Below are 288,358 nucleotides of genomic sequence, written 5' to 3'. Positions count from 1 at the left end.
ACATAGCATTAGAAAAGATTGAAAAGAAGAGTAAAGACACAATCCTACTCAGAAGCTTCCTAAAATTTACAGTAAAGTTAAGAAACAATGACAAATAAGTCAATAATTTAAGGATGATTTTTGTAGCACCAACATGGAAATTGTGGATATTAATGGAGGAGACCATGAGCAATCACAATGGGCATCATAAGAAAAGCAGAGTATGGATATGTCCATAAAGAATAGCATAGTCAGACTTAAGTACATGAAGGAGTTTTGAAAGCATAGTAGAAGGCAGGAAACCAGCAATAGAAATGATTGTGACTACTTCAGAGGACACTTGAGGAAATGGACCAAATTTGTGCACAGAGTACATTTTGGAGAAATTGTAAAAAATGAGATTAAGCAGGAGTAGAGAATCCTGCAAAACCAAAAACAGTAGTTTAGAATTGATACAAGCAAAAGTGGGAAACTTTTTTAAATGTTTGGGCAAAAGGTTGAGATGTGTCTAAGATTTATACTGCACTTATTTTCACAAGAATATAAATTTGTGAACACAGTAAAGTACAATGTAAAATTAGACGTCAAGGAATAAAAACCAAGCAGGCTGTTTGGAGTAATGGACTTAATGAATCTAATAAAACAGACGGAAGAGATGTTGGGCTACTCGCTACTTGAAACAACAGCTGGATGGTGATTACTTGGCTGTGCCGTGAGTTTCACTCTTAATTTTCTTAAACTGGAGAATAGATTAGGGTAAGTAATTCGACTAGCTGGGCCAAAAGAAAAATAACTTCTATCCATATAATCTTGGGCTGTGGTTAGGATAATGTTTTAGAAAGATTCAGAAGCTACTAACCTGCAAGATAATTCAAGATGGAGCCAAGAGGAGAAGCTAGAGTTTGAAAGGCACGAACACCCAAACAAGAGAAGTAACACGTACAGTAATCCCACAATGATAGAAAACACTTTTGCTGACACATTGCTAAAATCCCTAACACTGTCAGAAATAATAAATGCCTTACCAAAGACATTTGAGGGTAGTTTTAAAATCAAAAAACTATATGTATATAGTACATATGGTTAAGAAGAAAGAACCTCAGGGTCATTCACCTAGCACTCCCATAATCCCATAGATTTGCAGTTCCTTTTTCCTTCTATTCATCCCTTCCACATCTGTCAAAGCACACAACATTAACATTAGCGAGGTTTCACACATGCTAACATAGTTTTCGTGGTCACAATAAGGTAGCCTACACGAATAATTTAACTACCAAAGCTAATGGCATTGTTTGGGAAACACCCAAAATTCATTTAGTAAACCTTGTGATCCTAAGGCTGCAAAAAAATTCTTAGTCATTAGTCATTAGAATCTCTGCTCATGTAACGTCACATCTAAATCACTATAATGACCACTGTTGGAAAGTCTTTTGGAAGAGAAGATGGCACATTCATTGATTGATAGTTGCCCCTAGACACCATAAAATATAGCCACTTGTAGACTGAAAGTTTTACTTTTAAAGAATTAAGGAAAAATCATGTGGTCAATAGTACATAAAATGCAAGCTAAAAATTTTAGAGAAAACACAGTGAAAAAAATTGAGGTAATACAGTGAATCTCTAATACTCTTCCATAAAGCTCACAACATTCACTGATTTTTTCAAACCATTTCAAACCATTTAAATAGTGTGTGTATCCTTGTGTGAATACTCAAATCAAGTTGCTTTATAAAGGCATGCTATTGCCAAGTGTAGTGGTACATACCTGTAATCCAAGATCATGGGAAATGCAGACTGGAGAATCAATCATCATCCTAAGGAATTTAACAAGCTCAAGTGAGACTCTTGTCTCAAAACAAAGCAAAGGGAGATGAAATGAAACCCAGAAGCAACCTAGTAGAAAATACCCATCGTTTTGCTTGATTTCAGTTAGGAATAATAGTTGGCTTGATCTCATTTAAAACTACTTCCAACTGAATAAGGGATAAACTAAGTCTGAAATATAACTCAAAACTGAAAAGTTAGCTAATTACAATGAAATATCCCTTCAGCAAACCATTGCCTCCTAAAATCTTTTCATTTCTCTTGAGAGTTAATGAAGTCAGCGCTGGGATTCTGCATCACAGCAAAGAACCAGTGTTCTTCCTCTTGGATGCTAGCCTTCAAAACGCCTGTCTCAGAACTCAGGAAACTCAGAGATGAAGCACCTATAAGCCTTGCCACATCGATGCAGGATCTTTATAAATTTGTCAAGTTTCAAAATGGCACTTACCCAAGAAATAAAGGCAAGAGTGTGCTGGTTGCAGAAAATATGGCTGAACGTCCTGCTTACTGTCAATAACATAGAGCTCACCTTTGGAGGAGAATCTTCAAATAGTTGATTTACTTGGAGATTCCATTTGATTATGTCAAAAATAAGGAGTCGAAAAGGAAGGAGATCTTTCTAGTATTTTCTGGTACTCTCCCCCTCTCTCTTCTTCTTCCATCCCCTCTCTCTTGATTGCCTTGTTTTATGGGTGCATCAGTTTTGTTCCTATGTGATTGTGTGTGTGTGTGTGTGTGTATGTGTGTGTGTGTGTGTTTGTGTATGTGTGTGTGTGTGTTCATGAGTATTAGTATGACAGCACACTTGGAGACCAGAGAACAGCATCCGGTGACAGTCCTCACTCTCTGCCTGTGCAAGTTAGGGTCTCTTGCTTGCTACATGTGTACCAAGCAGTTGGTCCACAGATTCTCTCATGTCTATCTCTCACCTCACTATAGGAGTGCAGAGATTACAGATACACACTATTGTGTACAACTGTTCTATAAGGTTTGGACATCTGAATTCAGTTCCTCACATCTATGTACCAGAACAGACACTTTAACTGATGAGCCATCTCACTGACCTAGTTTTGTTTATTTCTCTAATCTTCAAGAGAGAGGATGAGCAAAAATGTGTGCTAGAAAGGATCACTCAGTAAATATATGTGTGGTTTATTTTTAAACTGTTCACAATATAATCAGGAATATGTAGAAACATTCCCACAAAAGGCCTACTAAGATATTTTAAGTAAACAAATGGTTTGTTCAAGAATAAAATTTCAAGTCATGCATTGGCTTTCCATCCCTAATTTATAAAGTGATGAAATTCCACACTTTAAGTTCATGCCAGTTTGATTTTTTAACAACCCATTTAAATTGCAATGAGGTTCAATGGCTTACCAATGGCCAATATTATACTACTTTGGAAGACAACCCACAATTTTAGAAGTTTGGGCATATTAATGCAGAACATTGCAAATTTATAAGGAGTTTGGAATTGTTAAAGTCACTTTTACTTTCTAGCTTCTCAGTTCCGCCATGATGCTGTAATACATCATGACACTAAGATCTTATTAAACAGTAGGCTTGGTAGAACTCAAGTTCAATGCTCAACAGCTAAGGTGAGGCACGTCTCTTCCAGTAAAAGATAATTTGCCAGGCTCATAAAAGAATTAGCTCTTGGCTTCAATCATTCTAAAAATAAGTTCATTTGTATAAGTTAAGTTTATGTATTTATGAAAATTATTCTGAATATAAGTTTACAGTATAGAATCTATATAGCATTAATTTTTGTTTGGTATTTATGTCTGTCATATGGCTATAGCATGAGCAATATTTAGATTATAAAATCCTAACAGGTGAAGACTGCACAGTATGAACACTATAATACATATGTGATATAAACAACATAATAGTGCCTGAGAACTGTGACTCAAAACAATAAAACATGCATGTTTTCACCCCACTTGTTTCTAAAGGAACTAATGCTTCTATGCCCTGTATTTTCATGAATTCTGCTTCATTTTTATGTAATATACAACTGGCATAACATAGGCACACATTTAAGACAAAATTATTGCAACCAAGAGAAGTAATGAATCTTGTCAATACCATTTCTACAAATAGGCCCTACCATATTTCATATTTTGATGAGACTTCTTTTCAACTCATTTTTCTTCTTACCAGCCCCTGTCTACATAATGAATCTAATAAGAACTGTCCTTTAGACAAAGAATGTTCTCTATATAGATGATAACCGATGAGCTGATGAGGCATTTTACAATTGCAAGGGTAAATTTATCAATAAAACTGTCCGTGAACTAAACTGACTTGTGCTACCTGCAACTGACTAAGTCAATTTTCTTACCTGATACCTGTTTGTATTTCTCCTTAAGGTACAATGAGACAAATTATATCTGTTGCATTAAAACAATGGGCATCAGTTAGAAAGAAGGCTTAGAGAAATTCTTTTCTAGAAACTTAGAAAAGATTTATTTTAAATTTAGTGTCTTAACCTCCAAAAAATTTTCCTTATAAACGCTTCCTTAATAACATTCACCAAAACGTACTTATTGTGCCATCTTCAGGACATTTTTGGAACACAGCTACATGAAATATGCTTAAGATGCTGTCCTTGATGGAGTTTAAGATTATTATTAGGAGGTTTTGTTTATGTATATTGACTTCACATTGTGAAATGTGAGGCTGGCAAGATGCCTCAGCAGGTAAAGGCATTTGCTGCCAAGCCTGACAACCAAGTTGGATTCCTGGTGTGTCATGAAAGGAGACAAATGATTTTTACGAGCTGCTCTCTGACCTTTACACACATGTCCTAGCATATGCCTACAACCAATGTAGACAAACATGCATGCAAGCACACACACAACACACACACACACACACACACACACACACACACACACACCCTAAAATGGTTGGTTAAAATTCTGTGTATCAAAATTGACCATAATTTAGTGTACAGATTTATGAAAAGTAGACTTATTTGTTCATAGACTTATTTTAAATATATCTTTATTGTTTCCTTTGTACTTTTTGATATCATTCTTAGTATTTATAGTGTTTCAATGAGGTAGTTATACCAGAAACCAGTACATTGTTTTAACAAAGCAGAAAACCCCAATTTAAAAGCATAAATAAATTTATTGAGACAAATAATTATGATTCAAGCTATATCTTTATCTTCCAAATAAATAATAATTTCCTAATTTCTATTGAATTGTTCTGTCTTTTCAATAAAGGAGGGAAATTATATGTTATCTTCATCTATTTTTCTGTAATATTTTTAAAAGGGTATAATGAAATATAATAATTCCTCACTATAAACATCATATGTCAGAAATTTGAATATATAGATGGTATTTTATATTTAAGTAAACATATGCAGTGAAATCATGAGATATACCACAAACAGCAAAGTATGCAATTTTACAACAGGTGCACTTATGAATAAAATACACAATGAACTATCCACTGGGTAAAACCATAATACCCACATGAAAATATGCTGTACTCATAGCTCTAAGATACCTAAAGGGATCCATGAACATGCTTTAGTCATCCATGTTAGCCATCTATCCTATTTTGCCTACTAATATCATACCTTCTCAGATTCAAGTGTATATACATTTGGGCAAAAACTATAAGATGGTCTGAAGGTGGCCCAGAAAGTACAGTGCACACCTCATCTACTGATCCTAGTACTGATACTCGTTACAACTTGAACGTGGGATGTGAGTGAAGTATAACCATCATAGTAAGGTGGGTTAACTCCTCAGAAATGGTAAATTTCATATGTATCCCATGATGCACCTTGCTTTTGCAGTCAGAAGACATTTTCAATTCCTTTACATTTTTCAGATTCATTTCTCTATAAACAGATATATGTATCCATACATTCACATAAGTCTATATTTATGATTACATGCACATCTGTATCTATTCATATGCAGATTATAACATCTTCTCTAAGGAACCAAAAAAAAGTCCTCTTGTGCAAACAGTTGGAGCTGTGCCCAGGAGTTGACACCATAAATGAGTTCAGCACTGATCTCTAATTCTCAGGCTTAAAGATATGTATTGAGCATGAAATATCCAACAAGTTATTTTACTGAACAGATTTTAAGTAACAAAGACATCATCTTTACAAGAAGAGAAAATTTTCCATAATCTAATCTGATTCACCAGGATTTAAAAATGAATAAATTCTCAAAAATAAAGCAGGATAAAATAGTTTTTACATAAAGGAAAACCCAAAGTTCTAATAATTTCCTGCTGTCTTTAGCAGTTCTGGAATTATAGACTTTTCTAATAAAAATTTTTCTCCTCTAAAGATGAAGATCAGTAATTTAATTCATAAAGATTATTAATTAAAAGTCCCAATTTTGAAACACAACAGAAGTTATAAATTTGTCCCTAAAAATCAAATCAAACTGCATATAAGTAAAGAAATGTGCATATATATATATATAAACATTGACATAAACTATATATAAACTAGCCCCTATGAATTATAACATAAATGTGTGTCTATATGAAACATATATAATCAAAAATATGCATTCTATTTCAGTAGTTTGATTAAAGTTCTGAAGCCTATATCACAGGCTATACAGATATAGAGCAGTGATATTATTTTTGATAGCCTTTAAATGAGTTTAATTTGTTGTACAAAGAAGATAGGCATGTCACACTGTGTCAAAAGAAAAAAAAACAATAGAAATTATCTGAATTATCAAATGCACTCTTTGATTGAAAAAGAAAGTTGGAAAAGTTATACTTGTGTCTTACTATCATATTCTTACAATCAATGGCATCAAAACCTTATAAAACAGCCATGGAAGCAAATGCAGTGATCCGCATTCAAGCACCATGCTGAGCTACAGGAGCTGAAGGAGAGAGGAGAGATTATATGAACAAGGAGGTGGTGTTGGAAGTCCTTCTGTCTATGTGTTGCTTTTATTGGTTAATGAATAAAGAAGCTGCTCTTGGCCAATGGCTTACCAGAATGTAGCCAGACTGGAAAAGATATAGAGAGAGAGTAGGTGGAGTCAGGGAGAAGTCATGTAGCTGCCAGAGGAGAAAAACACAAGTTGCCAGCTGGAACCTTGCTGATAGATAACAAGCCTCATGGTAAAATACAAAATAATAAGAATAGATTAACTTACAATATAAGAGCTAGCTAGCAATATACTTAAGTGATTGGCCAAGCAGTGACTTAATTACCATAGTTTCTGAATGATTATTTCTGGTCTGGACACTCGGGAAATGAATGAACAGCTTCCAAAGACAAGGAGGGATCAAAATCATGATGGAGAAACCGAGAGACAGTTGATCAGAACTTGAGAGAATTCACAGACTAGACCAACAGCTTGGGATCCTGCCTGGGTACTAACCAGTCCCTCTGCACACGTGCAACAGTTTTATAACTGTTTTATCAGTTTTATAAGCAGTTTTATAACTGGCCTCCCTGCCACTGTGGCCAGGATCTATCTCTAGCGCATGAGCTGACATTTTGAAGCCCATTCCATATGGTTGGATGCCTTGCTCAGTCTTGATGTGGGAGAGAGTCCTTGATCCTCCTTGAACTGAATTTGCTAGGATTTGATGACCTCCCATGGGAGGCCTACCCTTTCTAAGGAGTGGATAGGTGTGGGTTGGGAGGAGCTGGGAGGGAGAGGGTGCAGGAGAGGGAAGGAGAACTGTGCTTTATTTGTAAAATGAATAAAATAAAATATTTTTAAAAGCCATATAATAGCCAACACAGCAGGAATGAAGATATTTAAAGAGTCACTTCTGCAAGAACTCTTGCTATCAGAATGTTTAAACAATGGTTTTCAAAAAAGTCAGTATTTTCTAAGGAATCTCATTCAGGGAGGAGAAAAAGGCTAAAGTGTGGTGGCTTCCAGAGGGACATCTTGTCTCCTGAACAGACCACTTTACAGGATAGACTGGAGGAGAGAAAGTGATGGGTCGGTGATGGTAGGTACCACACCTTGAGCAGGACTACCTTGTGATGCATGTATTTTGTCTTCTATTCATACCTATAACTCATGCCAGGCTTCTGAAGATGGACTTAGAGGTGAGAGTACGGACCTCATATCTCTTTCATCCTTTTTCTGATGTGGCCCCACTGGATGAATCTAATTCTTCTGCTCTCCGCTATTACTGAATCCACTTATGAGACCTATTGAGGAACAGTAGCCTATTCTAGCTTCTTAGGCAGAATTATGAGTTCTTTACAGATAGTACCCTTAAAATATGAAGGGTACTTTTGTTCTTTATATCAATAATTCTCAAAAAAAATTCCCAATAACCTCCTTATTAAAAGATTCCAGAAAGCTATAAATCATAAATACTGCAGTCAAGGGGAAAGGAAAAAGACATTATAACAAATTTTTCAAGTGAGCATTATGTTTGAAAGTATAAGAAAGGATGCAAGTATGGGGCATGCACAGGTATGTATAGGTGTTTTGACATGCAATCAAAAACATCCCCATGAATCATTATATCCACTTTTAAAGCACTTTTACTTGATGTTTTAAAGAAAACTTGTTTTCTAATACTTGGAAAGTCCTAGTAGTTGACATGAGTATATATTTGCTAAGTCTCTATAGCTAAATATGATCTTATCTGCAATGTGTTTTTTTCTTGTTGCCCTTGAAAGTCTTTGTTATGCTCAAATATGCAGTTGTAGTATTTAGACCACAGATTAACGCACTTTTTACAAAAACAGAATTTTTGTGGTTTTTGCTAGTTTTAGATTACTTCTCTTGGTAGTCCCTCATAGTTTTAGAATTTTAGTGTTTTCTGTTTTTTCTGAGGATTATGTTCACTTTCCCTGGTACTTCTTGTACACAAGAAGATGAACTTACGTTGTAAGTACCAAGCAGGAAGTGCATGCACACACACACACACACACACACACACACACACACACACACATGCACATACTCACACACACACATGCACTCACACGAATTTATGCACACACCTATTTGTTCCATGAAAAAGCTCTTTTAGTGGCTATGGAAGAGAAAAAATCTCTTATCCCCCAACTCTTGTTTCTTTTCCCATCCTAAAAATAGCTGGGCTAGATGTCCTGACATTCTGACAGTTACATGGGTCTTCAATAAAGAGAACATAGCAGACATGGTGCCAAGTATGGCATAGCCAGATCTTTCTTGTCTTCTGCTGATTTCTTTGTTCATGACTCCAGGATCTAAGAGTCACTAGGTAAACAAGTTCAATCCCTTTAATGCATGGAGCAGAAAGCACTGAAGTTCACTGTCATCTGAGTCAAAGTTGAGAATGTCTGTCGGAAACACATTTATACTCAGAAAGCCACCGATGTTGGTTGGTGTTGGTTGTTTCAATGGTTTGTTGGCATCATTGCTGCAGCTTTTCCTCCCTTATGGATAGGAGCCTCGTGAGACTAAGAAGAACTAGAAGATTCTTGAGGATTCTCCCTTATGTGAAGCTATAGAAGTGGAAAATAACATCTAGAATAAAAAAGAGTCATATCTGTTTTATAACTGCTTGCAAGTTATTCATGGAAATCTTGTAATATGACTGTTGAGAACATCATCCATCCCAGAACAGGCATTTGAAGACATACTGTCTATACTCACCTGTGCTCCTGTAAGAAACTCAAATAAACTCATTGGTAAACATAGCTGTATTTGGATGGAATTTTTTCTTTGGTCTGTAGTTTCTCTCTCTGTCTGGTATGAAGTACTTTAGTGCTTCTCCCAGAGACATGCAGCAGTAATTAACTGTGAATAACAGAATTTCTGAGGACCAATGAGATAAGATGCCATATATTTTTTCCATATTTCAATAAGCCCACTTTCAGTATAAGTAGCTGAGATCACTGATACTGTTATTTTTTAAATAAGCAATAGTTTTGAAGAAAAATAAGGCCACAGGACAGGGACTACTCTAGATCCTCTTAGCTTTTAAAAAGGTGTAGAGTATGAAGAGATTAATTCTGAATAAGGCCTCAGAAAACATTCAACTTTTTCTGGTTTATTAACAAAACTGACATGGATGTTCTCTGGATTTAAATGAATGGTGAGTCCATTGGTAGTAATAACAATTTTAATCTTTCAAATTAGAACCAGAATTTAGTCCAAGATGACATGGTTTGTCCTCCCATCGAGTTTAAGAAATTCCTAAACAATATTTGCAATGTTTACATTCTTGGTCTGTTTCATGGAAGTAAAGCAAAAGAAAAAACACAAACTAAACAGTTGAAAAGGGAGGAAGGGAAGGAAGGAGGAAGAGAGGGTGGTAGGGAAGGAGGGGAGAAATGAGGAGTAGAAATGGAGGGAGGAAGAAGAAAAATGCAATAAGGATTTTACAAGTTGTCAAATCCTCTTGGTTTTTATTTGATTGTTTTTAGTTTTTCCTATTCTCTGCTTCAAAAGACACCCAAGTTACTGTATCTGCTGCAAATCTTTATTTTATTTTTCTTTTATGTATGTTGTGTTTCATGTGTGTATGTCAGAAGAAATCTTGCAAAAGTTGACTTCCTCCTTCCACCATATAGGTCCCAGAGGTCAACAGTCTTGATGACGAGCACCCTTACCTGTTCATACAATGGACAGCTGATGTTTCTAATATTTTAATCATAGTGTCTGGAATGTAAGTGTGATATGTTCTAAGTGTCCTGAGGATGGTACAGTGAATTCAGAATTCTAAGACTTCTAGGCTGATTTCCATTATTAATGAGTAACTTCAACCACTGGCAATCATAATTAGAGAAGTATTAGTTTTTCTATGTATGCCAGCAAGAAAAAGAATGGGTTAAGACAATACAGGAACACTTTGATACATCAGTAAAGTTACACTAGAAACTTAAGTACAAGGAGAATATTATCAACATTGAGAGAGGAAAAAGGCTATAGCTGGCATTTATTTCCTTAAAATAGAGTTTACAAAATAAAAGCTTGCCTCTTCTCAATAGTTAATGAATCTCAGTTCCGAACGCAGTGACTTACCGAGGAAACTGCATTACTATTTACAATTGCTATAAATGCACACACTCAATGTGTCTGTTAATGCAGGGGTTGTCAAAATATGTCTAGTTTATCAGCTGTTTCTGTAAGTGAATTTTTATTCGAACATATATCTATCCTGTTTATTTATTATTTATCAATAGCAAAATTCTAACAACCACAGCAACAATAAGTGCTTAGGGAAGACACTGCAAGAATGGCCTGCAAAGTCTAAAATGTTTACTATTTGACCTTTTAGGAAAGAAGTCTGTCAGCTCCTGTTTGAATTGAATGAGACCTAAATTCTTCTTTTTTAAAAGGCATAATTCTTTACTCATTCTTTGGGAATTTCACATCATTCACCCCAATTATCCTCTGCTCCCAGTCCTTCCATATCCGCACCTCACCCCTGCAGCATGCCCCCACAAAGAATTAATTGAAAACAAGCAAAACCTATAATTAAAACACCTCACTCCTTCGTCTTTGCAACACCTATTCATTCATCATAGTGTCATCACACAGTATAACATTTTGTCCAATTGGCCCCACCCACAAAATATTCATAGCAATAAGTCATTGGTCTGCTTTAAGGTTTCTAGCATACCATCATCACTGGACCCTCATCAAAATTCCTCTGGGCTATGTTGCTGTTGCCCCAAGTCATGTGGTTATTGTTCAGCAGGACCAGTCCTTCCCACGCTCCATGAGGTCACAGATGGAGTAGACTTTAGGATAGGACAACCCAAAGCTCAGGATGTGGGATTGAGCAAGCTTTTTCTAAGCTTATGGGGACAGCTCTCCCGAAGGCAGGGGGAACAGATCTCCCTTTGGGAACGGATTCAAGGCCAGCTCTCCTGCTTCAGTGTCTAGTGAGGGGCAGGGCCAAATATCCCAGGGCTTGTGAGGGGTGAGGCCAGCCCATTAAGGCCCTGGAATTTTAATAGGCATTGTTCCCATTAACCTCTCTGGTGACAAGGTCCATGAACATCATCATAGATACCAGATGCAGCAGGAACACATATACAGACATGCCCTCAGCAGCGTCTCTGGCCCAGATATCACCATGGAGCCTAAATTCTTAATTTCGATTGAATTATTCATCTTTTAGTCTTTAGTCTCAAAACCAGATGAAAATAGAGATAACATTTGTAAGATTCACTTTTAAAAGAAAATCTAATAAGAACAAATACTAGAGTACAACAGGGTTGAGTGGTGATCAGCAAATACGGGGTTGAGATCATGGAAATATTGAAGGACTAAAAATTAAAAATTTTGTTCAATATCAACATGTATGAGAGTGAGTAATTGATCTCTGCTGAACTGGAGGCTATATGTGTCTTCATTAGCATTCGTATTGCTGTCATAAACCACCAAGGCCAAAATCAACTTGGGAAGGAAAGGGTTTATTAGACCTTATAGTTTAAAAGTCCAACAGAGAAAAACCTTGGAAGAAACTCAGGGCAGGAGGCAGGAGCCAATACAGAGGCCATGGAGGGATATTACTTATTGGCTTACCCACAAGGGTTTGCTCACCCTGCTTTGGTAAAGAAGCCAGGACCACCAGCACAGGAATGGTACCATCCACAATTGTTGTGGGAGTAACTTCCGCTGCCTCAACCAATAGTCGCTGAAATACAAGCCCACAGTGCAGCGGGGAGCGACTTCCGCTCCGTCAGCCAATAGCTGCTGAAATACCAGCCCACTGGGGCGTGGTATATTTCTCTTTTAAAAAGAGAAGCAGATCCGGATCAGGCTCTCTTGGTTCCGGCTCTTGGTTCCGGTGCTTGCTCCAGGCTCCTGCTCCAGGCTCGGCTCCTGCTCCAGCGACTAGGCTCCCTTCCTGACGGTTTATGGTGTATGTAAGTTTTACTCCCCAAAATAAATAACCCCTTAAAACATAACTGGTGTGGGATTGATTCGCCGATACACAATGGGCTGGGGCTTCCGACTTCAGCACCATTTAAGGAAATGCATGAAGCTTGCCCATATGCCGATTGGTGAGAGCATTTTCTCAATTGGAGTTTCCCCGTCGAAAATGACTCTTACTTCTGTTAAGCTGACATAAAGATAGCCATCACAGTACGTTGGGTAAACCACAGTTTAAAACATTTTAAGAAATAATAACAATGTGAACTTCTATTAATAAATAATGTGCATTACATTACCAATATACAACATTTTGAGGATACTGCCAACTTTAATCCCATTAGGTAGATGGATCAATTTTTATATTTATTTCTACTAATTCCTCATTTCTTCTGTTACTTTGTTTTGGTTGTGGTTTTTCCTTAACTACTGCCTCTTTTTTTAATTAGAATGGATTTTAATTTCATAATGTCATAGAAGGCAGGGTGAATGTTTTACCAATATTTGTATCAATTGTGGTTCACCCAGTATGAGATATAGAAAAGAAATCCAATTGTCTACATGAATGATATAATTAATGAGTAGTGCAAATAATAAAAAAAATATTTTTACACATTGATCCATAACCTTAACAGATTTGATAAAGCCCTGTTTGAATTTTACTAGTTTGGAGGTATAATCATATAGAAAACGTGCTAATAATAGCTTGCATTCAAAGTTGTCAGTTTGGCTATGTGTTGATTTTATTGGTTAATGAATAAGGCTGTTTTGGCCAGTGGTTTAGCAGAAAAGAGCTAGGCAGGGAAAACTAACCTAAAAGTTGGGAGAAAGAAGACAGAGTCAGGGAAAAGCCATGTAGCCGCAGCCAAAGACAGATGCGCTGGAAACTTGCCAGTAAGCCACAGCCACATGGCAATACACAGATTAATATAAATGGGTTCATTTAAGACGTGAGAGTTAGCCAGAAATGTGCTTAAGTGATTGGTCAAGCAGTGGTTTAAATAATACAGTTTCTGTGTGATTATTTCGTGGTCTGGGTAGCTGGAAACAAACAAGCGGCCTCCACCAACATGGTTATGATTACTTGGATATTTTATCCACCTGAATTTTATGTTGTTTGGATTAGCAAGCATTCTACTGACTTATCAGCTTCTCATTCAGGTCTTCTCATACATGCTTACATTTAATATCCTTATGTATCACTTTTGATTGTGTTCCCTCCAAACTAATGGGCTGAGTTTAGAAGATCATTAGCCAAACAAATGCAAAACAAAAGAATTAGATCACTTACTCTTTGGTATTCAATTTAATAAATATCTCAGTTTTTTTAAAAAAAAAATTGAAAGCATCATGGTTGATCAATTTATAAGAGCAGATGCTTTTTTCTCCCATATTGTCAAAAGCATATTTGATAATAGAACACTGTAATATAATCAGTGGTAGCATTTGAATTCCTTTTAGAAAAAAAGGGGGCCTAAGGTTATCTCAATCTGTTTAATTAGATTTTATACTTTCAAGGGTGGCGAGAGTAGATGACTAATATCTGTGAGAAAGGGCGAAATGAGTGCCCCCAGCCACTCTTCTATGTGTGCTATGTGGAATGGATTCTATTTTTCCACTTAAAAGGAGGGCACATGTTTTAACACTCACGAATGAATGAGAAAGACGTTGTGTATCTTGTACTGGAGTTCAAATATTGAGAAAATTAATTTTGGTTAATTTTCAGTAACTGATGAATCTCTCTCTGTCTCTTGTAAAATCTGAAGAGCTAAAGATAGTCCTGTATTTAAGTTTTGTTGATTTTAATACCAAGAATAATCGGTGACTCTCTTAATTGTGATAGCACGTAAATACTCTTCTAAAGTGAGGAGTACTTCAATATATACTAAAAGTTCCTTTGAAATAATTGAAAACCATTTTACTTAATTATATATTACAAAGCTGCTGACACATTATACTTCTAAGCTAATTTAATTGAGTTATTGATTTGTAAAGCGTTTTTCTATAAAGAACTGCCATTATTCAAAAAATAATTTTATAGCTTTAAGGAACTTCTCCTCCCTCTCCTCTGCTAAGATGCTGATGGCCAGGAAAAGCAGAAAGGAGCTGTCACCACCACTGAGAGCATATTTGTTCAAACAACGTTTTGTTACATCTGATAAAAGGCTGGAGCTGAAGAGATTTTTATTAACTTCAAAAAGTGTCACTTTTTTTCTAACAAAGACACCAGAACCACCAATTAGTTCTTCCAAATATAGTCAGCATGCTATGAGGGAGTTCTGAGTCTGTAAGCAATGATGATGGTTACCAGTGGGGGAGGTAGTTAGAAAACCTACCTGGGAATACTTACCAGGCAGGCTTCCCAGACATAGGGGGTTTAGAGCGGGGATAACAAGCCTGACAGGACAGCGGATCATGGTCTATAGATTATTTACTCAGCATGTGATCACGAGCTTTAGCAGAAGAAGGGAGGGGAAAAAAAAAAAGCAAAGGAGTTTGAAGTTTAGCTAAAGTTTAGAAGAGAAAGTGGGCCAAAGAGCTTTTCCTGCTGTCAAAAAAAGTAAAGCGCGCTGCAGAAACTGTGCCAAAGGCTTGGAATCTGTGGGGCTCGGCCCAAGATCTGAAGGCCTTTGAACAGCAAATGGCTCTGAACTTTCTTCCACACATTTGTTTCCTCAATGAAAAGTGGCGGAAAGATTAATATTGAGCATTTTCCCAACAATGTGATGTTTGAGCAGTCAAAGCTATTTGGCAAACATGGCACCTGGGGTAGAAAAATTGTAATAACTTCCACACTATATTCCCTACAAATGCTGCAAGAGGGAGGGAACAATGGAGTGAGGAAATATTCACTTTTCAGATCACATTTTTTGAGCACAAAGAGGTGTATTGTGTCAGGGAGTGTGGGGGGAGTGGAGTTCATTCTTCTGAAAGGTTTTGTCAGAGGAGAACAAAAGGGAAAACCTAAAACAAATAATGGAAACCAATTCATTCAAATAATTTCTGAAAGGAAGCTTATGGGTTTGGAACAATGTTTAATATCATTATTTCATACCTAAATATGCTGGTGTTTATTGAAGTGTGTGTGTGTGTGTGTGTGTGTGTGTGTGTGTGTGTGTGTGTGTGTGTGTACAGGCTCATGTGTATGATCATATGCAAATGGGACCAGAGGTCAGAGACTACCATCAGGTATCTTGCTCCCACTTAACTTCATGTAACCTGAACCTCTCTAATTTGGCCTGATTGACTGGTCACCAAGCCCCTCTTTTCTCTCGTTTCCCAGAACTGAATTTTAGGCTCCTCTCCACATCCAGGTTTTCATATGCATCCTAGGCTTCCAAACTCAAAAGCCCCTGCTTGCATGGCAAGCACTTTTTCAACTGAACCATCTCTCCAGCCCCTGGAATTGAAATTTTCAAAGCATTTTAAATTGCATAGTCACTGTGCAATCTCTCCTTGTTGCGATCTATAGTGCCAAGGCTTAAGTATTCCCCAGATCTAACAAAGGAGAAATTTTGCATTAAAAGTAATGCAGACATTGAAAATGCTACCAGTTCTTTAACTTTTGTGTGTTGAACTTTTCAACTTTAGTCCCGATGCTATATTTTCATAATACAAAAGCAGAGAACTATTCACTAGCTCATGGTGGTGAAGTTATTAAATGTTCAGAAGTATATATATTTCCCTAGATTCCTTCAATGCTTATATTCTAAAGGTCAGATTAATCCTGCAGATGTATTATGCTGGAAATTTATGCATCTACATCTTGTCTTAAAATAAAACAAGACTTAAAAACATAAAAGAACAAGAGGGTAAACAGGTGAACAGAAAAGTAAAGCTGAAAATTAACCTGATGACTCTTACACATTTCCAGTAATCAGTGGACTTAGTTTTTCACCAACTAAACAGAAACTATAACTGTCTCGTATTCAGCAGTCAAGATTTTAAGAACATCTTCCACCACACAAAATGCACCACACATATTCACCAAATAATTTACACACACACACACACACACACACACACACTCACAGAGAAAAGAGACAGATAAACAGGGACTTAAACCCCTTGAATACTTTATAAATATTAATGTCTGCCTTCTGTAACTTTTATAAAAGATAAGGAGTATCAAAATCTAAGTTTCACAGCAAGGAGCATTATCTAATGTGACCAAATTATGCAAACTTTTTACTTAGTAAAGCACAAAAAATTAAATCCTAAGCATAATATTTTCCTTGGGCTCTAATATGCTACTATTCTTTTAAAATTAACACATACTGCTTTGTTCTAGGTGGTTTATTTGTGGACCTCAGTCCATATTTTGTCACACAATGAAGACTTAAATTTTTCAGTTTTATAGTTTTCATTTAACTTTTCCTCTTTTGTGTGATTTGCAAGTCTCCCTGTTCAGGTAATATTCAAAAAACTAAGCAAGCTTCAGAAATTCCAAAGATCGATTTTTACATGACTTTCGAAGAATATTAGGAGACATGAACCACTTAAACTACATGAAAGATGTTAATGCCTAGAACAAGTTTGGGACTGTGTTGACATACGATCGCTAAGATGCTTCACAACTTTAATAACAAATACCTAACTTTACCATGTTGAAGACCTGGTTTGTTTGTGTTTTCTTCAATAATATAAAATTATTAAAAATTATGATCTTTCAGATATATATAGCCGCAGCTCATGGTCTGTTATTACTTGCTTGCATTTTGTATGACGCTAAGTCATCATTTTATAATTTAGTTTCCATATTCCTTCCTATTGTTTGGTCTTTTGGCTACCTTATCATTCTCACATTTTATTTAATTAATTAAAAATTTTGTCACCAAGTTGGTAGTATTGGTATCGCACTTTTACTTCCAAACCATTTTCTGTAGCACAGATAGTAAAAACCCAGAGACAGAAATTGGGTTCAACCACAAACCATTGCTTTTGCAATGTAGCTAAGTCATTGAAGAAGTCTTACCTCTACCATGGCTGGGTGACCATAGACTAATTAACTAAGCCTCTCTCTCCTCACACTTTATAATCCTACTAGTGCTAAGATTAAAGGCAGAACTCCCTAGGACTGGGATTAAAGGTGAGGCATCACCACCTGGATTTTTTTCTGTATTGGTCTTGCGTAGCACAATGTGGCCTTCAACTCACAGAGATTCGTCTGCCTCTTTCTCCCAAATGCTGAGATAAAAGGTGTGGGTCAATATTTCCTAACATCTAGTAGCTTTGGCTTTGCCTCTGGTCTTCAGGCAAGATTTATTTATTAAAATATAAATAATTTATCGCTACATTTGTCTACATGTTCCCAAAGGATTAATAATTTTGAGGACTCTTCTAGTTTCATATGCACTGCTGTAACACCTTTCCTGATTCAAAGCAAGTAGAGGATAAAAAGAGTTATTTAACTTACTATTCCAGGTATAGTCCATCACTGAGGAAAAGTTGTGAGAGGAGCTCAAATCAACTAATTGCATAACATCCATATTAAAGAGCAGAGAGTTAACACATTCTTGCTACTTAGGAGATTGCTTATGCTTAGCCAGGTTTCTTCGCTTGCAGGATTCAAGACTATCTTCACAGGGAATGGTGCCTACTATAGTAGCTTGGATATTCCCACATCAATCAGAGGTTGAGACAATTCCTCACAGACATGACCACATATTAAGCAGATCTAGGCAATCCTGGTGATCTCTTCCATGGTAATTTTCAGTTGTGGCAAGTTGATATTTAAAACTAACCAGCACGTGAGCACACACAGAACAGACACAAAGAATCAACGCTGTATTTGTAAGTCTATTTTATACATGTGTACAACTGTATGTCTATGTTCTACCCAACACAAGGTAAATATACTTGTTACTTAATAGTATTTTAGTGCTTTGGGGAAGAAAGTGATTTGCTTTCTCTTTCTCTGTACAGATGCCTGTTGCTAACTTAAACTGAGTCTTATATAGCTGACAAGCAAACTAGAAAGAGTTCAATCCTCTGAAGCATAGAGTGCAAACCAACCACGGAGCACTTAGGGAAGTAAACATCTATCTTGTTTCTAGAAATTTTTAAAATTCTTTCTGAAAAATGTAACTTTACTCAATCCTAATAAATTAGTATTTAAACGAAACAGGAATTTTGAGCAATGTTTACAATTTTGCAGTCATTTCCCATGATGTATTTCTATATTTCACTACCCACTGTCATTTAACTTTGCTTAGACTCTATGACCTTTCGGACTCATTTACTCTTGACTCTGATCAAAAGGAAATGGAACCTAGGACACTTTTGCCTGTTTAAAAAGAATTATTAAACCTGATTGCAGCTGATTTTGGCATCTCATATTTCAAACCTTTATGAAAAGATCCTCATTAGCTACACAGGCTGACTCCATGACCCTAGATATCATGATGGGACTACAAATAAAGACAATTCATGAACAAGTAATTATGCAAGCCAGCCATGGAGACTTCAATATTTACAGTTGCTTCGAACAAAGGCAAATGAAGAATTATACCATAAGAAAAAAGTCATAAAGAAAGAAGTTCATAAAGTAATAGATGAATGGTTTTTAAAAGTATGGTGTGGATGCCTTGTCATCTACTGTTGGTAAAGCAGTAACTCCTGATGGTAATAATCAAAATTGAACACAATGCAACTTAAGTCATCTTTTTAAATATGGAAAGATATTTGGTAAAAATAAGGATTTTGTGATATTTAAGTATATTATCCATGCTCGAGCCTGACAAGTTTGACTAATCTTCTGCATGTATGTGTGTTATTTGTGTATTTCTAAGTGGATAAATACAACCTGCCTAACTTGGAGAATGTTACTTTCATGTATATATTTTCAGGAGTGACCATTTATTATTGGAAGGGTTTCTTTTCTATTATTGAAAAGAAAGAGAATGATGTAAATGTATTGTAATTTAAAAACATAAATTATTTTAAAAGCTTTTAGATGTAGGAAAAAACACTATTGAAAACAAAAATAGGCACATAGTCACCCGTGCATAAATAATGTTGATGTATTAGGTAAGTTATAGCAAATCATTATTACACCAATAAAGTACGTAATCCACAACTACAAGATAGCAATAAGGCAGCAATATAACCTTTCTGTTACTAACATAGATCCTAAAGCCACAGATAAGTAATGGTGAACATGTGTATGTATGTGTATGCACGTGTGCCTTATTCAAACATCATTTTCTAGATAATATATATGATAAATATATGTCTAGATAATATTATCTATTCATATAAGCATACACATACACACACACATATTTGCATAGCCTGTTCCACCCTTGTAATGTCAAACTGAGAATCTTAGAAATAATGATACCTGACTAGCAGTAATGAGCATATAAACTGACTAAAATTTGGTTTCTAAAACCATCCTTAAATGAAAGAAATCACTGAACCTTGAGAAATGATGAATTTAATGCTTGAAGTAAAAAAAATGATAAGGAAATTCTGAAACATCTTGTAATGTCAGAAAACATGGATCACAGAAAAATTAAACCCTATGTACAAATGCATGTAGAATGCCAATGTAGCAGAACAGCCAAGTCTGGAGGAAGCTGTGAAACAAAATTAAGACACATAGGACTGTTTCCAGATATACAAAATATACAAGTTCATACTGGTAAAAGTGTGTAGACTGTCACCAAAGACGGTAGGTCTCCAAAGCAAAGTTGAAAACAACCTAGGTCTCCAATGCAAAATTTCAAACAACCCTGAAGCACATACTCCACCTTCAAAAAAACAGAGTGCAATTTCCACTACTTTGCTGAGTACTACACATAATTTCTAAGTAGTACAATGTGGAAAATGCTCCTCCAAAAGATCATTAGGTTAAACAAATGTGTGTGGAGGGTTATGTGAGAACTCTGCACAATCATCACAAAATGAATATAAATATAAAGCTTCTTCTAAAATAAACATATGTTTTTAAAGTGAAAAGCAGTTTTAGGATGCACTTTAAATACTATATAGTCATCTTAATATTTCACTACTTCATTAAAATTAAAACTTAGAAATCTCTCAGAATGAATTTATTCTACTGCCTATCTGATAGCATCAAAGTAACTAAAGTATTATCTCCATTAAACTTGGAATGCAATTTCATAATTCTAATGATTTTGCCATTTAAAAATATCTTGAGGCAATTTAAAAGTCATTATAAATTACATAGATTAAAAGTTATTTAAAAGGGATTAGATTCCTACTCACATGTTAATCCTTGTTCTATAAATACATGCAGTCTTAGGAACGCTAATATTATGTCCTTTAAATATGTGGATAAAAGTGTAGAAAGATTTACACTATGTCTAAACTCTGAAGAAATGCCCAAATGTAACACTTGGGCAGAATGGTTGTAAATATCAGAAAAGCTGATAAGATTGAAAGTCATAGATTTTTATCCTCTTATACCTAGTTGTGTCAAAACCTAATTTTAATATAATGTAGAATAATGTAAATATCTACATAAAAATGTACTAATGTCCAACTATGTATCCAATAACTACCACAATGAATCATTCTGGTCACTCCTTGTTCCAAGAACAAAGTAAAAAATCATCATAGAATGACATTTCTATGGAATCAACTTCTCTCCTTGTCTTTATGACATTAAATCATTCTGTATATTAGGCACATATACTTTCTTCCTCTGATCATATACTAATTTCCTTTACAAATGTTACCATAGAAAGTACTTCGCTGGGTGCTTTATTGATTTTCTATTTCCTCTTTGAAGCACCTGGCTTACTTTACTTGTTGATGTTTTTATCGATTTTCTATTTCCTTTTGGAAATGAGATGAGAGCTTTTAAAGAGGTCATGCTACATGGCAAGAATAAGATGTTGCGTGTTTTTCCTAGAGAATTTCACTATAAGCCTAATATTTTTTTGCACTGGATGTATTGACTTATTTTTACTCTTTATTCTCCATTATTGGGCTTTCTTTTCATTTTCTGCTTTATGTGATGATGCAAGAAAATGAGATTCTTGGCTGATTTACATGCACCACTAGGTTAACTTCCATTACACTAAATTCCCTGGATTGTATGTGGCTTTAGTTCCAAGTACAAACTGAGAGCTTCCCACACACCTAGCATGTGCCTTACCTCTGAGCTACATCTCCAGCCTCTATTACATCCCGAGGCAAATTCCCAATGTTACCCTAATCTTTGGAAAGGCTGTCTTTATGTTTTCATTGATTTTAATTTTATAGAAAAAAATATAGTATTGGGATCACTTCCACACATGCCTCTTTCCTCACCTCCATTGTTCCAATGTTCCCAAAACCACCCCTTTTAAATTCATTGCTTCTTCTATAACTTACTAAAGCCGTTTAGAGTGGGATTTTTTTGTTTTTTTTTATATTTCGGTATGGCTTCTTAATCTTAGGCTCCCATCCCTGAAAGTTATTTATCTAACTCCCGTTAAATCTGTTGGACATTGTTTTCCTGCACAACTGACATGTTGACTTGTGTTCCCTTTGTAGCTCTTAGGCAGGCAGCCATATTGTGGGAAATTTATGGGAACAACATCCTTGTCCTGTCCAGAAGACGCTGTCACAAAGCCAGGCAGCTCGGGCTCTTACACTCTATTGGCTCCATGTCTTAAGTGTTGGAACTGTGTTATGGATGTCCCATTTGGAGCTAAGTACCATGTGGCAACCTGTTCTCTGCAGTTTGACCAATTATGAATCTCTGACATTGCCCTTTTCTGTTGCAAAAAAGAAGCTTCTTTGATGATATATAAGAGCTGCATTTATCTTGGGGTATAAAGGAGTATTTTAAAGACAGTTTGAATGTCTAGTTTCTTGAGTGCTTTGTATATTTTGGAGATCAGACCTTTGTCTGATGAGGGGTTGGTGAAGATCTTCTCCCAGTTGGAAGGTAGCCTTTTTGTCTTACTGACAGTGTCTTTTGCTTTACAGAAGCTTCTCAGTTTCAGCAGGTCCCATTTATTCATTGTTTCTCTTATTGTCTGTGCTACTGGGGTCCTACTTAGGAAGTGGCCTCCTGTGCCTATATCTTGTAGACTACTTTCCACTTTCTCTTCTATCTGGTTCAAAGTGGTCGGATTAATGTTGAGGTCTTTAATCCATTTGGACTTGAGTTTTGTGCATGGTGATAGATATGGATCTACTTTCATTCTTCTACAGGTTGACATTTAGTTATGCCAGCACCATTTGTTAAAGATGCTTTCCTTCTTCCATTGTATATCTTTAGCTCCCTTGTCAGATATCAGGTGTTCATACGTTTGTGGGTTAATACCCGGGTCTTCTATTCAATTCCATAGGTCGACTTCTCTGTTGTTATGTCAATACCAAGCTGTTTTCAATACTGTTGCTCTGTAATAGAGTTTGAAGTCAGAAATGGTAATGCCTCCAGAAGTTCCTTTATTGTATAAGATTGTTTTGGCTATCCTGGGTTTTTTGTTTTTCCATATAAACTTGATTATTGTTCTCTCAAGGTCTGTGAAGAAGTTTGATGGGATTTTGATGGGGATTGCATTGAATCTATAGATTGCTTTTGGTAGAATTGCCATTTTTACTATGTTGATTCTCCCAATCCAAGAGCAGGGGAGGTCTTTCCATTTTCTGGTATCCTCCTCAATTTCTTTCTTCAAAGACTTCTTGTCAAATAGGTCTTTCACTTCCTTGGTTAGAGTTACCCCAAGATATTTTATGCTATTTGTGGCTATCGTGGACTTTAGTGACATAGTATCAGAAGGCTATCGCCTAGTGTTTATTACCTTTCTGGCCAGTGGTTGGATTCACAGTATCAGGCATGAACTCCCTCCAACTGAACAGGCTGTAGGTCCAATTAGGCAGCTATTGAATACCATCACAAAACAAATACCTCTGTCGAATTTTTCGGAGTATTCTGCTAGTCCCCTTGCTGTTTTGGTTCTCAGGCTTCACCATGGGTAAGGATTGTTGACAGCTTTTACCCTTGGCACCTTGGATAGTAGCATCCAATACTATGAAAGCTAACCTTCAGGCAAGAGACTTCCGGTCAGTACCATCCTGAGTTCTCCAACTTCTGTGTCTCAAGTTTGTGATTTCTTTTATGACAATGTCTTACCTTCATATTCTGTCCAATAACCAAGGGTAATAGCCTATGTTGAGGAGGGTATTGTTGAGCACCCCAGACCAAACCCCTTTCCTAGCTCTGGAATTTTTATTAAATAGTCTATGACTTCTGGTGAGAACATGATCCTACCGAGGGTTAATTATATTAAGATTCTCTCTCTCTCTCTCTCTCTCTCTCTCTCTCTCTCTCTCTCTCTCTCTCTCTCTGTGTGTGTGTGTGTGTGTGTGTGTGTGTGTGTGTGTGTGTGTGTATGTGTCTTTGCATGCCTGAGGAGTTAAATACTTGTGTAAGTACATGTGAAGGTCAGAGGTCATCTCTGGATGACTTCCTCACTTGTTCCCCACCTTAGTTATTGAAACAGGTCCCACACTGAATCTGACCTAGCTGTCTGTTCAGACAAGTTGAACAAAAAAAACCCAGGGTCCTGATGTCTCTACAACGTCAGCAGTAAGAATGCACATATGCACTGAAACACTCAGCTTTTTATCTGGGTCCAGGAAATCTGTGTGCAGGGTTCCATGCTTTTGTAGCAAGGACACTGAACACTTAGCCAACACCTTAGCCCCTACACCTGATTCTTTTAATTCTCTTCAGTGTGATCACTAAGAAAAAATTCAGAATTACCTATATGTTGTATATTATATTTCTAGTGTGCAGAATTGCTTTGGAGTCTATAAGCAGTCTAGGCTAATATAATATAATATGTCTAGACTATCTTATCTTAGATCCACATAGAAATGTTTTCTTCAACTTAAAACAGAGAGCTGTGTCCTAAATTTTATGAGGCATGATATGCAAAAATGTTAAATCCTAAAATAGACGGTTATGGTATATCCTATGCAGGATCATTAGGAATGACTATGTCCCAGCAAATCTGACTTCCAATGGGATTTTGACCATGAAAAAGATAGGGTTATTATGAGTAGACCACACTAAACTTAGCCGAGGAGAGGCTCTGCCATGAGATCTGCCCACCTCTATACTTGAAATATAGATCTCTGTTGCGTCTCCATCTACTTTTACCTCTTTACATTATTAATGTAACACAGAAACCCCAGGTCCAAATTTCATATCAGTAAATGAAAACAAAATGTTCAATTATGAAATTAAATGAATAATATGAACATCAATAACACACTTTGTATGTTTGTGTGACTTTCTGTTGTCTGTGGTACTGCATTCTTATCAAACATGTGTGAGCCTGGACTGCACCACCTGAAAGATGCATTGTTCCAGATAGAGCTCTGTACTATGCACATCTGCAAAATAAGAAATGAGACTTCTATGTCTTGGTAGAATGTTCAAAATCAAAAATACCAAATAGAAACCCGTTTTGTCAGCTTTCCAGCAGGTGGCAAAGGCAATGACTAGCAATATCCAGGCATTTAGAAATGGGATGAGAGAACAAGAGCATCATTCAGAAGAGGAAGCTGTGAGCTAGCAGCAGATGGCCAGTCAGCCTAGAGATAGAAGAGCAGTAAAGGGCCAACTGGAGACCAGAAGAGGAGAAAATGCAGCAGGGGGCTTTATCTTCTAGTTCTCCTACACAGGGTAGTGGAAGTAGATTTGTTCTTCAAGTATGATGAAAGATTTCAAACCATGCACAACAAAAATCATGGTATAGCAGAGACTCTCGTGAGAAATTTAAGCAAGCATGATCATAATAATAAAGGAAAGCTCACTAGTTCTCGATACTGAATGCCCGTTAGTAGTTCCTGAAATCTGAATTAAATCTCAAAAATCTTGCCACTAAAAGGAAAAATGGGGTGGCTGCAGCTGTCACAAATTAATATCAATATTTGCTAAGGAGGTCTAGACTAAGAACAAGGATGCATCTTAAACAGGATATGACTCCAAAAATCATGTGTTCTACTGCATCATTTCCCACTCAGAGAACAATCCGAAGCCTAGCCTTATGGAACGATAGAGTGGAACATGAGCTGACACACTTCATGATTTTAAAATGACAAAAATAATCAATGTCTCATACCAATGATGAAATATATTATCTTTTCCTTCCAATGACAAAGCCGACCAAACTGCTGACACTAATCTAGTGTGTTACATACTATGTACTTGATTAGCATGACTTTTTTTCCTCCAGTGATTGTCTGTTTTACAAGCATTAGTTAATTCCCCCAAAAGAGTCATGTGGTGCTACCAGGGCAACATTACAATAAGCTTTTCTGTTGGCCGTCTTCAGGTTGACTAGTCAACCAGAGCAAATAGCGTAAGAGAGTTCACAGAACTGGATAGAAAAGTATTGTAGAATCTTGATAATCGTGAATAAAACATATAGTCATCTCTATTTTTTTTGCACAAAAGTAAAGTTTCAGCAGTTTTAATGATAATGTTCCAAGATCAGCACCAAAAAAGTAAATGTTTTGACTTTGGGTTACTAAATGAGTAGCTAGCCTTGCTTCATTAGAAAAACCACATCCTCAAGGAATTTAAGCATCTCCAAATGGGAAGGTTTTACTTTATGGTTCCCTAAACTTCTATATATTTTGAGAATAAGCCTTTAAAATGTAATTTTATGTTAGTTCATCTTGAAAGATTATACTTAGACCTAATAACCTTCAGTCAATATCTTATCTATGCATTTATCATCCAATGCTCATTGTTTCTGAGCGTTTGTTTTCCTTAGTGAAAATGACCATAGTAGCAGAAAGACCATAAATTTGGTTGTTCATATGCTTCAATGGTAGAGAACTTGACTAGCATATGTGGGGCCCCAAGTTGAGCCGCAATGCTATAAAAATTAATTAGTTAATCAATTCCAAGCATTAGACTGAAGAATGCATGCATTCTTTTTGGTTGATCACTGTTCAGAAACACATCATCTGCTGACTCAAATAAATCAGTCTTGAATCATTAACACTAAAGAGAAAATTCAATACCAGTTTGCTTACCTGAAAGCCAGCTCATAATTCAGTTTAAAAGACCGCTAGTTTAATTTCCAAATCTCTTTTGTATATTTAAAAGGAAAGTCCCACTTGAGCTTTTATGTATATATGATATTTAATCAATTTGTTCTAAAAATGATGTCTTTAAGATCTTTAGAGATCACAAGAGTAGAAAATTCCCACTTTGCTCTCCTTGCATGTCACTCAGCAGTTCATTTTGATATATACTCACATATAACCACAGCAATGGGAAAAAGAAGCACCTGAAACCAGGTGCCAATCATAGCAGCTACAAATCTCCAAGAGACAGCCTACACTTTCTCTAAATATTAGAAATAATCTTCCATCAGAGTACCTCAAAGTCTACAGATAGAAAGTGCATTCTATATGTTAACACTAACTGTGATGGGGGCAGAGACTAAGGTTGTATTCGCGTGGATAATTCCATGCTTAAGAAACCCTGCACTTATTTGGGAACTGAAAAACTTCGAGTCGGCCATTACCCTTCTGATACTGGAAACAGACTAAAGTGAAACGTAGAGGTTCCCTGTCAGGCTCACTCTGAAAGATATTTCACTCATTTATTCTTGGCAGTTGACTCATAAAAGCAAATGTATTCTCTAGTACAGGTGTTATGAAGAAAATTCTAGTTCAATGTCTCTTATCCATTTTATACTCTATAATACTAATGTCAAATGATTAAAACAAGGTATAAGAAACTAAACAAACAAACAAAAAAACAAAACAACACAGCAACTCTGCCGAAAGTTTTGCAAAATGTGGACTAAAAATAACTAGGTTCATTACATATTTTCTACATTTTTACCAATGACATTATTTTAATTCTAAAACCAATAGCTTCAGAATTATTACAATCTATGAACTAAACACCACCTCTTCCAAATAAAACTTAGTCTTGGAGCCAAATTAAATGAGTTCTAGATCGGACTCAATCATTGGCCAAAGTTCTTTAACTTCCTTCCCACGCCTTTTATAGCTGCAGAGCGCCTGTGCAAGACTACTGTGCACAAGCATTGTTTATTCAAATCCATTGTACAACTATAACACAGTGATGTGCACAATACATCGATTTACTTATTTGCTTGACAATCATAAGTAAATACTATTCCTATCATGCTCTCAGTGCCATCTTGGTGGCTGATAACTGACATTTTTCAAGGTAAATGCTCTATTAGTGTGGGAAGACAAATATTACATCCTGAAATTAAATGTTAGCTATTTATTGTCTCTCAGGGTTGTGATCTCCAAATAAAATAGCAAAAAGATCCGTGTCCTTTAAGAAAGAGACACCTGCATTACTTGCTTCTACAGCCCTTATTAATGTATGACTACAGGGGATATATTAAGATCAGAATCATTTTGACACTTACAATAAGGTTTGTGCTTCTAAACCCAAGACCATGCCATATTAAGGCTTATTAGCATAATATAACTGATTAGGTGCTCACAATGTGCACAAGCAGTTGTTTCTGCAAGTCCCTCAGGGAACAAAATCTAAAGGCAGCAAGAGCAATAATCTCAAATCAGGGAAACACCATTCAAAGTGTATCCTTGGTTTTATAGTACTAATTTAAGAGGACAATGTGATAATAAAAATATTCAATTGCAATTATTTTTAGTTCATTCATCAGCAATGAACTACATACCATATTTCCATGTTATTCCAACAAGCTTGTTGAAGATGTACTGCCCAAGTTTTTCAAACAATGGAACATGGGAGCCCTAGGAAGCCTAATAATGCAAATTTTTTAAATGAGGGGAATGATAGTAGGTTAATTCTTGTGTTAATAAAAAAATGTGTGTGTGTTTATGCAGAAAAGAGAGAAAAATCATTTAACTCTCTATTATAAAGATACTAACAATATACATGTATACAAGGAATATGTTTTAAAAGCAATGAGTCCTACTTTCTAATTTTAAGTATTGCTAAATAAAGTTGCTAGAATTCTCTTTACTAGGGTTCAATATCTTCAAATAAAGCATTAAAGGTAAGAGTCTTTGCATAACAGCTACATTATACCAGCTTATAGTAAGGAGCCTGCTTGTTCATCCCGGCCACCCAGAACCAAAATAACCGCACAGAAATTGTATTAATTAAAACATTGCTTGGCCCAATAGCTCTATCTTCTTATTAGATAACTCTTATATTAATTTAACCCATTTCTATTAATCTGTGTGTCGCCATATGGTAGTGACTTACCGGCAAAGATTTGGCATGTCTAACTCTGGTGGCTCCATGGTGTGTCTCTCCAAGTCCGCCCTTCTTCCTCCTTGTGTACAGCCTAGATTTCCCGACCTAGTTCTCTTCTTCCCTGCCATAGGCTCGAAGCAGTTCTTTATTAACCAATGAAAGCAACATATAGACAGAAGGATATCATACACCATATTCTTGTACATTTATACCCACCATAGTTACCTGCCTTACTAAACTCTCTACATTAGACAGCTTAGTAAATAATGTGCTCATCCTTCCCATAACCTACAAGCACAGGATAGGAAGCTGGGGGAGGATGATAACATTGAAAAAAGATTGTGTGATGAAATAGTGCAATGAGCCTGCTCTACTGTCTGAAGTGCTCTATCAAGTTGCCATCATGAAGTACCACAGACTGGTGAACCTAACGAATTCATTTTCTGGAATTCTAGAACTGTAGTCAAAGACTGAAGTGACACCTGGGTTATTTTAGATGGCTCTGTCCTTGCCTGATAAATGACTATCTTTTTTATCTTATTCCTGTATCCATAATCTCTCTCTCTCTCTCTCTCTCTCTCTCTCTCTCTCTCTCTCTCTCTCTCTTTCTCTCTCTTCTCTCTCTTGCTATCTATCTGTGGTGGGTGTGTCAACATATGCATCTCGTCTCTTATAAAGACACAAATCACATTGCATCAAAATTATACATACTGACTTCCATGAACTTTTATTCCCTCTTTAAGCACCCTTTTATAGTTGATTATGGTTGATCCTAAGGTAACACTCATGATGAATTCAGTATAGAAATAATTTGAAGTTGCTACTCAGAACATAGCACACTGTTTTGTTAATTTTAGTGAATAAGTATGTAGGTCAAGAAATTGGCAAATACCACTTGATCATGGTGGATGATCTTTTAGGTATGTTCTTGGATTCAGTATTTTATTGAGTATTTTTGCAGCATTGTTCATGAGGGAAACTGGTATGTAATTCTCTTTCTTTGTTGAGTCTTTAAGAAATAACAAAAGAAACTGGCAAATCAACTACTAAGGTTAGAACCCTTTGAAGACGGTAAAATTTAGAATGGAAGTGAGATAAATAATTGTAGTAATACTGAACAACTACTTGTGCTTATTTCTGTGCCAAATATACATAAAAGTGTCCTGAATGTTAGTTACCAGTGATGTGACTGTTCTTTGAGAGCCCGTGAATGATTCTCTGCACTTAGTGTCATGAGCAAACTCCAGGAGGATGAACAAAGATGGGGAAATGAAAAAGAGAAGGGGTGAGGCTAAAAGGGCTTGAAGAGTAACTAAATGCATTTATATAATTACAAAAATCTGAAATTGTCAAATAATAAGCTTAAGTAATAAAATAAGTTCAGTAAATTGTTTCTATCTGCAGTGTGATATATATATAATAACTATATATATATTATATATATATAACATATTATATATATAATAACTTAGAGAGCTTGGATATGGGACATGTAGACTTTCAAGCTTCAAAAGTTCTAAAATAAAATTCAGTAGTTAAGACACATACAATTTGGATGTATCTTTTTGCATATTTCATCCCTAACCAAAGGCAAACGAAGGCAACCCAGAATTTCTAAGACATCAAATTTTAGACTTTAAATTACAGACTCCTTTGTAAAGTTCACTACACCAGTGGTGCAGCGGGCCATTCTCCCCGAAACATGTGCTAGCACTGATACCAAGCCCAAGCTCAATAGAAGAGGAATGAGGTAAGACTTCTCAATTAGGAGGATGAAAATATTTGCTTCCTGGAGATTTTCTAAATGTTTCTCAACATGGAGCAATGTTCTCTGTTTCTACTCCTTGTGTTCAGGTACATACCACTTTCGCCCATCAAATATCATTAAATATTCTCTTGTTGTCAAATTGAACCCCACTTACATAATTAGCAAATAAATGTAGGAACTATGTTTGTTATGGTCTAAATCCGTTCAAATATCACAACTATGAATCGAACCAGACTAACTTGCTGACATACTCACCAATAATCAGAATACAGTAGAAAGCTCATGAAAATGAAGCCTCATACCTTGCCCAGAAATTCAACTCCAATCCACATTACTTACTGATTTCAGGAAAGAAGTCCAACAAAAAAGCTACAATGCTATGTCCTGAAAGAGAGAATATCTACTATCTCATTAAGTTATCAGGAATACCCCAAACAGGCTAAATGAGTACTGACACATGAGAAGATCAAGAAATATGGACTCTTTCTATCCTTGGAAAGAATGTTGGAAGAAATTTTTAATAAGAAAAAGAAGACACTGAGAATTTGAAAGAGTAAGGATAGAACCCAAACCTCTCTCATTAAGGATGGGTAGAATGTATATTTGTTGACTATTTTTTTAATCCAACTTTGTGGTATATTCCAACTTCCAGGATATAAATGTTCTTCAAGGTAGCTAATTCGAAGGTACTAATGGCATCCCAAACTTTGCAACGGTTTAAAAGTCTATTCTCACAGGAAAAATTAAGTGGCTTTAGGACCCAGCAAACTTTCAATTGTTCTTTCCATCATGTGGTATGAGGCTATTTTGTACCTGTTTCTTTTCTGGTCCTGAAAACACAGGTAAAGGGAGTAGTGAGGATGAATACCGAAGAAATCAGTAGAAACTGATAGATAGGAAGAAATACTTGGACATAAGGAATTGTAACATGTATCCAGGTGAATTCCAAAATGCAAACAGTAAAATATTTTATTAATTATAAAATCACCAAGTTCCACCTTTAAAACCTTTGAAAGTTGTTGACACATATATAGTATGGCTCTGCTTATAACTGTTGTCTTGATTATTGATTTAAGGCAATTTAAACCAGGTCAACAGTGTATGCTCATAATAGGAGAAGTTTCAACTGTAGCTATAATAGTTGTAGCTTGGAGACTGAGCACACAAAATTGAACACTGGCATAATCTTGGCTACTTAGAAAGGCTATTTAAGTTATTCATTGTATGACTGCCTTGTGATACTGAATGGACCAATATTTCCATAAGCATGCTTAGAAGCTAACCTTCTCGACTATTAATCTTGATTCATCTTCATCCAACTGTACAGTGACATTCTCCAGTTGTCTCCATTCTCTCATCGTGAAATGAACATCAGGATATATACTGCATCATATATCTTCTGGGGCTATATAAAAATGCCTGAGGATAAATGATTTCTGTCATAAAGCTCACAGTGTAACTCACGGTTCTGGGAGTTCAGGATGGGGTGCTGTTATCAACATTATTCTAGTGACAATGTTATGACAGACAGCAACACAGGGCAAGAGTGCACACTAAAAAGCAAAGGACCACCAAGGACGTCAGGCTTTGACGAATGTCCCAGGAGAACTGCATCAATTCCCTTTGAGAGAGTGGCGCCATGTCTTATGGACCCACCACTTCCTAATACCATTAAGTAGCTTCTGACACATGTACAGTGTGATACAAGTCAGACGCAGACTATAGTTCCTAGTCACAGTTGGTCCATGGCTGATATAACTCAAATATTGTAAACTTCCTGTACCATTGCTCTGCACAAGAACAGGAAATGTTTACTATCATCTATCACATATGACCATAAATGTTTATGGGCTTATTCCTCTCTCCTCTTGTACCTATTCATCCTTATAGTCTTGCCAAGTAGGAATAGTTTGGCATTATTTGCCAGTTTAACCTGCAGTGCACTGTTGCAATATATACCAACTGCCACACTCACAGTGCCCCTCTCCTCAAAGCCTCACATTCAATCCAAGATTTTCACCTTTCCAAAAATACCTTTTCAGCTTCCTTCTGCTCATCGAAAACCAACATAACCTTTCTGGTTCATCATCACCCCAATGGTTCTCTAAGCTCCTGGAGCAAGTGTTCTTAGGCTTCATGATGAAATATTCAATTAAATATTCTCTTGTAGTATTTTCCTGCTTCATAAAAGGAATTACACTGTGTAATCTTAGTCATTCCTTATTGCTAAAGAGATGTGCAGAAAAATATTTCTTTCTATAAAGATGCACTGATTGAATAGAATTAGCTTATTTTAGCTATTGTATCAGGAAAGTCCTTACCAAAAAAACCTTCTCTCTGCAATTAATACTATTTATATTAAAATGCTAATTGTGTAAGACAAAACAAATAATTGGCATAAATACTTAAAGGTGTAAATGATTAAAATTGTTAAATCATGCAATGGATATTAGACAGTTTTAGATTAAATTCTATTATAATGGAATCAAATTGACTGCTTTATTATACAACAAATTGTAATCTAGTAATAACAGTAATTTTGCATAGCTAGAATGCTGTGAAAATTGCTACATAGCTCTGACTTCACTTGCAACATCAATTGGAACAAAGCAGCACCCTTAACTGGATGCAGTGAATAGATTGTTCTTCATTCTGATGGTGATGACTAGAAAGTGGTTGCCCAAGCACCTAAAACAGTCAGAACATCTCGTGGGACATCCAGAGACAGTAGATAAAACAATTAAGAAGACTGAATGTGCTCCCAATGATCTCAGCTGCTCTTAAAAGCAAATGAGTGCTGATGTTGGAGAACCTGGGCGAAGCCATCACAGTGCCGTGGGTGCATGAGCAGCTGTTATGTGAGACACGCAAGTATTTTTGTCTGTTTATTTGCACTCAAAATGTTACTTAGGTTTTTTTTTAAAACTCTACTTGATCCCATGAGACGAGTATTCTCTCTGAATTCGCTAGGCAAACAAATTTTGAGCCTGAGAGTTTAAGACAATCCAGTTCTACAATTGTCACACATAATGTAAGAAAAGTTAAACATTTTAACATATAAAGTTACAGTAAGCTCCACTAGGTCTCTTTAATCACTGATGTCTTAAAACAATTGTCTGCACAATACACAGTTTTGTTTTTTCTTTTTCAAGAGTATAATCCTTATCTTATTGTCTGACTTTAAATTTTTAAGATAGAAGTTGAGAAATGCTTATTTTTTAAACAATCTTATCTTTAAATTACACAATATGAAAGTGAACATGCCTACTGCAAAACATGTATTTGGATAAAATATCATCATGTAACATAATACCACATAAAATGAATGCATATAATGGAATTTTTAATATAATAAAATATATAGCAGACTGAATTCAATAAAAATCCCAAAACAAATAGAACACTACACACTTAAAAGGTTTCAATGTAAAGACACATTATATACACTTATATAATTAGAAAACCCAATAATTTAGAATTTTATAAGAAAAAGTGTAGCTTCAGAGACATTAACTCTCATATCTAATGTTAAATGCTAGATCCGCCACTCCACAAAACAAAAAAACAAAAAAAAAAAAAAAAAACATCAAGTTTTTTTGTGTCATCTCAACGAGATAACTGAAGCCTCAGAAGGGCTGAGACAGCAAGTGTCCACAGGGCAGAACATTAGAGGCCATATTTCTTTGGCATCCTTCAGGTGTCAGTAAAAATTCCAATCATAAGGAAATATTTCTTACAAGAATCAAAATAATAGGAAAAAAATTAAAAAGGGATTTCTTGAGGCTAGAGAGATTTCTCGGCACTTAAGAGGGCTTGTTGTTCTCTAGGGAACCTTAGTCAGGTTTCCAGCACACACCTTAAGGGGGCTCACTGGCTCTAGAGAAATAGAACCCTCTTCTGGCATCTGTGGGCACACATATACACACAAACACAGACACACACACAAACTTACACATGAGTAACACACATTCTCTCGCACAAACACATAAATGAAAAAAGTAACCCTTCTTATAAGTGATTTCTTGGATGAAAACAGAGAGTGAATATGTCTGCTACCACTAGTCCAACAAGTCTAAACTAAGAGAATAAGGTGGCCATGGGAAATGGACCTCTAGCAAGAAGGGGGAGACTGGAGTGAGAAGGGAAGATAAGGAGGTGTGGGGGTGATCAAAACATATGTGTTTGGCATTCTCAAAGATCAAATTTAAATGATAAAAATGAATAAGTAAAATACTGATTATTATTCAAAATAAGAAAAAAAGGGAAGTTATGGTAGAGTTGGGTCAGTGTAGGAATGGGACAGACTGGTCACCTTTACGTCTCTTCATTTCTTTCTTGCTTCCACTCAGTTCCATATTCTCCATGTTCTTCATTAGTTTTGTGCTTTCTCTACTGCCTCTCCTACGTTTCCTTGATTCTCTTTATTGATCTTTCCGACTTTAGTCACCAGAACCTACTGACTGCATTCCCTTTAATTTATTATTAATTATGGTTCTGTACAGTGTCTTAAAGCAAAGTGATAATAAATTATTACTAATGGACACATTCTGTCACTTTCCACGGATTTCAGTGGAGATGCATGATTACATGAGACAGGACCTGTAGCCAGCAGAATATAGAATTGTGAGTCTTTAGTTAGTTATGTACAGAAGCTTTATTCCTCTAGGCATAAATGATGGAGTCTTGGAAGAGAAGCAGAAGATATCAGTATTCAATCACTACTTCATTCAAAAACATTCTAGATCCTTTTGACATGATAATACCTTAAAATGTATTACCTTCAAAGGTGACATTTGTTAAAGTTACAATACATTAACCAAAGTAAAAAGTAATTCCACAATGGTTTGATTTTTTATTTTTATTGTATGTCTATTTATCATGTGTGTGTTTATGTATACAATGTGTACATCAAGCCACCTCAGTGCTATTGTTTAAGACCTGGCCATCTTTTCTTTTAGACCTGGCCCATTGGTGAAGCCTTGCAGACTGTCCACTGATCTGAAGGGATCTCACCCTCTCCCTTTCTAGCTCTGGAATTACAAACAAGTATCACCAAGACTGGAATTTTACATGAATGCTGAGAATCCAAACTCAGATGTTCATTTTTGCACAGTAAGAACTTTGCAGACTGAGTTATCTCTGTTTCCCTCCACCATGGTTTATTATAATGTAAATACAATAATTACAGTATGGCAGGAGAAATAATGTGACTACCAGATGAAAGAATGAAAATAGAATGTACCTTACCATGGTCTAGAAAATGGAATTAATAACTTAGAAACCGTGATTTGAATTTCAAGTAGGGAAATATGCATTATATTCTATAACTTTCAACCAAAGTTCTAAGACACATATAGAAACATGTGTCCATTGTAAGGAAATAAATCAATGACTTTTCACTAATCATGTGACTAATGCTTAGCATAAGAAACAAAGCATTATCAGCATCCTGGATACAGCTCTTGCCTTCCACTTATAATTTACTAAACCCCTAGGGTAACCTGAAATCCACCATCAAACATCACAGTTACTGCTGCCTGGTTTTGTACTTCATACAATATTTAATATAATTTGCCATTTATTATTTATTTTTCTATTGATGATGTTGAATATTTTAAACTAATTTTCATTTGCACATATTATTTTTGGAAGTAACATGAATGGAATGGAAAATCTCCATGAATGAATAATTCACATTAAATTTTGCCAGTGATGTCTTTAACCTTGATATATGTAAAATAAATATATCAAGAATTCTGTGATCCAGCTAAAAATATAGTAGTATATCATCCCAGAGAATTAAACTGAAGGGAAAATTTTTACACATCATTCAAAAATTAACAAATAATGTTCATCTGAAAGCACATAAAGATTTAAATTTTTAATTCAAGTTGTAGTCTTTAGGTTTAATATGTAATTTTACATCAAAAGAAACAACTTTCAAAAACATTTTAAATAAGTGTGCCACTCTATATTGTTTTCAAAAAACTTATTACACACAAAAGGCATAGAAAAATCCCTCTATTTGATAACAAATTATGAATAAAAGTTCTAGAGGATTAAGAAGGTAAAATTGTTTTATGCAACTTCTAAAAGAGCTAATGCCATCTCAATCTGGAGAAGAATCATCTTCTTGAACTTGGAAACCACACTTGTCAGGTGTGGTTCTTGTAGAACCTGACGAGAAACATTTGCAAATGAGGGTTTAGGGAGGAAAACAATCACTTTCTTCAGAAAGTTTGATTAGTGTGCCACAATGCATGGCTGCAGAAAAAGAAAAGGGCTAACATAATAGGTTGTAGGGGAAACATGATGGTTGTCATCAACCATTTTAAGAACTGTCATGTGAAGGGTAAGATGGATTTAATCTAAACTTTTCTTGAGGGTAGAACTTGCAAAGTGTAACTAATATTGAGGAGATAGTGCTAAATATATATATAAAGAGAATTCTGTCTGGTAATTGTGGTTGTCCAGAAGGAGAATTGGCTGACTCAGAAACCAATTTCCTAGTAGAAGAGAACTGAACATTTAGGAAAATAATTTTCTTCAACTTTAAGAAAGTTCTACCTCATAATTATAATCTTCAGCAGGATTTACTGACTCAAAAAAGATAATGAGTTACCTAGTTATCATAGTTTTATAGAAAAAGGAGCTAATTTTTAGAGAGTCTGCCTATGTTGAAGAATAAAATAGATGGTTCAACCCTAGGATTATTTATAATTTCAAAAAATAATTGATATTATGTGTATGTTAGTATGACAAATCATAATTGAATACATTTGAGGGTTCTTTAAAACTTAATGAATATGTAACTTTGAATTATCACCTAAGTTTTTTTATTTCCTTTTTGAATATTAGCATCATGGCACTGATATTTGCAAAAACTTTTAAATCTTAGGTAAAATGTATATTCTTAACTATAAAAATTTTGAAATCATCTGCACTCTCACCTAGTGAGTTATTAACCTGCTTTAAGATCAATAGATTAAGTATCAGTAGTTTTTTATGAATACTCTTTATCTGTGAAATAATTTTGAGTCAGTACCCAATAGCTTTGTAGAGTTTAGTAATTATGGCTATAACATGGCTATTGCACAGTAGACATGTTTTCTTCATTTTTGGACCCAAATTGTCAAAGCAGGACTGTTGATCATTGTGAGAGTGGGTGCAAAAGTACATCTATGCATGCTGTTTTATCTCCCAGAGGGAGGCATGCACACACACTCACTCACACGTCACTAAATCGAGCTTAACCATGAAGAAGGATAGGTATTATAGGACCTCTTGATGGCATGTTCCTACTTTTCCATTTTGCCTAATGCCAGTCATGATCCTCAGGAACATGATGACAGTTAACAGATGTGACAAGAAGTTGGTCTTCCTGAGATGACTTCTCGACAGCTCAGCATGTGGCTCTGAAACATAGCCTTTCTTCAGAACAAATAATAAAATGCCACTCGCATATAAACTTTAAACTGATACTCCTAGGGAAAAAAAAGTATCTGTGATAAAGAATCTATAAGATTTAATAAGAATTTCATAATTGTGCAGAGCTAGAATGATGTAGATCCAGAGCTAACTTTGGTCTCCTTAATGGTGCTTCATTTCCAATCCCAGTTTTCTGAACTATCACACTTTGCTTATTGAGCTAAAAATACCCTTTAAAATGTATTCTTGGCAAGCCACTACCTGATACAAATCAAAGCAAAAAAAAAGAAATCTAAGAATGTCATGAGATTGTGTCTGAGCACATAACATTTTCCCAGTTTTCTGTGTTCTCCCTACATGGACTCCCCATCATGTCCTTGGTAAATGCACTGATGTGTGACGTTCTTTTGTTCCATCACTAATAAAATTTCATGGAATCACTGCCACGGTGGAACATTCCATTTATGGCAACCTGAGTTTTGTGTTTCTAAGCCTTAACTATTTATTTTTGGCTAGAATAAATTAGCTCTTACTTTCCCTGAAGTCACGGCTGTGTTTTGTTTCAACAAAACGATACACAGAGAAAGAAAACTAGGCAAGAATATTTTAATAAAATTAGCAAATTGGGGTATTCCCATAAAGTATCAAAGATGTACGTATATAACATTAAAATAAAAATGTACTACAATTTGTATTTATGATAAAAAACCATTGTTTATTAATATGCAATGGTAAAATACAAGAATAACAAACTCAATTTTTACTATAAATGAAGATAGATTAGAAATTAGAACAGGATAGCTAAGAATTAACTATAACCAGTTATCGTGAAAGAAACATTAAAGGGTTAAAAGTATACATGAAACACAGTTTGGAAGTTTGCTCAAAGTAGATAAAGTTAAATGTGTGTAATCAATAATCGATACCAAAGCAAGGGAAATGGAAATTGTTAAAGGGTAATTAATCTTGCCCAAGAGCTAGGAGGCCCATTCACTAAGGAAAGCATACCGAATAAAGTGGATCACAATAGATAAATGAGAAAAACAAAGAGCAATCAACTTAAGAAAGAGGCATTTGGGAAAGCTGCAGAGATTATAGCATAGAGTTAAGGAAGTGATAAATAAATCAATACACATCACCTAAAGCAAGGAAAGGAAGACTGTGTAAGAGTTTAAAGTACATGCGTGCAAAGGTGCTTGTTAGGTATCAGAGGAACAGATATGAAAATTTATTGAACTGAAAGAAAGACTGCGCATCTCATACATAACCACATAGCTAAATGCAGGGGCATATTCCCCGAGCTGAATATGAGTATTCAGCTAACAAAGTGGAGTTTGAAAGAGGATCATTTAAATTCTATTGTATGTCTAGATCCTCAAGTCCTGGGGAATAGGGCATCTTTCCACAAAGAAAGGAATTGCAAATGTTATACACAAACCAACCGATGGTGCAGAGCAAAAACTCAGACAATCAAGAGAGGTGATAAAATCCAACAATCCATAAACAAAGTAAGTAAGCTAGAAGATTCCTAGATCTCTAATCAATCCGTAAAACCATGGAGTTAATTTTTCAATTGAAGTCAGCAGAACTTCTGAATGTCCAATAATGCCTTTTGATGAAGAAAAAGAATTGGAAAATGCATCAGAAATATTGTTACAGAAAAGAGGGATTAGAACCAACAATTATCATACCCAAGGCAGTGAAGTAATTTAGGATTAAGAAATACAGTTGCTGGCCTTGGCATAGCTCCTGAATGAAGCCTAATAAGCCAGAGCACATCAAATGCTCGGCAAGCACAGGAACGCAGATGAACGCTGCAAGCAAGTGTGAGAATTACGTCTATCTTTGGGAAATTATAGACAGTGTGGGTCAGCTCATTAGGGGATTGGTCACATTCCATTGCGTGACATCTGACACTAACTGTTTTTAAGCACATGCCTGCTTCTTCTATTATTAATTTCTACCTAAGGGCAAATGCCAAGAGAACTTGCTTTAGTTTCTACCTCCTGCTGCCATTTCAACTGTCAGGAACAGCGGGAGTCAAAAATGAAAGGCACCATCTTAAAGAAAGGCTGTGCCACAGTGTCATTTTTAAAACTGACAGCTTTGTGCAGTCCCAAATCTTAAGGAAAAGGGATTGTCATGTGTGCCTCCCGTTGCCATTTTGACAAAGAAAGACATTCTCTCTCCTCCAAAGGCAGCAGTAATTTAAAATGGCGAGTAGAAACATATTTGCAAGGGGCATGCAGGGACTACCTTATCCCGATGGCTGCAAGTATTGCAAAAAAAAGAGTAGTTTAAAGTTTGCTCCTCAAAAATACAGGAGTCTGACCCTGGCTATAAAAGTCTGGTTTACAAAGGAGAAAGAGCACATAATTAGCCAAGATGATAAAGCAGACAGAAATTTACTTTATTTTTTGTTTGCTTTCTAAAACTAAAAGAAATTGCATCTGCTTTGTGTTTTGAAAGGATTTTATAGAAAAGAACGGCTCTGAAGAGTGAAGGTGCTGGAACAGTAGAATCGACAGTTACCTTGAGCCTAGCTGTGAAGGTCCAGGACATAAAGAAAGTGGACATTTATTTTCAGCCGCAAAGACGTGACGTTAGAAAAGATCAAACAGATCCCAAAATGGTTTGCTTTCTCAAGGTGAAGTTCTTTTAAAGACATAGAGTAGAGCAGTTGTGACAATGAAGGAAGTTTTGGGAGGCACACATCCCTGGAGTTGTCCTAAGGGAAACACTATCTAGGCTAGATATGTGTCCTTTCACCCAATCAGAAAACCATGGTCCAAAATGTAAGAACTCCCAAGAAATGTGAAGAACCATCCGTGCCTGTCAGTTGAGTTCAAGCTCATCGCCTTCATTTGAGAATGACCAGTATCTATCAATATAAAAGGAAACACCCATAAAATGCTTAACGCTCAATTTGGCATTGGTCTCAAAGGAAGAAGAGCAGAATAAAGGCAGAAACATCAGTTTTTAGAAACATCTGCCCTGCTCTGTGCCACCGATCCAGAAAGAATACACAGATGCACTCACAATGTGCAACAAAGCCCTAGTTCTAATGGTCACTAATGGAGGATGAGATATATCAGGTTTCACTGCCTGCCATGTGGATACATTTGAAAACTGGAAATACACAGAATCACATATTTATACATGCACAGGGTTCAGATATTCTCCCCATTGAAGGGAAAAACACTGAAAACGGTGTTTCAAAAGAGACCAATTACTAATAATAAAACTTTGGAAATCATTTGGAATCACCCATCTCTATATGAGACTAATAAGCTCCATTTCAGAGAAAGAGCAAAGTGACCTATATAAACTATTTTTATTTTATTTAAATTTTTGCATGTGTATGCACATGTGCCTGGCTTTATTACATGCATGCAGTGCCAATGGAATGCATGCCACATGGGGATCAGACCACTGGGGACTGGATTACAAGTGATTGTGAACCAAAAGACAAGTACTGGGAACTCTGTGAGAATGGGAGATGCTCTTTACTGCTGAACCATCTCTCCAATGCCTGTATAAAGTATTTGGCATATAAGCAGATCATAGATGTTACTGCAATAAGCCTCCCTTTAAAATAGTTTATAATGGGCCAGAGACACAGCTCAGTGGGAGAGGCCTTAGTTCAATCTCCAGATCTCACAGGTATCGGGAGAGAATGGATTCACCAAGTTGTCCTTTGACCTGCACACATGCACCATAGCACACACAAACATCAACTTTTCTCTCTCTACTTCTCACTTCCACCTTACACACACACACACACACCTTAAATCAATGAACACTGAAAAAATATGATAGTAAAAACAATAAATTAGACTTCAGGAGATCAGATGTTTTCGTATAATATATTATTACAAAAATTGTTCGGAATGCGAGAGATGGATGAATATGATCCAATCTACTTTTGGACACAAACATACACAAATGAATGGAGTGACTGCTTGTTACTTTCTTCTTACACTGAAGAAAATTAGGCAGGTGATTGAGCTCAAGTTCTGCTGAAGCCCTAAGATACAGTCTGCCTCCAAACCAGAAACCCAAGTTCAACTCTTTCAAACCTAAGCAGCAAGTGAGGGATGCCAACTGTGCTTTCCCCCTCTATTCCCATTTCTTCCTATGATTTGTCCACTGTGTAAGCTGCCCCCCTTGCCCTATCAAGAGTATCTAGTCTGGCTTTTCAGAAATCACATAGTTTCTACCTTGTACGGCTTTTGACCTCTGAATTTATGATATACTCTGGTTGTGCGCTTTCCTTTTAACTCAATCATTAGCCTAATTTTCAACTTTAAGTGTGGCTGTCCAAGTTTCTAGATTATCCATAGTCCATGAACCAGTGTGAAAGCTCCGGTACTTGCTCATGGTAGGTTGCTGATGTACCAGGTGGAGTCGGCCATACTTTTGGTATGTCTTTTAAGATTTCAACAGTGACTCTATAGGATATAGGGCAATATCCTTAAGTAGTTCATTCCTTTCTCATGGATATTACATTAGTCATAGGTTGCAGACTGACCTACCCGTGCCTGAATAGTCATGGTGCTTACATTCCTTAGGGGCTACTGACCTTGTTCATATCTACACGAACGTTTATATTTTAATCCTATCATATCTCCCATCATGTAATACTACTCTCAGTTACCTGGCATAAAACAGAAGTGGCTGTTTGGAAAGAATACAACAACCAGAGACAACCTGGTTATTGCAATCAGTGCTAGAAATGCATGCTTACAGAAACCACCAAAGAGAGTACTTTATAGAAGTTGCCAAAGTTGAATTTATGTCTCATCATTTTCTCAAAGATTGAACTTATGATTTCTAACATTTGAGTGTTTTTCAAAACGTTCTTTAAAATAGATTTTTTTAAAAAAACATGTAGGAGTTGATTATATACGAAGCATTATAAAAATGCAAGCCAGGGAAATGGAAGAAATAGAAATGGAAACCTGTATAAAGGATAAATTTGTCAGTAAAAATAATGGGTGCATGTTCCTAAATGTGTCACCTTAGCATGAAAACAGAAAAATAAGATGTGGTACTGTTTTTGTTCATTTCAGCAGTTGAAGCAAGGCTTTATTAGGGGTGAGGAGCTACACATCCATCAGAAGCCTAGAAAGAAAGACCCTCAGAAAAGAAGAGGGAGTATCTAGAAGCTGAAACCCAATTTTTCTTGAGGTTGGAGTTTTGCAAAGTTTTTGATGGGTCTTTGTTTAGGGTTGTTCAGTTTAAGGAAGACAGGATTGCTGATTGACCCACAACACTTCTGTACCTGAAGAGGAACGTGGCAACTAAGAGAGCAAAAGGAAGATAGAATAAGATATTGATGGAACAAATAAGAACAAGATAGGATATATATATAAATGAAAATAAAAATGTAATGATGAAGTCCATTTCATTTTATGATAATTAAAGGTAAAGAGTGAATTTCCTTAGACAAAAGTCAAAGCAACCCACTCTAAATCATGATTCTGTTAATGACAAATACCCTCATGGTAAAAATACACTTCTCATACCTTGAATTAAAAAAAAAGAAAAAAATGTGTAATGTTTCTATTGAATTTTATATCATTTGTGTGCTTTAAAAACCATAAAGTATAATAAATTTCAATAAATAATTTTGTAGACACCTAGTTATCTCTGTTTTCTCTTCAAGCAAAAGAAACAAACTAAGGATTATGAAGACTTCATCAGTCACAGCAGTCATAGAGACCTTGTCAAGTTTTTGAAAGTTTTAAAAGCCTTAATATCCTCTTTGGTGAAACAGAGCTGCATATAGTGTCTATTTCACTGGGCTATTCAGAGGACTGAGATGACTAAGTTCTTTATGTGGAAGCGATCATGTTACTACTTCATAGGCATTTAGCATAAATCAATTTGATATTTAATTGTTTATTCATTTATATGACAAACAAACTATAGATATATATCAGGAAAACACTTAGGTGAGACATTTCTCAGTTATTATGTTGTTTCCAGGATTCCATACACAATTAGGCACACAAAACTATTGGTGAACTAATAAAATTGTCTTCCTTGCCAAACATTTCAGCATTCTAATGTTTTGCAAATCATCAAATCGATTGTTTTACTAACCATGATCAACAAAAGATTACTCTGAAACAGAAAACTACCCAGGAAGAATCTCAGGTACTGAAACTCTCTCCTGCAGCTAATTTTTTTTATTCTATATCAAATAATCTGTTTCCCATTGTATCAAAGTGCTCTTATAATTAATGTATGGTAATATTAATGGTGACATTGCTCTGTCATTTTTGACAAAAATCTATCTCATCCCAGAGTCTACACTATGCCCATAATGTTGAAATAGTTAAGAGAATTTGGGTCCTTCATAAATAAATACTATCTATCTTTAGCCAGGAACTATATAACCCATTGTTCTCCCAACAATTAGGTTACGTGAATGTGAAAAATCATCAGAATAAAAACAATGAACAGTTTATAGACCATACAGTGATGCTTTAGGAAGCAAGGATTGTTCACTCCCCCACGTTCGACAATCTGCCTGTCAATGTCTCCTCTACTTTTCGTGCTTTTGCTAGAATACACCAAGTAGAGATGTACGTGTATTTACAAACACTGGAGAGACGAAACAATCTGTTGTGTCCAGGTATCTCAGAGGTACATGCTGATAGAATAAAGGGGAAAGGGATAAATTATTTATGAGCAAGCAATTCTGAGAAACTTGAACTCTCCAGAGGAAGCAATGCTCCCCTGAGTAATAGAAGTAGCATGTATCACATTCCCTGACAATAGTGGGATTACTTAGGCTTGTTTACGTCTGTGGAAACTCCGTAGAGCAGAATCATAGACTTCATCAGTTGCTATGGGATAGACAGCATGTTGTAACACAGGGGGTAGAAGTTTGTATTAGGTGATTTTTACTAGATTTTGGTTTTAGTAAATTTATTAGATATATCACTTGTGATATTTTAACTCATATGAGTCTCAATCATCTCCAGAAATGATAGTCATAATGACAATATTATGATATTATGAATATGAAATGGGCTTATGCATGATAAGATATTGGACCCAGTAGAACCTACTTAAATCCCTCTTCCTGATGGTTAAATGAAATAGTAGAAGTCCTGTGACAAGGCTTATTGCAATAATGAAATGAACTAATATAATATCAGAAAACTTTGAAAATATAGACAACATATTTATATCCATTATACTACTATCAACAGAAAAACTACACCAAGTCAGTTGATAAAAATCAAAGGCATCACAGAGGACACACACTGTAAAAGTTTCATAACAATTGATGCTTTCTATGAAGGAGCTCCTTCATAGATTAAATATAAATAAATAAATAAATAAACCTCCGTTCTTTCAAGTTAAAATTGCCAGGTCTAATTTAACGCTTAATGACCTCTTCAGGTCACATTATAGCTGAGCTTTGGGTGATGAGTGGTCTTTTTTCTATTCCTCAGACATGTATTTTGATGATTAACCCTGATTGCCAGCTTAACAGGACCTGGAATCAACTAAGGAATTCTTTTCTGAGTGTCTGGGAAGGTATTTATAGAAAAGAAATTAACTGATGTGAGAAGCTCCTGTCCCAGAGTGGGTGCACCTGCCAAGCCCAGGCCACAGTTGCCCGAGGAAGCATGCCTGCTTCTGAAGTCATTCTTCGCTGGCATCAGAACCCAGATTTTTCAGCTTTTAACCATGGGCTGAACACCAGTAACCATCCAGGAATCTTTGAGGTCTGCAAATACAGATTGGGTCTGCTAAGGCATTCAACTTCATAGTCAGAGGCATCTACTGAGATCTATGATCTACTGAGATCTTAGCATGCAGGCGCCATTTGAAGACTACCCCCATGCTACCATGAAAGCCAATCTAATAAATCCTCTTTTGTAATGTATATTATTCTCCAGTAAATATGACTAATACAGGTTGTGTCTCCCCTTCAAAATGGAAATTATAAAAGCTATAATGATATTACAGCCCTTTATATTTACATGCAAATCAATGCAAATGGAGCCATTTTAAAATCATTAGCAAATAGCAACTCAAAGGAGGAGAATACTAAGTTAGGAATAAGTTAGATTCTTATTCTTAGGTTCAAGAAATTGCATAGTTTACATCTAGGACCATTGTGACAATTAGGATTGTATGGCATTACTTTTCAAATATTTTAGCTACAGTACTCTAAGCATAAAGAAGCTTGATCTCTGTATCCCAGGGTTGAAAACATGGCAGTTCAGGGTAAGGATGCTAGAGGTGTTGCTCCTTGGGAAGCAGCACTTTCTTGTTGGTATTTGTTGTTGCATTTGATGCACATTTTCATCCTGTTGATAAATGAGTACTTTTAGTTTTTTTTTTAAAAAAAAAAGTTTTTCCTAAAATTTTCTAATAATGTTAATTTTTTTAAAGAACAAACGCTATGTTTACTCACTTATGCAGAATAACCCAGCCCACTAGTACTTGGTTTTTGTACACAGTTTAAAAAACTAAGTGTTTTTAAAAGCTTCGCAGAGTAGGGTCACCATGAGCACCTCGCCATAGTCCTTCCCCCCAAAGCAGCTGTGATGTCTCTGTCTGAGTTTTTCTGGAGCACTTAGTAAACTACATGCCATCTGCCTCTCCATTCCCAGGAAAGATGTAATCCACAATAGTTCCTTGCAACCAACAGAGCGAAATCCAGGCTAGCTGAGTTCTATAAGGAAACCCACCACACAGTAAATAACAACAAACCTCAGTCATCTATAACGAAAATCTAGAATGTCCCCACAGGTTTCAAGTTGGTTTTGTTAGCAATCTACAGTAAATTCAGTATCCCCGCTTTCATTGGCCTTTCCTGGTGCAATCTAATTTTATTCTGTGAAGGTTTTGTCCTCTGACCTTTAAGCCACATGGGAGCTTCTCCGAAACCAAAGAAGTGCCAGCTGCTGAGACCTAGGGCAGCAGGCTTGTTAGAACAGAGGGCATGGGAATGGTCCTGAAGTTATATTTTAGGGGATGATGTACTTTTTTGATATTATTTACATGGTACAGCTGTTAAGTCAAAATGTCTAAAGACGCTGTCACACACTTTTACTTTAGATTACAAGAATGTCAATTATCTCTACCAATTACAGGTGACTTGAGAGCTGACAGGAATATTAGTGAGAATCCATCCAAGAATTTGTTTCTCTTTAGCAGATAGACGATATGAAAATTACTCAGAAGAAATATCCAAAGCAGCAACCGTAACTCACAAGACTGGTAACTTTGCTGAAGGGGACTGAAGCTGAGAGAGATACAATGAACACTTATGGGCAAACAGAAGGTTGCTGGTTCCATGGCCAGCTGTGCGACTATGGAAGGAGAGGCAACATTTAGATTCCCACAACAAAGAAAAGAAGTACAAGCCTATCACTGCATCTTTCCTCTGTCTCGTGATTATGTTAGTTTTCTCAAAGGTGGGCATTCCTCAGGAGCAGAAGAGGCCAGGATAAAGCAAGAAACTTTTGTGTTTTTAACACAAGAGGCAGTATCTCATCTTCATCTTCGGAGTCCTAGGTGTGTCTGAGAATGAAATTAGCATGAGACACAAAAACAGAAGAAAAAACAATGAAAAAATTATTTAGTTCACATTTTTATATGCCACGGGAGCCTTGATAAAATAATAATAGTAGTAATAATAATAATAATAATAATAAAAGACATTACACCCCAGAGAGAATTAATGACACAGTGAGCTAGACAGAGAAAGAAGAGTAAGTTAAGAAGAAGCAGACACATTATATGGAGAGGCTTTAAGGTAGGAGTTATTTTAACAAAGTCTGCTTAGAATTCTTTGACCTTGACACTTAATCCGTGAGGATTGGAAGGCCGTTCCTCTTGTTGTAGGGCAGAGGCCTTCACCTAGGATGCTCATCCCATGCCTTTGAGAAACAGAAAAGGTATCAGAATGACTTTCTTGTACCCGCTGTTTTTCCAGGTGCCTTTAATTCAAAAGGGTCAGTATGCCAGAGTAGTTTATTTTTAACTCCTTCAGGACCTCTGCCAAATGCATTGATGGTTCTTATTATTTATGAAATTATTTTTTGCCATAGCTCCAGTATTCTTTTAACCACAGTAGGAGAGATTTACCTTGAATGAATTTATCTATGATATGAGGACTATCTTAAAATAGCATAACAATTTGTCTTCAGTTTAATCCGAGTCAAAACCATTTACACAGAAATGGATGTGATGACAAGTCTTAAAGTTCAGAAAGTTTTAAAATAGTAAATGTAACAGCTGCTTAATATCATCTAGTACAATATATCACTGTATGAATAAAAAAGAAATACGAGACTCAGAAAAATTAAATAGACAAAATGTAATTAACCCAGCTGAAGTTTAGCCAAATTAATACGGTTTGTACCAAGTGAAGCAATGGCTGTGTCTTTTTTGTGCCAACATCAAAGAAATTTTTTTAAAAGAAATTCTTATGGTGACAATTGAGCATGGAAAATGTCTACTCATTGCATAGCTAAGAGAATTATTTCACCTTTTATTAGCTTGTAACATATAAGAAAATTCTTGCATAGCACTCTCTGTCTTTAGGAAGAAGCAGCTGGTGTGGATTTTAAGCATCCCAATTGAAAGCAGTGCTTAAAGGACACAGCTGTACTGTTTTCCTTTCATAGCCTTGCTTTCAAGATGAACCATCTATCTGGTGAGCAAAGAGGAGTGGAGAGAGGGTTTCCCTTACTTAGGGTAGTTTCTGAAGCACCAGCCAGTGGAAGGCCATTGATTGGCAGTGTCTAGAAATAAGAAAATAAATTCCCTATAATTATAACAAGTATGTTATGCTTAAATACGTTGTAATCATTGCTAAGATATATCTTTGTTTGTGCAAGTTAAATTCTAGTCATGATAAAAAGTTATTAAACAAAAGAATCACAAGTTTAAATTTAGTTTTAAAATTGCAATGAACTCTCTTTTAAAAAAGATACTGTCCTTGAATAAACACATAATATATTCGTATCAGAATCCATAAACTACAAACAGTAAGAATAAAGTTCTGTTTTTTTTCTGGATGACAACAGAAAGGAAGTGTCTTTTGCTTAAATTGGGACTAATGTCATGTACCTTGGGGTAGGAGGCTTCCTTTTTCTATACCGAAACAGGAAGAAAGTAAGCTGCTACACGGTTAGCTTGCTGTCTCTCCTGTCTGAAAGCTCAGAGAAACAAAGGTAACATTGTCATTGTTTTATGATTGTAACTCTGCTGGGAAGCTTCTCTGGTAAGTTTCAACTGCAGGGGATGCATTTGATGAAAATCTTAAAAGCAATTGAGTGGTATAAACTGTTGACTTTTATCCTTAGCTGGCTTGAGTAGCTTATTCTTTGAAGGATCTTTACCTGGGAAGCTTTCAAATTCCATTGTCATGTGAAGCCTCCAATATCTAGAGATAAAACAAAATTAACTTTTCAAGGACATAGCGGTCCAGGAAGAGGAAAGTTATCTAGGAAACAAACAGAAGTTCAAAATCGAATGAGTAGCCCACAGCATTTAAGTTTTGTGAACATTCTATTCTTCCATAAAGATAATGGAAATGGCACAAGGGGTCTTTTAAAAATAAATCCTAAATCACAGCACGTGATTCTTCTTTAGATTAGTCTATATTCATGTTCTTAACAGTTACTGTATAAGTTTATAAGCTTTAAAAATACAGTTTATAGGCACCAAAATTTGTATACTTTTTTAAATTTGTAAAACAGTTTTACAATGCGAATCATATTCATTGTTTTTATTGTGATGTGTTTAAATTTCCTCCCCAAAGAAAATACTGTCACTTTGCAAAACCTTTTAGAGCGAGCATTTTTATCTAGTCTGTCATAGAATGAAATCAACAGAGGTTCGGTGTCTTGAATTTATAGATCTACGTGGTTAAAAACAACCTTAATTAAATAGAACTGACTGCTTCATATGCTTGCTAGTAGTGCTTATTACATCACTGACAAACATGAGAATCCGAGAAAATATGTGTCACCTTACTGCTGAAGGTGAATACAATGATTAGTCTCTGAGGAATAAGATGGGTATGAAGCATTTCAATATCAAATAGAGGAAACAGTCAGCCAATGGATTTTGGAAAATTTGTGCATTTATACAGCTAGTCTTTCTAAAAGGCTTTCGAGATGTTCATATCTTGTGATCCATTTCCGTCTTACTTCCCTCTCTCCCTTGAAGGTGAATAGTTCACCGGGTTTTGAGTCAGCCTTGACCCTTTAAAATCTCCCAATGAGTTGATCTAAGGGACTGTAGGGAAAACTTTAGCCATTTGTCCCGTCAGTGTTAGCATAGAGGGAAAGTTAAATTCTTTGTCCTTCAGGTGAATTTAGTACTCTTTCATCGGTCTGTGTGACTAAATTTTAATAAGCAACATTAGAAAGACAAGTCACACATAGTTCTGTTTTCTCAAGCAATTTTAAAGAAAGCATATGTTTCAGAGGCCTTGTGAATAATCAGGTTACAAATGTCATAAGAATTTAACTAGATGAAAATCGAAGGACTATGGTGATCATGTTCACAATCCCTGCTTTCACCTTAGGTAGTGGCATCTCTGTGTAAGTGATCTTAGACCATGAAGGTATGCTCAACAATGCCTACAGTATGAACATATTAAGCCTTGTCTTTTGCTTAGTTTTTACATTTTATTTTTGAGTCTATGGTTACAACATTTCTCCCTCTTCAAAGATTCCCTACAAAGCCTGCCTTTAACCCTTCTAACTCTCCTTCAAATTCATTGTTTCATTTTCCTAATAATTGTTATTGCATGCATATATGTGTAAGCATATACATATATATTCTTAAATGTAACCTGTTTGGTCCCTATAATATTATTTGTATGTGTATTTTCAGGGCTGCATGGAAGCCTGTTCATTGGCCTTCTCTGCTAGACAGCTGGAGCTATAAGTAATGTTCTTTAGCATGCCCAATGTCCTTGCTCCCCGCAATGAAACATCAAAGATATATTTATCTCTTCCTCCTTCACCTCCCAGATTAATTGATCACATGTTCTAATGTTTTTCATGAATAATTTTTAAATGTATTCCTTCGTCTCTACCTGTCTCTATTATTTATAACCTTTCCAGTTTTTTACCTAAATAATGGCATTACATTTTAAATTAATCTCTTTTGTTCTCTACTCTATGCTACTACAAAGATGAATTATCTAAATTAAACATCTACAGAAAAGACTTCAGAGGCTTTTCCAAAAATACCCAAGTTTCCTCCTTTCTCATACTCCGTCCTGTGAGATAATACCTACCTTTAACCTTTTTTCAACATGTCCTCATTCCCTCCTTCATCATCAGTTGCCTGGAAATTCTGCACTGACTATTCTATTATTTTCTCATGTTCAGCATCACCTGGTTTAATTTCACAGAGAATTTTGGAAACTCAGGATTCTTATCACTTCCTCTAAGAATTCTTCACTAAATTCTTACTTTTTGAGATGAATAAACTAACTTACTAGCTTTTTGTCTGTTTTTCATCTGTATGTGTGAGTGATGTGCATGTGTGTGTGTGTACATGTTTGTATATGTGTGTTGTAAAGGTGTGTTCAGGTGCTAGGATTATCAGCAAGCTACAACCTGCATTTATTTAGATGTGCACATCCTCATGTTTTCATGGATCCACTGAACTTTAACCCAATAAGCCATCTCCCAGGCCTGTCTTCTCAACTCTTCAGTGGCACTGGTCATTACAATGGGAACTTAAAGCCACTGCACTGATAGTGCCCGTGTTTGTGTCTATTTCCCTGACTGATTTTCACCCAGTGAAGAGATCTGCTCTAACACAGTAGATACTCACTTAAAACAAGCCAAATTGTTGAAACTATTCATTATTTCCAAAATGGGCAGAGAAGAACTTATGTTAACATTTTTTAGAGGAAGAGCACACTCAGAAAGTATTAGAGCATAAAGTCTTTCATGACAGCAGCAACTCTTGCGAGGACCACTAGATGTGGAAACCTGATACGCAGCATTCTATAAGAGGGCATATCAGAAAACAAAAGATGTCAATGCACAAAAGTGAGAGACCTGTCAGGAGACACTGGAGTCTGGTTTACCAAAACTGAAACCCATGGCCAGTGTAAGAAAGTCAGGGACGAGAACATGAGGAGGAAGAGACTTATCAGCAAACTAGAGAAACTTACCTACATTCGAAAAGACAATAATGAACACTTATTTCATTCTCTATACTATATTAACCATTTAATTGTTTCCATAATTAATCACTTTACCATTTAGTGAACACTTATTTTATTCTCTATACTATATTAACCATTTTAATTGTTTCCATAATTAATCAGTAACATGGCTTCAATAATAAACCGATTGTGCTGGTAAGAAAGTTAAGGCAATTGGAGAGTAAGCATTTGTTCAATATGGCTCTCCTTTTTTTAAATTCTGAATTTTAAAAACTGTTAAACATTATCTTTTTTTGGAATAAAGGAGAATTACTCCCACCTGAATAATCAAGATGGAAAAAATTGGTCTTAATAGCCTTTTGGATTAAGTCAGAAATAGCATTTCTTAATATCACCAGATTTTTACCTAACACCTTTGTTACTGAGCTTTAGCAATATCTAATTTGCTATTTGCAGATCCATAATTGTGTGAGCTCTTTTCTTATAATATCTCACATGAACGCACACACATACATTTTCTCTCTCTTTTACTCTCTCTCTCTCTCTCTCTCTCTCTCTCTCTCTCTCACACACACACACACACACACACACACACACACACACACACAGACACTTTATAAGTCTATTGGTCCTGTTCTTCTCTGGAGAAAACTGACTAAGATAGGTGGAAAAGAAAAAAGTTAAAAATGTCAGCTATGTCATTTTGCAAGTTAAAGAGTAATTGAATTATAAAAATTACTAATATATTCTACATTGCTTTTATTATATGTTATCTTTTCTTCCTGTTCCTTCTATCTCTACAAAGGATTTTCAGCTTTCCAAGAATGTTAAACATTATGTTACAGCAACAGAAAAGCTAATTGAATGGATATTGCCAAGTTACAGATGAAGAAACCAAAGAAAATTAGGACTTCTTTCTGGAGAGAAACTGTTCTGTTGTTTGTGTGAAGAAACTTCATGAGGAGAGGTCGGAGCCTTTCTGCTCTTATCGCTGCTCTATTGAAGCTTAAGAATGGGAGCCGGAAGTACATAGTTACTGACTGAACAAAGACTATGACAAATGTATGAATTGCCTCATTCAGAAGCTTTCAGTGTCACCTGCTGGTATTTCTTCCTACATAACAGAAGCTGGAAACATGTTTTTAATTCATTTCTTGCAACCTATCTTTAATCTATAGTTCTATATGTCACTAGAGGCCTGCAAATCAAAAAGGCATTCAAGATTGCTGGAAGTTAAGGTTAGTGGGGCAAGGATGATTGTCCACTTAGCTGATGCAGATTACAGCGGACAGAGCAAGATGGCTTCTTGAGCAAGAATCTGCAGTGAGACATTCTGGACTCAACACATGGATCCCCAAATGGGAAGCTTCGTGATTTGGTTTTGTCTCCATTTAGAAGCCAGAAACAAATGACAGCCATAGCTGCAGGGTGGGTACAGTGACAACAGTTTCCACACGCAACCACTTTTATGCTGTCAATCATAGAATTTAGAATCGAGACCAGTTTTCATTAGTATTGTGATATCTGTGTTTCTCTTATCTTTCTCTTAAATTATCAATTGGGTTTTAATTAAAAATTCATAATAAGCATTTTGCTTTACAAATAACTATGATTTTTAGCAAATCTCCTTTTGGTATTTTACTCAATAATCACTATATGCAACAAATATTTAATAACAAAATTTCTCTAAAGCAAAAGTGGATGTAGAATTCAAAAGAGAGATTAGAATCAGAACTTAAAATGGAAGGCATACCTCAAAGGTAGAGAATGCTTGCCCAGTATATACCAGGCCTTGCGGGGGTTCAGTTCTACCACTGGAAAATAGAACAAATGAAAAGCCTGGCGGTGGTGGCGCATGCCTTTAATCCCAGCACTCAGGAGGTACAGGCAGGCAGATTTCTGTGAGTTCAAGGCCAGCCTGGTCTACAAGAGCTAGTCCCAGGACAGGCTCCAACGCTACAGAGAAACCCTGTCTTGAAAAAGCAAGAAAAAAGGGGGGGGGAGGAGAACAAATGAAAAAATGGTGAAAGCTTCAATAGTGGATATGCTAGCACTAAGAAGAGGCTATAGAGATTGAAAATAAGGCCCATTGTAGAATATAAGAAATAATTATTAACACTGTATAAAACTCTGAGAGAGAAAGAATGATCATTAAGCATTGCATCAAGAATGCCAAGGAAGAGGTTTGAGAGATGGTTCAGCAGTTAAGAGTACTTGTTGTTCCTCCAGAAACCCAAAGGTATCTCAGACCCAACACAACAGCTAACAAGTGCAACTCCATTCCCAGGTGTTCCACAGGCCTCCACAGACACTGCATGCACATGGTGCATTGATTGACATACGTGTAGGCAAAGCATTCCATACACATAAAAACACAGGTTTAAAATTTTTAAAGGAAGTCGGGGTAGCAAAGCACCAAATTGCACTCCAATTTCTCAGTACTAGTGAGGCAGAAACAAGAGGAAAACAAATTAGATCTAAGCCTTTGAGAACAGATTAGAGACCATTTCTCATCTGACAACAAAACTAAAGCAATGAATTCTACAAATAGGTTCAGGGTATCATGAGCAAATAGTAACAACTTACAAGGAAGTCAAAATTAAGCAAAAATCATCACTATGTTATAAATTACATCAGACGTGAAGCTTGCTGCTCACTTTGTAAGAGTTAAAGACTAGATCCTAAAACTCAATATCAGAGTGTACATGTTCAATATTCAGGGCTGAAACTTATTTCTGGGAGGTTAAAAAGATGTTTCCAGATGTGTTTTCTAATAAAACGGTATGACCAAAGAAAACTTTCAATTTCGCATTCTGTTTGTAGATAGGGAGCTATGGGCAGGTGCATGGACAGAGGCATGAGGTTGATGAGAAGAGAAAGGGGATTATACAGTACAAAAACAATAACGAATACAATGGGTTCAGAAATAATATGAAAGAATTAACATGGGAAGCTAAGCTAAACAGTCTGGTGAGACCAGTGAAGTAATTACTCACTACATACGTTTTAAAATTAATTTCACCAATAAGTCTCTCTGAGTATGTTTCTCTACTTTCTCTGATCATCAAATCAAATTCACAAACATAATTTCGCTGTTGTAGCAATGATGTTAGGATAATGTGCCTTACAGTACACATTCTTGGAGTACAAGAGTTCATTGCCACTCTCATTACAAGTCAGCACAACTGAGCACTTTTTTTGAAACACAGAACTGAGGAATGTTACAGCTAGAAGGGACCTTGTAAGAATGTTGAATTCTTTAGTTTTCATTTTAATTAAGGTTTTAAAAGGGGTCAGGCAAGATATAAGCACAGGAATTCTAATTGAAAAACACTGCAGAGGAAAAACATGTTTTCTCTTCCAAATACATTTCAGAAGTAGACCACATAGAGCCTGTGGTTCAAGGAGATTTCTTTCTAAGTCCACACATATTAATTGGCAACGAAAGCCTCAATTATGTGTATCTGAGTAAATCAAGCTGGGTAAAATTATATAACTAGATACTTTGTGACTAAATAAAATCATAGCATGGTTTGCCTTAACATATCTGTTTTTGCCTTTGTTGTTGAAAGAAATAGGTTGATTATCCATATTCCTCAACATGGACCTGAAAGACAGAGAAATGCTTATGTTTTATTTTTCTGAGATTTCTTCCAAAAATTCATATTCCTAACCAAGTTCAGTGTGGTAAATCCCCAAATCAGGGGAAAGGATACGGTAAATAATAGCGACAGCGCACACAGAAGGTCAAAAGAGGAAAGTGTCTAGAGTTGAGACATCCCAAAAGCCTTTAATATCACCACTGGTATCAGTTATCTCTCAAAGACAAAGAATTAATGGAAAAATTCACCTAAACTCTGACATCTTAAATCTCTTTAAGGAGAGGAGTGTAGGTAGAGATTTCTACATGACTGCAGATTTTAAGGAGCCTCTGTTTCTCCTTTAGCCGAAGAAAATTATATGCCATCCACTTAGTATTCACAAACTAGAAATACATTAGTCTCCTTATTTGCATTTCCTACCATGACCCCCTCATGAAACCTGTCCCCTGATATGTGGACCTGTTTTAAGTCCTCCCTCACCCCACCTCAAATACCCAAGACCTAGTAATATGATTCTAAGAAGTAAAATACAATATAAGGAACATGGTATCATTCCTTCATAAAATTGACGGATTCTGTTTCAGTGATCTTTTTTTTTTTTCTGCTCCATGCCTCACTCTGAAGAAATTGGGGGCCATGTTATCAGCAGCCTTATGTGACAATGAAAATGTGACATGGTTAGCCTCTCTAACCAACAGGCTGGGAGAACCTGAGAATGATCAAGAGTCGTAAAGGTGAATGTAAGACTTGACCCTGCACTGTCAGAATGTAAAATGATGAAACCCACAGCTAAGAGTTTACCTGACAGTTCTGAAGTCACCTTAAGACCAAGAACAATAGGTAAGACTGGTTGATATACCAGGAACTAAAACAGAACAAGTTTTGTGATTTAAGTTGAAATGTTTGGTGGTAGTTTATTATACAATAAATGACAGTGCGTCTATACATTCTTAGTCTAGAGATTGTCTTTAAGAAAAGGAAGGCATTTCACAACTATTTGATACTAAGCAAGGTTCTAAGCATAGTATACCTGTTAACACATTGAAACTATGTAGTAACCCTAAAAGGTAGGATCACTTGTGAATTAGTTCATTTATAAAAAAATAAGTCAAAATGATTAAAACACAAAATCCTAAACCAATAGAGGGAAAAAGTATATTGGGTAAACACTCATGTTTCATCTGAGAGACAACTCACCATAAGTGTTCCTTTATCTTAAAAAAATACTTTGGACAACTCTAACTAAAGACTTGTGTTCCACCAGAGGTGATGCCTATCGTCAGAACCTCTGCTCTAGCTGGAGACCCCATTCTAGACTAGATGCTGTGCCTCAGCTCCTAGACCTCCAGGTTCCAACTCAGATTGGAAGCCCCTCCTTAACTAGAGGCCAACCAGACCATTAGACATACAAACTCCAACTCGGGTGGAGACCTTCTACTCAACCATAGACCACCCAGGCCAGAAGACCAAAGAGTAAACAGAAACCAAGGAACAAAACACCTATCCAACAAAGAATAACACAGAAATAGGTACCTAGACCTATAATCAACCTAAACCCAGATGCTTAGATGTCAGTGTAAGAACACTACCAACAATAATCAGGGCAATATGTCACCACAAGAACCCAGATATCCGAGTTAAAAAAAAAGTCCTAAATATTTTGACAGAACTGAATAAAACAATGACCTTAAAACCAGCTTTATGAAAATGACAGAAATTCTTAAAGAAGAAATAAATAAATCCCTCAAAGAAACTGAGAAAAAGACACAAACTTGGAGAAAATGAATAAACTTCTTCAAGATAGCCAAGGGGGGAAAAAAACAGCTAAAGGAAACAAATAAAACAGTTTAAGTTCTGAAAATGGAAATAGAAGCAATAGCGAAAACACAAACAGATGGAATTCTCAAAATAAAAAATCTAGGTAAGTGAACAGTATCTACAGATTCAAGCATCATCAGTAGACACACAAATGGAACAGAAAATCTCAGACCAAAACTAAGAACAATAAGAATAGAGAAGGAAAAGAAGCCTAGCTCAAAGGCCCAGAAAATATTTGGAGCAAAATCAAAGAAAATCTTCCTATCCTAAAGAAGGACATGCCTAAGAAAGTACAAGAAGATTATAGAACAACAAATAGATTGGACCAGAAAAGAAAGTACCCTTGTCACATAATAATCAAACATCAATCATATGGAAAGAAGAAAGAATATTAAAAACATCAAGGGGAAAAGGTCAAGAAACATTTAAAGTCAGACGTATTAGAATTATACCCAACTTCTCAATAGAGACATGAAAAGCCAGAAGGACCGAGATAGAAACCCACAGATTCAAGGAAACTACAAATGGCAATCCATACCACTATACCCAGCAAAATATTATCATCATAGATTAAACAAGATAATCCATGACAAAGTAAAATTTAAATAATATTTATCCATAAATAAATGAAATGTATTAAAAAGAAAAAAAACAACTCAAAGAGATTAACTACATCCATGAAAAGAATGGAAATAAATATCTTCACACCAACAAGAATCCCAAGAGGAAAAGGTGGCAGGAAATGTCAAACTAAGGACTGAAATCAACAAAATACACAAAAAAACAACACAAAGAATCAATGAAACAGAGTTGATTCTTTGAAAAATGAACAAGATAGACAAAGCCTTATCCAAACTAACTAAAAGACCAGAAAGAATTTTCAAATTAAGAAAAACAGAAACAAAAAGGGGAATATAAAAACAGGCATTGAAGGAATCTAAACCATCATACTTTTAAAACATATCCTCAACAAAATTGAAAAATATAAAAGAAATAAAAGCAGTCATAAAATAAAATAAAAATAGCCTTTAAAAAAAAACCTAGGTCATAATGGTTTTAACAGAGAATTATACCAGACTTTCAAAGTAGAGCTTATGCTAATACTCCTCAAATGATAGAAACAGAAGGAACATGCCAAATTCATTTTATGAAGCCGTAGTCATTCTAATACCTAAACAAGACAAAGAATCAACAAGAAGACTTTCTTAAGAAAGAACAGTTTCCCTCATAAACATAGATGCTCAAAATACCCACAAACCACATCCAAAAATACATCAAGGAAATCATTGATGATAATCAGCTAAGCTTTATATCCAGTGATGCAGGAATAGTTCAACATATGAACTATTAGTAAATATAATCCACCAAATACATGAACAAAAAGGAAAAACACACATGATCATCTCATTAGATGCTGAAAAAGCCTTTAACAAAATCCAACATCACTTTGTGATAAAAGTCTTAAAGAGAATAGGAATACAAGAGATATTCTTAAACATGATAAAAGTGATTTATACAAAACCTATAGCCAATATCAAATTAAATAGAGAGAAACTTAAAGCAATTCCGCTAAAATCAGGAACAAGGCAAGGCTGTCCACTCTCTCCATACCTATTCAGTTTAGTACTTGAAGTTCTAGCAGGAACAATAAGACAGATGAAGAAGATCAAAGGGATTCAAATTGGAAAGGAAAAAATCAAAGTGTCACTATTGGCAGGTGATTCAACAGTATACATAAGCAACACAAAAAATTCTACCAGAGAACTCCTGAAGCTGATTCAAATCTTCACTGAAGTGGCTGAATACAAGATTAACTCAAAACAAAAAAAAGTAGCCCTATTATATAAAAATCACATAAGAAATGAAAAATTATATAAACAACACCCTTCATAATAGCCACAAATAATATAAGTAAATAATATAAAATACCTTGGTAACTTAGCCAAGCAAGTGATAGACTTATATGATTAAAAACTTCAATTCTTTAATGAAAGAAATTTAAGAAGATATCAGAAGATGGATTGAAAAAAGAATCTCCTTGTTCATAGACTGACAGGCTCAACATAGTAAAAACAGTCGTCCTATCAAAAGCAATGTATTGATTCAACACAGCTTCCCCTCAAAATTCCAACACAATTCTTAGAGACTCTGAAAGGACAGTTTGAAACGTCATGAAACACAGAAACCCAGGAAAGCTAAAACGGTCTTGTACAATAAAGGACCCCTGGAGATAAAACCATCTCTGGTTTCAAGCTGAAATAGTAATAAACCTGCATAGTATTGGCATAAAAACTACAGGTGGATTGAGGGAACTGACGCAAAGACTCAGATGTAAGTCCACACATCTAAGGACATTTCTGAGAAAGAAGTCAAAACTATTCAATACATAAAAGAAAGCTTCTTTAACAAATGGTGCTGGCATAGCTTGTTGATGGAAAAACGAAAGATGCAAATAGATCCATATCTAGATGAAAAGTCTCTATACCAATAAGCCTTTCCACCAAGGCAAATATCCAAGTCAGATCCCAGAAGACATTCTGTTCAAGGGACTATCCCACACCCCTGTTTATTGACCCAAAGCCTACCACAGTGGACACTTTGCACTAGACTTCGGGCCACAGCATAGACTTGCAAAATGGGTACTGTCAATTTGAAGACAGGTCCCCAAATGCACTTGAGCTGTCTTTTACAAAATCTTATTAAATTGGGACCATATATTCTAGTTGTCTAAAAAATCATGCTGGCATGGGGAAAAGTGGACAGAACTCGCATATGCCCATAGATTCTGGGTACTGGGTTCCCCATTCTTCCCTCAGTAGCCGATGACTCATAGCACAGGTCTTGTTGGATAGGATTTGGCGCCTCCAGATTCGCATATATCTGAGAATTGGGACCATAAAAAGATTCAGTCCTGACCCATGCTGCTAGAGACACCTCCACCCGCACGCCCTCCAACTCTGAGCTGCATACGAGTTCTGTCCTTGTGTTTCTGTTCTCACTTACATCTGCTGACATGGCCCTCAATGGAACAGCTGTGTGCTCCCCCTGGCTGCTACAGCCTACTCCAGGATTTTTAAGTTTGTCAGCCGACAGAGATCTCTGGGAAAAGTTTTGTTCATCTGTATGTTAAAATCTATGTGTGATCAATGTGGTCACAGTATGCTTGTTTATGCCTGAGTCTCTGTGTGTGTTGGTTTAAAAGCTGTAAAACTTGTAATTGAAACTGCTCTGAAAACATCACATGGTCTGCCAAAACCTTAAAGCATGTGGGAAGGTGTCATTTTGGTTAAGGTCAAAGACAGCTCATATAATTCCTGCCCTGTTCTAAAAAACAAGGTTTATTTTAAAAAAAAATAAGAATTAAAATAATACTGATTTACTGAGATATTAAGGCTACACCTCTGCATTCATGTACAGGGACAAATCTTGCTGGCAACCAGACTTTGCAACCTAAGAGTAAAAACCCCTTGGCATTGATTTAAACTATTAAATTCCTTACAATGTTAAAAGTTTATTTTGCCTTGTATGGATTAGAATCATGCTCTAGGTCTCAGGACCAATTGAATACTAGAATAAAATATTCCTTCTCATCTTCTTGCCTCTACTAACATTGATAAGCTGTAACTTTTTAGATAAACTATATGTCCATTTAACTTATATATCTAAATTAGGTATACCTGACAGGTAATGGTACCTTGATCTCCTCAGGTGCCTTTACAGAGTTGACAGTATGTCATTTAATAAAAAAGCTTCTTATGACAGAGATGTGCCAGCTCCTGATGTGGGAGTAGAGACAGGCAGATGCCATGAAGATGCCAGAGGAGAAAAACACCAGAACCTTACCAGTAGGCCACAGCCTTGTGGTGATATATAAATTAATAGGAATAGATTAATTTAAGATGTAAGAACTAGCTAGAAATATGCCTGAGCCATTGGCAAAGCAGAATTGTAATTAATATAGTTTCTGTGTGATTATTTGGATCTGGGAGGCCTGGAAACAGAAAAACAACAACAACAACAACAACAAAAAAAAAAAAAACATTTTGCCTACCAAATGGCACCCAATGTGTGGTAAAGTATATCCACATAAAGTCTAAGAAAGCTTTAAAAGGGAGTTTCTAGACACACAGAAATGGGAGTCAATTGCAACTTCTTGGTATCCATATTTTTTTTAAAGATAAGCTGTGTTTGCTGGTGATGAGCAGAGGCATGGCACCTTTAAGCGAAGGCTTCCTGGCTCAACATTAGCAGCAAACACTGCACTGTTCCTTTAAGAAACAGCTTTCTGATTCATACACAAATGGCTCTGGATCTGGCTCTTTTAGAAGGTCCTGTTATGGAGCACTTAAATGGAGTTTGTGAGCAGCATTTTACAAATTGTGTAAAGACAACATAGACCCATGGCATTCCTGAAGCTGGACCAGTGAAAAGAGCTCACAGAAGTGGTGAGCATACTCTGCCATGTTGGACTGGTGGAACTAACAGGCAAATCCACAGCATAAGCCCTAGCCATATCTGCTTAAAATTTCAAAAGAAAAAAATCTATCCTGGTCAAAAAAATGGTTGTAGATACACAATAGGGCATATTCAGACAAGAAAGATCTCTAAATGAGATACAGTGTGTTTAAAAATCATATGTAGGCTTAAGAAAAAATAAGAATCAACAGTTATAGAAAGAATTTTAAAAAATAAAATGAAGTCTTTAAGAGACAGGAAAAGCAATATTTAAAAAGCCATGCAAAAGTGAAAAATGCACAGAGTCTGGATTATGTATATTATTGTGGTTTTGGGGGATTTTTTTTTTAACCTATGAGAGACATTTAACTGCAAAGCTAAACCAACATATGATTTTAAAGGTACCTTGACTTCAAAATTTGAGTCTTAGGATATGTTACTTTGGAAAAGAAGTTCTGCTTTTGTTTCCAAAGAGGAACCTGTGGATACCTTCCAGGTTAATGTGATTTAATTGAACAAGGACCTCTGAAAGACTGGGATACCAACCCAGACACAAAACCTTCAACTTACAATCTGTCCTGTCTCCAAGATGTACTGGTGTTATCTTGACACAGAACTTGTGGTTGTGGTCAACCAATGACTTGAGGCCCAAGTCATAAAATGGAGACCACGCCATGACACTGTTGAATGGACAGGAAACAGAATCTGGACAGCCCAGAGACCCAGGATAAATCAAACATGACTGGGGAGGAGAGAATTTGGTAATGATTACTAGAAATATTCTACTATATGAATGATATCTGCTATGATACTACTAGATCAATGTCTTGCCCAATTTTTATCAGAGAGGTGTCATGCAGCAACTGGTGGAAGTACATGTAGAAACTGAAAGAAAAACAGTAGACAGAGCCTGGGGAACCCTGCAGAAGAAGAGAGGAAAAGTTGAAAGGGCTAGAGAGGTCCAGAACATAAGAACACAGTACACAGAATTAACTAAACAGGGTTCAAAGGAGAATCTCAGAGTCTGAAGCAACAATCACAGGTCCTATATGGGTCTGAGCTAGATCTTCAGCATACATGCTGTGGTTGTGTATTTGGGTGTTCTTGTGGGACTCCTAATAGTGGGGAAAAGAGACTGTCTCTGACTCTTTTGCCTGCTCTTAGGACCCTTTTTCTTCTATTGGGTTGTCTCATCCAACCTTCGCATGAGGATTTGTTCCTTGGTTTATTGTAGCTGATTATGCTGTGCTCCCTTGATATCCCTGGAAGACCTTCTCTTTTTATTTTTATTTTCTAAACATGGAGGAGGAGTGGATCTTGGGGAGAGGGATGGTGGGGGAGAACTGGGAAGAGTAGAGGGGGGAAAACTAAACCCAGGATTCTGTGTATGAGAGAAAAATAAAAGAAGAAACTAAAAGATGACTCTGGCTGTATTGTAAAACAAAAGAAAAATTAAACCAATATCTCAGAAAAAATTACATGAAGCAATAGGCCAAGATACTTATAGACTTAAAATACTCCAAAGGAATAACTTATCTGGTTTTTGACTTTTGAACCCTGAGTAAACTGCGTCATTTTGACTTGGTTTGTTTTTTCTACAAAGATGTGGTCTACCAAGTTAGAGGAACTCTTTCGTGATTTTCTAGGAAAGCCGTCTGATTTGCATTCTGTTGTGATGAATACCACAACTGAAAACAAAATGAAAGGCAACTTGACAAGGAAAGACTTTATTTGGCTTACACTTTCAGGATACAGTTCATCATTGGGGGAAGTTTGGGCAGTTGTTCAAGCAGGAAGTGAAGCAGAAACCACAGATAAATGTCACTCACAGGCTCCTGCTCCATCCACGCACATCTATCTAGGGATGGTACTGCCCACAGTGGTCTCATTTCTCCTACATCAATTACCAATGAAGACAACTCTTTGAGACATAGCCACAGGCCAATCTGATCTGGGCAATTCCCCAAATAACGTTCCCTTTTCCCAGATATCTATATGAGGTATCGAGTTGTAGTTAAACTAAGCAGCTCCAAATTGCTGCTGTCTTTCTCAGAGGAAAGAATGTCATTCAACAAATAGATCAGCATCAGGGAGTAAGAGTGGGGACAATGGAAAAATGGGACCAGATTATCACATCCCTCTCCATAGGGCTCAAGTGTGAAAAGGAAAGCTTTCCTTATTAAGAAAAGCTTGGGTGTAAGATTTTTTAAAAATGATCACAAACAAGCTAGGAAAAAATAGTAGTTTTCTAGTGTTAAAGAAAACACTGTAGAAAAGCAGACAAATGAAGGATGCATCTCCCTCACATAATCACTAATATTTTGCTGCTAGAAATATGAAAATCATGTTTACTATTTGGAACTTAGAGTGAAATATTCCAAAGAAGCCTTAATAATATCCCTTTTTTCATTTTCCACATGCACTGATATATTTCTGTACACAGTCAAGGCTTTTAATCATCTGCTTTTCTACTATGATCCCACACAGAAGCCACACACTCATTGTTTATACTAAGAAAGGTATTAAATATGCTACAAGATTAAATAAATGAAAGAGTAGAATAAAATAGAAAACAATAAGAAACAGGAAAAATAGATGTGGGAAGAAGGTGCTACTGTTAGAAAAGTTCTTGTTTACTTCCCACTGCTGCCATAAATGACGTGACCCAAAGCAAGAAGAGGCTTGATTTGGCTTATACTTCCCTGTCACCAGCCCTCACTCGGAAGTTAGGAAAGGAACTCAAGCTTAAAAGCAAGAACTGAAGCAGAAACCAGAAGAATGTTGCTTGCTGGCTTGCTCCCCATGGCATCCTCACTTATCCTTCTTATATAGCTCAGGCCTCACCATCCAGGGATGGCACGGCTTCGCCAATGAGCAACCATAAAAATGCCTAACACCCATGCACATAGGGTAATTTAGTGGAGACAGTTCCTCAGTTGAGATTCCCTCTTCCCAGGTACATCCTAATGACAACTGAAGTTAACATTTCTTTTTTTAATGTGGTACTAAGGCTCAAACTCAAGGCCTTGTGTGTGCTAGGCAATAACTTTATCAACCAAACCACATGCACTGCAGAACTTGTTTCTTGTCAGTGATAGTTATGTATTGCTGTACCAGGATCATAAGTAACTCATATTTCTAAAAGTCTTACACCTTGTAAAACATTTGTATTTCTTTAAATTGTCACATAAGTTGTAAAGTATTATTATATATTTGACAAGTGAGAAACAAAAATCTATGGGATGACATATGGATTATCCAGGATATTGTGCTAAATGAAATAAATGAGCACAGTAAAAATAAATTCCACGTAATTCCACTTATGTTGAAGGAGGAGCAGGACTGCTTTTCATCCCGCCTGGCTAGCTTATACCCGAAATCATCACACAGAAACTGTATTAACTTAAACACTGCTTGGCCATTAGCTCTAGCCTCCTATCGGCTAACTCTCACATCATGATTTAACCCATTTCTAATAATTTGTATGTCACTACGTGGTTGTGGCTTAGCGTGTCTAACCTGACAGCTCCATGGTGGCTCTCTGTCTGCCCTTCTTCCTAGCATTCAGTTCTATCTACTCTGCCTACCTAAGTGATGCCATATCAAAAGGTCAAGGCAGTTTCTTTATTCAACCAATGAAAGAAACACATAGGCAGAAGAAACTCCTACACCATTTCCCCTTTTTCTGTTTAAACAAAAAAAAGGCTTTAAATTTAACATAGTAAAATTACATATAACAAAACAGTTTTCAAGCAAGAATTATAGTTACAATATTTATATCTATTTTATCTTTTATCATAACTAAGGAAAACTGTAACTATAAATTCTTTAACTCCATCAAAGACTCCAGAATGATATAATATTACCAAAGTAAACAGAAAGTGCATTGTAAACAACTTCCAAAACCCTGGAAATGACAGAGACATCTCACTGCCTGGACAGGTTACCCAAAGTTCTTGTGTACCATTGGGGCATCCATCTTCAGCCTATAGGCCCATAGTGTCCAGCAGACACTTTCACTCTACCAGGATCAAAAGTAACTCATATTTTTTAAAGTATTACATCTTGCAAATACATTTGTATTTCTTTACATTGTCACATAAGTTGTAAAGTAGTATTACATATTTGACAAGTGAGAAACAAAAATCTATGGGATGACATATGGATTATCCATGATATTATGCTAAATGAAATAAATGAGCACAGCAAAAATAAACTCCATGCATTTCCACTTACATAAAAAAAATCTAAATAATCAGTCTCCTTTAAGTACACTGTAGAGTCCGAGTGTCCACACAGATGCATTGGTGGTTGAGAAGGGAAACTAATGATACTCAATGTATATACAACTCCAGATAGAGGAATATCAAGAGATCTATTGTAGAATATGATGCCAGAGTCAATAATATTACTGAAAGCATGTAAGGGAATAGCCATAAAGCCTTCCCATCACAAAAATAATTCATGTGAAGTGTGAAATATTATCTATAGTTAGTTAATCTAAAGTGTATCTGTATTTCAAAGCAATATGCTATACAAAGCACATGCATGACTTTACATATCAGTCTAACGTAAAGAAAAGATTAAGCAAGCTATCCATGACATGTTCCCAACTTCAAGTTTTGTTTTTAGGTTTTTTATTTATTTGTGTGTATGTGATTTTGTGTGTACACAGGCATGTACATGCAGACACCATAAATTTTAGGAGTTGGGCTTTTTTCCATGACACGAATCCTGCAGGTGGACTACAGTTATACAGCTTGGCAGCAGGCTGTTCCTCAAGGAGCCATCTTGCCAATTCTTAAATCTCTTTGATTCTACACCATGCTGCCTACAATTACAGAGATAAATATCTCATGCTCTCAAGAACTAAAGCTTGGTAATAGAATATGCTTCCCTTACAACAGAATTCCTGATTTAATTTTCATAAAGATACTTCCACAAATCAAATATGACCAATAAGTAAAAGGACAGAATACTATAATTATATAACAACAATGCTTGCAGTAAGTATGTACCTAGATACCAGAGGAAACATGTTTAAAGGAAACAGGAAAATAACAATAGATGAAGAGATTAAATTAGAAACTGAAGAGATGCTCAGTCATTATCGATGTTTCCTGCTTTTGAAGAAGACCTAAGTTAAGGTCCCAGGGCCCGTGTCAATGACTCACAACTGTGTGTAACTCTAGCTCTGGGAGATTCAATGACCTCTTCTAAACTCAACAGGCACCTGCACATATAAGGCATATATTCAGATAAACACACAATCATACACATAAATGAAATATATATATATAATATGTATATATAATATTATATATGGGTGTGTACACATATAGAGATAGATAATTAAGTTATACTACCTTCAAAAATAAAAGCTCTCACTGCTGCTTGAACTTTTAGAGGCAAACAAAGAGAATATATTTATATGCCTTTTAATGACGTTTTTGAATAAGACTAGAGGAAACAGAATCATTTTAGTAAATAGGAATTTTTAGTAAAAGCAACATCAGTAAAAATTATCTTAAAATGTTGTTATAAAATATCATGATTGAAGCAAAATTATTAGAGAAATGCAGAGTTCTGGCTTCTTTCTAACACAAATAAGAAATATATAGGAGTTGGGGTTACAGTGAAAATTGCATAGCAGAACACTCATATGTGTTAGAATTATCAACTATGCCCAACTATGCCTATATCAACTATGCCTAGAGTTCTAAAATATTAGAATGCTAACATTTTAATAGAATCTTTTGTAAATCCCAGCAAATCTGCACAAAAAAGTAAAAAGAATATTGTAGTTTTTGAAGGAAAGCAATTAAACAAGTCACTTCAGATTTGACCTAAATTCAAGTGACGGGTCTGATATTTTGAATCTATCTGGGATAAAGTATATTCTTTACTACTTGAAAAAGCTATTCGGCATAGTGATTTATAGTAGTAGTTCTGGGCAAATGAAAACCGAACATTTTTACAGTTGAACAAAATTGGGCTTAGACATTAGGGAACCTAAAACTCATTTGGATTCACGCAGTGTTTCAAAACACATCACTAGGACCTTTGCAATCAGCCCGTCACCTGACTGGCAGTCAGGGGAAGAATCTCCAAGTAGAAATATGTTGACCAGATTCCGCATGCTTAAAACCTCAGGGGAGGCATCTTTGTATGAGCTATCTTTTTCTATTTTCCAGTGGGAAAAAGAAGATGGACTATAGACAGACAATTATAGTAATCCACGTTGGACATCATAAAAGCAAGAATTAAAGTTTCCCTGCCTATCTGTGACAATACTTTCTAACTCACTCTATTTCTAAACTGATTATGCGCCGGTATCCCCCAGAAGACTGAAGGTAATTCAGAAGAGCAGCCATCAATTAACATTTACACTCGTCACAGATAAAAGAACGGCTATCATTTTAGTTTTGCAACAGAAAGAGATGAAAATCTACAGGCTGGAGCTTTAGAGGCTTTTAGTATGCATCCTTTTCATATCGCCTGAATTATATTTCAGGATGTTTGAGACTTCCAAAGCCATGCCTCCAATATTGAAGCAGGTGTTCTTCCAAGTGAACAGTGAAAAATATTCTGTAATAGCTAGGTCAACTTCACAATTCTATTCTTATTCTTTTCTTGGTTCATAATATCTATTTATTCCTGAGATACAAGGGCACTGATCGAGCCATACTACTGCAAGAAATAAAATGAAAGAATATCTAACTTCTGTCCTTTTACCAAAAGTAGTTGCAACAGAAGTTAACAAGGACAGAACTGGATAAGGGGCAGACCCTGTTGATAAAAGACGTTCTGATCCTCTGTAGGTAGCTAATACAAGACTGAGGCTTCTAAGTCTTCACATGGCATGGATGGATATCAAAGTTCCTAGGCGGGATTCAGGATATCTAGTTAACATTACCGTTAGACCTGAACACGTGGTTTGAATACAATAGATGGCTTTCATCTTGTGCTATAAAATTACTCGGTGTTTTGGGATTTGAGCCCTCACTGTCCAGAAAATTTGTACTTGCCCATAAAGATAGACAGACAGACATTCATTACCAATACAAGTTTTCCTTTGTAAACTCTATCAAGTATTTCATTATGAACTATGTTATGCAAGTATTGTTTACTTTCATTATCTTCTTTGTTATGAGAAAAGTTTTATAATTATATTTATTATATCATATTAGTAGCCACTATTTAATTGAATTATAAACTATTGACCAGCATTAATATACCCTGACCCTTGGAAAGTTCTGTACACAAAACAACCTTTACTTTATAACAGTGATGAAATTGATGACCTAAAATGAATACAATGTAATTTATACACAAAAGTTTATTAAAAAATTTATGTTCCCTGGCTTTCTCAAAAATCATCAAGTTAAATCCATGGGATAAGTTAGGCATTCTGTGCCTATAATCAAATCTCCATGTCCTTACCAACGCAGTGAGAAGAAACAGGAGTTACAAGTGATTATGAATTTGTCCATCTGATAACTAATGTATACAGATAAAATGAATGTTTTATTCGTATATGCAGAAGGCAGTCTCAACTCCCCATTCCCCTTTGCCTAGGCATAGAGAATCAAAGCTGATGAAACAATGTAGTTTGGCTACTGTAACTTTCCCTCGGCCTAGTAAATTTTGTTCGTTAGGTGTTTTAAAAAGTGTTAAATTCAGATCACCACTATTATTTAAGCACTGATGCTTAACATAACTTTCTTGTATCATACAGACTACGAAATTCTATTTTAGTGTATTATGTTTGGCAGAAGTTGATTTTCAACCAGAAAATGTACTACTGGCAGCTCATTGCATGCCATTTTTCTGTAGTCAGGATCTTATACCCTTTATATACCTAGACGGCACGTATGAAATGATATATCCTTTCCTGAAGCACCTCCTATTTCCTGCCTTCATGGGAAAGTGGCACCTTTCTGTCATTCTTTGAACTGTTCTTTGCTTGTCTTTATCATCACTTTTAAATCTCTCAAGGACCAGTTCACCTGTTAACCCTTCAATGACTAGCCCAAAGAACAGAAAATCACTGTGTGTTTAGCTTTCATAATGCTTGAGGCCACATTAGTCATTTTCAATCTTATTATAGAAGATGCTATTATAGGGAAGAAATAAAATAATAATATCCTCTGTCATCACCATTAATCACTAAATATTCACTTAAGAAAATAATGGATTTCCAATTAAGAGTTAGTCTAAGTTTTAAGATACATTTCTTAGCAATCACAATGTATTAATTTTTGTATTATTAAAGCAATGATTATAACTGTAATATTGCTGTCAATATTTAAGGATAGAAAATAATAATTTGTATTAAAGTCATCACCAAAGCCATAACTATCAGGCAAATGTCAATAAAAACAGCAGTGAGATTCCATTTCTCCCCAGCTAGAAAGACTATTATTGAGAAAAAAATAATAAGTGCTAGAGAGGATGCTGGAGAGGAAATCCTTGTACCCTGCTGGTGGAAATGGAAATAGGTATGGAGACTCTAAAAAAAAAAAAAGCTAAAATTAGATCCACCTTATAACTCTTTCATATAATCTTAGGTATTTGCCAAAAAAATATTACAAAGATGCTTGCCCACAAATGTTTATTTCAGAGTTCTTCAAGAGTTAAATTATGGAACCACTCTATGTTGCATGAGGACGGTGGCCCTTTGTTTGTCCTGTCCATCTGACTAACTTTACACCTGAAATAACCACACAGAAATTATATTAATTAAATCACTGCCTGGCCCATTATCTCTAGCCTCTTATTGGCTTACTCTCACATCTTGATTTAACCCATTTCTATTAATCTGTATATCACCACGAGGTTGTGGCTTACTGGGAAAGATTCAGCATGTCTAACTTGGTGGCTCCATGGCAGCTCTCTCACTCTGCTTTCTTTCCCCCAGAATTCAGTTCTATCTTCTCCACCTACCTAAGTTCTGTCCTATCAACTAGGCCAAGGCAGTTTCTTTGTTCATTATCCAATGAAAGCAACACACAAACAGAAGGAACTCCTACACCAACCCTAGGTATCTACCAAAAGAGTCTGGATCGGAAAACTGTAATCCATGCACATATAATGGAACTTTGTAATCATTAAAAAGGAATGAAATTACATCAGCATCAGGAAACAAAATGGATGCCACAGAAATTATCACATTAAGTATATCATTGTACTCAGAAAGACAAATACTGGCTGTTTTATCTCATTTGTAGATTCTAGATTTTAGATATATAAAATCCTATGCGTATATAGGGCATTATGGTGGGAGGAAAACTGTCTTGGAGAATAAGTAGTAATAACTGGAGGAAGTGAAAAGAAAAGAATCCAAAACACTTACTTGTCTTTGTAGTAGCTTTACCAAAAGTAAGATCAGATTCAATTCTCCACTTCTCTCTCCCTTTGTCCTTCCATCATCACTTATCTGTCTGTCTGTCTATCGTATGAGTCTGAATGTGTGCCTACATGATTAATGTGTTGTGAATTAGCCCTTGTCCCTGTGTCTGTGTTTCTGGGAGAGTTTTGCTCTATATTTAACAAAAGCACAGCAACATTAAATAGGCAAGTAAAGATAGACTTTACAGCAATCCTTAACAAAGTTTTACAAGGGATTAAATCACTGACTCCAATTGACTACTACTAGCCCAGAAAACAAACAAATGCTTTCGATCAATATTCATGTGCACTTTCAGAATTTTTGGCAGATATTTGTTTTAAACAGTTGCTTTCAATCTATTTGCTCATTCCAGCATTTATAACTACAAGATGTATTACTTTGGGTCAGGGACATGGAGGAATCAACAATTTAAAGTTAAAGCTATGCAGCTTAGGTTGTAAAAGTTGATAACATGGGAAATCCAGGTTGAGTAAGACTGGTTTTTACATTGTTCTCTTAAGGAAAAGTTAAACAAATAGCTTTAGCACCACAGAAGATCATTCCTGAGTGGCCCCGAAGTGAATATATTTTACCTAAGCTGCGAGGTTCAGCAAAAGTTCCAGTCTCTTGATAAACTTAGAAAATACTGACCAAAATATTAAAAGTGACTTTCATTTTTCCACTATTCAGTTAATTAACCGTCTCTAATCATGAAAATTTTCAGTTTTATTTCATCATTATGCAATATTGGTAAACGTGACAAATAAAAAATGTCTTCTACTTCCCTTTCATTTTTGTTACCACTTATTGAGTGTCAAAGGCAGTCAGAATAAAAGAGACAATCTATCCCTCGTGCTCTTTATTTAGAAAACTTCCGAAGTTTTTCCTATGTGTGATTTTCACTTAAGTCAGTTTCTGTCATAATCCATAACCTAATCCATAGGTTAAAAGGTAAATTACATATGATGGTATTCATTTTAACAAGAGTTCACTATCTAAAAAGAAAATGATTGTGCTTTTAAAACTCAGCTTATTCTAAAAATTGGAGCTTGAATTTTCTCAATTAGACAAGTATTAAAAATGAGTGTTCTACAACACCTTTCACAATAGCCTCAAAACTACATAATATATAATATCTCATGGTAACCTTAACTAGGCAAGTATAAGGCTTACGTGATAAAAACTTTAAGACATTTGTGGTAGTTTGAATAAGAATGACTCCGTAGATTCATATATTTAAATGCTTAGGAAGTGTCACTTCTTGAAAGGATTAGGACATATGGCCTTGTTTGAAGGGAAGAGTGTCCCTGGGTGTGGACTGTGAGATTTCAAATATTCAAGCCAGGACCAGTTACTCTCTCTTCCTGCTGCCTGTGTGTCTGGATGTAGAACTCTTAGCCACTCTTCAGCACCATGTATGCACCCATGCTGTCATGCTTTCTGTCAGGAAAATAATGGACTAAACCTCTGAAATGGCAAGCAAGTCCAAATTAAATGTTTCTTTCTTAAGAGGTGCCATTGGTTTTCACACCAATAGGACATTGACTTAGACCACACTGAAGAAAGAAACTGAAGAACATATCAGGAGACGGAAAGCTCTCCCATGCTCATGGATCAACAGAACTAATATAGTAAAAGTGACCGTCCTCCAGGAAGTAATCTACAGATTTAATGAAATCCTCATCAGAATTCCAGAAACTTCTCAGAAATTGAAAGGAAAATTTGCAGCTTCACATGGAAACACACACACACACACACACACACACACACACACACACACACACACTACATCAATCAGAATGGCCAGGGTCAATAAAACAAATAACAGCTCATGTTGTCAAGGATGTGGAATAAGGGGTACAGTCATCCCTTGCTGGCAGTAAAGGCAAACTTGTTCAGCCTATGGAAATCAGCATGGAGCTTCCTCAGAAAGATTGAAATCAATTTACCTCAAGATCCAACTATACCACTCTTCGGACTAAACCTAAAGAATGTTTTATCTTACCTCGGAGACACTTGCTTAACTGTACTCATTGCTGCTCTATTCATAATGTCAGCAACTGGAAAGAAAAACCTTTAATGTCCCTAAAGGAAAAAATAGGTGAAGAAACTATGGTACACTTACTTGTAATATTACTCAGCCACTAAAATAAATGAAATTATGAAATTGGCATGGAAATGGGTAAAACTAGAACAAATGATCCTGAGTGAGGTAACTTAGACCCAGAAAGACAAATGTGGTATGTATTCTCTAGTATGTGGCTATTTGCTGTTAAGTCATTGATGAACAAGCCATATCTATATAACACACAGATTAGGAAGGTAATAATGGACTAGGTGAGAGGGAGGAATGTCCTGAGGCAGAGAAAATGGAATAGATAACTGTAGATGGATGAGGCAGAAGACTAGAATGGGAGGATCAAACAAAGGGGAGGAGGAAGAGTGGGTGGGGAAGGAAATATGGGAAAAGACAGCTAAAACTAAGGGTTATTTGAAGTGAAGTGTGGAATTATAATAAAGTGCAAGCTTCCTCCATATATATATAGTTATATATATGGAGGGGAATCTAAACAAAATCTCCAAATAACATGGAAGACAGAGCTCCACCTGGGTAACTTTCATCACCAATGAAGCTTCCAATACTAGAAATGACTTACATCTAATCAAGTTGTTAGCCAAATGGGTCCAATGGAAACTTTCAAACAGTGCAGGTTGTTGCCAAGGGAATTGGTTACTCTCCATAAACTTATGGTAAAGCTATATAACTGAAGACAACCCATACAGAACTCATTTATCATAGCAATATCAAAGCTGTAACTACCGAAAGCAATCACTCCTACTGCTTAGCTGTTATTTTTATTGAAAAGTACTCTACCTGCCTTCAAAGAAGAAACATAAATACCAACCCAGCCCACAAATGTGTCCATCTACAATGTGAATCTACCTGCAAGACATACTATGGCAATGGTGGTGCAAAGATCCTAGGAGTAACCAACCAATATCTGAGTTCATGCCCATTCCATGAGAAGGAATCTATGTTTAACTTTGTTTTCAGGTACCTAAGGGAAAAACAAATATTAATATTATGCTAAAGTAAAACAGCAATAAAATAACTCTTTTCTTGTTTCCTTATTTATTTATTTAAAGAATTTCCACTTCCTCCCTTCCTCCCAATACCCTCCCTGCTCCCGCTCCCCCCACTCCCTCTCCACCTCCCTCCCCCCAATCCCAAACGCAATCAGGGTTTCCTGCCCTGTCGGAAATCCAAGTTCCTCCCCCCTCCCTCCAGGTCCAGGAAGGTAAGCATCCAAACAGACCAGGATCCTGAAAAGCCAGTCCATGCAAACAAAATCAAGACCCAGTGCCATTGTCAATGGCTTCTCAGTCAGCCCCCATTTCAGCCACATTCAGAGAATCCGGTTTGATCACAAGCTCATTCAGTCCCAGTCCAGCTGGCCATGGTGCACTCTCATTCGATCAGTAGTCCCCTTGTATCAGAGGATGAATGCACCCTTCGCGGTCCTGTCTTCTTTTTCATGTTCTCCTTCCTTCTGCTCTTCATTTGGACCTTGGGGGCTCAGTCAGTGTTCCAATGTGGGTCTCCATCTCTATCTCCATCCATCATTGGATGAAGGTTCCCTCTGGTTCTGCTTTCCTTGCTCACGATCTCCCTCCCTCTGCTTCTCATTTGGACCTAGGGAGTTAAGTCCAGCATTCCAATATGTGTCTCTGTCTCTATCTCCATCCTTCGCCATATGAAGGTTCTGTGGTGACATGCAAAATATTCATCAGTATGGTTATGGGTCATCTGAGGAAGGAACAACAGCTACTAAAAGATATTTGTTTATAAATGCTGCTGAATTAATCCAAGATAGGTATTTTGAAAATGCCTTCACTTCAAAATTGAAGTCAAAGGTATGTTACTATGGAGAAGATTTTGTTTTTGTTTCCACGGAAAATGAGAGGCTGTGGATTCATTCTGAGTTTAGAAAACTCAGGTTTGATCAAGGAAGACCACCTGAGAAATCTCCGGGAGGAACAGATGACCCAGATGTCTGAGTTCTATATCCAGAACAGATTCAAGACTGCTCCTTGATATAATCAAGACTCATAGGATACTTTAGTCAGGACTTGGCCATAATTCCTAAATTCTCTTTAGGTCCCCATAACATTATCAGTGCCCCCCAACCAGCAGGAAGTAGCCTGGAAAACTGTGCTCACATTCCCAGAAAATTGACTATGGATATTTTCCTTTGTTTAGAATGTTGGTTACATGTTGTTATGGATAATGGTCAAGAGAAAAGATAAACAAAGGATATTAGATCAGAGTTCTTGTTTTTTTTTTTTTAAATGGGGGTAAGTGCTGTGGGCAATGGTTTGTACCCTGTCAACCCCTATTTTAATAAAATGCTGATTGTCTCATAGACAAGCAGGAAGTAGAGGCAGGGCAACAAGAATAGGAGAATTCTAGGAAGAGGAAAGCTTGGTCTGCAGTCTTGACCAAGCCACATAAGTAAGATGTGATTGCCTCACTGAATAAGTTACCAAGCCACATGGCTAACATAGACAAGAATAATTGGCTAATATAAGGTATAAGAGTTAATAAGAAGCCTGAGATAATGGACCAATCAGCATTTTATTGAATACAATTGACAGGGTACAAACCATGGTCCCATAGCACACTGTGTAATTTCTTTGGGACTTAATGATTGCGGGAACTGGGCAGACAGAAACCCCAACACAAATGAGTCTCCCTGCAGAATAAATCATTTAAGGTAGACCCCAAGGCCAGCAATAGATGGCCAAAACAAATCAAAATCAAAACCATCATGGAGATTGGTTGTCTCATAATGCTAAGTAAGGGTTTTGTTTGTTTTGTTTTGTTGTTTTGTTTTGGTTTTTGGTCTATGTTGTTGTCATTTTGATTTTTTGTTTTGTGTTTCTACCTAAAAGGTCCTTTGAGTGTGTGTGTGTCCATGTCTTCCATTTTAGAGTTTCTATGGGATTCCTCTGTGTGTGTGAGGGTGTGTCTCTGTGTCTATATACATATCTTAGGCTTTTTCTTGAACTCATTTTTCTTGTTTAATTAATTTTCTAATATTCTGATTTGGAATGATTTTTATTTATCTTAATATGTTGTATTTTATTTTACAATCATTCTTTAGAGACTTTTTTGCTATCTAAGACCTGGATGAGAGTGGAGGTGGAGAGAAACTGGGAGTAGTGAGGGAAACCTGTACTCAGAATATATTGTATGAAAAAAAATCTATTTTCAGTAAAGAAAATTAATTAATTAAAAATTTTTTTCAAAAGCTTTTATTTCCAAGAAAAAAATTCCTTGGCATTATTCAAATTATTTCATAGGTAAATAATCTTCACATGAACTCTGTCCTAGAGTTATATAATTATGAAGCTCAATCTAGACTTAATAAACTACAGAAACAACAAAGAATCTGACATTTTCACCTTCAGACCAAAATGAAAGTTCTAACTCAGTTGTGTCTATTGTTGAAATACCCAAACTAGCTTTTTTAATTAATAATGGATTCTCATTTATATTGTTTGCTTCCCAATCTAGATCATCTCCTTTACGAAGTGCTGTTTTAAGCTTTGAGAGTGGAGGAAATAATAACCTGGATACACACTGAGAAATAAATAGTAAATAGTTTAGAGGTTTGATATGCAGTTTCTGTCTCACTGTTTAGCTTACTGTGGTATATGAAAGCAATCATAGACAATATGTAAATGAACTCAAGTGATACTTTACTGTATCTACTTTCCACATGTCACTCTCCCTATCTGTTTCCCATATGTAGAAAGCTCTCCTACTACAAAAGCTAATAAAAATAGGTGATTGTGCAGATTTGTCCATGACCTATGTTTTGTTGGTCACAGTTTTAAGAAGATGTAAGGAGAATCAGAGTCAATATCTGTACCAAGTAGAGGGGGAATAATGTGTACACAAAATAGGCCACTTGTTTCTATAAGAAATATACAAGTTACTAAACTCAGAGAAAACATGAATAATGTTATGTAGTACATCATTTTATGTATAATTCTAATGGCTAATTCTAGTGGAATATTTCTAATAAATTAAAAGTAAGTTATATGTAAATGTGTGTGTGTGTGTGTGTGTGTGTGTGTGTGTGTGTAATGTTGACTGGAGCTAACTATACATGCAAAAATCACCAAGTAGAACCTCCAGAGAATCTTCTCATTGCAATATGGACATAAAATATAAACAAAACAGGAGGAAGGAAAATAATGAGTGTCATAGCAAAACAAAAGATTAAACCAAAAGCTGTGTCACCAATAATGGTGTAGGAGGGCCTTCTGTCTATTTGTTACTTTCATTGGTTAAATAAAGAAACTACCTTGGCCTTTTGATAGGACAGCAGCTTAGATAGGTGGAGTAAACTGAACAGAATACTGGGAGCAAAAAAGCAGAGTCAGGCAGATGCCATGGCTCTCCTCTCCGAAACAGGTTAGACTCATCCCGATAAGCTACAGTCAAATGGCAATATAGATTATTAGAAATGGGTTGAGTCAATATGTGAGAGTTAGACAAAAAGAGGCTAGAATTAATGGGCCAAGCAGTGTTTAAATGAATACAGTATCTGTGTAATTATTTTGGGTAAAGCTAGCTGGGAGCCGGGCGGCAGGAAGCTCCCTCATTACAGCACAATGTAAATATATACCCAGCAGAAAAAAAAACCCTCTTATCCATTGTTCTCTAGCAAAACAGTATGGTGGAGTAATACAGAAGTTAAGACTGCAAACAAACAAGGGAAAGAAACACCTACTCAAATGAAGTAATAATCTATGATATGCATAAATGAGGTAAATTCTAAACAAGAATGAGAATCTATCCTACCTCCCAAATTCTTACACATACCACATTCAGGATGGAGGCATGATAAATCCATGATGTAGACTTCAAATTAAATGGCAACCTGGAAGAAGAAACCAAATGACACCATGATTCATAAACTTGCTCACAACCATCTGTAATGAGATCCAGTGATCTCTTGAGGAAGAGCTCTGGTCAGTTGTTCTCATCAACTTAGAACATGAAACCCAATACAGGCTGCCTATGCATGCTTCAGCATTGTCAGGGCATAAATAAAAATAATATATTATAGATTAGGATAGATTGCTAGATAGATAGATAGATAGATAGATAGATAGATAGATAGATAGATAGATGAGACAGACAGGGGGAGAGAGGAAGAGATAGATTTATTCCATAAGTTCTATGACTCTAGAGAACCCAGACTAATACAGGATGTACAGGATGTATTTAGAGGGTTCAAGTTGACTAAGGACTTTGTCCCACCAGGTCCTGTAGTAGTAAAGTCCCAAAGAATCACACAGAGGCCTACATTAATTGTAAACTGATTGTCCCAGTAGTTAAGACTTCTTATTCGCTCTTATAACTTATATTACACTGCAGTTTTTATCTATGTTAGCCACGTGGTTTGCTACCTTTTGGGGAAGGCAATCACATCTTGCTTGCTCTGCGTCTGGCTTCCTCTCTGTCTGGGTGATGACTGTAGACAGAAATGTCCCTCTTCCCAGAATTCTCATCACCCCACCTATACTTCCTGCCTGGCTACTGGCCAATAAGCATTTATTTAAAATACAAGTGACAGGGTACAGACCATTGTCCCACAGTATTCCCCTCTTTAAAAAGAACTCTGAGTCAAAACTCTTTTGTCTAGCTTTTCTCCTGACCACTATCCATAGCAATTTGCAAGCAACATTCTAAACAAAGACAAACATCCATAATATATTTTTTCAGGAATGTGAATGTAGTTTTCCAGGCTTCTTCCTGCTGATTGGGGGTGCTGATAATCTTATGGGGACCTCCAGAAAATTTAGAATTATGATCAAGTCCTGACTGGAATATCCTGGGAGGCTTGATCAGCTCAGGCAGCAGTCTTTAAACTGTTCTGGATGAAGAACTCAGACATCTGAGCCATTCCTCCTATCAGAGAGTTCTCAGGTTTTTCTTGTTCAAACCTGATTTTTCTTAATGCAGAATGAATCCACAGTCCCTCATTTCCTGTGCATAGTCCCTCATTTCCTGTGAATACAAAAGGAAAACCCCTTCTCCAAAGTAACATATCTTTTCACTTCAATTTTAAAGTCAAGGGATTTTTAAAATATATATATATATATATATATAATATTAATTCATAAGTATAATCAAGTGTCTTTTAGCAGCTTTTGTTCTTTTCTCAACTATCAAACAATTTAATGACAACACACTAACATACAATATCCAGACTCTCTATGTATTTTTCAACCTGATGTGGCTTTATTTTAAATTTATTTTTATTTTTAATTTTTGTCTTTTTGAGACAGAGTTTCTCTTTGTATCTTTGGCTGTTCTACAATGCATTGAAGACCAGGATGTCCTTCAAGATATAGAGATCTGCCTGCCTCTGCCTCCCAAGTGCTGAGATTAAAGGTGTGTGCCACCATACCTTGAACTCACAGAGATCTAGCTGCCTCTGCTTCCCAGGTGTTTGGATTAAAGGTGCCACCACACCCAACTATGCTCTTTTTTCTCTTTTTTATTTTAAGGACTTTATCCTCCCCCCCCCCCATGCTACATATATTTTTAACACACAGTAAACTGTTGGGAGATTTTATTCATCTTTGAATCTATCTTTACTATATATTTCTCTTTTTCTGATGACATGAGTCTTTAATTTGCTAAGCAATATGGCTAGGATTAAAGCTGCGGCTTTGACAGCTGGATCCACCCCATTCCTTGGATTTTTTTCTGAGAGCCTAACCTCATGGCAGAGGTACAGATTGGAGTCATGTTTATTGCCACAACTCTATGACATTTCAAGGTTGCTGCCATCACCAAGAAGCATGCTGGTGGCTATTCATAAACACCACCCTGTCTGGTGGCAGGGCATCTTAGAAGAGTTGCAAAGTTTTGCAGGTAAAGCTGAGTCAGGAAGCCTCCCTTAAATGAGATATGCTTGCCACTAACAAAGAAAGGAAACCAGAGAAATTGTTGCTACCAAGAAGCCATGCTTGAAGCTGTTATTTTGTGTCTAGAATCTCTTCCCAAGCTCTCTCAGGTTTTCTGTGAATGCAGTTGTCCACATATTGGGCACCATTTGTTGACTGGGGTTTCTGTCCTGCCCAGTTCCTGCAGTTGTTAAGTCCCAAAGAAATCACACAGAGGTCTACATTGATTATAAACTGATTGGCCTAGCATCTCAGGCTTCTTATGAACTCTCACAACTTATATTAACCTATAATTCTTGTCTATGTTAGCCACGTGGCTTGGTACCTTTTTTCAGCAAGGTAGTCACATCTTGCTTGTTCTGTGTCTGGGTGACAACTAGAGACTGACTCTTTCCTCCTCCCAGAATTCTCTTGTTCTCGTTGCCCCACTTCTACTTCCTGTCTGGTCTCCCCACCTATACTTCCTGCTTGGCTACTCAGGGTTTACAATACAAATGACAAGGTACAGACCATTGTCCCACAGCAGGTTCACGCTTGCCACAGGGCATGTATGAAGATCAAGGAACCTTTATGTGCCAGTTTTCTCTTTCCACCTTCATACGGGTTCCAGGGATCAAAGTCAGGGAATCAGGCTTTTCCACAATTGATTTTATTCATCCCACCAGTGTAAATTATTCTCTATAAACCCATGGAAGGAGGAATCTCCAAATCCTGAGAGAGTGTGTCTGTTTTAAACTATGGCTTATGTTAAACACAAAACAAAAACATATCTTGTGTTCATATTGTTCTAAATGCAAGAACCACATCAATTGGTCCTCAGGGGAAAAAAACTCATCTTTTCCCCGTTTACATGTGTAAACAGAAGCATGTACAGAAGATATCAAGCCAGCCTTTTCAAGGTCACACAGTAACTGTTTGGAAAAGTTCAAATTTAACTCAAGTACAATCATTGTTTACTATTAGTGACACTAGGAACAAACTATTCAACTGGTATCTTTGGCACATATTAACTTACAGTACTGTTTCCCCAACATTGACTTCTTTGTTATTAAAACTAAAAAAAAAGTGATATGTAATATCATGGAGATAATACAAGTTAGTTAATTGTATTTTCCTCTCTAAGAATGTTAATTCAATTATACACTTATTGATGTGTATTCTAACTTATTTGCAGCCCACAAAAGTTCATCCACTAGTTTACATTATAATGTTTGTAAGAATAAAGCATGCGCAATATACCTATGCTAATTAAAACACATCAACCTTCTGTGTGTTCAATATATGATAATATTCAACATGTGACTTTATTTTATTTCAAGAAAGAAAAATTATGTTCTTTTACTGAAGATCAAATTTTTTGTTTTTGTTTATTTGTTTGTTTACAGAAACAGTCTCCCACAGAACCATATTTCAATCCTTCTTTCCTTTCCACTTTGATACAGGGTCCCCATAAGATGCCCAGGCTGGTTTTTTACTCAGTTACTTGCTAGAAGAACCTTGAATGTAGAATATTATTATGAAAAAATGTAAGCTGAAGTGGTTTACTGTAATTTACTCTCTCTTAAAAGAAAGAAAAGACTCAAACTCTACCTTATATTTTCCTTCATATTTGATTTATACTAATGAAAACTAATCCAAGTAGAAATGAGATTTTAATTATTGATATCTTTAGCAAAATTAAAAGCAAGCTAAACCAGAGGAATGGGGGCTTTCTTTGTAAGCACAACTATTTCATGCCTTTAATACAGTCATCTGCTGCCAAATTGACTTAGAACTGCTTAAATGCAGGACCTCAATTTCAATTAACCTTATATGTTTCAAAATTCTCCGATCCCATTTTCTCCCCCTTAAGTTAATGAGGCCCAATGATGGCAGTCCTTCACAAAATAATATGAAAATATGGAAGAGTTTCATTTAAAATGCATTGGTTAAGGTGAGGATTTGGTCGTTATTTCAACTAAATCACACACTTCGATTGAGCAAGATGGAGACAGAGCTCTGTAACTACAACCTAGCACCTCATCCGGGGCTTTATTTCTTAATGAACAGCACTACCAATTAGCTGACTAACAAGGAGGAAAGTTCTCACAGACAGGAGAATGGAGAGCAAGGAGAAACCCAGCTGTAATGCAGATTTACTAAATGCAGTTTGGGCTAGATTAGTTTGGATTAAAGCCAGCTAAGCAGAACTATTGTGCAAAGCTTTCCCTCGGGATAATCAGGAAAACACAGGTAGCCATCTGTGCAGGATTGTGTCGACATGTTTCAGAGGTTTCTTAAAACAGATGTCTCCCTTTCTCTCTGCTCATTAATATGTATATACTACATATAATAATATCTATTTCATATATGTCTGATACTATAGATCAAAATATCCCCCAGATTTACCCCCAAATTTATTCCCAAACATAAATATTACAGGAATTTCCCTAAATAATTAACATGTTTAGAATTTTAAGCACTATTTTATTTGGTCTTTGGAATTGTTTTTTTATAGAAACATCAGTATAAGTAGTGCTGAGGGCCTATAATCTAATAAATATTTCACTTAAGAATAATACAAATGGACTATAAACAACTTAAAACAAGTTTTTAAAGCTGTGCAGTCATTAAAATGCTTTAAAGAAAATAAATTACATTATTGAATAAATACTTTCTCTAAAATTGTGTTAACAATCATAATCATAGAAATCTTGAAATAAATTAATAATCTGCATAAATATATTTTATATCTTTTACTGTAGAAGGAAAATAACATACACCATAAGCAAAATGAGAATTTTGTTCATCATATACAAAGGAAGCCTGGCATTTCAAAGAATTGAAAGGTTCTTTTCTTCTATTTCCACAGTAGTTAGAAAACACCCATCATATAAGGTTTCTAGCTAGGTTTTATGAAAGCATCAATCCCTGTGTAGGTCATAGTTTTGTTTAGTAAACATTCATTCTTTTTTCCTTCATAATAATACCAATGAAAGCATGTGTTTAATTAACTAAAAGTAGGGAAAATGTTATTTTGTTGATCCAAATCTTTCTATTCAAGTTTTCCATAAGTATTTTTAGTTACTATCTTTGTACCCTTACCAATAATTCTCTTAAATAATCTTTGCAAAACAAGCTATTCTACTCCTAAATTTTACTTTGTAAATTTTTTCCCAAATAAACAGATGTTATCTGAACTTAAACATTATTAACATCAAGCCAGTGACACTAGTTAAGAGGATTAGCAAATTTGGATTGAGAACATTTCTGAATTTATTTTTATTTGTTTCTCTGCTTTATAAAATATTTTATTACTTTTAAATTTTTGAAAAGCTTCTAATGGAGGAAAAACAATTGAGAATGTGTTGAGGTGAGCACCAATCACCTTAACACTTCTCAAATGTATCTAGAATTTGCTTATCAAATATTGAACCTTGTTTCCTAGTGAGCAAAAGCTTTTGTTTTTCTGCCTCAATTATTTTCCATTGTCTGTTACTCAAATTTTCTTGAATTTACATTTTCTGTTTCCAAAACATTCTGTGAACACATACCAAATCTCTTGCTCTTCCCAGCATTTTCAATCTTTTCAAAAGATGTAGTATTTAGATCTTAATATCATTATAACCATGTATATGGTTTTTTAACTATGTAAATATGCCATTTATTTGCTCTATGACATGCAACGCTCAGAGTTTCTCCCAATTCTCTCGGGTCTTCCACTCTCTCATACTATTTTTGGTGAAATAGCCTTGTAAAACATAGAATGCACTGCTCTGGAGGTCAAGGGTTTAGTTCTAATGTTAGCTCCTCTGGCTCAAACTGTATATGACTCTAGCACAGGAACCACTCACAGCTTTGTTTATCGATATCATAACGAATTTCCCAAATTATAATAAATAACATTAGTACCATAGCATATAAAATCTTACACCTTAAATACAAATAATAAGTTCATACGATTTCCATATGAAGTTGTAGCACTCATACTTGCCTGACCATGGTGAGTTTGTCACCTCAATGCCAGAGGCAGTCTGTACTTAAATTCCTAGAGTCTTTCATTTGCTCAAATTCTAGCTCAAGAGAAAGATTAGCACAGCCTGCCTTCCGGCTAGAATATAGCCTTTCCTGGGCCTCTGGGAGTGACCGGGATTCCAGGCATGAACCACACATATGCAGGTGGCTAAGTGGAAGTCTTGTATGTACCTTCTTTTGTATAAGATGTTACGTTCCACTTTGCAAAAGTTGAGGAAAGACAATGAACCAGACACAGTGATTACAGAATGCAGAACATGGGGAAAGGATTTCTCATGTGTATTGTTTCCTAAGAAAACAGTAGATTCTGCTTTGCAGATATAGCAGAATAAAGACTCCTGATCTAGTTAACCTGAAAGTGCAATCAGTATCCAACCTCACCAGACACAGTTCTTCCTATAGCTTAAGGAAAAAGTAAAGCCTAAATTATATAACAAGACAATTAAGCACAAAATGGCAAAAAACCTTTGACCAATACTGGCAGAAACATCTAGGACTACAAAGAGAAGAACAGGAATAGAAGAAGTCTTCCAAAAAATAAGTTCTGTGAGCTATAATGACCTGGTTAGAGAAAATCTAACTTCCAGGACTTTTATTAATCCTCGTTTACCCACTCATAAAATATTAGTAGGAAATTAGCTTCAACCATGCTACACTCCTGACTGATGACCTATCAGTGAATAAAATGAAGAGTCCCTTTTCATGAAGCCTGTATTCTTTTGAGGAAGAGATGCATAAATACACAGGTAAAGATACAAGTCAAAATCTTGCATATTTCATATAAATATATATGTATATATATGAACAGAGTAATTCCAAAATTAATTAGTGAATGAAAATAAAATATTTAATCAGAGAGCTAGATGTAAAGAAAAATATTCCATAGAAATATATGACAGATGAGTGATTTGTGCTTTGGGCAGAAAAGAGACTAGTGTTTTACAAAAAAAAAATCAGCATGAAGGAAAATTCAATGGAACTGCAGAGAAAAAAAAAAAGACAGAAGTAAAAGAAGTTCTCCACAGTCTTGTTGACACATGTGAGACTTTGGATGAGGGTGAGTTTTAAATTTTTATATGCCCAGTTAAGGAAATATTTTTAAGGTTCCTAAAAAATTCTCAATAAGAAGTCAAGAATGGCAATCCACAGACCTTTTCTCCACCAAGTATTTTCTTTTAAATGTTATGAAAGATCAGTAGAATGTCTGCTTTTTTATTTTCTTTTTTGACAGCAAAGTAGCACGGTCTAACGTATATTCACAGAAGATAATTGTAGTTACAATTAGGACGGTAGACAATGAGACAAATCAAAATAGAAGCAGAAGTGACTATATTTGTCTTCTATAGCCAGTTTAGGTGATACTATGGTCCAACGAGACTTTGAGAAACATCTGTATTTTGCGGGTTCACTAATCTAACAGGACGGCTGGTAGAATAAAAATTGGTTTAATGAGAGAAAACCAATGATGTCTTGAAGACTCACTCTAATCAGTTTGACAGACTATGATGCCACTTTGAGTTGGGTTTGGATTTTTGTTTCTCAATTTGAAACTAGAATAGTTTTGAAGTGGAGACCAAAACATCAACTCATGAGGTCTCATAAAATTCACTTTTAAGCATAAAAAAGCACAGTTCATACTGCTTTGCCTGATGGAAGATGTTAAGACATGAAGCACAAGTAGTTTCCTCTCAGAGAACATTGTGTGACAGAATTTTGCATTTCCTGAATATTTTTTGTCTGTTTGTCTTCCTGGTTTTGTGTGTGTGTGTGTGTGTGTGTGCGTGTGTGCTTGTGTGTGTATGATAAAGTTGTTATTTTGTATGATTTCTGCCTATGGTAAAAATCCTGTTAGATATACCTGCTTAGATATTAGCAAGTTGTCACTTCCACTATGTTTTGCTTTCTTGGAAAGGATAAGGTTTTAATTGTGGAGACAGAGTAACAACAAACTGGTCAGTAAACACATCAAAAAAGAATCATTGTTAGTTCTCTGTCTCTCTCTCTCTCTCTCTCTCTCTCTCTCTCTCTCTCTCTCTCTCGTGTAAGTATATACTCAAATGCGCATATGGTGGAATATATATTTATGTATATGTGCAGAAACAAAAATGGGGTACGATAGGCTTTCTGCTCATCTCTATCCTGGAGAAAAAGTCTCTCATTGAACTTGAACAATTTTGACTGTCTGGCCAGTAAGTGAGAGCCCAGGATTCACCTGTCCCTGTCCTCTTAATACCATCATTATAGGCACACATGCATATGCCTGGCTTTTATGTGGGTGTTTGAAATTCAAATTCAGGTCCTCATGCTTGCACAGAAAGTACTGCTACCTGCTGAGTCATCTCCTTCATCCACATACACAATTTCTAATGTGTGTTAGCCTCCATTCAAAAATATACTTCTGTGAAATGAACAAACCTCCCTAACTTGGCATATTTTGATAAATAGCAATGCATTCCACACTACAGAAAAGAGTGCTAAATCCTATTGAAAACATATGCTGCTAGGTTAGCAGGCATCGTTCTCAAATTGGAAACAAAACAATCAATCAATAGGATGACACAATAGTAAGCAGTAGAATAATGTGTCATAAAACAAAGGAAAAGAAAGAACTGCAGTCACATGCAATCTTGTAGACATGTCTAACATGTTTACAAAAGAACGCAAACTGGCTTTCTTTGTATAAAATTGAAGAGCAAGCAAATGAGTATGTGATGACAGGCTTTATACTTATTTGGCAAGGAGCAGAAATTGACTAAGGAAATCTATTTCAAATGCTGCAGACTTCCATCAAAGGAATGGTAACACGAGTGAATTTTGATACAAACCAACTCAACACATTACACATTTAATGTGAGTATACTTACATATACACACATATGACAAAATAATTCATAGAAGTATGCATGAAGACACAGGATAAATAAAAGCTAACATATCAAAAAATAATGCTCATTACTTTGTTTGTTTATCTATTGATTGATACAGGGTTTCTCAGTGTAACAGCCCTGGCTGTCTCGGAACTCGCTCTGTAGATCAGGCTGGTCTCGAACTCACAGAGATTCTCCTGACTCTATCTCTTGAGTGCAGGGATTAAAGGTGTGCACTACCACTTCCTGGCTTATAACGTTCATCTTTTGTGAATATTCAGGTTAGTATAACAAAAATATAGCAAATCAACTGATGTATTCTACTGCTCTTTGTTTCAGACAAACATATGTATAGATCGTTAGCTAGCTATAATGTTATAATAAGTTATAGTAAAAGTTTTCTTCCCTGTAAATATTTAAAATGAATATTAATTTATAATAGAATAGAAATAGGACTGTCTGTGGACATGGTACTAGACTAACAGCTTCTCAACTCCTTCTCAGCACTTCATACACAAAAAGTTTAGGTCTCAGAACCAAAGAAACTGAGAAAGGGTGTTTCTCTGTACAGAGATAACCATGGTAAGCATTCTGCTATCTTATTCTTCACATACTAACCAGCAGACTGTGGGAGCCTAGCCACCTTCCAGCTTTGCTCTCGCACTCGGCCTTTACAGGTCATCTGATGGTTCTTGTCATCACTCTGAACAATGGGAGAAGTCAGGCAAATTTCCTACAGATTCTCCTCTACAGAAAGAATCTGAGGGAAAGGGAAAATTTTCATTCTACTTAACTCTGTATTTTATTTCATAGAAAGACAATGAAATGACTGCATAGTTTTTCCCGTTTGGTTTCATTTTGGCAAATGCTGTAATTGAAAGTGTAAAGCCAATCAATGACACCTCTGGTTAAAATTTACATCTGAGAACTATCCCAAAGGAGTGCTTTCTGAGGAATAATATGCAGCCTTCAATTTACTTTATCACAGCTGGATATGAAGTTAAATCCCCCAGTTGGAATTTAACCACCCAGAACCAAGCACCAGATGGCTTATCTTCACCTCAACCCAACAGCTGTGTCCTGATATGCACAGCTGGTCTTCACATTTGAATGACAATATTTAAATGATAACATTATGTAATATAGAAAAATGTGTTTGGGTAGCACTGGTCTTGAAAACTAGATTGCACAGTTGCTCTTAATAGTGAATGCACAGCCTCAATAGTAATTCACATTCTTTTATTTGTGTTGATGGGTCCTGGCTGGGGATACCAGTTTGCAGCCACATGGAAAAATTCCAGTGCCATTCATATTGTACTACTTTGTCGGTAATGACTCTCCTGGGTGCTTACCATGTGAGACTTTCCCTTCACATAAAAACCAGCACAACAGTTTCCATTCTGAGGCAGCAGATTCTTAAAATTCTGTGATAATTAATAGATAATATTTCCTGCCAGGATGGAGGAATTAAAAGGGGCTTGGTAGAAATCAGCTGCTATAGAAATATCCTGATACTATTGGGATGTTATTGTTCATTTCATAGTGGAATTGTGGTTGTTATCGAATCAACAAACATAACTAATATTAAAATTTAACACTCAAAAATCTTCCTGAAGGGTAACTCTTAAAGAAAATATATTTGAATATATTTCAGATACATGGAAAATTGACAGAGTTCTAATGTAAGATGGATGACTATATGTTCAAAGTCTTAATGAAATATAGAGTGGCAAGCTTTCTGCTTTACAGTTTGACAGAGGTTCCCTACCCAGCTGCTTAAAGTTTGATATATGCATTACCCTCATGATACAGTGGAAGCTTATCCTCCTATGTATTCAAAGTAGGCATAGAAGCAAAGGGAAAATTGTATTTTATAATAAGGCATTCTGCCATAAATGATAGAGTTTATCACTGCCACTTTTAATAACTAGGGGTTATTAGTTAGCAGACACGACAATAAACTTTTGTAAGTTCAATTTTTTCACATGCAAAAAGGCAGCCTTAGATGTAATTGTATGTGATATGATTTCTGTAAAGATATTGGAAACAGAAGAAGGTGCTAGGAGTAGTATTGCTTTTTTCATTCTCCCTGGGAATTCAGTAGACAATACTCCAGCTCCTCACCCACGTCTTGAGTCCACTGACATGTGAATCAAGGTCTGGCATGCAGAAGTCTGAATATGATTTCACAAATAATAATGGTGAAGGCAGAGTCTATACTTCATTTTGAAATTCAAATGAACTTCTAGATCCAATTCTAGAATTTGACACACTTACAACTTAAAAAGACAAAACAGCAAGAAAGAACCCATGCCATTTGAGCAGCGCAAGCCCCAAAAAGGGGGAAAAGATGCGGGTGAGTCTGTCCCACCTAAAATTGTTTATCAGTGAAGCTCTTTGAGGAGTAGAAAAATCAATGTGAAAATGATAGGAACTAGAGATAAAATTCTGTTGGGTGAGGCAGGAACTTCAAGGCAGTCGTTCCAAAAATGTCCTGAGCAGATGCCAGAAATGCCAGGAGACAGATCTGTCTGCTCCTTCTTTGTTATCCCCTATCTGGAAGCTCTGTGGGTGGACATAACTGACCCTATGAGAATGAAAACCTAGACACGTCACAGGTGAGTCAACTAGACTGACAATCTTACCCATCTTCCCATTCCTTTTCATCGTTTCTTTATGTAGGCCATCAGTCTATACAAAGTTCCCAGACCGGCATCTAGGTGGTGCTCGGATGTGGGATTCCCCTCTGTATGGTGTGAATATGTCTTATTACCATTGGTTAATAAAGAATCTGCTTTGGGGTCTATGTCAGGGCAAAATATAACCAGGCTGGAAATCTGAACAGAGAAAGAGAGAGAGAGAGAGAGAGAGAGAGAGAGAGAGAGAGAGAGAGAGAGAGAGAGAGAGAGATAGAAGAGTCAAGGAGATGCCATGTAGTTGGCAAAGGAGACAGATGCCCTGGAACCTTACTAGTAATCCAAAAGCCTTGTGATAAAATATAAAGTAATAGGAATGCATTAATTTAAGATGTACGAGTTAGTTAATAAGAAACCTGTGCTAATAAGACAAGCATTATTTTATTTGATAAAGTTTCTGTATGATTATTTCTGGTCTGGGTGGCTGAAAATGAACAAGCAGCTTCCACCTACAGTACCCCATTTCCCCGACCTCTTCCTGTGCTAAGAGGGTTCTGCCTTGTTTCTTCCTCTTAAGCTATCTATAATAAAATATTTCTTTCCAAATCTTATCCTCTAGGGTCAGTGGATTTTATTCTTCAAAATTATGAGACAAGAACCCAAAGGTCACCAATACAATGGAAGTTCAGTGTGATTGTGAGTGTCTAGCACCCTAACTCCAGAGTAAACCCCATCTGAGGTGAGGAGAAGGCCTTGGTCAAGCTCAACAACACTCCCTTCTTCTTCCTGTTTCATAAAAGAAATGTAGGAGACTGAAAGAATGTTTTCTCATGGTATCTCTTAGTTCTTTCTTTTTTTTTTATTCTTTTACCTCAGCTAACTTAATCATTAATGGTTCATCTATCAGGAACATAATTTTTCTCTTTAGAGGAAGACACCAAGAATGAAGAGGAGAACTGGGCTCTTATTTTTATGAACCCACGTCTTAACACTAGTAATTACAGCCACAGGTGTCTCCTGAGAAAACTGTGAGCAACACAGGCTTTACTCTCATAAGACTTAGGAATGGGTCAGTTTCCAAGACGTTTTGTATCCAAAGCCCATGTCTCAATCTAAATTAGATTCTGTCCTGTCAGGATGACCAATATAAATAGGTGACAAATGCAGCTCTCCTCTTTCACAACACACACACACAGGCCATTTCCAACTCTTGAAGGTTATTCCTTCAACGCTATGTAAGCCTTTTCCCTTCACTATTCACATCCCTTCCCAGCATATGTTGTCTTTTTCTATAAGTCCTATTTTAATAAGTCTCCTGGGTATTATGATTTCTCCAGGAAATTTAATCCTGGAGATGAAATGGGGCAACCAAGAGCAATCCAATCCAAAGAAGGAAAGCCTACCTTTTAGGAGAAAGACTATCTCCAAAGGCAAAGGTGTATTTTCTGTACTTGGTTTTAGCATTTCTCTAAGTTGTGACATGGCTTTGAGCAAGGCAGAGACAGACTGGAAAGTTTTGTTTTCTTTAGTTTAAGTCAAATTTGAAAATAGATCATTTCTCCACATGTATATGTATACATGTTCCATTTTTTCATATATGTAAATGGTGTAATTTTTCTCTTAATAGGGGTAAAGATTCAGACCCATAGTCAAACTTATAGCTAGAGGCTGCAGTCACACTACGAACCTCCGACATACTAGGTATTTATTTACCAGTTTTAGTAAGTCTCATCAAGGCAAGAATTTTATCTGATTTGTTCACTACTGTGTCTATAAAATGAAAATACACTTAATGGAAATTAGGCACCTAATATCTACATTGAAAATAAGGAAGTTAAGATGGGTGGAAGAGAAATAAGGATCTGAAAGGCAGGAGAGAGAAAGTAAGGAGTGGGGAATATGAGGGAAAAGAGGGAAATATGAGGAAATAGACAGAAGGAAGTGAGGTGGGCAAAAAGGCAGAGGAAAGAAGGAAAAATCATGAATAAAAGAAGGAAGGCAATAATTGTCAGAGTTTCTGATGGTAGGGCAATTTGGGCTGAAAAATCACCTTTCTCATTTGTGATCTGAGCCTGGTTTGGGGACTAGGAAACAATAATGACAGTCCGCAATGTACGAAAACGAACGCCATCACAAATTATAGTCTCCTTATTTTCCAACTCTCTTGTCTATGCTTTCCCTTTATCAGCAACACAAATAAATTTCACATCAAACTAGATTCCCTTGGCAGCTCTCACTTCTTATGTTATCATTTACCTGTTTCCAGGTGATAGTGCTGAAAGGTAAAAATCATGCAATTCTTCAGCATTCATCACCAGTAGCCGACTTGATTTCCACTGAATCTCCATTTATGCTCCACACTTTATTTTGTTACTTACTGCCCATTTTTTATGAAACTTTCCATAATAAATCTTCAAAAAAATCCCTCTCCAACTTCTATTCACCAGTTCCATTCAAAAGACTGATGAAATGTTGGCAGGCAGATTTTATTGCTCGGAGAGAAGATCAAGACTATCTGGCATTAATTCCTCCATTTTCCTTTAATCTCTTCTTCTTAAAAATAACTATCTTATCTCCAAGGGAGAATTGCCATTTTCTTTTTCATCACACACTGAGTACCACAGCCATAATTCTGATGTGGAGGGAGGTTTCTTTGATTCTCAGGATCCAAATAAGATTGATTCACAGTCCAAATTTACACTCTGATGAAGACCAAAGTCCTTTAAAAAGTTTCTAGAAACATCAGTGAATTAATCCTCATGGTTACCTATGTACCTGAACTTCTGCTACTGTATATGGGCTCCTATTACATACTACACTGACTCGAAAGAAAGGTGAAAGTCCTATAAATTAATGATAAAAAAGGGTAAGGAAAAGAAAAGAAAGAGAAAAATGTATTATAAGCTTTTCTGAAAAGACCAAATGATATGTTTTTGACCAGAGAGAATAAAATAATATTCTGGAAATTCTTGTATTTACCTGACAAAAACAGAAAAGCCTGGCCTTTTCTCATCCCCTGGCTTAAAGGTGGCTGTGAGCCTGGAGCATCAGTTACAGTCATACAGCCAAAAAGAAACTAGGAAGTCTGAAATGTTATAGCAGCTCTCTGTAGCTTGTCACTTGTCAGAAAAAAGAAAGGAAGGAAGAAAAAAGGAAAGAAGGAAGGAGAGAAGGAAGGAAGGGAATGAGAAAAAGAAAGGTAAAAGCCACCTTCAAGTCTACTGGTATTTGCAGCTGAAAACTTATAAAGCTGATAGAAGATTCTAGAATTGCAGGTGGTAAGTGGGCCACTGGGTAAGAACAAATCACCTGCATAATTCCACATGAGATATATGCATTCCTGATCAATCAATAGATATAATTTAATAAATAAAAATTTACTACAAGACATTGTTATTTTGGAGGTTTACACTTATTGTTGATGTTAATATTTTAAAGTGATTTGTAAATTGGAAGGAAGATGAGAGGAAATCTGTTCTGTTGCCCTAGGCCTCTGTTAAGTAATAGGTCGCCTTTAGGAAAACATCATAACATTATAAACAACTGCTATAAAAAACATGGCTGGTATATACAGGGAGCTGTCATATCATTGTTATAGTAACTTCATCATACCAATGGCTATGATTAGGATTAAGAGTTGAAAATATGTTGCAGAAAATTTAGTTTGAGCAAAAAAATTATGTAAAAACCAACATAGTATTTATTTACTATTTCAGTCCTTGTATAACATTAAGATGACTTTAAAGGTTAAAAAGTCAAAAGGAAGTGTCTGATTTGAATCTGCTACTGGGGTGACAAATGGAGTATGGGGAGGGGGAATTAACCCAGAAATAATATCTCAGAAGGGAAGAAAACTCTGTTCTCAGAGAATAATAAGATGACATTTCTGTATAATGACTCTAATTACATCCAGAATGTACAATCAGGTAACATTAAGTATTCCTGGATTAGCAAAAAGAATAGATTCAAATTAGAAACAGTTATCACTGCGCTTTGACACCAGCAAAAACCTTTACTTACAGGTTCTGAAATTGACAAGAGCAAATGCCAATCAAATAAATAGACTGTATTTAGACAACCCAGGTAATAGTTCAGTGGGGACTTGTGCGAAAGAAATTATTATTTCAATGCCAAGTCACGTTTACAGCTTTGAACAAGTAGCAAAACATGGGCATGTTTCTAAAATGGATTTCCCAGCAACCACGCAAAAGCCAGAGGGGATGGCTTAGTGTTTTAAGCCTAAGATTTGAAATACCTAGACTCCCTGCAAACTACAACGTTAAATCCTCTGTAGAACCACAGCTTCAAATGCTATCAGGAAAGACTCAACTCTGCATCCTTTAGAGACTGATAAATTGAAAGCCATGAAGTTCAGCAAGAAAGGAGGGGAATTTACGCCTGCCCACAACTACCACCCATCAACCTTGAACGCGCGCGTGCGCACACACACACACACACACACACACACACAGTATTTGTAGCAGCTCTTAAGATCGACAGGAGATTCAATTCTCGGAAAGACTTAAGCATTTTGAATCCAGAAATTACCCAACTCTGGGATGCACCAGCTTCATAAACATCAATACTAACTTTCAGACAACTCAAAGTGGACGGAAAATATTTTGAGCTTCTATTTAATGCAGTCAAAATCTGTGTGCTCACTTTAAGATGCATTCTAGGTATCCAGCCACTTCATGGGTATTCTGCATTCTATACAGATTGCTCCATCCATACACTAGTTGATAGATACTTGGTAAATGCTAATTAAAACAAAGCATATTACTTAATTATTTTTTGAAGGTTCATCTAACTCTTACCTCATTTATTAAAGCAAGAAAAAATATTATTATCTCCATATTATAGATAAGAAAAGTGTATCTCTGTAAGATTAAATGAGCTAGTCAGAGCTGCCATATAGTTGCTCTAAATTTTAAAATCCAAGTCTTGAGGCATGGGATATTGTTACAAGAACATTTTCCTTATTAATACAGACATTTTACCAAATAAATGATGCATTCTACATTTGAATAAAAATAATTTTATGGTTAGCTTTTAAAAACCAGCAACATTACATATCTGTTACATATAATTAATTATTGAAATAAGAAAGTGAGGTAAATACTGAGAAAACGATGTGATATGGGACTGACTCACAAACTGCTAATATAGGCAGAATTGTCTTTAAATTTTCCTGCTTCATGGAAAAGTCTGCTGGACACTATGGGTCTGTGGGCTGAAGATGGATGCCCCAACAGTACAGAAGAACTTTGGGTGACTGTCCAGGCAGTGAGAAGTCTCTGTCAATTTTAAAATTTTTGAAATTACTTGCAATGTACTTCCTGTTTACTTATGTAATATCATATCCTTCTGGAGTCTTTGAGGGAGTTGAAGAATTTATAGTTATAGTTTTCCTTAGTTATGATAAAAGATAAAGTAGATACAAGTATTGTAACTGTAATTCATGCTTAATAACTGTTTTATGATATGTAATTATATGTATTTATATGTATTATATTTTACTATGTTAAAGTTAAAATCTTTCTTTTTATTTAAACAGAAAAAGGGAGGTGATGTGGGAGTCTCCTCTGTGTGCTGTGATTACCATTAATGAATAAACAACTGCTTTGAGCCTAGCCCAGAGCAGGGCAGGGTGGAGCAGAGCTAGGTGGGGAAGATGGAACTGAATGCTGGGAGGAGGAAGGCAGAGTCAGGGAGACACCATGGAGCCACCACCGGAGATAGACATGCTGGAACTCTGCCAGTAAGCTACTGCCATGTGGTGATACACAAATTAATAGAAATGGGTTAAATTAATATGTAAGAGTTAGTCAATAAGAAGCTAGAGTCAGTACATGCAGTAGAATCAAAACCCAGTGCCATTGTCCTTGGCTTCACTGTCAGCCCTCCTTGTCAGTCACATTCAGAGTCTGGATGCTCACCTTCCTAGAACTGGATGGAGGGGAGGACCTTGGACTTTCCACTGGGCAGGGAACCCTGACTGCTCTTTGTACTGGAGAGGGAGGGGGAGGCAGGCTGGAGGGAGGGGAGGGAAATGGAAGGTAGGGAGGAGGTGAAAATTTTTAATAATAATAATAATAATAAAAACTTGAAAGAAATAAGTTAGAGCCATGGGCCAAGCAGTGATTTAATTAATACAACTTCTATGTGGTTATTTCAGTTCTGGGCAGCTGTGGCAAACAAGAGGCCCCCTCCATGCAACAACTATGGGTCATTTTTGCTAGTCTACTTACTGAGTATTATTAGTGTACTATAAACAGATGTACATTTTAGTTTAGAGAAACTTCAATGTCAAGCAAAAGGATTCAGTTACATTGAGACACAAAGGAATATTGAATCTAAACTATTCTTCAAGTGCTAGCTAAAAATAAGTAACAGGCATACAATATCTAAAATAATTAATGTCTTTAGAATGTAGCTGTTCTGATTGCCCTAAGCTTAGACAAAGGGAGCTCACTGAGCACTCCCATGGCTGAGCACAGCAATGAGTGAGCACTGCAATGACTGAGCACTGTAATGGCTGAGCACTGCAATGACTGAGCACTGCAATGCCTGAGCACTGCAATGCCTGAGCACTGCAATGCCTGAGCACTGCAATGCCTGAGCACTGCAATGTCTGAGCACTGCAATGACTGAGCACTATAATGACTGAGCACTGCAATGACTGAGCACTGCAATGACTGAGCACTGCAATGACTGAGCACTGCAATGACTGAGCACTGCAATGACTGAGCACTGCAATGACTGAGCACTATAATGGCTGAGCACTGCAATGACTGAGCACTGTAATGACTGAGCACTGCAATGACTGAGCACTATAATGGCTGAGCACTGCAATGACTGAGCACTGTAATGACTGAGCACTATAATGACTGAGCACTGCAATGACTGAGCACTGTAATGGCTGAGCACTGCAATGACTGAGCACTGCAATGACTGAGCACTGCAATGACTGAGCACTGCAATGACTGAGCACTGCAATGACTGAGCACTGCAATGACTGAGCACTATAATGACTGAGCACTGCAATGACTGAGCACTGTAATGACTGAGCACTATAATGACTGAACACTATAATGGCTGAGCACTGCAATGACTGAGCACTGTAATGGCTGAGCACTGCAATGACTGAGGAGCACTACAGTAGCCACTGCAAAGCCACCAAAGAGGGTTCTTTTGAGACTACATATTATTTTAAGAGCAAACATCCACAGAATTGAGACTTTTAAATATTCCTATTATAATATGATAATATAATTTGGCAAATCCCCCCCCTTTTTTTGGTCAAACCATAAGACCAGGTGAATTTCTTTTTTTCTTTCTTTTTTTGAAACAAGGTTTCTCTGTAGTTTTGGAGCCTGTCCTGAAACTCACCCTCGTAGACCAGGCTGGACTTGAACTCACAGAGATCCGTCAATCGAGTGCCGGAATTTAAAGCGTGCGCTACCACTACCTGGTTTTCCAGGTGAATTTCTTAAACAAGACTTTTATTTCAAGTAAGTAGAGAATTTGAAGAAAAGAGTAGACACAGTGTGAGGAGCTGTCAGGAGTGGGACGAAGGCAGGCACAACCTAATACAGCTTACTATCCAAAATCTGGAGTTTCCTTCCAACCGAGTGTTACCCCAAATCTTGAATAGGTCTAGGAAGTGAATTTGAGAATGTGTCAGCCTGAGCCAAGTCAGTGAGATTATTAATGATGGTGTGCAATTCCAAAACACGGTAAAGGTTTCTCTCAGCAGAATTGTGCTTGAGTGTTTTTTTACAATGAATGTGTGAGTATATGTGTGTGTGTGTATGTGTGAGTGTGTGTGTATATTTGAGTGTGTGTGTGCATGCCCGCTCATATGGCTAAGTTACATTCCTTAATGGATATAATTTACAAGGTCTTACAATGTAGAAAGACTTAAAATTTAAATAAAGTTTCCTTCAACCTCAGAAATTTGTCCATCTAAGGACATGCTAGGGGGGTTAATACTGTAAAATCCAAGGTTACACCCAGTCTAGGTAAAGACTGTTTGTCATTTTCAACATTCTTGTTTGAGCTGTCCTTACCAAAATACAAATCTCTACAGAAAATAAAATCTCTTTATCAGTTTTGTTGAAGCTTCTTGACTCTCAGCAGAAAGGGCAAATAAGATCCCAGGAGGGGGGTTTTCCCCCTTCTCTTGTTCCCTTAAATTTGTCTGTCTTGCTGTGTTGCCCCTGTAAGAGTCTGGGTTCTTTCAGCTGAAGGAATTTTATCACCAAAAGCACGAGGTGCAGGAACTGAGATCAATTTTCCATGTATTATATTTTATAATTTCTGAAGGCATGTCTCAGTTCTTTGAACTTCTAAATAACAACCCAGGTGCTACGGGAAATTAATTCCGAAGACAATAAGTGTTTTCCTTGCTTTCTTATTCCGTTTCATCCGTCTTTCCCATCTCACCTAGCATGAGCTTTACGCTCATTAGCACAGCACAGGTAGTTTGGGCCTCCTCCCAAACCCCATTGAAAGATCATGTGTCGTTTCTTTTTAATTACACCTAACTTTTTAATAGCACTTTCCTGCCTGGGGATAATTCTAGGCTATCTTATGCTGTTTAAATTGCAGATTCAGTTTCCATTCAACAAGAACCTTGAAGATTTTCTAAGCCTCACAACCCCCATGTAGTTCATATTTTACCAGTCTGGATAGATTTATAGATGCTCTTTAAAATTATGTCTTCCTTCAGCTACATGGACAAGCATCCCAGAGCCCCAGTGGGATTACGGGTCCGTGCTCACACATCTGCGCACCAACTGAATTATCAAAAGGAGCAGCCGGTACCACGCATGTAAGGTTCCCATTTCTCCTTTAATTCAAACATTTATTTAGTACTTAATGGTGCCAGGCATGAAGATAAAATAAAATACCTTCTGAAAAGAATGGAGTTAGCCTTCTTGGCTGGAGGCGAGCAGTCTGCACTCCAGTGGGCCAGGTAAAAGCTATGTTTCTATTTGCCCAGCATGTCCTTTCCTTCCAGCTCAGGGATTTGTATCGAAAGGACGTCCTACAAACGGCTATGACAAAAAAAAATGATGGAAGGTATGTGTCAAACACACCTCGAACGAATCTGGTCCTAAGCAAAAACACGGCACCTGTATTCAGAATCATTTTCAATTTCTGAGGACGTCCAGAAAATGAATTAGGTCTGATTTTCAACAGTTAATGTGCATCTAAGTCGGCAAATATGTAGAAGTCAAATAGTATCTATCAGTTATCTGAAGTTCGTGTCGTGTCATTCAGGGTGGCATTATTTCATATTCATTTTCAAAGAGGTCAAAATACCTTTAAATGCGAGCTAAGCAGTATACTTTATACTTTAGTAAAGTACTAAAAGTGTATATATATCAGCACATCAGCACAAAAAGAAACAAAAAACAAACAAACAAACAAACAATAAATAAATAAAGCTCCACAGAGCTGGGCAGTACAGAACACAGCACCAGACTTTCAAAAAAAAAAAAAAAAAGCCTCCCTCCAGGGGCCAGCAGAATGCGTCATCTCGCGAGAGTTGCGGGAGTTAGGAGGAGACCAAAGAGAATCACGAGTTTAGAGCCTCAGCTGGCCGAGACCTTTCTCGTGCTTGCCCGCTGGGCGCGCGGCTGGCTGGGACTTTTCTCGCGCTGCTCCGCTGGGCGTTCTGCTATGGCGCGGAAGTCGAATCTGCCTTTGCGTCTCCTTCCGTTGGTGCTGGGCATCGCCCTGGCGCAGGACTCCAGCCCCCTGCCTCTGGTCCTCAACACTTGGCCTTTTAAGAATGCAACGGCTGCAGGTGCGGAGCGGCGGCCCGGGGTGGGTGGCCGCGCTGTGCGGGCTCCTCTGCGGGAAGCTGCGCTCGGCCCTGCTAATAAAGTTACGTAGGGGCGAGGGAGCCAGCTGCAGAACCCGGGCCTCCTTCCAGTCTTCTTCCTCCATCTCTTTGGCACCTGACCCTTTCTCCATCCTCCCTGCCACTGCTGCATCTTAGGTTCGGATATATTTATTGCTCCCAGCACCATGTTAACTGACCTGTGACCCTCAGGCCTTTCTGCCTTATTCTGCAAGTGTCACCTGCCTTACTTTTTGTGGCATTCAGTCTTTTGCCATAATGTGTTCTGTCTCCCACACGCCACTTCTTGTGAATGCTTTCTGTGTCTCCAGTACTCTCTGGGTTCCAGTTTAGGAAACAATTGACAGCTTCCTCTGGACACGTAGATATTTGATCCATGCTTGCCATGTTTTCCTTGTCACTGAGACTGATGGATAGCTTCCACCCTTGGTTATACATTAAAATTATCCTTAAGTTTCTTGGGGCTGTCTGTACCTGACAGCCCACAATCCTATCACATTTGAGACTGCTATCACATTAAATGTCTGTGGGCACAATTGGTTACAGAATTCAGTGTAGGAGGATTTTTATGTTGTGGGGGATGCATAGGAATCAGAGAGAATGAAAAATCAGACTAAAAAAGAGACCCCCCCCAACAACAATAATAAACAAATTAGTAATAAACAAAGGAAGTCCAACATCATGTGCTAGCTGCCACTTATTAAAAAAAAAAACCTTCAAAGACTTACAAGTGAAGTGGCTCCCCTTTCAAGACATACCCACTCTACGTGAATGTCCACAGAACACCGTAAAAATGTGGCCACCTTAGAGAAAGTGTCTGCTTTCAAAACTGGGCAACCTCTGAAACACACTGTGTGGCCTTGAATCACATCTATCCATTTCTCTTGAAAATGAGAATTATAATTAAAATATCTCAGAAGCTGCATGAAGATGAGATTTATTCGCCCACATGACGTCATTTGCTGTTGTGATATTTTGTTGAGACTTGCTGTCACAAGTGCTATCAAGTTAGTTATGCATAGTTTAAAAATCTAATGTGTGACACACAGCTGTCACCCCAGCTTCTCGGAAGCTGTGGCAGGAAATTCAGACTTCTAGACATGCATTGGCTATGCGTGGATTTTCAGTTGGGCTTCATCTAATAGCAAGACCCAATCTCACAAAGCAAAGTAATCAAGAAATGTTAAGGCTGTAGTTGAAAATGCTGTTCAGTTCTACTGTCTCCAAAGAATTTCAGTTATCCCTCTTAAAGATGACGGGTTTTTTTGTTTGTTTGTTTGTTTGGGGTTTTTTTATTTATTTATTTTCGAGACAGGGTTTCTAGCTCTTGTAGACCAGGCTGGCCTTGAACTCACAGAGATCTGCCTTCCTGCCTGTGCCTCCCGAGTCCTGGAATTAAAGGCGTGCCCCACCACCGCCCAGTTTAAGATGATGAATTTGTTACAGAGAAGAAACACTGATAAGGTTGTGAGATATTCACTTTCTGCTAAGAGCAGAGGTCTTTGACTTTTTAATAGTAACTAGTGATATAATTTTGTCTGTATCATTTTTAGTTCCTTGCAGCACTTTTGTACGATTTGATAAAAATAATTTAAGATCTCGGCTTCATGGTATAAATGTTAAAGGAAAAAAAAAAGCTTAAATAGGCCTTCCAAAATGTTCTTGGCCTGTTGTCTTTCACGTTGAAAAATATGTGCCTATAAATAAGCCCTATTGGAATTTCACAGCATGGCGGACATTAGCGTCTGGAGGTTCTGCCCTGGATGCAGTTGAGAATGGCTGTGCCGTGTGTGAGAGGGAGCAGTGCGACGGTACAGTAGGCTATGGAGGAAGTCCCGATGAACTTGGGGAGACCACCCTGGATGCCATGATCATGGATGGGTAAGAACGCTCTGCAGGGCGTGTATCTGTGCTTTCCTGACAGGTTGGCTTATATTCAGGATTGCGGTCTTCTGAGAACGAGGTGCGAGGTTGCATTAGTGTGGCCACGCCACGTTGAGGGTGCTTGTCTTTTCTAAACACAAAGAGTTAACAAGAATAAGAAAGCAAAGTCTAAAGGTCCTCCTGATATTAGATCGTCACGGCAAAGGAAGTGGTTAAGTCGCTTCTACTGATGAGAAGCCCAGAATACAAAGCTGTGCCTCTGACCCAGTGGTTTACCTGCCGTCTGTACCTGCTGTGGCTTCAGTAACCTGAAGCCTGAAGGCCCCTTTTAAAAGCCGCGTTTAAAATAAGCTGTTGAGATATTCAGTAAATTGACTTGCTGTTCTTTAATTTTGTCTGTGGGAATCCATGAACTTTACGGGTTGTTTTCACTTCTGTGGTAAGATGGAGTTTAGCCTTCAACATATTGCTGCTTAGAGAAATGCAATTTTTCTGTTCAAGTACCAACAGAAAATGCCTTCCGTAAATCTTCCCGTGTCGTTGCCTTCCAGCGCGGCTATGGATGTGGGAGCAGTAGGAGGCCTCCGAAGAATTAAAAATGCAATTGGAGTGGCACGGAAAGTCCTGGAGCATACAACACACACGCTTTTAGTAGGGGAGTCAGGTATTTTTAAACCTACTGAAATTGTGTTCTAGTCTTTTTGTCTATACTCTGTTAAAAAAAAAAGTAGAACTCACTGTGAAGTAGAGATCAAAGGAGATCCAAGTTAAAATTACAACGGTTTTATTTCATGTCTGGTTAGCTGGATAGGTTCCTTCTAAATCCTGCTTTATCTTTAAGACTGCATTTTAAACAGTACGTTATTATCTGTCAATGAGGGATTTCTCTTGAAACAGGGTCACTCTCAGTTAGTTGTCTTCCTACAGGTCTGAGACCCAGGGAAGAACTGCTTATGACAGACAGCAGTGCCCCAAAGACGACTCCTGTTACACTGCCCCTTGAGTCCTTTCCAAGGTCCATTGCAGAAGGTCATAAAGTAGACTATAATAAAAAATATATTAATGATAAATATATTTATGAAGCAACCTTAATAGGCTTGAAATAGGATTGCAGACTCTCTGAGAAGGATGTGTTTTGGTCTACGGAATTCATTTGTCTGTTTGGTTCTTTTTCCTCTAGTTAGAGCAATAGAACTTTATAGATGAGAGGGGTGAGCTGCAGAGTAGGGCTGGGAGATGGTGGAAGTAAGGCAGCAACGGAAATGTGCACGCGGCCCAAAAGTCTTCAACAGATCAGTGATAGAAAAGATACAGGGAAACTGAAATCCAGAAATGACTCCCTTAAAACTACTTACGTCCAAAACCTCCTTTAAAAGCTCGTGTTCCACCCTCCTCAGATGTCTTTCCGTACCCCAGGTGAGAGATAGCTGACCCAGAATGCCTGTAGTGCATGCTTTTGCTTAGAAATGCATGGGCTTATACTTTTTCCCTTTCATCTCTAGCCACCAGGTTTGCGGAAAGTATGGGTTTTACCAATGAGGATTTATCTACCAGTGCCTCAAAAGCTCTTCATTCAGACTGGCTTGCTCGGAATTGCCAGCCAAATTATTGGAGAGTATGTATGTGAATTCAACAGGAAAAAGCAAATTGGAAATGCTGAGTGGTCCCCGGGGTTGACGGCTCCTGCTCTCTGGCAGGAATTTGTGAGGTTTACTGTGTGTGAAGAATGGAACAGACACCATCAACATTGCTTCACTTGCATTTTCATGAAACAAGATCCAAAGCCTAAAGTATTTCTTAGACATTATCCTTGGGAAATATATGCAGTACATAGCCCATATTTTGACTAGAAGACTTAAACAGATAGGTCCCTGGTTTGTCATTCGTGGGACCAATTTTCTTTACTAGGAATTTTAGCATAAGTCAGTTTGATTTTTGTAGGTCAAGTTTTCCTATGCTGGCAACACTCCCAAATAACCACACAAAGACTTATTATTAATTGTAAATGCACAGCCGATAGCTCAGGCTTGTTACTAGCTAACTCTTACATTTTTAGTTAACCCATATATCTTATCTACCCTCTGCCACATGGCTCATGGCTTTCCACCTCATATTCTACCCATTGTGCTTTCTCTAACTCTGCTGGCATCTCCTGTGACTCTGCCCTTCCTCCCGCCCAATTCCTCCTGCCCAACTAAAAGCTAGTTTTTTTGTTTTGTTTTGTTTTGTTTTGTTTTGAATTAACCAATGGGAGTAATACACGTTTACAGGGTGCAAAGATTATTCCACAGAAGATTTTGCCACACAGATTCCTTTTCTGGAATTTCTTAGTCTCTAATCTGTTTCTTCCTTAGACCCTAATTACCAAGGTTTTCAGGATTTAGCACAAAATAAATAAATTAATTAATTAATTAATTAATTCTTCATAAAACATGGTAACCATATGTTGTAGGTGTGAGCAAAATGAGCATCCCTAAACTAAAAATCTGAAGTGCAAAACGCTTTCAGCACCAGCAAATGTCATAGTGTAAGTTCCAAAGGCCATGCTGCTTCATTCAATGAATTGCCATCAAATCACAAGTGCAACTAAAAGTCAAGATTTGTAATCTTCAGACTAATCATATAGATAGGCATAAATTACAGGTGAATTTTATGCTTAGACATCTGCCTATTCATGAGATATCTCATGAACATATAAAAATTTCAAAATCTAAAAAAAAAAATCCAAAACACTTTTAGTCTTAAACCTTTCAAATAGGGTACTCAACCTGTATTAAGTTCTTAGCTTAATACCAATCTGTTCAGATAACCTAAATGTATTGGTGTATTCCTGTACATTTAATATTTAAAGGAGTCTTAGACTGTCATTTATATAGTGACTGCAGCCAGAAGGGTCAGTCTATGGCTTGCAGGCTCCAGGAAGCTAAAGAGAGCCAAAGATGCGTGGTGCCAAACACAAACTCATAAAATGCTTACAACATGACATTTTGGGCAGCGTTGTTTTGTTTTATTATAACTTGAATGGGCAGTTCTCACGTGTGAAGGTTACAGCTTACAATGCCATATGTCTGTAGTTAGATACCTTATGAACTTAGATTGAAAGTAAACATTCTGTTAAAGCAGATTTTTCTTGAAATCTCAGAATTTGTCATCTGGGAACCATATTGTGACAGCTAAAGGTTAGGCTAGGTACTTATTCCGTTGTGGTTAATATGTAATTAAAAGAAAAACCTGATGTCTGCCATTATTCTAAGGATTGTATGTATATAAAGAGGGCATCCATTAGCTTGGTCTTTGCCTTGTATCTATCTCATTGATAGTATGCAATTTTGAGAATCCTCAGTTTTCATGTAAGATTCAGTGAACTTTTGAGCTCTTATTTACTGATGTCTTTTTGGTTGCCTATGAGTGATTAGGAGTTTTACACAGTTATTTGCCAATTCTTAAAACACCCCTTTAATCAAAACACTTGAATCCTGTTTACAGAAAGTTATACCAGATCCTTCAAAATACTGTGGACCCTACAAACCACCTGATGTCTCGGAGAAGGACAATCCTGCCTATGAAGAAGTGGATATCCATGGACATGATACTATTGGTAATTCACTTTTTATACAATTTTATGAATTATTTTAGTTATGATATTCTGTAGCTCATACTCATTTTTATTAATGTACCAGAAGTTAGCTAGCTTTCATTATTTTAAATGCCAAGTGACTATCCCCTTCTTATGTATATCTTTCTTTCACTATATATAAATGCACATATATACATATATAGTGAGCTTAAACACATACAAATTCATGTTTGTAATATATAAATATAATTTTACCTTAGCATCTATATAAAGTTTTGTAATTACTTACACAAAACACCAAATATCCATTGACTATTAAATTGTAGATTATCAAATTGTCAATATTTCATGCTTTGATTATTTTATATAATTTGCTATTATATAAAATGACTTGTAATAATTTTGCTAAGCTATATTATTGAGAAGTTCTCTTAATCAAAATGAATGATTTGCGGGGAGAATTGTCTTTGAAAAGGTACTGAAGTACCTGGTAGATTTGAAGACTAAGAGTATAAGTTTGGGGTTTTTTTGTTTTATTTTGTTTTTCTTGGCTTTTTTTGGCCAATGTCACTATGACACCAAGTCATTAACATAGTATAATATCACTGATACAGTTTTCAATATTCTTAATTTTTCCTTTTATCCTACCTGTAATTAATGAGAGAACATACTTTATTTTCTTAATACAATAGGTATGTAAAAGCACAATACCATAGACTTGATGGACTATAAACAACAGAAATTTATTTTCAACAGTGTAGATATGGAAAATTTCAGGATGTAGGCACTAGTAGGTTCCCTGTCTGTTGAGGTCCCATTTTCTGGTTCATAGGTGGCATATCAGTTTTCTCGGGTCTCTTGTATTAATCACTCATTGGAGGATTACCCTAATTATCATCCCACCCGCCATAGACCCCTCCTAATTCCATCACTTTGTGAAGATATGTATTACAGGGGAAACAGTCCCTCAAACTGCAGCAGTCATCAGCTGATCCATTATTTGGCTATATTTAAGGGAAGCATTGGGGTACTTACTTTTTTTTTTTTTTAACCTCTAGGCATGGTTGTAATCCATAAGACGGGACATACCGCTGCGGGCACATCTACAAATGGTTTAAAATTCAAAATACCTGGGTTAGTGTTTCCCCAAGAGCAGACTTCTCATCTCAGCTATGTATCAAATGTAAAGCTCTGTATGGGAGGGCTTCTATAGGGTACCGAATACAAAACTGAAACCCTTATCTAACAGACGAGTGTGAAAGAAGCATGTTGCCATGTGGGACTGGCCAACGCAAGCATCACAGCCAGGGCTTCAGAGTTCAGGAGTGTCCGGTTAGTCTGGAACCTGAGTAGTTAGTGATGTCTGTCAAGTGGTAGTGGAGTCTGGGACCTGAACACAGAAGACTGAAGGAGCACATGCAACACATGGCCAATGCAACCAGTGTATATACAAGTAGTACACTTCAGGTTGAGGGCTTCTGCTGGCTGGAACAGAAGAGTGTGTGTGTGTGTGTGTGTATGTGTGTGTGTATGTGTGTGTGTGTGTAGGGTTGTTGTTTTGTTTTTAAGTAGAACAAAGGCATTAAGTAGGTTTATTAAAAGGGGAAACTGATAAAAGTGTGACACCTTACATAGGAAGCAGTGTAAGGAAATAATTCAGAACTATTCAAGTACTGCAGACATTAAGGAAGGTGTAATAATAGAACAGTCACTATAAAGCTGTGTGATTCGATACAACAAACTGATGACAGGTTTTTGCTTAAAATTTTAATTGATAAGTAAAAGTATGTAGTTTTGGAGTAAAATGTGCTATTTTCATATATGTAAATATGTGAAATAATTGAACCAAGCTATTTAACTTATGTATTATCTCACATGCTTCTTAAAATACATACTCTTAGTGGTTACATATAAAATGTATTATTATTAAATGTAGCACTTCTCTAGAATTTATTCCTCCCATTTTAATTAAAATTTCTTTTTCTGCCAGCCAACATCTCTCCAAAACCCTTTTTTACTATAGAAAAAACAATATTTTAATCTTTTTCTATAATTCAGTTTTGTTACACTGCACATCTATCTGGAAAGAAAGTCATATAATTAACATTTCTGTTTGAAAACTATAGTTGACAAACAAGCAGAAATGCAAGCTAGTGAGGAATGTACTTAAAGCAGTAACCAGTGGTGCTGTGAAAACAGCCCCTAATTTTAAAACAGTTCATAACATGATAACACTTGCTTTCCTGTTCTAAGTTGTTCTGTTCTCTACACACCAAGTCGTGTAGGAGACTCACCAATACCTGGAGCTGGGGCCTATGCTGATGACTTGGCCGGGGCAGCCGCAGCCACGGGAGATGGCGACATACTACTACGCTTCCTGCCTAGGTGTGACTTCTTCCCTTTGTCCATTTAGAGGTGCTCAGAAGAGATGAAGAGAGGTCGTGTCAGGACATAGTCGATTTTTGTAGCGTGTTTTCCGAATTCATGTGCATGAGAGACTTTCGTGAAACTGTGTGTAAGGTATTTTGGGTTGTTGTTGTTGTTGCCAGTTCATTTGTAATCGTTCCCTTGAGTCACCATTATCTTGGGAATGAAAAGTGCCTCACTGTGCTTCGTAGAGGAGAATGCTTATGATCTCTTTAATAAACTGATGCAAGACCATAGTGAAGAGACTGAGGAAAGTAGAAAGTGTGGCCACTATGCTCCATTAATAACTACGGCTAGATGTTCTGAACACGTGCGGTATTTTCTCCCGAGACTGTAGCTTCTTTACCCATGCGAATGTAACCTCTATTTGTGACTTCTGTTATTACTAAAATGACAGTTATTCAGCCAAAGTCAAAAGTAGTTGTCCTCGTCTGAAGTTAAAGGTGGATGAGTTGAGGAGATGACATTGTGTCAGGGCTTGTATGCCCTGATGTTAAGGTTATGACAGGAATTACTGACTCGTGTTCATTCATAGGTATTCTGCGAAATGTGACAGTATGGTCAGTTCAGATTTTCTGATGTCAGCTTCGCCTAATGCAAAGTTAGTGTTTATTCTGTTCTCCTATATTAAGCTGTCACTTCTATTTAAATTAGCTACCAAGCTGTAGAATATATGAGAAGAGGAGACGACCCATCCATAGCTTGCCAGAAAGTGATTTCAAGAATTCAGAAGTATTACCCGAAATTCTTTGGGGCTGTGATATGCGCCAATGTGACAGGAGGTTACGGTAAGTTAGATCTGTGTTTTTGTTTGTCTCAATTTACTAGTGATTATGAAAGAAATACACTTCTAAATGTCTGAGCACGAAATATGCCGTGTTCTATCTGAAAAGGGAGTAAGTAAAGTTCTGAGTGAACGTCAATGAAGAGCTGTCAATACCTTTAAGTGTTAGAATATGTGCTTAAAACCTTATATAGTTTGACTGCTGGTTGTCATGGGCTACGTTTGGGCTGTCAGCTCTTGTCTTCTGCACATATCCTAAAAGCGTAGTTTTGGCCGGAGCACATGTTGACAGGCTAATTTAGTCCGATGCTTTTACTGCTTAGAGATGGTGGGGACAAGTTAATCTCCCTTACTTCTTTCTCATTCATTAAAACATTTCAGTCATTTCGATCCTCTTGGCTCTGCCGAACAAAACCGTTTACCAGACAGGCCAGCAGAGGTCCCGTGGCAGTGCTTGGCATGCCTCCTGTTCTGTTTGCTTTCCGTATGAGCCAATCACAGCTGCGAAGCGTTTAAGGTCAACCACGCTGGTTCTCATCACTGTGCTTTCAGATGGAGAAGATGCACAGCTTCCCGATCAATAGAGCTTATTAGGTTAGACTGCTCATTGCTGTTCTTTGATCTTTTCCTTCCCACACTTTTGTATTTGAAGAGCTCGTTTGAAGAATTCCGCATTCTTTTTTAAGTTCTGAGATAGAAGAGTCAAAGAAAGTTATGGGGGCTGCTTTATGTATGAAATAAGGCAGTTTAATGATTCCCTCTTAACAGATAAGCCACAGAAGGCCCAAATTTGCATTTAGCAGGGTGGGAAGACACTAATTATCTTACTATATGAATTAAAACTTGACTCTTTCCTAATAAAGTCATGGCAGAAGGACCTCTCCCCCTCAGGTGTGCAAATAGAAACTAAATTTAGAGAGAAAGCATATTGGCAAACAACTCGTCTTGTCTTCTTTGAGAGTGAAAGAGCGGGGAGGAAGGGAAGCAGGCATTTAGAAAGGGCTTATAGGTAAGAGGATGTTCTAGTTGCTAGGAAAATAAAAGCTTTGGTAATTTCTCCTAAGAAAGGTTTGGAAGCATGAAATACTAGAGCGACGGCAAGTGTATTGGGGAAGGGAACCAGCTGCTTGTCCGATGTTCGGGGGCGGGGGGGGGGGGAGTTAAGGGATGGAGAAACGACTCAGAAGTTCAGAACATTTGTTCTGACACAGGTCCGGTGTTCGGGTCCCAGTACCCACAAGGTGGCTCACAGCCATCTGTACTCCAGTTTCAGGGTGTTTTGTCTTCTTCTGACCTCCTTGGCACCAGGCACATACATCCAGGCAAATACTTATACACATAAAATAAAGTAAGCTTTTCAAAGGCTTTATTGCGGCCTTATCCTCCTCCTCTTCTGTGACCATTTACTACCACTATGAATGGCAGCCTGTAGATTATATATGTACATATAGTATATGGACATAGGCATGCAACAGCCAATGTCTAGGCAAATGCTCTCTTTATTGGTTCCGAGTACATGCCTCCAGTTACCCTCTGTCTCCTTTTTTTTGACTCAAGGTGCTGCTTGCAACAAACTTCCAACATTTACTCAATTTCATTTCATGGTTTATAATTCTCTACGAAATCAGCCAAGTGAAGAAAAAGTAGACTGCATCTAATCCCTCTTGTCCGTTAGCATGCACGTTCAAAGAGGAAAGAAAGTAGGGCTGGGAAAGTTGCTCACCGACATCATGTAGTGGTCTTCATTTATTTCAAGTTCTTGTGTAAGTTAAGCGCAAAAATAAATTATGCTGCAGTGACGTTTCTGTACCTACATTTTTATTTATTTATTTTTATTTAAGGTCTGTTTCCCACTTGAGAATGAATATGCATACTTGTATGATGTATTTTTGAAACTTTAAGAGATATTTGAATTTCTAATCGATGTGGCAAGAAAGGTGTATAGTCAGCACTTATTTTCACAATGCTATAGTAAATACAGTATCTGTATTTGAGTACTCAGAGTACACAGGCATGCGTGGCCCCGGGGCCATAGTAACACTACCTCACAGGATTTGACCAATTGAATTTCTGAACTTATACGGATATGTCCCTTACGCATGACCATTTTGTAATATGCTCTGTATTAGCTTCAAGCAGGAACAATGCTATTAAAATATATGGTTTTTTATTCTATACATTATGAAAAGCTGATACGTGTTACTTGGTTCTTTTTGGATTTCTCTTTGATAGAGCACCCAGTAGGGAAAAGTTACTAATCCATAGAAATCTCTGATCTTTGGACAACTAATATTCAGTATGGATCACTTCTTTTGAAAATCACTAAAGGAATTCTTTTTTATAATTTTCCTAATCTCTTGTGCCAAGGTAGGGGTTACAGTTAGAAAATGTCAATAGGTATGTTGTCTAGCTTGGCATTGTTTTCCAAATTGCTTTATCAACTATCCATGGCTGACAAGTACAGAGACACCATATGTCTGATTTCTAAAATTATTTCCTCCAAAATTGTCATTGCGTTAATCTGTAGTCATTAATAAGGTGAATGTATTATATTGTTGTCAGTACTGTTCCTACTGTTTTCTTTTTTAATATACACAAGTAGATAATTACTATTTGTTACCGGTTGAAAATAACCCATGATATTTATTCTCAGGCAATCCTACCTATCACAATTACTTGGGAAGCCACTTTCAAAATGTCCACTACCAGCACAGAGTTTGGAGTACTTAAATTTGAACCCAGTTTAATAAGAATGCTTAAACTACATGAAATACTAAAAAGTTTTAGTCCAGTTTAGTAACGGTCCTTTACAAAGGAAGTGTTTGATGTCAGAAAGAGGAAATACCTAGATTATTTCCCCGAAGGATTCATATGAACGCTACTCAAGCATATATGTCTAACACAACAGGCAACGAGAAAACTATTAACCTCAGTCTGTTCTAAAAATGTTGATAATTTCCCACTCTTCACATGTTTGCATTGACTCATATTGGGATAGTTCTCTATGACTATTTTACTAATGACTTCTTATATGTTGATTCTTATTTCTGCTAGCCACGGTATAAGTTAGTCCCCTCGAATCCTTTCCACTAACCATTGCCAGCTCCGCATCCCTGCGTGTGGTAATTTTGCTCTTGCTTCCTCTGATCTGCTACAAGCGACTAAGTGGTTCTGGAAATGCATTTTGAGTGAATTTGGAGTGTGAGACCTTCCCAGATTTTATTGTATTTTGTCAAGCATGGCAACATAGTGATTGCTGCTTCCAACTACTTGTGTCCTTGAAAACTATAATGAACAGACATCCCTGACGGTACCCAGTGGACATAAATTATGATTCAGTATAGACTATCCTGGCTAATACATAAAATACACCAATCAGGTATGGAGTTTTGTGAACACTTCTAAAATAATAAGATTATTCAAAAACCTCAAAGTGAAATTTTTTTCCTGCTTTGACAAAGATAACCAGAAAGATGGTGATAAAATTTTCATTCTAAAAGTGTTTTTAAAGTGTTGGGGTAGTTCCAGATGATGTTTTCCTAAAGAATCTCTCATATTTTTATTTTAAAAAAGCCCATACACCTGTATTCAGTGATTCCTAACGATGTAGGGGAAAAAAAAAATTCACACCAGCCTGGTACTGCCGTGTATTCAGGAACTGTTTTCAAGGATGTTTCTAGAGCAGAAATTTTACAAGACTGAGATATCTCCCTCCTGCGACAGGGCACATTTGTTTGTGTCTAATACTGTTCTGTTTCTCTGTGAGGAAAACGGCAGGTGGCTTTGTTTGCAGCCCCTAATAAACAACTGAGATTTCCCAAGACCATGTGTGACGCTCACGCTGTAGACTCTTTCTGGAATAAACACTCGGACGCCAGGGAAAGACGGTGCCATAGGTGGATCAAAGCCAGGCTAGCTCCCAAAGGCACTCCATCCCAGGCCCTGTTTGTATCTCATTTGATCCTCTAAAACCATGAGGTGGGGTGAGCAAGCAAGCCCTCTGTCTCGAACATGTCTTCCATTCTTCTTCCAGTTTTGATGACAGTGTGACAGGCTGATTTGTTTGCAGGTGAGATTGTTAATTTTGACTAACTTATTTGAGTTGAGTAGAGCCAGGACATAATGAAAATAGCCCTTATTTAGGAAGCCCATCTGAATCATCTAAATGCTAACTAAATAAAATATTCAGTGACTAATACAAGTTTTAACAGGTGACACAGAATGCTTCACACAAAATATTAAATATTTCATGAAGTTCATATTTTCTCCTTTTTCAAAGTATTCTTAGGAGACCTTGACATATTGTATTGACTTTAATTAAAAATAGACATTTGTACTGTATGTACAAAAACATCAAGACATCTATTTTCAATATCAACAATCAAGTGATTTCTTTTGACTTTAAAGGGTAAATCATAGGTACAGTGTATTTTAGTTGATATTTCATACCCAGGCAATATATCTTCAAAGCCCATAATTTTAAATTATTGAATATTTTTTTCAAATATCGTGAGTTCTGATGTCCTGTGATTGAATTTAGTCCTAAGAACCCAGAAAGCTACTCTAGTACAATTAAAATAGTACAATTCAAGTTCATTTGAATGTATTTATTGCTGGCATATATCTTAATTGGAAAGCAAGTCTGAAAATAAATTAATGTATTTATGTCATTTTTCTGATCAATTCTTAGTTAAGATCCCATGCTTTTGGTTTGTTTTCTTGATTATTAAACTTGTCACATATTAGGCAGTAGGTTTTCAACTCTCTTACACAATTAAAAGATGAGTTGATGAGGTCCTCAAAAATAGAAATTGTGCTGAATAAGTGTTCCGTGATTTCTGTTTTATTATATAACCTAGGGTCAGCCAGTTTTAGAAAAAGAAAGTTATATTTTAGTACTGAGGAAATCACATCTACTTAAAGGGTAAAAAATGACCACATTCAGCGTGGCTGTAATGGAAGTCGGAGCTGCTGTGTCCAACCTATTTGCCTCTGAGTTAAAGGGAGGGAAGTTATTTATGGGTCCAGTGCACGGATACTGCATTAAGAATTGGTCATTTGATTTAAACTTGTGACCTTTCCGAGTGGCGCATTAGATGTGTTTGCTCACTTATTTTCTCTAATTAAAATCTTATTTCTATAATGTGAATGGTGACATAATATTTTTAAGAAAATCAGAATCTTAGAAATAATGGAGGCAAACAAAGTTATTCTAATTGCTTATAATCGATCTCATTTCGTTCTGACTTGTGTAAAACCCTTGAGCACCATGAATGTCAAAATACTTCTTTCCATTTCTAAATAAAACTGGCATTTTTCATCTTTTCTTGTTCTGTTCGTTGCAATTAAGGCTTGTTCTGTTCATTGTAAATAAGGTGGAAAATATAACCAGAGTTGTAGTAAAATAAATGTCAGACAATGCAAGCTCACTTAATTTCATTCCATGAGGCCGAAGCAGTGTAGTACAGGACAGTGCTGCATATATTACACCTATTGGCAGACATTAAGTTGGGGTTCATCTTCCCTCTAGAGAGACAATTTTAAGATAGTGCAGTATATTAGACACACACAGAGGCATGCACACTGCCTTAAATGAACTTAATTACTTGAATTCAGACCTTGTTCTCTGCCAGTGATTAACTATGTGAACTTGATAATTAGCTTGATTTGATTGTGTCTCAGTTGTCTACACTGAGGAAATAAAAATAAAGCACCTACTGCTACAGTCTGATGTTGGTCTCCCTACATCCCAAATTCATTCACCGAGTCTGGTGCTCAAGGTGATAATAAGGAGATAGGGCCTCTGGGAAATTGTTGAATCATGAGAGCATTAACTTCAGGGATGGGGTTAGCGCTCTTATGAAAGTGTCTCTCACAAGATCCCTTCCCATTCTTCAACGAAGGCCCTGTCTGAAACACAGAAAGCCTTCCTCAGCCATGTAATATATTGTCTAGCAGTCCAATATTTAAAGTATTTCAATTGTCTGCTTTTACCTTTCCTTTTGAACATCTTAATAGAGCAAAATTTACAGAAGGACAAGGAGAGTAAATGGTGTAGAAATGTGGCAGAAGGAGGAAAAAGCTGTCTTGCTCCCAAATGAAGTGCGCCAGTCCTGTAGCAAATCTGAAAGAGTCAACAGAACACCTCCTGGAACCAGAGTGTTGTGGTACCACAGTACATTCAAGAATGCCCTCCAGGCGTTGTTCCCCTCTTATTCCATCCAAGCTGCCAGCCCGTATATACCGCTCAATGGCAAGAGAATCTTCTACTGTAGTGAATCCTTTTACCACTGTAGAGCAAACTTTACCAACGTGATATCCAAGTACGCATCTTTAAACCTTAGCAATCTACCACCTGGCCCCAAGAGTTTCTTTTCATCTCCTAATGTGAAATGCATCCTTTTTGATTCCTCATACTTCTGAGACTTTTAAAAACAAAACTTCAGGTTCAAAGGTTCCTCTGAGATTTATGGCTCAATGTACACTGTAATCTCCTATAAATTTAGACAGGGCCAGCCAGATGTGTTCAGCTGGCAAAGACCCTTATTACCAAGCCTAATGGCCTGAGTTCAGCCTCTAGAACCTTCATGGTAGAGAGAACTGAGACCCATATGTTGTCCTCTGGGTCCCACACAGGTCCCACACACATGGGTACAACCTCCAGCACACAAAATTGATTGATTGACAGATCACTGACTGATGGAAGCCCAGGCAGAAATTCCCAATCTGAGAGGGAGAAAGAGGAGAGTAGTAATGGCGGATCAGAGCTTAGCAGACTGAAACTCAGTGGGAAAGATAATGAGGTCCTCTGGCTCCTTGAGAAGCAACAGGGGAACAGTTAGGCTGCAATCCTCAGAGGTCTTACTCATTTTTTTGCCACTATGGCCTTGCCTTCACATCCCCCATGATCACACACTGGGACTGACTCTCTTCACTACACTGAGTCATTTCTACTGCAAGCAACCCTTTGCCACACACCTGTAAGTAACCCCAACAGAACTCATTGGTTTACCGAGTTAGACGATGTCGCTGTCCGTATTTTCGCCTTCAGTTTCCTATCTGTGGCATGTAAACATTTATTTATATCTCCCTCAGAGAGTGGCACACAATATTCAATCAGAAAAATTAGTCCTTTACTTTTCAGTTCAGCTGCACTCAAACTCTCAGAGCAGGGACAATTGTAGAGAAATTCTTTGACAGCGTGAACAGACTGTAGGTCTAGTCTCAAGAGTCCTCGTTTCTGTCTGGAACCTCATAACCATAGTCTTTGTTATCCACATATCTTTCACCATTCGGCTTCTCTGCATTCTGGAAAGAGTCACACACCAAGCTCTACCTGTAGTATTCTAGGCTTTCTCTGGCATGTTTTTCCACACTCATCTAAATTCTTTCTGCAGCCAGCTTCAAGGCCTGACGCACAGGTGTAATTATAACAGTGACCCCACTTCACTGGTATCAGTTTTCTCTATGAATTACTTTTCGTGTCACTGACCAAAACACCTGAGACAACAACTTAAGAAGAGAAATTACTTATTGTGGTTCACAGTGTCAGAGGTCATTCTGTCTTGGAAGGTTCAGCATGCAGAGAGGGTTATATTATGGCAGACCAAAATTACACTGGAATTACAGGACTAGATCAGGGAAGACCCAGTTCCCAAACACACAAATTGACTCATTCTTGAAGTAGGCTTTATTTTCTACCTTCTATTCTTATACCAATGAAGGTCTTATTCCATTTAGTAAGTCAGTGTCTCATGATCCAGTTGTCTTTGTAAATGTCCTCACAACCATCCTCAAATGTCTTCTTTGGATCCTAGTTATTTACTAGTTTTTAAATCCCCCAATTATTTACTAATCCAATCAAGTTGGCAATAAGAACCATCGCAATGTGAAATAAGTAATATAGGGCAAATCTGCTTGGCTCAAAATTTCAGAGTTTCTGTGCACAATAGCAGACAGTGTATGATGGAGCAGATTAGCTCACATCACAGTGTCCAGGAGAGAACATTACACTAGTAGAATTTTCTATATTTCTTTTTTTTTTTTGCTCCATCCAGGCCTCTAGCCTATGAATCAGACTGCCCACATTCAAGGTAGGTCTTGCCCAATTAGTCAATCCTCTCATAAGGAAATACAATGTGTTCTCATCTTGATGTTTACAAAGCCAAAGCAATCATAGCCAATAAACAGCAAGTGAGTGAGGAAATAGTATTGATAGCAGATTGTGGAATGTGAGTGTGATTTCCAAAGCAATGCTCTCTTGAACAGAAGTGTGGCAATTTTATTTGAGAATACTGAACAGACTCATATAGGATTACATTTTATGGGCATACATATTCCAGAAGATGCTCAGTGAAGGAATACATTTGAACACATGCTTAATTTGACACAAATCAAGAAGGAAGGATGATGGATGATGGGGCATGCTTACATAAAGGTGATGTAGCACATGTTCAAAAGATTCAGTTGGCAAGCAGGAACATGTGGAAATATGTTCTGCTTGTGTCATGAAGTTGTAACGCAAAGATATGTTGATGGTGTGTTAATGAACAAATGTATCCCTGAAAGCTATGGTCACACTTATACAGAAACTCTCTGATATGCTTTCAACCACAGACACATCTACATATGTGCTTTCCCAATCTCTTAGCCACTTCTCAATCCAATTAAGTTGCCAGTGAAAACGACTTACCACAACTGATTAAAATGACATTAAAAGCAATGATATAGTTAGTTTAAAAACCTAATTGCAATACATATAAAATCAGTCTGAGGAAAACTGTAAAATTCTTATGGAGGATATAAAAGTGGGCATAAATAAATGGTTAGTGTTAAGAGAAATACACAAGCATCTGTTTAAGGGGATATCAAGGATTTATTCAGAGATAAAAGGGGGAAATACACTTGCAAATAGAGGATATGATAGATCTAGTTGCAGAGTCCTTGGAAAGCTGGGGACCAATCATAGTCTGCTTCATGCCACAACCTCGGTCTTCACCATTCAAGAGAGAGTGACCACCTCCCTTCCTTGTAAGAGACCATTTAGGCAGACAAGAAGCATCACCTCCATTGGGCCAGATAGTCCAAGATCATGGGCAGAGATCCCTCTTTTTGTCTAAACAAGGAGGTTCTAAACCTAATACAAAACTATACAATAAGAACGATTCTCAAGTATTGTTCAAGAGAAAAAAAAAGGTGATAACAAACAAGATGGAACTACAACCAACAAGAACAATGACAATTAAGAAACTCATACTAAATTTCAAGTTCATAGGTAAATGTCAAATTAGAGAGATTAGTCCAATAACTGTCCTATTCCTGAAAAGTCTGAATTTAGTACCTGATACCCTCTTAGTAAAGATATGAATGAATGGTAACTGTAACTACCAAATTTTCAACACCATCAAAGACCTGAAAAGGAAAGTAATATTACCCGAGTAAATAGCAAGTGCAAGCAAGCAACTTCTGAACAATTCAAGAAGTGACAGAGACAGCTGGCTGCCTGGACAGTCACCAGATGTTTCTCTGCAATGATGGGCACCCACTTTTGGCTACAGGCCTAGAATATCTGAAATAGGAAATTTTGAAAAACTGTACTACCCTATCTTGGCAAGGTTCAATAGTTGCTTTTTCTTGTGTCTTGCTCATCCAGAATTGACAACATGCTTACTGTCAGCAGCCAAAGCAAGGGCAGTTCTTTGCCCAACAGATTATTTTGCCAAGAAGAGGACAAATTTTATATGGAGTGTCTTCAAGGCCCATCATCCTCTCCTGAGTGGATTGGTGCTGCCAGGAGCAATTGTGTCTCACATCAACAGAATTCTAAGTTATTGAAACATTCAAATGCTATATTGTCTAGGTCTATGAAGTGTTTGAAGATTACCTATCCATTCGACATATTTCTACATATCTAGAAAATCTAACCAACATGGCTGTCAGTATGACAAGCACAGATAATTATTAACCTATAATTCTTAACAACTTAAATAGCTTAAATGCTAAGGATTCACATATAAAAATAAACACGCTGTAAACAAATGTACAGTGAATACCCATTGCAGGTGAGCTTGTCTATGATCATAGATAGATCCAATTATGTCAACAGGCTATCTCTTCTGAATTTAATGCTGCAGATTTAATACAACACTATTCAAATTTTCAGTAAGTTACTTCATATATATTAACTACAATTTATAGTGAGAAGTAAAAGGCCAAATCAGCTAACCAAATGGACGTACCTAATTTTAAGATTTAAAGCCACAATTAATAAGCATATTGTAGCATTGGTGAGAACAAACAGTTGGGTCACTGAAACTGTTTACAAGACTGGAAACAAACCCACTTTACATAACAACTGATCTTTGAGCCAAGAGCAAAGATAATACAATAAAAAAGTCTTATTATCAAATAATAGAGAACAAAATAGATATCCAGAAAACAAAATCAAGACCCAGAACATCCACACATCACAAAAGTCATTTAAAATTGATCACATGTTAAATGTAAAATTCAAAACTATAAAGAATAGGACATATAGAAAGTCTAGAAAAACTTGGGCTTAGAGATCAGTTTTACATATAAAACCGACAGCAAGATCCATGAAATAATTGTCTATGAAAGATACCAGCAAGAGAATGAGAATGAGTGACAGATTAGAAGACAAGACTTCCAAAAGACTTTTCTTATAATGAACTGTTTTTCAATACACAAAAACCTCTTAAAACTGAACAAACAGCAATGGTGTTATGAAATAGGTAAATGCCTGAGTCGTACATGAAACAAGTAATAGAAAGATGCTTCACACTGTACAATAGGGAGGGAATTTGAACTAAAACCACAATGATATGGTGCTATACACTGAGAATGTCAAATACTAGTGAGAATGTAGAGCAAGAAGAAACTCTTTCATTGTTTGGGAGAATACATAATGGCATATACAAAATGAAAAACAATTTGCATGGGCCTTATAAAACTAAACATGGTTTTACAATGTGATCAGGCAACCATTTCTTTGCTCTTTTCCCACATAATTTGGCATATATATTTACATGGAAATCTTATGCATAACTTACCAACTTGGAAAGAGCTAAGGTATTTTCTTCTAGGTGAATTTAGAAACTATGCTATTTAACATCTGTACTGTTAGTCAATCAATAGTAAACAAAAAGCTTGCAAGCATGAGAATTCATCAATCTTAAATAGATATTACTAAGAGAAAGAGAAAGATGAAAAGATTGCATAGAGTAAAATTTCAATTGTGTGGTATCCTGTGAATAAAGTGGAGACAGTTAAAGTGTCTGTGTTCTCAGAGTTGATGAAAGGAGGTCAGACCATCAGCAGAACATGAGGAATTTTTATGTAAATAAACTATTTTATTCAGTGCTGTTACATTGACAGGTACTGGCCATTATTCAATATTAATTTATCAAACCCCAATGGAATTCACCAAGTAAACGCTGATAAAATCTATGAACTTTGAATGACAATAAGCTTAGTATTAATTAACTAATTAACTTAGTAGCAAACATAACATTTTTTGTGTGGTGTTATAGCAAATGTTCCATTGTGATAAGCAAGGCTATGGTCAGGGCAAGATAGGTATATAGGAGCTCCTTGTATATTCTGTTGTGAACATAAAAAAACTTCTCTAAAATATAATCTTGTGAAAAGAATAAAAATAAAAAAAATTTATAACTTCATTGAAAACTTGAAAGATCAGTGAGGCCATTACAACTACATTTCACATGGTGAGCATTCTCGGGAGTTGTGTATGAACTGCCCTCTTGGGATACAGCCAAGCTCCATTTGTCAGCACCCTGCCAAGCCTGCTTTATACCTTTACATTCTGTGCTGGGCCCTGGGTGCCTGAGTTTGTGACCCCTGCTGTGGAGGAGTTGTAATGGCTTCATACCCTTACTCATTTGTGCATTCGACTTTGAGATTTAGTACTTGAGTTACAATAGAGACAACACTGAGTGGAAGTCAGAACACAGGGTTCATAGTAGTGGTGACTCCAGAATTCCAAATAGAAGAGGGGGATGGCAATTTTACTGAAAAGAAGAGCCAGGAAATTCTCTCTTTGTTAAGATTTATTTTATTTACTTGTGTATGTGTGTGTGTGTGTGTTCACATGTGTGTTATGTGGGTACCTGCAGATTTCAGGAAGCAGCTGTTGGATCCCTTAAAGGTAAAGTTACAGGCTTTTGTGATTTCCACCAAGTAGGTGCTGGAATTCAAACTCTATTCCTCTAACAGAGCAATAAGTTTTCTTAACCTCTGAGTTATCCATCTCTCCAGCCCCAAACCCCTGGGGTTCTTGTAACTCTGTTTTCATAATAAACACACGTACAGTTTTATATGAATTTGCCTCTAAGACCTCATTTTAACATGGGTCCCAATCAGATCTCAGCTCTGCCCCTAACTTTGGGATTCCCAAATTATGAAGTTATAGGCATTTCATTTGAATCTTATATTTCTCTCAAGCTTACATTTCTCTGCACTCAGTACAGAGTGGCAAACTAGGAAGTACCTATTCCTATTCCCCAAACTCAAATCACCAGTGTCACCTGGAAAGCTACTGAAGACACAGGATTGCAGGATCCTCCCCCAGTATAATGAATCTAAATCTGTACTTCCCCAAGTTTCCCAGATAACTCCTAACTCCATGGGAACCTGAGCAGCTCTAACCTAAGTAATACCAAGTTATTTGCGTGATAACTCACCGCGTGAAATTGAAAGAACACAGCACTTGAATTTGACAAATCTAATCTGGAATATGTTTTCTGCTACCATGCTGTCTGAGGATCACTGGCAAAAAAAATTGCACCTCCCTGGTGTTCATATCTGTCATGTTAAGGATATTAATGCATGTTTTATAATATTTAACATATTTATAAATAATAAAGTACCACATACAGTGTCTGCTCTACAGTAGGACTGAATAGATTTTATTTCCACTCCTTGCTTGCTCCTTCTTGTGGGATCAATCAATAGTCTATAATTCCATGGCTTTCGGTCCCTGCTACAGATCTCATTTCCTACTGCCTGTGCCTTTATGATGAAAAAAATGCATGAAATACTAAATCTTAGCAAAATTAATTTTAGATTCTTTAAATTAATACTTATTGAGTAGCGCACTATATGGAATTAATCCAGGCTTTACTTATTTATTTACTGCATGTGTGCATGCATGCATGTGTGTGTGTGTGCATACATATGTTTCTGTGTGTCTGTGTGACCCTGCATGCAAGAGTGTGTGTGGAAGTCTGGGACGACTTGTAGGAACTGGTTCTTTACTTCCACTGTGTGAGTTCCAGGAAAGGAACTAGGGTCCTCAGGCAAGCACTAAACCTTCTCACTGGCACACATCTTATTTTTTAAGTTATCAAAATGATACTGTTGCTTGAAGACAAGATTTGAGTTTCCCTGGAGTGACGGGGCAATTATTGACTCAAATGATTCAGTTGCCTACTAAACATTGTAACATAACCATAAAGCATTCTTACAGGAGAGAGACATCTCTGAAGACATCTTTCAAAAGGCTGCCCCATTGTGCTTTAAGATGATACACTTTTCTCTTACTGAATGTTTGTATTCAAACATTATTCACGTATCTACATTTCCCATTTTGAACTCACTAGACTGTGACTTTTCTGTAAATCTTTTACGAACCAGATCCCTCATGGACCTTCTTTAATTGGTTAAGGATTATCACCCAGACCCAGAAAGACAATTATCACATGTACTCACTCATAGGTGGTTTTTAAACAGAAAGCAAAGAAAACCAGCCCATGAATCACAGTCCCAGAGAACCGAAACAACAATGAGGACCCTAAGAGAGACATACATAGATCTAATCTATGTGGGAAGTAGAAAAAGACAAGATCTCCTGCAAAAATTGGGAGCATGGGGACCTTGGGAGAGGACTTAAGGGGAGGGCAGAAATAGGGAGAGGAGCAGAAAAAATGTAGAGCTCAATAAAATTCAATTTTTTTTTAAAAAAAAAAGATAATCAGTAGAGAACAGTGTCAAAGCCCTAGGCAGTGCTTCCTCTAAAAACTCATGGCACAAAACTTTTCCATGGATATGTTGCCAATGTACAGATGAAAACAATTCATGTCTCCATACTAATAAGCACTATCAGAACTTGACTTGTCAAAGCAAGACATGCTTTCATTGGCAGCCATGTTTTAGGAAAAGTTTGTTTATAAACTAAATCATTAATGATGGGATTGTAATGAAACTCCTTGCAAGAAAAAAGGGGGATTGGAAATCTCTGCTACTAAAATATACTAGTATCCATTTTTTCAAGACACAGAGTATCAGAAGAGATCAATTCTTCAGTCTATAGAGGGTTTCCTTCCGTCATCTTGCAAATCTAAACAGCAATTTTATCATCCAATATGGAAGAATAAACACACACTTTTCAGGCCCCTCTCCCCAGGTTATTGTCTAAATCAAAAATTTTATGTCCCTAGTTTGTTCTGGCCTCATTCAAAACCTCCCTTTTCTTTCTTCCTTCTTTTCCTATCCGCACTTATAAATAAATTCTCAATCCTTTCTCAATATTCATACCACAGCATGAATATTTCTTTAGATTATATCATGTATGGTAATAGGTAGACACACTGGCCAACATGAATATTTCTACATTGTTACTAAAAGGCTTTTTCAAACTTGCACTAAACTTGAAGTTGTTCAAACTTGCATTAAACTTGAAGTTGAGGCTTTAGGTAATATTCATGTCTTTGGGTCTAAAAACTTATGACCTTATACTTAGCCAGTCTTGGGCTTATAAAAATTATTTTGATGTTTAGGGTATATGTAAAAAACTTGCCAGGTTTAAGACTTTTTCTAGATTGACACATTTGATCAGGAGAATGAGAATAATTGTGTTACCTCTAAATAATACGGAAAGTCATCCTATTTTGGATTTTGAACACATTGCGTACTTTTATATATGTTTTCTTAGGTTTGATAATGGCCTTTTTCAGTCCTTTGTTCACTTGGATACTTTGGGTAATTCTAACACATCTGACAGAGTTTGGATATCCCCCACACCTACTTGCATGCAGTCAAGTCCCAGCCAGTCATTAGTGGAGAGGGATTATCCCTCCCATGCTGCAGGAGAGAGTTTCACCAGGCACTAAGACCAGAGAGCCATGGGCTCCCAGGGCAGGTGCCTTCCTCATCCTTTGAGATTCTTGCCTGCTTTAGGAAAGCTGCTTCAAGGGTCAGGGAGAGCTGAAAGAACTTTCATGGGGCACAATTTTTATACATGTCTTTTACCTAAAGATTTTCCATAAGCCAGCTCAGGACCTCTCTGCTTGGTATGCAATACAGAAATAACTGGGTAAGTCTCACAAATTGAATTGAGCTGACCATGGATTTGGAGTTACTGCCTTTCCCACTGAGTTAAAGCCAAATAGAGTTGCCTCCCTGGGCTAGGCTTTGATCAGTTGTAGGGTACTTCCCTCTCCCTGACTTAAATATATCCAGTCTCCAGCACTGGTTTTATTTAATGTTCTTGTTCACTTCCCTGGAAATGCTTTAGCTCGGGCACCTGCTGGCTGTGAAAGTGATTAGGATTTCATGGGACCAGAGCATTTCATTTCTTGTAAGCCACACCACGGCCCATAAATTAATATAGGATTATGCTTCAGCATCTACTCTGCAGGCTTGTTTTGAACTGAAAAGAAAAGGCAATTGAAGGATGAAGAAAGAGAAAGGAAATGATGAGATGAAACATGAACGCTGTGACAAACCTGACAGTATGTATTAGCATAAGCACATTCTCTCTGGAAGCAACTGAGGAACTTCTCCCATTGTACTGTGGTCCTTTGTTAGTACTGATAAGGGTCATTCGGTCCTCTCAAAACAGGACTCATCTTACACATGAAAATATCTTACCCTTTGTCAAAATGTATATAGGTAACCTTAAGTGTCTCTGAAAGCCAGTTCAGCAATTGGAGCCACAATCCCGGCTGATCTCAGCATTATAGTCATTTGCACTAAGGTGTCAGAAGCATGAATAAAGGGGTCTCAGATCCTCCAAGTCCATGCTCCCAAAGCCAAGTGCTAGCAAGTGACCGTGGTCAATGTCAAGAAAAGTAGGAGATTCACACCCGATATTCACAGAAATATACTCTGCCTTAATTCTAATACTTCCAAATAAAATAAATAAAAAAGGTTGTAACTAGCAAACACTGACCCATAGCACACTGCCCAATTCTACACAGGCTGCAAGTTAAGACTAGATTCTTCAAAATTGAGTGGTTAAAAAGGTAAAAGCAACAATATTTCTTATACAAGAAAAGTATCTGAAATTCCTATTTTATCTTTATGTATACGCTGGCAGCTGCTTTAGTTCGATGAAGGAAGAATGAAGCAGTTAAAACAAATATCTCGTGTGTGTGTGTGTGTGTGTGTGTGTGTGTGTGTGTGTGTGTGTGTAGTTTCTCAACTTCTGTTTTAAGGCAAAAGTTTGGTCATTATACAACAGAAAAATTGTAATAATGGATGTTAAAAGACAATTCTAAATTTGCTAGGGAAAAATGTAAGAATGCATTTAATATGGTAGTTACTTCTTATAGTTAAGAATCAAAATGAAGCTAGCAACTGAAGAAATTCAGCTCTGAACCTACTGGGTTTTTTTTTCTTGTTTAATGCATTCAAGCAAAATTGTATTTCAGGTGATAAAAAGATGTAGACTTTTAGATAGGTCAAGCACTGTATCAGGTAACTTTGCTAAATAAAACCAGATAAAGATGCTGTTGTTTTGAAATTGGTAATCAATGGAGAAGATGGACAGTAATGAAGCAATCCCACAATGCAATCTGTGATGGGCATAAAATACTCATGATAAAAATTCATTTATTAATGCCCAAATGGTCCTATAAGTAAGTAAGTGATTAGTTGGCAAGATGTGACAAGTTGTGAATTAAACTGTAATAATTCATGTTTTGGATATTTTCCGCAAGTGTAATAGCAGTATGCCGCCTTGACAGTTGACAGGATCCAGTCTATAAAACAAGAAATTTGAAATGTCTATGTAAAAATCTCTATCTAAAATTTTCACTAACTAAATAACATTTTAGTACCGAAGTAGAAAATAAAAAAGAGAAAATTTAGCATTCGTTTTTATTTAGTTTATCAACAGTTATGAATGAACTTTAATTCTATATCCCTTTTAAGTTAGCAGGTATCCTGCGCTACATAATGTGATCAAGAAAAATGAGGGGAATTCCTGCTGCCTAGCAGCTGGTGACCAACTCACTCTTATGACATCACTGCAGTTCTGCCACCTTTGACCTTTCAGATAAATCACTCCATAAAAGAGCCACACACCTAGTAGATATTTAGTGACTTCCCTCCCACAAAAAAAAAACAATGCCACCCCCAACTTTTGGACTAGCACATCAATAAGTTAGGCAAGTCTATTAATTTAATACAAAGCTCCTGCTGCAGAGAGAACAAAAGACAGTTTGTTCTGAGTCAAATTCAAATGACAGTGGTGGAGGAACATGCATTCGGGTTACTCTGAATGACAAGTTCTATTGTGGAAGAGTTTGCAGTGAACTTTCATAGTCACAGGACAAAAGAAACTCATAAATCATACATGGATCAAGCATACTGATGGGGACTCTCAAGTGAGCAGGTTACAGCATGGTGGGGAAATCTCATCAGTAGAATTCTTTTCATAGCATCCTGACTTTGGGTTTTTGGGTGCCTAGGGTTCTGCTCTGCCTTGTATGTGACTGACATCACAGTCACAAAGACAGTGTGATACATGTTGGTAACAAATGAGTATTGAGGAGACTAACAAAAGACTATGTAGTTTTGACTATCAGTCTACAACATTCCATTTTTCCATAATAATGAAGTTCTAGTCATTCAGTCAAAGGATGCTTCAGCAAAGGTGTGACTTTCTCAGAAAACTTAGGTTTATATGTCAGTGTTCTTTAGCCAGAAACAGTCTGACAAGAGAAAGGCAAAAAAGGAGGGCAGGAGAGGGCAAAAAGATAAAGACAGCAATAGACAAGGAAGGGAGAATGTAACAGAGATAAGAAGTAGGAAGGGAGAGAGAGAGGAAAGAAGACTTAACTTTGTGGGAATTATTTTTGAATGTCAAGATGCTACCTAAAGACATTTATTGATATTGAATAGATAGGAATAAGGCATTTATCATATGAGATAGATAGATAGGTAGATAGATAGATAGATAGATAGATAGATAGACAGACAGACAGACAGACAGACAGACAGACAGATAGATAGATAGATGAGAGAGAGAGAGAGAGAGAGAGAGAGAGAGAGAGAGAGAGAGAGAAAGAGATTTTCTCTTCCAACCAAGATAATCTGTTTATAGTCAGTATGGGTGTTTTCATTCAATATTTTAGAGTCATTGTTTCAAAGTACAAGAAAAATGAGGTTATTATTATAATAACATTGTGATTGTATTGAGTTACCTGGGTCCGTTTGACTTCTTATTAATTTTATAGGTAAGTGGTACTCTCCAACTGTGACATGGAAATCCCTGTATTTACTTGTACCTTGAATGACTTTCCCAGAAACTCTGTTAAGCAAAATGCTAGTTTACTACTTTAACCCTTCTGTGGTCACTTTGCTTGTATTTGGAGGCAAAGAGTTTCTCACATTTTAAAGAAAACCTTAGAATTTTTATTCCAGTTAGCTCTGAGAGCACCCTAAGCTACTGAATACCAGATATGGCAGCTTCTCACAGTTTTGTGAAGAGATTTGCCACCTTTTTGTTTGGGTTGCTGACTCAGGAAATTGACATTCTACTGCTATGCTTTTAAGTGTTTACTGTGCCTTCATTTTCGCCCCTCTCTGACAGTTGAAGCAGAAAGGTATATTAACTTTCTTGATTCCAATTATCTTTCCTATAGTCTATTGCTGATATGCTCTTGTGTCAGGTGAGCTATGTGAAGAAAAAGGAAATGTCATCTGGTAAATGTGATGGCGTTTGAGGGAAGGTGTGAAAGGTATTTCTTGTCATTGGTAACTCTCCAAGAACTTTCTTTAAAAGGCAAATAGAATTCTTTTGAAATATTTGAATTGAATAGTTATTTTTTTTCTGCCAAATTTACTGAAAGATTACCATGCAAATGCCAACGTTTGTTTTTAGAAAAGATGTCAATTGAAGAAGAAGGGTGTTTGCCTTGACTTCAGTTTCTATTTGAGGGTTTTATCGAAAGTGTTCTGTATAGCATGATAGGTCTTCTCTTTTGTTTACTTGTTATTTCAGTTCTTAAGAAAGTAAGTCCTGTCTCAGGAAAATAAGGTTCTGGTTACTGCAGAAGAAAGAGGAGCAAGGCGATGGGTGCTAGAATGATATCTGGGAAACATGGGGACTGTGTGTGTGTGTCACCTGTTTGATTTTGTGTTTCCAGATGTTAAAAGGTCTTTAGTGTGCCCAGCCACCACCGCCTTTTAATTGAGCACAAGTGTTAGGCGTTTCTGGATAGCTTATGAAGTTGAGTTTTGTTTTCTTAAATTTCACTCTTTTGTTTAATAATCATTCATTATTATTTTTAAGTGTTTGACTCTCCCATTGCCCTATTGAATCAACTGTATGTTGTGGTTTTACATATTGAGCAAATTAAGTTACATTTAAAATGTTGTCCTTTTTAAATTCTTGCTTGAAAATTGCATACATTCATTAGCCATTGATGATTTTGAGGAAATTCACATCCCCCAAGCTTTGTGGATGGGTGACCAAACTGCTTACAATAAGGGGGGGGGGGTGGTATTAAAAAGGAAATTTGAAGATTTTTTTTTCAATCGAGACAGAAAGCGGTAGCTGGAAGTTAGGTTTGAGTTCTTTGTCTTGAACATTACGTCACCATGTCTTTGGATGATGTTGCAGTGTAATGGGGAAAGAAAACTACTTAAGAAGTTCTGTTGTTGGAGGTTGGGCTTTCTCAGTTTCTCCACAGGGAAACTAAAGTCATTATTTCTGAAGTCTCACAGGGACCACAACTATATTAGGGAGAGTGAAGGCTGCTTCTTAATGATTGCAGTCAAAAATAAAAATTTTCAGCAGTAAACTGGTTAATTCTTTTTCCTCTTTATTTGGCAGAAGAATTCTTGTAAATTTAAATAATGCTTGCTGCTAAGTCTCATTCAGCTGATGACCAGCATTTCAGTGTAAATGCCACACTCTCAGTGAGAGTTCCTTCCTTGCCTTCCTCTTAGTATTTATTTGGTCTATAACAATTAAATAGAGATGAATCAGCTCCTTTAGTTCTCAATTTCCTCTAGTTTAGTAATTGAGCATTGCCAGAATAAGACAGTTCCTCTAATCATTCTCAAGATGTCTTCCTGTTCGCCACCCAGTCTCCTCAGCCTAATGAGCAATCAACAGAACATTTAGTGGCCATGCAGAGACTACATAGCAATTTTATTGCTCTAGGTTTAGTGAACAAAAAAGGGAGATCATGTTGATTGAGTGGAAAGAGGAAAGAAAGCGAGAAAAAAACAGCAGAACTTCCTTCAATTTTGGAAAAAGAAATGAGAAGACATAACAGGAATGAAAGAAAAAGGAAAGGACTCTTCAGAAAAATACAAAGAGTTTCCATCAGCAAGGCTTTCCATAGGTGTTATGGATATGACCCCTATACACACTTCAGTCTCCTTTACATGCTTTGAATAACTGAGTTTGATCTGCAAGGTGATTTTAGAGATACCCGTGAAACGGAAACAGGAAGCTATCTATAGGGAGATGAATGACACCTCACACTTGCAAATGCTTGACTCCTTCCCAGGTCAACTCCTATGCTAACAAGACTTAACAAGTTCCTGGTTTTTCCTTCAGGAAATCTGAATGTCCCAAAAATGTGAATTGAGCGAGATTAGTAACCATAGGGAGGAAGGCAAATAAAAATATAGTTCTCATTAAAACTAATATTTTTAAATGGGAGCAGCTGACAGAGTAACCCAAGCATTCAGTCGCCACAGAAATATTGATTAGAATGGTGTGGAGATACAGAAGGACAAACTACAGGTTGGTGACATGACGTAGCAATCAACAGCAGTTGCTAGTCAATGAGAAACAGTGTTTGGATACCAGCATCCATGTTGTGAGGCTCACAAGCACCTAGAACTCCAGTCACTAGGGACCCCAGGATGTCTTCCAGCCTCAGCAGGCACCTCCATGCACAAGCACAGGTATGCTCACAAAGGCAGGCGCACATACACACACACACACACACACACACACACGTATTTTAGTAAAAGATTCTTGAAAAAGGCAAATGAATCTGTAACTTGATGTGATCCAAATAATCTAGCAGTTGATGTGACTAAAATTTTACAGAACCCAGTCCAACCATCATAAAGAAGTTTTGTTTCCTTTCTGAAACTGGCCTTTGTGAAATTCCTATTTGCTTTTCAAAAGTGAGTATCATGGAGCTGGAGGGACGACTAAGTAAAGACTGCTTACTTCTCTTCTAGAGGACCTAGTTTCTATTCCCACCATCCAGATGGCAGTTCACAAGTATCTGGAACTCCAATTCCAGGGTATGCAATATCTTTTATTGGCCTCTGTGAGCACTAAGCACACACATAATACAGTTCCATACATGCAGGGAAAACACACACATACAATAAAAACTAAATTAAAAAGAAGTGAGACTCAGAAGGCCTTTAATCTCTCCGCAGATATCATTATTTCCTGTGTATCTATTAAACCAAAATATGAATGATGTGTGTCATGTGCCATGTATAACCAGCCTACTGTATTCATTACTTTTATGTCCTTCTTAATGAATGATATTTAATAAGGAGCAAAATGTTCACAAGATTCCTGGTTGCATTCATGGTTTATCAAAAATAAAAATGATAATAAAATACATTTGGAAGTGTATTACACAGATTCTGCATCCATAGACTACATTGTCAATTAAAACTATTTGTAAAATAGAGATTGAGGCAATTGGTCTGTAGGTCAAAGGGTTTGCTGTGCATGAAGACCTGTTTACTACAGCGTAACTGTGAGATCGAAGGAGCATTAGGACCATGAGATTCCAGGGCATCTGCTCTTGGTCCATTGTAATCTGTAACACTATAAAGGGCATATATTCCTCTAGTCAGAGAGGGACAACTTCCCAGCTTAAGTGGCTTTTCCGATGACCGAACCTTATTCAAGGGACTCCCAAGCCCCCTCCTCCTCCTCACACAGAAAAAGAAATAAAGATAAATGTGCATATAGTTCCTCAAAAATACATTCTGAAGCACGCTCCTTTCATCTCTGAAGAAGCCTTAGTAAATATCAATGATTTAAAAGCACACTCCAGTGCCACATAAAGGACCTCACTTGCTAGCAACAGCTCATTTACAATTCGAAGAAAACCGTCTGAAATAAAACGTGCGAGGATAGCTTTTAAGATATCTTAGCCATTGCAACTTGATAGTATTGATGTTAAAAAGTTCTGGCATTAACGATATTTACCACAGTCGCCCAGCATGAAAGCACCAAGGTCACTTCCCCAATCTCCTTTCACTGTGTTGCTCTCCAAAAGCGTAAATATGACTGAGTGTATGGAAGCTGCTCGCAGTGGTCTCATCATAAATCCAGAGTGATGAATGCCTTTCAGACAGTCCTAAGCATCCACAATGGGCTCTAATAATATTGAGGAAAATTTTTATTATGAATACAAATTACTCCTAAAATTCGCAATACATCATGCTGAGTAATATCACAAGAAGAATGAGAAAGAATTGAAGCTTTCAATAGGCACATACTTTTATGTACTTTGACCAGAATTTTTTTTTATTTCCACTCGTTCATTCAATCTAGCCATAAATATTGTTAAGGGACATGGAAAAAAAATACCTAAAACATCTATTTGCAAACTTGATTTGTAAAAATAAAACAAAACAATATCTAATCTCTATTATAAGTTATTAATGGTAAATTTTCTAATTTACATCTAGAATAATGATAATGTTCCACCTGATTTGAAAAGAACTTTTGATGTGTATTCTTATCATGTGAACTTTATTAGCAACTTCCAGTAATAAATATTTATACTGAGGCAGAGGAACCAAGATGTTAGAATGGCGTTTTAGTTAGCAAAACGTTTATGAAGAATAAAATCATGAGAATTTTGTCGGCTTGGAAATCATGTTAGCGTTACCAACTCCTTAATATTTATCTAAATAAATCCTGGACCACTGTTCTTATTAGAAATATGTTATAAAAATGGACCCTAAATTTAAAAGCTTTGATTCAAGACTTTCCGTATTGAGAGTATTAGGAGGTTACAGCTAGGTGATTCTCCCTGGGGTCTCTCATGTCATTGGTCCAGTTGTTGAGAGGGCAGGCACTTGTCTGGGGGTCAGCTGGGCTGGATGCATGCATGACAGCATCACTCATGGTAACAGGGAAAATGTTCTGGTGTCTCAGAACTCAGCTAGGCTCCACTCTGGAGTCCTTCCTACAAATGGTTTCCCAACTATGGCATCACAGGGCATCAGAGAATCAGAACTTTTATCTATATATTTATTTTAATAAGGTCTAATTCACCTCAAAGAGACTATCTCAGGAGGGCATGCTCTTTTAGAGTCGAGTTTGTGGAACTACACGTTTGGTTTTTCCATTGTACTCAGGTAAATCATTCCCAACCTCATTGCCATGTTGAGATTGTCAAGTAAGTGTGCCATTTTGTTTTTAAGCACACTGAACATTAAGGACACTTGTCCTCTCTGATTTCATGCCAACCCAATATATTATTTATTGATATTGAACCTAAGTTGACTTTTTCTAACGGAACTTAAAAGAACACTAATTCATAAATGTTATGTGATCCTATCACATAATGTGAAGCTAAGAGGTGCAATTAATATTCTTCTCTGTTCAAAATGAAATAATTTTGGTTAAGGAAATGGTATCTTAAGATCAGCCGTGTTCACACAGAACAACAGAGTAAAAGAGGCAATTTGAAACAGAAGTGAGCCGGGCAGTGGTGGCACTCGCCTTTAATCACAGCACTCCAGAGGCAGAGACAGGCAGATCATTGTGATTTTGAGGCCAACCTGGTCTACAAGAGCTAGTTCCAGGCAGGCACCAAAGCTACAGAGAAACCTTGTGTTGAAGAAAAAAAAAATAAAAGAAAGAGAAGTGAAAAGATGATCGCTGTGTTTGCTGAGGAAAGTGAGCCCAGCACTTTTCCGTGAAGGGAACCTGTTCCCCTGTAAGTCACAAAAGTAATGGAATCAACTTCTGTGAACTCTACCGAGCTCGTCTTTCTGGCATGTCAGTAGCTCTTTCTCAAACTGAAGTAGAGAAATAATAATTTAACTGAACTTAAAATGTTTCCTCTACTAATCGGCACTATAGAGTGAAGGAATTCCTCGTCTTCTACGTTCTGCAATCAGAATAGCATGTGTATACAGCATGTCATTTCATGTATCAACCTTTTCTATTTATTTTTTTTTGATTGTGCATATTGCATTTATGTGTCTGTGTGTCTGTCTGTCTTCTGTCTCTATGTGATTATATGTACATGAGTGCAGGTGCCACAGAGACCTTGTCATTGGATTCCCTGGAGCTGGAGTTACAGGCTATTATGAACTCTCTGACATGAGTGCTGGGAACAAAACTTGAGTCCTCTGAAAGGCAACAGATGTCCTTAGACAGTGAATAATCTCTCTAGTTCCTCTATTATCTCTGAAATGCATCCGGGATACTTAGACACAATAGATGGGGAACACTGTGTTTACATTGAAGGTATGCAATTTGGCTCTATATGACAGTTTGCATTTGTATTTTGTGTTAAATTTTTGGAGTGTTTCACAAGTTTGCTTCTTTTGATTCCTACAACAACTCTGTAAGGTGTACACACTCAGTATTTGTTACTCATATTTCCTGATAACACAATGAAATTTGTAAAGACAGCGTGACTTGCCCACAAAACAGACAAAGGGGACCTGGGCCTTGTTCAGGCAATGATCTTCCCATCATGTTTTGAACCGAGGAAAGGGCAATAAAACAACACAAAGTAGCACTAAGTCCAGTGGTTTGACAAAAGTAGGCTTGATCTCTTTAAAAATCCGGATGATTTGGAGAATCAAAGGTGATCTTAAACAAACAAACAACAACAACAACAAAAAAATGTATGTGCCAGTCAAACTGGAAAGGGAATGCATCAGAACAGGGTTTGAGGAGCACAGGAACCGGCTGCAGTGTGCTCTCCCTGCCTCAGTGTTCCTTACGTTGTAGCCTATCATGGCCAGAGCACGCTATACTTTGCTTCTCTTTCCTTGAATCTGCTTAATAAATGTCTTTCCTTAGTTCTCTTTATCTTTGTGCGTTTTGCCACAGGAAAGTTTCGAGAAAGAACTAGGTTGGTCCCCAAATGTAGATGTAAATATCTGTGAGGTGCACAAGTGGAAGATAACAAATAAACAGAGATAGCTGTGACAGTTGGAGCCCTGGGGAGAGGTTTTCTTGTTTTCATAATGTCAACATATTGTGTTTTCAGGTTTAAAATAAACCTGAATTTTCTCAAAGTGTAGCTTTGATAAAAGAAGGAAGATATGTTTGCCATAGGGGCAATGATGTTATACTAACTTATGCTTCTCCTTACGGGACTCCTTGTCAGTTTTACTCTGTGTTGTGGTAGTTCTCTATGTAATCATTTACAAACAGGTGATGGGAAAAGATATTTTGTGTTGCTCTAAATTAGATTTTTGTTGTCAGAGTCCACACACTCGGATGTGCTAAGGAGCCCTAGTTACTTAAAAATAAACTGTGTTATACTCAAAGACCCATTCTAACTGTTTAGTGAGACATTTAATCTTAGTCCATTGGGGGTCTAATATTCCAGAGTCCTCAAAGTCCCTTGTGCTTGAAGAGGCCCTCCCAAAGCTGAACGTGTAAGGACAGTCACTATTGTCACCAGTCTACCTATATGTCTCAAATGTATTGGGTTCCAGATCTCCTTTATTTCCTGGTGCTCAACTCTGTTCCTTCTGTGCCCCTCATAGCTTTTGAGAAGACTGAAGGCTCCATCTGTAAATACTTTTTCTCTCAGTCCCTGGGCAACCTATCCTTCAGGGCATTGTGGCGACAGACACCTGGCAGCCGCTACTCTTTATCATCACAAAGTTATGCAGCTATGAAAGGACATGGACAATTTTAAGAAACTTTATTTGATCAGGAGCTGGTTAAGACACTGGGTTCAAGAAATTTTGCAGCATCAAGAGTTGGCTGAAAACAGGAACGTTTGCAAAAATGCAGACCAACTGTTGCTAGCAGCTAGCCCCCTGTCAACACCCAGCTTTGCGGTCTAAACAAGAGGAGAAATAACTCCCTGTGGGGAGGGCGGGGGCATGCACTGAAGTGGAAGTAATCCATACCCTGTAGTCAGCAAAACCACCCCCCTTGACTCTAAGTAAACCTGGCTTGTGGTTTTTGTCTATATAATGGAAACTCCAATGAGGAATGGGAGCTCTCCCTACTGTGCTGCGATGCATGTAATGGGGAACTCCCAGCTAGCTGGCAAAACAAATAAACCTTGCTTTTGCATTCTGGACTTGACTGGATTCCGGTGGTTTCTCTGAGGGTCTCATCTTGGACACAACACTAGGATGTATTTCATGTCTCAGCTCTTCCAAGACTCAAGTATGAACCCCCCCCCCAAATAGAACCTTTAAAACTCTCTTGCTTCCTATCTACTGATTTGAGTTACAAATGATCTCAGAAGCATTATTAGATCTAAATTCACTTACTCAGATGAAGATCCTAAGCAGATTAATAGTTCCCCTTATTATGAAGAAAAAGTTCTTAGAAGAAGAAGCGTGGTGTCAGACATAAACACTGAGAAGCCAAAAAGAAAGCTAGAGAGGGTACTGTGCCATTAATACTGACTGTCATTTCCAAAAGGTCTAGACAAACAGACTCAAGGGAGTGTCTGTGAGGGATTTTCATGGTTGGGTTAATTTTAAAGGTTGGTAGAAAGATGCACCCTGTTGGAAGCAGCACTACAAGTGCTAGATAAACAGGCTGGAAACAATAGGATGCTAGTTGAATACAAGCTTTCATCTCTTTCTGCTTTGTAGGATGGAACCTATATAGCCTGCTGCCTTGTGACCATGTCTGTGGCCATCTGTGACCATGTCATCCCTAGTATGATGGACTGTATCTTTGAATTATGGGCCAAAATAAACCATTCCCTCCTTAAGCTGCTTTTACTGAGCATTCTGTTCCTGCAGTGAGAAAAGTACTACATTCGTGTACAGACAGATGGACTAGTAGTGGACAATGGGAAGGCTACAAATACTATCCAACTAGACACAGATGCATGTTCATTTCTGGTCTACAGGCTTTCTTTTAGACTGTCTTGTTCCAGGTTTCTGCTTCTCTACAGTTTTCTTGTAACAAAGGTCCCTGAAGTATTTCTCTCTTTTGTGGATTTTTCAACCAATGACTGCACCTAACTCCATCTCCTTGGTTTTATATTCACAATCCATTATCCACTAGCCTATCATTGTACTATGGAGCGTCTTGCTTCCCTTATGTTACAATCTCACCCCACTCAGAAGACTGACTGCATATAAGCCCGTATAATCCCTTCTCTGTATAGTTGCTTCTCTGTCATTTTTACTAAAGCAATGATATTGCCAGTGCAGACCGTACACTACCTTTATGTCTCGCTAAAACTATTGTCTGAAAATTATTTGAATGCTTCTAGCACATTCCAATGCCTTCTTTTTATAAATCCCTATAGTATTTCTGGTAATTTGTACTTAATAATTTTCTATGTTTTACTGAAGTTTCACTAGAAGAACTGATATTATAATTTTTCATAATTCTTCCTATGATTATTTATATTTGTTTATATTTAGATAAAGTGAAAAGATGTTTAGTTCAGATAGGTAATGTATTTCAATATATCTTTGAAACCATTTCAGACCCTGTAGAGCGAGTTATCCAAACAGATCACAAGAGTGGGCTGAGATCGAAGGGGAAACAAACTGAAAACATTCCTGCTCGCTGTGCTTCACCCCGTGTCTGCAGGCAGCTCTTTGTGGGTAGACGTTTGGTGTAATTTTGCTTCCTAAACATTTTCAACTACCACTTCTCCACTCTCTCAGCCTCATTTTCAACAACCATGAGTGTTTATGGAAGGCACTTTCACGGTGCCAATAGTGACAATAATCTACTGTCATGAAGGCAAGTTTTATATATGTTATGGTCTATGATCTCAAACTCAGAAAACATATGACCAACTTCTGATTATAGCATTTTTTATGTGCATCTCAGAATGAAATGGCATGCTTGTTTAGAATTTGTGACTGAAAGAATACCACAGAAGCACATGCAATTCACTCTAGGACTGGGGTGGAAGATAAATAAAGGCCCCAGATGGGGAAGGAGAAAGCTGTTTTAATATACCCTACCTTCCAGCTAGTGAGTCCACATCAATAACAAAAGGAGTTGTGGAACAAAGCTATATATAATGGAAGGAGTGGAGGACTTACAAATGTTCAGATCTGTAATAACACAAATCTGAGCTATATGATATACCTGCCTGGTATAAGTGTGCCAGGGCACTATGGGAGAGATACAGTTCACTTCAAAACAATTTTCACCATGGGGGAAAGTTTAAAACCTCTAAAGCCTTCAGAGCGAGCAAGGGCAAAAACTGGGTGCTAGGCCTCATTTATCTACATTCTGTTCTTCATAGCCTACTTTTCTGACTGGCAGTTCTCACTGCCTTTCACCCACGTATTACAGAAACTCTGATACTTCCAGCTTTGTCTTCAGCGTTCAAATCATCCTTTCACCCAAGCCGAGCTTTCTGATCTGTGACAATTGCAGAATCTGCATTGCCTGTAGTTTCCCCACGGTGTGTCGGAAGGGAAGGGTTTCAGAGGAGGACCAGGAGACGAGTCAGAAAAGGAGTGCTGAGCGCGTGACATGACACTCTCTGAAACAGAACTCTGAAGAAGTACAAGCTAAGACGAGGGATGACAGAGCCAGCCATGACAGAAGACATGGGAATGAGTGAGGAACATGCCGTGAACTTCAAAGGGATGTTTCACGGGAAAATTTTAAGGGTCTGAGAGAAGCGATAGTTTAATAGGGTGGATACAAAAACTAGAGAATCCCACAATGGAGAGAAGATAAAACTAGAAAATCCCACTCAGTGAAATATCAAGTGTAAAACTATAAATTGGAGCAAGCTGGACTTGGATGTGCTTGTAGTCTCTAGTATTGGACACATACTTTAATTCTTTTAAGATTAATTGACTGAATACATTTATTTATTGAGAAAGTAGACTCGAAGATAGGATTAGAGACAGTCAATTACAGAAAAATTAAGTATTTCATTCCACGAAGAAAGATATCTCTTAAATCTATCTATGATTTGACTACTTACTAATTTGGCCAATCATTTATTCTTTCTAAACCTAAAGTTGGTGTCTGTAAAATGGGAGAAATGATATCTCAAAGTAGGATTTGAAAATGAGAAAGATGCATATGTGTACAATAGTGTCGGAATATGGTACTTGAAAAAAATGTTACAAATATATGAACCTTCCCTATAATCTTGAAATAATTAAGAAATGCAGGAAAGCAGAAGCAGGGGAAGGGGAGAGGATGGGAAGAAACAGAAATATTATTCCCAAAGGAATATTTCTTAAGAGTCCTGGGTGATGGATGATTTGAATCTGATGCAAACTGACAGTGGACAAATTAAGAAGAAGAAAAGAAAAGGAAGAAGGAGGAGGAAGACACACACATTCATTAATGTTAAAGCACATGGAAGTTATACAATGTGAAAATCCAAGGAAGGGTCAGAATCATTATAGCTCAACTATTCTTTTTATAGGAGGGGCAATGCTGTAGGCAAGGCTGTTTAAGTGAAGTGTAAATGAGTTATGGAGTCTGTGCATGGGTCAGAAGAACAGATGACGATAGCCTGAGACAGTGTTCACCCGAGCTCTGAGCCTGCTTTGACTATAGACTTTCTATTTGCAAGTTAATCTTCTAGATAGTTCAGTCTATAAATATATATATAAGAGCCCACGTGATCATTCACTGGTGGGAAGAGTAGAGGACAGGACTAAGAACAGGAGTGAGTACTGAGGAGGTCTTACTTCCCCAGGTCTTAAAAGTATCACATACTGATAACTGAAACAATGTGTTTGAATTACCAATGACAACAAGAAGAACACAGTGATATTTTAAAAACTAATTAAGATATTACCAAAACAATGCATTTGAATTAACAATAGCAACAAGAAGAAGAAGAACACAATTTATATTTTAAAAACAAATTCAGATATTACCAACAGCTATCAGGCCTGACCCTTCATTCTGTGTCCAAAAGCATCTAGAGAATTAATTCAGCTCTGTTTAAGGGAAAAATTCAATGCTTCATGGTCAATAAGGCTACAAAGCTGTTCCCTGTGGCAACTTGAAAGACAGGTATGGATGGGAGGCCAGTGAAGCTTGAGACATTTATTTCCAGGCATTTCCTTTGCCTGCCTGAAATTTCTTCGCGTGTCATCAATCTCTTGATATACTCTTAGAAAATCATTCTCCTCTTCTTCTCACCTGGAGGAATTCTCTTCCCTTTCAGACCTGAAGCAGCAGTCATTCTTTGGTGTTCTATCAGACAGCTTGACAGTAGCTTGGAAAGACAATGGATATGAAAGGAGAGTAATACCCCGACTCCTGTCTTAGGTTCTATAGTTCAAATGTGATTTTCTCGATAGTTTTATCATTGAGACTCGTTTTATCAAATAAGCTAGGGGCAAGTGCATTGTGGCCCATAACAAGAGACAAGACTTTTTTTAAAAAAATTTGGGGTTTTGTTTTGTTTTGTTTTGTTTGGTTCTTCAAACTGCCTAGTGCTATTAGTCACCCGATATTCTTAGCTTTATTTCATTTTAGGGGAAAAAGAGTACCCCCATGTGAAAATGTTACTATAAAAAATAGGCTAGCCTTTAAAATTTTTAAAGATTTCCACCAGAAAAGAAGTCATAAACAGAATCTTTACTTTTATAATAGTGTGAACCTTTGTTTATGACCTAGTTTTCATGGCAGCTTCTTATTTACAGACAGCAGTGGTGTAGCATGTATCAAGAAGTTAAGCTTTGTTTGTGGGATGCCAGGGTTTTCCTCTTGGTAAATCCAGAGCTTAGCAGAATGCATTGTATTAAGATGAAATTTAATAAATTGCAATCTTTAATCATTTATCTATGCTCATTAGCAAATAAATTTAGGGTGTATTCTTCCTGTATAGCAGGTTTGTGTAGAAATCAATAATAATTTTTAAAAACCAAATATAATAAATCCTCAATAAACCCAAATGGCTTAAAGGAAAAGTACTGATTAGTTTAGGAAACATTTTAAAATGTATCCATTTTCAGTAAATAAGAGAAAACAATGTGAATCAATATTTATAATCTTTTGATTGTTCTTCTTTCTTTTTCCTTTCCTTATTTTATTTTTTTCTTTCCTTTGGGGGCAGTTTGAAGCAGTCTTAGACTGCCCAGACTGGCCTTGAAGTTATTACATAGCCAAAATGACTTTGATCTGCTGGTTTTCCTGCCTTGCATCCCAAATGCTGGGAATACAAGCAACAAAGTCATGTGCCACCATGCCTAACTTTGATTGTTTTTCGAACAACATAGAAATATAAAAACACATTTAGAAACCTATGAATATATTTGTATGTTTATATTGGTCTTTCAGTAGATAACAATGAAATTCCATTTCTGAGCTCCTCAGTTAATTGCACAATCTAGCTGACAGTTTATTGACCTTTTACTTTTATCCCCTCTTCACTGAAAGGAAGAAATGATTCAAATAGCTGAAAGAGAGTCATGGCTAAGAACTCTTCACATATCCAAAAACCTCGGAAAAGTTGGGATAAAACAAGGAGGTAGACGACACAAGTCTGTCAACAGATTCAAATATATAAAAGCTGGACCAGCCCCTGTCAACTTTGATAATAATGCCAGAAACATCTGGGAAGCTTTGTGCAAAATATTGATGCCTAAGTAGTCATTGATGGCCCACATCTGTAATCCCAGCTCTCAGCACGCTAACAATGGAGAACCGAAGTCGGAGTCCAGTCCAACATATACAAAAAAAAAAAAGAACATTGCCATAAATGATCACCGCCATCAATAAAATTAATAATATTTGTCCCCTACTTTTAGTGGGTCTGATTTAATTGATTCAGACTTAAGCATGGGTATCGAATGTTCTTGACACTATTTTAATTTTAATACAAGGTTAAGAATCCTCAGTGGCAGTCAGGCACTGTAAGTATGAAATACTAGGCCTTGGGGTAGATGTGGGGGTCCAGAAAGAGTGTCATATTTTCCATGAATTCAAAATTCAGTCCATGATGAAAATAAGGTTCGTTGGCTTCTTCACTGTGTTGATATTGGTAATAATGGTATAAAAACAGCAACAGTTAAATTGCAGTGCATTAACACAAATCAAGACAGTGGCATGAAATGAAGCTGTCTACCATGTACTTTCTATAATAACAAATATACTTCAGTTAAAACAAAAAAGAAGCAGGTTTCTCTAAAAGAAAGTCAGTGAGGAAAGAGAAAACACTATTAATTTTGTTAAATATCAACTCTTGACTATATATCTTTTTAATATTCCATGACAAAATGGGAATTATACACAAAGTACATCTGCTGTGTACTGAACTATAATGTCTTGAGGAAAAACATTTGTGGTGGTTGCAAGCTAAAATTAGCCTGTGTTTTCACAATACAACAATTTAATTTAAAACAGTAACAACTGCAGCTACATAGATTTGTGTGTTTGGCAGACTTTTTATTGAAAATGATTGAAGTAAACCTAATACTTCAAGGAAAGCGTCAGTTGTATTCTAAATGGTATAATTTGAATTTTCATGTGATAATTAAATCTTTTGAAAACATAGCCTCCAAAACTGTAAAATTTACTAGTTTCCTGTTACTCAAAGACTTTTCTTAAAAAACTGATGATTGTAATAATAAATATGATTTTTATAATGTACCACACATTTTCTTTGTGTGTGTTTCTTTGTATGTCTGTGCATACATGAACGTGAGCACAATGTAAAGGTTCCAGTTGGTGTGTGCACATGTACAAGTTGACCTTGAGTGTCTTCCTCCATTGTTTTCCTTTATTTTGGGGGTATCAAATATCTCACTGTGATGGGACTTACTGGTCAAGACTCAAGGAATCCCGTTACCTCTTCCTCTTTCAGTTCTGGTGCTACAGATGAGTGAGACACATGACTTTAAATGTGTGTGGGGGATCCAAATCCAGATTTTCCTGCTTGTCAGGAAACACTTTGTCACCTGAGTCTTCACCCCAGCCTGCAATCACTGTTACTAAGATCTGCATATTATCACGGCTAACTAAACACTTAATGTGTGGTAATAGAATATTCTACATGAGTAAAATCGACACAATAGAGGACAGTTAAGACTAATGAATTTTAGAAGAATGCTGTTAAGGAGATCATTGATGGACATTTGGTTTCTACATGGTATATAATCTTTAAGAAATGGCCACTTGTCAATGTTTCATTGTGATATCTGATTAAAAATTCTGGATTGTCTGAAGAGTTGCTAGTAGAATATTCTATTTCTGTAGGAGATCATTTTTATTTAGGGACTTCCGAGGCAAGAAGCCATTTCAGCACAGAATTCAAAAGCATAAATAGGAATCCAGTGCTCCTAGCTAACTTTAAAGAGATAAACAGAAGTTTTCAGCAATTTAATCTGCTTACTACATGTGTTTTCATTTTGAAAAACAAAATGTATTTTCCTCAAAAGTGTTTTGCTGATTTTTATTAATGAGTTTATAAAGCTGTTTTGAACACATAAGCATTCAAACACACACACAAATATTGCAGTTCTCACTAATTTCAAGAGTGTAACTCCCTTCCTCTCTCTTTCTCTCTCTCTCTCTCTCTCTCTCTGTCTCTCTCTGTCTCTCTGTCTCTCTCTCTCTCTCTCTGTCTCTCTCTCTCTCTCTCTCTCTCTCTCTCACACACACACACACACACACACACAAATTTTAAAAATGAATGTTCTGAACTAAAGGAGTTGATAATAAAGACAACTAAGAGATTGTATAATCCAACTAAGGATAAATAAAAGGAAGTTAGAGGTTTGAAATGAATTTAATACACAGTTCCAAAAGGAGTGTATGTATGTATAAACATACATGCACACACACACGTGTATATATGGGGGCTAGAAAACAATCTCAGGTATGATTCTTGGAAATTCTATCCTCCCTATTTCAGATTGGATTCCTCTTTGCCTAGAGTTTACCAATTAGGCTAGAGTTACTAGTCAGTGAGCACCAGGGATTCTCCCATCCCTTCCTTCCCAGCTTGGGGGTTACAAGCATTCATGACTACTTTGTACATGAGATTTGGGGATTGAACTCAGATCCTGACATTTGCAAGTCACAGTTAAAAAGAACAGAGAATAAAAATTGATGGTCTGCACAGTGGAGAGAACTGCAATAGCCCAGATCTGGGTCACAGTGATTGAAGATTCCATCATTCCCCTGTGGAAAGTCAAATGCAAATAGTATGACTGTTGTAAATTATTCTGATTTTGAAAGTGAATCAGAATTTGTTCTGAGCCTTTTGTCCTAGAGTAACTACTACCATTGATGTGTATGCAATAATCTTTAAGGGTTTGGGGGAGCGTGCTAAGTGGTGAGGAGGAGAATGGGAAAGTAAACCATGCTCACTAGTGTTGTGGTTGCTTTTCCCCAAATTCCTCCCAGTTTAGCTGACTATTGTCAATTTGGTGTCTGAGGGGGTTACTGAAGGTCTCTGTGTGACCTCTTGGATTCTGTTTATCCTTATGGTCTTGGATATGCCATGAAATACCCATTTCCAGTACAGATAATTTAGAAGAGTGGGATAAACCTGCTTATGTAGAAAATGAAGATGTGATTGTTGACAAACTCTCAAGGCACAATCAGAACCTAGAAGAATACAGAAGCAGGGACTTCTGGGAAGTGATCCATTACGTCTTAATGATCCCCTTTTGATCACTGCCATTTAAAAGAGGCTGAAGGGAGCTCCCTTGCTTTCCTCCACTTTTAAGAGAAACACTGCACTGCCTTGAAGCTGAGGAAAGGTATCTACCAGATACTAAATCTACTGCTAACTCAATCTCAGAGTTCACAGAGTGCAGAGCTGTAACCAGCGTGTGTCTTTCCCTTTTCCATAAATTACTCTAGATGTGTTTTGTCATAGCAGCAGGAAGGTACTGAGCTGCTGTCCTGATTGGCCTTCATTCTCAACTCAACACGACCTAAATTTGTCTGAGGGGAAAAGTCTAATTTGAGCAGCTGCCCAGATCAGGCTGCTTTGTGAGCACATCTGAGAGGGGTTGTTTTCATTATTAACTGATGTAGGAGAGCTATGCCCGCTGTGGGCGGCAACATCCCCCAGGCAGGTGGTTTTAGTATATTAAAGAGTTTACAAAGCATGAGCCAAAGAAGGAGCTAAACCAGAGAACAGCACTCCTCCCTAGTATCTACTTTGCATTCCTGCTCTGACTTCCATCAAAGGGATGTATGTACCTTGTCAGCTGAAATAAACCCAATCTTTGATAAGCTGCTTCTGGTCATGGTTTCTGCCATGGCAACAGAAAGGAGACTAGAACAGAGGCCTGCCATGAGTCTCTAAATCGTAACTCGAAACCACGAAATAATCTTTCTCCTCAGTGTGGTGTAAGGGTAGGGATCGTGCTCCGAAAAGGCCAGTGATTTGAGGATAAAGGGTAAATAGTATAGAGAAGATCTTTTGTTCTTCATTGTACTTATTTCTTTTCTTTATGTGTCTCTGCACATGTGTGTACACATTTGCCCTGGTGTACATGTGGCGATCAGAGAGCAACGTGGGGGAATCGATTCTCTTCTCCCACCATGTGGGTCTTAGGGATGAAAGTCTGACCTCCAGGCTCAGTGGCAAGTGCTTCTTCCCTCTGAATCTGCCAGCCTGGAGAAGGCGTTTTAATCTTTGGGATACAGTCAGTTTCTCAAAGAGTTAGGTCTGTTATTTTAGTCTGTGATACTTAAGTAGGTTTGATAGAATACATTTACAAGAGCTGACTGTGGCATGCTGCTCTTGCTTATCCACGCTTCCTATGAAGTGCCACTTGAAAATCAAATTGCCACATTGCATTTACATCACATGTTATGCCTGGAGTATTGTCCTTTGAAATAGATTGGTCAGGGTACGCTATTCACAGAAGAGCAATAACCTACCAGCTTGATATTGCCACTGAATCTTTGCTCTCATGGAGAGAATGCCAAAGTAAGTTATCATATACTACACTTGAAAAATAAAGAGCCTCTTTTGACCAAGTAGAATATGAAAAGAAAAAAAAGTCTCTTTTTAACTAAATGTGTCTTCATTCACGAGCACTGTTTTCTGTTGCTAGGAAGGGTTGCAAAGTTCCATGACAGCTTCTCCTTCAGCATTCCCCTAACTACCCATTTTAACTTTACTTCAAATCCCTTTGCCCATCAAATATCTACATAGTGGCTATGTACAGTCACAGGTCATTAAGTATGCACACATTTTCACTCACAGCTACTAGGAAAAGGACAAACACTCCACTTCAAGATAAGTGAATATAAAAAAAGACAGTTTTAAAGAAATTTACTTATGAAACAGAGTTCTTAATATAAGATTAATTCTATAATGCTGTTAGAGAAAAAAATAATAGCATCCTTTAGCTATCTGCATCCCTAAAGTCATGCTGGAAATATATCAGAATCAGAATCAATTAGGTACTTGTAGTCATTGTATGCTTTTTAAGAAAGGAAATGCTGACCAGGTGGTGGTGGCACATGCCTTTACAGCATTCGGGTGGCAGAGGCAGGCGGATCTCTGTGGGTTTGAGGCCAGCCTAGTCTATAAGAGCTAGTTCCAGGACAGGCACCAAAGCTACAGAGAAATCTTGTCTCGAAAAAACCAAAAAAAAAAAAAAAGAAAAAGAAAGAAAGAAAGAAAGAAAGGAAATGCTGAAGCCAAAATATACCCAGAAGCCACTAACATCTCAACTCTGCAATATGCTAATTAATATTTCCAGTGCTCTTGAAAATCTAATATAATATCTAAATATCTATTATACCATTATATAATGTGATGGTGCAATATTCTCAAAATATCTCTTACATTCTAAGAGACTGGAAATTTTCTGGACCTCGTATCCAAAGTTAATAATACACCTTGATCACTTAAGACCTAAGACAGCTATCCTACTGTGTCCACAAACTCTTTAACCTGTCTTTCAGAGAAAAAGTAACAACCAGCTTCACTTGGTTTTGATTTCCATGCAATCATCTTTTACAATGTAAGGTAATGCTTAGTTATAATCTAAAATTATATACCTTTCTATGCCCTGGGGTGAAAGTAATGGATGCACGTCATTTGCGGAAAGTCACAAATACAGATGTTGATAGCAGCTTCCTAAACTCTATGATAAAAGTTGAAAGCAATCATTTATGTTTATTGCTTAAATCAGATGTTTGTTACTGGGTTAGCTGGGAATAGTTGGAGCCTTGCAAAACACTGATACCAAGGTTATAACTTATTCTCCACAAACTGATCTCAAGGCTCTATTGTTGGACATGGGTGTCATCTTATGGAGTTAGCATTAAATCAAATCCGATATTGATTGATTACTCCCATAAGCTTTGTGTCACTGGTGTCCTAGCATATCTTGCAGGTAAGACTCATTGTAGACCGAACAGTTTGTGGCAAAACCTACACAATATATTGAACACGGAGAAGTAGAGGTAGTACCTACCTAGAGCCTTCACCATGAGAGGCTAGTGGTTTTGGAATCTGAAGATACCCTGTACTGTTACCAAAGGAAATAGCACCAACCCAGTCACAAAACCTTCAATTTAGAGAGGTGTCCTGCTTGCTAGATGTGCCAGGGCAATGGTGGCACAGTTTCTGAGAATAGCCACACAATATCAGATTTGACTTAAGGACAACTCCATAAGATGGAATCCTTGCCAAACATAGCTTTTGTGAGCTAGAACCTAAGACTACATAACCCAGGGACCTATGGAAAAACCAAATACTACTAGAGAGGAACATACTAAAGGAATATAGCACTAAGATGACTTCTAAGGACATACTCCTATAATCATAGATTAATGTCTTGCTCAGTCATCATCAGAGAAGTCTGCTCCTGTAGTAGATGGGAACAAGCACAGAAACCCACAGTCAGACATTATACAGATACAGAGAGACAGACGGAGACACAGTTGAGAGACAGAGAGACCTTAGAACACTCAACCATCAAATCCTTCCTTCCTTCAGGGCTCAGGGGATTATCACTGAAGAGGAGATGAAAGAAGTACAAAATTCAGAGGGGAAGGGAGATGCCAAGTAAGCAAAAAAAAAAAAAGGATAAGATCTACTATACACTACAAGAATCACACACACACACACACACACACACACACACACACACACAAATTACCAGAGATTAAGATGAGGCAGAAGAGGAGCTGGTTGAGACAGCAACAATCCCAAGTCTATGATTTCAGTGAACTACTATATCTAGTTAGTCCATTCCTTCTAAAGTTACTACCATCTCCTAAAATAGCCTGACCAATGAAGGCCCAAGACTTCAGTACATGAACCTGATGCTGACATCTCACATTCAAACCAGAAGACTAGATGTACATTATGTATTTTAATCCCTCCCATCTTTGATTATTCATTACAATGAGAATTCCAGATTTTAAAATGATTAGACATATTGGTTTGATATTTTTATTTTCTGATACTTTAAAACTTTGATCCATTTTGACATTATTTTAGTATGAAGGGAGAATGGCTTGTACTTTTTCATGAACGAACTCCTTACGTGTTCCCATTTTCAATTCCAGGATGCCCTATCTCTTATGACATTTGGACTCTTTTAGTTACATTATTAAAAGTTTTCACTCTCCAGAATTCTTTCATGATTTTGTATTGATGGGCATTTTGGCATGTGTTTATTGAGAAAGAACCGACACATTTAGAATTTGGAGATTTTCCTTTCTAAAAAGTTGGTATTTTTATGTGTTGATGTAACCAATTTTTTTAATATTTGGTTAAATGTCATATTTGCAAGTACTTGGGGATAATACTTCCCAACTGAACGGTGAGCGCAGACTAGGTCTCTATTCTCTTTCTCTCAGCATATAATGTTTGTAGTAGTTCGGATGCTTTAGAGAAACTGAGCTAATGGGATAGATATACATTACAAAGCTCATCTGTTAGGTTGACTTATACAATACAGGCTGGAAAGTTCACAAAATAACGTTCTACATGCTTGAGAGGCTGTGAATCTAATAGCTGCTCAGCACACAAAGCCAGATGTCTCAGTAGTCCCAGCCTGGCACTGCAGGCCTAGAGGATTCCCGGAGAGCTGCTGGTCCTTAGTCCACACTGGGAAGCAGAAGAATCAAGATTCTCAATAAGTACAGGATGGCCACAGCCATTGCAATGGGAGAGACACACTTACCAGCAAGAAGCTGCGGTGGACAAGGAAACAGCATTGCTTTATCTTGGACTCTTAAATCTCGGCTACCCTTAGAAGGGGCTGCCCACTCTGATGCAGGTCTTCCCACATTAGTTAATGCTTCCTCTCACATCCTTATGTGATGTATTCCCAGAGGTATGCCTCATCCATGATTTCGGATCTCACAGGGTTAGCCATTACAGCGTCAATTTATTCTTTTTAGATATTCTTTTTTTTAAATTTTATTGAGCTCTACATTTTTCTATGCTCCCTCTCCCCTCCCTGCCTCTGTCATCCCCTTCCACCCTCTCCCAAGGTCCCCATGCTCCAATTTACTCAGGAGATCTTGTCTTTTTCTGCTACCCATGTAGATTAGATCTATGTATGTCTCTCTTAGCGTCCTCATTGTTGTCTAGGTTCTTTGGTATTGTGATTTGCGGCTGCTTTTCTTTGCTTTATGTTTCAAAACCACATATGAGTGAGTACATGTGATAATTGTCTTTCTGAGTCTCGGTTACGTCACTCAAAATGATGTTTCTAGCTCCATCCATTTTCCCGCAAAATTCAAGATGTCGGGCTTTTTTTTCCTAATGTGTAGTACTCCATTGTATAAATGAACCACGTTTTCCTTATCCATTCTTCTGTCGAGGGGCATTTAGGTTGTTTCCAGGTTCTAGCTACAACAAACAGTGCTCCTATGAACATAGTTAAGCACATGCCCTTGTGACACAATTAAGTATTTTTTGGATATACACCCAAAAGTGGTATTTCTGTGTCTTGAAAGGTTGTTTCCTAATTTTCTGAGAAATCGCCACACTGACATCCAAAGGAGCTGTACCAGCTTGCATTCCCACCAGCAATGCAGGAGTGTTACCTTTATCCTACAACCTCTCCAACATAAGTTGTCATCAGTGTTTTTGATCTTGGCCATTCTTATAGATGTAAGATAGACTTTCTAACTCCCAGAGCAATACTTTATACCAGCCTTTATTCAAGTCAGAACACAACTTTTAATTTTTGTTTCCTAACAACACAGAGGTAGCTCACCTCCATTCCTTCCTTCCTTCCCTCCTGTCTGGGTACTGGGAGATTTGCTCAAGGCCTCATGCTTAATAGGAGACCATTGTATGGTATATTTGGTACCATTCATGAGGCAATATCAATAATATAAAACAGTAACAAACAAAACAGTATTGTTACTAATACTGCTATTAAATCCAGATTTTATTACCATTTCTTAGACTTTTTTTCCCCCTCAAATCTATTAAGTGTTTCAGAATACCATCTATTCCCCAAAACACACTTAGTTGTCATGCCTCCTGAGGTGCCTCTGGGGTCTGACAACTGATTCTCTGATTTCTTTTCTGAAGAACTTTTGATGACCTTCATATTTCTGCGATTCACTGGTCAATTATTTGGATGAATGTCCCTCAGCTGAGATCTCATGTTTCCCTTGTGAATGGCAAGGAACTCTGTGTGTTGGGAAAAGAGGGTCATAGCAGGAACCTGCCTGAAGCCACATAATACAGTGTGACTGTTAATCCTGACTGCCTGACAAAAGGTGTCTGGTGAGTTTCTTCAGTGTAAGTAACCCCCACCCCTTCCAATCCAGAAACAAGCCATTATGTGCAGTCTAAATTTGACTCACTGCTCATAGGGAGGAACATTTCCACTAGAAAAAAATTGCCTTTTTCAATTTAAAGTAAACTGGCTTTTATTTAATCTACAGATTCCTTAAATATTTCACAGGAAATTGCTCCTGTTTTCAGCTCATAGGAATGTCTCTAACATTATGTTGTTCTAATAAATTTATCATACTTAATTTTCACTGTGTTTTTAGGAAATTTATTTTAATAGTATCAATCAATCACCTGAACTCTAAAGGCTATATTTTAACTTTCTAGGTGCTTGAATGTTTATCATAAAACAGCAAGCATAATAAATTTCCACTTTTATAATTAATGAGAGGGTCTGGAACAGTAATTCTAACTGGTGAGGCAAGAATGACTGTAATGTCTTCTTAAATTTTCGTCTCAGTCCTTAAATACAATTCTTCCTCTTATGAACATATTTTAATTAGAACAGAAAGACAGAAGAGGTACACTGGCTGAAAGCTAAGTCATTTAAATGGCTAGAAGTGTCACAAGTAATAACGTGATTCTCAGGCCACACTTGATATGCATTTTCCCAAGCACAACTTTATTTCTGGAGGCATTTTTGTTTTCTAATTTTTTTTAAATCTTTTTTAGATTTAACTCTTTGGTCCTTTCATGAGTGAAGCCTAGCCTGACTTTTATGACTAACTGTACTTCTGATTGTCATCGTCTAAAAATTCTAAGGTATCAAATCTGTCTGTGACCTTTCTCACCCCTTTGTTCAAATTTGTTCTCCTCTTGAGCTTTGTATCAGTTTGATGGGCATTCTTTGAGGAAAGTTGTCTACTTTCCAGTTAAACTAGATAATAATGTAGTTTGTTTACTTTTCCCTTCCATCGTTTTCATTTCCTGTTATTCCCAAGGCCCCCAACAGTTATACTTGACTTGGATTTCCCATTTCCTCCTTGCCCTTTTCATCTCAAGCATTTCTAACATATGCCGTTACCAGAATCCTACCTGCACTGAGATTCTTATTTATATCTTAATCATTTCAATATCAAATCCTGCCGTCTTCTCATTTATAGTCTTCTTAAATCTCGGAGTTTCAGAAGATCTTGAATGCTGCTGCTGCACTGCTAACTTTTCAGTTTTCAAAGTTTTGTATTCCTGATCTTTTCTGTGGCGATTGATGGCTGCATTAACCACTGCCCCACACTACCTTTTAACTCTACATTAACTTTCTTAGCTGACTCTTTATCTGATTTCTGCCACCTCACACCCTTACCTTGAAATCCTCTCATCTTAAAATTCACGATAAAGGACCTAATTTTCATTATGTTTCTGTGAAAGACACATACATTTTGATCTGGATATCAGCTATTTTTTTATTTCCTATATGTCTATGTTCTTTTTCATTTGTTTTCCTGTCAGTATGGGTACCAGTGACCAACTGTGTCTTTGTTCTTCCTTTCTTTGTGTGTATGTGTATGTACTACATGAATAAATGTTTATGTGTGTGTGCCTGTCAAAGGTTAAGCTTGGGTGTCTTCTCTGTTTTAGTTTTTAAGACATGTTCTCTTACTGAACCTTAATCACCTGGGCTGTCTGGCTAGCAAGCTCAAAACTACTCCCAGTTCCCCCTCTCTAGCCATAGGATTACAGGTGCATGCCACCACACCTTGCAGTTTTTACTTCAATTCTGTGAATACAAACTCAAATCCTCAACCTTACAAAACAAACACTTCTCCAGCTGGGCCATGTTCCTAGCTTCGACTTCTCCTTTTACCTGCTGAAATCTGGTACACACGACTATCAGTATTGTCAAAATAGTCTACAATCGGTAAGTCACCATAGAATCAGGTCTTCATTTTAGGGTCATAGGCATTCAAGTAATAGAAATGCAAAGGATGCCTATTTAATCTCATTGAATGCATGTTGCATTAGTCTAATAGTCTTCCACTTCTATCAGTTTATTGGATCCATGGATTAAAAGAAAAAATGTGATTTTTAACATATTAGTGAATTATCTTAAGGTATATGAAAATTTCATTCAGTCTTTGAAGTGCATGTACTATGGTCATTCACTTAGGTGACTAAGACGACATCTTTCTGGAAGGATTATACTATATATCAGAAAAGCTATTTTTGAAATAAAAAAGCAAAATTAATTATAATTTTTTATTTTCGATTTTTATAAAAATATTTTTTATTCTTATAGCTTTCTATTTCTGTTTTCTATTCTAAAACTTCCATTTTCAATTCCTTGTACTTTTTTTTACACTGTTTGTCAAGAAGATACATTCCCTATAGGTGTATAAATAAAATGAAGATGTGTTTAGTGTATGTGTTTACCTTTAGTATATGTTTATCTTTGTAAAAGGCACCTATCCTATGTTTTTCTTTTTGAAAGCAAACAGACATAGTCCTAAAGATAGAGCAAGGGATGATCCTGCCTTTGGAAATGGGAAAGATAGCAATCCTGGCCTCTCATGTTTTCACATAATTTCAGAGCATACAGGGATGTGATGGTGGCACGCTCATCATTCCAAGAGTGTTTCAAGTAGTGTGGAGTCTCCTGCACACACTTGAGTCTCTGGGGGAAAAAAAGAAGAAATAACAAAGCCAAACAACTATTTTATATGATGCTAGCTGTAGCATGCTGGAGGGGCTAGTGGAACGTCGGAAATTTGGTTGCAATGAATACCAAGAAGAAACTTTTCACTGTTAATCCCAGGAGTCTCTGTGAACTGACACAAACAAGCAAATGCCTTCACTCTTTCCCACTTTTCTGCTGACCGGAAACAGTACACACAATGAGCCCCAATGATCCCAATCTTCAGCGTTTCTCAAAGTCTCCCTGTCTCTACACCCTTGGAGCTGGGCTCAGGAAGGGTGGGGGGAGTGAGATGTAGAGCCACCTGACACCATTTCACCTGGGAGAAAGCTGCTTAGAAACTAAGTCCTGTTTGTTTCTAATGTGTGATATTGAGCAGACTTTTTTTTTTCATTAGTTTTGCCTCTGCTTCTGCTTACTCCGCTTTTCTGATATGTTGCAGACATTGTCGTAAGCTCACATTCCAGGCCTCTGATGAAAAATTCACGAAAAGCCCTCTTAGTCTTTGTTAGGGGTTATATGTGAATCACTTTCTACAGCCGCTCCCAAGATGGGGAACAGACTGTCGGAAAGGCAGAGAACTGATAGAATTTGTTCTTCCTATATGGACAACTAGTTACTTGCCAGACCTGATTAGTATAGGGGAGGGAAGAAATGTCATCCCGGGAGGTTGAGATAAAGTCACCCTCCCAAAATAGTCAGGAAAATTCAAATGGAATGGATGAGATTTGCTATCTGTAGAAACACCTTTCCCCCACGGAATAGCCAAAAGCATTATGTGGAGAAATTTAGAAAGACCCCAAGGAATCCGACAATAGCAGAAGCTTGATTGTATCCCTATATTTCCAGCAACAATCTAATCATGGTAAATGGATGAAGCTGTAACACAATCAAGCAGTAACTTAATCAGTTATAGTGAATAGATTAAGTGCTCTAATCATAGCCAATTTAGATGTAACCCAACTAAAGGAAGACTGTTCTAACAGAAGGGGGTGTCTACAAGGATGTCGGGACACCAAGAAGCCAGGCTTTATCTGTGACTCCAGCTCCCTCCAGCGTAAGGTGTACAGCTACAAACTGCTCCAAGAGACAGGTGGAACCAGCGGTTGTTTCCATAGTAATTTGAATTTCAAAAGCTTATCAACTAAGCAACAGTTCTTATCAGCTCCAAGGCCAAAGGACAGCTTTTCCAGAATCAGAACACACACACACACACACACACACACACACACACACACACAAAAGCACGGTTAATAAAGGTAAGAAAAGAAGAGGTTTCATATTCATGCAATAGTCATTCATGTAATGGCTTCAGTAATATTTTAGAAACCAGTCTAGAAGCTGAAGGCTCAGTATTAAATAAAAAAAAATATTTGTAGGTTCTCATGGAATATTCTTTCTGAAAAAGAAGATAGATGCTATGCCTTGTCTGCTACATTATTTTATTATCATGGTGATTATTTCTAGGAAAAATGTATAGGAACTGAAAAACATCCCAGGGACCCTAAAATTAGCTGAGACGTAGAGAAAGATCCTTTTGGTTGACCTACTTACACCTTATTAAAGCAAAGAGACTGAGAACAGGAATGAATATAAGTTGAACTAAAATTAGGCTAATACTGTGAATTGAGTAAGTGACAATAAGTTCCTCAAAATGATCTGTGACAAACACAATAATTTGCATAGAGACTATTTAGATATACAGTTGCTAACTTGCCTTTAATAATAGCACAGAGAGAGGCTTATGTGTTAATCCCCATTCTGTACATGTGCTATTTAGAGAAGAACTACTTCGAATACTTTTAGAATAAAAGCTTCAAAGATTTTATACCTTTGGACTTGACCATGGACCAAAATGTGTTCTCCTAAAATAATATGAGGATGCTGAACATGTGTTATGGTTCCAACCCCACTGTAACGGACTATCCAATCAACTACAGTAGATAACACCAATTGGAACATGCAAGATAGAAGGCTTAAAAGTGCAATGATTACAAAGTGAAGCTCAAATAGAGCATTCTTCTCTAATTTCCTATCTAAGACAGAGAAGTGTTACTGAAAAGTTTTACAGCAACCAGGCCCATGCTCTAAGTGGGTCTCAAGGGCACTCAGGCAGAAACTGCGTTGCCCAAGAATATGTTAGAGGTTGGCATGCCTGGACATAAAATATGGAGTGCTAAGACAGCACACAGTATAAGATACAAAGAAAGTATGGGCATATGTTAGCTCCCTAGTCACAGGTCCTAACAGCAAAGACGAGGATCCCATGAAACAGCCAATAGGCCCACTGCAAAAGCATACCACCTAGCAAAAATACAGAGAAAAAGTTCCAATGATTGCAATGAGCTTCCTCTAATTCACAATATCCAGGATTATAAATTACCATGTTCTTTCTCTTGACATTTATTTCTTAAGCTTTTGTTGAACCGTTGTTTAGAGTATTATGGTAAATGTAAGGAAGGTGGATAAATCGTGTCTTTTGAAGGTTTGTGGTTTACATGTGTACGATCTGGCGAGATATCAATTCAACAGAAACTGTGCAAAAGCAAATGGTAAAAAGGAAGGCATGAGAAAAAAAAGGAGAGAACTTTAATGCCCTGTGTAGAGTCAGAAGGATTTTTTTCCATGTCGGTGTCTTCTCTAATCTTTACTCCCCAGCTTCACATCAGTGAAACTTTTCTCATTTTATTACTTCTCGGGCTCTGTGAATTGTTTAATCAACATTCAAGACAGGGCACTTCATACACTGAGATGTGCTATTCTATTCTGTGCTCTTCTAAAAGTCTCCCAGGGATGGAGGGATTTAATCATGAGGTCTTCATGGCAGTTAATAGTCATGAAAATAAGAATGTCTCATTCTAAACAGCCATGCTATGAACATTTGACCCCACTTGGGAATGGAGACTGGAACTCTATTTTAACTTCAACAGATAAGAAGAACAATATAAAGCACAACCCACTCTGAAGAGATAGATACAAGGGACTTATGACCAAGGTAATCCAAAACAAGGCTGTGAACCATGCATTGCTTAATTCTACAAGTGATTATTGTTTTAAAAACAATCTATGGAGACACTGGGGTAGGTATTAGAGGTATTCTAATCAAATGTTTGGTCTTATGGCTAACGACTCTGAAGTTTGAGAAGTTCAGTGTCTTTAGAGTTTTTTCTTAGTAACAACATTATTATCTCAGCCTTAGTACTTGGTGACAGATCTGCAGTCAGGCATCAGATCACCTGACTGTAATCCAGCCACTGTTCCTACTTAACCTCACATTCCTATTTCCCTTCCAATGAATTCCATCCAAATACTACAATAATATTTCATCTGGTTAGTTCAATATATCTGGAATGTTATATAGACACTCTACCATGCTGTATTAAATGCTGTCCAACAAAAGTGCAAGTGTTTTGCCAAAGAAGAGTGGTGATCAGTTTAAAGAACATCCTACGCGTCTTTAAGGGTCAGTTGATGAGTTTGTTGAAGGAAATATTCCCGGTCCTTAATGGTGGAGAATCTAGGAAGTCCTAACTGTTGATTTTCCTGGGCCACCCTATTTTATTAATACTCAGCAGGACCCTAGGAAACAGGAAAGAGTTATTGTAAGCCCACACAATATTCTACTGGTGCACTGGGCAATATCAATGAATTTGCAATGAATGAGCAGCATGTACCAAATTACTATAGTTAGGGTTGGTTGATTTTCACTTTAGTTATCCATTAGAAATTATTTCTCATTCCTATAATATCCTTCTAAACTCTATTTGCAGCTGGTAAATGCCCCCAACTGTCCAGTGTTACCACTTTGGGCGCCCAGCAACCTCCAGGTTGCAATGAGCTTCTTTTTGCATTTGACCCTCTTACCCCATGTCTCCTCTCTGTAGCTCTTGCCTGTTTAACCTATACCTGCTGCTTTGCCTGCTCATTTACTTCAAAGACATTAAAATCCTTAAGGCACTCTGCTTAAACTGTTATAGTATCTAGCATGGCCCTGACACAAGAAAATGTATTCTTTGTATTCTCTTAACAATGAAGATAAGGGGTGTGGGTGGCGGTGGCGCACTCCATTAATTCCAGCATTTGGGACACAGAGTTAGGCAGATAGATCTCTGAGTTTGAGGCCAGCCTGGTCTACAGAGGGAGTTCCAGGACAGGTTATAGAGCTATACAGATAAACCTTGTCTCAAAAAAACAAAATAAATAGATAAATAAATCAAATAAAAAATAACTGAAGAGAAAATAAATATAAAATACTTTTAATAAAACTATCTATGAGTAAAATTTAGGATTCTTAATTATATAACCATGATCTATGTAATATGATTTAGATATATCATCATTTATTTTATCTATCAATCGTATTTATATATATATAATTATCCATATCTATCCTACATTATTTTTAATAAAATTATAAAAAAGATGACTAATATCCCATGAGGAAAATAAAAAACGGAAGTTAAGTAGACATTCTTTATTGAAAACTTTCCATGCAAATATTGCAAACTTACCTCCCAAAAGTCCAAAACCATCAAAGGTGGTTACATTCATTCATTGCTGAGACATTCTCATGAGTTTTACTTCATAGAATCTTAAAATGTGAAGAAACGTTGATGGAAACCCTGGCCCCTTCTAAGCATATCCACCTTTGAATGAGGTTCTTATGGAACCCTCGGATGATACCACACTGTACCAATTTTAGTTTTAAGGGTGGTAATTTACTTCGGCCTGGTTGTACAATTTCAGCTATTCAACTTGCTACAGATGGCAAGGCAAGAGAACTGCAAGTTGAAGGTCAGTTTGGGCAACTGAAGAAGAATTTGTCTCAAAATAAAAAATAATAGGAGTATAGACAAGTGGCAGAGTGCTTGCCTACCATGCACAAGGCCTTAGCTAGGTTTAATCTTCAATAATAACAGAAAAATACGTTTGTTTCTTTTGGTTCTGTATTTCTGGATCAATACAGAGTAAATATAATCCTTTCTTTTTCTATATTTGTATTTCAACTGTTCCAATAAAGTTGTAATGCTTTTCTTAAAGCATTTTCATTAGTAAAAATAGAACAGAAAAAGAGAAAGCCACATTTTTAAGTGAAATCTCTCTCTCTCTCTCTCTCTCTCTCTCTCTCTCTCTGTCTCTGTCTCTCTCGGTCTCTCTCTGTCTCTCTGTCTCTCTGTCTCTCTCTCTCTCACACACACACACACCTTGGTGCTATTAATCAGATCATTAAGAGAGATTGCCAGAGAATGCGCAAAGTGTGAATTTAAAATAAAAAATATGACTGAAACACACACACGAAAGAGATATTACTACTTGATCCCTGCTCATTATCTTGTTTTAAATTTCATATGAGTTATTTGTCATCATTGATAATGTTGTTTCAATTATTTTAGTTGCAAATCTGTAGTTAGGCAAACACGTATCCTCATAAGGAAGTTTCAAATGGCCATGCACAATCAAATGTTAGACTCGCTCCCTAATTTTGTTTTGTAGTGACACTCCCACCAAGTTCAAGACATGGCTAATGGCTCTCCTTCCTACTTGAAGCATCCATGTCTGATAAAAAATGGAATGGTTGAGTTTATGCAGCTGTTCCCAGGCTAATTATCTGCAATCATTTCTGATTACTTAATAGGCCATGGTAGGATGTGTGTTTGCTGCTATGTGGAGTTTACACATTAGACTTTAATGTGCTGATATGGTTAATTGTTGTGCTCAGTGCTGCCTGCTAATAGACCATTCCTGAAAATGAGACCATATCTCAATGGAATTTGCTTGTTTATTTTAAATAAGTAATAGCTACAGACCCAGGTCCAAGATCCAGTGTTTACCATTTTAAGAATGCACTTTCTAAATGCTGTATCATTTCTAGTGCATTTGAATTATTCAAGTTTGCAAAATCAAGTTGCTAAACTAATGAATCAATAACCTACTCAAATATATAGATTTAACATTTTTTTCCTACTCTGAAAAGCTTTCTAAATTGTTTATTTTTTGCCATGGATAGGGAAATAAATTCTTTTAAATGGCACCAAACACGCTAAATGGGATAACATAACGATGAGAAAAACAGAGGCTTATCAAATGCAGACAAGCATCTATTAGTATGCAGTCAAGATGGCCACATTACTGTTTGGGAGCAAGACAGACCTGTTACTATAGCAGGTAGATATGGAGTTGCTGTCATGAGACTATTGATTTCTTTTATAGTTTTGCCTCCTGTAATAGCATTTAGTTAGAAAGGAAAAGAAATGGAAGAAACAATAGGAATAGAACAATTTTAATCAAGCATCAAGACTCTTTATTCTGATAGAGAATTTCTCTGTTAAAATCTCTGGGTGCATGAGTGTGTGGTCAGTGCACACAATGTGTTTCTGAGTTCTGGTTCATGCACACCAGAATGCTCATGTGGCGGTCAGTCTGGGGCACTGACTTTTGCCATAAACGTATTGAGATTGGATCTCTCTTGCTTCGGTCGTTAGCTCTGTACTCCAGGGTAGGCTCGGTGGCTTGTGGTCTTCTGTCTTTGTCTCACATCCTGCTGTAGTTAGTAGTGCTGGGGAAACAGGCTTGGATCACCATAAACTTTTTACAGGGTTCTAGTACTCTGACCCATTTGGTAAGGTTTTGTGGCTAACACTTTTACAAGCTGAGCCATCTGCCTGGATGCTATTTCTACTAAGAATAGTAAATATGCTAAACAGTAGCGTCTCAGCTTTTTATGAATTGAAACTTTTATTCATTTTCATCTTTAAATTTTGATGTTTCATTGACATCACAAAGCTCACCCCAGACTTATTTTCTTTTTACTAAAAAGTTCTGACGATAAAATGTTCTGTTCCTCAAATATATTATGTTTTTTCTTGTCTTCTAGTGGTTTTCTTTTTCTGTTCCTTTCAAGCATTCATTTCTTCTCTGTCCAATTAAATTCAAGTACTGTAAATTTCTTATGATTGCTATTTCTTCTCTGAAACATTTTTTAAAAATAGTTTGGGCAGATAGTAATGCTGGTGCTATAAATAACGATAATGAAATTTAATCCAGACACTCAATTGTTAGAGTCTGTCTGAACCCCTTCCACTGATATTTACACTTTATCCTCTCAGCAGTCCTGTAAGAATCCTACCATTATGACCAACTAGCTGAGGAGGCAACTAAGACTCAACACACAGTAGCCCAAACTTTGTAAAATGCTGAGTTCAAGGTCCTGTGGTCAAGGTCAAAGATGTAACCTGCATATAACATACTTACACACTTCTGCTGTGTGTAGTCTGTTCCCATAGAACTTTGTTTACTCTAGGAGGAATGCCTTGGGCTGTGTGCAAGACAACATGCTCTCCCACCTTAGCAATGTTGCTCAGGCAGCTCAAAGGTATTATGCAAACAAACCCCATTTGGCCATGAGACCTTCTGTATCCTGAGCACATATGCTGATAGGGATGAGCAATGCTCTGTATGTTTTTCATTGTTTCTTTGTCCTTGTTTTGAACTCTGAGATATCCAGAACAAAAATGTCACAGAATGCCAGAAAAGGACTCTTGATCAGCATAGTCTTGAGTCCCCTGTTTCTGTTGTATCTTGAATTTGACTTCAGTTCCTTGGGAACAGTCACTAGCATAGAAAGGGTTGGTGCAAGTATTTGAAATGATAGTCTGACTCCAGAACTCACTCTTGTCTCAGACGGAGGGAGTGAGTAAAAGGTGTAGCTCATCTCCCTCATCAGTAGCTAAAGAAATCCCTTCTTACCTGTCCAAGCACTAAGCATGCAAGTATACCTTGACATGCTTGTTTGCCAACAGTCTCCTGACATGGAAAGACAGACTTATTCCGTAGACTCTGATCATAAAACTAGCCCAGCTTAAGAGCTCCACTTACAGCCATGAACAGGGAGTTGATGCTTCTTTACAATTACCCCCATGTTTTCCTCCAGGTATGCCACGATTACCCAGCTCAGCAGAAGGGCTGGTTGGCTAATTTGCTGTTCCATGTAACTCTTCCATGCCTGCTCCCACAGGTCTCATGCTGTGCCAACGGACTGAGATGTTCCAGAGAGGCTAAATCTTCACTATGGCTAAATCTTCCAACTGCTCTTTCCTGAAGCTCTTCTGATTGACAAATGAGGTATGAGCTTTGCCTCCTATACCCCTTAACTATGTTTATCGAGCTATTATCTCTTATAATATGAACTTCATTTATGTATTAATGTGCTCTTTATCTAAAAGTTCCCCATCACTGGATTTACCACATAGTAAATGTTCAATAGCAATTATGTGAATTTGAAGCCAAATTATTTAAACTGCTTGGCTTGTTTTTAGACAAAATGAAGAAGTTCAAACTCATGGCAATGTAAGAAACAGTGACATGTGTTCAGCTCTGTGTGTCATTAAAAATGGCATAGATGTAAGTTAACGTTTTCATCTCTTTTTCTCTACCATGAGTACAGACCTTTTAATCCAATTAATTCTGACTTGTAAGCAGATTTCTGAAAATTGTCGAGAGTTTCTTTTCACTTATTTATTACAAAAGTTTAATAGCTTTTAGATACTGAGGAATTTCTTTTAAAACAAACCAGTAAGTCTCATTTTCAATGACATTTAGGTATATTCATATTTGAATAGTGGCAACAAGGTTTAAAATGTTTAAGAGACTGAACGTATATTAAAAGCTTGTCTACTACTAAATTCCACAGATGTCCATCATGTTTCCAGTGTGTGTGGAGGAAAATACTAAGTATATTTCTATGAGGAGTAAAAGTTTATGTATGACCTGAAATTTCCTGAAAATGCGACACCAATATGGAAGTTTCTACAAACTAATTAGAACTTCTTGATTGTGGAAAGTCAGAATGTTTTATCTTGTGCTGTCTTTAGTTCCCTTAAGCGCCATTTATCACCAACTTCTGCATCTAACCTAACAGTCCTTTAATTCCCAAGCCTCTGAGATACATTGATATGTCAGCTGACCACTGGCTTCCACAAACCTGTAAAGTTAAGAGTGTTATTAGAAGACACCTAGACCTGTAGTAGAGGTTTTCCCAATTTGCTGTAACTACCTACCAATAACCTTACCAAAATGTCTGGTAAATACATTGATTTATGTTCATCTTTTGTTACATAATTTCAAGAGTTTATAATTACTTCTACAACAGATCAGATCAAATGAAATAACCCAAACTGTTCTGAGGCCATGGTTGCTTCTATGTGGCTTACAGCAAACTATTTTTATTTTCATTGCAGCAGGGACTGTTATATATATATCAACATGTACAATCTCTTATGGAAATAAATGTTAAGAAATGTGAAGGGTTTAAGCCTTATTATAGTTGTAGAGCTCTACAGACAGGTGAAGGATAAAGAGAAAAGTCAGCTGCTGCAATGCCCCCTTAAAAATATGAGATGCTGCAATATATACAAAGAAAAAAGATCTTGCTTTGTAAAATATGTTACCATTTCTATACAAATCTTGCAAATATTGGTAAGATATGACAAAGACATTTTACTAGGCCAGACATGAGCCAGGAATCTGAATCTGCTGTGTTCATCTATGAATTTCCTTATAAAATTTTGTTTTAGCAAATATTTCATCCGATTAGTCAGAATTGCCTCATGTTCCATATTTGGACAAGTTCCCCATCATCTACCAAATCCCAGATGTTGTTTGATCACCCTGGCTTGTCTTCATTAAGAATCCTGTTAGATTGATTGAGCTGGACTCCTTTATTATGGGTGTTTCTTCTTAGTAATTCTGTATTCATTGCTTTCTACACTTCTGTGAAGCTATAAATTCCCAGTTGCCATGATGAATTCAGAGCCCAATCTGTTATAGTTTCTACATTATTTATTTTTAAGTTCTTTTTATTTACCTTTTTTGTGGGGGTGTGTGGGAAGTGTCGCATCATGTGGCCTTGACTGACCTGGCACTGCTATTTATATCAGGCTAGCTTCAAACTAATAAAGACCCACGTGCCTCTGCCTCCCAAGTGCTGAAATAAGAGGTGTGCACCACCACGCCCTGCTTCTATGGTTATTTTGAAGGTCCTGAATAAAATGTTCCTCAATCATACCCTAGTGTTATTGAATACCTTTAGCATATATAAGTTGTCATAACCTAATAAAAGGCTTTAGAAAAGTATATGAAAACAATATTTTTCCAAAGAAAATAGAAATTGAAGTAACAAAAAATTTAAATTACGAAAAAGTAACACATTTTTATAAATTTTAAGAAAACCCACTGTATCTCATCCTATTACTTGCAATTATTATCAATTATTATCATTTGTATGCTTCTTTCCTTTTATTTTCATGTCTTTTATGATTGTTAGCTGAAACAAACATGCATTTCTGGACACTGTTATTTTTGTTTAATAGGGGAAAAGAATACATTACTTAGATAATAGGATTTACAATTTGTAAAGTTCATTTAAACCATGACTTAATGAAACATACTTTTTGACTTAATTTACACAAGGCTTTGTTTCATAGACTTGGAAAATTAATGGCAACATGGAAAGCAACAAAAGATACACTTATTTTAAAGGGAGGGCAAGAGGATTGAATGAAGTCATCTACAGAAAGTACTCAAGAAAGCTGTGCACAGTAAGAATTCAATATTTTATGTTTTTCTTTTCATATTTCTTCATCTGTCATTGAGATGCCTTGTGTTTGTGATGGTACTGTCTTGAAATATCAGGCAGCAAGAGCCAAACCCAAGGAGGTGAATACCAGAAGACTACATAGCTTCTTCCACAAGTTAAACTGAAAGATTATTGTAGAAAAGAGTGGTGGGCTGCATTCCCACCCGGCTCGCATACGGCTAGCTTTACACCCGAAATAACCACACACAAGTTGTATTCTTTTAAACAGTGCTTGGCCCATTAGTTTCAGCCTCCTATTGGCTAACTCTCACATCTTGATTAACCCATTTCTATTAATGTGTGTAGCACCACAAGTTGGTGGCTTACCAGGAAGGATCTTAACCTGTGTCCATCTTGAAGAGCTATAGCATCTGCCTCACTGCCTTCTTCCTCCCAGCATTCTGTTCTGTCTTCCCCGCCTACCTATAGTCTGACCTATCAGGCCAAGCAGTTTTCTTTATTAATTAACTGATGAGAGTAACACATAGACTGATGACCCTCCTCCATCAGATTATCACACACAGGCTCTGGAATCCAGCAGCTCAGCTCTTGAGTCTGCTTTGCAGGAGTCATTGATTGTCTAAATTACTTCAAGATTCGAGTTTCCCTCTTGTATAGTTCCTCCTTAAAATTAGCAACCATAGTTACAATAATATGTTTCACAGCCCTTTTAGAAACGTCTAATATCTGGATCATATTGGAGTTGGGTCCCGATTGGTTTTTCTCTGAAGTGGATGCTGATGCTGGCTTTCCACTGGATAGCATACTGTGCATCACACCATGAGTATTGTGAATATGATGGTGGACGCTCCAGATTTGCTGTCTCTCAAGAGATTTGATATTTTCATCTCAGCAGGGAGTCATCTAGTGAGATTTAACTGCAAACTGTCTTGGCTAGTTGTTCAGACTTTTAAAAATTATTTATGTATTTTAATTTATTCCTTGAGAATTTCATACATGTATGCAATCTGTTTTAATTATATCTATCCCCAATCTCCCTCTCCAACTATCCCCAGACTTCATCAACATGTCAGCCTCCTAACTTCATGCTTGTTTGGTTCTTTTAATACCCCACTGAGCCCAGTTATTATCACACATATGTGTATGAGTGTAGGACCATACACTGCAGCATAGTCAATCTACCAGTGGTAATACCACCAAAGAAAATTGACCCTCCCCAGCAACCGTCAGCTTCCAAATCTCTTCACCTCAGAGTGGAGATTCATGAGATTCTCCGTCCCTCATCTACGATGGAGTTTCGACTCGTTTGATTTTGTGCAGGTCTTGAACAGATAACCACAGCTGGGAGATTATGGGTGTTCAGAGGACAGCTGCACTCTTAAATTCTGTTTTCTCTTCCATGTGTTCTTGAGCAATAATGGCATGGGGAGTTGATACAGAAGTCCTATTAATCATGACTTCTCAGTATTTTGACCAGTTATTATGAACTTCTGCCTTAACTACTGCCCATTATAAAATTAAGCTTCTCTTACCAAGGCAAAAAGAAGCACTTGTCTATGGATACGATCACAAATATTTAAAAGACAGTTTGACAACCTGACTATTTAGCAAAGCAATAGTAGGTTCCTACCAGGGCCTATGACCTCTGCAGCCATGGCCTTTTGACCACGTTTATAGGACCAGGCATGAGTTATCTCCTGTAGAACATACCTTAAATCTAGTCAGAAAGTTATTGCTGATGCCCATGACCTCATGTCAATATTGGGCACATCTTATCTGGCAGGTCACAGAACTAGATAAAAACCACTGATGATACTTCTTCCCCACTGCAGACACCTACATAAAACCTCCCATCACCATGCAAGCTAGTCAATAGGGAAGGAGTATCCTGGTCAGTTCCAACTGATTTCTTGAAGTCCTGCAACTGAAGTGTCTTAAGCACCTTACCATCTAGTTACGGTGGGCAACCAAGAACAATGGCAATATTCTGTATTGTTTCAGGAGCTTCTGGGACCTCCTGGAGCAATAACTCAAAAAGAGAAATCCCATATCTTGTACCGAAATTTATACTTGAAAACGTATGTCTTTTGAGAGCAGCATTGTTTATCCATGAAGAGTACCTCTGTACATATTTCTTAAATTTGTTTTTTTAAATTATCTTATAAAGTAGTGGGTTCTCAAAAAGCTAACAATCTTAGTTTTGGCTAACCCATCATGTTTCATGCCTCTATCCCCACTTAAGCCTTTAACCTTCAACATCTATTAGCTTTTGCATCATTTCCTTTATCATTATGAACCCTAAGGTTTATCTGCCCCATAGACGCGCTCCCTCTCTGAATATCTCCTTTTAGAAACTGCTTTTACTTTCTGGTGGCTCTGGTAGCCACAACGGAATGAACTGGGGTTTCTACACCCATCCTATGATTTTGTTCTGCTCTCGTGAGGGAGGAAGCTGTAAGAAATGGGAAATCACTTCCAATAGTTTCTTGCTACAAAGAATTCTTTTAAAAGAATTTGTCTCCTCCATTACACCATTGAGTATCACAAATTTATCCAGGATCCAGTTCGCTATGAGAGCGGTAGATACTCAGAGGTTATTGGTAAAATGGAAGGACAAGCTCTCTTCTTATTGGAGAATTTTGTTCAAATTCAAAGTTAGATAGGAATAATAATGGTATATTTTAAATATTTAACCTTGCTAAGTAAGAGTGAGCTTTGTCCATCCAACTGAGTCTTTGGTGCTCCTCAGGAATTTGCCTCATATAGATCCTACACACTTCCTATTGGATAAGGATCTAAGTTTATCGTAATAAACCAGTTGTGGTTCTGTTCTCATTGTACTTCCTTATTTTCAGCTGCACGGTTTAGGACTGGGTCATTATAGAAGTCTTTCAGCTGTGGCCTTTTTCTCTCTGCTGCACGTCTTTTGCTTTTCCCTTCATTCCTGGCACATCCTCTCTACTTAATGTCAAGTCAGAGGAGAATACCAGTTCAGTGCCTGGTTTGTCACACAGATTTGTTGCCTCATTGAGCTCTTGGGGTAATGACCATTGATCTTAGGTTGCTTCTAACTTTGCCTTTTCAGTACAGAGTTAACAAAAAAAAGACTATGAATGTGATGTGTTGTTGGCTATCATTTCATGTGTTATTAACTTCTATAGTTCTGCATGGACAATTTAATGGTAGAATAGAAAGGGTTTGCTGCCCATTTCAAAAATACATTGACCCTTCTCTGGAAGGATTTTTCTACAAACATGCAAAAATACCTTAAGATTGATCGTTATTTTTCCCCTTGAGAAACATAGATAGTTAATCTAACTTTGAAGGAAAAGGCAAAAATGAGCACTAAAAATAAAATAATAACACAGGTGTGAAGGTCTATATTAAAATCCATGAGCAAGGACCTGGGTTTTATCACCTGATCACACATCTCTCTCTCTCTCTCTCTCTCTCTCTCTCTCTCTCTCTCTCTCTCTCTCTCTCTCTCTCACACACACACACACACACACACACACACACACACACAGCCGACACTACAAATAAATAAAAAAAGTTAAGGTTTTTGGATAACATTTCAGGTCATCATTAGTCTAATACATTAAGATTCAGAGGTGCACTTACCTTTTTACATTAGACTCAAGATTAGGAAAACATCAAACCTCATTTCTTTATACACATGCCTTCTGTCCTGTCATTTTAGTTTGGATCCCAACAATTTTCTATGAAAACACTGAAAAACATTGAAGTTTTCAGTGTATCTCTACCATCTTATAGTAGCTTAGTATTCATAACACAATGATTATCTTATAATAATAATAATAATAATAATAAATCTCCTAAAAACAAATAAATTACTGCTCACCAAAGAAGTTATGGGAGACCAAAATCATACTAAGTATACTTTATTGTCATTAATAGTAAATGTATTAAATATACACTTTAAAGGGAATGTACTGTCCACCTGGTGAAATATAGCATGTTCACTATGACAAAATAAATGGGAAGGTGACGAACACATTTAAACAAAGAATACTTCTCAAAATACTACAATATCTTAATTTATATGTACCACAAGTATTCTCTAAGCTTCTACTAAACAAAGGGGATGAACATTGTGAGTTTGAGAAGTTCATATGCCAGATATTCTTTAAAAAGAGAAAATATTAGCATCCTGGAAGAATTTTCATTCCTGGTCCACTTTCTGCCCACTGGAAAAAATTACACTGCTTTCCTTTCTCCAAAGGACATACAAAAAAATTCTTCCCATTATTAGGTCCAATCTTCAGCACAGTTCTCATAATGGAGCGTTTGCCATGTCTGCAGAACGGGAAGGATAAGTCTGCCCACTAAAGGAGGAAAAGACGTGGTATTAGGAATGCATGAAGTTCCAATGTGAACGGACAACACTAGCCTCATTTGATAGGATATTGATTTCACTGTAGTGACTGCCAAAGTGACATTGTAAAACAGAGTAAATTATTAGTTACTGCATATTTAAAAGCCATATTCTATAAGAAGTATTTTATTAGTAACTTGCTTGAATCACACATTAGTTGTCCTAATTGCAAACTTGAATTTATCTAAAAACATATAAAAAGTTCCTCCCTTTATTGAAAGTAACTGAGAACTCTCAGAATCTTGATAAGAAGCTATCACCAGTATCCAAACTTTGTTTGTTCTAGTTAAAATATTATCAAATATTGATTATAACTGTAATACTACATTCCATCAGTCTCCTAGGAAAAGGAAGAGCCCAGCAGATACTTGCCCGGACTAAATTAAGCAAAGCCATTCCTCGTATTTGGTCTCAAGAGAGGAATGAAGGAGGCTGTGATCGTATTAGCAATATGAAATTACTAACATCATTTTCCATTATATTTAAAATGGCTCTTGAGGAAATCTGTGAATCTATCATGATGAAGCATATCTTAGGTGTAGGACCTAAAATCATCAAATTTAACCTGTGAATGTGCTTAAGAAAGTTTGCACACTGGACAGAGCGACATTTTATTTCTCAGTAAGACAAAGCAGAAATGTTTCTGCTTCAGCACTGAAAGGGATCAACATTTGCCTTTTTCTATTAGATGCCATAAGGAGTTTAACTAGGGGAAACGAGTGTCTTTGAACATCAGACTAACATTCAGCATGGTGAGAAGGTGTACTCCGAGGAAAACAGGAGACTGACTGACGGGACACACATTTCTGTCCCCTATACCAGGTACAAAGAATCACCAGGGGCTGGATTACCATAGGCTGTCGTTCCCGTCTCCTCCACACCGCTCAACCAGGTTACACTTACAGTAGAACTCACTACGGTTATTGTAAATCCAAGGCAATTATCAGCACGTATGCTGACTTTTCTCATGTACTCCACCTAATGTGTAAGTCATGGGTTTTAAAGAATTCTTATTCAGTATTTCTTAGGAACTTAACGCCTTTCTACCTGCTTTCCTCCCTCACTCCCTTCCTTCTTTTTTGCTATAGGGTTTCACTGTCCAGGCTGGTTTGAAATTCATTATATCTCAAACTAAAGATCTTCTTGTTTCAACTTGCCCAGTACTTGGAATCCAGATGTGAATCACCACATCTGACCTCAGTATTTTTCTACATATCATTATGAACCAAAACCAACATTGATACACTTGTGATTACAAATATGAAATGTTTTATTAATCCAGTAGCTATTCTATCAGTAATATTAATATTATTTGCTGAACAATGTAACACCATGCTTTGCTCTGAACACTAGTATGACCATTTAAAATGGTGTGTTACTGTAACCCCAGAACTTGGGAGGTTCCTGCCACAAATAAATATATAAATAAATGATTTATAGATAGATAGATAAAGATGTGAGAACTGATATTTGCCACATTACAATAGTTAAAATTAACTTGATGCATAGCAAGCATGAGAAATATTACACATACTTCAAAAAATCCGCACTGTGCTTCTCTGGGCAGAGGGCAGGCATAAAACTGCCTCCCCTTGTTCTCTCCGTCCTTCCGCACCACGCGGAGAACACAAAGGCGGTTGTGCTTCTTGCACCGAGGAGTGCCAGCATTTACAGAGCGAGGAGCATCCACTGTATTGGTTTGGAGTCCACTGTAATGACAAGTCGCAGACTGTTAATTTTTTGTTTTGTTTCGGGCAATTCTAATTGATTTCTAAACTCACTATGTGTCAAAGGCACAAAGTTTCTGAAATAAAAGGAAAAAGTGAATCCATATGTGGTATATAGGACTTTTTTAAGCTTTCATTTCTGGGGTTCAGTTTTTCCCTTACCATACATTACACCATATTCATGCACTTCCATTTCCTCTGAGATATTCTCAAGTCTACCCGGACCGGCCACGTCTCACAAAGCAAGTTGGGTAACAATCATCTCTAATTATTTTCTCATCTGCACAAACACTAAATGCACCGAGGAGGCCATCTTGTGAGCATCCATTGTCCACTGTAAAACAATTTTCTGGGCCTTTCTTTGATCAGGGTTATTATTTTAGTCACAATAACGTTTTAGTAAGAAACAGGCAGCTGGGAAGAGCAACAATTTTATAAAGCTTAGCAGAGGGGGCTTTCATCTCTTTACAATTAAAACCCAGGGTGTTTGGAGATCATCCCTGCACACAGCAAACACAGACCAGGAGGGGATCGTGTCCTTCGACTATATATGCAATTTCTTCATTGGAAAAAGAATAGAGTTTCTTTATAATTTTTAATTTTCTATATCTTATATATTATAAGCAACACATATATAGTGACCTGTTCAGAATAAAAATGTCCATGTCAATGAAAGGAGAGGACGGGAATTCACCCAGGTTGTAGATGATGGACTTAGCATGTGCAAAATGGGTTTGACCCCCAGCACCAAAACAAAACAAGACCAGAATCATAACATCTCAGTTTTTAAAAATTTTATTAACAGTAAAATAGTCTGCTTTCCACATTGTAAAAAATTTCAAACAATAACAACAATAATAATTGTCCCAAATACCTAGAAATCAAGAGTAATTTCTTTTCTTATGGCCTCCAAGACTAAATTTTGCAATATGTGTTTCAATAAGGATGCTTCCAGCAGAATATCTAATTGAAATGCTCAGCGACTGTTTGTGGTGAAACTGATTTAAACTTTATCAAAGATATTATCAAACATATTAGTTTAAAAATATCTGCTGGCAAAGACCTTAACCAATCTAAGCACAGTTCTGGGGCTGTTGATAGAGCAGCTGCGTGGAACACAAAAGTAGCTACAGTCATTTACTATGGACAGCATTATCATTAGATATTATTATCATTAAATATTTCATCAGTAGTAAATATCATTAAATTGTATTATCATCAAATATTTCACCAGCAACTATTTTGTTGCTTCTCTCTTCAGAGTGGCCAGTAGGTGATAATAATATCTTAGAATGATGGCTCACATCAAATCTGGAATAGGAAAGCTGAGAGCTAAGCACAGGGCTTTTATTCTCCACCCCCTTCCTTGCACCAACAGGCCCTAGAGGCAGTCTCAAACCATAACATAGATAGAGAAGCTCACTATCTGCATGGCTACAGAGACGTCAATAGATGTCAAGAGGTTTCATAGACAGCAATAAACTTAAGGGAGAAAGAAGATGAGGGTAAGGGTGTTGGTAGACACAAGTGGAAAGGGGCTTTCTATATCTGCGCACATAACACGGTTTTTATGTCCATTTCGTAGCCCTGGTGGTTCAGGCTTGTAACTCCAGCTTTTCAGGAGAATGAGCCAAGAGGTTTGTTTGTTCAAGGCCAGCCAGTTCAGCCTAGCAAGAGCCTGTCTTAAGGAAATACAGAAGGGTTAAGCATGGAGCTTGGTATTGCACACACCCACTGTGAGAGGGGCCTTAGCTACAGCACCCATACCAGAAGGAGAACAATAAAACAGTTTTATGCATAATTTCTAAAGTGCTGCCTTTGGTAGTACTTACTTCAACATTTCCCATTTCACTTGTCTTATGTGTTAACCCAAATTTCACAGACCCTAACTAAGGAGTATTCAATTTTTTCCTATGAAGCTTTTCTGGGGTACAAAAGTGGAGGATGGGACTCAAGAGGCTGCAGGCCTGGCCTCTTCTTCATTTTGTCTTCCATGATGTCTTCTCTGGCATAAAGCTGGTTGTGTGTTGTTCTAATTGTTCTATCCTTGGTAGCCAGAATGTGTCCCAATCAATGGAACCGTTAGGATCACCCAGAAGCTGCTCAGATACAGGGAGCTACCCGCCCCTCCTCCAAGTCCCCTTGGGATCAGCATCTGCTTGCTAACAAGAGTCCCAGGTGATTCATAGGCACATTAAGTTGTGAAGTGTGGAGCTAACGGAACCACGCTCCTCCTGCCACCTGCGATCCCATCAGCTCTAAATATGCATAAGCTATCCTGTTTTATGATAGAAAACATTATCCGGGCTAATTAAGTATTCAGCTAAATCGAGGATCGCTTGGTTCCTCTTTGTTTCTATCATTATTTAAAAACTTTCCAAATAGAGCAGAGCCTTTTCCTAGGTAAAGTTGGCATAACGAACAGTTGAACCCATTGCAGTGACTCGGCTCATCTCTTGAATACTGATTTATAAGTGACATAGTGATATTTAGACCAACTTGACAAACCCTTTTCAGACATGTATGCTAAGCTTGTCTCTGTGGCAACTACTCAATTCTGTGGTTTTTTTTTTTTTAACAGAAAAATAACTAAACAGGTGTTTGTTGAATCTGGCCTTCCTGGCTGTAGTGTGCCTGTAGTGTGCCTGTAGTGTGCTGGAGAGGGCATCAGTAGGATCATGGACAAGGCTTGAGGCATAACAAGTTCTCCAAAAATAATAGAAATTCCATCCTAATAGCTTAAAAATAAAGAAACCAGAGATCGAAAAACCATCCCTGGGATGGAAAACTGTTACATTAGCAATCACGAATTTAAGTTATTGATTTTTATAGATTGAATGGTTTATTATAACAAAAATACTTCTTGGAAATAAGTTTTTATTTAGTCAGTCCAACTGGACGTAGATTTGACAATCCAAGATAATTTCAAAGATTAAAGTAAGCAGAAATTAAATGAGTGAGGCAACTAGGAACTCCAAGAGGAGAGACAGAAACACGTGCAGGACTTCCAAGTACTGATGCGAACAGACATGGGAAAACAGGGAGGATTTCAATGGGGCCCTTTACTCTCCCATGCGGACCTTTGTGTGATATTCCAGCGAGAACACACACTTTTTTTTTTTTTGGAAAATGTATCATTATGTTTTCTCTGTTTACAGAAATTGGATCAAAGATTTAAAACTGGTTTTAGAAGCTATTGTCAACTGCTTAAAAATTGGTTCAATTATCTGATTTATCATCTGGTAACTGGATAACATTCAAGTATATTTAGAGATCAATCCAAAATTAAGCCTTATCAACATAGCATGCAATGTAATGGCAAAGCGATGGCTAATTAAGGGAACAAAAGTCAAATTAATTACCCTATGATTATTAAGGAAAATAGACTGGCTATAAATTCTGAGTGGACCACCTGTTTTGAGCAGTGCTTTGTGGTGCGCCTCTGCTAGGCATCTTGTCCACGAGAGGAACACTCTAGCTGCCAGACACGGAGAAAAATGAAATAAATGACAGTAATTTGCAATTTATTCCTTGTAAAGTAGCTGGGTGCAGAAGGGCTGCTGGGAGGATTCATTTCATCACTTGACATTTATTCTGCTAGTTGATCATGACTGATCGTAAAGTATCTTCCTGATTTATTCTCTTCAACACACACACAGACAACTGTAGAGTTTCTTCCTGATGATCTATTCAGTACACACACACACACAACACACACACACATTGTAGAGTTTCTTCCTGATGTTCTATTCAGTACACACACACACACACACACACACACACAGTTAAAAATTTCTAGGCAATGCTGTGCACTGTGATTAATCGTATGACTCTACTGTTAATAGCTTATGAAGAAATCATTTAAATTTAAGTTTTCATTAATTTTTTAATCCTTAATTCATGAATTAAATTGGTGTTTTTTGTTTGCTTGCATGAAAAAAAATAAAGATATGCCAGGATATTTCATCTGGGTACAATCAATGGCACAATATTTTAAAGCAATCACCTCCACTTCCTTCCAGTTACACCACTGAAAAGAAAAACTGCCTAAGAGCTATTTTCTTCCCCAGGGCCGCCTCCCAACTCAGACTGTAGCTCCTTCCTGATTTTCATCGTGAGGCATCAATTAGGGTTAGAATAAAAAGATGCATTTAGCTACTCAGTTAAAAGTTCAGGCCTCCATAGCTTAGTTCTAATATAACAGGAACAACAGATAAATGATTATGGACAAAATATTTAGAAAGAATTAGCTTAGGATCAATCATCAGGATTAACTCATGATAGAAGATATTGAGGTAGGATAAGAAGGGGGAGAGAAATGCATATACTGGGCAAAAACTGTCTGAGAATTGTTAAGAAATAAGCCTTAAGGATTCCCAGAGTTTGGATTAGGAGTTTCCAACAGGTGGTCCATCATGCTACCCCCAGAGGTAGAACCTCCCCATCAATAAAGCACAGATAAAGAAACAGCGAGAAATCCAAATTCCCCAGAGATTACTTCAGGTTCCACGGTAACTGTCTTCCATTGGTAAGAGAAGACATACACGGGAAGAAAAGACATTATTGGCTTTATTTACTCTTATTTAAAATGTTACCAAGGGTCACTGAGATGGCTCAGTGGGCGAAGGTGCTCGATACCAGCCAAAAGACCTGAGCATGCTTCCTGGACCCTACAGGGTGGAAGAAGAAAACAGACTCCGGCAAATTGTCTTCTCACCTCCACACATCACGCTGCCCCAAATACATTAATAATGTTTTCAAAATTAAAATGCTGCGTATAAGTATAGCAACTGATGCGTGATGAATCAATTTGAAAAAAAAATTGTGGCCAGATAGTTTTCTGACAGCTGCTTATCTGGCTGTTGTTGGGGCTTATTATTTTAAGGTGCGTGATTTTGTTTGAGCTGCATTTGTTTAATTCTGTGAAGCTGTGAGTCTTTGCCTGCCTAAAACACCTGATGGTCTACTAGAGAGCAGAACAGCCAATAACGAGGCAGGAGCAAGGATAGATGGGGCTGGCAGGTGGAGAGGGTAAATAGAAGGAGAAAGCTGAGGAAGAGCAAGAGAACAAAGGCAGGAGGACGTCAGGGAGCAGCCACCCAGCCACCCAGCCATCCAGCCACCCAGACACACAGACACACAGACACACAGCCACCCAGTCACTCAGCCACCCAACCACCCAGCCAGGCAGCCATCCAGCCACCTAGTAAGTGTGAAAGTAAGGTACACAGAAGGAAGAACAGGACAAAGCCCAGAGGAAACAGGTAGTGAGATAATTTAAGAAAAGCTGGTTGAAAACAAGCCGAACTAAGGCCAGGCAATTATAAATAAGAATAAGCTTCCATGTGATTTATTTGGGAGCTGGGTGGCACCCCCCACCCCCCCATGCCAAAGAGCGAAAAACAGCCAACCACAGGCAGTGATAGAAAGGAGAGGGAATGAGGTCAGTAAGGGTGGTCCACAGCTCAGCTAACAATCCTCTTCCGGCCATGTTGCTGGTGGTTTCAGAAAATATATCTAGTATGTGTAGAACTTAAGAGGGAAGGTAATTTCATTTCAGATAAAAAAAAAAAAACAGCATGGATGCTCTTTGGGAAATTTTGGTTAAAATAGGAGAAAAAAATTCCACATGGCTAAAGATATAGCTACTTTCTTTAACAAAAATGCAACCGCGGGTATCGCAGCTTCCCTATTTTAAAACAGAGGACACACACTAAACTTTTATATATAATGGTTTCCCTCAGAGCTATGCTTTATCGGGAAGAAATGCTTGGGCCCCCCAGATACACTGTTACCCAGGATGCTCTGACTTTTCCATCATGAAGCACTGACATGTATACAGTAGAAGCGAGAGCTCAAATTTTGGTTTCTACTCAGGCTGGTGGCATGGAGGCTAACAATCTCTCCCAGTGATTGACAAGCTCTAACTCCCAATCAGGCACATGGCATGAGGGAGAGAACTGGGACCTTACAGGGTCGTGTATGGTTAGACTGATAGTAAGGTTGGGGGAAGGGAATGCTTTTCAAATTATGACAGGTTTACTGGGATACAACTACCTTGGAAACCAAGGAATATCTATATATCACATATCAGCAGATACCTGGTACGATCGTGGGTGTTTTAAATAGTTTTCTATATTTTCTGATATTTTCCAAATATGTCATATTGAACATATGGTTATATTCTGGAAATGATGAAAAAAAAATACTTGGAGTTGCAGGAAAATCTGTTCCCTTTCTTCTCTTTTCTAACATCAATTAGCTAGAGAAAGAAAAGCAGGCAAATTACTATAATGATTTTTCAGTGCTTATGTTATGAAGAGCAATTTAACTTTCCTAGCAATGGATGGATTTTCTGCCGTCCTAGAACTTGATGCGATACAAATGTCTTACTGATCTTAAAACTGCTTATAACAATAACAACAAAAACTTAACACCAGCACTGTAAAGACACAGTTAGGAATACCATACCTGTTAGAAGGTCCAGGGCTGTAACGTGTGAGGTCTGCTTCTGAAGAGTGAGCGGTTTTCAATTTTTTATGTGCTGAACTAAATAATTTAGACTGGGCACAGACTATAGGCGATATGTTTACCTTGTTGGCTGGCTGAATGATAGAGTTTGTTCCTTCTGTGGAGGGGTGCTGTACATCACTAAAACATATGTCTGCGGGAGGACAGTTTTGAAATTCCCCGCCTATTATCTGGTTTGGGCTTTTCTTTCTGACTGAAGTCCTGGATTTATTACTGAAATCAGTCAGGACAAGGGTTGTACTTCCAAAGGCAGTTTTCCTGTTGATCTTCACTTCTGTATGTGTATTCTCAAAGTTATTACAAGGGTACTTCACTAAGTTGCTAAAGTCAACGGAATTCTCTCCATTCTTGAGCACCGAATCTGGAAAAAAGAGATAAGGAATTCTGCAGTATTCCTAGAAATACAATATACTGGCTATTTGAAATAGAGTTGATTTAAACTTTTAGTTCATTACACTAAGCAAATATGCACAACCATGTTGCCAAGCTCACTTGAACGTGTTACAGCGGGTTATCTTCTGCTTAGGTAATATATTAGCAACAACCTATAGAAACCAAAAGATGGAGTTAGCAAAGATTTATATTTGCTTTTGCATGTTAAATATCCAAAGATTATTCAGCTATCAATTTTGTTAATATTAGGCGAAGTAATAAGCATTGGTAATTAAGAATGATGTCCCATAGGGCTTCAGTTCGGCAGCTAGAGACTAATGTATAGGCAGGAATATGTATATGATTGACAGGACCAAATGAAGTTTACTTATGATTAGTAAAGAAGAATTATAGACACTTGTTTCAACAAATACCCTAGAATTTTAGAATCAACATCATGATATGATCTATATAGTGCCTAAGATATACTTCTTCATATTAACAAGAAATAGTTGATGAGACATATGAAGGCATTTCAGAATGTAGAAAACTAAGACTGGTTTTCCCCGCTTCTTTCTCTCTTGGGTGACTGAAAATGAAGGAGGTGCAGTCCCTCCTGAGACTTAGCAAAGCTGTCTGAGGGGAGATGCCTGCCTCACAGGCCCAGGGAACCAAACACAATACAGCCGCTACCACAATGCAGGGGTCCTGAAGTCAAGAACGAACTTTCTCATCTCTAATTGGGGAAAGAAATAACACTTTGGGAACACAATGGGAGCCGCATCAGCGAGATGGCTCTTAATCACAGGTTTCCTCGGAGGTTTTACATTCTCTGAACGCTTGAGATTGGGAGTTCTAAAGAGTTATTTTGAAGGATTTCAATGAAATCAGTACAATTGTCTGGGTAAAGATTTTAATAACAAGGGGTAGGAAGGAGAAAGAAGGGAAAAAAAATTCAGCATTTTTCAATTCCACCTGCAAAGATATTCTTACAGAATTCCTCCCTTTCAATTTATGAACCACTTGGACTGAATAACAAACTGGAAAGTTGCAGAAATCTGCATAAAACAAAGCTTTATTGAATAATTCATTAGAAACAGTAGAGAACAGATGTGATCATCTCAGTGCTTGAGATACAAAGGCACATACTGTTTTAGGAAAAGCATGTTTCCCCTCCCTGCCTCCCTGTCTTTTTTTTTTTTTTAATATTTTCCACAGACTATGAGCTCAGTTTACATAAAAAGGCTGGCAATTCCCCTTACCATCTGAGAAGGAAAGCACTATAGTTGGTTATGGCATTAAAGGTGGAGCAAAACATATACCCGACTATATAGTAAGTGCTCTTACGCATCTTATAAACTCAAGCACAAGTGTCACTCTTACCAACAGGCCTTGCGGTCAAGCAAGCATCACAGGACTTAGCAGAGGGTCTGTTTATGAGGGTGCAGACCACACAGGACCACTCCTCTTCACATTTCCGAGCCACTGAGTCCATCAGGCAAGCGTTTCTTCTAGAAGTCCAGCTGGTTCCAGCTTTGCTCGTTGGCAGGTTGCTGTAAGATAATTATTTAAATCAATCATTTATATTCTGAATACTTTATTGTACATTCTGGAGATTGTAGAAACCATTGTAGAAACACTGATACTCCAATTCCAATTATTATTATTTAGAAGTCATTAGTGAGAGATACGAAAACTGTGTTCTGAGCCTTACTGAATGCTGCTAAATTCAGAAATAAATCTTTTATAGAGACTAAAAGTATTGTGTTAAAAAATAAACAAACCAAAAGCATTTGCTCTAACCAGCAGGAAGTGTTTTGCAAATATTTTCAATACTACTTTCCAAAAGGAAATATTATTTATTCAATTAAGTCAGAAAAAGAAAAGGTTATGCTAAAAAACAGAACATTGAAAAAATGAAATAGAGGACAGACACTTGAAAGAGAGCAAGGAGAAGTATACAGGAGGGTTAGGAGGTAGAAAAGGGAAGGGAGAAATTACACAATTACACTATAATCCCAAAAACAACAATAAAAAATGTAATTACACTAAAATTTCAAAAACAAAAAAAAGGAAAAAAAAAGAGGAAATGAGAAAACTTTACATGATTTCATGTTTCCAGAAAAGAAGTTTCTAGAAATTCTAGATTTTTCAATAGTATTTGCTAAGCAATAAATTGACTGCTTAATCCATAATGCTGAAAAAAATTATGTGTTAGTTCTCACAAAGCCTTTGTACATCTACTAATGCATCCCTCTTAGATTTGTAGCTATTAGGTTAAGAAACAAACAGCCAAGATTAGCCTGAGTTTTAGTGTTGAATGTTAACCACAATCTCTACCTGGAATCTACTGGCCATTACTGACAAGAAAGCGCCCTTCTAAGGCTTGAGTGCAGTTCCTGTCCTGGGTCCCCTGCAGGTAAGCAGAGCCATGGCAATGACCCTGATCCCAAGAACAGCTCTTGCAGAAAAGCATACGCAGCTTCATTTCCTTCAGAGCACAGGGTCTCTGACTCTCAAAGGTAGCCTTGACTTTTGTAACATCTTGCTCCTTAAACACAAACACACCAGCCCTTGCATCCAGGCTTGTTTGCTAAAATGAAGCATAGCACAAGAAAACCTGAAAGGAAGACACATCTCATTACGATTCCTTTATCCTTCCCTTGACTTCTAACACTTAGCATCTCATAAGCGTATGGAAGGCTAAACCTACAGAATGTGTTCCTCTGACCTAGCTCCTGGTTATAACTTACTCTGAAAAGCAGCAGGCTGCATTTATTCCTAGTTGAACACAATTTAAGGGACCTTCAGATTCTCAGTGTGCCTCAAAGCCTGAATTATTGCCATCTTCTCCTTTTGTAATCACATGAAGATGTACACAGTTTCACCTAGAGGCTTTTGGATCCCTCTCTGCTATTGTTGTTCTTCCATTTCTTAGACACCCGGTAATAAATTTTCCCCAGTCTTTGCATGACTACCTACGAGAGTTCACCCTTAATGCGCTGTAGGAGGCTGAAGAAGGGCCCTCCGAAGACACCAGGCCATATCAAGGAACTGAAAGTGCTGATTTATAAGGAGTCTTTGCAGGTGAAATTAAGGATACTGACCTAGGAAGAACTGTCCTTAGGAGAGGGGAAAGGCAGACTTCACACACAGAGAAAAGAGCAGAGGCAAAGACTACATACGGTGACACAAGCATTTGTCAAGGGGGGCTGGCCGTCACTAGAGGCTCAGGGAAGCAAGGGGTGGGTCATCCCCGAGGACCTTCCGAAGGAACACACATTTGTCAGCACTGTATTTTGGTCCAATGAAATTACTCAAAGTTTTGGCATCCCAACTTGAGTGGATAAATTTCTCCTGCTTTTATGCTGAAAGTCTGGTAATTTGTCATAAAACCCAAATGATAGTGGTACAAACACAGTCCATTGAAGGGGCGTGGTCGATCGATAATTAACCAGGCCAACTCAATACAAAAAGATTTAGCTTCTAATAAAAGGGAAAAACTTACACGACCAGAGATCCCACGAACCCTAGATGAGCAGGGAACCAAAGAGAGGAAGTGGCAAGGCACTTCGAACTTTTATTTGTTTTGTGTGGCCCCAGGGGGACACACCTTAAGCAGAATGTGATTAGCCAAGATTCCCCATCAGTCCATGCATAGTCCCCTAGCCTGTAACCCCCCTACTTTGTTTCAGAAGAGTATCAGCACTTTCTCAACGTAACAAGATAAAACTCTAGACTTCATCTGAACACGTCCTTATATCTTACACCCAGTCCATCGGCAAATTCTAAGCTTGGTGCTCTGCAAGTTGGGATGTCCCTCTGACAGCGGAAGGCGGAGAAGGCGGGGATGGAAGCATTATGATGAATTGCCTGCTGGAGGCACCCTGACAGCACCAGCTATCTGGGTCACCTGCATGTCCAGTCCTCAGGCTCTGGTTCCTACAGCTTTTCACTTAAGCCTACAAAGTACTCCAATATTCATTTGACCACATGACCCCTTTAGCCTATATTTTGTCATGGCAACTGCAATCAAACTCTCTTCCCCAAAGAAGCATATCGTACCAAGACTAAGTCACCATAGGGTTTCTTCATGTCTTCCAAATGGCCTCAAGTTGTCCTACCCTCCTGGCAGGTGAGGCCCACAGGAAGAACTTGCTTGTAAATCGCACCAAGTTCTCAGTAACCTGCAGCTAATTACAAGCACTTTCTTTCCTACATGGTTAGAGCTATGGATATATCCGAAACAACCAACACCGGTGTGATGAGTCTCCAAATAAACTAGATATTTCCTCCCCATCTTCCCCATATTCTGGTTCTCTTCTAGAACATTCTAGACATCTTGTTTGTGATGAATCCCTGCTTGCATCCACACTAAGCTTAGGAAGATGACCTTGTCCTCACTTATAAGGGGCTATTGGCTGTAAAATAAAGGATAACCATGCTACAATTCATACACCCAGAGAGGAGAACCCAGGAGGGAAGTGCTTGGATCTCCCTGAGAAGGGAAAAAAGAATAGATTTCAAGGGTAGACTGGGAACAGGTGGAGATGGGAACGGGGGAGGGGGGATCAAGTGGGGATGATGGAGGGGGAGAACATTGGAGAAAGGGGGCATTTTATTTTTTTATTTTGTTTATTTTGTTTATCTGTTTTTTTAAATTTTTTTATTAATTTATAAAAGTTTCCACTTCCGCCCCTCCTCCTAATACTCTCCCATTCCCCCTCCTCCCTCTCCTCCTCCCTCTCCAGCCCTAAGAGTAGTCAGTGTTTCCTGCCCTGTGGGAAGTTCAAGTTCCTCCCTCCTCCCTCCAGGTCTAGAAAGGTGAGCATCCAAACTGACTAGGATCCCAAAAATCCAGAACATGCAGAGGAAACAAGTCCCACTGCCATTATCAATGGCTTCTCAGACAATCCCCATGCCAGCCACATTCAGAGAATCCGGCCACATTCAGAGAATCCGGTTTGATCACGTGCTCGTTCAGTCCTAGTCCAGCTGGCCTTGGTGAACTCAGAGGAGAGGGTACCTGAATTGGCCTTGGTCCATAGCCATACTGATGAATATTTTGCATATCACCATAGAACCTTCATCTGGCGATGGATGGAGATAGAGACAGAGACCCACATTGGAACACTGGACTTAACTCCCTAGGTCCAAATGAGAAGCGGAAGGAGGGAGAAAGTGAGCAAGGAAGTCAGGATCAGAGGGAACCTTCCTACGACGATGGATGGAGATAGAGAAGAGACCCACAGTGGAGCACTGGACTGAGCTCCCAAGGTCCAAATGAGGAGCAGAAGGAGGGAGAACATGAACAAGAAAGGCGGGACTGTGAGGAGTGCGTTCACCCATTGATACAAGGGGACTGATCTAATGAAAGGGGGCATTTTAGAATGAGCTAGTAACCTAGTGCGATGGAAACTCTCAGGAATCTACGAGGGTGACCCTAGCAGAGACTCTTAGCAATAGGGAATACAGAGCTTGAACTCCTATAGCTTGGCCAGACTTCCAGTGGAGAGATTGTGACATTGACCTAGCCACATATCCTTTGACCTACAATTTGTATGGCCTACAAGATGTGCCAGGGTAAAGGTGGCACAGAAATTGTGGAGATGGCCAGTCAATGACTGGTCCAATCTGAGACCCATGTCACAAAATGAGCCCACCCTTGACACTGCCAGGATCACCAGAATCCAGAGGCTGGATAGTCCAGAGACTTAGGATAGAAACAAACAAGACTGGAGAAAAAAAAGGGGGGGCAATGTAATGATGCCCAATGTTACTTTGTTATATCAGAGAGGCTTTATCCAGCAACTGGTGAAACAGATGTAAAGACCCTCAGCCAAATATTAGACAGAACTTGAGGAATCCTGTTGAAGAGAGGAAAGGAGGATTCTAGAAGGCAGAGGGCTCAAGGACACCACAAGAAGACCTATAGAATCAACTACCCTGGGCTCATAGGGGCTAACAGAGACAGCTGATAACTAGGGAGGCAGCATTGAGACTGATCTAAGCACTCTGCATATTTGTTAGAGCTGTAGAGTTTGACCTTGTGGAACCCCTAGCAGGGTGAACAGGGGCTGTCTCTGACTCTTTGCTGGCTTTGGGAAGTCTACTCCTCATACTGGGTTGCCTCGTGCAGCCTTACTATAAAGGGAGGTGCCTAGTCTTACTACCGCTTGATGTGCCATGTTTGCTTGATACCCATGGGAGGCCTGCCCTTTTCTAAACAGAAATTGAGACGGTGCAGATGGGGGAATTACATAGCCCATGATACTTCTAACACAGCCGCGCCCACAAGAAAATCTAAATCCCTTTCAGGAACTATATGAGTCTTTAAATCTCATCTCCAGGCCCTTTGGAATTGACAAATATCTTGTTTATATGATTATTATTTACTGACTCCTTGCAAGAACAAAGGAAAACTTTCAAACTCAAACCTGAAAGAAGCTATAGATTCTAGACAAACACAGAACATTAATCCTTTATCCAATAGACAAATACAGGGAAGGTCTTCTATACTAGATACTGTGTTAAATGTATGGCGTCAAATAAATATACAACTGTATCATAAAAAGTGAAACCAGAAACCCATACAACAAAATACAATTAGCTGTCTGAAGATATTTCCTATCTGTGACAGTAAAATAGGCTGACAGGAGGGGGATATAATACTCGGGAGGCAGAGGAGGAGTTCTACAGAAACACGGGGGGTATGTGTGGATATACTTATGAAAACAAGTCGTGCCCCTATGCCCGTCACAAAGCAAAGGCTCACCCTGCTCCTCGGGTGTGGCAGAGCTCAGTAATGCCGGCTTTCTTCCTACTCCCAATCACATCATTTTGTTGACCCCTCTCAAAAGCAGTAGGTCACCAGAGGTAGGTCTCAGTTCATCTCTGTATCTATTCTCGGGGAGCTGAGCATTTTCAGCTTCACCTACCATTACCATGATGGGAACCCTCGGCCAGTACCCATCTTGTCCTGTGAACCATGAAATGGCCTTGCTGGACAGGCTACTGCCACTTCACTCAAAAATTTCCTCATTCTATCCCAGCTCTCCCAAAGCCAAAGTTTCTAATATTCGGTTTTGAGTTGTTTGCATCGTTCTTCAAATTAGAGCTGTTACAATTCATATTAACTCTAAGAACAAACGATGCTGGTTCTAGTTCCAGAGTGTTGATTCTGGCCCGACGAGCATTTTCGCCCATTCCCCTGCAATGGTTTTTCATGAGTGTTTTCAATCTCTTTGTTCTGTGGCAACTGCAAGCAACAGTAGCCTGGCACTCCTTCACTTACATGTTTACTAGCTATTCGGAAAGATAATCTAAATCAGATATCTTACCATAGTTGAACGTGCTGAGGGTTCTCCTTCTGACAGTGAGGACAGAAATATGTCATCCTGCTGTTCTCCCCTAAGCGACACACAGTAATTTTGCAGTGGCACTGACCACAGAGAGGGCGTTTATAAACCCGGTAGTGGTGAGAAATGGCAGATCCTGCTTTACGGCACTAAAAAAGAAAATAAATAAAATTATCATGTCATGCTCAAGACTGTTGTTATGGGGGACAAAGATATATTCAGGAAATTAAGTCATCTCTGCAAATGTCAAAAATTTGTGCGCAGTTCCACATAATAGTTTTTCATCAAAGTAAATGGTATTGACAAAATTTAGTAATGTCTATCAAATAAGATTTGTATGAAATAATTGAGTCATTATGTTTTAACTTATTAGTATTCCAAACTGGTCTCTGCTTTATCCTCTTATCTAAATGATATATAAAAGTTCTATATTTTAAAATGTCTTTTATGCTTTTAAGGCTTTCTTAATTAAACATAATTACATGGTTGTAAGAAAAGGGCTAGATTAGCTTCAAATCTGATTGCTTTTAGAACAAGGAAGCTACTCACTCAGTTTCAACGGCAAAAAATGTTATTTTTAGGAAATAAAACTTAACGAGAGCATTTTCTTTGTTGGCCTGATAAAGGACTTTTTTTTTTAGTCTAAAGATTTGCTAGAAAAGAAAATAAAAACTCAAATACTATCCTAGCAAAGAATATGTTCTATTTTGGTATAAGTTTCATTTCAAAAGACATTTTGATTTTTCTGCCATGGTTTTATTCTATAGACATGTTTAAAGTACCTACAAAGAATATTTTCTGTTTCTAGCAGCAGTATGAAAATGTAAAAACTCAGAAACATTACTGTACATGGGCGGAAACTACACAAACGACATAGATTAATTTAGCAAGGTATGGAAATGCCCAATTTGCTGTGGGCAAGACGGACTGTTTGCTATAGTCATTTTTCTATGGAAGAATAAATGGGCACAGGTCACTATAAAGTTGCCATTGTTACAGAAGGTAGCCATGGACTGTAAGAGGTTCATTAACACTTTATGTCAATTAACAAAGACCATGATAATACCTTAACACGAGCATAGTAAAAATGCACATATTAAACTGTGGTGGTAAAACATGCATAGTTACCGTCCATTGTATAAAAGATAAAGTTTTTTTGCTGAGGTCTACATGAACATTATACAACTGGCTAACACGTCAATTGAGTACTTATATCATCCCTAGAATAGCTTTTGTTGTACATACAGAAATATAATCTCAAATTACAGATTTAAAAACCTTAAATTCTAAATATTATCTAAATAACCTAAACTCTGCATAATCATTGACAAAACCTAAACAATCCCAAGTCTATTTATCAAGTATTGAGTCTGCCTAAATGCTTTGTGTCTATATGTCCAAATATAACAAGAATTCAAGTAAAACGCTAGCGTAACTGTTATCCTACTTAATATAAACATAACTAAATACATTCATAGTGAGGTGAGTTGAGAATGACTTCTGACCTAAAATTTGAGGCACTAAAGGCCACTCTTGCTCCCTGAATCTCTGCACTCTTACCACTAGAGGGCTACCTGCAACCTTAACACCCGGGTAGCATCAAGAGAGAGAGAACCACTAGCGTATGATGTGGTGGGAAATATTCTCTCTCACCTTATAAAAGAGAATGCTGAACTCACGGACCATCTTCACAAGGTGATGGAGCTGATCCTCTGACAGCTGACAGACCTTAATGGGAAAACATCATTTCATCATTTCTTCACGACTGTAACTTTAAAATTCATGCACATTCTCTTTATCACTCTCTCTTACACACTCCAGTGTTGCGGATCAAAACTAGGGTCTCTCCACGTTAGACAAGCCATCTCCCATGTCATTGGTTGGTTCTCTTCTAGAAAACATTCTCCTTAGCAGCCTAAGTGATTTTTCAAAGACCAATTTTCGTCAAGACCCTATCTGTTCTAAATGTGAAAAAGCCGAGCCTAACTTCAAATTATCATTAACTGGTTTGTTTTAAAGTTTAATTACCAATGATTTAGATTTTACCAAAAAACAAGTACGTGTAATGAGTAAAATATTTTTGAAAGTAAAACTAATACAAGGTATGAGGAAAATAAAATCAAAGCAAGCTAAGGACTACCGAGGGTAGCAACTGAGACCATCAGAGATGGCCACACCGAGAAGCTGACCCTTAAAGCCAAGACCTAAAAGATGCCTGGAGTATATAGAGAATATGTTGCTATAGCACGGATTTCTGTTTCTCATCGGGTCCTTACGGCATTTAAAAACAAGGTAGAAACGAATTTGACTATTCTTAGACTTTACTTTAACAGCTGGATGGAGACCGCTGTCAAAGAGAGCTTCGTTTTTGATGATGTTCCCTACACCGGGCAGCACTCTCTGATCCAGGACCACATCACACAGCATCCGATCTCTCTGCCTTTTCACTTCACTTTCTGCTCTTGAGAAACTGAATTTTGGCGAACACACATCCAGTTCTTCCATCGTTCTTACTCGTTGTTGGCTTTCCACTGAATTTCTATAGAACGAAGTATAGAGCACATTAAGCATACGTCGGCTTTGTAAGTTTAGGGTGGGCTTTGATATAAATACAAGCACTTATATAAACGATGGCACATGAGTTCTTTGGATGAGCAGTTGTTGGAACATATTGCTGCTTGGTGAGAGGTCACAGACACCATAAGCCTAGCAGTTTTTTCTCTAAGCCCGGCAATGTGGAAGTCCCTCCATCTCCAGCAAAGCTTCCTGCTCTTTACCTGCCCTTATCTGCAAAATGTCCCTGAGCCTACAGAACTAACTTTATCTGAAAATTCTCTCTAAATCAGAGGCCCATCTCTAAACTAGATGCATGATTCATCTTTAGCCTGACCCTTGGCACAGATCCCCCCTAAAAAGACTTGTGATAAGGAGCTCTGCTATTACAGGACCCTACTGCCACAGACTAAGCCTTGTGATAGACGCATGCCACTTACTGCAAATTAGGGTTTGTCCCCAGGTTCCCCAATCCTATCTATTCTACTCTGGAACAACTTTGAGCTGATTCACTGAAAATCTGTCTCCTGGAGGGCTATCTTTGTTAATGCTCATGGGATGTGTACAAAACTTTCTGCCACCCCTCTGCCTCTTTCCACTCTCGACCTGGTGGCCAACAGGCTAGAGGACACGGGGGCCCCCCACAAACAGTGACGACCCTAATAATAATATGGGAAGCTTCCTTTACAATGACAATTTTATTGATTATCACGTTCTTTCATTAAGTAACACGTGTGATGTTGAAACAAAGTCGCAGATCCCAGCTATGTTGTTTTGCAGCTGAAGTACCCTTCTCAGAATCTTCCTCTATTAATCTTCATCCTCTGTGCAACACTCTCAGCATCTCTGCAGTTCTTCTCTCATCTAATCCTCCCTCCCAGAAAAGTGTAGGGGCATGGCAACTTCAGTTGAGGAACAAGAAACAAAAACAACTTCTTGTCCTGGTATCTCAGTTTTAGTTTCTATTAAATAGTCAAAAATTTTATTTTATTTTGTTTTGTTTTTTTTATTTACCTGAGTTCTACTGAAGAGTCAAAGAAACAGATCAAGTCACTGGTGAGCTGCACTTGGAAAGCCGGAGAAACCCCACCTCTATTTTCACACTCACGTGGGTTAATCAAGACAGAACCATTCATCCCGAAATGAATTCTGAAACAGAATCAGCCTGTTTTTGAGTAACAGAAGCATATCATGTGTCACATTACTTACTTTTTAAAATTATAAGCCAACTAATATCGCGCAGGGTAGTTACTGTTAAAGAGGAGGAAGAAGAGACGGCTACAGTGCTAAAATCGCTTCCTGGAGAAACTGGAAGGCCCCAACACTTAGCCCTCAAGAAGATAAAATATCTTTGTTCAAACAGTCTAGCATCATTCCATACTTACTTATTCAGAAGCATAAGCCTAAAAAATTGATTATGGCCTTTTTATATATTCTACAAACCCACTAACATTCAGATTCCTTAGTTTAGTCACAGCGAAGTGTAAGATTGTAAAATCATCCACTTTAAAACATGTGTCTCTTCACCATTGTTTGAGCTAAACATTTTACACACACACACACACACACACACAGAGAGAGAGAGAGAGAGAGAGAGAGAGAGAGAGACTGTGACAGACAAAGATGAAAAGAGGACGAGTCAAAACTTGTCCAATTCTTTTCATTTTCATTTACTTTTATAGATATTGGGAAGAAGGGATTTATAAATATTTACAGTTAACTTCAAAGCTACAATGGATTGATGAAAAATTCATAACCTTTCAGATTTTATAGAATTGATTAGCATGTCCAGTTAAAAAGAAGTGATTCCGTGAGACCTCCGATGAAGATCAGAAATTATTCTCAGGATGGAATACTGTGCTCTGCCTTTCAGATCTGTTTCCTTATAGCTTTGTTGAGTTAATAAATATGGTTCTCCTGGCAGCAAACGTTACCGCTCTGTGCTTCTAATTCCAAAGCACCGTGTTACAGTATTGGACAAGGTTAACAAGTCTAACTTTTAAAATGTGGGTTTTAAACTCTGTGTGCCCTACTATCAATCATAAATGAATTTTACATGCCCCATAGTTCTTGACAGGAAAAATGTGTGCCTGTAAGTACTCCATAATTTAGCTTATGGAGGTTCAGCCTCAGTGAAAGGTGTACAACTGTCATGCCCAGAAGCCATCATATCTAAAATCTTTTCAGCTGCATGGCTCATAAAGTGGATTCTAAATCACTTTCCATAATGAAACCACATCCACATCAAAAACCTCAAAGGTTAAGACCCATGTCAAAAGCAGGAGTAGCCCCAGTAAGAACTACAAACAAAGCAAGTACACTTTTGTCTTGCAAACACCTCCAATTTAGGGGCAAGGTGCACATAAAAGTGTTTTATCTTGTATTAATTTGCATTTATATCATTAAATAGCTAACGATTGTGATGATTGAGCTCCAATCAAAGAATAAATGACTTTGGATTCTTACTTACCTTTTAGAAGAGGAATAAATCGGCATCATGAAAATCTTTGAGGCACAGCAAGCACCCATGTTGTTAAAGCAACCGACACTGAGGTTTTATGCTCTATCTATCAGCTCATGGTGCCATATTACATTCAGAAAAGAGATTTTAAGAGGAAGCCACCATTAACAAAATAGGTAAGTAGAAAAGCAAAATTTTGTAGGAAAGTTTTAAATGTCATGTGTGGAGTATTGTGATGGTTTATAATCCCTGCCTGGTGGAGGAGCTGGGTATGAAAAAGGATGCACCAGGCCAGGAGACTGAAAGGGGCTGCTTTTTAAATTGTGGAAGCCTCCTAATGAAACCCTGTCTGCTTCTGGAACACTTTTCTGACATGCAGCAGAAGAACTGGGCGGTGTAGTTGAGGGAGTGGAAGCAAACACTGCCTCTGTCTGCAGACAGGAAACCTCCTCTGCCCAAGCAGCATGCTTGGCCCTAGTTTACAAGATTTAAAAGCCTTAATGGGATAAGATAGGAAACCCTTTGCTCCCGGGGGGCGGGGGGGGGGGGGGGCTAAAGTGCACTTGCTGTTAAGGAAGAGTGAGGTGGAAACAAAAGCGGTCATAGCTCCCCCAAAATGAACCAGCAAACTAATGTTGGCACAGAATCTAGAAGGGAATGTTCCTTCTCCTTCGGGAAGGGAAAGGGACAAATCTGGGCCCCAAGAACACCCACAGAAGCCATGAGAGAGACTTCCTGCCAAGGCCAGGAGAAAGGCTGTGCGCCTGAAAAGCTGCAACCCTGTGGTTCACACAAAGCCCTGTTGTGAGGAAACGTTGCCTCCATCGTTATTTAAGAAGACTTCCATAGGGTAACTGTAACAGTGGTCTACTGCTAGGGCAGGGAGAGTGGGCTCCTATGGCCTGAATTTGCAGGGTCAGCTGAAAGCTGGAAATGGGGCAGACCTCTGTGTGTTTTCTTTGGGACTGAATGACCGAGGGACACAGTGGGACAGGAACCTTGGTCAACACTCTACAATGTCACTATGAAAGAGAAAGACAGGACTCTCTTCTTCCTTGTTGTGCAATGCTGTGTCTCCCAGTCCTGGAGATGTACAGCCAAAATGTACAGATGCACAGATGAAAACCAAAAGGTCTAATATGAATGAAGACTGATTGCATATATAACAGGAAGTAGACAAAAAGGTGGTGTCGCTACCCCACCAGTGCTCTGGTTGTCAGAGTATGAGAAGGTTTTTATGAATGCCTGGACCTTACCCAAGTCCAAAAAGGCCCCATGTAAGCTAAGCAATAGGCCATGGTTGCCACCAGATCTCTCATAGACATCTTGGTCATCAACTGATCCCTTTTCAGCATCTGCCTCAGGCACCAACCTGATATTTTGGCCTACTTTTTTGGTGAGTTCTTGTTGAGGTGCCAGCATGAAGCCAGCCAGGAACATGCTTCACTAATTTCCTGGGAAGCATTTGACTGCACACCCAACCATTAGTAGGAGTTGCCCATTGCGGTGGAGCAGAGCAGGTGGACGGAGTTGTGGCTGCCACACAAGTGGGCCTGCAGTCACACAGCCCACCCCTAAGGATGGGAGGGATGTCTACAAGAACTCAACTGCTACATTTATCATCCTTAATCACGAACTGGGACCCCTTGCGATGGTGGCTGGCCCAGGACCCAGCTGGGTGGCTCTCATTTGTTTATTTCTGGGACTCCTTTCCAGTCACTGTCACAGACAAGTGCTTTCTGCCCAGCTTCCTCTACATGCTCTGCTGACCGCTTTCTACAGTGCATTTTTTTTTTTGTAGCCTTGTGGCTATTCAGAATTGTTTCCAGAGCTATTGTGAATGAGTGATGTAGACCTCAAAAATCATACATGGATCGATTCTTAGCAACTGGCAGGACCTCATAGGCCTCTGACAGTAGCCTAAACGTTTCAACCTCTTTGCTTGGCAGGTTCTTGTTGGGGTGCCAGCGCACAGGCAGCTTGCAGTACACCTCATTAATTTCCTTGAAGTAAGCATTTGACCTCACACCTTGCAAATGGTAATAATTTACCAGTGTAGTGGATGGGACTAGGATTGATGTAGTCATCTGCAGCTCAGTGTGATGAAGTCACCATGGCCCAGTCAACAGAGGCTGACTGTTGCAGGTATTCTGTGGGGTGGAGCCTGACGGACAAGGATCTCTAGGAGCAGGGCTAACATTGATGTCACAAAGAACCCTTTAAGAGGTAGAGCCCATTTCACAGCCTGCAGCTACTGCTTAGCCCAGAGTAGCACCCCCCACAAGGACAGGAGGTAGGAAGACGGGACGACTACATTTTCACAGGGTTCCCTGGGAAGTCCAAAAGGGCATAGAAGGACAGATGGGCTGGGTCAGCAAATGGCAGAGGCCTTCACCCTCTCCTGGTCTGTCCTCTAAGAATTGAACTACCCCCTTTTTCCCATTGGCCGCAGTTTCCCTAGATTTGTGAACCCAATCTAAGTTAGGGGAGCAGGAGCGGAAGTAAAAGGATGTGGATATGTTTATTGCCTGCCCAGGACCATCTATCTCAGTGCATCTCACTGCCTTTAGTCCTACAGGAAAAGGACCTGGAGGGAAGGTGCTTGCCCAAAGTTCTGAGATGGGTATTAGAAGGAAGGACCCCTCCTTACTAGAAGGACTCTCAGAAAACGCTTGACCTGCCTCATGATGTTCTTCCAGCAGATCTGGAAGGAGCTGGCGTTCTGAAGTTATTAAAGCAGTGGAAGGTAACCACAACCCACCAAACCCAATAAAAACTTAACTACTTACTAGATTCACTCAGTTTCACACTCTAAAGACTCAACTGAAAAGTCATTTCCATTTCTAAGCTTAAATATTTATGTAAGGCTCTTCTAGAATTAATATCTAAGATTTTATACATATGTGTATATTTATATAACAACATAATATAATGAATATTGATATAAGATTCCCCTCTGTATGCTATGAATATGTTTTATTATCATTGGTTAATGAAAAAGTTTCTTTGGCCTGTGGCAGGGCAGAATAGCGCTAGGTGGGAAAACTAAACTGAATGCTGGGAGAAAGAAGGCAGAGTCAGAGACATCATGTAGCCACTGCAGAAGATGGATGCCAGAACCTTACCAGCTCTTGGTAAAATGCAAAATAATATAAAGGGGGTAATAAGATATAAGAGCTAGCTAGGAATATGCCTAAGCTACTGACCATGAAGTGTTGTTATTAATACTATTTCTGTGTGATTATTTTGGGTCTGGGCAGCTGGGAAAGAACAAGCAGCCTCCATCTACAGAATATATATACTTATACATGTTTATGAGCTACGCAAAAATGAAAAGATTGAATATCAACTATGATATAGGTGTCAAAAAGTAATTTTAATTAAAAATAATAATTAAAACACTAATAGTTATTTTGTTATATAATTTCTCATTGACATATTAAGTTAAGACACCTGGATAAATGAGAGATTTAAACATAGTTAACTAAAAAACATCAGAGATAAGGAGTCTCCTCAATGAGCAGATCAAGAAACCACACTTATAAATGAACGTAAACACTGAGTAATGGAAATAAAACAAAAGGGAAAGGCAATGATTTAGACTTACTTTAAGACAAACAAAGTATTTACTGCTATATTTCCTGTGTTTACTCTTCTTTCTTCCTGCAGATTCAAATTTCTACCAGCTCTTTATCCCATACGTGAGACAGGCGGACCTTTCAACACTGCGTGTCTGCTGTTGTTGGATTCTCAGAGCTTTGTTCATTTGTTTCCTTTCAAGTCTTTATTGTCCCTTCATCCTCAATACATATTTTTAGTGACTTTCGAATTCTCAGTTGAGAGGTTTATTGTTCTGGCAATTTGGGGGCCTCCCTGCTGTCTTCTGTCTTGCAGAGTTTCTGATGAAAAGCCCAGTGTATTTTTCAACTTTGTTTCTTCATATGTCTCCTTTAATCTAGTTGTTTTCAGGATTTCGCTTCATTCTTGGCTTTTAGCACAATGAGTAGGTATGTGTGAGGGATATTTGTTTTTATTTGAGATTCTTTGAGCTTTCTGCTACATAATGTTTGCCAGGGAAAATTCCGATATAACTCTATTAAAATGTCTCTTTGTTCATTGTGTTGCAATTACAAGTAGTTATTTTAGAACCTCTGATTTATCCTAAATCCTCATTCACTCTGTGAAACACTTCTGTCTTTGCTACTTTTTGTGTTGTTGGGCTGAGACACCCTGACAAAGATAATCTAAGAAGGTAAGAAGGGCTGGTTTTGACTCAAATATCAAAGGTATATAAATATATATTCCTATCATGGCAGTGTACACCCCTAACAAAGCAGTATATACCTCTATCAAGGCAGTATATATTCCTATGGAGGCAATGTATATTCCTATAGAGGCTGTCTGGGCTTGAAAAATATGGTGACATTGTCTCCGCCATAAGGAAGAAGAAAGACATTTGTGTTCTACTCAACTATAATCCACCACCACCACCATCCCATTTTTATGCAGCCCAATACCCTGGCTGTTCTGGGGTTGAGTTTTCATAGTTCGAACAACTTTATCAAGATACTCCTTTACAGGCATGACTAGAAGCTAATCTAATCTAGATAATTCTTCACAGCTATGCCCAGAGGCTTATCTTCTAGATGATTCTAGATCCTGTCAAGTTGACAGTCAGTACACTAATATCACATTAGTTGTTACATTCTTTTAAGTCATCTGCTTTGCTTTCTCTTTTCTTCTAAGGCCTCCAAACACAATAAGCAAGTTAGTGCATCAAGTACAAACTTACATAAAAATCAGAAAGGGAAGAGAAATTAAGCTCGTTGTAAGACAGTATGATCCTAAGGTCACAAATAAACAGTAAAGTTTATAAGAACATACAACTTTAGGACAACATCTTACAAGAAAACAAAAACATTCTCAGTAAAAGACTTATCTAGACAGATGTAGAAAGGATAGCCCATCATAACAAAGTAGAGGGTATGGTAAGAATACAAGGATCACTGAAAATCCAATCAAAATAATTCACCATGTATGTGAACTGCAAGAGATAAGAGCATCAGCACTGAGTGTACCCCTACGTTATGTACCCCTAAAACAATCTCTTCTATTCCCACCTCAAGGGGACAATGAAAGACCTGAACACAGAGAAGGGCTCTCTGGAGGGCCAAAGAACCAAAACCAACTAGTATCGTGTAGAACAAACAAAACTGTATGATTTAGAACAAACCTCTTTCCTGAGTGTATGATGAGTTGACTATTCCTTGGAATATTGGGCATACAAGAACAAGGAAGTTGAGCTAATGTCACATATAGAAATTTAATACCATATCAGAGGGGAGATACATCATATGCTACCAAAACAACCACCAGGAATGGATTACATCTTTCTGAGTCAGTGGGGAAACTGGTCCCATAGACCCCACCCCCAACCATAACTGTTTAGCACCAAACTTGACAATAAGACCTTGTTGCTATGCCCCTTAGGGCATAGAGCATGGAAAGAACCAGCTGGTAGTCAACTGGAAGCTTCATCCCTATTGGCTAGAGTTCATAGTACTGGAAGCTTTAATGTACATCACTGGAGAAAAAAAGTAATCATGAATCTCACCCAGCTATGAACACTGTGAGCTACAAAAACAATCAATGCAAAAGTTATGTTCTCTGGTATAATAGTGGCAGGAATATTATGGGAGCAAACAGACACTCTTTCAAAAATGTATTTAAGTCCCACTCTATGAGACAGAACTCCTCTCTGACATTGTTAAAGCAGACAAGAACCTGAGACTAAATAGGTCATGGGCCCTAGAGGAAACCTGCTACTACTATTTTGTTCAATGAACATAGCAATAAAATGCCTTTTGATGACATATTTTTATCCCCATACATGAGTGTGTCATTCAGCCCTAATCAGAGAAGCTTCTTCTTGTAGATGGCTATTAATACAGAGCTCCACAATTGGACAACAGACGAAATTAAGAGAGTTTAGAGTACTTAGCCCTATAAGGGATGCGTTCATCACACCTTGGCTCAGGGACCTATGTGAAGGCATGGAGGGGTCGGGGGGTGGGGAGCAGAAAGAAAGACTGTAAGAACCAGAAGTGGTGGATGACTTTCCAGGAAACAGTGTTTTCCATCCACAGCAGGGCAGGTGCACATAAGAACTCACAGAGACTGTGAGAGCATGCAGAAGACGTGCACAAGCTCAAAGCAGAAAAATTCCAGCGTCTAGAGGAGAAAGTCCTACCCTAGCAAAGAAGCTATTCACGGTTGATAGCTTCTGGGGGAGTTCTTCAATGAAATATCACTGGACATATCCACCAGATTTCAGGGCAGGCCCCATGAGCAGGAGTAGTTGGTCAGCACAAATCAAACTCCATTTATTTTTGGTTTGTTGAAAGAGAGAAAGAATATGAAGTTTGCTGGGTAGAGAGGACGGAAGGGTCTGGAAGGAGTTAGGGAAAGAGAAAGAATACAGAAAAAAATATTGAAATTTTTAAAGAGCAAATAAAGACATTAAAAAACAAATAAAGCAAGATTTATCATATTTAACTTTTTATCATATTTATCATATTTAAACTTAACTTTAAAATACTGTGTCACTGATGGAAATGGATAACCGTATCCATTAAAGAACATGGTGATCTCAGAAATACAGATGAGGTCAACTGTTTCTCAATAACTTTGCAAATAAATTTACTAGAGAAAAGGTAATTGCCACAACAAAAGTGTCAGAATTATTGGATAGAAACACAGGGAAAATATTATAACCTCACATGCACACATGGACACACTCTATAGTCACATACATGTATTGAAAACACACACACACATACACACACACACACACACACACACACACACACATACACACTCACACACTTACAAACAAGTATAATTCAAGGGCTGGAGAGATGGTCAGCTTTTAAGAGGACCTTGTTCAGCTCCCAGCATATAGTAACTCACAGTCATCTATAACTTTCATCCCTGGAAACTTGAACGTTCTCTACTGTCCCCGCAGAGCATGCATGCACATGGTAAGCATACACGTATGCAGGAAGAATACCCATATGTGTGTGAACATGAGTATTTATGATTCTGATATATACGGTTTAATTTAGAATTCTTATCATACTTAAACTTTATCCTTCATGTTTTGTGATGAAATACAAAAATTATCTGAAGATGTAACTCTTTTATAAGTAGTTTATAGATCCCACAAAGACAGATTAGTAAAGTAGGAAGAATGGTTACATTATCCAATACATGTCAATGGAAGGTTCTTAGCACTTGAACTACAAAATTTATTATGAAAGTCCAATGGCAAAAATCTATCAAATATTATAAATACAGTTTCTAGTCTATGAATAGGTTTACAAATCACAGTCAGTAAGAGTCATATAAATCAGAAATTAGAAAGAACCAAGTGCTAAGATATGGAACAGTTGCATCCATTTTGATGGTTAAAGTTAGTCTGTATGGTTTATCTGACTAATTGGATAGACACAATGATACATGTTCATCCTGTGCTAGCCACATATGCATCTAAAGTAAATAATTGGTGGACTTATTATATGCTTTTGTATTTCTTAGTTTGTGGTCATATTAGTCGCATTTAAAGCAAAATTTAAATTAGGGTGATGTGGGATGTCCTGATATGTGTTGCCTTATTGGTTGATGAATAAAGCTGCTTTGGCCAATGGCTTAGCGGAGTAAAGTCAGGAGGATGGCTTAGCAGAGGACAGTCAGGTGGGAATTCCAAGCAGAGATAGAGGAGGAAAGAAGGCGAAGTCAGAGAGACGCCACATAGTTGCCACCGAGAGAGACAGATGCCGGAATCTTACTGGCATACCCTTGCGGTGATACACTGAGTAATAGAAATGGGTTAATTTAAGATGCAGGAGTTAGTCAATAAGACACTCATAGGCCAAGCAGTGTTGTAATTAACATAGTTTGTATGTGACTATTCGGGTCTGGGTGGCATGGAAACAAAGCGCAGGCTCCACTTCTATTTGGGCTAAAAAGATGATTCTTTGGGTAAAGGCACTTGCCATGGGGCCATGGTGACCTGCGTTTGTTGCCACCAACATAAAATGGGAAAAAAATAGACTCCAAAATTTGTCCTCTCACCTCCACATGTGTGCTGTGGCATGCATGCAAACATACAAACACAAGCACATACAAGACAGCAATAAAGGCAAAAATCATTTTGCCTTGTTTTGGTTGAAGAGAGTGCTTATATAGGTATTAAATCTCACAATGCTGCAACCATGTCTATAAAAAAAACGTGCATATGAAATACTGCTTTGTTTTCCACAGTACGATTAAGATCCCTTGGATAAAGCATTCACTAACAGAAATACTCCCCTCTTTAATGTGAATTTTTCTTAAGTGGAGCTCTTTACACAGCAAGCTCTGTTAGACTGGACCGCAGAATTATTCTCTTATAGTATATTCTACTTTTATAAACAAATGAATCTCCGAAGTCTCATAATTTCCCTGTGAATGAACATGCATTCTGACTAAAATTCAAAGGGAATTTTGATTATGCCAACCTTGGTGTTTGGAGAACTGAAGGAAATCTTCTATGCATGTTTCCTGCTGTATAGTCTCTGAGACACAGACAAGCACTGTGGTTAGAAAGGTGTTGTATGGAGAGTGGGTCCTTTGTTCCTCCCAGCCTGGCTAGCTTACACCCAAAATAACCACACACAAATTGTATTCATTAAATTACTGCTTGGCCCATTATCTCTAGCCTCTTATTGGCTAACTCTCACATCATGATTTAACCCATTTCTAATAACCTGCATGTCACCATGAGGTCATGGTTTACCAGGAAAGATTCAGCATGTCTGACCTGGCGGCTCCATGGCGGCTCTCTCTCACTCTGCTTTCTTCCTCCCAGAATGCAATTCTGTCTTCTTCACCTACCTAAGTTCTGCCCTATCAAGCCAAACAGTTTCTTTATTAATTAACCAATGAAAGCAACACACAAACAGAAGAACCTCCTACACCAGAAAGAAAGTCAAAACTGAAGACTGCATTTCTATCTACGGTGCAGAGACCTGCTGTTCCACACAAGTCCCATCTCCCTTTGTTGGAGTCATTTATTCCTTAAGACGCATAGGTTAGGAATGTATTAAATAAAAAAAAATTAAAGTCATATTGTAATATGGGATGCAGTTGATTTTTGATTGCTAAGTACAGATTTCAACATCTGCCAGTGACCTTGAATTGTTACATAGACTAGTCATTAGGGCCACAGGAAATTCACAGTAAGCAAGCCAGTGAATTTTGTTTCCCACCCAAATATATAGAGAGGTACTCTCCAGGGATAATACTTGTTCAGGGAGCTTGAAGATGGGAGTGCCCTTGTTTAGAACTTCATGGACCACTTACTGACAGCTCTTCACTGAGAAATGATTCCCTCCTTATCAGTCCGGTGGGGAACATCTGATAAAAGCCTCCCTTTCATCCCTCTAAAATAAATCTCCACCTAACACGAAGAATCAATAACATATCAATGTTTTTGACTATCATTCATGGATCCCCTTGTGTATGGCTTGTCCAGAGCTGAGTGTTTTCCGGCACATCAATCTACTGAAGAAATAATGGAACCAGCAATATATCATTGCTCCATGAACCAGCAGACATATGCTGATGTTATCAATTCCAGACTAAGGAAAGTCATGATGTGACAATGTTGCCCAAGGACAAAAGCTGCTGACAACTAAGAGAACACCTCACAGGGGAAGCAATTACAGAAACATGAAGTACTCCAACGATGCTGTAGATGAGACACAATAAATAACAATCAGAGAGCCATGTCTCTCGGCCTCCCTGAGTGTTATTCACCTTCTGTTAGAAGCATGGGATCCAGGAACAGCTCTTTTGCTTCTCAGCTTTTCAAGTGGTAGCTGATCAATGTCTTAACATCAAAAAAAAAAAAAATTCTAGGAAACAAATCCATAGTCAGTTTGTCAAACCTGAGGCTAACCTCTAAAACCACACGACGATATGACAAACTTGCCAACTCAGAAGCCCGTCTCATATACGTGCAAGCCAAATAGGGAGTCATGAGAGTCTAATTGTCAGCAAGTCAATCAAGGCCTTCTTTGCTAATATACTATTCATATATCCCTACAAGAACTTCAGTAGTCTGTGGAAAAGTTTATGAATTCTTTCAGTTCCCAAATTTCCTTCAGAGTTTAAGAGAAAGAAATAAGACAGAAAAAAAAAATCTAGCAATGCACTTAAACCAAACTACAAATACAAAGTAACCCATGTCACCAAGCGGAATTAACATGTGCTGGAAACCAAAACAGAGGCATGGCTTTGGTGTACTAGAGAAGCCCAGCTAGCCCATCCATGGTTTCTTCCTAAAAGAAGACAAATTACTGAACTCCAAGTAATGATGACATCACAACGCATTCTTCTTGTGCTTCTTTCTTTCCATGATAGAACCCCAGTCTCTCATATTGGAGCTCTCTTAAATCTGGAACACTTTCTACAGGACTAAATATAAAACCTGGCAAGCTGCAAGCAAAGGCTTCCCCACACAGTTACACATGGAGCATCATGATGTATTGTACAGGTTTGTCTTACCGTAAGGCTAATGGGCCAAAGTACATAAACAGCTCCTTCCCCAAGGTTTCCACACCACTGTAAACATATCCATCTAACAGTCTTAAGAAGTTCCAGCCAGAATCCTCAGTATTCGCTGTGGCAGCCTAGTAGAAAATACATACATATGTAATACATACATACACATGCAAACTCTAAATACAATTATAACACAATTCTGAAATCCATTCCTATTATTCCATGACCAGGTTCATTTCTAAAAGAAAAGCAACCTCTATGATGTCAAATAATGGAATCATCTATACACATGTATTTCGTCCAATTACTATGCAGTGACTCGAAAAGAAAGCAGCCAATTTTTTAACTGAAAAATAAAAGTCAGTGTAAATAATTAAGATGACCTTTTCCCAAGACCATAGTGTATATGTGTGTATGTGTATGCACATGAAATTACAGTGAAGTTATGAGAATGCTGTAGAACTAACAAAGTTTTTTGTTTTCAAAACTATATACGATCAAGATCCTTGAAGGGGTATTCTGATTGGACTGCTAAAAGTAATGAATGAAATATGAAAACATATATTTTAACTGTACTGGTGAAATTTTAGGAAAATATAGTTAAGTCAAAAATCCACACCAAAAATCCACCCAAAGATCCACACGGAGAAAACCAGCAAAACCCTGAGCTAGCCTGTAGCACAGGGACCCTTAAGAGAGCTAAGGAATGAGACTTCCCCTTCCCATGGTCTATGGATGTTACAAATTAAAGCCTGGCATCCAGAGTAGGAAATCTAATACCATAATAATGTCAACCCAAAGAAAAGGAAATTCACTTTCCCATCAGGTTTCCAAAACCAATCAATATAATTAGGATTACAATTCATGTAATTGTGAACATAAACTAATGCAAAACATAAATACGAAATATAAGTTCTTTCGTGGGGGAAGATAAGAAATGGGATTTAGTTCAGATATTGGTAATGTTTGTTTTCTTTTAAGCTCAGCAGTATGTATACTAGTGTTCCTTATATCATACTTTATCAACTAGGTATGTTTCATAGGCATCATTTAATGAACACACAAAATTTAATAAAATATTTAACATATACTCATAACTAAGTCCAATTCTAGAGGACCCTCTGCTTTTTCTCTGGTCTCTCCAAGCACTAGGCGTACATGTGATGCACATGCATAATGCAAGTAAGACACTCATACATATAAAGTAAAAATAAATGCCTCTTTACATAAAATAAAATAGGCACAAATGATAACTACATATTTTTAAAGGATTTTAAAAATTACTTTTAGTGTGTTTTAATGTGTGTGCAGAGGTGCAGGTTAAGAACAGACGAGATTGTTGATCCCTCGAGCAGAATTACACGGATTTATGAGGCACCCAGTGTGGATACTGGGAACCACACTCAGGTCTCTGTAAGAGCAGCAGGTTCTCTTTGCTGTGAGAACTTCTCTTTAGCCCCAATCTATACATAACAATTTTTAAAATTTTATTTATGTTCATCTGTGTGAGTTTAGACTCGTGTGTTTCAGAGTTGCATACACATCCACTGGGGTCAGAAGAGAGCCTTGGGTCTCCCTCTCCTCACTCTGTCTTTTACCATTTGGGGTCCTGTTTTCTCAGGAAGGCAGAAATCCAGCAAACTCCAGTGACTGTCCTGTCTTAAACCTTCACGGCTGGATTACAGGCACTTGATATGATGTTCAGTATGTGTGGTGAGTGCTGAGGTCTGAGCTCTGGTCCTCATGATTCTGCACCAAATGCTCTAAACAGCTGAGGTATTAGTTACAGGCTCAGAACAACTGATAAACACATACAAATAATGACTAAAATTATAAAAGCCTTCTAGTTCTGCAAAAACAAAAACAAAAACAAAATACAGGAAGAACCTGGGAGATTCTAGCATCAGAATTACCGGTCCAGACGTCACTATGTTCTTAGAACTTCGGCTTCTGAATTCTCTTCTCTTCCACAAATGAACTCAAAGACCTCTGTATGATTAACAAGTACTAGCAAGGCAGGCTACAGTACTCAGTGAGGGAGAAACACGCATTCCAATCTGCTTTGTTTTTGTAAATGAATATGTGACTGTCCTGAATTGACTGACTGCAAGAGTCATGCTTTTCTGTCTCTTGCAGTCTCTAAGCCACTTATATACACTTCAAGACAAGGATAGACTACAACAGCAGATTTCAAGGTAGGTTTCCATAGCAACCAATTATTATGTACAATGGCCTTTAAACTAGCCAGGACACTTTTAAGATGATGGAATACAGGGCAGACATAGATCTTTTATGAGTAACTTTTGTCTAAGTAAGGTTAGGTCACACTTCTGGGATCCGAGATTTAAAGTCTTAGTGTCATTTTAAATTTTTACGTATGAATTAATGTCTCAGAGCCTTGTTTCTTCGCCATTCCAATGACAACTGTCACTTCTTCAGCCCTGTAAATTCTTCATTAGTATCTGGTTTTAAGCATACATACTCTCTGAAATGTTCTACTCGGGCTTCCAGCACAATGTCAGTGATCAGTTGTATCCCGTTTAACACCACACACACAGGCACACACACAGACGCTCGAGCCTATCATATTTCCCAGGTTCTTGGTTCAAAGGGAAATAGCTCATTTGACCCAGTGCTTTTACAAGTAAATAACAAACTTAACGTCTACCCAAAATCCGGTCATAACATATGCTTTGGTTAGCTGTCATACTCCTGTTTTTCCCCTTAGAGTCCTACACCATGTCCCTTCCTTACATGAGAGCTCATATATTTAGAAGGTTCTTTCTGTCCACTTATGCCCTGCCCAGATGTTTTTCTTTCTTTCCTTCACCCAGTTCTGACTTCACCATGCTTTATAATGGCTCTTGGCAAGGACTCGGATGCTGTCACAATACGAATAAAGTAGTAAATGAGTTTTAATTGTCTCATGTGAAGCTTCCTCAAACTGCTAAATTAACAGCTTTGAGAAGAGCGTACATCATTTACGTAAAAACTGTGGATGCCAGCAGCTATGACATGCCATGTTATTCCCTCCGCTTTGTCCTCCGCTGACATCCAAAGTGGCACATGACATCTAGACAGACAACTCCTTCCATTACATATGGCTGATTTGTGACTGTTTAATTGGATTAGTTCGTTTCACAAAAGTTTATTGACTTCCCTGTATATTTCAGACTGCGTTCTAGAAGTTGGGCAGGTATCAGTAAGGAGAGCAAACTAAATTACTCCATCATTGTGGCGTTCATCCTCTAGTGGGGAAAGGACAGCGAGAGGAGTATGAGAATGGTTTCTTAGGATATTTGAAAAAAGAAATAGAGATGAAGAGATCAAGGTTGCCAGGAGGGTGCGGCCAGTTGCAATGTTAAAGAATTTCCAAGGGGAACTGGCATTTGACCAAGTTGTAAATGATGTAAGGGAGTGAGCCATGGTGTTGGTAAAAGGAATAAGAGTGTGATGCCTCTCTTGTGTCACAGGCCAGGGTGGCCACTGCAGAGAGAACTAGTGGGATAAGATAAGTGAGATTTGACATATACAGGGAATCAGATTGCGTGGTCCAAGGTCCAGTTTATGGAGTGGCTTTTTCTTCTTAATGGAGTGAAGCAAAAATATGGTCTACGTTAGTATTTGAAATAAAATCAGTGGCTGCTGGCTTTGGGAGAAGGAGTTGAAGGTTAGAATCTGAATATTCCTTGAGACAACTGCAAAGATCCAGCGAAGGGGCACAAGGATCTGGATCAGTGAGGTCCAGCGTACTGAAAATGGCCAATTCCTAAACATGTTTTGAAAGTCAAACAAGGTATTTGCAGATGAACTGAATGAAGAACAGGAGAGATGGAGAGCAGAGATGATTAGTTTGGGGCATGAACAATAAGAGAGACGTCACAGAGAGACGTGAGGAAAATATATAGAACAGAAAAAGTGGGTTTGGTGGGAGATATGTGAAAGTTGAGGTATCTGGTACAGTGGAGGCTCATGTCTATAACCCAAGCACGTGGGAGGCAGAGATATGTGTGTGGAAAAGGTTTCAAGGAAGAGGACGTGTTGGCGGCTGCTGGCAAAGCAAGACAAAGTCTGAGCTTGGCCCCTGAACTCAGCCGGATAGCAGTAATTCATAGAAAGAGATTTAGAGATGGAAGAACAGGAAACACCTGATAAGAGCACCAGGCCTGAGATATAATGAGCAGGAATCACAGCAGGGAGGCAGAATGGCAGAATGAATTCACAAAGTGTACAGAATACACAAAGGCGGGAGATGAGTGGAAGTGGAGAAACGCAAATTTTGTTCGTTTTGAGATGATCCGCGTTTGTGTATCGATGAGAAAGAATCAGGCGCGGAAAGCCACGACACAACACAGCACCTGCTGCATCATCCTTAGTCAGCAAGAAGAGAAGGCTGAAGCACACACACTGTGCTGGTCTTGATGGAGACACAGAATTTCATATCAGGATGGAGGGCAGACAACATAGGTATACAGGGGAGTCGGTATGGAGTCATACCTGTGGTATCTACTGATACATAAGTTTTCTGAATAAATCAGGAAACTAAGAGCAATATAGCCCCCAGGGACCTGGATCCTCAAACATTGTGTGTAGCACGTAAGATCATTAGTCCATTTTATCGTTCTCAGGTTGAAGCCAATGTCCAAAGACAAATGGTATCACCAGGACCATCCTCTCATTTGAAATCTGTCAAAAGACATCTATGAAAAAGATGGTATTAAAACCGCATTTGGTAGCACAAAACTAGGCACACCTAGTTATCCCAACTAAATCTCATTAATGAATAGTCCTCATCTCACCGAAAGAAAATGCTCTGGATCGTTTACCTAGTCAATCCTGTGCTTACCTACATCATAACTCTCCTGGCATCTTTTAATCATATAAATTCTAAAAACCTGGCCTATATATGACAGATATTTTGTACTCTATAAAACCAACTGTCCCATTGTCAGAACACTGAAGTTTAATTCAAGAGCAAGTGTACCACTATTTATTGTTATAATTGGAGAACCGAAATATTTACAAGTAAAATTCACATCTAATTTTCGGGTACCTTTCAAAGATAAACCACTATACTCAGACATATATCTCAGAAGCATCCTATAGAAAAGAAAACAGAAAATATGAGTTTTAATGGAATTCTAAACTTTTGGCTATTGAAACACCCAGGGCTACAATACCTGTTAGGGAGAAAACCAAAACATCTTCTAGATTTTTCTCAGGTAATTTCTAACCATATCCTTACTGACTATAGAGAACATACAAGGTGGAGAATGTGATTCCATGTACAGTCTATGAAGAGCACCTAAAACACCACACTCGGGTTGATTTCAACAAATTTTTATTGTCCTACATACCCACGCCCATACATATAAACACACACACACACACACGAGTGTAATCAATCAAGGCAGCAAGGGTGGTCATAAGCATTCATCAGTACATCTACTGCTAACTCTCAGAAACTGTACAGAGATCTAAATGTGAAAATTTTATCCTTTTAGTATTATAAAACAAAACCGTCATGGATTGTCCTTCAAACCTTTATGATTCCTAAACCACTTGCTTATTAACAACTCAGAGGAGACCATATGCCCTTGCAAATCAATTCCGTTGTGCCTAGGAGGAGGAATCCAAAAAATATAAAGGCCAATATACTTAAAATGCATGAGACCATTATATATCCTCACACAGCTGTCAGTGAAAAGTGAAATATGTTGTCGTGGCTGAGAGAGCCTCAGAGAGCCTCAAACAAGATTCTTAAAGGTGTAAAATGCATCTCACTTGCCCTACTGGTATTTTCGCCTATTTTTCATAGCTAAAAATAATATACATTATGACATCAAGGAAAAATTGGAAATAGTTATGAAATTAAACATGTTGAAAAAATGTTTATGGCCCAATGAATGTCAAAAGTACAATGTGCATGGTAGCAGAAGGGCAGGCAGAGGAATGAACAGAGATGGGGAACATACTTATTTATGGAGAAACAATGACCTGAAACTATCACATGACTTCAGCATGGCAGAAAGTCATCCAGCCACAGATACTGTGCGACCTTAGCTTGAATATGTTTTAAAGAATTGGCTTTTTGTTTTTTAACCTAATATTTAGGAATATTAGGATATTTAGAAATTAAAGGGAAACATTGACATAATTCCTACTGTGTGTGTGTGTTTGTGTGTGTGTGTGTAGTTTCTAAACCTCTCTGGCTCCCACATTTCCCTGTTGCCTACCTGGGGAGTTGACTAATCATAAGGCTTTCTGCTGGCCACACTTAGCAGACTGTTTGCGTCTTCACTGCCATGGTACGTAGTACACAAAACTACTGTGTGGCTGCGACTCGTATTCCTCCCCTATCTATAGAAGTTCCCTAGGGACAGTGACTCTGTTTAGCTAATATCCCCAAGGGCTATCTACAGTGTCCGGGGATATTTGTAACATTCATGGAATTAAACAGACCCATTGCCCCTTCCCTCCTAAAATCAGGACTGGATTTAAAATATAGGACTATGTCTCTACCACCCTGCCTTTTTTATAATTACCATTACCAAAATTTCTTGACAAAAAAATAAATAAATAAATAAAGAGAAGAAAAAAACAGTTTGTTATTTTCTAGTTATCTGCAGTGGAAGAGACACAACTCACAAGATTATCAAAGGCTACATGGAAGTTAAAGTTCTGAAACGACTCCTTCAAATTTCCCTTAGAGTAGAGAACGTTATCCTCTATGCGCTCTTCTCCAATGAGATTGACTCACGTTTAGCCACCAAGAAGAACCCCATCCTGCTGTCCTTCCCCCCGTTTCACAGGTTCATTTGGCATTCAAACACGGCTTTAAAAAGTGTACTCAGATATTTCATCTTTGGAGGAAAATGACATGTAAAGATCATTTTTAAATTTGGGTTATCCATTATGCAGGTGCTTTGCCCAAGACATCTGATTCCCAAAGACACTGTCACTTTTAAAGAATCAACTGTATGGAACACTTGGGGCAAAATAGAATTCTCAGCTCTACTTGACTATCTCCCGCAAGCCCCTTCATATATTTTTCACTGCTTCTTCTTCGGCACCATCTCATTTCATGAGTTTCTGCGTAAAGACTGGGCAAGACTTTTGCAATAAACCTAAGATATTTACAAGATATTCAGTTGTCCTGCTGTGGAATCTAAGGTTATCACCTCTTTCTACAAGCTGCTGTTGCCCAGACAAATTCAAAAATTAATTTCCAGAAAGCTATTATCTTTGCTATAACTACACACAATTGCCCAATGCGTATTTGACTTTCTCATGTTGACCCTTCTAATCCTGTTACTGTGTTATCTGAACATTTGATCCTTTTCTTGCTTTGTCTGAAACAGAGATGAAAATCTCCTTTGCCACAATTTTAAGTATGATTGAGTAGGGTTCACCTTCCCATTTTCAAGTGGCTTAATAATATGAAATCTTCAAAGCAACATATATTTTCAAAGACAGCACATGATTTATTGTGCTGATTACCATTTATCTTGCCTATCCATGGGTGAACCAGGAAGATGAACTTTTCAGAGAAAAATGAGACTTTCCTAGACAAATGTTTCGACTCTCATTCAGTTGTATATTGTTGTTGCAGAGAATGTCCTATCCGCCCTCACAGTCGCAGTAATATACTTTTTAAAATTATGGGTCACTTATCTATCAATTTAAACCCTCAAAAACCCTAATTTCAAAATGATTTCCAAGATCTAAAATAATGACTTTAGGTCCATAGATGAAAACGTGTTCTACACCCTTGAGAACTTTTGCGAAGGCTAAACACTGTACCTCATCTAACGATATTCAACGGATCACACCCTCTTCATAAAAGATGAGGGTGTTCTCACATACTCTACCATAAGTGGGTCTGTTGAGAAAACAGTGCTCCAGGAAAAAGAGGAGCAATCACAAAAATGTTTATTTTGCTAACTACTAAAGCTAAGCGCTTTTAGGTCCTCTGGTTTGCCCTTGATCAAATAGAGTCAGATGTGAGGACAAGCATCTCCAGATGGGGATGTAGCGAAAGTAAAGATGACCAGATGTTCTTTACAGCATCTGAAACAATGTTGGATCAAAGTTACAGTGGCCATAGACAACTCGCCACTATCATCTATAGAATAAAGAATAAATAGAATCTACATTGTTACCCTTCCCTTCCTGAGTCTGTGAAATGCTGGGTGCTATAATAATGACCTTGAGTCTCCAGAGAAGCCATTATCAGTATCTATTTAAAAGGCAAGAAGTATATAAAACATATCCTATAAAATATATAGAAAATCCTTTTGGATATTTGATTAGCTTATCCTTTCAAATAAAAGGCAAGGAAAACATCTTTTTTTTTTCTACTTTGAACATGGGAAGACTTTTACTTTGGGGCTTCTGTACTTCGAGTATTAATATATATCTTCAAATGACACATACAACTAAAGGTCCATATAGTCATAAGAAACTCCAGACAGACCCCTAAAAACATACTTAGCCTCTTTACATTATTCAAAGCTTGGCTTTTCTCCATCCATTCAACTCATATTTAAATGCCTAGCCTGCTCATGAGGCTTTAAAGCATCATACAGATGATTCCATGTAGGTAACATATTAAAGACATGTGTGACATTTTAAGAAATCATCAGAATAACCAGTGCGTGTTTCAAATCGGTAAATATGTATGCACAGACAGTTTTATTCTCGTGAAAGGAAGTTAACAACACATGCAGATTACACACTGATTTCACTAAAATACCATATCCACCCAACAATTAAAATTGGAGGATTGATGCTTCAAAGCTCATTAGCTGGACGTGTTCATTTACATTCCGATATTGTTTCTTACCATAAGGTCCCACAAGCTCCAGCAGAGTTTCATGCACCGTGCTTACACGGTTGCCTGAATTTAAGCTGACAAGACAGCAGGCCACAACTTAGAAAAGTAATACAGCGTGTGGATGACTGGCAGATGCCAAGATCTTCTACAGGGAGCGTTCTTCAAAATAAGGACGGGTTGCCACAGCAGGAGGGAAATTAGTGGCATTTCTTTGGAGTATAACCAGAACAAAGAGAAATGCTATATGATAAACAGAGTAAGTGGTTCACCCTGGCAGTAGCTCCCGAGGTAAGATGTTTTACGTTTGGTTTTTGGAATGATTATCTGAAGTTCGAATCTTTTATGCTAAATGGCCACTTAATATTTCCTTAGCTCTCCTTTGTTATTTTTTTCATATTTATAGCACTGTAAAGAGTACAGTATGCAATTATTTTTAAATGCTGCTTTGAGAAAACTAATCATTTCAAGCCAGCAGTAGAAACATTAAATAGCTCTAGCTCCTTGGCATATATGCCTAAGAAACAGGGGGTCATCTGTCACAATAATGATTGTGCCAGAAGTTTGTGACAATGGTCCATATTTTAATGAAATTTAGTACAGATCCAACATCCTTCTCAAATGCAAAAGACCATTGATATTTACAAAGGTTATTACTATGCTTTTATAGATCAAAGGCCCAGAAAATGAAGCCACGAGGGAGTATTTAGAATTTTACTGAAAGCCACATTATTAATTTCACATTGATTTTCAATCCAATGTCGATAGAAGCAGATCCTTCATCCTAATCACAAGGCTCTATTCCAATAATTAGTTCTTCTTTCTATTAAGGCATTATCCGTAATAGCTTTAAATGCAGGGCTATTTATTTGTGGACTATAGCTTGGTGAGTACGGTTGCCAAGGGACTCTAATCATCGCTCCACCATTAATAAAGCACTTATATTCGGTTATCAAGATGCACTCTTTGGTGCCAGCTGAGCACAGCAATGAAGAGAATTATCAGAGCAGGTAATTGACGGAGGCGAACAAAACGGAAATGGTGGAGGACACTGCCGAAACCCAAGGTCATACTTCTTCAGTTAATAAGAAATCACTCTCACGTACAGGGCCTTAAGGTGTGCCATTGCATGAACCACTCGATTACTGAATCTTTTATTACTGATCTGCTGCAACATGCATAAAAGTATTTGTTTCGAAGTCTGAAGGGAGAGCAAACCTTGGCCCTATACCTTCCTACATGTGAGAGTGTTTAACTGATTTAAACTCACCTTGAGCCCCCCCATATTCCTTTTCTGTACCAACGGGTTTATCTTTATTGTGGTATTACTCTTTCTCATGCCTAACTGTACTCCATGTTTTGTTGCAGTTAATCAAGATAAACCTAAAAGAAATTGTTAACCCTATTTTTTCTAAATATCAATGAGATGATTGTTTAATACATAATCTTGATTTCTTGCAACAGGAATCTTAATTGGTTTTATTTTCCCAGTAACTAGCACAGAGTCCATCACAAAACACTATTGTTGGATATATAAAGCATGGTATATCTGAAGCATTGCTAAGTCCTACAGTCTTTGCTTCTAAAATAGCAACTGGCTTTCTTCCCTTGATTTCTACCATCAACAGCTGAGCCCAAGCTCCTCATCTGGATCGTTGCAATGCCTACTTGAGATTTCTTTCATTTTTTTCTCTTCAATAAACAGGGTTCCATTCAAACTGTAAATAAATCGTACTACAATTCAGGGTTTCTCATGATGCCTAAGAAAGAAAAAGTCCCCAATGTGAAGCATCTGAAATGGCTCAGCAGGTAAATGGTTCAGTATCTAAGACTGAAGATGTCAGTTTGGTTTGGTCCCTGGAACCCACACTAGGTAGAAAAAGAGCTAATCCTGCCCGCTGTCCCATCTTATGCTCTGACACACATGCAACCACATAAATAAGCACACACAAAAAAATAAAAATTAAACTTAAAAATCCATGTCCCACATGTGGTATATGGAGGTCTTTATAATCTGCCTATCAGCTTTAATATAAAGCCACCTTCCTATCTCATCCTTGATGTGGGAGGTCCTTCTGTCCATGTGTTGCTATTGGCCAAACAGTATCGCATAATATGTTTCTGTGTGATTATTTCGGGGCTGAGCAGCTGGGAACAAACAAGCAGCCCTTTACTACACACCCTTTTACACACACACACACACAACATACACACACACACACCTTTTCTTTCCGGCCCTTGAGTGGTATTTTTCTGTATATTGGCCCACCTTCATCCCAAGACCCCTATATCTCCTATTCCCCCTTCACATATCAGCTGTGTTACCTCCCCAGGGGAGACTTATCTCCCAATGTCCTAACAGAGAACCACAGCCTTCCTCTGTGGATCTATCAATTTGTAGACGTTAATTTGTAAATGTGTCTTTATGTTATCCTTTATTGAATGTATTTTCCCAACTATAGTATAAAAGCAACTCACTTTCACCTCCCCATACTCTGGTACTTTAAGGATATTCAAAATTTTGCTGAATGAGTGATCATCAATATTAATATTTTAGAGGAACCATTAACTTAGATCTCCATAGTACTCTGAAATTACTTTGAAAAACATGATATTTTTTTTTTAAAAAAAGGACAGAACACTTGCTGACATATCAAGTCAAGATGAACAGAAGCACAACTGTTAGAAAGATGGAAAACATTTTTTCTCAGCTTGAAAATATGTTTTCCTCATTTCTTTCAAGTTGGAAACATATGCCAATTTCATAGCAGAAACCTTCTTTCCTAGACCAAAGGTGATGAGAAGGCTTTGCAAGAGAAATTGAAGCATAGCACAATACTGCAAGTATGCATGAAACACAATCAACCACACATCGAAAGGGCTTTAAAAGCATGATAGTTTAATCAGAATATTTTTAGTATAGTTCTTAGTTCTTACTAAATGACTATCTAGCCATCTGCAGTGTACGCCTGAGTGGCAAGAAGCTGTGCTACAATTTACTTTAAAAAGACCTAAATTCACTTAAGGAAACCAGAAGTACGTTTTACTGCCCCTTCATTAGATGGCAATATTCAGTTGAGTGAGTATTTAGTGCTAAATTTTCCATGTACAATTTTAGAATTATATATTACTTATCAACTACAGATTTTTAGACAAGCAAAGGGGCTAGAATTTTATGTTAAAGGTTCTGTCTTACAATGTCAAGAAATGCACCAGACGTAGCACAAATCTGATGATACTGTCAGTGAAAGTAGGCGGTAAACATCAGAAGACACCTTTTGAGGACTCACTTACAGAAGTGGCTTGTAACAAATAAAATGCCTTCCATGGATCTAGCACTGGCTTTGTTAGTCAGCTTCTGGCTAGGACTCACTCACTTTCCAGGTAACGATAAATGTTGGGAATCACAGACCCTAGCACACTGGGACCAGGGTAGATGCAGAGACTATGGGTCCCAGAAACAGGCTGTCTCTTCTCTCACTCCAACTTCCCGCTGCAGACTCCAAAGGGGACATAGGACTGACTCACCTGGTGAGAGACCTCGGCTGGAGAGGCTCCGGGGAGCAACGCAGCGCCCACCAGGCTCTGTAGGGCTCGTCCCCGCACGCCGGTCACCGCTTGGCCTGGTCGCACTCGCGCCCGAATCTTCTCTCCATTCAGAGTACAGCCTGGCCCTTCCACCATCTCTGCAGAGCGTCCTGAGCTCCTGACAAGTGCAGGGCCCGACTGAAAAACAACCAAGCAACTTCACTTGGTGGATCACAAACTGGGCGGCAGGAAAGTTCAAATCTCCCGCGCGTCCCGCCCCGCCTAGAGCACTAAGCCACGCCCACAGGAAGCTAAACCCCGCCTACTGGCGTCCCTGCCCCTCCAGGAATGCTAACTCCGCCCAGAAACCTTGCAGGCCTCAGCACTTCCTGCCCTGCGGGTCACGCATGTCCTCCAGTGCACAGTAAAAGGAGCCCTAAGACCGGGGTTAAAGAAAGAACGCAGGGAATTGGGATGAAAACTTAGAAACTCTGATCCAGCTACTCAGCCCATGCACTTTTCCTAAACCAACCTCTAGAGCAGGCCTAAAATGCGAAGTTATTGAAGACAGTCTGGAGGCCTGTGTTTCATAAGTCTTATTCTAACCTGAGAGGCAGGACAAAAGCTGAGAAGCAGTTTTAGGAACCTAACAATATTGCCTGTATTAAAGACTACGTCCCTTTCAGATAACTAAGCGTGCTGTGCCCGAAACGATACATCCATTTTGTTTTGACGTGTACGGAGTGAATGTTAATTTGACCTTTTCCCCTTTTATGAAGAAGGACTCTATAAATTTGAGGGGAATACACGATTTTTCAAACCACCCACAATGCTGAGCAAAGGGGATCACAATCTGCATATATGATTCTAGTCGCTCCACAAAGTCTATAGGTTACAAAGAACTTTTTCCTTTTTGCACTAAAATACAGCACATTAAAACAACGTCAGTGTGTGGTTTCATACAAGCCCAGCAGTGTACCGCAGTTAAAGGGGAAACAGAAATGTGAAGGCTGGCGGTGGCTTTCTAGTGCGGAGTAATGAGCAGTTGCAATTGTCTACTTCGAACTCAAGACTGTCTCAACCGTGGTTAACTCAAATTCAGTTCTGATCTCTGTGGATGGGGAGAAGTCTGAAATAGCCTTTTCACTTTTCACCTTTGTATTATTTACTGTTAGCTAATAAATGACATCATTTCTTATTTAAAAGTTTCTGTGAGTCATAAGTTGGCAAAGTCTAGCTGGATGGTTCTGGCTCCACAGTTCTCTAAAGGTTGCAAGGTAAGTTTGATTGATCATAGCTAGGAGATCCTCTTCCAACAGGGTTCATTTACATGGAGACCCTTTGCTATAAACATTCCTTATTATTTCCAATGCTGGGAAAACATTGTAAAGTTAAAGAATTCGGTTCTGCTTTCTGTTCCCAGAATACACTTTGTTGTATTTTCTGTGCCTCCTTCTCTGGAGCAATTCTAACTTTTTATTCATCGAATTTTATTTATTTACTTAATCAGAGAACTAGGACCAACAGTATGACTATATAAAAAGGGATTATTAGATTGACTTACACATGCAGACTAGGCAGTCCAACAATGGCTGTCTTCACACTGAATCTTTTCAGATCATGATGAAGCTTAGCAGTCCCAGTCTAATGCTGAAGACCTAGGAGAGTCCTAGAGAGTCACTGGTCTTTGGTTACTGGAAGCTCTAAGAAACTGGGTTCTGATGTCTATAAAGTCTGGAGGCAGCAGTGGCAGTGATAGCAACAGAGTATATGAACTGGCCAACAAATCATGAAGTGAAACTGTCAGAAAGGAAAAGCATGTGTCTTAGATTTTCTTACATATGGGTCACCGGAAGGCATTGTAGACACTTATGGTGAATCTTCCCATTTCAAATAACCTAAACAAAGGAAGAAAATCTTTCATAGGTGGTTAGAGAGGATTATCTCATGGGTGATTCTAGATTTTGTCAAGTTGGCAATCAATATTAACCATTTGAGTATCTGGTATGAAGCCCCGCTGTGTAACTCAGATTGGCCCCAATCTGTTGATGATCCTTCTTTAAGGCCTCCTGAGAGCTACTGTCATGCTCCAAATGCATGGATATTCCAATGGATTGGTACTTTTTTTCTTCTTAAAACTTTCCTCTTCACCCTAGTTAACTGAAATTCAAATCTCAAAAATAGTTCTCCTCTTGAAATCTTTCCGGATATAGTTAAAATAAATCTCTTGTGCTATGTAGCTGACCCTTCAGAGACTTCAGGAAAACACCTTTACATTAATTTGTGTGTGTGTTGGGCTTTCACAAGAATAGATTCTCATTCCGTAGTGGCAAGTGAATATCTTGCTTGCTATATTTCTTTGCATTGCCCTAGCATGCTCCTTGACACATAATATACATTCCACAAACATGGAATTTTAAAAAATTTGGATTTCTTTCCCCAAATACCTTTCATGTTAACTACATCTATTTTTATATATTTAATATTATTTATTTGAAGTAAAATTTTATGTTTTCAGAAGCTATTTCTAAAATAAATGTTACTGAGTTTGGTTAACATTTAAGATTATCCTTTAATATACTTGCTCTAGAAGGGCAGCAAACCCATAACTTGGTTATTCCATGGGACACGAGACCTACAGTAAGAACATCCATTTGCATATAACATTTTAGATGTATTTGTCATAATAACTTTGCATCATATTCATGATCCAAAATAAATTTGACATCCCCCAAGTTGTTTGGTTGGGTACTGTGTTGTACCAACACAAAGTGTAGCTAATGTAAGTGTGGGTAAATATAGAAACATAAACCAAATTTTCTTATTTTTTTCTTACCCAGAGTCTCACTTAGAGCATAGTCATTGATCAAATAAAAACTGTCTTACATATGGGGAAAGATAGTTTACTTTATGACCTCTATCAGTCATGGTACAACACCTATACAGTTCTGGTTTAAAGAGTTTTTAATGGCATAAGAATTTTCTAGAAAGAGAGAGAGGAAAGACAAGCATAAATGTCAAATTGACCTTGAAGTGCTTCATTATCAAGGGGGTAAAAAGCACATTTGCTTGACAATGGCTGTGGTGACACATGACTATAATCCAAATCCTAAAGAATCCAAGACAAGAGAATTGTGAATTGAAGATCAGGCCAGTGAAAACTACACAGTAAGTTTGAAACCAGTCTCGATTACATCTCAAAAGCAGAACAAACAAAGAGGCCAACAAATGTATTCTCTGTGAGGTCTGAAGCCAGACTCTGAAGTAGACAATTCTGTAGTTGAACCCTTGCATGCAAAGACATGGCCAAAGTGTGGATAGAAATGATGCCATTTTTAAAAAAAGCAATGAGAAGAAAAGAGGTCTCATGTTACTCTATATACAAAAGAAAGATATAGATCGTGGCGAATTCATTGAAGGAAAATGCTCAAAAAGACCTGGGAATTGAGCGGCCTTAAGAAGAGGAGCTCCAGGCAAGTAAAAAGGTCAAGTAAGGGAATTCATAAAAGGGCTAGAAGGAAAAAGATGTGCTATACTTGAGCAATGGCAATTAATGAAATAATATCAAGCAGGAACAAGATGGACAACATTGGAAAGATTACTGGTAAGTGCATCATAGAGAATTTAGGATAATGAAAAGTTAAATTCACAGGGGAGGTAATAGACGGGCAATGAAGGTTTTGAGCAGGTCCTTAGCTCACAAATTTCAAAACTTCCTTAATCTGAACTCCTGATTTACTAAATTCACTAATCTTTTTTTTTAAAGATTTATTTATTTATTGCATATACAACATTCCTTCCATGTATGCTTGCATGCCGGAAGAGGGCACCAGATCTTATTATAGATGGCTGTGAGCCACCATGTGGTTGCTGGGAATTGATCTCAGAACCTCTGGAAGAGGAGTCAGTGCTCTTAACCTCTGAGCCATCTCTCCAGCCCATAAATTCGCTAATTTTAAACCCAGAACAGCATTCATCAGTGAGATGGATTGAAGCAGTAGTCTGGATATGGGTTTTCATACTCTTCCTTAAGGATAGTTGTAAGTGACAGGTGGGTTTGCTTTACTTTATGATGCTGTAATCCTAATGGTTTGAATAATTTTTAAAGCAAAATTTCCCCTAATAATTATCCTGTGTTCTCATTGATTCTGAGCATCAGGTGATTGCCAAAATGTTTCAAAAGCATTTGCCTTTCATCTTCCCCATAATCCCTCATAGCTGGAACTGTAGCTGTCATTTACAAGTGAAGGAACTGAGACACACAGAGGCCCTGTAACTTGTGTAAGGTTAATTGTGTAATCCAATTCTTGGGATTGACTAAGCAAGCTATAGCCCACCAAATAGTTTCAACAACATCAATTATATCACAAGCAGATTTTTTATCAACAACTCAAATTGTTTAGTGGGAAAGAATAAAATATTTTAATCAACCTCACATGGAAATTAAGGACAACTTTAAAAAGTCTCTGTTGCAACCCTAATTCTAATTGGTCTTAATAAATAAAACCTGGAGTCAGATATTAGGGGGTCAAAGCTGAAGGATCAGAGAAGCAGTGCAGCCAGCAACTAGGGAGACCTTTTACCTCTACCAATGCTCAGACTGAAGGGACAATCCCGTCCTCAGACTGTCTCCTCAGACTGCATCCCGCAGGGGTGATAAGAGACTGCACTGAGCTCTTGTCTCCTCCCACCTTATATTCCTCTCTCTGCCCAGCCATATTACTCCTGTCTCCAGCTCCCTAGTGCTGGGATTAAAAAAGTGAAATCCAAAGTGCAGGGATCACTTTTGTGTGACCTCTGTTTCTCTTTTAGATACATTTAACTTCATGTAGCCCAGGGTGGCCTTGAACTCATAGAAATGCCTCTGCCTCTGACTCCCAAGACCTGGGATTAAAGGAGTGTGTTCACTCCCTGACCTCTAGTAGCTTAGCTCTGCACTCTGATATTCAGGGAAGCATTATTTGGGGAAAAAAAACTGAAAAAAACAAATGAAATATCGCTATATTCTGTCTTAATTACATTCCTACTGCTGTGAAGAAACTTCATGATTAAGACACTTATAAATGAAAGTAACTGATTGTGACCTCTTTTACAGGTTCAGAGGGTGAGCCAATGACCACCATAGCAGGTAGCATCGGAACAAATAGGCCTAGTGGTGGAGTGATTACAGGTAGTTTGTATCTTATTTCCACATTGGAGAATGGAATTGAATCCAACGTGGGCTTTTAAAAATCCAAAGCCTACTCCCAAGTGACACACTTCCTCCAATAAGGCCACACCTCCTAATCCTTCCCATGACAGTTCCACCAACTAGGGACCAAGCATATGATTAATATGAACACTTAGGAGGTATTTCCATTCAAACCACCAAATCTTCCATCTATTTATTATTTTTAAACATATTTTGGATTACTAAGCTTCTCAAGGTCTTTGAAGAAACTTCTAACTAGAATGACAACAGTATTGCATGGGAAAAATTGTTTTTTATGTAAGTCACTTGAATATATTTACAAGTATATAGCATCCATTCTCCCTCAGAGCCCTCTAAATCTGATCTTTGAATCAAGGAACTTGTCAGCAGTGAGCATGATATATAAGTGTTTTCAGTGGTATTTACTGAAAAGGCTCCAGTTTCTGAACCTTAAGAGAACCTTAACAGACTACCAAAGAGCAGTAGAAAGCATAGTAACAGAAAACATTTAGACACTTTCCTTGTTTGACACAAACTCCCAGTGTTTCAGAAGAGCCATCGAGTTGAGATATTTTTATCTAAAGGAGACCAGAGGTGTGCAGATGGTAGTTGTCAGCTTGGAAGGACAGTATCAAAATTGCCAGTTCAGCCTTGTGCTCTCTCTACATACAACTCCTCTGACACAGCATTGTGTCGTCTGTGTTTGCGGTACTTTCATCCTAGTTGGGGCTGCCCAATTCTTCCAAGGGGAATTTTTTTTTTCTTTCAGATTCAAGTTGAAATATTTTAAATAAAAGAATTTTGTTTCGTTTCCCCCAAAGAAGTAGTAAGCTTGTTGTTACCATGTCTCCATCAAGAGGGACAGAAATTACAGCGTGTTGTCATCACAGGCCATTGGATAAACTTTATGAAATTGAAAGTGCATTCTTTTATCTGATCGCAGATTTGTGACTGAGAAATAATATTTATTGTAAAAAACCACTGAGACTATAGGATGGGTTGTTAGCAGAGCATAATCTAGGAAGATATGATCAACATGCTTGTGTCTACATTTAGACTTTTTGTCTATGATAACACATATATAAAGAGATAGTGATAGGGACAGAGAGAGGCAGTATCACAGATAAAAATGTCTATGATGTATTCAGTTGGTTTCTGTTGTTTCATTAGACCTATGTGTCCCTTCTCGAGTTCTATGCTACTTATTTAGTTATTTGTTTCACTTGAATGAAGAAAGATGCTTAAAAGAAATCCCACACTAACTCAGATTTGAGAATAATCGAGGGTTATTTATTTAGGGGTAGACTCACAAAATACAGTCCTCTGCTGGAATGCAGAACAGCAAACAAATCCCGGAGCTGGAAAAAAAAAGCCACACGTGCACTTTACATCAGCATAAATAGTATAGGAGGCCACACCCAAGTGGGTGGATGACTTAAAGACTACTGGGCTTTAGGCATTCCTACAGCATTTGAGTTGGGGGTAGGTGGGGAGTATTGTTAGCTTAAGCAGGTTGTCTTGAACTTTGGGTGTAGGTGATCTTGTCACCCCCAGCCTCCCAAGTGGTTATATCTATAAGCATGCTCTACCACACACAGCTTAATCAGTGATATTTTTTCTTACTGAAGCCTTATAATAGGTTTTGATATCTTTTAAAGTAAGTTTCCACTTTTACTCTTTCTTCTTAGACTTGCTTAGCTTTCGACAACTACTCAAACTTTCAAGTTATATTTAGAATCACTTCAAGTTCCCACTGAATTCTGATGAGACTTTAATTATAAATACATTAAATTTATAGACAAATTTGGGGAAAATTAATAGCTTTATCACATTAATGTGTCTCTTTTTATTAAGTTTCATTTGATTAACTTCAAAAATTTATGTTTCTCTGTGAATACAGTATGCTTTTTTATTGGCTTAGTTCCTACTTATCTGGGGATTTAGACTGACATTTTCTGTAGCATATTATTTTCTATTAGAAATTTAGCTGATTTTAATTACATTAGGCTCTGAACTCCATTGTGAAATGTATGCATGTAATTGAGGAAAATAAGAAAATATTAGCACTCCCATATATACTTATGTATAAAGATGCATTTATTTCTGTTTTATTTGTGTGGTGTAGGCGTATATTTCTACATGGTATGGTAACCAGAATCCCAGGTCACAGTTTGCACCTGTCACACAGGAGGTGGTCGGTCACCTAGCCTGTCCTCATCCCTAACAAAGAGTCAGGATGTTGTTTTGCTGTTTCTCTGTAATTTGGAGAATGCCTGAAAAGAGGTGTTAATTCAGGCCTACGTGACTTAGCTGACATACAGAGCCAGAAGACAGGTGACAGAGCAGGCATAGATAGATGTGGACATGACCACGACCATTCACCTGGTTACCTAGGAAACAGAATGCTAATGAACTTCCCCCTCGGTATATGCTTTGGTGCATAAGGCTGTTTGGAGAATAAACGGAGGAATTTTCAGGATGTGAACTCAGGATTTCATGAGGAATCACTGAAAATCTCCCTCCTGATAAAGTCATGTATGTTGTGTCTTTAATCCCACACCTTCCCTCTGGTCCAGAGAAATAATTTAGGGTCCAGTTGGCAATGGACACAGACAGTGTGGGTGTTTGGATTACATATATGGCTGGATATCACATGTGTGTGGTACCCACAGAGGCTAGAAGAAGGAATTGGATTCCCTGGAACTGGAGTTACAGCTGAATGTTTGCAGCATGTACATTCTGGGAATTGAATACCAGTCCTCTGAAAGAACAGCAGCCTGCATTCTCAACCAGCATCTTTCTATTCCCTGTGTGTATGCTTATTCTTAATTCCTTATGAGAACTGGCAAGAGAAAGAGGGACAAGAGTCACAGCCCTCCTTCTAAGTCATACACCTTAATGATTTAAGGGCTCCCTTTAGGCCCTGCTTTTTAAAGTTACCATTATCATCCAATTGTACCAACTTAGGGATGAAGCCTTTAATTTGCTCTTGGTGGAGACATACTAGTTCAAACCAGTGTAGCAACATAAAAGAATTAAATACAGGTTGAGTGCAACAAGTATATTTATTCACATAAATATTAAGAGGCACTCTCAAGACTTGATCTCAGGCACTCCTGCTCTTAACTTCAATATTGTGAGGTATATGAAGTACAGAGTTGTGGTTCATAAATATGGAATTTATAGTAATTCTACACTATGAGTTGGCTTGATTTTAAAGATAAATGCTAAGTTTTTATTTATCAACTTTTAGAAGAACTAATATTTTAAGACTAGTATTGAAAAAATTTCTGTTTTCCTCCAATAACCACGATTTTGCTAGCAATAAATAGATAGCTATGTTTCTAGTACCAAGCATGTTGTCCCTTTTGTTGATCAGGTCTTAGGTCCAATTAAAGAACTATTGGTTACCACCAAGGTATGTGTGCCACTACTGCACCTGTAGGGTTATTGTGCCATGCTGGTCATTGATGTTCACAGGTGCTGGGTAGAAGTCTTGGTTGCTTAATTCCTTTGTAAATTTGCATGGTACCTTTTGGAACTGTGATATTTTTAGAATTTATCTTATGTCCAGTGACTTAATTTACCCCACTTCTGTGCTATATTAATTTGATTGTTCTCTTGTTTTTTCATTGAAGATTATTTTATTACGTATGAATGGCAATAGTTTTATCTTTTCCTTCCCAGTTCCTATCATTGGTAATTATTTTTCTCTCATGTTTTATTGACTACTACCTTCTTCACTGTATTTAAACAGCATTGTTAAAAGATATCCATATCTTGTTAAGTTCAAATTTTTTGAATATGCCTTATCTAGGCTACTCCTAAAGGAAATATTTTTGAGGAGTATAATAAAATAAAATTTGATTTTGGATCTTCTAAAAACTGCGATTTCTTGAGTGATAGGGTGCCAGTTGTTGTTCATAGCGACCTTTCACACTTGCCTGAGTTTATATTAATATGGTGGCTTAGAATAGGGAATCTTTAGATAGGGTCACATGGAGATAGTCATTAATAAGACAAAATAATTAGAAGAAGAAAACACCTAACTCCACTCATGAACCTATGGGGAAGGGAAATAAATGAGACTAATGTTTGGGCTCAACAAAACCAATGAACAGATGTTTGGGAGCATCTTGGTTGGTGAAAACCTCTATGTGATCATAGTGATGTTATGAAAGGCAAGGAGCCTGTTTGCCTTTACTTTTGCACGTTGGCCTATGTCACCTCATCAGCTGCTCACTAACTATCTCTTTTGTAATCAGCCAAGATGTGTGAAGAGACTGTCTTGCAGAGTTCTAAGAGCCTTTCTAGCCTACATCAAATATTAGTTCATAGAAGTTTCTCATGAGAGCTGTCAAGATTACAAGTGGCCTGGGACTTGCCGCATCCGTCTGGACTGGAGGGCAGGCTTTGGGGATAAAACCTTGAAGTGGTGTTGACTGCATTAACTTGAGATTAGTGTACGAACTGATCTGAATTTTTGAGCACCTAGTAGGTGTCCAGAGACTTAGACAATAGGTGTGTCTGTGGTGGGGGGATAAAACACAAACGTCTGGTGTCACAGGGAGACAGTGCAAAGACTGTCACAAGATCATAAGACAAAGGTATCGTGTTTGCTTCTCGATTTCTTCACATTTCTTTTGTTTGTCCATTAAGTGAAACTTTTATTAAATGATTTTTGTTTTACATCTGTTGAAATTATTTTTCTCAGTTAACTTGCTCTTATGATAAATTACATTGATTGTGTTTTGGCCAGTAAGCCATCCCTTGTTAATATTTACTTATTCCAATTGTACTAGTCTTAATGAACTTTGCCATCTATATTGAACAATGGCCTAAGACTATGTTTTCTTTTTCTTTTATAGTGTCCTTATTCAAATTTAATAGCAAGCTTAGGCTTCTGAGATGGCTAGTGTAGTCTCTGAGTCTCCTTTTCCCCCTCCTTCTCTTTCTTTCTTCCTCCTTCTCTCCCTCCCTCCTTCCTTCCCATCCTCTCTTTGTCTTTTGGACAGCATTCACAAAAAATCTACATATTAAAGTTTCACTTACCAACCTTAAAAAGATTATTTCAGCTCAGCAGCAGGTATTTAATTAGTAAGAGGCATTTTCTAGAGGAAGCTGATTTAGTCAGTTAAATATTCTCTATAATTAATCATAAAAATAAAGAAGTTTTGAAGTTTCACAAAAGAACATAAAAATTCATGGTACTCCGCAGTTTTGGAAAGGGTTGAAGACGTCCATGATTTTGTGCATATGCCTTCCTTGCCGTTCTTGGATTTCTTGCCAACCATTCTACAAGCTGGGTTTTCCCACAATCTTACCAGATTACCAATGCAAACAATTAAAACAGCAGTGTCACTATAAGCTATGTTGGAAAGAGGCGAGGGCTGTAAGACAAAAAGGGTTAGGTCTCAGAAAGCAGGAATCACTATAGAAATTAGATTTCTGATGAGGACTGCATTTGTTCCAGTCAGAAGATATATGAGTAATTGCCCTTTGAAACCAGAGTTCCCACTGGAGGTGAAGGAGCAACTCTTATGTGCCCTGATTGAATTAGACTGGGAAAGAAAGAAGTTGGTGAGGAGCTTCCATACAAGTAAAAGTGGAAGGACTAAGATCTAAATATTTTTCAGGCAGAAATTTATTTAAGTCACTTTAGACCAAGGACTGAAATATAAGAGGTTTGAAATCTTTTTTGCAGACAAATCCATCGCCATTTTGAAGACTTGTGACTTGAAAATAGAAACCAACTTTGGTTTTTAAAGGGAGAAGGTCATGTGGAGAAGCGGAAGCAAAGGCTAGAGTAGGGGGTGATGCCTGACAGAAACTAAAGATAAGCTGAAGTTCTTCTGGATGCTAGGAAGAAGAGAAAGAAAACACAGGTTTAAAAACGGACCTGGAGTTTTTAAAAACAGAATGCTTGAACTGTGTCATTAGGCAAAATTATGCAGTCTGTGGACATTTCAGGCTCATCTTGATCACATTGGGGCATGATTTGAAGCAAGATAACAATGAAATTGATAGCTGTGAAATGACAGCAACAGATGGCCCTTGCTAGCATGAAGCACTCAAAGAGGTACAAAGTTTAGGCAGAAATACTCCATCCTGAGCTTGACAGACCACACAGAAGCAGGTTATATCATTAACTAAAGATCACGTAGATATATAGTGAGTTTATTTAATAGCTGGGCATGTTCTAGCTTTCTCGATCACGTTTATATACCTGGGAGATAGCTTTCAGATATACATATAACCATCTCTACTTATGTAGTATATCCTATGTAGGTATATCTTAAGAGGCAATTTTGTCCAATCTCTTGTTTATAATGTCTTAAAGGGAATTCAATTGGTATAATGTAGTAAAATGGACTGATAATCTTTCAGTCAGTTTCAGCAGCCAAATAAAAGATCACTTATTGCTCATTTACCAGACCTGCAATTTTAATCAGCTGCCAAAGTCAACAGAACAATTCTGTCATATGTGATTTGTAGATTATCTTGACATCCATTACAGAGGAAGAAGAGTATTTGGAAATGTTTCATCTTATGCAGCGTGGGCTAAGTTCACAGGCTCTGTGTCCACATCCTCAACAGACTTCCTTGGCATCTCTGATCAAATTTGGCTTAGACACCCATTGAATGAGTGACCAAACCACAAAAGACTATATTTTTCATTATTAATATCTTGGCTTTCAAGGTTTATCAGAATCGACCCCCTTCAGCACTTTAAAGTTCCAGATATTTCTCTTCCTCATTTAATAATAACAATTGCTTTTTTTCCTCTTCTGTTACAGTGATTTCACTGGAAAATACTAATATGTATGTGTGTATGCTTGTGGGTGTATGCACATTTGTGTGCTCGCACATTCACATGGTTGTGCACAGTATGAAGATAAATAAGTAAATGCTTTAGGCTCCTTCAGGGACAAGCACGTAGTTCTGCAAAATATTCTGACTAATGCTGGTAAAGTTGAGAAATACTGCATGCACTTCCTGTTCTTCCAACTAGAGCATCCAGAGTCTTATCCTAGAATGCTGACTGGGATGGTAGTCTACTTTAGATGGGGAAGTTTGCCGTAGTAGGCATTTATCTGACAGGTTGATTATAAGTAGATGATTAATGTCTCAGCACATGCATGTTAGGCTTTACTTCTGAGAAGGTGCTGATGTGAAAAGGGTTAGCACTGTGTGATGGGGATTCAAAGCTGCTTGGAAGGAAAGGGTTAAGCATAGCATCAACTCAGAAAGGCCATGCAGTTACAGAAACACATTTGGGAAGATTCCAGATATGAAAATAATTTCATACAAATTTTACTTTGGAAATGTCTTTGAAATTCTGTAGGAAGTTAAATTGTCTTACAGAAGGGCAGTCAACATTCTTCCTTTGTATAGCCTGAACTTAATGTTTCCTTTTAGAAAAAAATAGTAATATTTCAAAGAGAGAAAAATACTACTTGGAGGAAGGATTTCTGATTACCAAAATGACGCATAATGGAGAAAAGTCCACACCAAATTCTCTGCATGATTACACAGAAACTTTTGAAGTTTGTTCTTTATAGAAATCAGAGTAGAAACTGTGAAAGCGTAGCTTTCTAGCAGAAATGTGGATTTGGCTTCTGGGCAACTCGGGAATTTTTCTAGGACTTTCTCTTTTAAAGGACTCAAGGTTATGTTCAACTGAATCTATTAGAAACACCACAGTGGTGGGTTTTTCTTATGCATTAACATAGGGCATGAATAGGCAAGGGTGATATTGTGGCTTTGTGTTATTGGCATCATAGGCTGAAGTGCCTTTTTGTATTTTTTTTCGTCATCCAAATGGTTGCTGAAGAGTTAGGAAATACTATTTCTCTTCACCAGCCTCCTTTCTCAGTTCCAAGAAGGAATGACTGATCCTGGATCAGCAATGCAGAACTATTGAGGCACCCCAGAAGAGGTCAGCTAATCTGCTGGATTAAAATGCAGTTTGTAGGTTATTTTGCTTTAAGAAAACACAAGAACCCTGCATATATGTTACAACTGTGTAGCTTAGTCTTCTTGTGGACTCCTAACAGCAGGAGCAGGGGCTGTCTCTGACTCTTTTACTGGCTTTTGGAACCCTATTCCTCATATTGGGTTGCCTTCTCCAGCCCTGATACAAGTAATTCTTAGCATTACTGATATTTGTTATGCCATGTGTTGTGGGTATCCATGGGAGACATGTCCTTTTCTGAATAGAAATAAAGGAGAAGTAGATGGTCGGAGGAAATGCAGAGAACAAGGGAGGGACTGGGAGGAGAGGAAGGAGGGGAAAATGTGGCTGTGATGTAAAATAAATAAACAAATTAATTTTTGTTTATTTAAAATGGAGAAAAGAAAGCTGAAAATGGTGTTGATTTTAGTTGCTTTGCTACTATAAATAAATGGGAGGTCTTTGAAGAAAAGAAGGGAATAGATATTGAGCAGGCAGTTACATGTTCTTCAAAAGATTTACCAGTGTCCATTCTGAATTGTTGGGATCTTCCTGTGACATTTAATAGCTAATTACCTTCTAAGTCATAAATTCCTATCCATATTTTACTTGATTAGAAATAGACTGTGTTCAAAGCAGCCTTAATGCACAGAGACAGAGTTCTCAGGGGATAAATGACATCCTGAGAGCTTGTGCTGAATGGTTCAGTCCTGCAAAGTGCCCTGAAACAATAACAAGGGCCCTATTACTCACACATCCAGCAAGGCTAAGGAGGTTATGTTGTATTAGTAATGCTGGATAAGAAATCAAGACCAACTCCTACATTAGTCTTTCTATGGCCTTGAGAGCTGAAGCCGAAATGATAGAATATGTTTGTACTGAAAATATCCAAATCAAAACCTGGTAGAGATAATGCAAAAAGGAACAGATAACTCCAATGGTGATTTTAACCTCTTTCATCAAGTGCATAGGGCACAGTCCTCAAGATTAATCATCTGTCGTAAAATACTCAATACATTTACTTGGCTTCATATTGTAAATCGCTAACTGGTAGCAACAGAAATAAATTAGAAATCAATAGCAGCTAGGGAAACCTAAACATTTAAAAATCAAAGAGTTCCCTTCTAAATATCTATGGGATCGTTGGGGGAAAAAAATGAAGATGATCGGAACTAGACTCTCATGAAAGTACGTTTTATAAAAATAGGAGGGATATTGTTAAGTCAAGACAAGCTGTGTACATAAGGCAGGGGTTAGGTTAATTCTTGTGTGGATTAGGGACTGCAAACAGTATAGCCTCCTAGAGAACTTGGGTCTCAGAACTCTACCATAAAAGGTATCTGTGTCTGATTTTGCTAGATCCTGAAGCATGTATGTGTTCTTCTTCTTCTACTTTTTTTTTTTTCGGTTAGACCCACGCAGGCAGAACCATTTTTTCTTGTTACATATTTTTTTCTCTTTCTTTTTCTCTTTTTTTCTTTGCTTTTTCTTTTTTTTCCAAGACAGAATTTCTCTGGGCTCATCCTGGAGCATGCTCTGTAGACCACCCTGGTCTTGAACTCAGGGAGATTCACCTATCTCTGCCTCCTGAGTGCTGGGATTAAAAGCCACCACTGCCTGGCTCCATTTTTTCTTTAGAAGGTAAGACAACCACTTGAGAGGCTGAGAACAGGGAAGATAGCCATGGTCACAAGGCCACCCTGGGCTGCATGGTCAGTTGCAGACCAGCTTGGGGCTACAAGTAAATCAACAAATGTTTCCAGGGTCATTTGTATGGTTGTGCAGTGCTATGTCCCTTAGGCAGATTTTGGACATCAGTTGACTTGTTAAATGATTAAAGATGTGTTTCTGGAACCCTCAGACTTCTTCTTATCTGCTTTTCCCTGGGCAGTCTCATTTTACCTGAATTGTGACAAAATAAAAGCCTTCGTGTGTGCCTGTCCAATCTCAGGCAGGTTTTCAATCTCTTGTGTTTCCAATGAAACATCACACCAATAGTGTTTAGTATTTCCTGGAGGTCTACTGCATCATATTTGCTTGGAACTGTGGAAAACCTGTCAAACAGTGACTTAAACACGAACAATGGTTAATTTTCTCATGGATACCATGGGTGGAGATAGGCAGTCAAGAAAGTGGCCCTTGCTAGTTTGACTATCCCCTCCCACCCCTTCTTGTGTAGAAACTCAGTTATCAGTGTGTTGTTATCAATGTATTGGTTTTCACAGATAAAACATTTGGAGATGATGGTGCTCTGGTTTGGGACTATCACCCCTGTAAAGAAGGCCCCAGAGAGCTTGCTTCCTTTGTCCTGTGGTCACAGAGAAGCTGTCACCTCTGAAGAGCCAAGTCTTACCAGATATAGAGCCTATTATTGATCCTTAACCTCGGACTGCATATGCTCCAGATGCATGCACAATAAATTCCTCTTGCTCATAAATCACCCAGATGAAGGCATTTGTTGCAGTTGACCAAATGAATGAAGACGATGCCCATGTTTGCAGGATGAACGCTTCCTGTCTTGTTGTTCCGCAAATATGTGTGTTTGTCCTTTCCTGGGAAGGGGAGACTGTTATCTGCATGTCCGTTTATATGGTGCCAGCTGGACTGGGTTACATAGCTGCTCTTAGTGGTAACAGCATTGGAGAAGTGAATATATTTGAGTCTTTGCCTGGAAACGTGTATGCTCACCCATAATAAAAAAAAAAGGAGCTCATGTAGTGACAAGTGGTTTCTGCCACAGGCTTGCTGTAGAAAAACAAATACAGAGAAACACCTCTCCGTTCTTTTTCATTCTGCTCCTTGATTTAAGTATCATGACCACTCTTTTCTTCTGATCCAGATTTGAAAATAGAGCTTCTCCTGGCTTTACCTTAGACAAAGTGACTTTTTTCAAGCTTTCGGGTACAGATAACTTGCAGAAAACACCCCATCCCTTTGAAAAATTTAGTATCCCTAAAGTGGAGCTTCTAAGAAGAAAATGTAAAAAAAAGTTTCAGGGCAGCAATTGAAAATGGCTTCATGACAGACTGTCAGAATTTTATTTGCGTCACAAACAGGCTATTTCCTGTCTTCTCAAAGCCCTGTTCTCCCCAAATCTCTGCCCTGTAACCCCTTGTGTGAACATGTCCTCTGCTAGTGTCAGAGAGGCAAGATCCTCCCTCTCCCCAAGGGGATGGCTTTTCCTTAATGGGCACTAGACACTGATTGCAGGGCCAGGTCCTGTTCATCACTGTCACAATCACTGTGGATTATATTTTTGCGTGCCCACAGGGGGCACAGCACTGTGTTCTGCATAATGTTTACTGTCCTATTTCTGCTTCCCAATCATTAGATGTTTTGTTCCCACCGAGCTTCTCTCTGATTGCAAGCAATACTGTCCGCCGCTGTCAGCCAGCTCAAGTTAAAGGGTTTCATACTGTGGACATTCCCTGAAGGGATCTGATGGAAAAGGGATGCTCCCACTTTTAACTGAAGTTTTTTTTTCAACATTAATGCATTTACTCTACTCTTGCTAAGTACCGTATTTTCCATGGTGTAGCTCAGTGATGGCATTGCTGAAGTAAAATTTGCCAGAACCTTCAGCATTTGGAAGAAAAAGCAAGCACTATTATTTATCGGTTCTTGAGAATGCTACTAAATATTTTCTATTCAAACTTTCAGTTATTCCTCTGAAAGGATAATTAGTACATACATTCTGTAGACAAAGCTGTTGAAGCAGCAGATGAGACAGGAAGAGTGTGGAAGAGATGAAGGAGGGAAGAGAGGAGTAAGAAAGAAAGAGAGAGAGAGAGATTGCAAGTCATATAGCTAGTTGAAGCTCAAAACTGTACAGGAACATGGGTCCTAACTTAATAATCACTCAACTACTGTGTATGCTCCTTCACAAATGTTTTAATATTCCACCATGAGCTTACAAAACTTAATTCTTATTAATGAACTCAGTTCAACCTGACGCTGTCTCAAAGAATTCATATCTTCTACAGACAATGGTTATTCAACAAAAATAGTTTCTTTCTGAGATAATGAAAGTATTTTTTAAAAAATGAGAGGCTTTAAGAATAAAGTATATTGTTTACTTCAAAGTTTATTACATACTGTGTTCTTTTAATATAGTGAAAGTAAACTCATATTATCATCTTGTTCAATATGGTTAGTTCCCCTGAACATGTTTACATCTTTGTTCAGCTTGCTTACATTATAAGCAAATCCTCCATCAAAACAATAGTTTTGCTAATGGTTTTTTCTTGCTCTTAACACTGCGTTGTTTCAGTGGCAGATTTTAATGTGAGGCTGTATTTGACACATGCTTTCTTTCTCTGGCTCAAATGCCTTCATGAGTTCATACAGATGCACACCAGCTTCACTCTCTTCCGGCATTATGTCTGAGCGTTAATAGCTGTGCATTTCTTAAATGAATATGTTTGAAAGTTCTGTCTCCCATACTGTTTTACAGTCTGAGCTAGCTTTTCTGCTGTGTGCTTATTTTTTCTGTGCTTGATAGAACTTGGTGGTCCTGCTCACTGACATTACAATTCACTAAAAATGTTGTGATCACTGATGCATATTTGTAGCTTCCATTTCATAGGTGTTATCCTTTTCCTTTATCAGATAATTCTGTTATTAACAATCTTCACATGTATTATAACCTTAAAGAGGAATCAAGATATCTTTTTTCTGTGTTGTCTTTCTTTAGAGAATTTAATGGGAAGGAGCTGGCTGCTGTTTCCTCTTACTGTTCTCAGGAATGAAAGTATTTACACTGAAAACTAAAGTTTAAATCTGTTTCATTAATCTCTGTTGTTTCTTATCACACATTCTCTAACCTTTAACCTACATTTTCTACCTGGTGACTTGAGCTATACTCTGTGTTTATATATATTCCTGGTTTTATTCATTAGCCATGTATTGTCTTGACACCTAGACACTTACCTTGGCAAGGAGAAACGTTTGTTTTTGGCACATGTAGTTTTCTATGATTATATTGTTAGTGGAAAAAGGTGCCAGCTGTACAGCATAATATGATGGAGACTAAAACAAAACAGAAAGGCTGATCTAAAAGTGCTATTCAAATAAATACATCAGTGAAAGAAAATGGGCTTGCTTTCTAATAGAAAACAAAGTATAAAATAATAACTTATGCTATTCACATTGTGTGTGTAGAGTAAATTCTCTCTCTCTCTCTCTCTCTCTCTCTCTCTCTGAGTGTGTGTGTGTGTGTGTGTGTGTGTGTGTGTGTGTGTGTGTGTGTATGTATGGTGTTTTACTAGGGACTGAACTCAAGTCTTCCTGTGTGCTAAACTATAAACTCCATTCTACCTTTGGATATTGTTAAAACTCATAATCACAATATTGTTTTCCCCAATTTCCATACAAATGAAGAGCAAGGTTGGAGAGATGGTTCAGTATTCATTTCTCTTGCAGAGGACCTGGGTTTGATTCAGGACCCCACACAGTGGTGTTGTTGGGTATTTGTACACTATGTGAAGATGTATTTCTGTGATTGGTGTAATAAAAGCTGAATGACCAATAGCTAGGCAGGAGAGATCGGCAGTGCTTTTGGGCAGAGAGATCTCTGGGAATAGGAATGGCAGAGTTGCCAGCCAGATTCAAAAATAAGCAGGATAGGCAGTACTGAGAGGAGGTAATGAGCCAAGTGCCAGAATGTAGATTAAAAATTATGGGTTAATTTAAGTTATAAAAGCTAGGTAAGAACAAGTCCATGCTAAGATCAAGCATCCACAATTAAGAATAAGTCTCAGTGTCATTATATGTGTGCTGAGGTCCCCAATGAGTAAGTACTGCTACAGTGGCTCATAGCCATCTGAAACTCCAACTGTAGGGCATCTGATGCCCTTTTTTGGCCCCTGTGGGCACCAGAAATGCATGTACTACACACATACACACACACACACACACACAGACACATACACACACACACACACACACACACACACACACAGAGAGAGAGAGAGAGAGAGAGAGAGAGAGAGAGAGAGGTGTCACATATTCATAATCATAAAATAAATACCACCCCCAAAAAAGACATGAAAATTAAACAGAGACTAGTAGAACTATCAACAGCAAAAGACTGAGAGGAGACTGAAAAAAACATATCCAATCCTGCCAGTCTCATCCTAATAGGAAAGATAAGGAAAAGAACGTAAAAGCTGTAACTGAGTAGCTGTGTTTAGAAAGAATATAGGCTTATTTAGCTCAGAGTGCTGGAAGCTGGGAACCAAGAAGCAGATGGTGAAGGCTTCTTGTTGCCTCTACCACGGGGAACATGGGAGAGGGCATCGTATGGCAGCAAAGAGTCAGCAGCTGTCCTTAGCTATTCCAAGCTCATCACAGAGCCATTTTCCTGATAATCTATGAATATACTACTGGATTTGCTTTGAAATATAAAATAAAGTTTAAAATAAAAACGTTAAGTTATTTTGAGTTATACTGTTTGAGCTATTAAACTAGACTGAACAATGATTAGTATGATGTAACATTTATTTTTAATATAGATCAATTCTGTCATTAGTAAGTGAGTAATGTTCTTTTATTTTTGGTACCAAGCATACATGAAGCAAGAAGAGAGCCCAGGATTCCCTCGAACTGAAGTTACAGATGGCTATGGGTCACCTAGTAGGTGCTCAGAACTGCACCTGAATCCATTCTCTGCAAGAATGCAAGTGTTCTTAACCACTGAGCCGTCTCTCTAGTCTCTGTTAGGGGTCTTTGAGAGTGATGGTGATTTTTTTTTTATAATATTAGAGACATCCTTGGCCCTTGGGGAACCTAGCTTGGGAATCTAGGATCTCAGAAAACTTTAGGCTTAAAAAATCCTCCCACTGATTTCCACAGTGGCTGCACAAGTTTGCATTCCCACCAACAATGGATACCCTAGAGATTCCCTAGCATACCACAAAAGCATTTGTTCAACTATGTTCATAGCAGCACTATTTGTAATAGCCAGAACCTGGAAACAGCCTAGGTGCCCCTCAATAGAAGTATGGTTAAAAAAGGTGTGGAACATATACACATTAGAGTTTTACTCAGCGGTAAAAAACAATGACATCTTGAATTTTGCATACAAATGGATGGAAACAGAAAACGCTTTACTGAGTGAGGTAAGCCAGACCCAAAAAGAGGAACATGGTATATATTCACTCATAAGTGGATTCTAACCATAATTAAAGGTCTTTGAGCCTATTATTCGTGATCCTAGAGAAGCGAAATAAGAAGATGAACCTGATGAAGATTATTTAGCTATCCACCAGGAGGTAGGAAATAGACAAGAGTCCCAGGTAACCTTGGGTGCATGGAGGGGGGGAGGGTTGTTGGAAGGGGAGAGGGTTAGAGAGAAGGGAGTAGGGGAGGAATGGGGAAGGCTCAGTGGACCGGGATGGGGGGAAGGGAGGAAGGATGAATATGGGATCAGGGAAGAATATATTTCAACTAAGGGAGTCAATTTAGGGTTTACAGGAGACTTGATTATATATGGGATCCCAGGTCCAAGGAGAGATCCCCAGATTGTTCTCTGGACAGAGGAGAGGGTGCCTGAACCGGCCTTGGCCCATAACCATACTGATGAATATTTTGTTTATCACCATAGATCCTTCATCTGGCGATGGATGGCGATACAGACGGAGACCCACATTGGAGCACCGGACTGAGCCCCCCAAGGTCCAAATGAGGAGCAGAAGGACGAAGAAAATGAAAAAGGAAATAAGGACTGCGAGGGATGCTATCACCCACTGATACAAGGGGACGGATCTAATGAGAGTTTACCAAGGCCAGTTGGACTGGGACTGATCCAACCAGATTCTCTGAATGTGGCCGGATTCTCTGAATGTGGCTGGCCCGGAGTCTTTCTGAAAAGCCATTGACAATGACACTGGGACTTGTTTCCTCTGCATATACTGGATTTTGGGGATCCAGTCTGTTTGGATACTCACCTTCCTGGACCTGGAGGAAGCGGGGAGGAACTTGAACTTCCCACAGGGCAGGAAACCCTGACTGCCCTTAGGGACGAAGAGGGAGGAGGAGAGGGAGTGGGGGGAGTGGGAGGGTGTTGGGAAGAGGGGCGTAAATGGAAACTTTTATAATTTAATAAAATTACTTTCTAAAAAAAAAAAAACATCCTCCCACCCTAAGCTTGTGGTTTTTAGGTTCTTGTCTTGTAAATTCAAAGCATAAAATCTATGAACTACGGAGGATGATTCTTAAAGAGAAGTTTATAATAGAAAAGTGAGAGAGGGGTGGTGGTGGTGGTACTCCTGAATAACAGGAAGGGTCCCAAGGAGTCCCAAGAAATACAGTACCTCCATTCTAAGAGTTTTAAAAAGATGTGCTGACGGACACTTGAGTGAAGCATGACAGGGCAGGGGGCAGGGTTGATGTTCTAAAGAATCCAGATGATCCCACTACAAGATGTACAGGTTCTTCCTTTCAGTTTGAGCCACACTTCCTCAGATATGAGGACAGGCAGAGATGCTAATTTAGAAGGCATACCAACGAAAATGGGTACCAGAGCTCTCTCCTTTATCCTGTCTCCAGCAAGGACATCCTCAGAACTGTTAAAATTTGGAATCCTGGCTTCACTGGATAAATTTCTGTTTCCTGTTTTCATCAGTTTATCTGTTGCTTGCTGGAATTTTGCTCTATATGAGGAATCTTGTGTATTAGGAGAACTTGTAAATTGATGTGAATATGCATTTTTCCTCTAATCACACTGATGCTGAATTACAGTCTTATCCATTATTTACTAAAAGAAATCCTACAGCACATCTTTGTTGTATACTTCAAGCATATTACATCCTTCTCCTTTTATTTTTATTAGAAGTTTTCCTCCAATGTACTTTGATTATGTTCTTTACCCACTCTAACTCCTCCCATACCCTCCGCACCTCCCTGCCCACTCAGCTTTATGTTCTTCTGTCTCTCAACAAAAACAAACAACTAAAAAAAATCATCTTTCTTCTATCACAGTTGCTACTATGTGTCTTCTATTTCATAGGTCCCCCACATATGTATACCTTATAAAACAATTTTTTGATGTCTTCTTCCAACTGTGTTTTCATTGTTTAGTTTGGTATGTGACTCAAAAAATACTAACTAAATCCAAGAATGACTACAAACATTGTTGTATTTGATGCTCGCAAACTTATTCTTGTTAGACAAGGAGAGAGCCAGACAAATTTATTAAAGGTCTTTTAGAAAGCAATAGAATTGATAAGAACCCTGAGAGAGTCCAACCAGGTTTCCTGAGTTGAGAGGCTTTGTCTTTTCAACAGTTCCATGCTATGCCTGTCATTAAGGTCTATGCCAGTGTTTAGGACTGTCCTATGAAAGCACTCCCCCCACCCCAGAAAACTTTGCTATGGATACTTTATACTTATCTTTGGCACTTGTGTGATGTTTCGAACCTCCAAATAGCCCTAAACTCCCTAAGCACAAAAGCTGCAGAAAGGGCAATTGAGAAATCTACCACAAAAATTACTGGGCATCTTCAGAGCATTATCACCCCCATAAACAATCCCCGGTGCTCCCCAGGGAGTGTGGTGGGATACTGTTTCCTAAAGGTTTTTAGAAGTTACACGAAGTTAGCACATTTCTGTGCTGCCAGGCAAGTGTATTGGCTGTAAACGAATTTCTAAAGTCCAAGGAAACGAAATACTGGTGATGGAAGCGCTCTGAGACCTTTGTCTGCACAACGAAGGCTCACTTATCACAAACAAACAATTTCTAAGAAAGGAACAATTTTGTTGACTGCATTTAAAGATGGAAACACTCAGTTCCCAAATGTGATTTCAGTTTTCTAAAGGACAGTTTTATTCTTTTGTGGCAGTGCCTTGGTGATTATGTTTTTGTGGTTCTGTTTTGTTTAGAAGGGCTTCTTGGTGTGCTTTTTTAGTGACCATGAAGAAGAAAAGAACAAGCAACCCAAACACCCTCTGATGGCCCCGGGAAACAAACAGATTGAGGACATCTCTAGGGAACAAGCAGGGTGGGCTTAAAATTAGAAGAGACTTTCAGAATCAGCTTCAAACAATTAAGCTCCAACCCCAGCCAGACCGATCTATTCTTTGTTTTTGCTAGAGAGTATCTATTTTCCATTCTGATTCTTAATATTCCCTTTGAAAGGCCTGAAATGTCATCGATAACAATGATAATCTCTGGTATTAAGAATGAGATTTAATCTCTTTATAAAAGAGTCTTGAACTCTATTATTTAACATATGCATGCCTTCTCTTTGATGGGAACTTTGTTAACTATGCATCCAAAGGTCGTGTTGGGATGGAGTTGTTGAGGTGTATCTGTCTACTTCATTGAGATGAGGAATCTTGCTGTCTTGCCTAGGCTAATTGAAGTCTTGAGTTCAAGCAATCTTGTGTCTCAGTCTTTTGAATAACTGAAGCTACAGCTACATCATACTCCTGCACTCGACTTTTATTGAGATTTTTAGTTAGTTTGTTTTTTGATGAAGGATCTTTACCAGAATTTCAGAATGTGTTACTCAAGACTAGAAGTTACGTCAGGATCTTAGGACATTCGTACAGATGTTTCTTAACCTAACAGTGGTTCTATATGAAAGTTTTCTACTTTATGATGATATGAAGCAGTGTGTGCTCACAGTGCTCTGAATTTTGTGTTTTGATCATGTTCTGAACTAGCTATTGAATATCACAGTCTGATATTCTGTGATAGTGAGCAGAGACAAGCCACAGAAAACTTCTTATCAGCCACGCTGCTAGGAGGGTAAATGCATTCTACAGTCTACTGTGTTTCTGGGTTCTGATGCTCAGTACTTTTAAGTATTATGTATTAAGTTACTTTAAAAAATTGTTTTGAGACAAAGTCTCACTATGTGATGGAGAAGGGTCATGTTACTTTCATTGGTTAATAAAGAGACTGCCTTGGCCTTTTTGATAGGCCAGCCCTTAGGTGGGTGGAGTAGACAGAACAGAATGCTGGGAAGAAGGCAATGAGGCAGACACCATGACTCTCCTCTCCCACACAGCCGCAGGTTAGAATCCTCCCGGTAAGCCACCACCTCGTGGTGCTACACAGATTACTAGAAATGGGTTAATCAAGATGTGAGAGTTGGCCAATAAGATGCTATAGATAACGGGCCAGGCAGTGTTTAAATGAATACAGTTTCCGTGTAATTATTTCGGGAGTAAGCTAGCTGGGATCCGGGTGGCAGGAAAGCAGCCCGCCGTTCCTTTTACAACTATGTAGCTCTGACTGGTCTGGAACTCCTTATGTAAAATAGGCTGGTCTCAGACTCACAAAGACCAACCTGACTCAGCTTTCTGATTGCTGAGATTAAAGGTGTGTGTTCCCATCCCTAGCCATTTTCTAATATTTTCCACTTGTTTTGACTCTATTGGTGGATAATATCACTGAGAGTTGTGTGACACTGACACATTATTTTGTCTACTGTGCTGGCTAGTTTTATGTCAGTTTGACACAACTGCAGTCATCTGAAAGGAAAAAAACTTCAACTAAGAAAATGCCTCCCTAAATCAGACTATAAGCAGACAAGTCTGTAGGACGTTTCTTAATTAGTGATTGATGGAGGAGAGCCCAGCCCATCATGAATGGTACCATCCCCAAGAATACGGTCCTGGGTGCTATTAAAAAAATGTAGGCTGAGCAAGTCATAAAGAACAAGCCAGTCACCAGAAGATACAATGGAGGGATTCTTCATCCGACGATGGATGGCAATACAGACGGAGACCCACATTGGAGCACCAGACTGAGCCCCCCATGGTCCAAATGAGGAGCAGAAGGACGAAGAAAATGAAAAAGGAAATAAGGACTGCGAGGGATGCTATCACCCACTGATACAAGGGGACGGATCTAATGAGAGTTTACCAAGGCCAGTTGGACTGGGACTGAACGAGGACGTGATCCAACCAGATTCTCTGAATGGGGCCAGATTCTCTGAATGTGGCTGGCCCGGAGTTTTTCTGAAAAGCCATTGACAATGACACTGGGACTTGTTTCCTCTGCATATACTGAATTTTGGGGATCCAGTCTGTTTGGATACTCACCTTCCTGGACCTGGAGGAAGGGGGGGAGGAACTTGAACTTCCCACAGGGCAGGAAAACCTGACTGCCCTTAGGGACTAAGAGGGAGGAGGAGAGGAAGTGGGGGGAGTGGGAGGGTGTTGGGAGGAGGGGCGTAAATGGAAACTTTTATAATTTAATAAAATTACTTTCAAAAAAAAAAAAAAAACAAGCCAGTAAGCAGCACCTTGCTTCCACTATTAGGAAGCAGACAGAGATGGGTTGCGGTGTTCAATTAAATTTCTACTATTGTGGAGTCTTGGACCTAAACTCAGAACCTGGCAGCGCTGCCCATTACAGTTAATCTATTCAAAATTATCTCCCACCTTATGCCTTGAGGTTGGTCTCCTAGACAACTGCAGATCTTGTTGATCATCAATACACTCACCAATTTATACACTAAAGCTTTCAAACATAAAATGTTTTGCAATAGTGACTATGTGAAACGACAACAGTCACATATTTAACGATTGCTTTTGTGGGGCACACGCCTAGATTATATTTTTCTGAGGACTCTCTTCTGTCATCTATCTGAGTACAAACTGAATAGAAGACAGTGAAACCTATTAAACCTCCTGCCCTCTCACACAAGGATTAGTTTGACCTATACCCAGCTTTTGCTTACCCTGCAATTGAAAAATAACTACACATTTGAATGGCTGTAAAATTTTCCCATGTAAAAAACATGGGAAATATATGACATTGTTACAGTGATATTTATTTATAATATGGCTAAACATTCATAATATGGCTCCAATTTATATTTATAAAATATTTGTGTATTATAACATGGCTCTTCATAAAAAATGTTATTCAGAGAAGGTAAACCCCATAGAAAATCATACAGTTATCCTTCTGGATATTGGAAGTAGACAAGATTGCCAGGCAAAAGTTGGGTGCACGGGGGTGGGAGGGGTGGATGTAAGGGGAGGTGGGTAGAGAGAAAGGGAGGATTCAGGAGAGCTTGGGGGAATGGTATGGGTGGGATGGAGGAAGGGTGGATATGGGAGCAGGGAAGTAAATATCTTAATTAAGGGAATCATTTTAGGGTTTGCAAGAGACTTGACTCTAGAGGGGTTCCCAGGTCCAAGGAGAGGTCCCCAGATTGTGCCTTGGGCGACAGAGGAGAGGGTGCCTGAACTGGCCTTATCCCATAGCCACACTGATGAATGTCTTGTTTATTACCATAGAATCTTCATCTGGCAATGGATGGAGATAGAGACAGAGACCCACATTGGAGCACTGGACTGAACTTCAGGTCCAGATGAGGAGCAGAAGGAGGGAGAACATGAGCAAGGAAGTCAGGACCACAAGGGGTGTGTCCACCCACCGAGACGGTGGGACTGATCTAATGGGAGCTCACTAAGGCCAGCTGGACTGGGAGTGATGGAGCATGTGATCAAACTGGACTCTCTGAATGTGGCTGTCAATGAGGGCTGACTGAGAAGCCAAGGACAATGACACTGGGTTTTGATTCTACTGCATGGACTGACTTTGTGGGAGCCTAGTTTGTTTGGATGCTCACCTTTATAGATCGGGATGGAGGGGGAGGACCTTGGACTTCCCACAGGGCAGGGAACCCTGACTGCTCTTAGGACTAGAGAGGGAGGGGAAGGTGGGGAGGGGGAGGGAAAAGGGAGGCGGGTAGGAGGTGGAAATTTTTAATAAATAAATAAATTAAAAATTTTCAAAAAAAGAAAAAGTTATTCAGATCTACATATATATATATATTTTACTCTGATGCCAGTCCCATTTGAGAAGTGAATTTAACTAGTCAGGGGGCTCCTGTGACTTGTGGTGATTTGCATAGAATTGGCGTCCACAAGCTCATGGAGAGTAAGTAGCACTATTCAAGGAGCTGTGACTTTGTTGGAGTAGGTGTGGCCTTGTGGGAGGAAGTGTGTCACTATGGAGGCAGACTTTGAAGTCTCGTATATGCTCAAGCCACACCCAGTGTTTCAGTTTACTTCCTGTTGCCTGCTGACAGGATGTAGGACTCTCAGCTCCAGCACTATGGCTGTCTGCATGCCACCTTGTCCCATCATGATGATAATGGACTAAACTTCTGGGGATGTAAGTAATTCCACAAATGTTTTTCTTTATAAGGGTTGCCGTGGTCATGGTGTCTCTTCACAGCAATAGAAACCCTAAGACACTTGCCTACCCTTTCCTATCAAGAGAAATGCTGTTATGTTTGGTTGACAATACATTGCCTCTTGGGTGTAACATGAGAGGGTACAGACAGTTTAGTCATCTGCTTGCTGCTTCTGTAGTGATTTATCTCAAGTAGGAATGTGATTCACTCCTAGAAGATAAAGCAAAGGGAAAAATAAGAGAGACTTTCAAGATACAGTTTATTCTTTTAAATGCAAACAGAAAGCAATACGGACCTTACTCCCAGTACATTCCTTCTTAATTGGCACTTTCATGTGAGAATGTGTTCTGTATCTTTCCATTCATCTTATAAGCATCTATGTAAGGAAAAGTTCAACATGTTGCTGACCCAACATTGGTCACTGTGGCACAATCAGACTGACCCCACCAGAACAGTGGAGTGCCTTTAGTCTGCTTCTATACAGTAAAACAGCAAACCTCTTTGGTTTAGGCCACTGTTAATTTTGTATTCTGACATTTGCTGCCAAAACTTCCAATGTGATTGATTCATTATTTTAAGCCTTCCCTAACAACGAGCTCAATTAAGTTTCTGAAATTTTGTTTGGAGTACGTTCTCTCAAACGACTGAAATCATGAGTGAAATGATAGCGCTATCCAGATGGGGATTAATGTGACATGGCAGTGCATAATCTTGGAAACAGCCAATTGAGCTTTAATTTGTGGAAGAAAGGAGAGCGGGGAGGTTTCAACAATAGAAAATGAATTATCTTATCTGAGATGTGTGGATGTTTATGCATTGGTGCACATGGTCTGTACAAATGTGGATTTCATGCAGTTAGCTAGATATTGTTCAGGATATGTTACACTAGGAATTAAGGGAGATGATTATCTTTTGGCCTCTCAGTCTACACTTGAAAACTCAATGTTCTTGAATTTCACTAGGAACCTTCAGTTTCTTTCCTTGGTGCATGTTTCAGAATAGAAAGAGGCACACAGTTATTGTGATAATGTTTTGCCTGCTTCTTTAAGTTCCTAGTCTGACAAGTGACATTTTCCCCCTTTAATGTGGGAAACCTCCCAGGACTCTGATTTTGAAAGAAATCCTCCTTATACTTCTGTTGGTTCTAGTTGGTGTCATGCTACCTAATAAAAGTCTGCCACAGGTGAGCATTCATTTAGTTCAGTTGGTTGTTTCCTGGAACCTTCAAATGACTACCTACCATTGAGACTGGACTTGATTGTGTGCTTGTCCCGACTATCTGTGTATGTATGGCACAGAGAATCTTGTCATCGACTCAACTGTCTCTGAATTACATTATTTTTTGTTATTAGTTAGTGTGTCTGTAGCATGTCCTGCATTATTCTTTTGAATATGATTGCAAATTTTTGACTCCTTAGCAGAGACTTTGTAAGCCCTGCATCTGTGAAGATACAACCCTTGTTTTTTTTTCTAAACTGACCTCATATTTTAAATAATAGAAGGTATCTTTACCTGAATACATAAAAAATTACATTTAGTGAAATTATAGATTATACCTAGTACTTTTCATTATAGATGTTATTCATTTAATAAAGTTGTCTTTATGCAAACACTATAGCATCAATAAGTTATTATTTTTTATATCCATTTCATACTTGAGAACAAGAACTTTGAAAGTTCAGGAGGCTAGCCCAGGTTATGTTCCTTCGAATATAGATTCTGGTTCCAAACTCAGGTTTCCTGGTCCTAATTCCTTCCCAGAGGTAGGACGTTAGATTTTTCTTTAGTATTGTTATGACCTTTTCAAATGACTTTTGAGAATAATGAATTTTCAATATAGAATCCGTTAAATCTAGCATGCTAACCTGGCTGAAATCGGCCATTTCATGGAAGTCAGCTAACCAGGCTAACAATGGGCATCTCATGGAAGTCAGGGAGCTTGTGAAGTCAGTTATTTCACCTGGAATCTAATGCTTTCAACAGTGAAGTCTGTGAGCCTATTTCAAAACCTTTCACATCACGTTTTTTTTTTTTTTCAAAAAGTGTAGAAAAAATATCCTTTGCCTACTAAGAACTCATAGAAATCATTTGAAAGATGTGTGGATGCTGTGAGTGGAACAGTGTGTATACAACTAGAAAGTCTATTGACATAATGGGACTAGTTTCCTTCACCTATGTTCTCTGCAGATGGCAGGGTTCTGCACACCTGACTGTCAGACTTTCTCGGTGGTCCACACATGCATAGCCTTCATTCCATTTTAATTAACCTCAAGACTCTGTTTTACAAAGCAGAGCAGGCTCCCTAATTATTTTCATAAAACCAGTGATCTTGTAAGCCGTCAGAAGCCATGGCTAAGTCTCAAATAAGTGTGTATACTGGAAAATTTAGCAAAGTAGTATTTTTTTTAATGAGGGCTTTCTTTTATATTCTTTAATTTTATTGAATGGTGTTGCAGTTAGCTCTAGAAACTACTCAGGGGCTAATTTGTTTTTCTTTTTGTGCTGCTATTAATCTACCAATATGTTCCTTAGAGTACATTAAAGAAATCATGCCCCAAGGTGACGTTTTTCATCTCTGTAATGTATGTGAAAAGTTATTCTTGTTTTATCCTCTAAGGAGAGTTAAGACTTGGAATTGAATTCAGTGTTACTCACAGGCTGGCCTTGGCAAAGAAGGCCCAGGATTAGCCTCCAAATCAAAGCTTCATTATGGAGATAAAATGAAAGAGACTTTACCACTCTTTATGCAATTAAATACAATCATTATTAAGAAAAAATTTCTGCATAGCTGTCAGGTTGAAGAAAATCTTTTATTATCAGTAATCCCTTTATATCTTTAACATGATTCATGGCTCCAGTCTGAAAATGACAGAATTTTAAACCTTCCAAGGTAAATAGTGCTTCTTGGTGGTTTTACTCTCAAGATTTCAAGTTCTTTTTCCACTGAAGTACCATGTATTCATGTGGTTCAAGTGCCATGTCTTGCTAATTTGTTTGCTCAGTGGCTCACAAACAGAAGTTCAGATGGCCAAGCAGGACATATAATGTTCAATTTACTTTTAGAATTTTATACAAATGAAGTAATAGCTTTAAATGAAGATGTGATCAAGGCATTCTCATATAATATGCATATTGGAGTGGAGATGATGCTGTGTTTCAAATATTTCTATAGTGACTATGGAAGAATGAGTGGTACCTAACCTACTTGACAATATGTAACATTTTTCCAATTATATTAATTGGACTTAAAATGTAGTTTTAATCTGATATTGAAATTTGTCTAAATATCAACTAACCCTGAATTCCAGAAGGTCAGATAGACAGGCACTCTTTGAGAGTCCTTAAAACTCTATGGATTGGGTAGAACTCAGTAATTTCCTAAAGATCTGGGGATTTCTTTTCTGTCCTATGATACATAGTTCTTTCTCCTTTGAAGGCAGACAAGAGATAATGGGTGATTTCATATGGTCCTTCCGATAAGGAAGCTGCTTTATCCTTTAGTTGAGGGTCTCTTGCTCTCTAGGACATGACTTTTGACTAAGAAGTAGATTAGTTGTCTTGTCCTTCCCTGGGATAGCCAAATCTGCCTTCCACATAGCACACAGGTCTTTGTTTATTCAGACCAAGTAGGACCCTAGTCCTCAGTCTAACAGGAGCCATCATCATTAATTAGCAATTTGTAAAGATCCTCATGGGACAACTCATTCTGATTATCTCTGTGTTCCTGCTGACTGTCGTTGTGATGATGAGCACTTTGTTTGCATGGTGAAGGCTGCCATTTAGCCTTTCCCACTCTGGAATCCATCATCCTCAATAACTCCAGAGTACATAGACGTGGCATATTTTAGCTTCTTGTTATAAAACCAGTGCCTTGCAAGGTGCTGGATGAACATTTATATTAACATCTATATTTTTTTTTGGTTAGAAATAATTTAGACCTTACAGCACAGACACAAAATAAAAACAGAACACTGCAATGCCATTTTCAGAATTTTTCTTAATATTCATAAACTTTGTCATTTTAGCTCACTGAACATGTAAAAATAAATTGTGTAACCTTCTGGACTTGTACCATTAAGAAACTATTCTCTAAGAAATTAATATGTCCTCAATTGTGCAGTTAGCATCTCCTGTAAATTTAACATGAGTCCACTATGTTATGTAATCCACATTCTGTTTCATTATTTAACCCAGCTTTCTTTTATTGAGTTTGATTGTCCAGTCTTACAATTAGTTGTCCTGTGTTCTCATTTCATTTGTGCTATGGTATTACATTAGTACTTATATCAAGTATAATCCCTTTCAAATAAGAAAAAGAATAAGAAGTAGAACAGAGTGTTTATTATTTTAAATTTGTTTATTCATGGCTGGGTATAGATGTGCCATCTTTCTCTGAATATTACATAAGGAATTCTGCGACTCAAAACTATTCTGAATGTACCAAACCAAGAGTCTCATGGTATTCATCTCTATTTTGTTTTAATTAATTAATGATATATGTGTCTGTGTAGGGGTGTTCGCATGTACATATGAAAGCTACAGACTGATAATCAAGTGTTGTCTGTTGTGGAATAATCCTCTTGTACAGTGGAAAGATTTGTCACTCAAATTGGTTTGATAAAATGCTGATTGGCCAGTAGCCAGGCAAACAGTATGGGTGGGGCAACAAAATTAAGGATGATGGGAAGAAGAAGGACGGAGTCAAGAGACCCCAGCAGTCAAACAAGCAGGACATGTAGAAAATGAAATAACAATCCACGATCCATGTGGCTAATCATAGACAACAATTATGGGTTAATTTAAGTGTAAGCAATAGCTAGTAACAAGCCTGAGCTATTGGCTGAACGTTTACAGTTAATGTTAAGTTTTTGTGTCAATTATTTGAGACGTGACTGCCAGGTATTTGGGAACAGGCAAATGGAACAAAATGCACAAAAAGTCCTTCACTTTCTTTGGAAACACCTTATTTTTTGAGGCAGTTTCTGGATGAATCTGAATTTCGCCAAATTAGCTAAACTGCAGGCCAATGATCTTCAGAGATTCTCTTGTCTCCATCTCCCCAATTGGTGCGGGAGAATTATCTGTATTCTGTCAATCATATTTTAATAAAACGCTGATTGGTCAGGCAGGCAGTATAGGCAGGAAAGCCAGACAGGAAGCAGAGGTGGAGCAAAGAGACTGGGAGTATTCTAAAAAGCTCCCTCTGCCAGTTCTGCCCAGACCACTGGAGAGGAAACATGTAAGCTGCCCAGCTGGAAAAGGTACTGAGCCATTATGGCTAACATAGATAATGATAATGGATTAATATAAGTTATAAGAGTTAATAAGTAGCCAGAGCTAAGGGCCAATCAGTTTATAACCTTATGGAGTCCTGTGTGTGATTTTCGTTAGGAGTTGCCGGCTGTGGGGTACCGGGCGGGACAGAAACCCCAACAAGCCGGCCCTCATGCTACACCCAATGCTGGCTTTGCAGATCTATACTACCACATCCAACTGTTATATAGGGTGTAGAGAGCTGAACTCAGGTCTGCAGACTTGTTATTTACTGGTAAGGGAACATAAGGTGATATAACTAATTATCAATTGCTGAGAGAATTCCAATGACAAAGCATAAAGAATGACATATTAGGAGCTATGTCACACACACATTCTGAGGACCAGATAGATGCCTTAGTAGTTACGGAGTTGTTGGTCAGTGAGGTTCCATAGATCCACAAATATTACAGAATAATGTAATGCTGTTGCTTTCCTTCTAGAAATTGATGGTTACAACCCTATTGCTGAAGGCACTACATAGTTGAATACAGAACATGGAGATCTCAAGCTGAGACTGACCTATAAACTTCATCAGACTCATTCTCTTCATGAGGGAAGGTGCTCTGCATTGTACTGGGAAAGAAAAGTAATCATCAACCTTTTCTAGCTTTGAACCCTGCAAGCTACATCAATGACTGACCTGGCAAGACATGTGCACTGGTAAAATGGAGGCATACAATGTCATGGGAATAACCAAATGCTTCCTGATTGGGTTTAAGTCCCTGTTCACAAAGCAAGACTCATCATTGTCAATATTGTCATAGACAGGTTGTAGATCCTATCAGAAAACTTACTTTTATTATTTTGCTAAATTAACGTAGGATTAGCTTGTCTTCCACTGACTCAGCATTAGATCCATAGATTTGTGCATCTCTCAAGCCTCACCAAAGAAGCTTCTACGTGTAGTGGTGGCAGTTAATATTTGACCACAACGGGTCAAGGTTCAGAAAATAGGAGAATGTGGAATACTCATGCACAAACAGGGCATCTGTAACATACGCTTTCCTCCCAAGGCTCAGGGATAATTTTGGAGGAGGGCATGGAAAGAGTATAAGAGCTAAAGATGGAAAAAATGTGAATGAATATAAGAAAACAGTGTCTTCGAAACAATAGGTTAGACACACATATGAACTCACGACACTTGGTGACAACATGTACAAGATTATGTAAGCTCAAGCCAGACCAAAACCAAGCACACAGGGGTGGGGATGGGCATAAAGTTCCAACCCTAGCCAAAGAGCTAATGACATCTCTTAGTTGTGGGGACATGACTCAGTTTTCTTTAAAACTGTATATTCTGGAAAGTCTCCCACGCTCCAATGGAAGGCTAATCCAAGAACGCATGAACATCAGAAATTGGACTAGATGGGCAGAAAAAAAGAACACAAAGATGTGTAGGTAAGGAAGTGGGGGCTAGATCTAGGAGGAATTGGGGATAGGGATGTTTATGATCTAAACGGAATATACAAAACCCTCAAAGAACTAAGAATTTTTAAAAATTCAAAGTAAATGTATAGCAGTATTATTGCTTACTTTTGTTTCAGGTACTTACCAACTGAGCCATTTCCTCAGTCCCTGCATTTGTTTTAATGAGCCAGTCATTGATGCTTAAGTTTTTATTAATTAGCTCTTTGTTTTTATTTTAGTACAAAATCCTATGATTTTTATTACAAAACTAAACCCTGATCCCAAGATCAGTGTCTTGGTTTTCTGGTAGTGAGCGCGGACACCAGGACAAAGATATTGGACACATAGTGACATCCTTGTCTCTCTGAAAATCAAATTTCTTTTTATTGTTTCTTTGAATAATATTAGGACTCTTGCCTTCATTTCTGGCAAGAGTTCAGATTCCAGTCACTTCACCAAGTCAACATTTCATTCCATAATGGAGGCATGGGTTAACACCTTGAGGATATAATTTCTGCTGGATATACTCGTATTGGTATATTTGGCCTGATACATCAAATTCTTTTCCATGCATCCAGTTATATCAGAACTTGTTGCTGCACTAAGATTTCAGCCCTCTGTTAATATCTATTTTAGCCAAGTTATGAATTTATTTGATATAAAATGTAGCCTATGCTAGACTCAGCGTCTGTTTCCTTAGAACAGCTGGCCTTTTGTTATAGGTGTAGAGCCTATGAGGTACAATAGTAGGGCTGTCTTCTCTTTGGAAGGAGCACTTACAGGGTATCCAGATAAATTAGGGCTTGTTTTGTAGTGAGAACTATTTTCTCCGGGCTTGAGAGTTGTTGAATTCTCAGATTCATATGGATTCCACCAAAATGTCCTCAGTCAGCTTTCCACTTTCTCTTGGGAAATATTCCAGCTTTGACACAGGAGGCATGGCAAGGTTTGCCTGCAATTTCTGTTGTCATTTAACATACCTAGGAACTGGCTGTGTCTGCTTCCTGTGTGCCAGTTTTGTGGCGGCAGGAGACAGTCACAGATGCTCTGTAATCTCCCCATGCCTTGAGCTGAGAATTTCAACCTCGGAGCTGGGCCTTTCTTCCCTCCTCCTGCCTTTTTTCTTTCTTTCCAAACTCTCTAGTATAATGAGAAATAGCCAGAGTTCTGTATTCTTCATTCCATCCATAATGGTCTATCACCGGAGTCATTTCATCTGTCAAAACCTTCCCTCCGACAGGCAGTTTATTTCAAGTGACTGAAGGTGATAATATGAGTAACTGTGTGCTATGGGCTATGTGTTTTCCATTTTTAATGGCATTGGGATCATCCTTGTTTCAAAAAGTGGGTTTTACAATCACTCTACAATTCCCGCCTGTGAAGATTTTTTTTTTTGTGCAACTACTGCTCCTCTTAATACAGGTCAGAACTCCATGTAAAAATAAACTTTCGTATAAATATTTTTAAAGGAAGAGATTAAATAGAAATTTTAGTCCCTTATTAAGGGATAATGATGACCTGAGCCCCTGGGAATTACTTCTTCAAGCACAGACAGATCAGTAGGGGGCCTAATCCTATAAAATAAATACTGGACTTGCATTCTGGATAACAGGATAATTCTACTACCTACTACCGTCGGTGACAGTTCCTTATGTAAATGAAAGAAGCAGTGAAAATGATAGCTTGTAAATGAAGGAATTAATCAACAAATTTTCATGTGATCATTAGAAAAATAATAACGAAAGAGACAAGAACATGGTTTGGGTCACACATTTACTTTCTAAATCAAACTCAAATGTAATTAAGCTGAGGAATCTCATTCGCATCCTGCATCCCTGGACTGATAGGTGAATAATGTCAACAATCTTCTTCACTCAAAACTCAATTGACATTGGAAGTCAGGTTGATCAAGACAGTTGACAATGTTTTACAAGGTCCAACAGTAAGAAGTGACACACACAAACATGGGCATGCACCAACCATATATTATATTTTTAATGATAGCTGTAAGCAGTATATATTTGACTCAAATTTCATAGTGTGTATTTATAAATCATATCTCAGACAACTCTTAAATGCATGATGCCAATTTCTCCTAGAACTGTTTATGACATTTATTCCCATTTTATTAATATTCTTAAGTCATGAGAATATATAGTATTGAGCTCATAGTTAAAGTGATTTTTGACATTCAGTCTTATATTTAATGATAATGCAATTTTCTTTTCTAATGAAATCTTTATTATATTAATGTCCATGAGTCAGTAATTACATATTACTCATTAATATATTTGCAATTCAGGCAGCAGGAAGTCGGGAAAGGGCACTAGGAATGTAGCTCAGAAATAAAGTATTTGCCTATGATGTGCAAAGCCCTGGAATCAATTCCCAATACAAGAAGAGGGGGAGGGAGGGAGAGAGAGATGGAGAGAGAGAGGAGATAAGAAAGAAGGAGGATATAAATGAGAGAACACATCGGTGACTCTTGACCGGGAGGTTAGAACAATCTGATCTTTAATAGTATGCTACGGAACATCCTAGTCACCTGAGCCAGGAGAGTCTTACTTTGAAACTGGGTCAAACAGTATACCGTACATGTTAAGATGGCATAGTGTCTTGACTATTAATTAATGGGATATCTATTTGGTTCATGTTAAATGTATAGGTTCGGATATAAGAAGAAATTAGTAATAACCAAATAGAAAATATAACTTTAATTAATTTACTTTGAAGTTTAAGGGCATTCATTTTACTATGGTGGAGTCAACTGAAAGTTCAGTATGCATATACAACCTGAGAATTCTGGACCCTACACAAGTCATAGGAGGAGGCTCCATTATTTCAAAGTTGTCTGATCTAGAGGTACAAATACAGAAGCTAGCCTCTTCTGTGTTTTATTATGCTTAGTTATCTCTCCTAAAGATACCCATCTCATTAACTTAATAAAGATTCAATGAGAGGAAAAGAGACCAAAAGAAGAAACTATATTTTTTTAAAAAAATGTTTCAGGTGTCTCTACTAGCCTTATTACTTATTACTTAAAAGTGTTTCCCAAGCCTTGTCAAGAGATGAATCTTCTTGGGGCTAGAATTAGAGTATTAGGAATTTAAAATATCTTGGGAAGGAGACATGGGAATAATCACAAATGGCATTTAAATGCAGGGTATTTGTTTTCTAAGTTGTGAATGGAAACCAGCTTAGAAATTAATGGCCTTCGCTGTGAAAATCCTATCTGTAGGTTTCATCATTATTTTCGCAAACTTTTGGAGAAAATGAAAGAGGTCTCATTGGTGTTATGAGAAGTCTTCTTAAATACAGTGTGTGCCATCATTGGGCACATAACGTGGCAACACACTTTATCACAGCGTCAAGGATGTCTGTGTTAGACCAGTTCCCTGCAGTGGATTGCCGCTTTTCTCCTACTCGCTGTTCTTAAAATGGGCGGTTTGAGCCAGTCTGTTGACCTATGGCTTAATTGTTGAAGTTCCCAGTGTGAACTTCATTGGCTTTTCAGCATTTTTAATGTGTTAATTTCCCAAGTACGTCTGATAGAAATCAATTTCTGGAATAAAGTCTTTCTTGGTATAATCAGGACACATATAATAAACTTAAGAACACAATTAGCCTTTACTAAGTACTTGCTGTGTGCCAAATACTATAGCCAACAATTTGCAGGTATTGATTTAGTTCGTTCTCAATGATTTCCTGAGTAAAAAGCTGTTATTATCCCCATTTTGCAGGTAAGGAAACAAAAACAGAAAAGGGTTTAGTAACTTGAGCAAGTCCGCACAGTAGGGAAAGGCTGATTTGCTATTTAAACAACTATGTTAATGAGAGGGTATTGGATTAACATAAAAATGAAGCAGAGGAAAGCAACAAAAGCCACTGTAACAGTAACAACAAAAAAACGCTTTTAGAATCATTGTTCTTTGTGCACAGTTGTTCATAAAATGTGCATTTTGAGTAGCACATATTACAACAGCATGAACTGGGGATTCTTTATTGATTTAGTTAGTTTCTCCGTGACTATACTTGTAGATTACCAGTCACCTCTAAAGGTCCAGAGTCCCTTAGTAATCTTTAGAAAAAAAGTCTGGAATTTTTCAGAGAGGATTTTCAAGATACCCCACTACATTTACTCAGGAAATTTCCAGAATTGGGAACAAGCCAAATGTGTCTATTTAGTTCTCACTATTATTGAATGCATATATGCTTATATGTATGTATGTTTGTATATATACACACACACATATAGAAGTATTAGATAGATAGATAGATAGATAGATATTGCTTTGTTCCATCTAAAACCTTGATCATTAGTACAACGTCTAGAAAGTAGTGGATGCACAAAAATATTAACAAATAAGTGAATTAAATTCCTTATACCATCATGGTCAATATATTATACTTGATTTGGTCTGAATCTTGAACTACAGGATATTGGAATGGCAAAGTATAATGGAAAGTGATTTCCAACTTCTGTCCTTTTAATTACTCATTCCTCTTTTTTCTTACCATCATGCTTTTTCTCGAATGCTCAATAAGATAAGACCCAAGTCTATGTGGACTAGAAGCATTCTTTCATCCGCATCTTGTTTTCTATGCATACATGGAAAAGCTTTTCATTCATTCATGCATTCAGGTAATGAGTAATTTTTTATAATCTATAGTATTTTGGCATAGACAATACAAATGATAAGTGTCTTCTTAGATGACATCTTTTGGTGTGTGTAAACATCATAGAGTATTCTTGCATTAATCTGCATGTCTATTTGCACCACATGATCTCTTAATGCAAACAAGAGGCATGGCAATGTATTGTCAAGCTCTTTCTCTATCCCACCAGCCCTCTCCCAAACAATGACACAGATATTTCTAATTAATTATGAAAGTTCAACTTTAGTGTAGGCTTGTTCCACTAGCTCTTATAATTTAATTTAACTATTTCTGTTCATCAACATTTTGTCTCATGACTGTTTGTTTTATGGACTCCTGTTTGCAGTTCATGCTTTCATAGCAAGGATCACGATGCTAAACAGAACATTTCTGGAAAATATATTTCTATTCCTGGGAGTTTTCTTTGCTATTTTAACTAATTCACTTGTACCAGAAATACCACATGAAGATAGTTATGAATGCAGAACCCACATACATTCCATACATGCTATTGTAAATAAATGTGATAAATATAAGTTAAGTTTATGAAATCTTTACATTTTACACGGAAATAAATTGAAGGATGTATGACCGAGATACTATTAAGTCCCTAAAAGTGTTCTTTACAAAATCAGGATCACTGACTTTTAGTAGTTCCCAAAAACTACCTATTACATAGATGTTAAATAACATTAACACATTTAGGCATTATTTACTCTTAAGTATGTATGGATACAGCTATACAGCAAAACACAAACAGGCTTACTAGTCTATAAATCTGTGGTAGGATTAATAAACTGATTCCAGTTTACTATTTCGTCCATATTTTAAATCTTATAAACTAAGAGGCAAAGAGTAGTCGTCACCATTTTAATGAAATCAGAAAAGAAAGGACACTTACATTATCTCGTACAATCAAACACTAAAAATAAAGAGATTCTTGGATACTAGTATTTTGGCTATCTTTAGGGTGGTCGTTGTTCGTACCTTATTGACATACACAAGTTCTCTTTGGAATCAGAAGAAAAAAAAGAAAGAAAGCAAAGAAAAAAGAAATCCGTGGCCTATAGCTCCGGTTAAAGAGCATGCATCATTGCTCTAACAAAGAATTTTTCTCTTTTCAGGCCAGCTGGAAATAGGCAGGATGCAGCGCAAAACAGCGAGAGCTGGCTCATGGTCCAGCAGCGCTCCCAGGAGGGCGGTAGCAGAAATAGCAGGCTCACAGACTGCCTGAGCATCGCGAAGAGACACTTACTCAGAGAAGGTTCAGAGAAGCAGGTAAGGCAAGTCAAGGGTGCAGGAGACAGGCCAGACAGCAAGAGATGCATAATCTGGAGGCATCCAGTGACCTAAGTAGCTTTTGACCACTGAAAATATTACAAGGAACTAGAGAAGGAAGTGTGATTTATCATAATAGGAAAACCCTTAGATTTGAATAAGGACACACTCTTAATATTTAGATTCCATGGTAACCATTCACTAATGCTGGTTTCAGAAAGCTATGCTACTGAATCTGCCACCTGTCTGCTTTGAGCACGAAAATAAAAAGTCTTGTGATCATGAATGCCTGTCCTGCTGGTCAGTTTATCACTGGTATATTAGGGGTACAGTCAAAATTATTACTGGGATCTCAATGAATTGTACAGATTATTAATTTGTATTTTAGGATGAACTAGAATCAGTAAAAATGAAAATATAAGTGGCAAACATTATCAGTTACCTTCTTTAAATTATACACTTACAGTTATTGTTTTCCACGGAGCTAGGTAAGAGATGCCACTGAGGGACCAGGAACCTCCTGGCTGTAAAGACAATTTTTGCTTTACTAACTGCAATTTTCTGTAGTAGGTATGATAAAATTCTCAAGTCAGGACAAGAAAATGCAAAAAGGGCTGCCGAATTCTTCCTTCTCAGCCAGTTCCAATTTCCTGTCCTTGGCTCTTTTGGGGTCTCTTAATTGGAGCACCCTGATAGCCACAGATCATGTTTGACCACGTTAGCCCAAGGCCACTTGTAGAAGTGTGAGTTGATACGAATCATATTATGGTCAATGCCAAAGCTGTTACAGTTTCAGAAGGGTGTCTTTTTTTCACTTAGAAGTCACATGAGCATTTGAAATTATAGCTCCAAAGACGAGTTATTTTCACGTATCATAAGTAGCTAATAGCTCTGAAGAAGGTTTTATGAAGCACATGCCTTTATGCCAGGTATCTGGCTCCACTTTGAAAAAAAAGAGACTCAGTCTTTCCCCTCCATAGAACTTAAAGGATAAATTTTAAATGTTACAACAGTAATTCATTGTGTTTAATTTTAAGCTTGTCTTAGAATAAAAAGGAAAGCGGTCTAGGATGTTTAAAACTTTGGCTGGAAAGTTAGATGGCTGCTCTTGGAGCCACACAGCCTCAGAATAAGGGATCCGTGGCAATAGCTGAAACGGGGTGTGGTAAGCAAGGGTGGAGGTGTTAGGTGAGAGCTGCTGTGTGTTGCGCACGTTTCCAGTGCAACCCTCATTTCAGAATAAGCAGGAATTCTCAGCGGCATTTACATTCGACCACAGGAGACCTGAGTCCAAGGCGAAATGTTAAACCTACTGCCCGGATCACACAACCCATGTTTTGGTATATCTCACCCACTTAAGAAAGTCGACGATGAGAGAGTTTTAGAATGAAATGACTAAAATGATTATGACTTTTTATGACTTTGCCTTATGGAAATAGTAATAGGAACACCCCGAGATGCGTGGGTAAGAACTGTGATGGAACTCAGGAATTGCCATCCTCGCCTCTCTTTGGGCTTTGCTCCATTGTTGTGAATCAGCAGCCTTTGTCTGCTCAGAATGTTGCCTTGATTAGACCGGAACCTGGAAGGCTAAGTTGTGTCAGAGACAAACTCGTACATAGTCTTTCGAAAGAAGGGCGGGTGTGCACACGTACGTGCATGTGTGTGTGTGTGTGCGTGTGTGTGTGTGTGTGTGTGTGTGTGTGTGTGTGTGTGTTATAAGCTATTCGGATTCAAATCATTCAGCTAAGGGCAAGATATCAGAAATTCTTAGCAGGGGACAAGTGGGAGGTCAGAGCATCAGCACATGATCGCCATCAGTGGGTACTCGAAGGAAGTCTGTCTTGGGGGCAGGGAGGATTTTGCCTCCTTTTGTTCATGATAAAATGCTGACATGGTTTGAATTACAGTTTTATAAACAGTGCAGTCGGACCACTGCTTCACCATATGGGACTGGGAGTGATGAATATTGTAGATTTTTTTTAAGAAAGGCAAATGTAAATGTAGAATATACTCTTTGTAGGAATCATATTTTTATGAGACCGCCGAAGAGAAGCTGAGTGTTGAATCAAATCACGAATTCTCAAGGCCATCGTAATCAAAGTAAGAAAAGTATATATTTGCTCGGGGAAACATCTGTTAAGGAATTTCTCCTGAGTCTCATCAGGAGTTGGCAAGCTGTACAGCTTTCGCTATGTATTCATTATTGGCTTGTCTGCAGAATAGTTTACATTAGCTGTCCTCCTATCGTTAATTCACTAGTAAAGAAATAACCCTTCCAATGGCCCGCCTTTGTTAATAATGCCCCCTATGAAATTCAAATAAGCAAATCACTCGCAGGTTCATATTTTATTCAGTTGTTTTCTTGGATTCTATGTGCTTGTGTAGAGTTCTAGAAAGGAAAGAAATGGGAAGTGGGGAAATGAGCATGAACCTACCATGATACCTCCGGAAATTCCAAGAGCTGTGTGCTTTTTTCTTAATGTTTGGTTCGTAATCACCACATCACTTTTAACATATCACTGAAATTATTGAAATGAGATGCATTACAATTCTTTTTTAATCCAAATAGAGGCGACCTCTGGAAAAAAACACACGCTTTTATGAAACTATCAAATTGATAATAGAAAATTGTGGTTTTGAATCTGAAATGTCTCCCACAGGCTATTGTTTTGGAAGCTTGAAGGCATGCAAAGTGGGAAGCAGTTCACTAGCCATGGGCTTTTGATGGTTATACCTGCCCTTGGCTCCCACCCTAACCCTCTGCTTCCTGCCTCCTTTTATGTGACCATGCTGCCTGATGTCCTGTATCACATGTGCTCGCTGTCATGGTCTGCATACTTCCATTCTGCCACGCTATTCTGTATTAATTGCTTTTCTGTTACCAAGACAAAATACACAACAAAAGAAGGCAGGGCTTGTTTAGGCCCCCAGGGGATTGCTGCAGTCTATCTTGACAGGGAAGGCATGGCAGCAGGGACATGAGATAGGTGGCCATATTGCATCTGGTGTCAGGAAGTGAGAGAGTTGAATGCTTATACTCAGCGCACTTTCTCCTTTTCCTTCTACCTAGAGCCTCAGGTACTGAAATGGTACCACTCATAGTCAGTGAAATTCTTCCCTCCTCAGTTAACCTAATCTGGAAATTTGTCTTTCTTACACGTGTGTAGAGGTTTGACCTCAAGGGGATTTTTGAGCCTGTAAAGTTGAAAATCAATATAAACAATACAAACCATATAGCTTCCCCATTATGATACCGAATCCCTCTAAGAAACTGAGCCAAAACGCATCCCCTCCTGTCAGTTGTGCTTGCCAGATGTTTTGCTACCGTAGCAGAAATATAAGTAATGAAGTAATTTGTTTGCTGGAAAAGTAAAAGAGAAGAAGGCAGGAAAAAATCTTCTCTGACCATGTTATATAAAAGATACACTAAAAGTGGCGTACATTAAATGTGTCATGAACTTTTTGGCCATATTTGACATTGAACACACTGACTGGCATCCTGTATTTTCAGCTAGGTCTCCATTTGGTGCTTCCCATGTGTCTAACAGTCAACAAAATCCTGTATTGAAACCCCTTTCTATGACCGTGGCTTGTGAAATAATAATACAAATAATATTAATGTATTATTAATAATAATAATGTGAAATAATAATGCATTATCTCTCTTTAACATTTTATGTAGTCAAACTGTTGCTATAACTCAATTCACGATTTAAGAACAAAAGAAATATTATTGGCATTTAGTTCAGGGTAGAGTGCTTGCCTATCATACCCAAAACCTTGGGATGGATCTCAACAACAGAAAAAAAGCAGTATTCGACTGTGTAAAATATTAACCTGCAGTTGTTGATGCTATTATTAGGTGTCTGTAATTGTCTAGATCATCAATCTCTGGCAAGGAGCTTTCAGAATGCTTGATGATATTGCAAGCATCAAGCTGTGTTGCATTAAGCAATGATGAATATCTTTCCAGGTAAAGCTTTGGCCTTTGGCTATCATAATGTATCAGCATTTTGTTTACAAATAGGTATCCACTCTATTAAATGGCAATGGGGTGTATGAGATCCAGCTAACAGGGAATGTTGGTACCAGCTAGGATCAGAACAGACAGCATAGAGAAAACAGTCAAAATTACTTGTAAAAGAAATTATTTTGGTAAATTGAAATCACTGTGGTATAGGCATTTCAATTATTAAAAAATGTTATCCCAAATAAAATGCTGAAAACTAACATGCTTTACATATTGTACACTGATTTTTTGTTGTTGTTGTTGTTGTTGCCTGGGCAAATCAAAGCCAGTGCTTCATGCATACTCAACATGTGTTCTGTGCAGAGCCACACCAACAGACAAATATCTTAATTTAAATGTCAATTCTAGCTTCAAAAATGGTTTTCAGTGTCTCCCTGAACTTTCACAACATTATCTATACACCTGACAATTTACAGATTTCACGTGAGTGAGTCTCTTTCAAACCTTTGTGTTTTATTTATTGAACCATTAGCTATTTATTGCCCAGTATACTATAGTTTTGAATGAAGAAGTCATTTTTTGGGGGGGGGGGCTAGGAAATACAAACACATAATGAAAATGACTCGATTTCCTCTTTTTCTAATTGGAAAAAGACAAATTTATGTTCCTCCATTGTGTCTTTAAAAGTGACCAAAGATGCCCTTTTACTCTTATAGAAGAAAAGGACTGCCATGTCTGCTGTCACTTTTGATACATTTTTATTAAAATATTTTGCCTTGCACTTGTTTTTTTCTATAATAGAAACATTGTTTTCAATTCGCATGATAAACATGCTAATAACCTCTCTTTAACCAGAAAAAATTTAAAAAATATAGAAGTCTATAGAAACAATACTATGACCATTGCCAAAAATGCTACCAAACCTTTAACAATTTGACCATGGTGTATTCCAAAGAAAGACTGTTGACAGAAGGTGCTACAAAATCTTGACTACCTTTCCCTGTCTGCTCTACTTTCATCTATTTATCTTAATTAGTCTATTTAATAATTTCATTTCCTTCATACATTCATACTGGTATATGATTTATCCTTAATTATATTGTGCTTTTTATATTTTAGTGTTTATAAATAAATGTATATGTAATATAGACCACTTTATAACTTACTTTATTTGTTCACTAGTTTACCTAGTTTTTACTCTGTATTACATTCCTATGTAATATGCACTTTGTACATATAATTACATATTTAAATTATTTTGTCTTGAAGGTCAGCCTTCATATTTTGAGCATTTTGAATCAACCTACCTGGTTGACAGAAAAACACTCTGTACATTTTTTGAAGAGGTGTAGGGATCAAGTCTTTCATCTACCTAAAGTGGTTTATAAGGTATATTTCTAAGTTTACTTTTGTAAGTAAAGTCAAACCTGTTCTTTCAGTAACATTTATTGACTATGCTGTTTGCTTATTTTCCATGACACCTCTGTTGTCATGTATGTGGGTTCTAAATAAGTACACATGTGTCTCCGTCTTCTCCATTCTTCTGTAATGGTATAGCTTCCACCTGCGTAAGAAGGTTTGGTCTCCATTAGGACAAGACCTACAGAATAAGGTCTTGTGGCAAGCTCAAGTGACACCAACTTCATAAAAAGAGTCACTGAACAGTCCCTTAACTTGTTCTTTCTTATTTTTGAAAACTTATTGTGTTCCATTGTTTACCTCTATTAAATGTAGGATTAATTTGTAAGTTCCTTAAAAGCATTCATTTAAATTCTGACTGGAATCGAAATGAAATTATTAATGCCTGTCTATGTGCCATCATGTAGTGGACTAAACCTCTGACACTACAAGCAAGTTCCATTTAAAAGCTTTCTTTGGTAAGAGTTGTTATGATCATGGTGTCTCTTCACAGCGAGAGGACAATGAGCAAGACAGCAGCTTTGTGCATTGGGGGAAGATTTGTGCGTGTGAATACAGAGGCCAGAGACATCAGATCCCCTGGAGCTCAGTTTAGTTGTAAGCCACTCTGAGTAGGTTTTGCACAAACCATCTCTAAAGACCCCCAAACTTAGGTTTTGGAAAGGAAAATAGTTTTCATTTCAGTAAAATTTCTCTCTCTCTCTCTTTCTCTCTCTCTCTCTCTCTCTCTCTCTCTCTCTCTCTCTCTCTCACACACACACACACACACACACACACACACACACACACACCAAGTTTTTTGAAACAATATTTCTCTGTGAGCCCTGGCTGTCTTAAAACTAGCTCTGTTGACTGGCCTTCAATTTACAAAGATCAGTCTGCCTCTGCCTCCTGAGTGCTGGGATTAAAGCACCCAATTTATTCTCTTTTCTTTTCTTTTCTTTTCTTTTCTTTTCTTTTCTTTTCTTTCTTTCTTTCCTTTTTTTTTTTGTTTTTTCAAGATAGGATTTCTCTGTAGCTTTGGAGCCTGTCCTGGAACTAGCTCTTGTAGACCAGGCTGGTCTCAAACTCACAAAGATCCGCCTGCCTCTGCCTCCCAAGTGCTGGGATTAAAGGCATGGACCACCACCACCCAGCCACCACCCAGTTTCAATATATTTCTTAACATCCTTGAACTTGAATATGATCAATAGATCTACAATTTCAGAAGTTTATTTTAAAGAGAATCAAAATTACAGTACTATAACATAAAAAGACACTATTTTGATTTATTTTAAATGTCTGGATATTCACAGTGTAAAACACTGTGTTTACAGCAGAAAATCTTATGTAGTAATTCTTTGGGATATATTAGCATACATTCCATTTTGTAAATTCTTCAATATTAGATGTAGACGTAGATGTGAAATGTAAATTTAAAATAAACATTCAAAATCTCTAAGGTTTTCTTAGAGAGGTGGCTGGCCCTAGAGCGGAACAGGGAAAATAAGTAGAGCTTGGAGCATTGTCAGAAATAGAAAATTGATAGGGTTTACAGTTTTGAGTCCTCTGCTCCAAGCCCAACTGTCATAGGATGGTTGTATTGGCTCCAACTCCTCACCTCCCCAACCCATACATTACCAAATAACTGTAGGATGGCTATAGTGTTGGCTCAACTCCTCACCTCCCCTTAGCCATTCATTATTATATGACTGTCATTCTCAGGCAACAGAGGATGGTTAGTGTCTATGCAAATTGCCTCACTGAGTGACAGATTGCAGCAGAAGAAAGAAAAACATTAAGTTTTCTTCTTATTCTTACTTTTTGCCAAGAAAGTTCATTCAAGACATGTAGAAGGAGTGGCAGGTTGCTTTCCCGCCTGGCTCCCACATGGCTAGCTTTACACCCAGAAACAACAACACACAAACTGTATTCATTTAAACACTGCCTGGCCCATTAGTTATAACCTCTTATTGGCTAGTTCTTACATATTGATTCAACCCATTTCTAATAATCTGTGTCTCAGCACGACGTCATGGCTTACCAGGAAAGATTCAGCATGTCTGACCTGGTGGCTGGCTACATGGTGTCTGCCTCATTGCCTTCTTCCCAGCATTCTGTTCTGTCTTCCCTGCCTGCCTATATTCTGACCTATCAGGCCAAGCAGTTTTCTTTATTAACCAATGAGAGTAACACACAGACCGATGACCCTTCTCCATCAAAGACAGCTCAAAGAAGGGATAGAAGCATTCTTAAAGCACAGACGGCCCATTCCAGCTGAGAATCTGCTCATATTCTAGCTTATGGCCAGCTGCCTCCACACATAATCCACCTCACTCATGTTCCTTTGAGTAAACATTGTTGGACACGTGCTGGTCCCTCTGAACCCTAGGCTGCGGAGGCTTCTTCATACAATTGCAGCAACTCAAATAACACAATTATGTGCTCTTTCATTGGGTTTTCTTAATTTTTCTCAGTAATGCTGTATTATAGAATATCTTCATATGTGCCTCATTTGTAATTCTTAAAGAGTTTGATTTTAATTAATATTTAAGAGTTCTTTAAAAATCAGCTTTTCTGTTCCTGTTTCAGAGGAATATAGTTGATTGTTGTGCTTTAGCTTTGTTCATACTCTGTTATTAATTTGAGGTCTTATGTTTTTTTCGTGCAGCACTGAATTATTATCAAGTTCTTTGCCATTATGTCTAATGGTTTTCTGAAAGTATAATTAGATACATTCTATTTCTTTATAATCCATCTTTTGTGTTTCTTAATTGTTATAACGTTTTTAATCCTTTCTTCCTGTGCTCTAGTCTTTGTGAATTTATGATGTGTCAATTCATAAAAATCTCTATTTATGTGGTAGTTTGTCTGGCATCTTCAGCTATAAAGATTTTATTGCTTATTTTCCTATTTTTAGGATTTTCCCCTATACTTGTTTTAGTTGTACCAGTGTCTCATAATTTTCTTAATCAGGTTTTTCATTTTTACCTATTTTGAAAGGTTCATACAGTATATGTTAAACAGCAAAATCATTTTATTTTAAATATATTGTCTTCATTTACTTAAGCATTTTAATAAAAAAAACTCAGTTTAATATTTTTGTTAGATTCTAGATGGCTATCTCCTGATTGCTCTTTTGTGCTCATTTGGATAGACTAGCATATTTCCTGCCCATTGCTTCCTGGACACTTTCAGGCTAGCAGCAAGAGGTCAGAGCATGGGAAATGAAGCTAACATATTTAATTCCCTGATTGTCTGTAATATACCTCTGTCATTTGGTTGAACAATAACTATAAAAACCATGGTTCCACAGATGATGCTGTCTACCTACTGCTCACACGGGGACCAGTAAAGGCACCTAGCTGGAAGACCAACAAACACTTTTAGCAAAGGGAGCAAGGAAATGAGCCAGTCATAACTAAACTGCATTCTTTACATAATAGTCCTTTTTCTTCTCTCCTTTTCCAGCCTTCTCTCAGAACATACCTTACACTGCATGTCATTCAATTATGCTGCTCATGAAGTCATGAAGATAAAGTATGTTTGTCTAAAATCACCTAATTTAGTCATTTGATAGCCCATGAAATATAGTAAATGGTTAACTCAGGATTTCTAAATTTAATTATATTCATGTGGTATTTTTTATTCAGTCTTGGTTTTTTGACTTTTAACAGTATAAACATTTTCATATCATGATACTACATTGCATATTATTTGAAAAAACCCTTGATTAAGGATTAGAAGTGTGTGTGTGTGTGTGTTGTCTGGCATTTGTAATGTTTTTATAGCATGCTACTTTATTAATCTCAAAGTAAGTCCTAAAAGTACCATATTCTGGTATTTCTAGTAATGTCATCCTTCATTTGAGAACATCAATGCTAATAAATCCTATGTACCTGCATTAAAAGTACTTGGCTTCCATATATAATATACTGTATCTTTCAACTTCAGAGGAATAAATTAGACAAAAATATTGCAATTGTTAAGAGAGTTTCTTATATTCATTAATAGTCCCACTAAAATAATGAGTAATATTGCACAATGTGTAAGAAGACTGAAATAACTAAGTAATTAGCATTTTGGCAGAGGCTGGATTAAAAGTTTATATCTAAGCATCTTCAAATGCTGACAAAGACTTTTTTGCCTTTGGGTCATTTTGTGTTTGTGAGAGAAAGAAGTGCTATGCAGTAATTTTATGTTTTAAAGCAAAAATAAGTTGTAAAGCCTTTAAATATTTAAACCTCATCGGACCACAATAGAAACTCAGAGCTCAAAGAGATTTTAGAAATAATCCAGTCCGATCTCCGGCACTGAAACAGTCCCAAGGAAGTTGGGCAATGCCAAGGAAAAGCAGCACATTATTCAGAAACAGAGGCATGGGTTTGCTGTGCTGGTCCCTGTCAGGAACCAAGTTTACACAGTGCGCTTTAGAAACCATGAAAAGAAAAGTTGACCACAAAATTCACTCTACCAGAATTCTGAAGGTTCCTTTGCATAAATTCATCTGCAGGACAGAATGGAATGTTGTGGTTTTTCTACCTCACCTTTCCCTTAGGTTCAAAGAACCCTGCTGTCAGCTATTGAAAAGCAAAGGGTGGGGAATTACCATTAGAAAAACAGCCTCAATATTTTCCACTCTTTCTACTGTAATGATGACTCCTTTTCTTAAGTGTCATCAACCTTCATAAATTGCTCTTAGTGGAAAGGATTATTCATCAGCAAGACTTTATTAAGCATCTAATCCTAATTATAAACTCTAGACACCAGAGATTCAAGAAAGTTAGAGGAAGGAGACCCATGATGTTTCCTTGACATCCATTTTATATGGATGTCATATAGTCCATATAAAATGGACTTTACATTTAAATAGTCTTTACATGTTTTGAAGATATATGACATGGGCTAGAGAATTTGTTCAGTGGTAAGGCATTTGTTGCTCTTGTGTGGGACCCCGGATTGGTTCTCAGACCTCACATGGTGGCTTACAAATAGCAGTAACGACAACTCCAGAGGCTCTTCTGCCTTTTCTGACCTTTGTGACCATCCGGAACACACATGGTGTACAGACAGACATGCAAGCAAAACTCTATAGATAAAATAAATAAACCTAAAAAGAAAAACTTAAGATAACGTGTCATAAATATGTTATACTTGTGTGTATGCATTATAGAGATGAAGGGCAAACCTCAAGATCAAATGAACAGAAATTATAAGCAAATTAAAAACAAAGATGTTTGGTTGTCTGTGAAAAACTGAAGCCATTGAAAATTTAAGTGAAGAGTGAGGGAGGAAAGGTCTTGAATAACTGATGAGGAATTTACAAAGGCTTCTATGCCTAAGAATGTAAAAAAGATCACTGAAGCAGAGAGGCAGTTGAGAGTCTTAGAAGAAGTAAAGTGGCCTGGGGTTTTGGGTCTTACTGGGAATGGAGCAATTGATATAGCAATCAGAAAGGGAGTGATCTAGAATAACCAAATGGGTCGGTGTCATTCTGGAGTATAGATTTTGGAGATGATAAAGTAAATATGTAAGTCAGAGTTTTCTAGAAAAACTCTGGGCTTAAAGAGAACCTGGGCTACTTATTGACTTGAGCCCTACGACTGCTGCACGTCCTACTCTAATGATGATTCCCTTTCTTTAGTCTCATCAGCCTTCATCATTCTTTCTTCCTAGAAGGGATCATTCATTCAGTAAGACTTTATTAGGCATCTATTCTATACCATAAACTCTAGACAACCAGAGCATCAAGTAAGTTAAAGGAAGGAGACCCATGCTTTACTTTACTGAAACTCTAAGCTGTGAGTGCATCTGTAGATGGAGGCCACTAGATTTGGTTAGTTTTACATATGGTCATGTGCATGAATGATGCAATTGAAAAAGAAATGCTAGCAAAGTCTCTCTTTCTTAGATATGGTTCCATCAGCAAACAAAGAAGAAAGCCCTCCCCTTATCTTGGACGTTTGAGTCTCCAAAATACGAAAAAGTGAATTTCCATAGTTTAAACCATTATCTATGTTACTTTTCATGTTTGTGTTTGTTGTTTTTGAGACAGAGATCAACAGATTAACTGACAGACAGACACAGACTTGGGAGAGACTGTCGACTGTGATTGTGTGATTTCAGCAAGCCTCAAATCTGTAGGGTAGACTGGCAGTGTGGAAGCCAACTACACACTAACGCTGCAGTTTTGAGTTTGCAAGTAGCAGGTCACGATTATAGCTGAGAAACTCAGGCCAGACTTGATGTCACAGTTTTAAGGCAACTTCATGGGAAATACCATGCAAATGATGACATAAACTTCTTATGGGACATACGGTAAAACTGGATGAGAAATAGCAAGATAAGCCTGTCAGTCCAATATCCCATATAGAAGGTGTGTAGTTGCCTGTTGGGAGTCCACTATATCCAATATAGTTTCCAGTTAATGGTACTCGTTAGACTGTGCAAAATGGGAAGGATGATAGTAAGAGAACAGACCAGGAAATAGCACTTCCTTTGGCATTCTTGGTCTCTGACCAAGACAGAAACAAGAACTTTCCTAGCTACTAGCAAGAATTAACACTGTTCATTCTCTAGGTCCCTGCCACAAAGCTCCTTTCCTATTTTCTCTCCTACTGTTATCAGTACTAGGTTACTGGCTGCTTCTCTTACAGAAGTCGCCCATTAGGTGACCTTAGGTATGTGAGGTACCTAGGGCACCCCCTGAAACGTGTCCGAAATCCCTTTGCATTTTGTTTCTTTCATAGGGCAAATGTAACATAAAGATTTCCCAAGGGTTTAGTAAGTTTGCTGTAATATTTCACCCTCTACGTTTGCATTTAATGTTTCATGCAGTTCTTCCCTTGTAGCCTACAAATGCATTCTATTTTTAAAAACTATTCTATTTTTAAAAAATAAAATATTTATTACTGTCATCACTACTATTATTTCAAATTTACTGAGTGATAAGAAAATAGTATCACTGCGTTACGTGTGGTTACCCCCATGTTCCAGTTATGTAGTTTTAATTTTAAAAAGAATCTGGCTTTATTATCTATATTATTACATATAAAAGACAAAAGCAGTGCACAGATGGTTATGCAGAGGGAGCCCCTGCTTTGTATTTGCAAATCCATGGGCACAGCATATGCATATATTTGCAGCTTGAACATAATTAAGCTGGGTGGAAGCCATTCATTTGAACCATGGTAATACTGTTCTATATTTAAATACAGAAAGACTGCCGGATCTGATCCAAGATTTACAACAGTTTTGCTTGAGAACAACAAAACAAAACACAATAGTTAATCCTAGAGAAATCCTGATGTAAAAACTGCGAGTAAATCTTATCTAACTAAATTTATAAAGTTTAATTATTTTCAGAGCATTTGAAGTAATCAGTGTCAGTTCAACATTAACTCTTAATTCTTAGATGCTTTAGCAGCATATGAAAAGTCAACCAGCAAACAGCACCTTCCAAGTGGTTCAATGCTCAAAATGATTTCACAAATCTAACACAGGTGTATTTTCACTTTGCGTTTTATAAACAGTAGTTGAAAAGTTTATTAAATTAGAGAATTATTTTATGAGAACATGGCCACCGAATATTATATCATAATTAATATCTTTATTCCAAAGAAAAGAAAGCATATAACATTTATACTTTGTGAAACTCTCTCATTCTATTTAAAGCTAATCCCAAGGAAATTCCATCTCATATTGCTTCAGCCGAAGCCTAACCACCTGGACCTCCATGGGCTCAAAACATGAAGTGACAGAAATAAGAGACAGGCCAAATATGAGGATGTTTTGACTGTTTATTGCATATTCACGCTTTGGTATGTAGCTCTTTGGCGTATATTATGTATATTGGTAGTGCTTATGTACAGCACTTAAAAAATTACACTCCTCTCCTTATTTCACTTTTAAAAGTGTGTGAATGGATTAGTCTTCTAAGACTTTGAATGCATTTTAAATGCTCTACACTGTGTTTACTGCAGTTCTTGTTATTTTGAAAAAACATGTGCTAGCCACTTTACAGCCTCCTTTGAAATTCTCTCACATCCATTAAGTAAATGATCAAATTAGCAGATAAATACATTGCATAAGTTATCAACTCTGCCTGTATACACAAGGCCCAAATGTTAACAAATGACTAATTTATGCCCTGGGACTTCCTCTGGCCTGAGAGTGTCTCTCAAAATTCAAGTTTATCCAAATTGCTTTCTGATGGCATATTTTCCTTTGGTATTTATAAAATAATTTTAGCTAGATAAACAAATGGAAATGGAGAATTCAAAAATCTCTGAAAGCTGACTTCATTTTATTTCCCTGCTCAGCTTGAAATTGTGAGAGCATTTACCTGTTTTCGCTCTAAGTCCCTTGTCAACACTTGGAGACAGCCAGTGCTTTCTTCTACTTAATAAGCGTACTTCTGAGTGTGTCAACATCTCATCCAGTGAGTGTAAATGTTAAAACCAACTATGCTGCTTCAGATCGTAGCTGAGTGGCTAGAAGTTGCAGGATCCACCTGATGGAAATATTAGAGTGAAGAAATGTTGTTATTAATTCTGGTAATGTTTTCTCTAAGAAAATATTGAAAGTTAGAGGTACAAGTTCTAATATTTAATTGGCTTGTATTTCACAGCTACTTGGTGAACAATAGTCATCCATATTCATTCCTCATATTTATATTTTCGTCTTTATTTTTTAAAGGTGTCAACTGTCTGTTAGAAGTAAAAAAAAAATTCACATCCCATTGTAATGAGACCACTTGTTTGTTTCCCGGCTGCCCAGACTCCTGAAATAATCACATAGAAACCATATTATTTAAATCACTGCTTAGCCCATTGGCTCTAGCTTCTTATTTACTAACTCTTACATCTTAATTTAGCCCACCTCCATTAATCTGTGCATCACCATGAGGTCGTGGTCTACCAGCAAAGTTTCAGTACATCTGTCTCTACTGGTGGCTCCATGGCTTCTCTTTTACTCTGCCTCCTTTCTCCCAGCATTCAGTTTAGTTTTTTCCCACTTAGCAAAGTTCTACCTTGCTATAGGCCAAGCCATTTTCTTTATTTATTAACCAATAAAAGCAATGCATAGACAGAAAAACCTCCCACACCAACATTCTGTATTATGAAATAGGGGATTTACTAGATGATGTTTCAATTCTTCACATTTATATCCCAAACACAAGGACACTCCAGTAGTTTGTAAAAAACAAAACAAAACAAACAATCAAACAAAAACACTGCTGCAATGTGTTTAAGGGACAGATTGACCCTCAGACACTGATAGTGTGAGACTTCAATCCCCACTCTCACCAATGGACAGGTAATCCAGATTAAAATTAAAAAATGCTGGAGCTAATTGATGTTATATATCAAATGAACCTAATAGATATTTACAGAACACTCCACTCAAACATGAAAGAAAATACCTTCTTATCACACCTCACAAAACTTTTACCGAAATTGATTACATACTCAGACACAAAGCAAATCTCAATAGATAGTTGAAATAATTCTCTGCATCCTATCAGATGACCACTGATACTACAACTAAACAACAACAACAGAAACAAACAAAAAATTGCAATCTCATAGAAACTAAATAACCCTCTACTGAAGTGAGAAATAAAAAAGAAATTAAAGACTTTCTAAAATTCAATGAAAATGAATATTCAACATACCCAAACTATGGAACATTATGTAGCTAAATAAAACATTGATCAGATCTCGTACTAACAACTTAACAGCACACCTGAAAACTCTGAAATAAAAAAAAGTAAAGCACACCCAAAAGGAATAGACAGCAAGAAATGATCAAACTGAAGATTAATATCAATAAAATAGAAACAGAGAATAATACAAGAAATCAGTGAAACAAAGAAATGTTTCTTTAAGAAAGCCAGGACAAACAAACCCTTATCCAAACTAACTAAGAGACACAGAGAGATAATTCAAATCAATAAAATTAGAAAAGAAAATGGGACGTTACAACAGACGCTGAGGAAATCCACAAAATTGTAAAGACATAGTTTTAAAACTGTTAAAACTTGTTATAGCTTGTTTGGAGGTTCTAGTAGGGGACTAGTAGCTACTCACATACCCTGGACTGAAGACTGGTCCTTCTCTATTAAGGGAAGGTCATCTTTGATCAAGTGTGCAGCTTCCAGAGGGACACACAGGGAGAGAAAAGGGAGGAAGAAGACACCCACCTTGCCAGTCAGATCAGCCAAATCAACCCTGGCGATCAATGGGGTGACTGATGTCACAGTCAGATCACCGCACAAGGTACTCACTCAATCATACTGCAGGGACACTTGTTCAACAATGTTCATAGCAGTATTATTCATAATGGTCAGAATGTGGAAACAACATAAATGAACCTCAACTGAAGAATATATAGCATTTATACAATGGAATGTTAATCAGCTGTAAAAAGCAGTGACATCATGAAATTTGTAGGTAAGTGAATGGAACTAAAAAAAAAAAAACCTGAGTGAGATAACTCAGATTCAGAAAGACAAACATGGCATGTATTTACTCATAAGTTGGTATTTGATGTAAAGCAAAGGATAGCCAGACGACAATCCATAGCTCCAGAGAAGCTTGGTAGCAATGAGGACCCTAAGAGGGACAGAGTAATCACCATAGGATGGGGAATTAGATGAGATCTGGTAAACTGAGAGTGAGGGAGGCAGTAAAAGGAGGGGAAGAAGTATGGTTGAGGCCGAGAAGGACACAGTGGGAGGGCAATGAAGGAGATTCCTTGATAGAGAGAGCCACAATGGGGTTAAAGAGAAATCTGGTGCTATGGAAATCCCAAGAATCCACAAGCATGACCTGAGCTAAGACTCCTAGCAATAGTGGACAGGGTGCCAGAACTGGTCTTTCCCTGTAACCAGATTGGCCAATACCCCACTATTGTTATAAAGCCTTCATCCAGTAACTGATAAGACCAGATGCAGAGATCCACAATCAAGCACCAAACCAAGCTCTGGGAATCCAGTTGAAGAGAGGGAAGAGGGACTATATGAGCAAGAGAGATATCAAAAAATCAAATAATCCATTAAATTTGGGATACAGATCTAAACAGAGAATTCCCAATAGAGGAATCTTAAATGGCTGAGAAATATTTCAAGAAATGTTCAACATCCTCAGTCATCTTGGAAATGAAATCACAACTACCTTGAGACTCCAACTTATATCTGTCAGAATGTCTATGAGCAATACAAGTCACGGCTTATGCTGGTGAGGATGTGTGGCAATGGGAACATTCCTGCACTGCTGGTTGAAGTGAAAATTTGTGCATTATGGAAGTCAGTATAATAGTTCCTTAGAAAGTTGGGAATCCATCTACCTCAAGACCTGCCTATATAACTCTGGGGTATATACTCAAAGAATGCTCTATCCTACAAGGACACATGCTCAAATATGTTCATTGCAGCTTTATTTACAATAGCCAGAAGCTGGAAACAACATAGATGTCGCTAAACTAAAGAATGGATAAAGAAAATGTGGTATAGTTACACAGTAGAGTATTACTCAGTTGTTAAAAAAGATATAATGAAATTTCGGGCAAATTGAAAAAAAAAATCACCCTAAGTGATGTATCCCAGACTCAGGAAAATAATTGTCATGTTTCACTTATAAGTACATATTAGATATTCAGTAAATTATAATCAAGCTACAATCCACAGACCTAGAGAGGTTATAGAAAGAGGACATCTATCTATAGGGGGAAGAAGAATGGATCACTCTGGGGGGAGTGGGAGAAAGAATATATTCTGCTGTTTGACTTGGGGGGGTGGCGACTTGAGCTGGAGGGATCAGGTAGTGAGGGTAGAGGAAGAGAGTATAAAGAAAGACAACTGTAATTGTGGGGCATTCAAGGGGCAGTGTGGAAACCTAGTGCAGTGGACCCTTTGTGGAATCTCTGAGTGTGACCCTCAAGAGCATGCCTAGTAATTGAAGATAGTGAGTCTGAACTGCCTATCTTTTATAGCCAGTCAAGACTTTCCGTGTTGGGACTGGGCTACCTTCTGTTGAGTTGTTGGCTGACGAAGTTCCATGTAGATTCCAAAACAACTCAGACTGATGCTAGGACAGAGGTTGTTCTCTGAAAGCAGAGCGGCCTCCTTGCTAAGGACATGTGCACAGTTCATTGAATGTTGAGAGATCGAGCTAGTATGTGCTTCGAGCCTTCATCCCTGTATTCTAGTCTGTTTGATGAGAGAAGATACTCTGCAAATATGGAAAGAGAAACATGGGCACCAACCCAGATACGAAACCTTCTACCTCCAACCTGTCCTGCCTATAAAATGTGCTGGGGCAATGGTGGCACAGAACTTCTGGGAGTAGCCAACAAATGTTTGGTTCGGCTTGAGGCTCATGCCACTAGAGGGAGCCCATGCCAGACAGTGCTTGAATGGCCAGAACAGTCCAGAGTCCTAGAATAGAACCAAAGTGACTGACAAAAACAAAATAGAACAAAAACAAACAAACACAATGAAATGATTTCTAAAGGCATTTTGCTATACTCATAGTTTGGTGCCTGGTTCTTGTTCAGTCATTGTCAGATAGCCTTCCTCCAGAAACTGATGAAGGCAGGTACTGAGTCCCGCAGTAAGACATTATGTGGACAGAGTCTAAATAGGAGGTTTTCATCTTTTCCCTCAACTTGGAAATCTGGGAACTTGGCATAAAAGAAGGAGCAAAGGCCATAGGAGTCAGGGGATGGAAGGGAGGCCACCAGGAGAACATGGTCAACCAAATCAATTAAACAGGGCTCACATGGGCTCACAAGGACTGAAGTCAAGGATTGAGCCATGAAAGAGTCTGTGCTAGGTCCTCTGCCTATATGTTATTGCTGTTAGCTTGGAGGTTTTGTGAGACTCCTAAAAGTGAGAGTGGGTATTTCTGATTCTTTTGCCTACTCTTGAGACTCTTTTCCTCCTATGGGGTTGCCTTGTCCAGCCTTGAGATGAGGGCTTTTGCCTTGTCTTATTGTATCTTGTTTTGTCCTGTTGTCTCTTGTTTTGTCAAGCTGTCTCTTGAAGGACTGCTCTTTTCTGAAGAGGAAATAAAGAGGACTGAATTTGGGGAGAGGGGTGGGGGGGTGAACTAGGAGGAGTGTAGAAAGGGGAAACTGTGGTTGGAATATACTGTATGAGAGAAGAATATTTTCAATAAGAAAAGAAACAGAAAAAAAGGAAAAGAAAAAATACTCAGTGTAAATAAGATTAGAATTAATTCAATAGTTCATGCATCATATAATTCAGTTTAATTTTTGATAATGTTGTAAATTTCTTGGAAATAATTTTAGTTAATTTGGGCCAAGGTTGTGTGTGTGAGAGAGATGTCTACGAAGGAACCATCTATTGGTCTATACACTTTCACCACTGAGATGGTCCTCCAATAATTAGAAAGCTTTTTCGTGACAAGTGGTCACCTAGTTCCTGTTTTACACATGCATTTATTAAATAAATGCTTGTGGATTATTTATGAAATATAAAACGTGAATAAGGCATCACATATTAGGTCAAGGAGACTGTTACCTAGCAAGAGACCTGTTGATACCTAGCATCAATGGAGCTTAATAGGTACAAATGAAGAAATATGCGGCACGTGTTATGTGAAATCTGTGGGAAAAATCAAATCCAGCAACGTCATTAACAAAGGCTTCTAGAGTTGCTGATGGAGACCTGAAACAAATAATAAGATGGTTATGCTGGACTATATAATCCAGCACACACACACACACACACACACACACACACACACACACACACACACACACAAACACGTATCCTCTTGTCATTAGGAAAAGCTCCACTTAGGAAGTTACAAGCATTCAACAAGTAATTACAAGTGTGATAAATGCTATGGAACAATCTTGTGGTAATGCCAGGAAGAATTATTTAACCTAGTCAAGAGGGTCAAGGGCTGCCACACTAATAAATACACAATTAAATTGAGACCTGTGGAGTGAGTCGGATTTAAAGGAAAGGAGGGAGGAAAGACTGGAAACAGTAAGAACTCACTGTGGCAGGAATGTGGAGAGGGAGAAAAATCAAGTGGGAGGTTGGCTGTAAGCTGAGAGTTATTTGCAAGGCTTTGTGAGTTGGGTGGGAATCCATCTCATGGATTCCTGATAACCTTGCTGGACTTGAAGTTTGGAAATGCCATGATCAGGTTTGTAATTTTAAAGCATCTTCTCTTCATAGGTCTAGATCAGATAGGTGGGTGTTGGAAGATAAATTAGGCAGCTGTTGCAATACCAAAAATACCCTTACTGTAGGTGGGTAGAGTGAGAATTAGAAAATAAAATGTTTATTAGAATCGTGTAGAAGGCACTATAGTCCTAAGACACTAGCCTGTATGGTACAATATATGGCACACAGTCTTTAACACTTTTAAATCGATTAACTGTTTGATACAGAGGGGTGAGTTGTAAAGATATGGGCCAGTATGGAGGTTTGGTATGTGTTTTCACAGTGACTGAAAGACGACTTCTGTGACATTGTCATCTTTTTGTTTATCTGTCTTTAGTGACTGTTTGGAAGACACATCTAAAGCTGATGAGAATCTAGATAGCAATGGAAGTAAAAAGCTTTGTGAAGTAGTTCCGTATGACGGACGTTGTACCAGAGACCTAGGAGGTGACAGAGAAAGGAAGATCAACTGTGAGGACCAGGTACCAGGGAAAGTCAGAAGCAGAAAGAGAGAAGAAAATAGGGCCAAACAGAGCACAGTTTCTAACATAAAGGGCTGAAATAATATGAATCCTGGAGTGGAGTCCATAGAGGAAAAACAAAACAAAATAAACTAAAAAGTGATCTAAAACCATGTACTGATGACCAGGATGGTTGCAACTTCTAGTGGTCAGTCTGAACTCAGGTATATATTGTTTCTGTTTTCTTCTTCATGTGAATCTAAACTTTTATTTTTGATTGACCTTTTTTCCTTCCTTCCTTCCTTCCTTCCTTCCTTCCTTCCTTCCTTCCTTCCTTCCTTCCTTCTTTCCTTCCTTCCTCTCTTCCTTTCTTTTCTTTTTAGATTTAACACAATGGAAACCCTGAAAGAGCCCAACCCTAGTCTCCAATTTAAGATGTTTTTATGATCAATAAGGGGGCAAAACAGGATATCTGTGAGTGGCAGAAGCAGCCTTGAGACCAGCTGCACCTACCAAGGGGCAAAACAGGATAAACAAGGGGCAAACCCAGTCCTTTGTGTATTGAAACCCGAGGGGGCAGAAACTGGCTGAAACTGGCTGAAACTGGCTTAAACTAGACTTGTTTTTGTCCTGATGTTGACCCATTCCATATGTTAATTTGAACTGACCAATGGTGTTGCTGTTGTTATGCTTCCCCGGTATGTAATGCTGAGACCCTATAAATGCTTGCTGGAAAATTACACGGGGGGGGGGGGGGGGGAGGTTCAGTCTCACAGGAGTACTGGGAGTACTGAGTTGCCTGTTGGCGCTTTCAACAATAAAAAATTCTCTTGCTGTTTGCATCCATTGGCGTGGCTTATTGAGTCTGGGGGATCCTTCCTGAACCCTAGAAATTAGGGTCTTTCACCCCAGAAAGACACTTTCTTAAGAGAAAGCTTGTGATTAGTTCATGCTATAGGTTTTTGAGTTTAGTTATCAGCCACTGCCTCCTGCCTAATGTGAGTAAATTGTTCCTTTGTGGATTCCTCTAAACCCTGGATAAACAGCCACTGGATACACAGTTGTTTAGTTCCACACGAGTAGCTTTCAGACGAACTGTTTATTGATACTGATCAAATTGCATCGACAATTGCACAAGAACTCTTCCCACACTGCTGTTATTCCCATAGAGTTACCTCTGCTCAGCTACATTCTCAGTAAGGAGGGAAAAAAACCACTCCTGAGACTGACAACAAACGGTTACACAATCACTGCCAAATTCCTGTCTCAATGCCATGAAATGCAATTGAGTTCTTCAGGGGTTTCTAATACTTTGCTACTCACTGATGAATGTGTTCTGTTACATATCCATCACACATCAAACTGGAAAAATTACATATTCTTCTTTAAAAAAGATTTAATTTCACCATAGCACAGTAGATATTGTAAGTATTCACATCAAGAAAGAACTGCAAACACATATTTGGAGACGTGCTTTGTATTTTTTTTCTCATTCCTTTTGGTGTGTGTATGCTGTGAGTGTGTGCGCATGTATGTGTGAGGCATATGTTCATATTCTTTATTCTTATGTGTGTGGTGCTTGTGTAAGCATGTTTGCATGTATATCTTTGTGTACATGTAAGTACCTGCATGTGTATGTATGTGCATAAGATTTTCTATATTCATACAATGTATAATATGTATGCATGTGTGTGTGCAAATATGTGTGCATGTTTATATCTCTATTTCATGCCTGAGATAACTTTCATGGTTTTCACTTATAATTATTGAGTTTTTGTATTTATTAGACTAATTTACAGAATAAATTAGAAGTTGAAAAATATGTACAATAAAATATATATAGGCTGGGACTGGAGAGATGGCTTGGTGGTTAAGAGAACCTGTGGCTCTTCCAGAGGTTCTAGGTTTGATTCTCAGAACAGAACCCATGTGTTGGCTCATACGGCTAACTACAGTTGGAGGGGATCTGATGCCCTCTTCTAGCTTCCATAGGCACTGCACACATGGTACATAGACATATATGCATGCAAAACACCCACACATGTAGAATAAAATAAATCTGTCTACACACAGATCAGGATTATACTAAATAGGACAAAATTAAGAGTAAACATTTTTACATGAACTTTTCTTTTAACACAAAATATTTTTAGCTCAGCCTCTTTAACAGTCAAGCCAATAGTTCTATGACTTTCAGTCCCCTGCAGTTAATAGTAGGATCCTCTACATGTAGCAAGCAGCAGCACAAAGTCTCACATGATTGGAAGAGGCTTAAATGAAGGTGGCTTACTCTGCTTAATACTGGGAAATAATGCTGAATGGAAGCCTGTTGCTCTATTGAACTGCTGGTATATTTGCCTTGAGAGCTTCCAAGCCATCAGCTGACTCATCTCGAACAAGCAGACAAAAAGACACATTTCACCTCATAATTGAGTAATAACCCTGTTCCAAAGCAGTTCCCTCTGAGATTGAAACGTTCCATCTTCCAGCAATGTTCTGTAAGACAAAGTAAACAACTCAAAAAGCTTTAGGAAATTCCTGAAACTGACCAGATTCACTAGATTCCTCTCTCCTAAGAGTAAACAACAAGACTACTGGAGTCATTTACAGACAAGCCAAGGGACAAAGAAGACTGAGACAAGTCCAGCTCCCATGAAGAAGTACAGATCACCAAACAGCCTGAAAAGAAGCAGAGATCAAGCAAGCTGTCTAGAAGAAGCGGAGAAGCAAAGACAGACTGCCTGGAACAAGACCAACCTTCATCTGTTTCGCTATCTGTGGCTTCTGTAGTGTGTCTCACACTTTCAACTACTGTACGCTGTCAACAGTGCTGGGGTGGCCTTTGGTGATGCAGCTGTATGAGGCATTTCTGATCCTGTAAGTAACTCATTACCCATAATTTCTGTAACCCCAATAAAACTCATTTGTTCACCAAGCTGTACTTTGGAGGTATCATTATTTTGATCTGCTCTGGACTCCCTACTTGGGGTAAGTAGTGTGTGTGTGTGTGTGTGTGTGTGTGTGTGTGTGTGTGTGTGTTGCATTTCCCCATGACAAATCTGCTTCACAAAACATATATACTACTTTTTCAGACTCCTAACTTTTCAGGCCATCCATTGTTACTAATAAGAATAGAATCAGGATCCTCATTAGAGAGAATTCTTTTTCCTATCACTTCAAAAGAGTTCAAATGTTCATAGTGTCAGGATAGGATATATGTATACATGTGTACATATATATGTATATGAGCAAACTGGGGTGGAGGGAGCAGACCAGGCTCTCCTAGTAGCCTGACAGAAATCCAAGCCTTAGTTTTAGCTAACAAAAATGAGACAGAGCTAAACAGATAGTCCTCAGAAAAACCAAAGCCTTCTGCTAGCTCAGCAGGCACACCATGGCTTCTTCTGTTGGCTCAGAAGGCCCCCAAAGCCCCTGTGCTGGCTCAACAGGTGACCCCCAGTCTCCTGGTAACTAAAGATAGCATTCCCAACCCTGTTGCTGGAAGGTATCGAACCACTAGAACATTCCACCAATCAGCCCCCATACTAATCTCTCTCCCACCAATTAGTCACAGATTAATCCCTCTGCGCCAGAATAACCCTGACTTCGCCTAAAAGGAGCTGTGACCTTCTTTGGGGGTCGCCAAGTGCCACTCCAATGTTGGAATTAATAAAGCACTCTTGTTATTGCATGTGTGGACTGCTGGTCTTCTTTGGGGGCATCACTCAAACCCTAAGAGTACACACAAACACACACACACACACACACACACACACACACACACACACAGTTTGTTTCAGGAGACAGTTTTCCTAGCTCTTTTTCTAAAATTTAGTATTTTTTGAAATTATAAATACATAATTTTCTTTCTTTCCTTTTCTCCATCAAATCCCTGCCCTCCCATGTACCCCTTTTGCTTTCTCTCAAATTCATGGCCTTTTCCTTTTATTGTGGTTACAAATATACATATATTCCTAAATACAGAAATACAATCTATTTAGTCCTTATAAAGTTTCTGTGTGTGTATGATCTCAGGACTGATCGATCACTTGGCATTGGATTACCACATAGGGGCCTCTTCCCTGGGAAAGACCATTTCTCCTTCTCTTAGAATTCCCCGGTTGCCTATAGTTCTTTTTCTAAGGTTGAGGTTTTCATCCTTCTTGTTAGCATATCCCTCGGTGTCATTTTTAAATTCTCCTTTTAGTGATTGGCCCATGTTAACTTTTAGGTGAAAGTAAGCATAGTCTCCTGAAATACAACATTAAGCTTTCTCAGTTTTTGCCTGTATACGAAAGTAGAAGTATTCAAATGAGGGAAATTAGTTCTGCCATCTGTTACATCTGTTACAAAATTTGAATACTAAATAATGTCAAATAATGTCAAGTAGTTTTTTTGTGTCTTGTTTTTTTTTTTTTTTTTTTGCATTAGACATGAAAAAAATCTTCCTGAGCTTCTCATAGTCTTCTGTGTTCAGAGTCCAACTTCAGAATTTCCTCCTGGCAAAGGAAACCATAGACACATAAGTCAGTTCATTGACATGTCTTATCAAATAGAAAATCTGTACTTTCTCTAAAATATGCTGAAAACTACATTTTGCCAATAGCTTTAAGGTCTTGGCTCAGTCCTGAGAAATAAGAGGAAATTGACTTACTGATTTTTTTTTCAAATAGGAAACAATACACTTCCCATCACCGTTTATTCTCCATTGAGTGATTTCTTTTTATTTCAAGATCTGTCTTCTGTCACATGCTTATATGCATATGGACAATTGACATAGGCAATTATAGAAAGAAGTGAAGGTGGATGGGGAGGGAAGGATAAAGGGTCTTGCATACAGACTGGTTTGATGGATTTCAAGCATCAAGTTGACATTTCAAGGGCTTTCCCAGGGGACCTGTATAACCCTCTTCTGATAAATTATGGGCTAAAAAGACTCTTCTAGGTTTTGTTTTGAGAGTCTTAATGCAGTGCTTCATTAACTACTTATTAATACCTAAGAGGAAAATTTAGGAATGGGTATTTTTCTGTTAATAACATCCAACAAAATCAGGCTGTTACAGACAAGCTGTCAGTATGTCCTGCATTCACCAACTTTTTTCTTCTTCTTCTTCTTCTTCTTCTTCTTCTTCTTCTTCTTCTTCTTCTTCTTCTTCTTCTTCTTCTTCTTCTTCTTCTTCTTCTTCTTCTTCTTCTTCTTCTTTAAATGTATTATTCTCTCCTACATTACATCCTGACCACAGTTTCCCCTCCCTCCACTCCTTCCACTTCTCATCAACCTCCCACAGATCAATTCCTCTCTCCAGTTTCCCTTCAGAAAAGAGCAGACTTACCAGGTATACCAACCAAATATGGCATCATATGTTACAATAAGACTAAACACAAATTCTCATGTCATGGCTGAATGAGGCAAGCCAATTGGAGGAAAAGGATCCAAGAGCAGGCAAAAGAATCAGAGACACCTCCACGTCCACTGTCAGTAGTCCCAGAAGAACATCAAGCTACACAATAATGACATATAAGCAGAGGACCTAACTCAGGCCCATGTACCGCCTCCAATTTTCAACTTGATATTTCAACTCATTTTCCTTGCAGCAATTATTGATATGGGTGAATTGATTAAAAATATTCTCGTTGTTATTTTGTAGAGCTCTATTTTAACAACAATTTAAAAATTTAAATTTAAGTTCAAGACAGATAAAATTGTAAGAATGCATTTTCGTAAGTGTTATAATATGTGTTTAAAGTAAATATGAAATTCAAATTTAGATTAATTTTTATAATTGAATTACGCATTGCAGCCTATCTACTGATAAAAATCCCATTTTTCAGCTAACAAACCAATGTCCGAAGATGTGAAATCATTTACCCACCAGTGTCTGACACTGAATCCTTAGTGACTCTAGCACTCAGAGATCTTGAGAACTATTTAACTAAGCACGGAGGAAAATAAACCATTGTCAAGCTCATTCAGACCCACTGTACTTCCTGTATCATATCTACAAAAGTGAAACATAGACTGAGCATAATCTATATCCATCCACACTAAAACACTTTTTTTTTGTTTAAAAATTGCCTTCAGTTAGGTTGCTAATTTGAAATGAACTTATAGTGCTTTTTTTTGCAGTTCACATAAGTTCATTTTGTTGACCAGAAATCATGTGACTATTATTTTATGCTTTGACAGGAATTATTAGGAAAATTCCCTCAATCATCAGAAAGCTACCCTTCTCTATGCCCTTAATCTACTAGTGGGGATATCAGGGAATTAACTCTTGGCTTCGTGCTCCTATGACTTCTACAGGCTGACTTTTACCGATAGGTATTGCATTCATAGAACCCAGACCTTTAAAGACTGTCTAGGCCAATGGATCAGGAATTTTCAGATCATTTTTGGCTAAGTACTCATGTTCATTTTACAGGCTGGAAATCCCCTCTGATTATTTTATAAGTTTGAAAAGGAGTCAAATTTTGAAATATTAAAATATGTTATCTAGCATATTAATGACCTATTTTCCAAGTTTACTTAAAAAATGAATGCCGATAACAGCAATGGAACGTGGGAACGTGAAGATATAGCTATTTCATATGAAATTTCATCCATTTTTTACATTTTTATTGCTGATTTCTTTAGGAATGAGAGGCGGGTATTTCTTTCCCCAGAATTCCTCATTAGTGAGAGATGTGTTTGTGTTAAAACTTGACATTAAAATAGGATACATTCATGGAAGCCTTCACAGATTCCTTTCTGAATTCCAGGAATGGGAAAATGAGAGCTATGGGAGATATTGTTACAGAAAAAAAAAAACTTAAGTCCTTCTAACAAAATCAGTTAAATTGCCAGTATAAAGACTAGAACTTACTCTTCTCTTTGTATTCAGTAGCTCAGCATGACACCCTAATATTGGTCTGAGTTTATGTCTTAGAGAGGGAGTTTGTTGCTCAGGTGGCCCCAGACTTGTCTCAACAGATCTGTACCTTCAGAGTTCTCTGGACAACTAGCTCAACAGGCGAGAGTGTAGTGACCCTGAACCCTAGACTGTGGTCATTCTCTGCTTTTCAAAGAGAGAGAGAGAGAGAGAGAGAGAGAGAGAGAGAGAGAGAGAGAGAGAGAGAGAGAGAGAACCTGCTTAAAAGAACAAACTGAAGCTCCTCTCTTTAGGCATAGCTGCTGTTGCTCTTCATTAGGCATGATAGAAACGGGTAGGGTTTCTTTGATTGAATGCACATAGCCTTGTGGCCAAGTGTGCTGCCTTGGGGCAGCATCAGTCCAAGTTTAAAACAAATCATAGCTCAGCTGTAACTCTACAACGTGTACCAGCTATTGGGCTGTGTCAAGAGGTCAAAGTGAGTATTTAGGAAGTTTAATATGACTGGAAAATAGGATTCAATAGCTGTTAGCTATCGTTATTAATTCTTTTATTTCTGAATATACAAGGGTAGTTTCATGCCTACAATTCCAGTAAAATGGTTAACATTTATTCTTCTGTTGTGATCATTCTCAAGGCCTTTCAGATGTTGGCCTGAACAACTTACATTATTCATTGCATGAGAAATCATTTCTCAATGTGCCTTCATTTTCTCTTCTCTCCACTGTAGTTAATAGAATTGATTTGCATCAAGGTAAATCCTCTTCAGATAGATAGACTACAAATGCTAAATAAGTCATGAGCACCCTGCTCTTTTCACCTTAACAGAAAAATCACAGATTGTTTACCATTTTCTTTCACATACTTCTTAGATAGCTCCCATTAATGTTAGTAACTTATATGATATGATACTGATGAAATCTAAGATATTAAAATTGACACAACATTTTAAAACTCCAAATTGTATCAGAATTTCTTTCAATGCCCACTTCTATTCTGTAACTTAAGGCAGAATCCTACACAGTGTTTAGTTTTAACAACCTTTTAACTTACTTGAACCATGCTAGCTCAACATTCTCACTTCATGTTCCATGACCTTGACTTGTCATGAGACTACTCTGATGTTCTGTGATTTGCTTTCAATATTAATCGACCTGTCATTTCCACATGGTTAGATGTTTATTTGCCCTTTTACTATAAACAATAAAGAAGTGGTGCTGGGTCCTCTCGAAAGTACATGACACTGATGTTGATATGGGCCAGGAGCCACGAATGGCATATACCTATAGCTGGAGAGAAATAGAGCTGGCATGACACTTGTCAATGGGCATATTAACTATGGTCAGTGGAATAGCATAGTGTTTATCCAGTATGCTGAAATTGCAATATCCCTCAAAACTGATCAATATTTGGGGCAAGATTTTTTTAATACTACTATTTGGGCAATATCAAGCTTCTCTTCAATTTTGTTCTCTGCTTTGACTCCATTTCTTTAATTAGTCACTGTAACACGTATCTAAACTCATCAATTTATAAAGTTTACCTTGGACCTCAGTTTTAGAAATTTCAGTCCATGGTGGGTTGACCACATTGCTTCTGGACTGTGAGGAAGTGGTGTATCATGACTGATATCATGTGGTGGGACTTAATTGCCTGCCTCATGCCCGGAAGTAAAAATGAAATCCTGGGGCCCCATAATGTAAGGCCAGCCTGAAATGACTCATAAACTGCCCACCAGGCCCCACATCATCAAGTATCCACTACTTCCCTGTAGTTTCAAGATGGCTACCAGCTTCCCACAGAATACATTCAAGATCCAAAACATAGTGGCAGTCATGTATGCCTAGTAGTGCCATTGTGCTTCTATTGTTAATCCTATGCATGTTAATTGAACCTTCCTATGAAGCAAACATGTCTCCTCTACCCATGTTTTACTCAACTATGTGTTTATATCAATAGGAATTCATCGTTATTCTTGTATTATGTCATGAATCAATACTATCATCTATTTATTATCCTAAAAATTCCTGTTTTTGATCATTTTTAGTTCCTTCAGTTAGTTCTTATTCTTATTGCAGGCATATATACTTTGGGGGTATTTTCTTATTTCTAACACTGGTAAATAGCCCATACAATCCTATAGTCTTCTGTGTCCAATGGTCCTTATTCATTCTATTTAAGAATGACAGTCAGAGGCTAAAGTCTGAGTGCTAGTTATTGAGCAAATCTTCCTTTAAAAGTAATGATATCGGGAAGTATAATAAGATAACCCCATGAACAAAAGAAATACAAGCAAAAAGCAATAAAATGATAGATTATATATTCTCCAAAAATAATAGTCATTTAATTTTAGTGTGGTGAGATATACCTAGGGTCCCATACTGACCCCACTACTCAGGAGGCAGAGACAGCAGCAGCAGAAGAAACTCTAATTTTAGAATTTAAGGCTAGCTTGGAGGAAAAAAATCAATATTTTGTCTCAAAAGAAAAATAAATAAGTGTATTTAATGTAGTGACCTTTGTCTTTGAAAGCCAGAATAAGGTATGGGATATCCACTAAAGCTGGAGTTAGAGGTGGTTACTAGTCACCTGCTATGGGAACTGAACTCAGGTTCTCTTTAATAACCCCAAATGCTCTTAACTGCTCAAACATCTCTCAATCCCCAGGGATGCATATTCTTAAAATTTGCAGTTAACAATTTAAAATATTTTAGGTAATAAAATTGGTTTTAATTAATAAGTATGGAAGTATGATTAATATTTGTGTTCTTTTCTGAAACAATAATAATAATGTAATCTTTAGTCTTGTGTGGGAGGTCCTTCTGTCTATATGTTACTTTCATTGGTTAATAAAGGAACTGCCTTGACCTGTTGAGAGGGCAGAATTTAGGTAAGCAGGGAAGATGAAACTGTAAGCTGGGAGGAAGAAGGGTGAAGTCAGAGATGCCTTGGCTCTGCTGTCCAAGTAAGTTATTCTGCTGAAACTTAGCTGGTAAGCCACTGCCCTGTGGCAATACACAGATTAATAGAACAAGCAGCCTCCTCCCTGCAACATTAGTCCTGACATTATATCTTTATATTTTATTTAAAAGATAGGTGAATTGTATAGTTTGTGTATTGTTACTCTACATTTTTTTATTGTTGTTTTTGAGACAAGGTTTCTCTGTAGCTTTGGAGTCTGTCCTGGAGCTAGCTCCATAGACCAGGCTGGCCTCAAACTCACAGAGATCCACCTGCATCTGCCTCCCTAGTGTTGGGATTAAAGACATGCGCCACCACTGTCTGGTGCAACTCTTAGATTTTTATGTTTGGGTGGACCACAATTGTTCCTCTTCTCTCTAGACCCTGAAGAAATAACTCCACTCTTGGTGTAGGAGGGTCTTCTTTCTATGTGTTGTTTTCAGTCAAATGAAACTGCCTTGGCTTTTTGATAGGGCAGAATTTAGATAGGTGGTGTAGACTGAACAGAATGCTGGGAGAAAGAAAGCAGAGTCAGGCAGACACCATGGCTTTCCTCTCCGAGATGGATTCTGATTAAACTCATGCCAGTAAGCCACAGTCAAGTGGCAATACACATTAATGGAGATGGGTTAAAAGAATATATAAGAGTTAGCCAATAAGAGGTTAGAACTAATGGGCCAGTCAGTGTTTAAATGAATACAATTTGTGTGTTATTATTTCGGGGTATAAGCTAGCCAGGTGGCTGGAAGCTGGGTGGCAAGAATGCAGCCCGCCACTCCTTTTACAACACACTCTTTTCCAAGAAGAATGGTTCGGAAAGCGTAACTAAGGTATCTCTAATTAGATCTGCCTGATTACAGCTGTTTTTTGTTTGTTTGTTTGTACATTTCCTAATAACCATGAAGTGAAGCCACTGTGTTCTTTTTTCTGTCCTGATTATGACCCCATGGACCTCTGTTACACACAACTAAGCATTTGTTTCAGGAAAGAATTTTTCCCCCTAAACTCAAATACATTTTATTTGTGAGTAAAACAATGTGCATGTAGAGTGGATCACAAGACTAGGTGATGCCCTGTGTTCTAGCTTTTGTTGCCTAGAAATGTTCCCAAGCCTCTTGAGGTCCAATATTGGCTAAAAGGGACAGGTGAGTAGAGACCCTTAGTCTGTTGGTAATTTACAGAGCTACTTTCTCAGAGTCTTTACTTTCTGGAGCTCCCGTGTAAGTCTTTATTCCACTCAACCCTAAGGGCCCTCCTGAAATCCCGAATTCTCACAGCACTTTTCCCTTCCTTGCAGTTTGGCATTGTCTAGAGGCAAAAAACAGCCAGCGGGAATGTCCTTGTTGAGAAAGATACCTGGTCCTATCCTGGAGAAGTTAAATAAGAGAACTGTATGAACAACATCTCTGAGGAGTTGTTGCTTTTTATCTGTATTAGAAGCACTGCACACCAGCAGCCCCAGCTCACTTCATAGGTACCCACAGGGACAAATGTCTCAAAAAGACTGTTCCTCACTGACTCAGGAGGAGAAGGGTTACACGTGTGGCTAAGTAGTTTCAGTTTACCAAAACACTGTTATTTGCTTCCCCTTAAACTCTCACATGAAAACAGCTATCATCCAATAGAGATATGTTGCTTTGGGGTGAACACTTCAGTTTTATTTCTTTTTACTCCTAATTTTTATCAGTTTAACATTTTTTGAGCAAATTTTCACAATATATAGGTATTTGATTTAGAGAGTATGCTCATCAACCAGTAACATACATGTATATTTTGAAATTCATAAAACATGTTTAAAATGTTAAATAAATAGAAAGCAGTTTTTATTTTATTAAACAATTAAAATTTTGTGGACAGAAGTTTCTATCTCAATCTGCCCTCCAGACATTCGATCACAAAGAAATACACAGAGGTTTAAATTAATTATAAACAGTTTGTCTTATTAGCACAGGCTTATTATTAACTATTTCTTCAAACTTAAATTTACCCATAATTCTTGTCTGTGTTTAGCCATTTGACTTGGTACCTCTTCTCAGTAAGTCATTCTCATCTTGCTTCCTCTGCATCTGTCAGGTAACTGTGTCTTTGCCTTTTCTCTTCCCAGGATTCTCTCAGTCTTATCACCCCACCTATACTTCCTCCCTGGCTACAGTGATAAATCTTTACAGTGTACATTATCCCACAGCAAAAGTAGATTTGAGTTGCATAATACACTAACTTTGTTTGTTTTCTGTTTTGTTTTTTTGAGATAGGGTTTCTCTGTGTAGCTTTGTTGTCTGTTGTGGAACTAGCACTTGTAGACCAGGCTGGCCTTGAACTCACAGAGATCTGAGTCCTGAGTACTGGGATTAAAGGAGTGTACCAGTAACATTTTTGAAAGAAGGATTAACTCTTTTTAAATTTGGTTTGGTATTTAGTTTTAGTGGAAAATATCAGAATATATGGAAATTTTAATTAAATTTGAAAATTTATTTTTTATTTCTTATAGGCAATTGTGGAAGAAAAAAATTAAGAAGTATAAATAAATTCTTTTCTTTATTTTAAACAATACTTTTGATAAGAAATACAAATTTTAACTTTTAAGCTTAAATTTAAAGTCATTTTGTTGTTGTGATAGAATTAAAAAGTCACAATTTGGAGTAAAAGCTATTTTACTGTAGTATGAAAAACATGTCTCTCAAATCTGACAATAAGTTGGTGTGTCATGATAAAAACCAAATGTCTGTATCATAGCTAACTTAAACAAACAGTAGGAGCCAAACCTTAGTTTTTGCTTAAACAGATTTACTGAATTTGTTTTCTTTAGTAAGACATTTTAGAATTACAACCAGGCTTGGCAGAATGGCCTTCTATAGCCCGGTGCAATGCCAAGGTGTTTAATTGAAAGCTTCAAGTCAATAATTACTATTTCAATGAATAGCAGTAGTTTATATCTATTAACTTTGAAAGGGGGAGCAGTTAAAATGATGAATAAGTCTGTGGAAAGATATATTTTCAACTGACTTTGTAACATACTACCTTTTACAGAATGGCTATCTCCTCTTATTTTGGGCATGTGGTGATAGGAGAAATTCTCCCCACCATTTAAATAGAGATCTGGAAAGAGCAGAATGAAATTACTGTAAGCTGTCTTGCATACCAAAACATTAAACTTCAAAGTCAATAGTTTTCTTCCTTTCCTGATGTATGTCCAAAGTATTGAAGTTCAAGCAAACCGATGGTATGGGTTGCACAAACAAGTGAGAAGTGTGTCAGGCTCTTTCTTACTTATTCATTCAGTGGGTTTTGATGAGAGCCAGGCTTGTCAATTACTATGTTGAACGATCAGCCGTAATTGTGAAAAGAATCAATATGGAACTAAAAGTCAGAAGAAAAAAACAGACGATTTTTATAAGAACATAGACAAATATCCATTGTGCTGCATGTCACACAAAAAAACAAAACAGAAAAAGACACAGAACTTCTGATCTACTTGTCAATCATGTAGCTATTCATCCAATCATTGTTTTAAGACTTTGGGACTTGCATTTCATGATGGGTTTTACATAAATGAAAAAGAGTTTCCAGAAGAGAGTTTAAAGAATGTCAAAAAAGTGTAATATGAATACAAATATTCAATTAACTTTAAAATCTTGATCATATTGTAATGTCTATACAATTACTAATATTTTATCTTCTTTTCTTTATGTAACTGAGATAGTTATTCCTTTCTTTTTCCCTAGCCCTCATATCCTCCAGACATTCCCCCACCTCTTTTCTCCCCGCTTCATGGACTTCTTCTCTCTCTTCAGAAAAGGCCAGGACTCCCATGGATATCAGTTAAACATGGTATATCAAGTTGCAGCAAGACTAAGAACCTCCTCTTGTATTAAGGCTTGACAAGGCAACTCTGTGTGAGGAATAAGGTTGCAAAAGCCAACAAAAGAGTCAGAGACAACATATGCACACTGTTAGGAGTCCCACGAGAAGGCCAAGCTACACTGTATAAATGTCTTATGTGTAGAGGACCTACGTTGGTCCTATGCAGGCTCCCTGGTTATTGGTTCAGACTCTGTAAACCCCTATGAACCCAGATTAATTGACTCTCTGCGTTTTCTTGTTATGTTCTTGACTTTTGTGGCTCTCTACACTTCTTTCTTGCTCTCTTTCACAGGATTTCCAAAGATCCAAGTAAGGTTTGGCTGTGGGTCTCTGTATCTGTTTCCATCAGTTGCTGGATGAATCCTCTTTGATGGCAGTTGGGCTAGGCATCAATCCCAGCACATCCTATAGGCAGGACAGATTATAAATTTTGTGGCTGGATTGGTGTTCTAATACCTTCACTGGAAGACTTGCCTGGTCACAGGAGATGGCCAGATCAGGCTGCATATCTCTTATTGCTAGAAGCCTTATCTGGGGTCATCCTTATAGATTCCTGGGAGTTGCCCTTACACCAGGTTTCTAATTGACCCCAAAATACACCTGCCTTTCCAGTTGTCTCTTTCAGTACTCTCCCCTCCAGTTGAGAAAGATACTTCTTAAGAAGTGTTATGTGCTACCAAGTTTTGTTTCGTTGATGGTACAATGTACACATTTTAAAAATATATTTATAAAGTACTAGAATAATTTAACACTGAGAATATTTAACATTACTCTCAGGAGTATAATCTACTGATGCAAAGTGGTATAGATTGAGACTCTCTTACCTGGAATGCCTGGGGGAGAACAGTTGTAGAATTTAGAAAGTTTGCATATACATAATGATACATTTTGAGAATGGAACCAAAGTTAAATAGTCAATGTATATTTCATGTTTATGCATTACACATTACTCATGGAAGCCACAAGAATGGTGGTAGACTCTTCCAAACTGGAGTTATAGATGACTGTGAACTTCCATGTGTGTGCTGGGAATTGAATCTGGAGCCTCTGGAAGAGCAATCAGAGGTTTCAACCATTGAGCCATCTCTCCAGTCCCATTTGATGATTATACACATCGGAACATAAAGCAATATGTTCAAACTTAGTTTTCTTTTTAAAATCTGAAATTAGTTGGCATCTCTTAGCTATAGAGGTTAAAAAATTAATAACTGGCAAGGAGATGACTCACCAGGTAAATGATTTTGCTGGGCAAACCTGACAATCCTGAATTTGATCCTAAGATCCCGATATGAGAGGAGAGAACTGACAGGTGTATACACACACACACCAAATAAAAATCGAAAAATTGAGTACTTGTAAACAATTACGCCTTTTATGAATACCACATTGGAACAGGAGCTTGATATTATCTACTTTATTTAAAATACCGAGCAAATAAAAGGAAATATACTTTTTAAAGTAAAGTTCTCCTTTTAGTTGATTCTGTTGTCTAGCTATAAAAAACTACAACGAACATGACAGACTATGTGAAAACACTAAACGTCGCGGGAAATAATGTCAGACTGTAGAATTTAAATGACTACAGACAGAAGCATATGGATTACTACAGACATTGTGATCGTAACTGGGAAGCATAAAGTAGACCTCTGGACAGGAGTTTTAGATCAATATAACATTTGAAAGGCTTCCGAGGCTTTAACTTTTGGAAAGTTTAAAACACTGTGAGTCTGAAAATGCATATTTTACAGTGACTCAAGAGCTGGAATAGATTTAGGAAAGTGATTCTTAAGGATGGATGATGTCTTAAAGTTTGTCTGACATTACAATATGAACTCACTCTTATACATTTTTTAAGAGTCACTGATATAAAATATCGGGCAGTCTCACCAATTTGTATTAAGTAACAAATAAAATAGAAAGCCTTATGCTGAATTTGAGTTTGTCTGATTCTAAGGTGACGCCTGACACTACTGCCAAGGATCGAGAAGCAAATGTATTACTTAATCTGGAAAGGGAGGTCATGCTGGTGAGTGGAAGGCTCACATCAGCACATCATTATAATTCATTCGTTTTTTTTTTTTCAATTGGGTGAAAGCAAATTGTGGCTAAAATTTTCTTGCTGTAAACAGGGGAGAATTATATGACAAGGATTAATGAATAAAGCTAAGACTGCCCCATTCCATTACCATACAGAAATGACTTTGAGATAATCTGGCTATGATTTTTGTGTCAGCCATTGTTCTCATATGAGCCTAGGAAAATATTTTGGAATGCTGTTGTTTTGTGCAAGAAATCATGGGAAGGTTGTAGAACTCTGACCAGAAAAAAGTACAGAAATAAAGACTGTGTCACAGGCATCTGGGGAAACTGACTGAGCAGGATACTGCTTCCTCAGCTACCATGGAAATCAGATGCTAGAGTCACTGTGCATCCCTTACACTGTGGTACCTTAAAACTTCATGTGCTAGAGCACGGTTGAAGCATCTACTTCCTTACATCCTCGGTTCTATGTTCCACGTCTGCTGGGTACAACGGATTTCCTGTTCTCACAGTCACAGGAAATGAGACTAGACCTACATACCACAGAAACAAACTTTAGATAATGAGTAACAAGTCCTCTTTAAAATTCCAAGGGACTAGACCTCCATTTTCCTGGATAGGTAGATGAAAGGAGACATTGATATTTGCTGAGGTGATTCTAAAAAGGAGGAAACAACTGTGTCGTGGAGTTAGTGTCTAGTTCCAATTGCCTCTCTCTCAGTGTCAGAAAAAGAATAAGAATAGAATACTTATCACAGGGCTTGGCCTAAGCTAAGTGGCAAATAAACACAAATTGTACTTGTAGGGTTGAGGTCTACCCAAGTCCCCTTCTAATTCACATTTGCTCTATCACTGGCTTTATCCTGAATGCCAGGATAAATGCTGCGAGTTGTTCTGCTAGCAACTTTTTTATGTTTATATAGTGCTTTACCTGTCAAGGATTATAAGGTTTTCTTTATTTCTAAGCTAAAAATAAAAAGGTGACTTAGTGCTCACTGACAACATTTGTGAAGATTCTTAATATAAAGAATAAATAAACCTACACATGAGAGAAGACTTGCAAATGATGCAACATATAGTAGAAACTGAAGAGGAATATCATTTTTATTCCCTGTTTCCTAGAATTAGTTGATAAACTAACATTCTTTACATGCTTAATATGCCTAGATACTGGGATAATACTTTAAAGTATCAATTTTAAGAAATCCCCATAAAACTCAGTGTGGGAGCTGCTATAATTTGGCTCATTTTACCTAAGTAGAAACAGATTCTCATTTAGGATGATATCACAGAAGCTTATATGTTTAAGACAGAGC

The 288,358-nt window shown here is 37.7% G+C and overlaps 2 protein-coding genes across 10 annotated transcripts; one reads left to right on the top strand and one right to left on the bottom strand.

The window, feature by feature from the left end:
- Positions 1 to 99,657: 99,657 nt before the first annotated feature.
- Positions 99,658 to 192,463, top strand: Aga (aspartylglucosaminidase). 9 transcript variants are annotated; one of them, XR_015736222.1, is made up of 13 exons: positions 99,661 to 99,856; positions 101,641 to 101,794; positions 102,349 to 102,461; positions 103,300 to 103,412; positions 105,284 to 105,395; positions 106,433 to 106,508; positions 107,628 to 107,759; positions 108,456 to 108,589; positions 160,370 to 160,476; positions 162,837 to 162,950; positions 188,364 to 188,523; positions 190,297 to 191,093; positions 192,017 to 192,463. XR_015736222.1 is itself a non-coding variant. In XM_048455783.3 (9 exons), exons 1-9 carry the CDS (start codon positions 99,730 to 99,732, stop codon positions 109,167 to 109,169), a joined length of 1,164 nt encoding a protein of 387 aa, XP_048311740.3. In that variant the 5' UTR covers positions 99,658 to 99,729; the 3' UTR covers positions 109,170 to 109,192. The 9 variants fall into 9 exon arrangements, 8 of the variants coding, with proteins under 8 accessions (XP_048311740.3, XP_048311743.3, XP_048311742.3 ...); XM_048455783.3 differs by lacking the exons at positions 160,370 to 160,476; positions 162,837 to 162,950; positions 188,364 to 188,523; positions 190,297 to 191,093; positions 192,017 to 192,463 and adding an exon at positions 108,967 to 109,192 and having other exon boundaries at positions 99,658 to 99,856; XM_048455786.3 differs by lacking the exons at positions 160,370 to 160,476; positions 162,837 to 162,950; positions 188,364 to 188,523; positions 190,297 to 191,093; positions 192,017 to 192,463 and adding an exon at positions 136,522 to 141,628 and having other exon boundaries at positions 99,659 to 99,856.
- Neil3 (nei like DNA glycosylase 3) lies at positions 166,836 to 211,594 on the bottom strand. Its single transcript, XM_048455779.3, has 10 exons — positions 211,314 to 211,594; positions 198,956 to 199,080; positions 186,901 to 187,035; positions 185,659 to 185,872; positions 184,987 to 185,061; positions 183,316 to 183,482; positions 177,359 to 177,528; positions 175,544 to 175,964; positions 168,880 to 169,054; positions 166,836 to 167,295 (listed from the first exon to the last, which is right to left on the bottom strand). The coding sequence occupies exons 1-10, from the start codon at positions 211,467 to 211,469 to the stop codon at positions 167,113 to 167,115; spliced, it is 1,821 nt and encodes a 606-aa protein (XP_048311736.3). The 5' UTR covers positions 211,470 to 211,594; the 3' UTR covers positions 166,836 to 167,112.
- Positions 211,595 to 288,358: the final 76,764 nt, after the last annotated feature.

This window comes from Myodes glareolus, chromosome 23 (assembly GCF_982192425.1).
Source record: "Myodes glareolus chromosome 23, mMyoGla1.1, whole genome shotgun sequence".
In the NCBI taxonomy this organism is placed as follows: domain Eukaryota; kingdom Metazoa; phylum Chordata; class Mammalia; order Rodentia; family Cricetidae; genus Myodes; species Myodes glareolus.
The sequence above is the reverse complement of the archived record's forward strand: the minus strand, read 5'-3'. Positions and strand labels throughout refer to the sequence as shown.

Excerpts from the sequence above, each read along its gene's own strand:
- Aga (XM_048455783.3), top strand. The coding sequence starts at position 99,730 with ATGGCGCGGAAGTCGAATCTGCCTTTGCGTCTCCTTCCGTTGGTGCTG. Across the intron at positions 103,413-105,283 it reads GCCAGCCAAATTATTGGAGA|AAAGTTATACCAGATCCTTC; the intron begins GTATGTATGTGA and ends TCCTGTTTACAG. Across the intron at positions 106,509-107,627 it reads TTAAAATTCAAAATACCTGG|TTGTTCTGTTCTCTACACAC; the intron begins GTTAGTGTTTCC and ends TCCTGTTCTAAG.
- Neil3 (XM_048455779.3), bottom strand. The coding sequence starts at position 211,469 with ATGGTGGAAGGGCCAGGCTGTACTCTGAATGGAGAGAAGATTCGGGCG. Across the intron at positions 177,529-183,315 it reads CCTCAGCACGTTCAACTATG|CAACCTGCCAACGAGCAAAG; the intron begins GTAAGATATCTG and ends ATTATCTTACAG. Across the intron at positions 167,296-168,879 it reads CACAGTGCGGATTTTTTGAA|TGGGCAGACTTATCCTTCCC; the intron begins GTATGTGTAATA and ends TTCCTCCTTTAG.